This window comes from Rhineura floridana, chromosome 7 (genome assembly GCF_030035675.1).
Source record: "Rhineura floridana isolate rRhiFlo1 chromosome 7, rRhiFlo1.hap2, whole genome shotgun sequence".
Lineage (NCBI taxonomy): Eukaryota > Metazoa > Chordata > Lepidosauria > Squamata > Rhineuridae > Rhineura > Rhineura floridana.
In genome coordinates, this window is record NC_084486.1 from 146,343,177 (window position 1) to 146,631,534 (window position 288,358).

Consider the following 288,358-nt stretch of genomic DNA (forward strand, 5'->3'; position numbering starts at 1 on the left):
AAAATAAAGGGAAGATACAAGCCCTGGAGATTGGAACAAATGTGGAATTGGAAAAAGATCTGGAGTTTATGGATTTTAGAAATAAAATCTACTGTTTGGAATTTAACGTTATCTCTGAAGAAATTAATGAAGATATTAGAGATAAAGTTATCAATGGCTTGGATAATCTTCTGGACTGGAATGATGTGATGGAGCTTGATATAGAGAAAATCTATGGAATTAACTGCAGCCATGTGACAATGGAAAAACTCTTAAGAGATGAGCCAGTGCATTTTGTAAAAAAGAAGAACACAGATATGACTTTACAACAGTATTTCAGCAACTTATTCAGAATGGATGGCAAGAAAATATTTGGGATAGAGGAAATTCCCATCAGACTCTTATTATATGACTATGGCTACAACAGCAAGATTATTATGGAATACTGATAATGGAAGATTGGACACTGAAATTACTGGACTTAACAGGACTATTGAAGATGGAAGATGGAACTAATAGGGATAATGGAATAATGGCTATTGAAATTATTGGACCTAACAGATTCTGATGAGATGGATTAATCGAAATGTTTATTTGGACTATGGTTATGACAATAAGATTATTATAATTATTAACGAGATGGATTAATTGACATGTTTATTTGGAGAAAAATTGATAGATATATTTCTTAAAGAATTGAAACCTCTCTGACTTTTTGTGGAAAGAATAAAGTAATGTTTATGAGATTTGATGATTAATTAAGATAACTACTGGAGGAAAGTGATTTTATAATATGATTTAAGAGACAGGATTGTTATATATTGTAGACCTATAACTGATTTGATATGTGACAAATGGGAAGTCAACATTTTATTTTTTTTTGTTTAATCATTTTTGTTTTGTTTTGTTTTTTGTCTTTGAATGTTTTATGATTTTGTTTTCTATGTTTTATGAAAATTTGAATAAAAATTATTGTAAAAAAAAAGCAGTAGAGGGTAGGGCCAGAGGCAAAAGTAGGTAACAAATATGAATTTTACCTTTGTACAGTAATCTAGTTTGCACACACACCCTCTATATCGGGGTGGCTAAACCGTGGCTCACGAGCCACATGCGGCTCTTTGACATATATGTGCGATACCCCTTTTATTTGCATATTTTTCTTAGATGTTTCCGTAGTTCATTACCGTATTAAATATGCTCAATATAGTTAAAACAATAATCATTCAGGATTTTGAAAACATTTGGTATAGACATGTGTACTTTGTAATTATTGAAACTAATACAAATTAACAGTTTAAAAACTACATACATGAATAAATATTATTACGTACATATATTTCTTAATATTTATATAAAATTTTTGTAACAAAATGTGCATGTAACAATAAAAACGTGTTTGTAATATTTGCTCATGTCTTGCGGCTCTCAAACATCTGAAGTTTATCGTATGTGGCTCTTACGTTAAGCAAGTTTGGCCACCCCTGCTCTATATCCTCCATCTATGCAAGCAGAAAGTATTGAAGAGTTCAAGAACACATTTCAGCCAGGCAGGGTGCAAATCAGGACTGGCGAGGGATGTGGCCTGGGAAGAAAGGGTGTGGGTAGGGAGGGTGTGTGGCCCATGAAGAGGTTTCTAAAGGCCAGGCAGAATGGTCTGGAGGACTACATTTACCCCCCCCCCATCCCTGGGCTATATCATGGTATAGTATTAGTTCTGGACTGGGCCTTTGCTTGATGTAACCAAAAAGCCACCACCTCAGTAATAACTGACCTGTAACTTAATCATCCTGAACTTCTAGGAAAGCAGAGAAAACGACCTCTATGCTATTTATTGTTTGACAATCTAGCGCAGCTTGCAGAGTACACACAGATCCTTCCTTTCCTGTAGGCTTATTGGGTTTGTGTAAATAAAGGTGGGAGGTTGCTATAGATGCACAAGGTGCAAACAAAGATGTTAAATGGACAAATGGGCTCCAGTGTTCTGTTCTCATATCTCTCGAAAGACAGCTTTTGGAAGCATGGGACGTATGGCTACAATGGTTTGTATAACTGTAGCAAGTCCTTGCATGTATAGGCCCACCTACCAGATATCTGTTCCGTTCAGAGCGGGATCCACGAGGCTGAGATGCAGGTGCAATTAAATCTTGTTTTATTAAAGTAATGGATACATCAAAAGCAGTGCGCTTCATAAGGATCTCTACGCTAGCTCACTAGAATTCCCTAACTACACTCTAGACATGCTCTGCAAAATGTGAAGAAGTTGACTCAGCAGCTTAAACCGGAAAGCGGCAGTCTTAAGTAGAGAAAGTCTTTGATCGTAATCTCTGATTCCTGCACAAGTCCGACCTCTGTCCTGTCCGTTTCTTGCGGCGTCGCGAGCAGGGTGACGGGGGGCGTACCTCCAGCAGCTCATCCGAAAGAACCGGCTCCTTAGCAACAGGCTCTAGGTCGGGGGGCGGAGACACACTTGGAGGCTCCCTCAAGCCGCTCGGTGAAGGGGGAGTTAACGCACGCTCAGAGGCAACCTCCGACGGCTCCTCTGATCTGCCTGGGGGTGGCGCGCTCTCTTCTTCGGATATCGCACCATCCGCGGGAATTGGCCCGAATTCAGCCTCACACTCGCTCCCAAGGTCTTGTTGAGACTCCACCACTCCTGCGTCTTCTGCGCCTCCTGACAGCTGGGGAGTCTGAAGCTCATGGCTTCCTTCTCCCAAGCCCTCGTGGGTGAGCAGAGGCTCAACAATATCAAAAGGCAGGCTAATAACTACAGAATGTCGCAGTCGGTGACACAGCACTACTAAACTGTATTGTAATGTGCTACAATGATTGCGTTGTGCTGGTTAAGCTTCTGGCAGTGATTGGCTGAGCTGACCAAAAACCCAAAGGGCTGCCACATCCCACGGATGAGGAAAACATGCTTCCTGTTGCTCCAGAGGGTAGGGCTGAAAGCTGTTGTTTCAAACGACGGGGGGGGGGGGAAAGGATTTAGCCTAAACAGAAGGAAGGACTTCCTGATGGCACAATCTGCTTGACCATGGAACAGAGGGCCTGAGAAGGCAACAGACTCTACTTTGTTAGAGGTTTTTATGTTGTTGGACTGCCTTCAAGTCGATCCAACTTATGGCTACCCCATGAATAGCGTGTTCATGGTCAGCGGTATTCAGAGGGGGTATACCATTGCCTCCCTACGAGGCTAGTCCTCCCCAGCTGGCTAGGGCCTGTTCAGCTTGCCACAGCTGCACAAGCCAGCTCCTTCCTTGTCCGCAACTGCCAGCTGGGGGCAACTGGGCTCCTTGGGACTACGCAGCTTGCCCACGGCTGCACAGGTGGCAGGGCACGTAACCCCTGAGCCATTCACTGTGGGGGTGATCTTTAGCTGGCCCTTGACGCCCAGGAGACACGAGCGGGGATTTGAACTCACAGACTCTGGAGGACTCCCAGCCAGGCTCTCCTCCCCACTGGGCTACACCAGCTAGAGGTTTTTCAGCAGAGGCTAAATGGCCACCAGTGGGAGATGTTCTAGTAATACGGAATGAGGGGAAGTAGTTCTACCTGTTGGAGAAAGGGACATAGCTGAATGGCAGCGCATCTGCCTTGCCTTCTGAAGGTCCCAGGCTCCATCCTTGGGATCTCCAGCTATGGTCCCAGGTTCAACCCCCAGCTTCACCAGGTAGGGCTAGGAGAGAGCCCTGCCTGAAACCCTAGAGAGCCACTACCAGTCAGAGTAAACAATACAGAGCTAGATGCGCCATTTTTTTCGGACTCAGTAAAAGGTCTTTTAAAAGGTGCATTGACAGGGGTTTGGACGAGATGGCCTTTGAGGTCCCTTCCAAGTCTGTGGTTCTTAAGGCACAGAAGGGTGGGGCAAGCAGAAGTTTGACTGAGGTGTTTTCCAGCTGCCATTGGCTGAGCTGCTCTGATCCTAGAGAAGGGCAATGTGGAAACACAGGAAACCACCTCATCCTGAGTGAGACCATTGGTCCATCTAGCTCTGTATTGTCCACACTGATTGGCAGAGGCTCTGTAGGGTTTCAGACATGTTTCTCTCCCCCAGGTTTACTTGGAGCTGACGGGGATTGAGCCTTGGACCTTCTACATGCAAAGCAGATTCCTTGTTACTGAGCTATAACCCTTCCCTCAGTAAAGCTGATTCTTTGCCAAAGTTCTTAAAACTGGAAAGAATGACTCACGGTACTTCTTTGTACTAGCATAGGAAGTGGCCTTATACTGAGTCAGAGCATTTGTCTGCTCTAACTGGCAGCAGCTCTCCAGGGTTTCAGGCAGGTGATGCCGGGGATTGAACCTGGGACCTTCTGCATGCAAAGCAGATGCTCTACCAGTGAGCTACAGCCCTTCCCCAAATCTTAAATGGGTTTTTTTATGAAAATGGAAATGGACTGCCTTCAAGTCGATTCTGACTTATGGCTACCCTATGAACAGGGTTTTCATGAGGCTGAGAGGCAGTGACTGGCCCAAGGTCACCCAGTGAGCTTCATGGCTGTGTGGAGATTCGAACCCTAGTCTCCCAGGTCGTAGTCCAACACCTTAACCACTATACCACACTGGCTCTAGTATACTGCTATTTCATTTAAAAATGGCTCAAGGAATGGGCGCAGTTGGCGCACTAATCTTAACTGTGCAAAAGCACTCCTGGCCACCGCAGAAACCTGGAACTCCAAATATAAGCAGTCATGGCTTCCCCCATGGAATCCTGGGAAATTAGTTTGTTAAGGGTACTGAGTGTTATTAGGAGACCCTTGTTCCCCTCACAGATCTACAGTTCTCAATCCCTCTTCCTAGGGAACACTGAGAATTGTCGCTCTGTGAGGCATATGTGTACTGCCTTCAAGTCGATTCCGACTTATGGCTACCCTATGAATAGGGTTTTCATGAGGCTGAGAGGCAGTGAGTGGCCCAACGTCACCCAGTGAGCTTCATGGCTATGTGGGGATTCGAACCCTGGTCTCCCAGGTTGTAGTCAAACACCTTTAACCGCTACACCACACTGGCTCTCTGAGTTTTTTATAGTTATGGCAAAAAAAGTATACTCTCTCTCTCTCTCTCTCTCTCTCTCTCTCTCAATTTATCCCTCCCAGTTGCTTTTCTCTCCCTGGAGGAAAAGAAGTGGGGCCTCTTAGTCACCAGTGATGTGTAAAATCTAGTCTTCATATTTTCCTTAAAACCCAAACTCTTTGGAGATCGCCCATTGTTTGATGTGTAAAGATGACAAATGACAAATGGAACCCAAGGTCCAAATCCCGCACTTCATAAGTTATGAAAAGTGGAAGTTATGCAAAGATTTCTCTTTTTAAAATTGGTTATTTGGCATATATTCTGAAGCCCTAGAACTGAGAGCCAGCACAGTTCAGTGAGCGAGAGAAGTACCAGAGGAATCCTAGCGAGTCCTAAATCTTCCATGCAATTATGGTGTGGTTGTGGGTGAGCAAGTGGCTATCTTAGCTGCAGTTCATCATCTTTAAAGGAGGAATCGTAGCGACCAAGGTTGTTGAGGGCAAAACTGTACTGAGATTGCAAAATAAAGATGGCAAAGCTGCTTAAACGCGTGCAAAATAATCTTGTTACATAAATGAAGAAACAGAGAACAAAAAACATTCTGTCATCATAGCTGAGCCTGGGAGGTTATTGGGTAAGTTTGGGTGTGTTGGCAGGTAGACAGAGGTCAGCAAAACAAACTCACAGAATCAGATTAACATAATCTTGATGATTAGCAAAGTGCCGAGTCATTCTGATGGGTGATGGTTGCATATAAGGGGATGGTATATTGCAATGCACACACACAAACAGAGTTCAGTGTGTCCACACATGTTTGCACACAGAGATCCATTTCATCTGCTCCAGGATCAGTGCAGGTACAACCTCACTACAAAACTGTCTTCATACTTTACTTTTTCACATTGAAGTAAATAGTAGTCATATTATTGGCGGGGAATGTGAAAGTGTGGGTGTGTGTGCACTCAAGACACCAGTGGGGTACTGACTAAGTCTGCCCCTGGTGACTTCACTGTATGGGGTGGGAATGGTTTTGCCTCCTCTCATTCAGCCTGGTTGCTTATTGCCCTCTAGAACTTTTCAGCAGGATCCAAGGAGAACTGAGCCAGAGCTATTAGAATTCTTTGAGAGTGTCAACAAGCATATAGATAGAGGTGATCCAGTGGACATAGTGTACTTAGACTTTCAAAAAGCGTTTGACAAGGTACCTCACCAAAGGCTTCTGAGGAAGCTTAGCAGTCATGGAATAAGAGGAGAGGTCCTCTTGTGGATAAGAAATTGGTTAAGAAGCAGAAAGCAGAGAGTAGGAATAAACGGACAGTTCTCCCAATGGAGGGCTGTAGAAAGTGGAGTCCCTCAAGGATCGGTATTGGGACCTGTACTTTTCAACTTGTTCATTAATGACCTAGAATTAGGAGTGAGCAGTGAAGTGGCCAAGTTTGCTGATGACACTAAATTGTTCAGGGTTGTTAAAACAAAAAGGGATTGCGAAGAGCTCCAAAAAGACCTCTCCAAACTGAGTGAATGGGCAGAAAAATGGCAAATGCAATTCAATATAAACAAGTGTAAAATTATGCATATTGGAGCAAAAAATCTTAATTTCACATATACGCTCATGGGGTCTGAACTGGCGGTGACCGACCAGGAGAGAGACCTCGGGGTTGTAGTGGACAGCACGATGAAAATGTCGACCCAGTGTGCGGCAGCTGTGAAAAAGGCAAATTCCATGCTAGCGATAATTAGGAAAGGTATTGAAAATAAAACAGCCGATATCGTAATGCCGTTGTATAAATCTATGGTGCGGCCGCATTTGGAATACTGTGTACAGTTCTGGTCGCCTCATCTCAAAAAGGATATTATAGAGTTGGAAAAGGTTCAGAAGAGGGCAACCAGAATGATCAAGGGGATGGAGCGACTCCCTTATGAGGAAAGGTTGCAGCATTTGGGGCTTTTTAGTTTAGAGAAAAGGCGGGTCAGAGGAGACATGATAGAAGTTCTTCTCCCTCTCTCATAATACTAGAACTCGTGGACATTCAAAGAAGCTGAATGTTGGAAGATTCAGGACAGACAAAAGGAAGTACTTCTTTACTCAGCGCATAGTTAAACTATGGAATTTGCTCCCACAAGATGCAGTAATGGCCACCAGCTTGGATGGCTTTAAAAGAAGATTAGACAAATTCATGGAGGACAGGGCTATCAATGGCTACTAGCCGTGATGGCTGTGCTCTGCCACCCTAGTCAGAGGCAGCATGCTTCTGAAAACCAGTTGCCGGAAGCCTCAGGAGGGGAGAGTGTTCTTGCACTCGGGACCTGCTTGCGGGCTTCCCCCAGGCCCCTGGTTGGCCACTGTGAGAACAGGATGCTGGACTAGATGGGCCACTGGCCTGATCCAGCAGGCTCTTCTTATGTTCTTATGTTCTTATGTTCTTATCTACTCTATGCCTTGGGCTTCCAAGAATCCAAGGGACTGGCATGCATATCTACAATGCCCTCCAGCAGAAAACAGATGCATTTGCTTAGAAGGGATTCAGAATGTCAGGGAAAGCCAATGTGGTGCCCTCCAGATATAGATGAACTACAGCGCCCATCATCCCTGACCATTGGCCATGCTGGCTGGGGCTGACTGGAGTTGGTGTCCAATAGCATCTGGAGAGTGACAAGTTGGCTATTCCTGATCTAAGTGAGCCATGCACTTCTATAGGCCTGATCTCAGCCAATATAAAGAAGCGAAGAGTTGCTTGTACATTCTGCTTGTTTCTGGCCAGAAGGCCATTTTGCCTGTCCTGTGTGCTTATTGCAGAGAAGAAGAGAAAAAGCCAAATGCTTCATAAGGGAGGGAGAAGGGACTCGGGATTCCTGACCCTGAAAGACCTGAGAGACTTGGGAGGCAGCTGACCAAGAGAGGAGGAGAAGCTCTGGTGAGGTAAGCAGCTCATCTGCATACTTTCTTTCCCATCAGGCTTACGCGTGCCTTACGGTGCACAAATTTAAATAAAACAAAAAAAACAAAAAAACAAACCAAAATCCGTTCAACTAATTCCTGGTACTCACAAGAGAAACATCAAGACTGCCACTGACAACAGAAATAGGAAACAACAAACAGAAAATGGAGGGGGATCAAGCAGTTGTTGTCACCTGCAACGTGTGCGCTATGTTCATCTTCTTAACGGAAACCAGATGCGATTACACTTGCAGCAAGTGCAGATTGGTGGCACTCCTAGAAGAAAAGGTTAGGGGGCTGCAGCAACGCACAGACACCCTGCGACTTATCAGAGAAGATGAGGACTTCCTCGATAGAACACAAAAAGTGCAATCGCAAATAATTCCAAAGAGGAAGAAAAATGGAAGACATCGGAAAAAGCCAATGTGGCTACACGGAAGACTGGTGGAGGAGGTAAAAGTAAAAAAGAGCATGTATAAAGAATGGAAGGAAGGACGCATCACCAAGGAAGAGTACCGACGAGCGGCTCGGGCTTGCAGGAATAGCATAAGGAAAGCTAAAACCCAGAATGAGCTGAGGCTGGCGAGGGAAGCGAGGAACAACAAAAAGGGGTTTTTCAGATATGTTCGAAGCAAGAGAAAGACCAAGCAAACGGTGGGACTGCTGCTCAATGAGGATGGCAAAATGTTGACAGATAACGAGGAAAAAGCAGAACTGCTCAACCCCTATTTCGCCTCCTTTTTCTCCCAAAAAGGGAACAGTGTGCAACCTTGCATCAGTAGCAATCTCAGTAAGGGGTCGGGACTGCAGTTCGAGATTGATAAGGAGATAGTCAGGAAATACCTAGTTAACCTAACTGAGTTCAAATCTCCAGGGCCTGATGAACTGCATCCCAGAGTATTGAAGGAACTTGCGGATGTACTCTCGGAACCTCTTGCCATCATCTTTGAGAAATCCTGGAGAACGGGAGAGGTGCCGGAGGATTGGAGACGGGCAAATGTCGTCCCGCTCTTTAAAAAGGGTAAAAAAGAAGATCCGGGGAATTACAGGCCGGTCAGTCTGACTTCAATACTGGGAAAGATATTAGAACGGATAATAAAAGAGTCCATTGGCAACTATCTAGATGACAATGCTGTGATTAGAAGGAGCCAGCATGGGTTTGTCAAGAAAAAATCCTGTCAAACTAATCTCATATCTTTTTTTGATCGGGTCACTAGCTTAGTAGATGGTGGAAATGCTGTAGATGTCATCTATCTAGATTTCAGCAAGGCGTTTGACAAAGTCCCCCACGACCTTTTGATTAGCAAACTAGTCAAATGCGGACTACATGGAAATACTGTCAGGTGGATTCACAACTGGTTGGAAAACCGTACTCAAAGAGTGGTCATCGGTGGCTCTGCTTCGGACTGGTAGGAGGTCTCGAGTGGAGTGCCGCAGGGTTCTGTCCTGGGGCCGATACTCTTCAACATTTTTATCAATGACTTAGATGATGGGGTGGAGGGAAGCCTTATGAAGTTTGCGGATGATACGAAACTGGGAGGGATAGCTAACACAATGGAAGACAGGAATAAAATCCAAAGGGACCTGGATAGACTAGAAAATTGGGCTGAAATTAATAAAATGACATTCAATAAAGACAAATGCAGGATTCTGCATTTAGGCCACAAAAACAAAATGCACAGGTACAGGATGGGAAATACCCGGCTTAGCAGTAGTGCATGTGAGAAGGACCTTGGAATTGTAGTGGATCGCAAGTTGAACATGACCCAGCAGTGTGATGCTACGGCAAAAAAGGCAAACGCGGTTTGGGGCTGCATAAACAGAGCTATAGTTTCCAGGTCGAGGGAAGTAATAGTCCCACTATATTCTGCATTAGTCAGGCCTCATCTGGAATACTGCGTTTAGTTCTGGGCGCCTCATTTTAAGAAAGATATAGACAAGTTAGAGCGGGTTCAGAAGAGGGCGACAAGGATGATAGCCGGTATGAAGAACAAGTCTTATGAGGAAAGGTTGAAGAAACTTGGCATGTTCAGTCTGGTGAAGAGAAGGCTGAGGGGTGACATGATTACACTCTTTAAGTACCTGAAGGGCTGTCACATAGAGGAGGGAACAGATTTGTTCTCTGCTGCCCCAGAGGGTAGGACTAGGTCTAATGGTTTTAAGTTGCAGGAGCGTAGATTCAGATTGGACATTAGAAGGAACTTCTTGACAGTAAGGGCAGTTTGACAATGGAACCGACTGCCTAGGGAGGTGGTGGGATCCCCTTCGCTGGATGTCTTCAAGCAGAGGCTGGACAGCTATCTGCGGGAGATGTTCTAGCTGTGGATTTCCTGCTGTGAGCAGGGGGTTGGACTCGATGGCCTACAAGGCCCCTTCCAACTCTATGATTCTATGATTCTATCACTACATGCACCCGTGATGTTATCTCAGTGACCGGAAAATAGGTACTGTATGGAGTTACCATGAATGGTTATCTTCTGTCCAGTAGGGATGGGGGTGAATTATGATTCAGTCCCCATTTAAATCAATTTCACACTTTCAGAAACAACATGAGAATCGAAACACAGCCACCCTTTGAAATTTGCACTCTGAATTTTGCGGTGCAGTTCTGCAACCAGTGTTTACAAAAATGCATATATTAGGGGGGATGCATAAAAATGCATATATATTGACCACTATCCCGTTGATTGCAGCTGGGTCCGGGGCTGGGGCGTGACAACAACCTGAAATCTCCCAAGATTTGGACCCATGGTGGTGCCCCCCAGCTCAAAGCCAGCTGCATTTGAGTGGGGGGTGAGAAGGAACTTCTCCTTTTCCTGGGGAGATTTAAGTCCATTGACGTCCTCCTGGCTTTGGAGCCAGTTGCATTTAAAGGGGGATAAGGAGGAAGTTCCTCCTTGCCCCACCAATTGAATGCATCTTGCTCCAAAGCTGAGGGCATGTCAATGGACTAAATCTCCTTGGGGAAGGGGGATCTGGATCCTCCAGCTGACCAGAAACCCGGAGATTGGGCTGACTCGTCTAGAGACCTGGGGACAGCTTCAAGAAAAATGCCAGGAGCAAAACCAACCTTTATATATGGTGTTTATTGATCTGACTAAGGCCTTTGATACTGTGAATTGAACTGCTCTCTGGACCATCCTTCTGAAAACTGGATGCCCTGAAATATTTGTGAATATTCTGCAACTCCTTCATGATAACATGACAGCGATAATTTTGGATAACAATGGCTTTCAGAGCAATCCATTCAGAGTCGAATTAGGCATAAAATAGGGATGTGTCATTGCTCCTACCTTATTTGCTATTTTCATTGCTATGATTCTACACCTTATTGAGGGGAAACTTCCCACTGGCATGGAAATCACATATCGAACAGATGGAAAGCTTTTTAATCTCAGTAGGCTGAAAGCAAAAACTAAGATAATTTCAACCTCTGTTGTAGAACTTCAATATGCCGATGATAATGTAGTCTCCGCACATTCAGAGGAAGATCTTCAAACTATTCTAAATGTCTTTGCAGAAGTACATGGAAAGTTTGGGCTCTTGCTTAATATCAAAAAAACCAAAGTGCTTCATCAGCATGTGCAAACCAGTCCCTCTGTAGCACCATCAATCCAGCCTAATGGTGCGATGCCGGAGAATGCTGATCACTTTTCGTATCTTGGCAGCCATCTCTCTGTAAAAGCTGATATCGACGCTAAAATTCAACATCGTCTGAGCTGTGCGAGTGCCACATTCTCCCAAATTAAGTGTAGTGTGTTTGAGATTGGTATATTCACAGGAAGACCAAAATGCTTATGTACAAAGCCATTGTACTACCACCCTTACTGTACGCCTGTGAAACATGGACCCATTTATAAATGCCACTTCTAGCTTATTGAATGATTCCACCAACGCTACCTCCAGAATATTCTGCAAATTACTTGGGAAGACAGACAGATTAATGTTAGTGTTGTGGAAGAAGCAAAGACCACCAATGTTGAAACAATGATCCTCCAACATCAACTTCGCTGGACCAGCCATGTTGTTTGAATACCAGATCACCATCTTCCAAAGCAGCTGCTTTACTCCCAACTTAAGGATGGAAAACAGAATATTGGTGGACAGCAAAAGAGGTTTAAAGATAATCTTAAAGATAATCTTAAAAAATGTAACATGAGCATCAAGAACTGGGAAGTTTTGTCCCACAAGCGTCCCAGTTGGAGGTCGGCTATTATCAAAGGTGCTATGGACTTTGAAGAAGCACGGACACAGGGAGAACGGGACAAACAAGCTAAGCAGAAGGCACGTCAAGGAATCCTCATCACGACCATCTTCCATCTGGAAACCTATGTCCTCACTGTGAGAGGTTGTGTGGATCTAGGATTGACCTCCATAATCACTTACGGACCCACTGTTAAAGACCTTATTTTGGAAGACAATGTTACTCGGTCAGGAGTGATCACTAGTGAATGAATGAATGAAGTCAATAATATACTGGCTTCTGTAGTAGGGGTGTACTATGCTAACAGAGCTTCCTTTTTTTAGCTTTCTTTTCAGCTTACTAACAGTAGAAGGAAAACCTCATAAAACTGGAAGAGCTTGCTGGATCAAGCCAATGGCCCATCTAGTCCAGCATCCAGTTCTCACAGAGGCCCCTATGGGAAGCCTGCAAGCAGGACCTGAGCACAAGAGCACTCTTCCTTCCAGTAGTTTCCATCAGCTGGCCTTCAGAGGCATACTGTCTCCAACCAGGGAAGCAGAACATGGCCATCATGGCTAGTAGCTGCTGATAAGCCTTTTCCTCCATGAATTTGTCTAATCCTCTTTTAAAGCCTTCCAAGTTGGTGGCCATCACTGCCTCTTCTGGGGGTGAATTCCATCGTTTTAACTACACATTGTGTGAAGAAGTATTCCTTTTGTCTGTCCTGAATCTTCCAACATTCAGATTCACTGGATGTCCCTGAGTTCTTGTGTTATGAGCGAGGAAAACATTTCTCTACACCGTACATAATTTTATATACCACTACTGTGTCTCCTCTTACTCACCTTTTCTCTAAACTAAAAAGCCCCAAATGGTGAAAACTTTCCTCATAGGGGAGTTGCTCTGTCCGCTTCCCAAGCAAATTAAGGAAGGTGGTTTATGAAGGATACATACCAGGAAACAGGGTGATCAGGGGAATCTAATGCAGTAGCTGCGCAAGGAGAAACCCGTGCGACAGATTGAGCAATCTATTGTGAAACCAAGTTACCAGACACCTGCTTATGCATTCTCCTGCACAACAACCTTCTGCTGGCACAAAACAGTTTGCCAGCAGCACAAGTGTACTGCTAAGTGACTTTACCTTAGCGCTCCATTGGATACAACCCTATGCTTGGCAATTAGGGACAATTCTGAAGTAGAGGAGATCAGATGGAATTGGAGTGTAGCCTCAATGTAGCCTGCTAATTGATGGATGTCCAGATTCCCAGCTCTAAAGAGAATGCAAGCGTTATGTAATCTGAAGCTTGTCGGTTTTTGAACTTTCAGCATGAGGGAATCAATGGGGAAAGTGTGGGTGCATGAAGCACCTTGCAACTATCTAAGTATAGGATTGTACCTCCTGGGTCATGGGAAATAAGAACATGACAAGTCTGGTTTTGAACTTTTGAAAGCTGCCGAATGAATACTCTGTTTGTTTATTTTAATTAATTAGTTAAATTTACATTCCGCCCTTCCCTCAAAAGGGAGTCCAGGGTGGCAAACAGGTGATAAAACACTAATATATATTTAAAATCTTAAAAACAAAATGTCTTTGAAAACAAAACATAAAATCTTTAAAAAAAATCTTAAAAAACTATTCCAATGCAGATGCAGGCAAGGATAAGGTCTCTCTACTTAAAAGGCTTGTTGAAAGAGGATGGTCTTCAGTAGGCGCCGAAAAGATAACACAGATGGTGCCTGTCTAATCTTTAAGGGGAGGGGATTCCAAAGAGTAGATGTCATGACACTAAAGGTCCACTTCCTATGTTGTGCAGAACGGACTTCCTGATAATCTGCAGGAGGCCCTCAACTGCAGGGCGCAGTGATCGACTGGGTATATAAGGGGTAAGACAGCCTTTCAGGTATCCTGGTCCCAAGCTGTATAGGGCTTTGTACACCAAAACTAGAACCTTGAACTTGGCCTGGTAGCAAATGGGCAGCCAGTGCAATTCTTTCAGTAGTGGGGTGACATGCTGGCAATACCCTGCCCCAGTGAGCAGTCTCGCCGCTGCATTTTGCACCAGCTGCAGCTTCCGCATCAACCTCAAGGGCAGTCCCACATAGAGCGCATTACAGTAATCCAACCTGGAGGTTACCAGTGCGTGGACAACAGTGGTCAGGCTATCTGGGTCCAGAAACGGCCACAGCTGTCTTACCAGCCAAAGCTGGTAAAAGGCATTCCTAGCCATGGAAGTCACCTGGGCCTCTAGTGACAAAGATGGATCCAGGAGCACCCCCAGGCTACCAACCTGCTCTTTCAAGTGAGTACGACCCCATCCAAAGCAGGCAATTGACTAATTATCCGGACTTGGGAACCACCTACTTACAGCATCTCTGTCTTGCTAGGATTCAGAGTCAGTTTATTGGCCCTCATCCAGCCCACCACTGAGTCCAGGCACTGGCCTAGGGCTTTACTGGCCTCTCCTGATTCAGATGTTACAGAGAAATAGAATGTGCTGCTTTGCTGACTGTGTACATTTAGTTTACAGTGCCCAGTAACCATACATTTTGTTTCTATTATTATTTTGGATCCTTTCCAAATTTCCTCCCTTATTTACAAAAAAGAAAGTATGCCCACATCACTTACAATAAAATCATCCCAAGCCACAGTAAAATTCCTACCCAACCAGTTTATATTTGCATGCTCAAAGCTCTTGCTGGAATATTCCACAAGAAGGTATCCGATTATCTGTGGAATGTGCCAAACCCGCACATTTGGTCAAACTCCCAGTCATTATTCCAGTCCCAAAAATGAATGCTTGGCATAATACCTATTCTTAATTTGGTATCAACAGTCAAACAAAAAGCACTCTGTGTGCAGTGGAAAAGGAGCAGGCAAAGGGCACAATAGAAAGGATTTTGTATCAGGAAAATCTAGACTCTGCCGCCAGAATAAGTGATGTTATATTTGGGGAAGAGCCATAGTAGCTCACTGGTAGAGATGGGAGTCCTGAGGTGGCCTGGTGAACTCTGCCATTTCAGATTGCATGTGAGGTATCATTTCTAAATGCTCCCCCTTGTGGAAAGGTCCCTGCCAGAAGAAAAGTAGCACAGCAAGCTGAGAAGTTATAGCCAGCCCCTTGGTTGCTCTGTTTGCTTTCAAATTGCGGGGAGATTTTGTTTGTGTGTTTAGGAAAATATTCAAAGATGACAGAATGAACTATACCATCTACAGTGGTATAGTTAATTCTACCATCTCAAGAGTCTACTGCAGGGGTGGCAAAGCTCTACCCCTGGATCAGAGCTTGGAAAAGTTACTTTTTTGAACTACAACTCCCATGAGCTCAATCCAGTGGCCATGCTGGCTGGGGCTGATGGGAGCTGTAGTTCAAAAAAAGTAACTTTGCCAAGCTCTGCCCTGGATATTGCTGGACTTCAATTCCCATCATCCCTGACCATTGGTCATGCTGGCTGGGGCTGATGAGAGCTGGAATCCAACAACATCTGGAGGGCCACCGTTTTTCTGTCCCTGCCATCGTGCATATGTAGATCCAACCTCATTTTCTAGTTTGTATTTCAGCCCTCCTTTGCTGGCATGCAGCTCAATCCGATGCACGGAAGTTTATTTATTTATTATTTATTATTTGATTTATATCCTACCCTTCCTCCCAGCAAGAGCCCAGTTCCATTAAAATGAAGGGGCTTATTCCCTAGTAAGTATGCTTAAGACTGCAGCTTAAGAAATGAGCCGTGCAGTGAGACTGGCTTCTGAGTAAGCATGGTGCTATATTAAAAATTCTTCTTTACCATAATCTTAAAGAAAGAAAAATACTGTGGCAAATAATGTAAACTGAGAGGAGAACAATAATTGGTTTTGACACAGGCAACCCCATTATATGTGTAGCACTGAAGAAATGATTATTCTCATTCTGAAAGGAATGCAAGAAAATTGGCTGATTCACGTACTAAAACCACTAGTTGAGTCCGTGTTTCGAGGCTATTACAAATTTCTCAGTATATGATGCATCCTCTGTGGTTTTGCTCTTAGGTGCCGTGTTGCAACCCTTCCTCTTAGCCTGTTATTAAGCACTTGCAAAGGCTTTTGTACGATGGCATTGTGGTGTGGGAATTTGGACTTGAGGGCGTGGGAAAAGTACCCAATAATCAGGCTGTAATCTGGGCACATTTATTTGGAAGTAAATTTGAATGGGATTTTGTAATTAATATGGTCAGTATCAGGGTCCTGGTTTGGTCCCTAAGGAGAGCCTGCTGGATCAGGCCAAACGCTCATCTAGTCCAGCATCTTCATTTCCAGCATGGCCAGCAAGATACCTCTGGGAAGCACACAAGCAGGGCCTGAAAGCCCTGGGCTCCTACTGGGAGGAAGGGCGGGATATAATAATAATAATAACAATAACAATAACAATAATAACAACAACAACAACAACAATAATAATAATAATAATAATAATAATAATAATAATAATAATAAAGCAAGAGGTCTCCCTTGCTGTGGTTCCCCCTAGTCACTGGTTTTCACCCTCTGAATCTGGAGCTCAATATAGCCGTTAATATGGCCTCCTCCTCCTCCATGAATTCATCTAATCTCCTTTTAAAGCTATCTAAGCTAATAACCATCCTATCCTGTGGCTGTGAGTTCAGTAAATTAATTCTGAATTGTATGAAGAAGTACGTTGTTTGAGTATGAAGAGGGCCACAGCTCAGTGGTAGGGTATCTGTTTTGCATGCAGGAGGCCCCAGGTTCAATTCCTGGCATCTCTAGGTAGGGCGAGGGAAAGACTCCCTGTTTGGAGAGCTACTGCCAGTCAGTGCAGACAATACTGAGCTAGGTGGTCCAGTGGCCTGACTTAGCTGAAGGCAGCTTCCTGGGTCTTGAATATGAAATGGAAGTGGAGGGCCTTCAAGTCGATCCCGAATTATGGTGACCCTATGAACAGGGATTTCATGGTAAGCGGTATTCAGAGGGGGGTTAACATTGCCTCCCTCTGAGGCTAGTCCTCCCCAGCTGGCTAGGGCCTGCTCAGCTTGCCACAGCTGCACAAGCCAGCCCCTTCCTTGTCCGCAACTGCCAGCTAGGGGGCAACTGGGCTCCTTGGGACTCTGCAGCTTGCCCATGGCTGCACAGGTGGCAGGGCACATAGCCCCTGAGCTACTCCCTGTGGGGTGATTTTTAGCTGGCCCTTGACACCCAGGAGACACGAGCGGGGATTTGAACTCTGGACTCCCAGCCAGGCTCTCCTCCCCACTGTGCTATACCAGCAATTCCCTCTTTTCTGAAGGGAAGCATATATGCCCTTTTGAATGTGGAAGGCTGGAAGCCTTGCCCTTCCTCCATCTGGGACCTACTTTCTCCATGCCACCCACATGTCCTTTTGCAGCCCCACCCATCTCTCTCTAAGAGCACAGGAGATGAGCGGCCATGCTGGCAGTTCTCCATGGGACTCATGGGTGTGGCTGTTGCAAGTGATGAGGGCGGAGGATGGACAGACTGGTTTTCTCCACACCTCACGTAATATTATAAACTTATCAGTGGCGGCTGGTGGCTCCATGTCAGTCGGTCAGTGGAATCTACTCCAGGTTTCAGTCTGAACTTTCCAGGGGCTATCCAAAGTGCTGAAACTTCAGCCTGAAAGCACCTTGGACAGCTCCTTGAAAGTTCAGACTAAACCCGGAGTGGATTCCACTGCCCCAGTAACATGGCGCCTCCACTCCGTTGTCTTATCATTGCTCCATTCCTCAGCTGATCCCCACCCTCACCACAACTTAATGAGCTCTAAGAGTTTTAACACACATCACAAAATAATCCTGGGAGTGGTGATTCCTGGGGTTATCTCAGTGATATATAAAAGCAATAGGCCAAGGGTGGGGAAGGTTTTTCTGGCCAAGGGCTGCATTCCCTCATGAATAACCTTTGAAGGGCCGCATGCCCCTAGCGGATTAGGACCAGAAGCAAGATTGCTTCTCGAGTCAAGCATCCCTTGACTCAAGTAGCTTCACATTTTAGTATCTTGCATATAGTTAGCTGGAATGACAGGGTCTATCACACAATGCCCTGCCATTCAAGTACCAAACCAGGCCTCCATGTAACTCCACATCACCACCTGACAGGAAAAGGCTAGCGATCTCTTTCCTACGTCTTTGTAGAAGTAGCTCTCCCCCACTCTATATTACCCTCACAACAACCCTCTGAGGTAGGTTAAGCTGAGAGTTGGCGACGGGCCCAAGGTCATCTCCGAGTGGGGATTTGAACCCTGCTTTTCCAGGTCCTAGCCTGACATTCTAACCACTACTCCACATGGCATAGGCTTTTGTGACCTACAGTTGGCTTCATCTTCTTTCAACCATCGCCACAGGCTACCAACAGCATGAGTGATCCTAGGCATGTTTTCCTACGTTAGTTTGCTTAATAGAGGACCAAAGAGACCGATATTCTCGTTTAGGGTTATATTTTCCTGTTGATTGTATTTGTTCTCCTACTTTCCATTTTTTAAAAACTTATTTCTCTTAAAGAAACTTTTCAATACTCCGAGTACACTCACTGAAATTAAGTTAGTCACGTCCATTAGTTTCAGTGGGTCTACTCTTCATAGGACTAACACTGGATACAACCATGTTTTAGGTAATGCGCAAGGGCTCTTGGCCCCTCCATGTTTCTTAGATGGGCTGGGCTAAAGCGCGTGGGGAGATCAGGAGGGAATGGCATGGTGAAGGTGACAAGCAGGAAACTTGGAATTCATCTGGCAGTCCCCCTACTCTTGAGTAGACCACCCTATGTCGGTGGGAATTGTGCAACCACCCTAACTCAGTGGGTGGTGGCAAGTGGAGAGCAATGCAACAATGCACGTGTTAACCAGTGGGATACCCTACTGGGTTGGCACTGGCACCGGGTGGCGCTATTCATGACAGGTGGATGGAGCTATATGGATGTGTCTGTTACCTTTGAACAGCCACACAAAAGCCAGAGGTTTCTACACACACATACCTCCCGCATTTCTCTGTGGAGGCCCTAAGACATGGGGTGGGTCAGGGTATCTGCCTCTCACGAGAGGAAACTTTTATTTGAACTATACCGCTGCTTTTCCACTCTATGTTTTTGAACTGTGTTTTATTGTAATATGATCAGTTTTTTAATATCTATTTTGTATCTGCCTTTTATATCTGTTTAATTGTGGTAGCCTATAGCTTTGATCAATAAAGACTTCATTCATTCATTCATTCTGTGGAGGCCAGCAAGAGATATTATCATGGTTCACTGACACATTTTTTGGGCAGGCCAAAGAACTGAGAGGAAAATGTGGGACAGTGCCATGGAGGGTTGCCAGGCTCAGGGCCTGAGACTGATCCTGTATCTTTAGGAGAAGAGAAAGTCAGCCAAGTGCAGGTGTTCTTGCAACCCTGTAATGGGAAAAACCACAAGGTGGAATTCTCCCTCCTCCCTGCACAACATTTAAAGATACAGAAGAACTCTTGGTTGCCAGGCTTGGCAAGTTGTGGAGAGGGAAGGGAGAATTCCACCTTGTGGTTTTTCCCATTACAGTGCTGCAAGAGCACCTGCACTTGGCTGAATTTTCTCTTCTCTGAAAGATACAGAATAATTCTCAGGCCCTGAGCCTGGCAACCCTTGAGGGTGTGGCCTGGGGAGAGGAGGTGTGGCCTGGAGAGAATCCCGAGGCCCAGAGCAGGGATGGGGAACCTCAGACTTGGGGGCCAAATGTGGCCCTTCAGCCTACTCTATCTGCCCCTTGGGACTCTTTCCAGGCGGCACCTCCACCACCCCAGGGCATACCCCCCATTGCCTTGCTTTGCGCCCTCTTTGGGAGTTTGAGACTGGCTGCAATGTGTCTTTTGGACTCTGACAATGCCTCTGGCTTGCCCGGATGGAAGAGAGAGAGGGGTACTAGAAACTACCCTATCGTACCAAGATATCCTTTCTTTGCTCTGGCTGCTGTTCCCTCTGGCCCCGCCCTCCACTTGTATGTGGCCCTTGGATTGTGCCGAAGCGGATGCAGCCCTCAGGCTGAAAAGGGTTTCTTTTTCCAGGGTCTCAATTTGCCCATGGGCTGGGGATTCCCCACCAGTGCAATAAACTGAGGGTGAGGGATGGGTAGCTACATTTCAACCAGACCTCTGCATTGCGTTTTGTAAATCGTGTTGCTTTATTGTTTTATTGATGTATTCTTATATTGTATTTTGATATTTGTGTCTTTTGTAAGCTGCCTTGAGGGCCTTGGGCCGAAAGGCGGGCTATAAATAAATAAATAAATAAATAAATAAATAATAATAAAATTCCACCAGCTGTTTTGCTTCCCTGCATTGCCGTGTGACGTACAGACCCAATACAGGTGACCAGCTCGCCAAGCCTTCTGCTTGTTCCACCTGCATGAACAATTAAAGATGTGCCAGCCATGTCATTCTCATGTGCGGCTATAAAGAGCGGGAGCCTTGCCTAGGGTGGAAAGGATTTTTTCCTCATTTACTGCTTGGCACGTTGTTTGTTTGTATTCACCTTCATTTTTCCTGGAAGAGCAATCCTCAACTCTTGCTTACGACATCTGATTTCATCACCCGATTAAAAAAAAAAAGTTTTTTTCAGAAGGTGAAATGAGTTGCAAGAGTCAGCCGCCTGTGATAAAATCAAGAGCTGTTGATCATTTTCCTTGAAAAGTGAGCGAAACTCTATAAATGCTAAGGGTGTTTCCCAGAGAAAGAGAAGTGCCCCGTGAATTGCAAATGAGTCTGCATGGGGTACATAACTACTGGCACAAACTGCTACAGAGTTTCCAACACAAATATCAGGATATTTCTTGATTTCTTTCTCTCTTTTTTTAATAGAGATGGTGTTGGGTCAGAAAATTTTTCTGACCCAACAGCATCTCTCTGTCTTAATTCTGCAAGAATGCTGGATCTATTTATGACCCTTTTTTTTTTTGGCAGCGTGGAGGGAAAAAAAATCTTGTCGCAGCTACAGAGCAAGTCCTTAATTTATGCTTAGATAATTGGTGGAATTATCTTAATTCAGAGGCTGGTTGCTATCGTCCCTAGCCCATTCACTGTTGCAAAGCCTTCTACGTCACACTTCTACACCAGATTGCTCCTCTCTGTCTGGCCTCTGGCCTCTACCCAGGCCACCCCCTTCCTCGGCCACCCTCCTCTCTCATGGTCACCCCCCCCACACTACCGGCCCTACTTCTCATACGTGCTTTGCATGTTTTTGCATGGCTGGAATGTGTCCTTCAACTCTGATAATTCCTCTCCCTTTCCTGGATGGAGGATAATAGGGCTGTGTGTGTAGAAACTAGCTTACAGTGCAAAGGTAAAATTAACAGTCATTTCTTTGTCCACGTTTGCTTCATCTGGCCCCACTCATCACTAGCATGTGGACCCTGGAATGTTGCCCAGATGGGAGTGTGGCCGAGAAAGGTTTCCCATTCTTGGTTCAGAGTGTGGACAAGAGCAGGGGAGACCTGAGTTCTAATCCTAACTCAGCCATGAAGCTCACTGGGTGAGTCTGGGCTAGTGTCTATGACTGTAATCCTATACACACTTACCTAGGAATATGTCTTATTGAACTTATTAGGAATTACTTCTATGGAGATAGGTATAGGATTGTGCTGAACATCTCTCAGCCTAAACTACTTTGCAGGGTTGTTGTGAGAGTAAGGTGGCCGAGGAGGGGGAAAAACTATGTAAACCACCCTGAGCTCTTTGGAGCAAGGATGAGATCCCAATGGATACGTGAAGCCCTCTATAGCATGTACCAAATGAAAAAACAACACAAAGGTATGCTCTTCAGTGGTGGCTGGTGGCTCCATGTCAGTGGGGCAGTGGAATCCGTTCTGGGTTTTAGTCTGAACTTTCAAGGAGCTGTCCAAGGTGCTAAAGCCCCTTAGACAGCTAGTTGAAAGTTCAGACTAAAACCCAGAGCGGATTCTGCTGCCCCACTGGCAGGGCCACATTATGACTTTCGTGGGCCCTAGGCACTTTTGCCTTCGTGGGCCCCTCCCACCATAATAATATCAATATTAAAAATTAATTTTGATATAACTTTAAATACTTCAACATTTTAATTTTTTTCTGTTTTAGGCAAAATTTAATAGATTTTTGTGGGCCCTAAATGTTTCATTTTTTTCTGATATGAGAAAAAAAATAAAACATTTTCTTTGACCCTAAATGTTCATTTTTTTCCTTCTGATTTTAAAGAAATTAAAACATTTTTGTGGGCCCCTAAAAGTATCGTGGGCCCTGGCACTGTGCTTACTGTGCCTAATGCATAAGTCGGCACTGCCCACTGGCCACCACTGATGCTCTCGTAAAGCAGTGCGCAATTACATTGCACACAGACTTGGGGAGATATTCTTACTTGGACAAAGGCTTGCTGGGTGGTGCTGGGAAGGTGCATCTCCCAACCTCTGTTCTCTGTCCAGGGCATTGTTAACATATGGCCCAGGACATTTTGCAGCAGGATTTTCTGCCCTTTTACTCCCCTTTTAAACTCATTTCTTTTATTTTACTTTTAATTATTACATTTATATCCCATCTTTTCTCCAAGGAGTTCAAAATGGCTTATATGCTTCTCCAGCTATTTTATCCTCACAACAACCCTGTGAAGTAGGCTAGGTTGAGAGAGAGAGAGTGACCCATTCAAAGTCACATCCATGAGCTTCATGGCTGAGTGGGGATTTGAACCCTGGCCTCCTAGACCCTCGACCAACAGTCTTACCATTATACCATACTGGATCTTAAAACAATTATGTTTTACTCTGCTGATATGGCAGCTGGGCAGACTTCAAAGTGCACAGTGTTGGTGAGAGCCCATCACCCATCACCTTAATTTCCCATCCAAATTAGCTCATGCAAATTTTATACAAATCTGTGTCAGGGTCATGTGCAACACCCTTGATTCTATCCATTACACAGGGACAATTCCGACCTGTCTCATGTTAAGTTATTGTGAAGACAAACGTCAGGAGGATTTTAAAGCATATTGCACAGTTCAAGGTCCCTATCCGGTTCTCATTGCTGGCAACTACTTGCACGTAACAACCGGTGGCCCCAGATGGTTCTCTGGAGGCACTGTTCTCCCTTGCTCGATTAGGACAAAACTGGAACTCAATGCCAGAACAAACCTGCATTTCTTCTTCCAAAATTATTCCTTCAGAGCATTCTTTCCTGGTTTCTGTTTCTTACAGGGTGGTAAGGGAAGGCTTAGGGCCAACTCCTAAATCACAAACTAAAGACAACTCTCTCAGATGTTAAATTGCCCTCACTTTTTTTTAGCTTCCTACCACTGAGGCTTTTCTTTTTTCTTTTGTTTCATAACTTCATCCACAAATAGCAGACTTAGTAATATGGGGCCAATGAGAAATATTTATTTATTTATTTAGTTGCATTTCTAAACCGCCCTATAGCTAGCAGCTCCCAGGGCGGTGTACAACATGATAAAACCACAATATTTAAAATATAGCAAGTGTGTATTGCACAGACAATATAAAACATTATATAAACAAAGTAAAAGAAAACTAGAAATAAAATAAATAAGATTAAAAGCATAAAATAAGACTGAGATAGTGTGGTGTAGTGGTTTGAATGTTGGGCTATGTCCTGGGAGACCAGGGTTTGAATCCCCACACAGCCATGAAGCTCGCTGGGTGACCTTGGGCCAGTCACTGCCTCTCAGCCACAGAGGGAGGCAATGGTAAACTACCTCTGAATACTGCTTACCATGAAAACCCCATTCATAGGGTCGCCATAAGTCGGAATCGACTTGAAGGCAGTTCATTTCATTTTTAATCACTAGGAGGGACTGGTGTCCCTATGTTTGGGGAAACGTAAGGTTTGCAGGAGTAGAAAAATAAATTTGGGAGAAAAAACTTAAAAGGGCCAAAATGCCCTTTGAATATGTGATATCGTATATCTCAGCGGTTAGAATTCCGTTTAAAATATGACGTGTAAAAATAACATAGAGTAAAAGGTTAAAAGAAACCGGAGCAAAAGCAGACAGCAGTCCCTTACCGGAATGCCCTTTTTAAAAGCTTGATTTTTATCAGCATTTTTTAATGATTATGTAGAGATTTTTGTTGATTAAGCGGTTTATAAAAATTGTTAAATAAGATGTTAGGTCAATTCACTGCATCTGATGAAGTGTGCTTTCTCTAAAAACTGTTGCCACAATGACTGCGCAAACCTACGCATGTTTACAAAGAAATCCAACTGACTTGGGTGTGTGTGTGCTTCCTCCCAAAATCAGTGTCCACAGGGATTGTGAGTTAAGAAGGGCAGTCCTATAACAGAAGAGAGCACCACAGTAGTGTACAGTAATGCCTCAGTTAACAAAGTACATGCATTCCTGGACATTACTTCTTTCACTGAAACTTTGGTACCAGAGGTAGGAATAATGTGGAAAGAATCAGGATGGGTTCCTACACCACAAAAAAGAAGAGAAGTTCAATATATTTCAGCAAACTTTTTATTCAAAACTAACAACATGCATGTCTGAAATGAAACAACCAGGTCAGGTAAGCCTTGCACGCAGACCACTTGAAGGCTTCTTCCACAATGCATCCAGGGATGCCTGGCTTGCCTTTTTTATCATGTAGCATCTTGGCAGGCAAGGGACAGGCATCACCACTGCCCTGTGCTTGGTCTCTCTCTCTCTCTCTCTGCCATCCTCCCCTACACTCGAGCAGACACATCTGCAGTAAACAGTGCTTCCAGGGCACCTGAAGCACTGTTTACTGCGGAGGCACCTGCGCCACCTAGCAAGGAGCGTCATTCGAGCCATGCGTGAGAACAGCCGCAATCCAGTAGACAAGGAGCCACATTCTGACTATGTCAAAGTGTGCACCCCCTCTCTCCACCACCCCCCGGCACCCATGAAAGACTGTAAAAAGGAGCTTTGTTCCTGGAGGATTTGTTAACTGAGGTATCACAGTAGTGGCAAATTCAGAAGTGCAGGGTCCTTTCATGTTAGTCATACCCACACCCCTCCCTCTTTTTTTGCTGCTGGGATGAGAATGAGATCCTTGTTAATGCTTTTCCCATGACATCCCTAGGAGCCAATAAGCATGAAAAGGGAGTGTTTGCTACTGAGAAGAGTCTTCTCAGTGGCTGACTCAACTCCTTTCGCTCTGATTGGCTCCTATCAGCAGGAAAGGCCAAAGAAGCATGTTAGAAGACTCTTCTCAGTGGCTGACTGGCTGGTAGCCCCTTCAGGCTGACTGGCTGGTAGGATGCTGGAGACATAGGGACCCTGATCCCCAAAATTAAGGGGGGGGTCTAAGACCCCCCTCCCATGACCCCTGACGACTGCAGCCCTAGAGCCCCACTGAGTTCATTGGGACCCACTCCCAGGGAAGCGCGCATGCAAGGCGCGCATCTTAAAAATCTGTTCAAAGTGTTGCAGCTGCGGGAAACTCCCCGCTCGACTTGGCTCCCCGCAACGCACGTGCACGGCGCTTGGGCGTGCATGTGCCTCCGCTTCCTCCTCTGCCGGACCTCGTGCAACCGCCAGAAAGACAGAAATATCCAGAGCCGGGTGCGGGGAGAAAGGGGCGGGGAAAAGCGAGAAAGGGGAGGAGCCGGCAAGGAAATGAAACCGGCTTTCCTCGGGTTGCCTTGTGGGAGGCATAGTTCTCACCTCTAGCCCAGCCGAAGCACTGGAAGGGAACTCGGACTACTTTTCCCGTGGCGCCCCGCGACAGCGAGCGAGAGGGGCTGTAGTGGTGGGATTAGAGAGCCGAATAGAGTGCCCGCGCAGGCGCGTTACGTTGCGGTGTGCGACTGAAGAGCCGCTCTGAGGGGCTTTCGGCTTGGCGCGGCGGTTTCCCCTTTTTTTGGCTCTGAGGGCCGCCGAGGGCTGAAGCGCCGTTGTTTAGGCAGGTAGGAGAGCCGGAGGGGGGAGCGTCCGGCGGGCGGGAAATGCCCCTCGCGAGGCGGGGAGGCTCTGGGGGATATTGGGGTCCGTTCTCCTCTGAGGGGTTGTTGTTGTTAGGAAGGGGCCACCCCACCCCACCTTAGGGGAAAGGCGATTCAGCGGACCCCTTCTTGAGGGAGTTTATTTTTGTGGGGTGGGGTGGGGTGGGGTGGGGAGAAGGGAAGGTGACCTATTGAGGATTTCCCATCGTCTCTCCTCTTCCTCCTTCCCCCCCACCCGGTGTTGTGAATTGAGGTGGTTGGTTGTGGGGAGGGGGAGAGAAAAAGGAGGACATTTTGAAAGGGTTATTCTGGGAGGCCCTTGACTTTGGGGCCAATAATTTTTTTTGTTTGTGCGGGGACTATAAATACAAAGAAAGTCTGTAGGAAGGTGGGGTTAGGAAATAGGCAGGAGAGGAAAGGGCTTTAAAAAACCCCCAACCCAAGTCAAAATTAAACCAAAGCGTTAGCAATGCAAAAAGGGCGTCCTGCCCCTCTCCTCCTGTGCTGATAGCGTCGCAATGTTTAGGGTTTTTTTAAACTGTTTTAATTATGTGTTTTAAAATTGCTGTAACCTGTCCTGGGACCTCTGGGTGAAGGGAAGGTCATCATCATCATCTCCTCAGTTCCAGGATGAACTAGCATCTGATTTTCACTTCTCTTTTCTCCTCCAAAATAAAATCTCAGTTCCCCTAAGAGCCTAGATTTATTTCCTTTGATGCATCTTAAACCTGCCGGTTTATAAACCTTTCCTGTTCCTTCCTATCCTTGATCAGCTGCTTCCTGGTTAAGAGTTTTGGGCTTGGCTTTGAAGTGGACAGTGAAATTAGGCATCTCTGTAAAGAGGAAGGTGATTTGGGGAGAGGGTGATGGGGGCCTCTGTGTTGGCTGGCAAGAAAGTCCCACAGGGTTCAATCGTGACTAGCTGCAGTTCTAACCTGCCTACTCAGAGGTAAGTCCTATTGAATTCAGTGGGACTTACTCCCAGGTAAGTGGGGTTAGGACCGCAACCTTACTCTGTAGGATGTGTGATTAGGATTACAGTTCCTGTGTGTGTGTGTGGGAAAGTACTGACAGCATCAAAGGGGGGGGGAATTGAGCTGAAGGGGTAGAGTCAGATGTTATACGTAGGGTGGTGTTTTTCCTCTCCTGCCTTTCAAGCTATGAGATTCCAATGCTTTTCGATGCCCTCCCTTGCTGCACATCTTACCCTGGCAGAACAGCATATCTCAGCAGGTCTAGCAAGAAGGATTTTCCCTTTTCTTGAATAAGGAGCGAAAACATGTCAGGCAAAACATTTTTTCCCAGGCATTCAAACAAGTTCCCCTCTCCCATCTGCTGTGTGCACTGTGCCTGTTAAAATAACTACAATATGTAGTTATCTGCATGGAAGTGGATGAGGTTATGAAACAGCATGCAGAGCAGTTTACAGGTTGGGCACCCCTCGTTTATGTTGCTGCTGTTGCCATTGTCGCTTGCAAAGGGAAGGCTGACTACAGTTGGGTACCATTTCAGGAGATGTAACGGTTGGGAGATAGATGATAGATGTTGCTGTTGCTGCTGCCCAACAGCTCTGTAATAATAATGCATTAAAAGGGAGCTTTAAAATGTGAACTGCTTAGTGCCATTTATAAATTGGCCCTGCAGATGGTGCTGCAAACAAGCTAATGCATGACCAAACAGCTGATCTGTTAGCAGAGAGAGGATGCAGAATCATCCTCTGGCCAACAGAAAAATCATGTAAGGGAGTGGTATTGTGAATGACTGGTGAGGTGTATGTGTGGGTTCAGTATGGATCCTTTGGAATGAGTAGAATGAAACTTCCCTGATGAGCTGCAAATGAAAAGGGACATTGATCTGGTAGTTGGTATCTTAGGAAAAAAGCTTTTCTGAAGATCTTTAAATGCATGTAAATGACTGTGCAGTTTTTACCAATTATAAAAAGGATTATGTCTCGTAACAAAACAAGATTTGCTGACTCATGCGGTCTGAGGTTGTTTCATTAGATCTTCCTCTGGGATGATGTATTAAAAATACAGTATAAAGACTTGCTTTAAATGCCCTAGACTCTGAGGCATCAAAGGTAATGACACTAGAACATGGTGACATTTTTTATTCTGAGTGAAATCTTTATAGACCAGTTGATTTGTTACTATAATGGTAAAAAAGGGTGGAAAAGAACGTGAACACCCCAGAGAGGATGAAAGCATGGTAAGATGAAAGAGCTCCTATTGAATTCAGTGGGACTTATTCCCAGGTAAGTTTATATTAGATTGCAGCCTTAGTGTAGTCACAGCATTACATACCACACATTACAGTCATACCACATTTGAGACACAGATGAGATGTATTAATACAGTGCACTGGCTGTCACTATTGAACTGTGTAAGATAACATTCAAATAAACTTTCAGAGAAGAACAGGTTGTTTCTGGGTGTGCATTTCTTCCAAAGTGATTGCATCCTTTCTGATCATTTGGTCCTTGCCTTAAACAGAAACCTCTAATTCTTTGAAAGATGTGTCTGGGAAACAGATTCTTAGCTAAGTTCAGAGTATAGCAAAATGGCTTGAGGGGGTCCCTACAACAATAGAGTGAACCGACAAAAGGGAGGTTTAGAGCTGCTATTGCTATGTTTGTGCAACAACAGTTCTGCCTTCTTTGCTGATCTGGTTAGTCAGTCTGAAGCAGTAGCAGTCTGAATGAAGTTTGGCACCCTGAGCATGTAGATTTGGTTCAGAGTGCTGAATGGCCATAGATACTGCCTGGAAGTACCCTATCTCCTTACAGATCAGCATGACCAAACTACATTTTTACGATGAGGCATAATCCTTTTGGCCACTTTTTGTCTGTAGGAAATTAAAATATGTGCACTTTTGTAGCCAACTTTCTGCCTTCTGTGGTAAGAATAGCTATGCTTCCATTCTGCCTAATGAAAAGTTTGATGTAACACAGGTGCTTACGTTGTTCAGCTCAATCAAATTAGTCCAACAAAAGTTGTAGCTTTATTTATATTGGTACATCTTTTCTCAAATGTGTAGTGACGTTCTGGAGTGTGTAGATATGTAGTGAGGGATGATTTGCCTGAACAGACCTTTCTTCAACAGGCTGTGCTTGCCAAGAGCATGGCTGGGATCTGCATTTGCAGATATCATGCCGCACATTATGAATTTTAAAGCTGTTTGGAATGATACAGCTAGCTTCAGGCAACTGGTGTCAAATGCTGTTTTTGAAACCTGTATGACAAAACCGTTTAGGATGATGTGTGGGTTTCTCTTTACTTTGAGATCATATGGGGTCACTGCATCAAGAGTTCATGTGAAATAGCATCTGTTCTGCAGGTGGTAAAGGGAGAGCAGTAGCTTGGCCATATTTTGTTACTGGATTATAAAAATGGCATTCTACACCTGTTTAAACATCCTTTAAGAAGACATGGGATGTGACAGTTCTCATGCAAGATTGCTTTGTCTCCCCACCCTCAGGAATTTTCTGTGTGGCAGATAAATTTGTTAACCCTGGCGTTTACGGAAGGACAAAATGAAAGATATCGATCTAGGAAAAGAATATGTTATACCCAGTCCTGGATATAGAAATGTGAGGGGAAGAGGCAGTCCAGACCAACGTGAAGAACAAGATGGGCTGAATTACCGGCAAGATAAACACAAGGTCAGGAGCTGTGACTTTTGTCTTTATTATTATTATTATCATCATCATCATCATCCCGCCCTTCCTCCCAGCAGGAGCCTTTTGACTGGTAGCTTAGTTAACTTTGCCCTTAATTGGAGGAGAGTCTGGCTGAGAGTCCAGAGTCTGTGAGTTCAAATCCCCGCTCGTGTCTCCTGGGTGTCAAGGGCCAGCTAAAGATCACCCCCACAGTGAATGGCTCAGGGGTTAAGTGCCCTGCCCCCTGTGCAGCTGGGGGCAAGCTGCATAGTCCCAAGGAGCCCAGTTGCCTCCCAGCTGGCAGTTGCGGACAAGGAAGGGGCTGGCTTGTGCAGCTGTGGCAAGCTGAGCAGGCCCTAGCCAGCTGGGGAGGACTAGCCTCAGAGGGAGGCAATGGTAACCCTCCTCTGAATACCGCTTACCATGAAATCCCTATTCATGGGGTTGCCATAAGTCAGATCGACTTGAAGGCAGTCCATTTCCATTTCATCCTTCACTGTAATTATACTGTATAAGACTTCATGTTTAAAATGTTGATCACTGAAGGGGACCCTAGTTGGCTGGTATGGTTCTGTGCCTGGGGAGACTGAAAGTAAGACTTCACATGGCATTGGTTCCACTTTATGCAGATCAAAAAGGAGATACCATTATTGGCAAGGGTCTGTACACTTTGGCTTGGCTTACTAGCTAACTATTTCTAGTAGCTAGGGAGACTTGATCTTCTTGTTTCCTGCTATGCATAGGCACAATAAGACTGTGCCTTTTATAGCAAATGAGCAGGGTATTTTGACCAACCCCTTTCCTCTAATCTGTATCACAGCACAAGATGCAGCCTGGCACCATTTTGAAAGGGGCACCTGATTTCTCCCGGAACTGCTATGGCTTAAAAGCACCAGATGTATTACTCTTGTGATGGTGTATACTACAATTTATTTTATTATTATGTATAAATAAAAGGAAAACACTGCCTCTGAAGAAAAAGCAACACCATCATCAAAATACTGAAGGCAATTTACAGTTAATATTAAACATTGGACAATAAATAAACAATATCAATAAAACAGGCCAACAGTGTATAAATTAAACTCTTTTAAAAGGCACAGGAAAATAAAAAGAATTTAACTTTGGGTATGAAGACCAGCAGTGAGGTGGCCTGGTGGGCTTTCCTGGGAAGCTGATTTCGCAGTTGCAGCAGTGCTGTCACAGAAAATGCTGTGTCCCAGACTCCAGTAGACTTTGTCCTTCAGTAAAGGGACCTGAGATAAAGAAACACTCTCACATATAGTAGAAACATTCCCTGCTGGGTGGTAAAATTAAATTGTTGGTTATCCCTGGCATGTTTATAGATTGTTGATTACTGAGACTAGCGCATCCTTACTGATGTTATATTTATGTGTTTTTGACTTTTGTTGTTATACTGGTTTTAACTTTTTTATAGATTGTAAGTTGCTTTGGGTTCACTTTTATGAAGAAAAGTGAGTAACAAGTTTGGCAAATATAAATACTGTGTGTGTGTGTGCGTGCACACACAACTCTTGCCAAAAAGGATCAGTTTGCTTTGCAGCAGCTTTCTTTATTCTTTCCCAGCTCTTGTTCCCTGAGATCTTAAATGCCTGGGGCCCTTTTGGAGCTTATGCTCTGTTTCTTAGCTTATTATTATTATTATTATTATTATTATTATTATTATTATTACACTTGTATACCGCCCCATAGCCGAAGCTCTCTGGACGGTTTACAACATAAATTCCCTCTTGATTTTGTAGATTTTTTTTTTTAAAAAACCAAAGCACACTTTGGATCATGCATGCACTTACAGAATGTCAACTAGTTTGCTCTTGTTTTGTGGCATTGCTATAACCTACACTGTTTTGATTAATCCGTAGAGACCCTGCTTATGGCAGATGGTTAGGCCACTTTGGGGTGAACATCTTATTCAGTACCATGGGCATTTTAATGGGTGCTGATGTCCTTGTATATTCACTGCTGAAATTGCAGTAGCGAGGGTTTGGAATCCATTTATCCCCTTCTGAACAAGGATTTTTTGAGGTTCTAATGATTCTTGGGTTCTAGGAGGCTGTATGCAGCCAAGGGTATACTTTTGCCTACTTGGGGTGAGTAATTTTTGGAAATGTTCTGTGATTAGTGCTGATGAACTGAGGGGGAAACCTTCGACCACATATGAATCATTACGAAGAGAGTTCAGGTGGAAATCATAAGCAAACAAAATTAACCAGTGAAGACTCTTAACTAATCATGATTAATTCAAAGCTGGTACCTTATAAATCTTTAATCAGGTATTGTCTTTTAAAAGATTTCCTTTTAGCAGATATTAGTGATGGTTCATTCAATGTCAAGAATAAGATTTCATACAGAGTCATATATTTCATAGATCATATTAGTTCTGACTCTTCACTGCACACTGTTTAAGGTATCTTAGTAATTGCCTTTAAAAAACTTGTTTCTTCAATTAGCAAATACGTTTCACATAAAGAGTAAAATTGCCCCGGAAATATTCTGCTGTCATTCTGCTGCTCTGCTCTTGTAATGTTGTGTAGAGCAATGTATGCAGTCTAGGTTGAAAAAGACAACCCAGTTGTTTTTGGAGAGGCCCTAGTAGTTTTGACAGAGATGGACATCTGCTTTGCAAGCGGCTGGATAAAACAACAAACCAATAGTCTGGCAGACTTTGGAAAAGATAATTTTAAAAGAAGCAGCTTGTGATTGAATTACACTGCTCAGATATTGTAGGGGGTTGTTGTTATGTGCCTCCAAGTCGACTACGACTTACGGCGACCCTATGAATCAGTGACCTCCAAGAGCATCTGTCGTGAACCACCCTGTTCAGATCTTGTAAGTTCAGGTCTGTGGCTTCCTTTATGGAATCAATCCATCTCTTGTTAGGTCTTCTACTCCCTTCTGTTTTTCCCGGCATTATTGTGTTTTCTAGTAAATCATGTCTTCTCATTATGTGTCCAAACCTCAGTTTCATCGTTTTAGCTTCTAGTGATAGTTGTGGTTTAATTTGTTCTAACACCCAATTATTAGTCTTTTTTGCAGTCCATGCACAAAGCTCTCCTCTAACACCACATTTCAAATGAGTTTATTTTTCTCTTACCCGCTTTTTCCACTGTCCAACTTTCACATCCATACATAGAAATTGGGAATACCATGATCTGAATAATCCTGACTTTGGTGTTGAGTGACACACGTTTGCATTTGAGGACCTTTTCTAGTTCTCTCATACCTGCCCTCCCCAGTCCTAGCCTTCTTCTGATTTCTTGCCTATTGTCTCCATTTTGGTTAATGACTGTGCCAAGGTATTGATAATCCTTGACAAGTTCAATGTCCTCGTCAGCTTGGGAGTTACATTAATCTTTTGTCATTACTTTAGTCTTGATGTTCAGCTGTAGTCCTGCTTTTATGCTTTCCTCTTTAACTTTCATCAGCATTCATTTGAGATCATTATAGGTTTCTGCTAGTAGTATGTTATCGTCTGCATATCTTCAATTAGTGATATTTCTCCCTCCAATTTTCACACCTCCTTCATCTTGGTCCAATCCTTCTTTCTGTATGATATGTTCTGCATATGGATTAAACAAGTAGGGTAGTAATACACCCATGTCTCACACCCTTTCTCCATATTCTGGACTTGCAATGGCTTCTTGTCCAGAGCATAGGTTGCGCATCAGGACAATCAGATGTTCTGGCACCCCCATTTCTTTTAAAACATTCCATAGTTTTTCATGATCTACACAGTCAAAGGCTTTGCTGTAGTCTATAAAACACAGGGTGATTTTCTTCTGAAATTTCTTGGTCCATTCCATTATCCAACGTATGTTTGCAACATGATGTCTGGTGCCTCTTCCCTTTTTAAATCCAGCTTGGGCATCTGGCATTTCTCGCTCCATATGTGGTAAGAGCTTTCGTTGTAGAATCTTGAGCATTACTTTACTTGCATGGGATATTAAGGCAATAGTTCGATAATTACTGCATTCCCTGGGATTCCCTTTCTTGGAATTGGGATGTAGATGGAATGCTTCCAGTCTGTAGGCCGTTGTTTTATTTTCCATATTGGTTGACAATTTTTTGTCAAAATTTGGACAGGTTCCATCTCAGTAACTTGTAGCAACTCTATTGGTATGCCATCTATTCCCGGTGATTTGTTCCTTTCAAGTATTTTAAATGTGGTTTTCACCTTGCATTTTAAAATTTCTGTTTCTTTTTCATATGGTTCCTCTGTGAATGAATCTGTCATCCTTGCATCTCTTTTATAGAGTTCAGTGTATTGCTTCCATCTTCCTTTTATTTTACCTCAGTCAGTCAGTGTGTTCCCCTGTTGATTATTCAACATCCCTACTCTTGGTTTAAATTTTCCTTTAATTTCTCTAATCTTTTGTAATAGGGCTGTTGTTCTACCTTATCATCCTCTTCTATTTCTGTACAATAATTATTGTAGTAGTTCTCTTTGCCTCTACATACAAGTCGCTGTATTACTGCATTTAGGATTCTAACTGTGTTTCTAACTCCTTTTGCTTTCCTTTTACCTTTAACTATTTTAAGAGTTTCATCAGTCATCCATTGAGGTATTTCTTTTTAATTAGAGGTATTGTCTTTTTGCATTCTTCCCTGATAATGTCCCTGATAATGTCTCTGACATCACTCCATAGTTCTGGTTCTCTATCAGCTAGGTTTAGAGCCTCAAATGTTCCTTATTTGATCTTTACATTCTTCTGGGTTGTTATTTAAATTGTAACTTTGGCACTATGATTGCTTTGTTGTTCTTCTTTAGCTTCTCTGATTTTTGATATGACCATTTCATGATCTGTACCGCAGTCTGCTCCTGGTCTTGTTTCAGCAGAAAGTGTGGAGCTTCTCCATCTTCTGTTTCCAATTATATAATCAATTTGATTCCTATATTGACCATTTGGTGATGTCCACGTGTACAGCCATCTTTTTGGTTGCTCAAAAAATGTGTTTGCAAGAAACAAATTATTGGCTTCACTGAATTCAATAAGTCTCACTCCTGCTTCATTTCTATCTCCTAAGCCCCACTTCCCCACAATTCCTTCTCTGTTTCCTACTTTTGTATTCCAGTCCCCCATGATTATCAGCATATCTTATTTTGGTGTGTGATCAATTTCTTTCTGTACTTCTGCATACAATCTCTCCAATTCCTCTTCTTCTGTGTTTGCTGTTGGAGCATAGACTTGGATGATGGTTATGTTGATAGGTTTCCTGTTAAATCTCATTGATATCACTCAGATCTTGTGATATAGCTCTCAATTGCTTTTGCTACATCACTTCTCACTATTAAAGCGACCCCATTTCTTCTTAATTTCTCATTTCCTGCATAAAATATTTTGCAGTTGCCTGACTGAAAGTTTCTCATACCCGTCCATTTTAATTAATTCACACCAAGTATTGTAATATTGATACGTTCCATTTCTTGCTTGACAATTTCTAACTTTCCCTGGTTCATGCTTCTCACATTCCATGTTCCTATTGACTATGTTGTACAACTCGGGACTCTTCTTTCGCATCTGTGCGCTTCAGCTTCTGGGCTTCCTTTTGGCTTTGACCTAGTTGCGTTATTAGTCACAGCGCTACTCGTACTTGTCCGTTGTTCTTCGCTGGTAACTCAGTGAGTGCCCTCATCTTCCACCACTATCTTGTGTTGCATTTTGGATAGTCTATTCATAAGGTTTTCATGGGGCCTTGGGTGCCCCTGCTAGGAGTCTAGTCTCTTGGTCTAGACTCCTGATGGCATTGCTCTCAGCTTCTCCAATACTCTCTAACCCGCTCACCACGTTAAGGTGTGCATCCTAGAGAGGGTCCAGTAGCACTTGGGGGGGAGGGAGAAAGAATTTTACAAATTACTGTGTCCCCACCCCTCTGAAACCTGGAAAGGTGTACCTAGCTCCTGCTCTGACTTAGGAGATATCACTAGGCATGGCATTTCAGGCCTTAATTTTTCAGCTGTTATGGCTAGGAACTAGATCTTTTAAAATGAAAGGTGAGAGTTTCAGAATGCTGGACTCAAACACAGCATGCATGTATCATTGCTCACACTTAATTGGGTAGTTCAGTTATATCTCCCTGTTTCTTTGATGTGAAAGCTAGGACATATTCAGGCCCCAAAGCTGCACTTTGAGTTGATTCTGTGTGTAGACACAGAAGGGATAATCTCCACCCGCCCACTTCCTGAAGGGAGGCTGCATTCTACTTCACCTCAAAGCTGATATGTTGTCCTGCATGGAGCACTTTGCAGTGATCCAGCCTCTGCAGTGAAGGCATTATTAATGGACAGAATCTCACAAAAGGCTTTTATGTGGCACTATGGGCCTGGAGTGCATCTTCTTTGGCACTGCAGATGATGAAAATGCACCTCTGTCCCCTCTGGGCTCCTGCTGGGAGGAAGGGCAGGATATCAGTCAATCAAATAAATAAATACATAAAAATAAAACCCTATGTTGTAATATATTTGTTAGCCTTTGGCATGAAAGTACTTTTGTGCCCCTCCCCCTCCTACCCACACAAAGGAATGTATTAACAATGAGCTAATGGGAAGCTTTTTCCATTTGGTTGTTAGCAGGTGTACTATAAGAGCTTGGAATCTTAAAGAAAAGGCTGCACAGTGGGTTGTAGCTCCAAGTGCAGTGTCAGTTTGCAGTCCCTGCCATTGGTATGGGCTTCCTGCGGTGGTTTGTGACTCAGCAGAATATTGCTGTCATTGTTAGGGGAAGTTGGAATGATTGGCATCTGCATTCAAATGCAGATGGTGATACTGAGCTGTTTGGTAACCTTTTACTAAGCTGCTGACACTGGCAAACTCCAGGGTCCACTAGTGGCACTTCACTATCACATTACTGGTGACAACAGGGTTGCTATTGGCAGGCAGGCTTTTTTTTTTAAAGATGGAAGGATTTGAGTTTAGGAGTCACTGTAGTCTGATAGCTCTTCAGATTGGCTTATGTCCTAAATTGTGTTTATGCATTGTGTTATGTTCTCAGCAGAGCAGACTGAAGCAGCCGGAGTGATTGTCTTTCTGTGCAGCATACAACTACTGTTAGCATGTTTTAAATGTCCTCTGCTCTCCTTGGGGACTTGTTTTACCATGATCTGGCCATTAGAACTTGTGCTTATTGAATATCTGTGAACTCTGTGTGTGAGTGTGTGTGTGAGTGTGTGAGTGAGAAATTGTGAGCAGAAAGGAGTGCAAAAAGGTTTTGTAAGCATAGGTAGAATAAGACCTGTTGCTGGATGGACACATTAAAGGAACTGTGATTGGACTGCAATAATTAAAAGTTGATCATGTTAAGGGGCTGAACCAATCATTCTTTTTTCAAAAACAGAAGTAGGGGGCTGTATTCAACGTCCAAAATCTCCAGAGGATCTCCAACACTCTGGAATAGGTTTTAACGGTTTGGGGGAGGTTGTGGGCTGCAGGAGAGAGGAGGGGACAGTTCTGTTGTGCAAACAGAAGTCTGTTGTGTGAGCGGAAGGCAATGTTGATACAAGGGGGGAGTATTAGTCAAGCATTCTTAGGTATAAAAGTGTAATTAATGCTGACTAGCTGGAGAAGTGCACCAACTTTCACGTATTAAATTTGCAAACTTTGGAGTCATACCATTTTCTTCATTAGGCATTGCGATTGAGAGGCGTGTATGGTGCAATAATACCATTGGACGTTTTCCAGTAAATGCATTTGCCTCCAAGGCTTGTGAACAAGTGTTGTGCAAAGAAATGTTTCTTGCCACCTGTAAGCATATATTTCTCACAATATTGCAACATCCTCCTTGCATTCACAAGTCTAAGATTTCGTAAGTCTCTAAAACAAGCGTTAAAAAGATGTGCCTGGGGATTAAAGTGTAAAACGTATTGAATAAAAAAATTCAGTAAGCAGAACAAAACCAACAAAACTAGGGGGAACCTTAAAGATTGAACAAATGTTTGATAGCTTAAGCTTTAGAGAAATAAAGTTAATTTTAAGACTGTTTTTACTGCGAAAGACTGACATGGTTATGTCTTGGGGTTAAACTGAATAGGAGTTTTCAGAATTTTTAGAACGTTTTTAATCTCCTTCTTGACTGATATACCTGTTTGAAATATTTGTTCAGTAATACTGGGACCCTCTTCCTGAAGTCAGTTTGCAGAAATATTTGCATTGGTAACTGATTTTGGTGTGTGTGTGTGTGAGACAAATGAGAATTTGATCCCTTTCAAGGTAGCCTGAAGAGTTCTGTGTAATTTGAAAATGCATGTAATTTTTTCATTAACAGGAATTGTTAGTTCGTAAAAGATGGGATGATAACTAATGTTAGTCACACTTGGACTAACTTGGAGTAAACCCACTGAAATTGATGGATTTAAGATTGCCTTGTTTCTTTTGTGTTCTTTGTTCTATTTAACTGTTTAACGTTGACCATTACAATCTCTGAGACTTTGGAATAAATCCCAGCTCAGCCATAGATGGCTTAGCTAACCCTGCACAAAGCAGTATCTTACAATTTACAGTATTTGTTGGTAAAATGGGAACAGATGGATTGTGTGGTAGGTTCTTACTTTTAAGCTGGGTCCTGACTGGTGACTAATGTTTTTGAACAAGTCTTTATGTCCAATTTTAGTGCAATATTTATAGGGATGGGCAGAAGGTTCAGAATCCCCTAGTAGATCTCTGGGTGATTTCTAGTTGGATTTCTGCCTCCCAGTTGTTAAACAATAGTAATAATAAAATAACTTACGTTCACCTAGGTTAGGCTGCTGAAATTAAGAAAACTAAACCAGGAGTGGACTTTTGTGTGGAAGGCCTATGAGCTCAGCTCAGTTCTGGAAAAAAACAAATTCCTAGTCTCAGGATGTGCTCAGAGGCACCCTGTCCTTTAATTCTAGCAATATGTCTCTTGCACCTAGCTCTGGTTGGTAGATCTTGGGGGTTCTAGTAAAAAGTACAGTAGAACCAACAAGGCAGACATCTACCCACCCCTGATTTAGAATATGCTGAATAAGAACATTAAATACAATCTTGTGGCTTAGATTGCTTTTTAAATGAAACTTTTGAGAATTTGTTCTATGGCCAGCGCACAGTGCTCTGATCAAGCAATTTACCTCCTACTTGCCACTCTGTATCCACTTTCAGTTTTATCATATGGCTGGTGTCTTTTTCATTGAGTCGCTGAATGCTCCTTACCACTCCGGTCAGGCAGAACCTTCCATTGTGGCTATCAGTGTTTTCTATTTATAGTGGCTGATAGTGCCATACTTGACAACTCCCCATTGGATACTTGAAGGAGGAGTTATGTTCTTCCCTGAGCCCGAGAACAGCATACTTGCAGTACAGCTAAGCCCTAGTTATTTGGACAGAAGCACACACAATAGCCTGATTTAGTTGCAGCTATCTGTTTAATACACCAAGAAACACTGTGCTTGTGTGTTGCCTCTCCTTCACTGTTGCACCATTAGAATCTTTCCTGGTTTGGTAAGCCACATTTTCCCTTTACATCAAACCCAGGAAACTGTGGTTTAATCTTGGACTACAAACAAGGATATGAAATGGGGATCTTTCAGAATGAGATCATTGCATCTGAACAGGGTTGATAATGATTTTGAAGGACTGATTCTGATATCATTTTTCCTCCATGGACTGTATCATTTTACCGCTCTTTTTTTAAGAAAAGCTTTGTTTTAACTTTTGAAAAATGTCTAGAAACTTTTGAATCTCAGGCAGTATAGAAATGTATTAAATAATACCTCTAAAAGCTGTTGGAATTTAAAACTATCCATGTATGGTTTCTAGGAAGCATCTGTGAGCAAGGAGAGGCGGCAATCTGGTTTCCTGTAGAAGGATCTTTCCTGCAAAACCTCATGAATTTTCCATTTTTTGTACATTTGTTTATATATATGTCTCAGTAGAAAAGAAATATTTTATTGGAAGCCTTAAGTCACTTCCATATTTAAAATTCTAATTTGAGCAGCATAAAAGCTTGGCTGTGCTGAGCAGTGGATGCTTAGTATATCTAGCACTTGGTATATCTTTGTGTATCTCAAGCAGGTGTGTAAACCCAGCCTTTTACTTTTCAACAACAATTCTAGAATCTCAGTTTGGATCTTTTCTTCGGAACCAGCCATAAAATTAAGTTTCACTACTTCTTTGAACTTAATTTGTTCTTAGGGAGAATACTCTAGCCATCTTGAAATTTTCAGTACTTTTAATAACTCATACTCAATGTATGATCATTCCTGTTGTGTTTTAGGTGGATGAATGCCTCCAGCAATTAACTAGATAGCTGCTTTTGTTAACAGTTTATACAGTAATGAAACTTCAAATATTATTTAATTCCTAGATGATAAATGAGATATTCTCCATGTATTGACTGTCTATTAATTTCCAGATACGATATGATAAAACTAACTGAAGAGGAAGGACTTGAGCATTGGTAGTCTTTACAAATAGCAATGTTCTAAAACTAAGCTGAATTTTAGAGCTGTCTGTATCCTGAAAAAGTAGGATTTTCTAGTGTACAAGTTGGCATATCTTTCTGTGCTCAGATGAAAAGAATGCAGGCCTTTGCAGAAGATTAGATTTTGTCTCCTTAGATGCAGCATTAACAGGAGCTGCTTGCCGGAGGAGGAGCAGACCCCATTGTGTCCAGGAAATCAGTTGTGAAATAGAAAATAATATGTATGTCAGGAAAAGCTTTGTAAGACATTGCATCAAAAAGAAATTCATGTAGGCTTTTACATGAATATGAAGTGGCAGATTGATTTTCATGAAAATCAAAGGAAGCTGCAGGCTAAAGGGAGCTCTACTGTGAGCCATATATGCGACTGGAGATGGGGGTGCTGATGGAAGTAATCTATTCAGTGAGACTGAACATCTGATTCCATCTCTGCTATCCTGAATTTAACCTGTCTCATCTCTCTGTAACTTTTATTGCAAAATTTCAACAATAAACTTTCAGTTAAGTACAGTGGATTGTGTCATTAATTCCAAACAGCATACAACTGAAATCAAGCCGCTCTGCATCTGGTTAATTCAAAACATCCCTCCAGAATCACCTTTGAGAATCAGACGGCCAAATCTCCCTTTACCACCACAGTTCTAAACATTTATTTCCTAATCCTTGGCCCTTCACTCTCTGAATTCAGTCTATGAGACATTCAGACAATCTGCCAGATTTGTGTAAATGAGGCTCTCAAATTATAGCCTCCAGGCAGCTTCCAGCATTGTGCCAATTTGAAATGTTTTGCTGCCAACAAGTGCATAACTATATCTCTATAATACATCCCTGGGCACTTGTGTATTGATAAAGGGCAACAAAGGGCTTGGGATCAACACCTGCCATATTATATTAGAAATTGTTGCAAAGACCTCGACCCAGACACTATGTATAATGGACAATCCCACCACATATGCATATAAGTGTCACATATATTGCACCCTCTCCAACACATAGGCAACACCCCAGCACACATGTTGCAACCAAATCTGTGTTGGGTACCACCTGTTCACCAGCTTAAGCATGGTTTCTTGGATTTTGGCAGAACTATTTTGCCTATTCTGATCTTTTGTCAGAGGGGCTGATCTAGACTGACATGTCATGTGAAGGAATAAAACTGTTCCACCATTTTATACTCTGTTCTTTGTTACAAAATGCCTGCGGTGGGTGGTGACCCAGCTGCGACCCTATATGGACAGGTATAGCTTAGCTTCTGTTGTTTATGCCCTGGTAACCTCTTAAGTTAGCTTACTGCAATGTATTGTACATGGGGCTGCCTTTGAAGATGGTTTGGAAACTGCTGTTAAGGCAGACTTCAGTGGTCAGTGGCCAGATCATTAACTGGGACCAGGAGATCTGAGTATATAACACCAATTCTGGCCTGATGATGTTGGCTGCCGATTAGTTTCCAGGCTTCAGTTCAAAGTGCTGATTTTGACTTATAACACTATGTGGCTCAGGTCCTCCAATACCTAAGGAACTGCCTCCCCTGTGAACCTACTTGGAATCCGTGTTCCTCATCTGAGACCCTTCTTTGTGTGCCCTCTCTCAATGAGGTGAGGAGGGTGGCAATACATTAACAGGCCTTTTCAGTGATGACTCTCCAACTGTGGAATGTTGTCCCTAGCGTTGTCATTATCAATTTTAGGCACCAGGTGAAGATACTCCTCTTTACTTGGTTCTTAATTGGAATCACATGATGGACCTGCTTGTTTTGGTATTCATCTTTTAATAGCAATGTGGGGTAGGATTTTATTTTTTTTTACAATATTTCAGGATGAGTACTCTTAGTAAATATCGTTGTTTGTATTCCTTTTGATGTTTGCTTTAAATTCTTGTATGTGTATTTAAGGGGGAAAGAGAAGCTTAACAGGTTTTGAGGAACAGAAACTGAAACAGCACCCTACTAGCCTTTGGACTGTGTAAGATTCTAAGGAGTGTCTGGGAACTGGAAGGGGGAATGGAAATTTTGGGTGATACCCAGTTGTGCCAATCTGTTAGCTGAATGGGCTTATGCAGTTTTAGTTTCCCTTCTTTTGCCCCTGCATACCCACAAGATTTCCTCTGAAGGATAGGAGACCCTCTGGAGCAGATGGGGGGGTGCAAGGAAGAAGAGGAAAAAAGGGGAATCCACTCATGCAGTGTTTGATATTGTCCTTTGTGTATAATTAAAGTTGGTAGATAAAGTTGACTGAAGAGTAGAAGTCTGGAAGAGCTGAGAGAGTTTACTGAAATGCTATAAAAGGGGTAGAACTTGAATGTTAGCGCATGGTAGCAGAAAGAAGCCAAGAGAAGGCTACAAATGGATCCAGAAGCTGCTCTGAGGAATGCAGAATAAAAAGTACTGGCTTGGTTAGGGAAACAGCCTAGTCTAGGTTTAGCTAGATGCATTTCCCCCTGTTTTTATCTCTTATTTTTACTTTGCGCTTATGGATAACTGTTCAAATTGTTTCTAAAATGTATATATATCATGGCCCCCAAGGAGAACCTTTGGCAAGGTTGGGAGTATGAAGGATCCTGTCTTTCCTTCTCTAAGCAGTGCCAGGCAGCCTCTTGGAGGGGATTTCTGTTTTTTGTTGGGCCCTGCATGCCATGCCCCTCCTGTGTCCTCGCAGTCTTGCCTTCAGATCACCTTGATGACAAAAGCAGTTCCACAGCTTGATAAGTAGACATGAGAAATGTTGAATAGTGTAGCCTTTTGCATTCATGTTTTTTAAAGAACAAAAAGCAATCAAACCCCAAACTTGTCTGTGGCCCTTGCTGAAAAACATAACTATTAAATTGTCATTTGAAGAAATGAAAGGCCTTGACAGAAAGATTAAAGGTATGTTGCAACAAAGTTGTTGAAGCAAACACTTGCTACTCTTCCCTTTAGGCTAAATATTTTAGAAGATGCTTATTGCAGCTAAGCCTTTTAACATCTTGGCAAGGAAGCCCACAAATTGCACAGTGAGAAGAGAGATTCTACAAGGAACAAATTATGCAAATATGCTGAATTAAGTAACGATACCTGTATTCCTATTTTGTGTTGCTGATTGTAGGGAAGCATGTTGCTGAAGGTCTGGCAGCAATTTTTGGGGAGAAAGAGAAGAGATGTGACTGCTGCTTCCAGTTTTAGAAAGACAAATGCTGGTGGGGCCCAAGAAATCCAGGATGCCTGATCCTTGCAGAGCAGAAAGCTGAAAAAGTGAAATGTTTATGATGGCAGAATCCTATAAGCTTTGGTTATTACTAAGACAAATATTTAAACTATGTTAATGTTATAGGGCTTTGCATGAGAATGTGACACGCTTTTACAGCCTCCTTCAACGTGGTACCCTCCGGATGTTCTGGACTACAAATCCTACTGGGAGGAAAGGCAGGATATAAATCAAATAAATAAATAAATAAAACTCCCATCAGCCCAAGCCAGCATGGCCAATTTTTAGGGAATGATGTCAAAACACCTGGAGGGCACCAGATTTGGGGGTGGGGGCTGCTTGAACATGTTGCTTGCTGTCTCTTTACTTATAGAGTATCCAGGCACTACTGGTGTCATGATAAGCTGCCTTATGTGACTCCATCTCCTGATCTGCCAAGAAGAGCATCCCTACATAACACTAAACATTCTTGCATGTTGTTGTGCTTCAAGCAGGCGCTTTGCTGCTGTTTGCATTATTCTTAACTGCAGAGACAATTGGTGAGCCAGAAACCTAATTCTGAGACTGGAAAAATGCATATAAGTTGGTTTCTAATCCCATTTGGGGAAGCCCCTGGTAACTGTGTGTTAACGAGGAGGAGTACAATGGACTGGATTCCACGCTCTGGCTGATAAAACCTAAATATTCAGAAAAGATTGAAATTATGAAAGCAACGAAAACTTAAGAGAGAATCAAACCTACTTATTAGATGCAGAGCTTGCAACTATATAAAGAACAGATACATGTGTCAGGGCTGGGGATGCATACAGACGAGGACAAGGTTGTGAGAATCATAGAATCATAGAATAGTAGAGTTGGAAGGGGCCTATAAGGCCATCAAGTCCAACCCCCTGCTCAATGCAGGAATCCAGATCAAAGCATTCCCCACAGATGGCTGTCCAGCTGCCTCTTGAATGCCTCCAGTGTCAGAGAGCCCACTACCTCTCCAGGTAATGGGCTCCATAACCCCCGTGTTAAAGTAGGTATTGTTCATTTAGCAGGAGCTTGTAAAGTTCTTTTGAGCTGCATTTCATTCCAAAAACTGAGTAGAGCGCTTGGATTATAAAGCTAAGTAATTCAGGCAGGAAATGCAAGTCACTCTTGTGTGCAGCCAAAGCTATGCCCTTAGAGTATAGTAAGTTAATTGTAGATAGAATGTAATAATTAATGCGTAATTCAAACTTGTCAGCCACTATTCATATGGGTACTAAAGCTCTAGCTGTAGTATTTGCTACCCAGCTATAATGCAGAACCTCTGTAAGATACATTTTAAAAACGTCTTACAAATCCTACTTTGTGGGTTCCACCACCATCCAGGGATTATACATTGCCAGGTTCACACATAGTACTAAACCATGGATGGAGTATTGCAGGGGTCAGCTGCAGTGAGCCTTGGCCCTGTGTACTTCCTCAGACATGGCTGTGAGGAAGAGCTCAGATACTTCTGATTCCCTTTCCACTTAACTACAGTTTAGTGTTAAACCCTAATCTTAATTATGGTTTGTTGAAACAAGAGAATTGCTTAAACTGTGGTTTGAAGTTGATTTGTTTTAACAAACTAGAAGTTAATAACAGTTTATTGGGTTGTCCATATCAAGCTGTGGTTAATCTAAAAGGAAAGTGACAGCTCCCAAACGTTTCCTCTGTGTCTTTGGGGAAGTGGGGGGAAGCGTATGAGTTCAAGGTACTGTTTCTGAACTAGCCTGAGAAACAGATATTTTTACAATGTACATACATTGTGGAATAAAGCTATAGCAGTATCTTTATATTCTCAAGTGCCAATATGGCATTGGGGGTTACCTGCCTTCACTGCAACACCTGTTGCTGTTCCTCAGTACTACTGACTTATATAAGGAGTTATGACTGGCTTTTTTGTGAAATAACTGATTTCAGTTTGAGTTAAAATATAGCACAGTGGGGAGGAGAGCCTGGCTGGGAGTCGAGAGGCTGTGAGTTCAAATCCCCGCTTGTGTCTCCTGGGTGTCAAGGGCCAGCTAAAGATCATCCCCACAGTGAGTGGCTCAGGGGTTATGTGCCCTGCCACCTGTGCAGCCGTGGGCAAGCTGCAGAGTTCCAAGGAGCCCAGTTGCCCCCCCCGCTGGCAGTTGCAGACAAGGAAGGGGCTGGCTTGTGCAGCTGTGGAAAGCTGAGCAGTCCCTAGCCAGCTGGGGAGGACTTGCCTCAGGGAGGCAATGGTAAACCCCCTCTGAATACTGCTTACCATGAAATCCCTATTCATAGGGTCACCATAAGTCAGGATCGACTTGAAGGCAGTCCATTTCCATTTTCATTAGTCAGGGGGAAATGGAGTGTAACCACTGATATGACAACTATGGCTGCTATAGTGTGGTCATAGATGCCAGATTATTTTCTCTTCTTCCCCCCCCCCCCCCGCTGAGTGACTTATATTTACTTTCAGATAGGTTGGATAGCCCCCTCTAGGATGCACACCTCAATGTGGTGAGGGGGGTTTGAGAGTGTCAAAGAAGCTGAGAGCAATGCCGTCAGGAGCCTAGACCAAGAGGCTAGACTTCTAGCAGGGGAACCCAAGGCGGAATTGTCAAAGGTGAGAGACACCAGATACAGATGCATCCAGACTCCGAGGAAGACAATGGTAAACCACCTCTAAATACCTCTTACTATGGATACCCTATGAATAGACTATCCAAAATGCAACACAAGATAGTGCTGGAAGATGAGACCCCCAGGTCAGATGGCACTCAGCGGGCTACTGGGGAAAAACAATGGACAAGTACGAGTAGCTCTGTGACTAATGCCGCAGCTGGGTCAAAGCCGCAAGGAAGCACAGGGGCTGATGTGCACAGATGCAAAAGGAGATCAGAGTTGTATGACATACACAATAGGAACATGGAATGTGAGATTCCATAAAGGAAGCCACAGACCTGAACTTACAAGATCTGAACAGGGTGGTTTATAACATGCTATTGGAGGTCGTCGATTCATAGGATCGCCATAAGTCAAAATTGACTTGGAGGCACATAACCACCACATCATTTATCTACCACTACCTTGCCAGGCCTAGCTGTTTTGTTTGTTTGAGTGGTGGCTTCCTGTGGCGTGAAGAACAAAGGTGCAGTATTCATACCTGCATTAAGAGACTATGGTTTTCTGAAGTAATGAGAAGTGGGTTTGTGGTAGTGTGGCACCTGTACACAGTGCCATCATGGCCTTGAAATGTTTTAAGAACTGAAATCCAGCACTTCCAGGTACAAAAAATGCTTCTTGATATTCCCTCAGGCACTCTATCAGTTGCTTTGAGATATGATGGGGGTGGGGGGCATTATTATTTATTTTAGTTATTCAGATATTTGTATGTCGCCTATAGTGTGAGAATCTCAAAGTGATGCAGAACAATATAACAAAATATATAAATGCAATACAAACCTGGCCTAGGAGGGGGAGAACTGAAACCAGCTGTGATCAGTTTTGAAACACCCATCTCGTAGACTTATGTAAAGAGGGCTGCAGAGACCCCTGCTTCTGGGAGATGGTGACCTGTCTGCCTGCTGTCCATTGTTGAGGGCTTCAGGAATGGGGGAGAGGCTATTGAATCGATCTGCCTGTCCATCTCCTGCAGACTTGTGAACTTCTCTTGGCTGGTCTCTGAGGGGGAGAACTGAAACACCAATTAGAAACACTTGCCCCATAGATTTACTTAAAGAGGGCTGCTGTTGCAACTTGCCCTCTGAGTAGTAGTTTAATTTTTGAGTTTTGAAAACTCTTTCTTGCTGTGTGTCTATCCATTCTGTTCCCCTTCTCTGTCTTGGGTTGCTTTGCTTCACCTGCTTTTTCCTTCCTGTCTTTTCTCTCCCCCTCCCCCCGCTCTGTTTGCTATTTGTTTTAGAAAGTATGGAGGTTACAGTATTTGGCCTTATGGACAGCTGGGCATTGGACTTCATTGCTCTGGATGAGAGCCTGAATAGTTGGAAGGTTGAAGAGCTAAAGTTGCTCACAGCCGTTCAGAGTGAGACTTTTAGCACAGAGTTGCCTCCCACCTCGGGTGTGAGGTGGGGAGGGAGTGAATGCATCACTGATTTATTTTTACTTCAGTTCTAAGGCTGTTGTTATCTGGTTAGCTGTCTTTGTTGTACAAAATGTTTGGTTGGGATTTTGTGAGTGTAACTGATTTAATAGTAAGTTATTTTTAAAAATGTTATTTGTTAATACTTTGTACCATAGAATCGTAGAGTTGGAAGGGGCCTATAAGGCCATTGAGTCCAACCCCCTACTCAATGCAGGAATCCAAATCAAGCATACCCGACCAGTGGCTGTCCAGCTGTCCCTTGACGGCCTCCAGTGCTGGAGAGCGCATCACCTCCCTAGGAAATTGGTTCCATTATCATACTGCTCTAACAGTTAAGAGGTTTTTCCTGATGTTCAGTTGAAATCTAGCTTCCTGTAAGATGAGCCCATTATTCTGTGTCCTGTACTCTGGGATGATCGAGAAGAGATCCTGGCCCTCCTCTGTGTGTCAAACTTTCAAGGACTTGAGGAGTGCTATCCTATCTCCTCTCAGTCTTCTCTTCTCAAAGCTAAACATGCACAGTTTTTTCAGTCTCTCCTCGCAGGGCTTTGTTTCCAGTCCCCTGATCATCCTTGTTGCCCTCCTCTGAACCTGTTCCAGTTTGTCTGCATCCTTGTTAAAGTGTGGTGTCCAGAACTGGACATAGGACTCAAGATGAGGCCTAAGCAGTGCCAAATAGAGGGGAACTAGTACTTCATGTGATTTGGAAACCATACTTCTGTAAACTGTACAGTTCTGGTCGCCGCATCTCAAAAAGGATATCACAGAGTTGGAAAAGGTTCAGAAGAGGGCAACCAGAATGATCAAGGGGATGGAGCAATTTCCTTATGAGGAAAGGTTGCAGCATTTGGGGCTTTTTAGTTTAGAGAAAAGGCGGGTCAGAGGAGACATGACAGAAGTGTACAAAATTATGCATGGCATTGAGAAAGTGGATAGAGAAAAGTTTTGCTCCCTCTCTCATAATACTAGAACTCATGGACATTCAAAGAAGCTGAATGTTGGAAGATTCAGGACAGACAAAAGGAAGTACTTCTTTACTCAGCGCATAGTTAAACTGTGGAATTTGCTCCCACAAGATGCAGTAATGGCCACCAGCTTGGATGGCTTTAAAAGAAGATTAGACAAATTCATGGAGGACAGGGCTATCAGTGGCTACTAGCCACCCTAGTCAGGGGCAGCATGCTTCTGAAAACCAGTTGCTGGAAGCCTCAGGAGGGGAGAGTGTTCTTGTACTCAGGTCCTGCTTGCGGGCTTCCCCCAGGCACCTGGTTGGCCACTGTGAGAACAGGATGCTGGTCTAGATGGGCCACTGGCCTGATCCAGCAGGCTCTTCTTATGTTCTTATAAATGCAGCCTAAAATAGCATTTGCCTTTTTTCAGCCACATCTTACTGTTGGCTCATATTCAGCTTGTGATCAACAACAATCCCAAGATCCTTGTTGCATGTAGTATTGCTAAGCCAAGTATCCCACATCATATAACTGCATTTGGTTTTTTCCCCACTAGGTGTAGAAATTTGCACTTATCCCTGTTAAATTTTGTTTTGTTGTTTTCAGCCCAATACTCCAGCCTATCAAGATCCCTTTGAATTCTGTTTCTGTCTTCCACAGTATTAGCCATCCCTCCCAATTTTGTATCATCTGCAAATGTGATAAGCGTTCCCTGCACCTCCTCAACCAAGTCATTAATAAAATGTTGAAGAGCATTGGGCCCAGGACTGAGCCCTGCGGTACCCCACCCATTATCTCCCCCAGTTGGAGAAGGAAGCATTGATAAGCACTCTTTGAGTACAATTCTGTATACAGTGGTGGATCCATCTGATAGTTCCATCCAGCCCACGTTTACTGGCTTGCTAATCAGAATATCATGGAGCACTTTGTCAAAAGTTTTGCTGAAGTCAAGATATATTATGTCCACAGCATTCTCACAGCCTACCAGGGAGCCGATCAAAAAATGAAAAGTTTAGTCTGGTAGGATTTGTTCTTGACAAATCCATGTTGGCCTCTAGTAATCACTGCATTTTTTTCAAGGTGCTTACAGGTTGATGGCTTTATAATCTGCTCCAGAATTTTTCCAGGGATCAGTGTCAGGCTGACTGGTCTATAGTTCCCAGATTCCTCCTTTTTGCCCTTTTTGAAGATACAGAGAAAACATTAGCCCTCCTCCAGTCGTCTGGCACTTCACCCATCCCTCATGATTTTGCAAAGATAAGAGACAGTGATTCTGATATTTGATTTTTATTTTATATATATATCGTTTTGAGATTTATTTATTTTTTGTCTTGTCTTTTTTTTTAGTTATGTTTGGTGTATTGTTTTGGTTTCTTTTGTATTACAGTTGACCTCTACTTTGTATATTGTTTTGAGATTCCTTTATACTGTATCTCATTTTTATACTTTTATATTGTATATTGATTTGAGTTTTTTTGTTTTGATATTCCTTTGTATGGTGCTGGTCCTGTACTTTGTATAATGTTCTGAATTTGATTTGGGTAGTGTTGTTATATTTGGTTTCTATTTTTTGTACATTGCTTTTGTTGAAAGTGGGGCAAGAGCAACTCCTGTTTGGGTTCTTTTGTGTGTATTCCAGAAGGTAGATAGAGTTGGGGTCCTCCAGCTGGCTAGGCTTGCCTCCCTTTGCCTGTGCTCTTCTCTACTTAACTTCCTTCCTTTGTAAACTGATATGCTCAGGGAAGCTGACCTGCCCCTCCTTTCTTTGTCTTCATCTTCGACTGTCCAAGGGGAGAGGAGACATCTTTGTCTCTCTTCTCTCTCATGAGCCATGAGGGCAATACCCAAGTCTGGGCATTGCACCTCCAACTTAGCTAGAACTAAGTTTGCCTTTCCTATCTACTATACATCTCTATAAATCAAAGAGCTTTTCTTGTTTTACTAAGTCTTAAGTCTTAGTGATCTAAATACAGGGTAAAGGTAAATACACACACTGGCACACACGCAGCTCAGACCGCTGTGTACCTGTGCATATTTCTATAACAGCTTTGAGATTCTTTGAATGTAATGCGATTAAGAAATTTTCTAAATGAGTAAATACAAGTTAAAATAAACACTCTATGGACAATAAGAATATCTTTAAAATCCCATAATTGCTGGTGGCAGTGGCCAGCAAAAAACAAGATTGATTAAAAAAAAAAAGTTTCCAGCATATGCTGCAATTATTTAATTGTTGCATTTATACCCCACCTTTCCTCCAAGGAGCTCAAGGTGGCATATGTGTTTCTCCCTCTCCTGACTTGATCCTCACAACAGCCCTGTGAGGTAGATTAGGCTGAGAGATAGTGATTGGCCCAAGGTTACACTGACTGAGCATCATGCCCCGGTGAAGGTTTGAACTCTTGTCTCCCAGGTCTTAGTCCAACACTCTTAACAAATCTGCCATACTGGCTTATTTTATTTATTTATTTATTTATTTATTAGATTTCTATCCTGTCCTCCCAGTAGGAGCCCAGGGTGGCAAACAAAAGCACTAAAAACCCTCTAAAACATAAAAACAGACGTTAAAATATATTACAACAAAACATCCTTAAAAGTATATTAAAACAAAACATCTTTTCTTTAAAAAAACTTTAAAAAGCATATTAAAAAGCAGTTCCAGCACAGACTGGAATAAGGCCTCTACTTAAAAGGCTTGAACTAGAACATTTTATCAGTCTTATTTCTAGGGGCTGGCCATTGCATAGAGTGGGTGCCACACACAGAAGGCCTGATGAGCCTACAAGAAATGGCTAATTGCCATTTTGTTTGTCTGCAAAAACCCAGAGTGGAAAAGAGCTACAGCCAAGACTGTATGGTATGTGCATATGGCCAGACTGGATCCCACATGTACACTAGATCAGGCAATATCTGTGTGGACTTAGCTACTTTGTAACTTAAAACACACACACATAAGAATAGATTGCTGGATCAGGCCATTGGCCCATCTAGTCCAGCTCCTGTTCTTGTAGCTGCCAAACAGTTGTTCATGGGAAACCTGCAAGCAGGACCTGAGTGCAAAGAGCACTGGCCCCTCCTGCAGTTTCCAGCAACTGGTACTTGGAAGCATACTGCCTCCACCTACGGAAGCTGAGCATAGCCATTATGGCTAGCAGCCACTGATAGCCTTTTCCTCCATGAATTTGGCTAATCCTCTTTTAAAGCCATCCAAGTTGGTGGCCATCACTGCCTTTTGTGGTAGCAAATTCCATAGTTTAACTATGCGCGGTGTGACAAAGCATTTTCTTTTGTCTGCCCTGAATCTTCCAACATTTAGCCTCATTGGATGCCCACAAGTTCTAGTGTCATGAGAGAGGAAAGCTTTTCTCTATCAACTTGCTACATGCCATGCTTAATTTTATACATATTTTTTCTATCATGTCATCTCTAACTTGCCTTTTCCTCTAAAATAAAAAGCCCCAAATGCTATAGTCTTTCCTCCTAGAGCAGTTGCTCCATCCCTTTGATCATTTTGGTTGCCCTTTTCTGAATCTTTTCCAGCAGTACAATATTCTTTTTGAGGTGAAGCTTCCTAGAAATCCTTGTAAACCAGTTAGACATGTTTGCAGGCTTCTCTCATCTCCTTCCGGCATTTAAGTGAAATATTCAAAGTCATTTTCTTCTCTGGAAGTGATAACTGTTTAGGTGAGCTAAGGTTAACAGCCTGCATCTCTGTTTTTCTCTAAAGCTGACCTATATGTAAATAGTAGCTGGCTGGCTGGCTGCTTGTAATCTTGAGGGCACTGCCTCCTAGTATGGTTTCAGAAAATGAAGTTACCCATATAAAGGCTTGGTGATTTTCAAATCACATGTAATAGCTGCGTGTGTGGGATTACAGAGGATGATAGGATTTTCAATTACTGTGTCTTGTAGGAATTTTGAGGCAAACTGGAGAATGTTCTTGAAAAGTTAATTGCGGCTTGAGTAATTCACTTGAGACGATGCTATTGCAAGTCACATTTTTGTTTCAACCAAACTAGAAGAGGAAGATGCAAGTAGACAGGGGCCATGAAGATTTCAAGTACTTCCCAACACTTCAGATACTTTGAATGGGCAAAATTATTCTTCTGATCAAAGGAATTACATGTTCCGACACTTCCACTCTCCTCGACTCAAGTTGTATTCTATACCACATGGGCCGTAATAGGTACTAGGCAAATGCTGTGTCAAACATTACCAGTTGTATAATTATACATTACAGATCAGTTTATACTCTGCTGGATTCTCCTGTCTGTTAAAAAAAAAAAAGGCATTGTCATCTTGTAAGTGGGTAACAAAGAAAAATCTGAAGCACACCTTCAAAGTAATTTATAAAAAAGATCTGCACTGGATAGGCTTGCTCTAGGGAGCTTCAAGAGGCACTTTAGTCTTGTGGTGACCCTGTGAGGATAAGTAGTGACTTGCCCAATCCAAGCCGGTGAGCGTCAAGAAAGGGTGGGCCTCCTGCATGCTAACCCAACCTTCCTTCCTCTGTCATGGGTATGTTCTCTGCAGATTCACCTGCTGAAAAGGTGGGCTTTAATAGGAAACAGATAACAGGTGTTAGCTGGTTAGTATTAGGAATGGCTTTGTAACTAGGGTTCTATAACAGCTGCATCTCTTGCTTTATTTCCATTAAAGGCATCCTTGCTTGCTAGGCCTAACTTGACCACCATAGTATAGGGTCACACTGCTCATGGTTTATGATTGTGTACCCAGAAAGGATACAATCCTTCCTTGGGCCTTTAAAAGAGTTGGTAGTTTATGCAACAGTGTCTCCCTTCCCCCCCTTTCCTCTCCCTCCCATTACTTCACATTGTTTTTGAAGAATAAATACCTTTTCCCCCAGGTTACATACTAAGTAAGAAGGGATTGTCATTTCTTTAAGAGATATAACTGCTAGGACCTTTGTAGGATACAATTGATAAAATTGTGGGAACTTTTGGTTTTGCAGCAAATGTTTCTGCTCTAAGCAGCAATCAGAATTTCTATTGTTGGGGTTTTTCCCCTATATATTTGATGAAAAAAGCAAAATATTTTTGTTTCCTTGAACTCTGTGTCTGGTGGGGGTTGGGGGAAGAGATTGCATGGCAGCACAAATTAATGAAATAGGTTACCCGTCACAGAATATCCTCTTCAAATTATCTGTAGCAAGCAAGCAAGAAATTCATTTTTGAAAAGGGTGCTGGATGAAACCACATTAACTTGCACCTTTATTTAACTAATTGGTGCCCCATCTGTTTCATCTAGGGTTTGAATCTGAAATTATTAATTTGGCTTGTTAACAGGATTTGGCTGCCAAGTGCAATGTGACTGAGTCCATTTCAGTATGAGCAGCAGCTTAAAATGGGATAAGATCTGCCTTCTGTAGTGCTTTTCCCTGTTGTACTGGCCATCTAGAACTGCTATTGGCGGGGAATGGCTGCTCGCCTTTATCCAAATTCTCCTATCAAGGCTGGCCTTCAGTGGGCAAACAGACTTCCCCATGAACTGTTGACTCATGTCCTCTCTCCGGGTATTTGGGTCTTTCCTGACACAAATGTTGTTTTAGGAAGCCCTGAGAACACTTGACAAGACAGCCTGACCTCATGTGGGTTTTTTTTGAGGCTGTTGCTAATTGGTCAGCTGCTCATGAATATTTGTAGTAGTTATTTTTATCTTAAACATTTTTATACTGTCGCTTTGCTACTTGACCTTCTAGAGTGACTTGCAACCAATAATATCAATTAATTCTAACATTCCCCAAACCCTCAAATCTAATTTAAAATCTAATTTAATCTAATTTAAAATCTAATTTAAAAAGAAAGCAGCAGCCAAGAACAGTAGTCAAGAGAATCGAAAAATGCTCAGACAATTTACGACAGGTGTGACTTGTGCAAAATATGATGGAATCGGTGCCAAGTGCACATCTTTGGGGATGGCATTCCATATGAATGTCAAGATTGTTTTCCTTGACTTGTGAATATTATCCTGGGTAGATGTAGTGGGTGTTGCCAATAAGAAGCAACATTGCCTTTTAACACTTTCTGAATTATCAAAATAATAGTTTGTGTGTTTTGATCTCCTCTCACCCCACCTTGAAAGCTGAGATTCAATAAATTCTGCATATGCCTCTAGATTAGGTGATGGAGGGATATCTTGTAGATTTCTGTTTGCCCAGCAATATGGTGTGCTAATGTTCATGTGCCATGGCTCAGATCCATAGGAAAAATATCAGTAGAGCTAACTGAATTGTGTTGCTTCAGAGACTAGAACCCAAATGCTAACTACTGGTGGCCTTTAGAGCATTTCTCATGGAGGGTATAATGCAATCTGCCAGCCACCAGGTATCCAGGCAGAGGAACGGGATCAACAACGATCTGATGCCATTCCCTCCAGCAAAGGGCATGTTTGTGGTTTTCCTATTATAGAGGGGAACCCACCCACCCCTGTTAGGGAGCCCACTGCTTGCTAGTGCCTATTGTCCAAGTACTAGCGACACAAGAAGTTGACTCACACAGAATCAGACTACTGGCCCATCTAGCTCAGCATTGCTACTAACACTGATTGACAGTGCCTGTCCATGGCTTCTGGAAGGAATCTTTTCCACTCTACTTGGAGGTGCCAGGGGTTGAACTGGAACGTTTTGCATGCAAAGTGTGTGCTCTACCTTTGTGTTATGATCCTTAAGATATGAAATGGCCTGGGGCAGAAATAATGCTTTTAAGTCAAGTTAATTTACATACTTTTTTTTCCTGTCAAGCAGGTGGAATGCCAAGATGCACTGGAAACAGCTGCTCGGGCAGAAGGTCTTTCGTTAGATGTTTCAACAAGTTCTCACTTGGGAGTGTTGGATGAGGGCCATTACAGAGGGAAATATCACCACGGCTTGAACTTGATGAAACCCATCCGGACTACATCGAAGTAAGACTTTGTGTACTGAACAACAGACATAGCTGTCCTGAAAATGGGAGAAGTGATAGAGGCATGCTTGTTGGAAGAATTGAACTTTTTATTTCAAAAACTCTTCCCACTCATTCAGCAAAGGTTGCTAAGAGAAAGTGGCATCCAGCATCTTGACTAACTAAATATTTTATTTTACTTCTGGAAACTTAGTGTTTCTGTTTGCTCCTCATTTGGTTATAATTTCTTTCCTCCTCTGCTTACAGACATCCACATCCAATTGACAATGCTGGACTTTTCTCCTATTTGACATTCTCTTGGCTCACTCCTCTGGCACGAACAGCCTATAAGAAAGGAGAACTGTTGACAGAAGATGTGTGGTCCTTGTCAACTCATGAGTCTTCAGAGGTTAATTGCAGAAGGTATTATTTATTTATTTATTTATTTATTTAATTACATTTCTAGACCGCCCTATAGCAGAAAGCTCTCAGGGCGGTGTACAACAAATAAAATCACAATTAAAATATGAGCAAGTGTGGAAAAAAATATATAAAGGTATGGCTTTGATATGTGGTCTCTTGCCTCCTTTGGCATAGCCTACTGTAAAATGTTATGTCTGGTGATGATGGAGGGTCTTTCTGATTTTCTCTGTGTGGAAGTTGCTCCAACCTTTTTTCCCCTCTTGCTTTTTCTTCTCCTTCAGAAATGAGCTGAATACCTTTATTATTTGTAGCCTTGTTAAAGACTCTTCCACTGGCTCCCCTTCCCCTACCTACCTTTTAAAAATCTTAAAAATAGATATTGTCCTGTTTTGTTCATGCCATTTGATGTTGATGATAGTGGCAGAGGGATTCTTTATGTCTGTGTTTTGTGGTGTTCCAGGTTAGAAAGATTGTGGCAGCAAGAACTGCGTGAATGTGGGCCAGATGATGCCTCTCTCCGAAGGATCGTATGGGTCTTCTGTCGCACCAGGCTCATCATTTCCATAGTGTGCTTGATGGTGACACAACTTGCTGGCTTCAGTGGACCAGTAAGTACTATCCATCCTTTGTCTAATACCCAAGACTGAGCTCCATCCCATGGCCAGCGCTAATGTATTCCAAGTTCTTGCAGAGGATCTTCTAAACTTTTTGGTTAGTTAGAAATATACATTGTGCTTTGAAGAAGAAGAAATAGGCCTTTCCAGAATGCTGTGGAAATCTTAAAAGTTTTCAAACTGTTCGGTGTGTGTGTGTGGTGGTTTTTACTGTTTGTACCAGATGGATGGATATGGGTGGGTGATGGATTTCTCTGAGTAAAAAGCAGTTACCTATGAGCAAAGAAGTCTTGTAGGTCACGTGCTTTGGGTGCTCTCTGCAAGAAATGGAATGGAGTGCTGGCCCTAGGTCACTTTTTAAGACCTGTAGGAAACAGGGCTCAGAGGATTCTGTAGTGCTAGTGTTGTTCGATTCCTTTGAAGGTTACCCTTCTGTGGCATGATTGGAAGACTGTTGCTGCTCCTTTTACTTGGTAATGAAGATGCAGCATGTAGGGCTTGACATTCACAGCATTTTCTTGTCGCCTGTTTGTTGCACGTGCTGTGCAAGATTTACTCTTTGACGTCTTGACTAAATCTATTCTCTACAAATTTCCCTTGAGGAGTAGGAGCAGTGTTACTGCTTGTAGTTCACATTTCAGTGTGCTGTTAAGCGGGATGGTTCAGTGCTTGGGTAAGTACAGCTGAGGTTAATGTTCAAAACAGTCTTGTCTTTTGTTTCTCCCTTGTTAAAAATTCCCAAATCCCAACCATTTTCTTGAACCTTGAAAGTTTTTTTGCGTGCCTTGTCAAGAAGGGAGTAAGTAGTTTTTCTTGAAATTTTGTTTTGTTAATAGCTGGTGGTGGAACGTTAAACATTTGCAAGAGGCTTTATTGGATATGCTTTTAATTGCCAATAAGAATGAGGTTTTAACAGAACCAGCTTCCCCCAAGAAGAGCTTCTGTCATTGTTTCACTACAGGGCCCTGTGGATGCTTTTACCTCTAGCATAGAGTTGGCAGCAGAGTTGTCCCTAATGTCTTTGGACTACATGATTCCAATCTATCAGGTCCAAACTACAAAGCAGGAAGGAACTGACTAGAATGCACTGTATGCTGGATTTTGGTGGATGCAACAACCTGTGCACACCTCCATTGTTCAGTAATCTGTGTTCTCTGAACAAGGAACTCTCTTAATTGTCTCTATCATCTAGAACAACAGAGGAATCCTTCCCCCAATTCTCCTTAGTACTGTGAAACCTAATTGCTGTTTCTGCTGAAATATCAGTTTTAATATATATATATATATATATATATATATATATATATATATATATATATATATATCCAAGCACGTCCTTTCATGTGAGAATGGGGCCTGAAAACAGAGCACTCAGTTTGCCCTTTTGTCTTGATAAGTAAAGATGAACCATTTTTGCAAACTGTTGTCCTGAGCCATAAACATGGAATGCTAATGGGAAGCTGCACAATGGGGTTCTTAAAATTCCTTGTGGAAATAATTGTTAAATTTGTTGCTGTTCATAAGCTCCTTGTATATCCAAAAGTGCATAGTTGACACTCTTTTTTAAAAATAGCCCTTCATCCAGTTGAAACAACTTACATTTTTCTAATAGCCTGTAGGATTCAGAATAAGATGCACCATTGAAAAATGCTCTGTTACGGTTGCTGTTAAGCATTTTATGTTCAGGTTTGGAGCAAAGAATTCTTCCTCAATCCTGCCAAAGGTCTTAAATCTGGGTTTGGATGACGTTGTTCATCCAACATAATAGCTCAGAAGTAGCTTTTCCTGTTTGGAAGAACAGTAAAAGTTCCTATTGCAGTGAAGTGCAATTTGAATTCTCATTTAGTTTTTGAAAAGGGGTATTGTGGGGTGTGGGAAGGGTGGCTGGACGGGAGCCATTTGAGGTAAACTTCCCAGTCTTCCAGGTCCACTCCAGTCACAGCTTGCTTTGTGCTGTAAAAGCTGGATGTGGTTTGGGGGAATTCTTCTCTGTAGTGGAACCAATGACAGAAGCTGTTCTTTAGAATTTCCAGGATGGCTGTATTCTGCGATCAGAATGAGACAGTCAAGCTGGGCAGAATCCCAACGTCAAGATGAAAGGTAAGGTGACATTTATTCGTGGGAATGCTTAAGTCAGCTAGGCAGCTAAGGGCAGCTACTGCCATGATAGTTTTCAGAAGTAATTTCCCATACCTCTGCTAGTTTTGGTAGCTATAATTTTTATAAAAAATTATATAATAGTGTTCTCTTCATTGCTTTAACCAAAAACGATGTTATAAAGATTGAAAATGTTGTCGTTTTCCTCATCATTTTTCTAAAACAACTTTCTTCAAATCCTAAAAAGAAAATAAATGTAAGCAACATCTCTTACTCTTCACTGGAGTTGCTATTTCTGTGTGCAAAACAAAAAGTTACACCCTAAATTATTAGGGAAGAAGAGGATTCCTGCTGGTGTTGCACACATTCCTCTGGAGACTCTTCCTCCTGTACTACACTTGTTGATGTGTTGGGGCTTTGGCTCATGGGTTCTTGGCTCTTCTACTGACTCAGTTGCCTTGGTTGGATTGAATGCTAAAAAAGAAGTCAGAGATCTTCTTGCTAAGTAATAGCAAACAAGCTATGTAGCCTGTTATGTCATGAACAAAAGGGATGTAAAGCAAGGCCAATGGAGGAGAAGCTGGCATGCATAACCTTGAAATGTGAGCTGTTGCACATTGATCCGGGATTTGTGTAAGGTTTTCTTTTTGTGTTTTTAATGGTCGCTTTGGGAACGTGATGGACACCTGGCTCTTAACACGTGCATGTGGAAACTCATGGGAGAAATGCTATACAGCTCAGTTCTCAATGGTGGCATTCAGAATTGACCACCTCAGGACTTACATACTTGTTCTGCCTACATTTTTTAATCTGTCATTTGAAGCTGGGCTTTAGCAGTTACTACCTTTGCTTGAAGCACTGTGCTTTTTGTTTTCCATCCATTCTTGTGTTGCACAGAACTCTGATTTGCAAAGCCTATTTTAGTCAAGAGGACTTCCCATGGACTCGGAAAACCTTCCCAAACCACAATTCGTTGGTTTCAGATTTTTGTGGTGGGCAAAGATACTTCAACTCTGATTAAAGAACCCTAAGCACCAGCATCTGTAGGCATCATTGTTGGAGAAAGCCCAGCTGGAAAGCCTTCCGATAACAAAGCTCTGTTAAACCAAACACGAAAGCCTATCTAGCCTTGGAAGTCTTCCTGACTAGCCATACAAGTTTTGCTCTTCCTCGGACTCTGTGAACAAAATACTGATTCTGCTTTTTCCTGTATTGTTTAACTTCTCTGTGTATGTGAAGTTTAACTTGATTTTTGTGTTGGAAGCCAGACTGTATGTTGGATTTGGGCCTTGTATAACTTTTTCCTTGTGCGTGCAGATCTGTATGTTTTCCACAGTACCTTTCTTTTTTTGTACAGTGTTTGTGCGATGTCACCCATTTTAACATGGTGGTACTTGAAAAAAAAAATAAAGTTACTGCTTCCATTTATTAGTACTTAATATTGCTGATAATGTGAGTTGTGTACTGCACTGTACCTTTTAGTCAGCACACGTGAGGGTGGGGGGACTTGTGCTTTGGGCTGTTTTTCTCTCTCTGCAGGTGGTGTTTGAAATGTGATTGCTGAGGTAAAATTGTTTTTGTCTTTCAAGGGGGGAGGCCAGGGAGGTGAGGGTAAAGGGTTGCATTTTTTTAAAAAAAATTGGTAGTATCGCCTTTTTATTTTATTGCTTGTCCTTTTCTTTACTATTAAACTGCTGATGTTTATTTTCAGGAATGTTTTGCAAAATGTCCTTCTCACACTCTTCCCCAGTTCAACTGTAGGTACATTTGTTCCTTTTTATCAAATAAGCACGTTTGAAACAAAGAAATAAAAAGGTCTTAATGTCATGTAAAGGCATATATCTTTTTTTAATGTGCTCAATTTTTGCATAAGTACAGATTATTATTATAAAGCATATGATGATGGATTGCTTTCAGCTAATGGGCAGATTTATGTTAAGTTAGACGGCATCAAGGAGCAAGAGTTTTGCATAAGAGATTGGAGCGTTCCAAATTATTCCCACCTGCTTGCTGAATTTTGATTTACCGCTTGAGTTCGGCAGGGGATTATATAATAGCTGCGGTTCTTGCTTTTCCAAATAGTTCCTCTCAATGATGCACATTGCTTAATTGAAAATGAAGTAGCTCCTTACTTCTAACTTAACATAAAACAATGAAATGGTTCCTCTGGCATGTTGAGGTGTTCATGCAAGTTTGCATTTCTTCCTGTAGGCATTTGTGGTGAAACACCTCCTTGAATATACGCAGCAAACAGAGCCCAACCTGCAATACAGCCTCTTGTTAGTTTTTGGCCTCTTAATGACAGAGATAGTGCGTTCCTGGTCCTTGGCTTTAACCTGGGCTTTAAATTACCGCACTGGGGTCAGACTGCGTGGAGCTATCCTTACCATGGCTTTTAAGAAAATACTCAAGCTGAAAAATATCAAGGAAAAGTCTTTGGGAGAGGTAGGATGAAGTGCGTCCTTCTACCATTCATGCACAAGCACCTCAGGAAAAGGGGAGTGGGTGGGGTGAGGACCTACACATACTCTGAGTAATCTTCAGTTTGAGTCGAGCAGATAGTACTGCCTTCATTTAGCAACTTTATTCAGAGGATCCCCCGTGTATTCCCCTGCAGGCTCAGCCTATCCAAGAGCCTTCTAATAACAGGTGCTGTTTGGTTTTCTGGAATAAGTCCTGGTGAAGGTAAAGCTGGCAGGGTGGGCAGAGCAAAAAGCCTGCTGTGCTTATCTGGAAGTGTCTTTGCTCTTCAGCTCATCTGAATGGCCTGGGATCAGACCCCCTGACTGGCCACCTTCACCCACATGAATCGCCCCAAGCCCTGTATCCAGCTGCAGAGGCCCAGCTTCTGGCTGTACAACTGCGGGTGCAGGACCTTTTCTGTGGCGGAGCTCCGTTGTGGAATTCCCTTCCTGGGGAGCTTCAACAGCGTCCTTCTTTCCTCATCTTTTTATTTAAACAGTAATTTGCACCTTTTTTTCTGGCTGTCTCGTTCCACTGCTAACAAAAATGACGAAAAGTCCCACTCTCCTTAACAGAATACAGTTACTTAAAAACAAAACACCCCCAAAACCCAGAACTAAGGTAAAATACTCAATTATGAGTTTACAAACATGAAAATAATTGTTATTATTCCATAAGGTAAAATATACAGTACAAACAAATATTAAGAAATGTATTTGTTTGTTGCATATATTTTATCAGATTAAATATTAAAAAAATAGTTTTCATGTTTGTTCCACTGCTGCCTTCTAGTGTTCAGTTTTATTGACTGATTTTTTTTAATTATTGTACACTACTTTGAATGCACATGTGCAGAAAAACTAACTACATAATATGAAATATAACTATAAATGAAATAATGTATAGCTATAAATGATATGAAATAATCTTCTGATGATGATTCATATTTTAGCCCTGATCATCTTTCATTTGCATTTTATGTGTGTTTCAGCTCATCAATATATGTTCTAATGATGGACAGAGAATGTTTGAGGCTGCGGCGGTGGGTAGCTTGTTGGCTGGAGGTCCTATTGTTGCTATCCTTGGCATGGTTTATAATGTCATTATCCTAGGACCAACAGGCTTTTTGGGATCAGCAATCTTCATCCTCTTCTACCCAGCCATGGTGAGTAGGTGGCTGTCTGTATATAAACTGAAAGTGAAGACTTCCCGTTTCATGGAAGAGTGAGAGGTGTGATGATGAAGGCTTAAGCAGGATGCAGTTCAGAGTTGGGGAATCTTTGTGAGTCCAAGGGCCGCATTCCCTTTGCGGCAACCTTGCGGGGGCCCTATATGCCAGTGGGGGGTGGGTCCAGAGGTAAAAGTGGGTGGAGTAACCAGTGCTGATTTTACCTGTGTACAGTAGGCTAATCCTTGCACACCCCAACTGTCCTCCATCCAGACAAGAAACATCAGAATTCAAGAGCCCATTCCAGCCAGGCAAGAAATACCTGAGGAGGATGTGGCTGGGAATTGGGGATGGTCTGGTTAGAGTCCCAAGGGACAGATAGGGAGCCACATTTGGCTCCCGGGCCTGAGATCCCCCATCCCTCATTTAGTGCCTTAACAAACTGGACACGTTTGTCTCTGCAGTTCAGGGATACAGCACAATCTCAAAATTCAATCAGCATAGGGATATGACATTATTTTATTAATTGAATGATTGATTGGTTGATTAATTGATTAATTGATTGATTGTAATTAATTAATATCCCGCCCTTCCTCCCAGCAGGAGCCCAGGACATTGTGCCTCTTTTCTTTATGCTGCCCTGATGTTGGTTTCTTCAGCTTTTGTTTCTCTGCTCTCATATTGCTAGAATAATTTTGCTGAGTCAGCCTACAAAAATTGCTGGCAATTGTAAAAACTTAAAGGGATGACTGAAGGTGATTTTACTAGACTGTGAAGGTGTATGAGAGTATTAAGAGGCTTGGTTCACATGTCACACTAAGCCAAGCCATGGCTTAGCACGAACGTGCATGCTGCAAGAGAGGAGATTGCAGCTGCTTCGCTCCTCCCATTGTTTTGCTGCCGCCCTGTGCTAAACTATGGTTTGGCTTCACATGTTCTGAGGCCAGCCTCATTGTGTAGCTTTCTTGGACAAACTACAACCTGTAAACCTTAGGACAACCTCGCTAGCAGTTCATGGTTACTCTGGAGAACAGTAATCCACAAACTCTCATCTAGGGAAATGTCTGTAAAATCCATATAGTCTAAAAAGATAGAAAAGTATACTTTTAAAAAAACACCCTATGTAATAAATGTAGTAAAAAAACCTACAGCTCATAATCATAAAGTATCCATTACATAAAGCTTAAATGCTCAATATTTAAACAATTGTTAACACCTACTATAAGGCACGAAGTACAAAAATATAAAACAAAAACCCTTTACTCAAAAAGCCTAGTTGTCTGAAAATTATTATTTAGCAAGTTTCTGCTCTAAGCAAGAGCAGTGAAGTGAGATTTGTTTGTGGCAGCCTTCATAAGTTTCTGTAATGTTCTTTGTCACCTTTCCTGTGCTTTGATATTTTAGATAGCTTCCCTCCATTCCCCTCCCTTTTCTATTTGGGGAGGGAACCCGTATAGATGAGAAAATATCATTATACCAGGCAAAGCCACTTTTATCCCACTCATTCAGCCACGTTGCACAATCCTTGTAAACCTTTATTCATCTATGAAGTGTGGTGCCAAGAGTTGTCTGGTGTGCCCTGCTCTTTTGTTTCATGGTGCCTCTTTTTTGTTTCAGATGTTTGCATCTCGCTTCACTGCTTATTTCAGAAGGAAATGTGTAACTGCAACTGATGAGCGTGTCCAGAAAATGAATGAAGTTCTTAACTACATTAAGTTCATTAAAATGTATGCCTGGGTCAAAGCCTTCTCTCAAAATGTTCAAAGTGAGTGCCAGTTTGCTTCCTGTTTGCCTGCTGTAGGTTCCTTCCTGTCAGTCTCACCTCCAAAATATCTGGCAGTAAAGAGAGGATAGTAGATCAGTCAGTACTCTGCTTCTGCTGTTACCTGGACATGTGGAAATGTGTTTCCTGCTGTTGTACTTGTGTGACTGTAAGGTAAAAGGCAATGCAAATTCATTGCCTGCAAATGCTAGTCTTAAGTGACCCACTCCAGTGTTGGTCATTTTTGAATGCGAAACATGAGCATATTCTTTATCCGTGGTGATGATGGTGGTGGTGGTGGTGGTGGTAGTAGTAGTAGTAGTAATAGTAATATATTTATTAATTATTAGATTTGTTCTTTGCTTGTTGCCCAAAGGTATCCAAGTGACTTAAAAAAAATGTACTGCCTTCAAGTCGGTTCCGACTTATGGTGACCGTATGAATAGGGTTTTCATGAGGCTGAGAGGCAGTGACTAGCCTAAGGTCACCCAGTGAGCTTCATGGCTATGTGGGGATTCAAACCCTGGTCTCCCAGGTCGTAGTCCAACACCTTAACCACTACACCACACTGGCTCTCTCTCCAAGTGACTTACAGCTCTGTTAAAAGCACAAATAAACACATTATACCATAAAAACAAAACAAGAACAATCACTCCCCTAACAGTCACAGGAAGCTTTGGTAGCACACTAATAACAAATGGTATCAGTCTGTCAAAAGCCTGGAGGAAAATGATAAGCCTTTACCTGGTGCTGAAAAGAAGTCAGCACATTGATTGAATAGATGGGGAGCCTCTCTCAGAGGGGGAGACCTGGAGAAGGGCCTAAGATGAAGATCTAAGGTTCCGGGTAGATTCATGTTGGGAGGGGCATTCCGGAAGATAATGGGGTCCTGAACTGTAAAGAGCTTTAAACGTGAAAACCAGCCCTTGGAACTGGGCTCAGAAGTGTACATCATTTTATTCATCTATAAGTTCAGTTCCTGAGCACATAGTTATGACTTTATTATTCACAGCATCACAAACTTAGAGAGATTTATGCATATGCTGCATCTTCTGCTTCTTGTCTCATGTGTGTGGTGGTTATGCTCTCTATTCCCAGAAATCAGAGAGGAAGAACGTAAAATCTTGGAACGTGCTGGATACTTCCAGAGTATCACAGTAGGAGTGGCTCCTATAGTTGTAGTTATTGCCAGTGTGGTGACCTTCTCTGTCCATATGATCCTTGGCTATGACCTCACAGCTGCTCAGGTAATGTTAACTTCAGACATGGAAATGGGCAAACTGGGAGTGAATCATCCTCTACCCATTTCTGAAATAGTTTGTGATGCATCTTCCATAATTGTCCTTTTTCCATGGAAAAGAAGGGTGTGTATGTGTGTGAAGCTTTCCTCCAGCTTGATGGCTGAAAGCCTAAAAATCAGTGGGTCAGCAAATAAAATCAGTAATATCAACTTCAGGATCAAACCTCAGCTCCTCCCAAAAGTAAGGTCAAAGAGTTGTCTCTTCACCTGTCAACAGTGTTGGTGCATGATGCACTTCAAAGGGGAGGTCATTCCACAGGCACAGGGTCACCACAGAGAAGGCCCTCTTACACACTCCTATGTCACGCCACCACCACCCCTGGCCTCATTAGGTGCTGAAGCTTCTTCTGCTGACCTTAATGCATGGGCAGGTTGATATGGGATGAGGCGTTCATTCAAATATAGCACTAAAAAGGATTCCTTTCATTTGTGTTTCAGGCTTTTACAGTGGTTACAGTGTTTAACTCAATGACCTTTGCTCTGAAAGTCACACCTTTTTCTGTGAAGTCTCTATCTGAAGCATCTGTGGCAGCTGACAGATTTAAAGTGAGTAATCATCTGACTACGTTTTATTGGCATGGATTGGGACTTTTAACATGTGAATTCTTGAAGCATTCACATGTTAAATCTCTTGCTACTTTCTGAGCTACTTTCATCCCAAGGGGTGTGTGATCTAGGCAATATGGACTTAACTTGAAATTTAGAAGGTTGGCCATTTGACTATTATGTACTAACTCTTACCTTCAATCAAGTATGCTTCTGAATTCCAAGTAAAAGTGTGTATAGGACTGCAATCTTTTTAAGCAGAAACCTGCAAAGCACAGAAACTGGGCAACATGTGATACATGTGTATGCCATACGTATAAATTCCGGATTAAAGTGCATAAGTGACCAAAATAGTTTATGGTAGCAGATTGCTTAGAGTAGTGGCCTTCAAACTTCAGAAGAATCATATCAGTATCTGCTTTGAAACCCCTGTGAGTTGCAGAAGATTCTGGGGCATATTTTAAGATGTTTGGTCCATTGTGGTAGAGAGCTGGCCGGGCTGCTAGACCTCATCATTGTCCTGTGCATGCTGAGAGTGTATCTTGGAACAACCATTGCACACATTGCTGCTTAGATAGATCCTTTCCCTTTTTCTCTGGGCTTCTGGGAGTTTGTGGTTCATCTCTTGCAGTCCCTGCCCCAAAAGATGCCTAGCTGTTTTCCCCTGTCCATATTTATCCAAGACCATAAATGGCTCTTGCATCTTCAAGCCACTATCACTTGAATGTTCAGAAATTCCACAAGCAAGCTAGTGATTTAGGCCATTTGAATCACTTTAATTTTATTACTTGTAAGAGCAGCAAAATCATTACAAAAAGATTGTAAAAGAGAAAATTGGGGGGGAATTGGATGGGGAAGTAAGAACAATCACAAGAGGCTATGATGATCCCCAAGGAAGTAAAAGAGGCCTGTAACTTGCCACTTGGGATAGCATTCCAGTGCAATCCCCAAAATTATTTCTGTTTTGGGAATTGGTATCTGAAGGAGGGAGCATCTTTGTTGGAACTAGTGGGTTAACTAACTGGAAACTCTTCACTGTTTATTTATTTTTTCTGTGTAAACTGACAGATGTTGCAGAACCTTCTAAGAATGTTTGAGTAGATGGATGTGGTGGAAAACAAGATAAAGAGGCTCTGTGCCATCCTGAATCTCTCTGATAACTTGTTAAATTCTTAGGCGACTGAATTTTGTGCAGGGAATCTAGCTTTTTCTTAACCAGCATTCAGAAACGTTTCCATCCTTAAGTCTTGTGGTATTTTTCTAATGAGCAAATCTTTCCTCTGCTTCCTCCTCTTGCTCTGTTACATCCTCCAAACCTTGAAATGCCAGATGTATAAGGGGAAAACAGTATTGAACATAGCCATATCTGTGTCCAGAGTATGGTGACTCTGCAGAAGACTCTCTGTCTGAGAACCACCACATCCATGGATAGCCAGGCCCCTTTTGTGGACTTGGAGTTAGTTTTCACTAATGAGCTACCTTTTGCTCTTCAGCTTCCTTCCACTGTGTAGCCTGATGTGTGTTGCTGCGTGAGTGTGCCATAGGCTTGTCCCCCTCCCCAATCTTGACCAGGTGTCTCATCTTTGCACCTCTCTCACAACTCCTATCAGAGTTTGTTTCTAATGGAAGAGGTTCATATGGTAAAGAAAAAACCAGCCAATCCTCACACCGCCATAGAGGTGAAAAATGCCACCTTGGCGTGGGAATCCTCCCATGCCAGTGTCCAGGGCTCACCAAAGATGACCCCTAAAATGAAAAAAGACAAGAAAGAGAAGATGAAGCTACAGCAGCACGAGGGACAGCAGGCAATGCTAGCAGAGCAGAAGGGCCACCTCTTAGTGGACAGTGATGACCCCCCAAGCCCCGAGGAGGAGAACAAATACGTTCATCTGGCGAATGTCCGGCTGCAGAGGGTTCTTTACAATGTTGACCTGGAGATCGAGAAGGTGAGGAGTAAAAAAGTGTCTCTCCTTTACAACAGCCGAACATGCCATTGTTGCACAGCAAACATATTTTCGGCACGTTGATGCAATGAAATGTTTGTTTTTTTTATTGCATTTGTATACTGCCCCATAGCTGAAGCTCTCTGGGCGGTTTACAACAATTAAATACTTTTAAACTCTTGAACATGCACTGGGCAGATGCTACAAAGCTATGAGCCACTATAGCTGCTCAGGAAAGATGTATCCAAGGGCTCCTGTGTGACTTTGTTGGTTAGTGCAAGTGATGTTGAGCACTCCCAAATGTTGTGTATGAGAACAGAAAGGTTAAAGTAGCTCTTCTTCAATATGATGAATATATGTGGCTGCAATCCTGTGCATGCTTACTTGGGAGTAATCCCCAAATTAATGTGCACAAAATTGTGCTGTTACTCATCTGGAGTTGAGTGCCATTTTTCTTTTCTAGAAGCTGATACTTTGCAGGTTAAATCCAGAAGACGTTCATAACTTCCTGCCAAAGGGGCTGGGAGGGCGGTCATCATTGGTAGTTCAAATGTATTTCTTTTCCCGCACCCTCAATAGTATAATCTGATATCAGGGGTTCTCTTTCCTATTTCATGCACTTGTTCAGTTGTTAAAACACTTAAGCATTGCTTCCTAGTATGAAGGATTGATTTCTGTTACAATAACATTTTTTTTATGGTCTACTCTAGGGGAAACTTGTCGGGATTTGTGGCAGTGTGGGGAGCGGGAAGACCTCACTCATTTCAGCCATTCTCGGACAGGTAAGAGATAATCCCTTGTTTTCTTCTTTCACGCCGTCAGTTTTGCTGGATCTGTGTGCATTCTGTCTGTGAGAGGAGCAGGACATCCATGCTGCCAGAAGTTGCATGTTGCCCAATGTGCCTTTAGTCCACATGATAAATAATTTATCTGCCCTCAGACTCTGATTATAAAACACAAGATCTTAATTAGCTACTATGCATGTTGAACTCAAAACAAGCAATACTCTTTTATTCTTGAGAGGTAGAAGGGGAGTGTGAGAGTAAAGGAAGCAGGGAGAAATTTCCCTGTACAAGTACGGAATGGCATCATTTCGAGACTTGCTGCTGTTTGTTTCAGATGACTCTGCTGGAAGGCAGCATTTCTGTGGATGGAACATTTGCTTATGCAGCCCAGCAGGCTTGGATTCTCAATGCGACACTTAGAGACAACATCCTCTTTGGGAAGGAGTTTGAGGAAGAAAGGTCAGTTATGTACTGACAACTTGCTAATGCGTTCTCTTTGGTACAAATTGGAAAAGATAGTGAATACATGCCTATTTCTGTACTGCCATCGCACGCTTGTGTAGCATTTCCATAACAATCATGTGCTGCCAGGCTGAGTCTGATTAAAAGGCTACAATTTTCTGTCTAGGCTATTCTTAGTATATTCGCTCCTTTTCTAATAGCTTTTCTTTTGATCCTACTCTGACTGCCCTGACAGATAAATAATACTGGACAGTATTACTGGAAATGCAGCTGACCTTGATAGTCAAGTTTCAGCTGCTAATCTCTGTCCGCTACTGTGCTTTTTATGCACTTCACTTAGGTCTGTCTTACATAAACACTTCACACAAATGGTTGTGGTTGATCTAATACGTAGTTGGATCCCATCTGGGACAGAACCGAAAAAGCCACCATTCATTAATAGGGCATGTGTGTCTAACAGGTTCAGACAATTGTTCCAGCTCACTTTACACCTAAAGCTGTTCACTACTTTTTTAAAACACAGTATTTTTTTCAGGTACAACACTGTGCTGAATGACTGCTGTCTCAGACCTGATCTGGCTATCCTTCCTAGTGGAGACTTGACAGAGGTAGGAGTCTTGTTTGGCAGCACTATCCTACATCTTGAGACATACAGTTTAGTGATCAAAGGGCATGGCATGCCTGGGAATTGGTGAACTGATTCTCTTATACGTTGCTGATTTCACTAAATCCTACATGGCCGTGAGTCTAAAATGTTGTTTGTCTTGTGTTACTGATTGATTTCATTAGGGGTATCTTAACAGTGTGAGTTAATTACAAAAAATAGAGATTAGGCCCCATAATGATTTCAGGCACATGCATCATTCAAAATGTAGAATTTCCAGTACCCCCAAGATTGGTCTTTGGCCAAGTTACGGTCTCTTGCTCTTTCTGACTACAGCTACTTCCCAAGATGTATAAGGCCAGTAGGCTATAGTTGTTCCACAGTTTGGTTCAGATGTAGAGGAGCCTGTCTTCAACTATGAAGCTTACTGAGTAAAGTTAGGCCAGGCTTCCATATTTTTTTTAAGCTGAGAAATATTGATGCCTATCTCATTGGGTTATTGTGCAGCTTAAGTACTGCTGTGAGATATTTAGAGAAAAGGACAGGATACAAATGTAACAAAAAGGGAAGAACCTATGTTTTGCCAGACGTTACAGAAAAGGAAACATTTTAACAAGGAATATTTTAACTTAGATTGGTGAACGAGGTGCAAATTTGAGTGGGGGGCAGCGCCAGAGAATCAGCCTTGCACGAGCACTGTACAGTGACAAGAATATTTACATCCTTGATGACCCTCTCAGCGCCTTGGATGCCCATGTTGGAAACCACATCTTCAACAGTGCAATACGGAAGCACCTGAAGTCAAAAACAGTTCTCTTCATCACACACCAGCTACAGGTACGCTTAGGGTCTCTCCCCATCATCTTTGTTCCTTTTTTTTTTCTAGGAAAAATTTGGATGAGGATAGCTGCTGCTGTCAAAGGGAAACAGAGGGGAAAATAAGTGGTGCCTTTACTCATGGAGTTTTTAAGTTTAAGTATTAGGCAGCCGCCATCTCTGCTATCTTTTCGGCACCTTTTGAAGACTTTCCTCTTTCAACAAGCCTTTTAATTTGAGACCTATCCCAGTCTGCATCTGTGTTAGAATTGCTTTTAATATGTTTTCTTTAATATGTTTTTAACAATTTTTTTGTTTTTAAAGCTTTTAAAAAATGTTTTTAACGTTGTTTTGTTTTAATGTATTATAAGGTCTTTTTATGATGTTTTAAAGTGTTTTTAGTGTTTCTGTCTGCCGCCCTGGGCTCCTGCTGGGAGGAAGGGGGGGATATAAATCAAATAATAATAAATAAATAAAGTGTAGCTTAGAGCAGGGTTCCCAAAATGTGGTCTGCAGACCCCTGCAGTCCATGGCATGTCTGTAAAAATACAATTTAAAATCATAGGTCACCTAGCACAGCACAGTACAGTTGTTATAACAGACAGAAAAAATCATTAGTGGTCTGGCAAAACCCTCCACAATTTTTAAGTGTCCCATGGGGGGGATGTTGGGGGAGCCACTGGTTTAGAGGAAAAGGTAGTAAAGGGCCTGAGGAGGAAAACAAATGAATATTATTAAGAATTGAATAGCTGGAGCTGCATGTACAGTAGAACTGGTGAATGTATAGAAAAAGGAAACTAAAAATTATTGGGGTTGGGGTTGGGGTTATAGTAGGTTCTCTTGTGTGGAGAAGAGGCTACAGCAGTTGGGCCTTCAAGCCAAGGAAAATCTAGTGGATCATAAAATATGGATGGTGAGAATAGAAGTTACTGCTCTCAAAACACAAGGTGGTCCAGTAAAACTGATCAGACGCGGTTTCAGGATAAATAAAAGTACTACGGTGTGATCTGTAATTAACTTATCCTTAGTTGCCTCACATAATTGTGATAACTAGTAGTATAAGAGCAATGGAAAAAAGGAATTTAGGCATCATAACCCTTATGTATCCTGCCACTGTTTTTGGTCTTCAGTATCTTGTGGATTGTGATGAAGTGATCTTCATGAAAGAGGGCTGTGTCACTGAGAGAGGAAGCCACGAGGACCTGATGAATCTCAATGGCGAATATGCTGCCATTTTTAACAGCCTGCAGCTGGGAGATACTCCACACATTGAGGTATTTATTTTTGCCTTTTCTGTGCTGTGATTATCTCTTGTGAGCAATGCCCAAAGTGGAATACAAATCGCAGTTTAAAAACCAACAATAAATAAAATCACATTTAAAATGATCATAATTAAAAACAATCCACATAACGGTAAACGATATATATATGTATTATTTATTTCTTACATTTATGTCTCGCCTTTCTTTCATCATGGCATACGTGATGTGGCATACGTGTGGTTCCCAGGCAGTCGCCCATCCAGGCACTGACCAAACCCCGGACCTGCTTAGCTTCAGCAGTGTGGTGGAGTCATGTGCCTTCATACCATATCCATGTAAACAAGCAATCAGCAGCACCCTAGCACAGTAACCTTGTATCGCCTCAGCTTGCCAAAAGTGGCTTCTGGAGCAGTGACATTTCCAGATGCTTGTTGAAAAAAGTTTTCAAAGGGGAGGCTGGGCGAGCCTTTTTTGGAACTATATTCCAAAGAGCAGGTGCTACTGTGGAGATGGTTGTTGCCTGTGCATGCTATCCTACTTGCATGAAAGTTGCCCCCCAGAAAGTTTCTTCTGTAGTGAAAGGATTGGAATTAAAAGCACCAGTATAATTTCTCTCTCGTAATACTAGAACTTGGGGTCATCCAGTGCAGTTGAATGTTGGGAGATTCAGGATAGGAAAGGAAGTATTTCTTCACACAGCACATTGTTAAGCTTTCATTCATTGTGGTGATGGCCCCCGATGTGAGTGGCTTAAAAAGGGGATCAGATGAATTCATGGAGGACGATGACGCTGTTGCTACTATTTAATTATCCAGTGTATATCCCACCCTTTTAAAGGAGCTCAGGGCAGCAAACATATCAGTAGTAAAACAATAGGGAAAAATCTAAAAACATTGATCTTGGGGTTGCCAGGAACAGTGCCTTTTAGCCATCAAATGCCTGGGCAAAGAGGAATGTTTTTAAATTCCTCCTGAAAGTCAGTAATGAGGGAGATAGATGCACCTCACCAAGGAGGGCATTCCACCAATGGGGAACTGCCACTGAGAAGGCCCTATCATGGGTCAACGTCAATTGGGCAGCCTTTTGTGGTGGCCCCATTCATGATCGCTATACATTGCCTTCAGTATTGGAAGCAGTATACCCGAATACTGTTAGCTGGGGAGAATGAGTGGAGAATTTCCACTCATCTCCTGCTTGTAGGCTTCCCATAGGCATCTCGCTGGCTTCTATGGGAGTAGGATGTTGGACTAGTTGGGACTTTTGTCTGATCCAGCAGCAACGCTTTTCAGTTGATTTGAGGAAATGTACAACTTGGAGGCACATAACAACAACAACAAATGCAATTATATATCTCTATACAATAGCACCCTGAAATGCTCAATAAATTTATTTATTTATCAGTCCATTTCTATCCTGCATTTTTGGCCCTAAAAGGCTCCCAAAGCAGCTCAGATGAAAAAAGTAATAATTTCAAACATTTTAAATAAAATAGGGTAAAACTGAGAGCAGAGGTACAGTAAATAGCAAAGGAAGGCATTTTGATAAACAAACTAAAAGCTAGGTGAAACAAGTGCAATAGCAACAGCTTTTCATACTTGCAAGCTATGATGGGAGTCAAATATTCCTTGTTTTTTTCTTGTGGCTGGGAAAGTTACTACTGAGAACTATCTTTGTTAAAACTGCAATTGCAAGGTAACTTGAGAATATTGTGTAGGCCTAGTGGGCAGATTTTAACCAAACTATCAATTCTTTTTTCTGTGGCATGTGCTGCATTGAAGAGTTCCTGTTTCAGTGTTAACGCTAGGTTGTGTCTAAATCCTCCCTTTTTTTTTTACAGGTTAACTTAAAGAAAACCACAAACACTTCACTGAAAAGGCACCCAGATAAAGGCACTAAATCAGGATCTGTGAAGAAAGAGAAAGCAGTTAAGAAGGAAGAAGGTACAATTTGCCACCCAGAAATGCATGCAAACTTTCTGATTTTCAAAAGAAATTCTGACTTAAAAGGGATCTAGTCCATTTGTGTGTTCTGTTCTGATCTAGTACATTCCAGATGGTTTTCAGTACAGCTGACCACCTGGTTTAGGTGCTGATGACCCATCTTGCCCTTTGGCATTTTAAGCTTTAAGCTCTTGTCTGCCACAGAGATGTTGGCGAATCGTTATAGCTTAGCATTTGTCTTGAGAAGTTTGTGTTATGCTTGTAAACTTCCATTGGGTGCCTTAAAGATGAACTTGGCAGTGAGGGCATGAGAACTGACAAGGTGTGTGCTCGGAGCAGAGCCTAATTCTGACCCATTTAGATATATCAGTCTATTTCTTTACTAAAACTGCATGCCATTCATAAATCGGGAGATTGATGGAGTTCTGGAGCTAACACATTCACAACACAAATTGCAATTTCTGGGTGCTGCCCATCAGTCTGCTCACTCTTTGCTTTTTCCTCCCTCTCCGTGTATGTGTGTGCTTTAGGTCAGCTCATTCAGTTGGAAGAGAAAGGCAAAGGTTCTGTCCCTTGGTCAGTTTATGGCGTCTATATCCAAGCAGCTGGAGGCCCCATGGCTTTTATCGTGATCATGGCACTTTTTATATTGAATGTGGGCAGCACTGCATTCAGCAACTGGTGGCTGGGTTACTGGATCAAGCAAGGCAGCGGGGTAAGAGCAATGGTATATTTGCATCACTAGTGGATTAAGACAAGATCTTTCCATGGGATTGCTTGGGATTACTTTAGGAGAAGCCTCTAATAACACCATCTCCTGCTCCTTTAATTAGCAATGTGGCAAGCCTTGACAGGCATCTGTAGAAAGCAATCCTTAGTCCATGAATTCTAGCTGAGCCTTTAGGAGGAAAAATCCCGGAGTTACAATAGTGTGGAAAGCTTTAGGTGTATGTTAAAAAGAGGCTTGTGCAACTATGAATGTGCTTTGAGATCTCAAGATTCTGTGTGTGCCCATTGCACGTCAGTTGAATCAGACTGCTGCTGCACCCCTGCCTCTTGCTCCCCAGCCCTCCAACGGGGGACTGAAGCCGATTTGCTTAGAGGGAAGGAGGTTGCACTGCTTCCACTTCAAGCGCTCTGCTACAGCACTGGCAGTAGCGAGAGGGCACAGGAAGATCAAGTTCTGTAGCACAGTGTTTCCTTTCCCTGTGTGCTTCCCTGTTGCTGGGAAAGGAAGTGGCCCAAAGCCAAGCGCCTGAGATGGAAGCAGTCTCTTTGTCTCTCAGCCAACCAGCTTCAGGGTGCTTCGTTGCCCAGCAGGTGGAGTTGGCAGCCAGCCGTTTACTGTCGCTGTGTTTGGTTCACTGCTACGCTGTCAATTGCATGTATATTTTAAAAAGAGCTCAAAGCTCTTTCTGATGTACACGTCTCTTTGTCGTAACTTCAGACAATCACAAACATATCATCTGTAGATAACTGAAAGGGGGGGAAATTGTGTGATTTGAGGTGACTCTCCTTCCCCTTCCCTGAAAGTGTATACATGAGTTGACTTCAGATCTCATACTAAAATTACATACATGTTCCATGTTCCATCATAGTTAGGACAAAAAAATAGTACTAGCAAATGTAAGGAAGCTCATAAAACACTAGTGTACTGTGTGGGTAAAAAAAAAAAACTGAAAGGCAGAAGCATCCTTTAAATGAAGTATCCCTTCTTATAAGCATATCCTAGTAAGCTTGGTGGGTGTCTTGTTAATCTGAGGACTGTAATCAGGGGTTGCCATGGGAGCTTTTTAGTAGGTTGAAGATTGCAAAGCATTTGGGGAGGGGGATTCAATCTCTGTTTTGTGACTAGTATTGAACAGATGAAGCATCCTTATACAGAGTCAAACCATTAATTCATCTTGCTCGCTGCTATCTTCTCCAATTGGCAGTGGCTTTCTAGGGTCTCTGCAGTCCTTTTAACTGGAGATGCCAGGGATTGATGCTGGTACCCTCTAGATGCAAGGCATATGCTCTACTCCTGAACCATAGCCATTGGTTTTCCTCCTCCTGTAACAGGGTGAGAACCAGCCATCCTCTGCTTGCAGACATCAACTCTGAGTACAACACCCATCCTGCCAGTCAGTAGGCCACAGATATTTATCATTTATAAAGTGCTTCCAGACATTCTGAGCACTTCATGTACGTTGCCTTGCTGTAGTACTTAAAGAAACGTTTGTAAGATAGGTCAGTATTATTAATTTTATTAAATTTATATCCTGCCCTCCCTCCCAGAGGAGCCCAGGGCAGCAAGCACATCTGTCATAAAAATACAATTAAAAAGAAAATAAAAACATATTTAAAAACTGTTAAATATCTAAAATCACTTAAACACATTAAAAGTTTAACCCATCATATGTCTGAATAGGCCTACCAAAGCAAACGTTTTCAGCAGGCGTCTGAATAAATACAGTGGTGGTGCCTACCTAATGTCAATTGGCAGGGAGTTCTAAAGTGCAGATGCTGCCACACTAAAAGCATGATTCCTTACAAACAAAAAACAGACATTGCATAGCTCTTATAGAACTGAAAGTTCTGCACATCAGAGTGAGCAAGTTGGCACAAATGGGGCAAGGCGATCCCTTATATGAGATCCACTATGCCCACCTGACCTTGTAGGTTATTGAAACTTATGAAAAGATTACTAAGCAGCTCTTTGGGAGAAGGGGTAGTTAAAGCTAAATGTGCAAAATGAGTTTAGAGATCCAGTAATCAAACTGTTAATAACTATTTCTAGGGAGGCTTTGATACTGGAGCAGTACCAAGTGGCTGGGAGACAGCAGCATCTGTTGGTCCAGTATTTAGAAAGAGCTAGGAAAAAGAATGGAGAATGACAGATCTGTAAGTGTAATAATAATATTCAAGGGGATGTTTTTTTTCAAGATATTGTCAGCCAATATGGATAAATAAAAGTTGGCCATATATTGTTGCAAGAACAAACTTGTGAGTCTGATCTGATGATTTAATTGAATAATTGTTTTGAAGTTACATTGTGTATTTAACTGTATTTTCCTAGGTTTCTGACAATTCCACCAACAGAATTGCATTGTTGATAAAATATAATTTATTGTAGAGATACACGGTTAATATAAGCTGAGGCTTTGTTAGCTGACTTTGTGAAGAGGGCAGATCTATATCCTGTTTCTGTCTTAGTCATGTGACCCATCTTGATTTTTAATAGAACACTACTTTGATGCTGGGAAACAAAACGGTAGTGAGCAACAGCATGAAGGACAATCCCCATATGCGTTATTATGCCGGCATCTATGCACTGTCAATGGGTGTCATGCTGATTCTGAAGGCTGTGCGTGGTGTCGTCTTTGTCAAGGTATGTGTGTGTCTGAGGAGGAGGGCAGGAATAGAATGGCCTTGTTTCTTCTCCTTTGTTCTGTGCAGCAGAGCCCAGTAGCCTGGTTCACTGACTTGTGCTGTCCTCACTTCCCACCTGGCACACACCTGTCAGTCTGACATCAGCTGACTCACTTCAAAGGAAAGAATTAGGAGTGCCCTCAAGCTGTGCTGCAAATGAAGATCCCTGCTGAAAACGGAGCTTGTAGCCACAGCTGATGAGCAGTGGCTGCTAACTTGGCTTTCAGCAGGGAATGGTTCCTCTTGGGTTCCCAAGTGCAGGTGATCCTAGCAGGGTCTGCATTCACCAGACCAGCAGCAAACCCCACTTTTGTAGAGATTGCCTGCGTTCAAGAGCTCCTGAGCTGAACTAGTCCTAGGAGGCAAATTTAAAAGGCGCTGAATACAAGCCCCACTTTTCCAGGAACCATTGGGAGTGCACATTAAGGCTTCCAGTTGTTCCTTTGTAGCTGGGTCTGTATCTGCCCCACAACTGATTTCACATATGAGATCAGGTGTTGGGCAGGTAGGAGTGGCTGTTGGGCCTAACTAGGTCCATGGGCTGAAGGTTCCCCACATCGCTGTTTTGTTAGCACTCACCCTAGTTTGAGTCATCCCAGATATAAATTAGAAGGGTTTCCAGGGCTATTTTCTTGCACAATCTACTTTGTGCAAGAACTTCTTGCATTGTGAGGGAGGAGGGATATTTCCTTCTGGGTGCAATAGCCTAGCTTTTTCTTTTGAAGATTGGTGGTGTGAAAGTCTGAGAGATCTTCTGTGAATCTCTACTCTGATGCCTATGAACTAGAGATAAGAATCTTTGTCGCTCCAGATGCAGTTGAACCAACTCCCATAAGCCCCAGGGAGTATAGCCAGTGGTCAGGAATGCTCGGAGTATTTGTTCAGGGGCACCTGGGGGGCCACAGGCTCCACAGCCCTGCTGTAAGTGCAGTACCAGGCATCCCTGTCTGTTTCCATTAACCTTCTTTACTATCATTGCAGGGGACATTGAGAGCCTCCTCCAGGCTCCACGATGAGCTCTTCCGACGGATTCTTCGCAGCCCTATGAAATTTTTTGATACCACTCCGACAGGGCGGATTCTCAATAGGTTCTCCAAAGATATGGATGAAGGTAATTGGTCTCAGTAAGTGACCTTCTTGGGCTAACTAGTAACCTTGGAAAGGTAAATGGCCTAAGCAGCAGCAGCAGCAGCAGCAGCTGGTTCAGCATACAGAAACGTGTGTGTGATGTGTTCCTCCTTGGACTATGCCACTTCAGGTGTGGTACTGATTGTCTGGTGGCTCCTCTGTATCACATGCTGTGATTCGCAAGCTTTCTATGTGTAGATTTGTTTTATTTTGCTGACATTAAAGCACCATATGGACCATAAATAGATGAGAATAGTTGCTGATTTGAAGTGGTACAGTTCCAGGAGGAAAGAACCACATGCTTTTTCAGCATGTTGAAATACTTCCCCCCCCGGATGTTAGGGAAGCTCACAAAAGTACATGTATAATATGAGGCTTGGGCTCCCAAGTCATTTTCTGGCACTAAAATGTTGACATATAAATTGTTTTGATGCACAGATGGTTTTTCCAGGGTTGGTTTAGTGTGTCCACAAATGATCTGGAGTGAGGAAAGATGTCGAGAGACCCAATGCCTAGGTAGCACCAAACTGAATAATTTAGTATCATTACAAGTAAGACTTTGAAGAGCTGCAAAACTATTTCTCTGCAGTGGATGCCTGAGCAACAAAATGTCAGATAAATGTTAAGTGCTGTGACAAAGTCTTAAAAGTATCACAAAAGTGCATGCTGGGGTCAAAACCAGTATTAGGAATATTAGAGAAGGATATTGAGAATAAAATGTAAGCATTGTCATGTAAATCTGTGTTGCACCAACATTTAGAATGTTATGTGCATTGAGCTGTTAAAAATGGCAACTGAATCAAGGAGGATAGAGCGCCTTCTTGTCCAGAAAGACATAGATCAGAAAAAGAGGACTGATGGGGACAGAATAGATACTTGTGATGGGACAAACTGTGAGAATAGACACTCTCTAAAAATCATTGGCAGTCGCTTCAAAATAATGAGAAGGATGCAATTAATGAGAAGGATGCAACTCTTCATGCAACCTATAATAAACTTAAGGAATTTATTGTCTGAAGTAACCATTCACATAGGTAGATGTACCCTTTTTTCTTTTTTAAGGTAGATTAATTGAGGATAAGTCTGCCAGTTCTTGCTGGCTCTGAATGGAACTTCTGTGAACAGAGGCACTATATCTCTGGCTACTAGATGCTAGAGACCAACCAGAGAAATGGCTGCCCATCTGGCTCTCCCTTGTGCGTTTCTTCAAGACACCTACCTGGCCACTGTTGGAAGCAGAATGCTGGGCTAGATGGACCCTTGCTCTGATCTGGCCGTTCTTGGGGCTGCTGCCAGGAATCTAGGTTGACTATCATTTGCTAGAGTCAGCCCTTCCACTTGGGGTGATCTGGCTGTAACCGTGGCTGTGACTGGCGAGGCAGAGTAATTTTATTTATTAAATGTAAATCCTGCCCTTCCTCCTGAAGGAGTCTTTACTGGCATTTCGCTGGATGAAAGCTAATAATTTCCCCTAAACATTAATGGCAGTGGGAGAGCATGGCTCCAAATGATGATGTAAGGAAGGGCTTTCCCAAAGCGACTTTTCAGTCGCCATCAGCATGCAGGTGCCTTTCCCACAGTGACTTTTCATCAGAGGAAAGCTAAAACGTTTCTCCCAATGCCTATAGCTGTTAATGGAAAGGGAGAGCGTGATTCCAAATGAAGATGTGAGGAAGAGCTTTTCAAAGTGGATAGTAGCAAGTTGTTCTTTCTGCAGCATACCCAAGTAGGGCTTGTAATGGTGACAGCCTTGAGAGAGAAAGAGGGGCTAGGATAGATCTTGGCTGAGTTGGTAGAATGTGGTGGTGGGTTTTTATTCCCTGGGTAGAAGTGGGATCTCAATTTGCAGAGGAGAGTTTCAACAAGGTTAGACCTTTGTGTTCGTTCTCCTGTGTGAAGACCGCTATCTCTGTCTATCTCTTCTAGTTGATGTTCGCCTGCCATTTCAAGCTGAAATGTTCATACAGAATGTCATCCTGGTGTTCTTCTGCGTGGGAGTGATCTCTGGTGTCTTTCCGTGGTTCCTCATGGCAGTTGGGCCCCTTGTCGTCCTTTTTACAGTGCTGCATGTTGTATCTAGGTAAACCCAACAGTTGTTCAGGGCCTCTTCAGTCATGTTCTCCCAGATAGGTGATTTGAATAATTGGCAGGGCCAGATCTCTCACTTCCAACTGATTCTTTTTTTTCTTTTTCTTTTTGTCTGCAGAGTCTTCATTCGGGAGCTGAAGCGTTTGGACAACATTACACAGTCCCCATTCCTTTCACACATCACATCGAGCATTCAAGGCCTCTCTACGATCCATGCCTACAATAAAGGGCAGGAGTTCCTGCGCAGGTTAGTGCCGTATTTCGCAGAAACGCAGTATTACTGGACCCTGTGTATACTGACTGCTGTAATTTGGCTGTGGCCTATCTGTCATTTTCGTGCAGCTCCTCTTCCACCTAAGTTTAAACCTAAGGTTTGAACCTAGACCGCTGCCAGTATTTTCCATCTCTTCTTCTAGATACCAAGAACTGCTGGATGACAATCAAGCACCATCCTACTTGTTCAGCTGTGCAATGCGCTGGCTAGCTGTCAGACTGGATATCGTCAGCATTGCTCTCATTACAACCACTGGCTTAATGATTGTTTTAATGCATGGCCAGATCCCGCCTGCCTATGCTGGGCTGGCCATCTCCTATGGTGTTCAGGTAATGGCTTCCTTTCTCTTTCAAAATGTATGTGAATGTTTGAACTCCAGTTATTAGTAGAAATGCCATACCTGTGCAATCACAAAAATACATTGTTTGAGCAGACCTAGAATAAAGGCTAAAAACTGGCTGCCCTGCCTGCCTCTGTCTGCCTGACTTCTGAGACATTGGCTGAGTTGCTGTGCAGTAGTTATGAGCATTCTTGGTGCTCAGCTGTGGGGAGTATTTTCGTCATTTAACAGTATATCTTCTGCAAGAAAACAAACGTTAGTTTGGAGATGAGGGTGTGGATAACCTTGGAGAACATAAGAGTCTTGTAGGTGGATCAGACCACTGGCCCATCTAGTCCAGCATCCTGTTCTCACAGTGGCCAATCAATGGAAAGCCGGCAAGCAGGATCTGAGCACAAGAGCACTCTCCTCTCCTGCAGTTTCCAGCAACTGGTATTCAGAAGCAGACTGCCTCTAACCATGAAGGCAGAGCGCAGCCACTGACAGCCTTATCCTCCAGAAATCTGTCTAATCCCCTTTTAAAGCCATCCCAAGTTGGTGGCCAAGTTGGAGAGCCTTATGGGTAGGAGGAGCTGTGTGTAGTTTCCAGAAAGGGAACTTTGAAGACAGGGATACTGTATGGCCAGAGAGATGATAGTGCCAAGAGAGGTTTGAGTTTTGTGTGTGTTTTACTTTGGTGATTGAGCTTAAATGCATAGTGTTTTGCTTTGTAGTTGAATCTGGATTCGTTAATGGAATTAGTAACAACAGGAACTGAAATACTTGAATGTTAGTACACAGCTATTCCTTTATATGCCTCACTGATTTGTTGCCTAAAAAAGTACAGGGTTGGATTGTGGTTTAAGAAAATGCCTGTGTTACAATATTCACCAGGGAGGCTGTAGAGTGTGCTGTTTTATTGTTGCCAGCCATTTTGAGGCTTTGCTAATAAGGTTGGATATAAATAAATGAATAAGCTAATATTTAGAAAATAAATAAATGAATAAGCTCCACCCTCGATCACTGCCTGGTACTGGCTCATTTAGCGCAAAAATACTTCAAATCACAAGGCGGCAAACTTTTCATAGCCTTTATAGACTTGAAATCAGCCTTTGATTCCATCCTTCGTGATTGTCTTTGGAGCAAGCTAGACTCGCTGCTCATAGAGAAGAGACTTTTGTTCCTGATCCGTGCATTGTATTGTAATACTTCCATACAAGTATGTTGCAGCTATCGAGGCCATCTCTCGAGAGAGAGCCACTCTTCACAAGGTGTCAGACAGGGGTGTGTTCTTGCCCCCTCCTTATTCAACTTATACTTGGCTGACCTCCCTCCTGCCATGAGAATGTTACAATCCCATCCACCCAAGCTTGGGTCTACCAAAGTATCCATCTTGCTGTACGCAGATGACGCGGTTTTAATCTCCCAAACCCAGGTGGGCCTCAAAAGACTATTAAATGGTTTTGTGGAATACTGAGAAGCCAACCACCACATAATTAACCATTCTAAATCCAATGTAATAGTTTTCTCCAGGAGGAAGGCCAGATTCTCCTGGTCTATGGGATCAGTCTGAATTGAACAAGTCAACTCTTATACGTACTTGGGGATTTGGTTTCAAGAAAAAGCCACTTGGAGAACCCAAGCTAAATACGTTAAGGCTAAGGCTGAGAAGAATCTGGGTGCACTGACCCGATTCTTTTTCACTAAGGGTGGGAAATTCGTGCCAGCTGCAACACGGGTTTTAAAAATTAAAATAGTCCCGATGATACTCTATGGGGCCCCAATTTGGTACCCCTTTTTCAAAGGCTTATTGGGAGGAATCTATGCCACCTTTCTTAGATCTATTTTTGGTGCCCCTAGATGTGTTGCTGGAGCCACCCTTACTTTGGAGGCTGGCCTTAACTCCATAAACTGTCTAGCTTGGACAAATGTCATCCATTTCTGGCTATGGTGCTGTCTTATGCCCTCTCAAGATTCATTCACCTATCAGATGATGAGAGACCCTATTCAGTCATCCTGGACCAAGATTGTTCAAGATAAAGTTACATCGGTGGGTCTCTCATCCGCTGAGTTGCTTTCTATGGAGCTTGGTAGGGCCAAGGCGATTGTCAAACAGCGGCTAATTGATACAGACAATCAAGAGCTCCTGGCAGCTGCTTCAGGCCCTTGTTCACCCCGTTCATTGGGACTCCCAGGACTCCCCTGCAAAGATGGGATGAGTTATCTCAGCTGTCTGTCTGTACCCAAGTACAGAAGGGCATTTTCCTTGGCCCGATTCATTGCCCTACCTTCTAACCTTCTGCAGGGCAGATACGAAAAAATCCCGAGAAATCTCAGATACTGCCCATGCGACAAAACTGAAGTCAAGTCTGTCTCGCATGTAATATTTAACTGTAGGTACTACAATGGGGCTAGAAAAGATCTTTTAAACCCCATCGTGAAATCCTTCCTGGGTCGTTCCTTGGAGGCTCTTTTGTTTGCCCTCTTAGAGAGCGCTGAAAAAGCAATCACGGTCCAAGTCTCTAAATTCTTGAACCTAGTTATAATTAACAGACCATGTATGGTTGCTCCGCAAAATTAAATTAATTAATTAAAGTAACAAAAGAGCCAGAATATTCTGGTAAGCCCCAGTTCGGAGCCTATAAAGGTTTTGGTTATTGCACTAAAAGGCTACGCCCTTCCCTGGTCACTTGCTCTTTTGTATAGTCCTGATTAAGATACTTGTTTTAATTATATTTACATAACTTTGATTATGATTTTGTTTGTATGTACATTTTAACGTTTTAATGTTTTGTACCTGACCTTTGCTTGTAATGGTCTTTGGACTAACTAATAAAATATTATTATCATAAAAAAAAAAAGAATAAGCTAATAAACGTAAGCAGCTGAGGTCGTGGTGTTAATGGTTCAATTCTTGTCTGTTTTGTCATCAGCTCACAGGGCTGTTCCAGTTCACAGTCAGGCTAGCTTCAGAGACAGAGGCCCGCTTCACCTCTGTGGAGAGGATTGACCACTATATCAAGGTACTCAAAATATTTCCACATTGCTTTTACTGGTCTGGGATGACTTCTCTCTAGAAAAGTGCCTCCAGCTCCCAAATTGTGTTCTAATACTGGCTTCATTTGACCTTGTGCCATGTGCTTAAAATTAAACATTTGGGAGGATAGCTGTGTAAATGAAATATCTTTACTTTGCACTGCATTGACACAGTGCAGCTGTCTTGTTGGCAGCTGAACTCCAGGAAAGAACACTTACCAAAAAAAAAAAAGAGAGAGAGAGAGAATATATGTGTGTACCTGCTTAAGGAAGAAGTAATGTCCTTAGTTGTGAGGTTCTTCCTGCTCATGGAGAGGATGACATCTTGTAGTGATGGATGACTTTTCCCATCCATTCTAGGAAGCATCTGAAATCCGTACTGGGAAGAGGCGCCCTTTCAGTTTTGGAGGCTCTTATGGCTGGAAATCAGACTTGCTCTCTCTCAACAATTAAACTGCAATTAATGCTGCAGATTAACAAACTCAACAGAGAGCTGAGAAAAGGACATGACAGAAAGTTGTCCCTGTGTCCTGGGTGTGTTAACCAGTGATGGGGAAGCCCAGGCCACTCCCATGCAAAAAGTGCATTCCCAGATCCAGGGTGGGGCCAAGGTGTCATCCACTCCATGACTGGAAAGAGCCCTTTCTCAGGCAAGGGAAGATAAAAATCTGTGACGGGGGGATATTCAGCCGCAGTGCTTCTACACTTTGTGCTGCGTCCTGCTTGCTGCACAGAACCATGTGTCCTGGCAAGACTGTCACTGAGACAAATATAATGAATAGTAAACATTGAAGCGGGGGGGGGGGAGAGAGAAGAGTGCCAGATAGCAAATATCTCTGTCAATGTTTGCTATTGTGGGTTTAGTGTAAAGTGATGCAGATGTTGCTCCCACCCTCACTGACTGCAGTAGAATCCTTTTGCCATTCCTTTTCTTTATCGTGAGTTGGCCTGGGACGAAAGGAGGAGAGCATGCACTCCCAAGACCAGGGCTGTGGAGTCGGTATGCTAAACTTTCGACTCCGACTCCTCTATTTTTCTACTGTCTGACTCCGACTCCACCCAAAATTGCTTCCAGCTCAGCCCTGGAAAGGGCTGTAAATGTCTTTTTAAATTGGAAGCTCTTATAGGAGCATTTTTATCGCTGCCTGAATATGCTCTGATCTTGGCATCACAGCATTTGTCTTCATCTGGGTCCTGTGTCATACACTGACACACAAAATGTTTTCCATCTTGAGTTATCGTGAAATGTTCAACTACAGCTGACTTCATGGGAAGCTTCTTTGACATTTTGAATTTATATTTTAAAAAATTTGTCAATCAAAATTTATTTTGAAGTCGGAGTCGGTACCAACTCTGACTGCACCCAAAATTGCTTCCGACTCCAACTCCATGACTTCGACTCCACGGCCCTGCCCAAGACCTGTGTTAATTCCCCCCCCCATAATATTTATCTGATAAACTAACTAGTTAATCTAGTGAAGATGAGAGAGAAGTCTCTAAAAAGCCAATACCGCAGGGAGCAGCTGATAGCTGGACAAAGAACTGTGAGGGGCTCTTCCAGGGAAGGCTTCAAAAGCCTCTGTCAGTCTTGTTCCCAGACTGGATGAGAAGAGCTGGCCTGTCATCATGAGGTATTTTCCTGCCGTGACAGAGAATTTGAGGGAAAGAGTGCCTTGAACTCAGTAAAAGATACTTCAAGGTCAAGAGATGCACCCTCTCTCACATGCATGATATGTCTGTTCCTGTTGAAACTTTCTTGTGTTGAAAATACAGTTATCTGCTCTCAGCTGTGGTCTGTTACGAGGAAACATTCATAGGAACACTGTTATCAGCTGATGGTTGACCTCTTCCTCTCTCTGTCTCTCTCTCTCTCTCTCTCCCCCCCCCCCTCCGGTCCACCCCCAACTTTCTAAGACTCTTTCCCTAGAGGCTCCAGCTCGGATTAAGAACAAGGCTCCCCCTCCAGATTGGCCTCAGGAAGGAGAGGTCATTTTTGAAAATGCAGAAATGCGATACCGGGAAAACTTGCCACTTGTCCTCAAGAAAGTGTCCTTCACCATCAAACCCAAGGAAAAGATTGGCATTGTGGGGAGGACGGGGTCAGGTAAGGACACCCCTAGGCAACTCTTCGGGAGGCTAAAATCCCTTCCCATGAATGTCTGTGAAAACACTAGTGTAAGTACTGATGAAAGCTGACTGGAGCCACCTAGCAGTGAAGCAGGTAGCAGTTATGTTTGAAGAAGGAAAGTGCAGCTGTCCTGCACTAAAAGCACTTGTTTCCATTCCAGAACAGGTTCTACAGGATTAATTTACATTAGCTGTTATATGCGCCTGTGCACAGCTGAACACCACCTTATTACTCATAATGAGGGTTCCCTTAAAACTTGCTTGTGTTTGACTTTATTGGGAGTCCTCTGTGAGCCAGCAAGATCTACCTGAGATGTAGATAACTTGCTCTTCTGTTTTGAGTGTAGCTCTGCTCTCAGTAGTTTGTTTTAGCAAAAGGTTGTGACTGGAAGGAACAGCTACTTCTTTGAGAATGGAAAGCTCCTGTTCTCCGCGTAAAGTGCCTCACAGTTCAGTGGCTGTGAACACCTTTCTGGGTTGCTCCCAGGAAGAAAGCTCTTCTTTCTCTTGTCCTAGTCGCTTAGAGCTGTTTTCCCCATTGTCTTTTGGTTCATCCCCTCACACTTGCCTTCAGAGGCAGCCATGGAACCTAAATTTTGTTGTTCTCTTCTCCTTTCTTTGTCCTATGTCACTTTTGTAACATGTCTGTTGAATTGTAATTCGTATTAAATGCTGAACTGCTTAAATGCACTGGCAGAAAGGTGAATTGTAAAGGTAGTAAGAAAATTAAAAAATTACTTTGCTGCTAAAAGGCTGACATAGCACCCCTGCATGTAACCAGTGATGGAGTAAGATTTTAATGTATTTGTTTCTGTCCGATATGTGAACCTAGAATCATAGTTTTTTCACCAAAGCTGACCTTTGTTTTTATTGTGTTTTTAATGTTTTTATTCTATGGTGGTGGTTTTTAATGTGTTGTAAACTGCTTTGATGTGTCTAACAAAGTAGCGCTATACAAATATTTTTATAAATAAAAAATCGGCTGACCCTTATTTTTCCTTGCTTTTTTCAGGGAAGTCCTCTCTAGGAATGGCTCTCTTCCGCTTGGTTGAACTCTCAGGAGGCTGCATTAAAATTGATGGAGTCAAGATCAATGACATAGGCTTAGCAGATCTCCGAAGCAAGCTCTCCATAATACCCCAAGAGCCTGTGTTGTTCAGTGGTACTGTGAGGTTAGTAAAAAAAGAGATAGAAAAGGGCTTGTGCTTTCCTTTCCTCCCACCCCGCCAACCTTTAAGTTAGCTGCAATAGAGGTGGACGTTCCATTGCTCTAGGAAATGTCATGGTGGGTGACTGCTCCTGTTGCCTTCTGCTCACTCCGTTTTGTTCATTATGCAGGCAAAACGTGACTGAATTAAGGATATGAATGCTGCTTAAACATTGACTCAATCTTACCTAACCTGGTGCCTTCCAGACTTTGTTGGATTCCGAAATCCCAACAGCCCCAGGCAGCATGGCTAATGGTCAGAGATGGTGGGAGGTGTAATCCAACAGCATCTGGTGGGCACCAGGTTGAGGAACGTTGGTCCAAATGCTCTGTGATAAATGGTTGCCAGTGAGGTACCCAATACATTAGAGCTTGAGGTGGCTAACCCCAGTTCAGAGGCCTCATCCACCCATACCTAGCAATTATTTCTGCTCCTCTGACATGCCACTGATTTTGGCAGTGGGAGCTATTGATGATGATACCATACTATAGTAGGTCCAGTGGTGGCATGGGCAGAACCCTGATGGGGGATGCAAATTGCCTTCTCCCCAGTGACCTCATCACTCATTTGAATGGAGAGGGACTGATAATCCCTGCTCCACATTTAATTTGTATGGATCAGCTGAAGGGGGGAGGGTTGTGTGTCTCTGTGTGTGAGAGCGAGCGAGTGTATGTGTTGGCCACACCCACTGTTGGCATGTGGCTCTCAAAGGATTGGCCCTTAGGCCAACAAAGTTTAGCCATCCCTGTGATAGAGGTATGTTCTTTGGAGCTTGCCTTATTTTTACCTATCTTGCTTGAACAAAGACGATTTAATCTTACAGGTTTCTAAGCCTCTGTGGTGCAGACTGAAGAAAGTCACCAAAACATGTTTGCTTAGTATAACATTTGAGAGTTGGGCTCAGCTGCTGATTTGCAGCACCTTGGCAGTTCTGAGCATCTTACCTCTTGAAGACTGTCTGGCTTCCATGGTGTGTGTGTTGGCTGGTGTTTACATGTCTGTAAAGAGGAGAATCGGTCATCATGTCCTATTACACTTTTCTCTCCTCTAGATCTAACTTGGACCCTTTCACGCAGTACAGTGAAGAGCAAATCTGGGATGCTTTGGAAAGGACTCACATGAAGGACTGTGTAAGTACGGGAATTGGTAGCAGAGGTGGGGATTCTTGCCTAGCAGCCCCTGGACCATGTGAGATGCTTGCCTACATCACAGCAGTCAGTCCCTTTCTAATGAGTCAAAGAAAAATTCTTGCAAATAATAAGAAAACTTCCACCTGACAATCCTTGATAATTTCTTCAGGCATAGAGCCAGGTGGGTGGGATTGAAAGGAATTAGTCATCTATATATTCATTTAAAAAAAAAAAAAATTCAGGGAGAACTAATAACATGCAGATGACCTGGCTTGAAGTTAACAAATGTTCACATACTCCTATAGGCTTTATTTTTTTACACTGAGGCCTGACAGTCAGAAGAAAGATTAAAGAGACTCTCACAGCTGTGGAGTGATTCAAATAATGAGGGTTTCAGCTTAACAGATCTAGATAACAGCTTCTAAGATATATATGCAATTTGTAAGTGGTTTCCAAGATCACTGCTGAAACTGTGTACTACGGGGATATCATGCTGTCAGAAACATTAAATAACTTCAAAATACCTGTTGCGAAGAGGACTCCTTTTATGTCATTCTGAGCAAAAGTGACTCAAATTTTATAGATTAATAAAGGGCCACGCCAGATGAATCCTTGTGCACGCTATTGACTGAGGTATGACTCCTCCTTGGTGACACTGAGTCAATCTGGTGCAGTCCCCACTGGGAGTTTCTGAAAATCAGAGGTGATAGCTCTCTTGGATCCAAATCTTGGATCACTTGGATCACTTTAATCTTGGATCGTCATTATTGTATGCTGTTCTCATTAAATGAGAGGTGTTTGGATTATTGTGACAAATAGGGCATTTTTTCTCATAAGCACCATGCTTTCGGAAAAGATGACTCTGCTGCCACAGTTTAGGCCATAGCACTGATCCATCTCCATTCCCTTGTTATTGTCCAGATTTCTCTGATGCCCATGAAACTTGAATCTGAAGTGATGGAAAACGGTGAAAATTTCTCTGTTGGGGAGAGGCAGCTGCTTTGTATCGCCAGGGCCTTACTGCGCCGTTGTAAGGTGAGCTAGAAGAGAATGACTCTGTGTGTGGCTTGATACTGGCTTTTCTAAGAAAAGCCTGTTAATAAGCCAGGATTAAAGGAGCAGGGCTCTGTGGTAATGTCTATCTGGCACATTTTACTGTAGATACTTCTCCAGAATTTTGCCTTTGTCCGAAGTGTGCATGTTGGCTTCATTCTCTGATTCCAGAAGTGAAACCTGTTTAGCTTTCTGCATTGCATTGCCCCCTCCCACCTTATATTCTCAGCCCCGGCTCCCAATTTTAGTTTGATTGGTCACCTCTCAACTTTAGAATTGCCACTGTACTGTAGAGGCAGCTGAGTGCACACAGCTTCAGCTCTTTTCTTACTATACTACTAGGGCAATGTACTACTACGATGCATATTCTACGCGTCTCTCTTCTTGTGTTTTTTTAAGAAAAAAGCATAACATCCAGTATATGTTTGAAGTATTTGGCATCTTGAAAGTTCCAGGTGGTTGGCTTTTTTTTTACCCTCTGCCATTTACCACTTATTTTGACAGTATCAATTTGCTTTAAAATCCCAGCTAGACACAAAATTTATAGGGGTTCACTGGATTTCACACGGTTAACTTGTGTGTTACTCTCTGGACACATTGGCACCACATGGCCTGAACCTGGAGGACAGTACCACCACTACTTAGCTTCTGCAAATGAAGCCCCTCTGAGCATTCCATCCTCAAAGCTCTATAACTGCCACCTTGGTAACAGCATCTGTATGTTGGCAGCTGATGAAGGCGGAAGCTGAAACGTTTTGTTAATACAATAAAAACCTCTGTTTGGTTAATCACAATTACGTTCATATATATATATATATATATATAAAGCGCGTACAGAAAGAGAGTGGTCGGTATCTCTTTTGTTAGGGGCAAATGGACCTGTGACGTGTCTGGGGAAAAGATACAACCCATCAATTAGGCAGTCCCCTTTGGGCTATTAGGAAGACCTGGAGGAAAAGTAGTAGAAGAGAAAGCAAAACAGAGACCTTAAATGCATAGGTGAAATACTGGACATAGTAAATAATGGAAGGATTCCAGTTTAGCCTAATGTGTCCTCCACCTCAGCCCAAGAAAAACATTACAGCTGAATTATGGGAGAGTTAACGTCTGTGTTGAGAGAACCAGTGCAGAGGGCTAAGAAGCTGCTGAGCAGCCAACGACATGGTGTCTTCCAGATGTTGTTGGACTCCCAACTTGCATCAGGCTCAGCCAGCATGTCCAATGGGGACAGATGAGAGTTGAAGTTCAGCAACATCTGGAGGGCACCATATAGACTACTCCTGCTCCAGGGCAACATCTTCTGCTTGGGTTCAATGGGCCCCTTCTGCCCTTTTGTAATGGGCTCTTCCCTGGGGTAGTGCAGGCGGATTCCAGACACCTATGTGTTATGGGTTCCCGCCACCCATAGGGAGGCATCTCTCTATGGTTACTCCCTCAGTTTTCTCTCCCTGCCTCGCCTAGGAGAAATAGATTCTTCATTTTCTCAGCTTCTTTATTTGTACTTACTTTTCTACTTGTTCTTTGGTTTTCTTGACAAATCCTGTTGTTCACCCTTGGAGCACTGAGAGAGGCGTGTGTCCCTATTTTTAACTAAGCTCATGTTTATGCTCTCTATTCAGATCTTGATCCTGGATGAAGCGACAGCTGCCATGGATACCGAGACTGATTTGCTGATCCAGGAGACTATCAGAGAGGCGTTTGCAGACTGCACAATGCTGACGATCGCTCACCGCCTGCATACGGTTCTGGGCTCTGATCGGATTATGGTGCTGATGCAAGGGCAGGTAAGCAAGAAATGGAAAAATGTTTTCCTTTACAAATTCACACAGGTTGTTCTCAAACTGCTTCAAGGAGCCTCTCCTCCACTTGAGACAGAATTGAGCGCTTACATAATTAAGAAAGATCTCAGAAAGGAAAAAAAATCTGGCATAAATATTAAAACCCTTGAGCTATATCAAAGCAGTACATCAGTGAAATAAGCTACCTTAAGGAGGTGGCTAGACATCATTCCTTGGAGACTTTTGAGGAGAATCTAAAAAGCTTTTTAGCTTAGGTTTTAAAAATATTACAGCTGGGGCTGATGGGGGTTGTACTCTGAAACATCTGGAGGGCACTAGTTTGGAGAAGACTGGACTAGATTATCCGTTGGTTCCTTTTAAGCTACGATTCCATCTGCTACGTGCTTCAATGCCTGTAGAGGTTTGGCAGGAACCCTTTTTGCCACCTTTCAGGCATCTGCTAAAACTGTGTTATTCAGAAAGGCCTTTGCAATTGTGAATTTGTTTTTACCAACAAATAGTTACTGATGTTTATACTGTATTGTATTTTTGTATGATATATACCTCCTTGCTGTAGTTCTATGAAACCGCAGTCTATAAATGTTACAATATAATAGAGAAATAAATGCTATAGTATTACTCGTGTTTACAAATGGAAGATTTAATGGTACTTCTTGCATCGCTAACAGTCTCCTCCTTAATTTTATTTTAGGTGATGGAATTTGATACTCCATCTGCTCTCCTGTCCAATGAGAACTCTCGCTTCTATGCCATGTTTGCTGCTGCAGAAAATAAGATTGCTGTCAAGGGCTAAAATTCAGAGCAATGTCACTTTAATCAGGAGAGTAACAGTCTTTGTCTGTGGCAGGTACCACCTCCTCCATCTTCATGTACTCCCAGCAGATTGCCTTTTCTTTTTCTTTTTAGCATTGTGGGTTAAGATTGAGTTCTTTTTTTAAAAGTACTGTAAGGAAGGTTCTTTATGGTTTTTATTATGGTATTTATTCCATATTCTTGTTACTAATTTTGCTATTAAATGCACTCTACAAAATGGCTCAGGGAGCCATGATTATAAATGTATCAAGAGGCCTATATTGAAGCTTTATACATGTAGCTATATCTATACAGAATTCTGTACATAGCCTATATTTACAGTGGAAATGTAAGCTGTTTATTTTATATTAAAATGAGCACTGTGTTAATACCAGTGCATATTCTTTTCTATCATTTTTGTACAGTTTTATGGGACTGGGAATCTGGCCTTTGCCATGCCGCAATAGATCCTGTTTTGTCTTTTGCAGTCAGTTTTCTCTTAGTGCTGGATTTTTGCAGATCTCTCAAAGGAAGTGAACCTTTGCAGTAGTGTCCTTCTGTGTCCAGTTCTCTGTCCTTCGCAGGGGAGAGATGGACTCTGGTGATGTAACTCAGTCACATCAGATCCATTGTGTTCTTTGGCACTTTACTAGGACACATGGAAGTAGTGGCAGCTTTCCCATAACTTTTTCTTCTGGTGGGGTTTAGATTTTTTTTGGTTCTCTTGTGATTTCATTAAGTGAGCTTTGTCAGTAGCAGGAGAGGAAGAACCACCCATTTGCATTAGGTACCTTAAAAAACCCTGTTGTCACTTTCTCTGGTGCAATAAAGGGAATGTGATAATATTCTCTATCAATAGAGTTCTTTATATTTTATAGAAATACAAACTGCTTCTGCTTTGTTGAGTAAACACATACATACAACTTTATTAATAAACTACAACAATTAACCTTCTTTAGATTGAGAACCTGGTGCTGTCTGTAAAAGTTTTCAAAGTTGCCTCTGCTGAATTATTGATCTAGTGATCTAAATATGCTAATACTTGGAAAGCTTTTCAGATACTTGGGTGTTTGTAACAATTCTTTGCCCTACTCGGTCTACGTGAAAACTTTTTATTTTCTGCATATTTGTTACTAAAATTACCCCCCCTGCAATTTTTAGCAGGCTCCTGCTGATCAGGGTTTGACACTGGTGTAGGAAATTTTATTTTCTTACTGTAAAGAGACCTACCTCAGGTGCTGAGTCCTGTGTGGTACGTTGCCATGGTTACTGTATGCCATTGCTGTTGTATGGGACCAGTAGCCCAGGTGGGCATGGTCGATCTTGTAATAGCTGTGATTTTTAAATAATCAGTGTTGCATGTCTTTTTTCTTTTTCTTTCTTTCTTTTTTTGTCCAGTTGGACATTTTATAGCCTTAGCATGTTTGCAAATTGTCTTGTTGAGGCAAAGATCTGAAAAAGTGAATAAAAACTATTTTGGGCTTTGTAAACTCTTGTGTGCGCTCTATTCTTTGGGGGCATGGTGAAGCTCTTCCCAGTGATAAGTGCATGGAGCATACCCTCCTCCTGACAGAATATTTAGTCCCAGCTACATGAAGAAATCAACATCCCTAGTTCATCAAGCCAACCCTTTTCTAAAAAGCAGAGAATGCTGCCCAGCTGCAGTGTAAAGTAGCAAAGGGTTCCCAAAGCCACATTCCCTCTGCAGAGAAGTAGGAAAGAGCCAGTGTGTCATAGCAGTTAAGACTCTAGGACCCAGGAGACTCAGACTCAGCCATGAAGCTCACCAGGTGACTTTGGGCCAGTCACTAACTCTCAGCTTAATCTACCTCACAGGGTGGTTGGGAGGGTAAAAGGGAAGGGAGGAGAACACCTGAACTCCTTGGGGAAGGACGGCATACAACTTTTAAGACATGCCAAAACATTTGTCCAATTTTAAAGCAACCAATGGTGGATTAGAGCTGATATCACAATAGCAGTTGATTGGGTAACCTCCCTTGTAGACTCTAGGAATGCTGTGGACATAATATATCTTGACTTCAGCAAAGCTTTTGACAAAGTGCCCCATGATATTCTGATTAGCGAGCTAGATAAATGTGGGCTGGATGAACTACTATCAGGTGGATCCATTGTTGGCTACAGAATTGTACTGTACTCGAAAAGAGTATCAATGGTTCCTTCTCAAATTGGGGGGCGGTAGCTAGCGGGGTACCACACGGCTCGGTCCTGGGCCCAGTGCTCTTCAACATTTTTATTAGTGACTTAGATGAGGAGGTGCAGGGAATGCTTATCAGATTTGCAGATGATACAAAATTGGGAGGGATAGCTAGTACATTGGAAGACAGAAAGAATTCAAAGGGATCTTGATAGGTTGGAGCATTGGGCTGAAAACAATGAAATTTAACAGGGATAAGTGCAAAGCTCTAAACCTACAAAAAAGAAACCAAATGTACAGTTATAAGATGGGGAATACTTGGCTCAGCAATATTACATGCGAGAAGGATCTTTGGATTGTTGATCACAAGCTGAATATGAGCCAACAGTGGAATGTGGCTGCAAAAAAGGCAAATGCTATTTTAGGCTGCATTAACAGAAGTATAGTTTTCAAATAGCATGAAGTATTAGTCCCCCCCCCCCCAATTCGGCACTGGTTAGGCCTCATCTTGAGTACTGTGTCCAGTTCTGGACACCTCACTTTAAGAAGGATGCAGACAAACTGGAACAGGTTCAGAAGAGGGCAACAAGGATGATCAGAGGACTGGAAACAACGCCCTATGAAGAGAGACTGAAAGAACTGGGCATGTTGAGCCGTGAGAAGAGAAGACTGAGGGGAGAGATGATGGCACTCTCCAAGTATGTGAACGGTTGCCACTCACAGGAGGGCCAGGATCTCTTCTTGATTGTCCCAGAGTACAATAGTGAAAGTTAATATCAATGGTATATACCAAAGCGTTGTATGTAGACGAAGCCTCCATGATGAATTTGTTCTACAAACAGGAAATAGTGGGGATCCAAATGTAATTTACTTTATCTCTTGTTTTGGAAGAGTCATATGGAAGTGGAGAAGGATTTTCCTCTTAGGGGTGTGGAGGGAGGAGCAGAGAGCAAATTGCCCCAGGCCCCAACATATTGGTCCAGCCATTTGATACAGATGAAGCTCAGCTAGTTACTGGAAGGGCGGATGAGAGAAAAATCAACTCATGTGAAATGTACTGGAGGAGAGCTTTGCGCATACCATGGACTGCGGAAAAGACAAACAATTGGGTGTTAGAACAAATTAAACCAGAACTGTCACTAGAAGCTAAAATGATGAAACTGAGGTTATACTTAGGACACATAATGAGAAGATGCAATTCACTAGAAAAGACAGTAATGCTGGGGAAAACAGAAGGAAGTAGAAAAAGAGGAAGGCCAAACAAGAGATGGATTGATTCCGTCAAGGAAGCCACAGACCACTTACAAGATCTGAACAGGGTGGTCCATGACAGATGCTTTTGGAGTTCACTGATTCATAGGGTCGCCATAAGTCGTAATCAACTTGAAGGCACATAACAAGAAGTTAGTGGAACTTACCCAACACATCTGGATTGAGGAGTAAATGTGTGATTATTTTTTTTTAGTCTCAGAACTATGTTACAACCTTGGCCAAAACTACATTGATTCTCTTAAATTTAGCCCCAAAGGTCTTGAAAAGGCTCTCTCTAATATATGCATTACTGCCAGAATGCTCATTTGCATCCCCATATCGGTTTCATCATGTGGGCATACCTTTAGTAAACTGAAACTGCTAAAATTTGGGTGGAAAGCTTTCTCGTGGTTGTGTCTTAGATTTGCAGCATGAAGTCAGAGACAAAAAGGGAAGCTCCTGTCTTTCTGCCACCCCCCTCCTGCCCAGAGCGGATGACAGGTGGCAGAAGGTATGCTGGTTTTCTCTGTGTCTCCACCGGTTGGTTTGTTGGGAGCATATGCAACACAATCTGCGGCTGTGTTGGAATTGCTTTTTAATACGTTTTTAAACCTTTTTTTTAAAAAATCTGTTTAATCTTTTTTTAAAGATACCTAGCAAGCTTTTTAAAAAAATGTTTTTGAAGACGTTTTGTTTTAATGTATTTTAAAGTCTATCTTTATGGTGTTTTAAAGTGTTTTTAGTGGTTTTTGTCTGCTGCTCTGGGCTCCTGCTGGGAGGAAGGGTGGGATATAAATCAAATAATAGTCAAATAATAGTCCTTGAGGCCAAGGTGGCAGACCTGGAAAAGCTGAGAGAGGCAGAGAGGTGCGTGGAGGAGGCCTCAAGGGACGTTATAGCTGTGTCCCACTCCAGCGATGATAGCTCTCCTGCTATCATGGAGAACGATGGTCTCGGGGAAGGAGAGCATCCAGCTGAGGAAGAGGGAAATGATCCCTTAGAAGGGACCCATTCCTTGGGGGATGAGCAGCTATCCTCTCGTGCCGAGGATATATCTCCAGGGGGTGGAGGGATCCTTGTAGTGGGTGATTCGATCATTAGGAACATAGACAGTGGGGTGTGTGATGGGCGTGTAGACCGCAAGGTGTTTTGCCTGCCTGGTGCGAAGGTTGCGGATATCACCCGTTGTTTAGATAGTTTGGTAGACAGTGCTGGGGAGGAGTCAGTGGTCGTGGTGCACGTTGGCACCAACGACATGGGGAAATGCAGCCGTGAGGTCCTGGAAGCAAAATTTAGGTTGCTAGGTAGGATGCTGAAAGCCAGGACCTCCAAGGTGGCTTTCTCTGAAATGCTACCGGTTCCACGCGCAGGACCAGCCTGACAGGCCCAGCTTTGCAGTCTCAATGCGTGGATGAGATGATGGTGTCGGGTGGAAGGGTTTAGATTTGTTAGGCACTGGGGAACATTTTGGGACAAGCCAGGCCTGTACAAAAGGGACGGGCTCCACTTGAACCAGAATGGAACCAGACTGCTGGCACTTAAAATTAAAAAGGTAGCAGAGCAGCTTTTAAACTGACTGAGGGGGGAAACCCGACAGGAGCTGAGAAAGGTCCGGTTCGGAATAAACCTCCCCCCTGGGATAAAAACCAAAGAAATGATGAAATTTTAAAAGGGGTAGGCCTAGAAGTAGGCATTGTGAGAGCAGGGGCACAGGATATAAATTCAGAAGAGCAAAATTACCACAGGCCAAACCACAAGTGCCAAAGACACTTGAAGAGAGACACTGCTTACAAGTGCCTGTACGCTAATGCTAGGAGCCTGCGAACCAAGATGGGAGAACTGGAGTGCTTGGTCTTAGAGGAGAGCATTGATATAGTGAGCATAACGGAGACCTGGTGGAATGGAGAAAACCAGTGGGATACGGTTATCCCTGAATATAAACTATATCGGAAGGACAGGGAAGGACGTATTGGTGGCGGAGTCACTCTATACGTGAAAGAAGGCATTGAATCCAGCAAACTAATGTTACAATTTTAAATCTCTTTGTTTACTCTTTATTTATTGTGATATTTTGTATTTTTGTATTTTTAATCTTTTGTACACCGCCCAGAGAGCTACTCGCTATGGGTGGTTTAAAAATGAAACAAATAAATAAATAAAATAAATAAACTCGAAACCCCAAAAGAGGCAGACTCCTCCACAGAATCGTTGTGGGTGGTGATACCATGCCCCAGGAGGGACTTAATACTGGGAACGATCTATCGTCCCCCTGATCAAAATGCTCAGGGAGACCTTGAGATGAGATATGAAATTGAGGAAGCATCCAAACTAGGAAATGTGGTAGTAATGGGTGACTTCAACTACCCAGACATAGACTGGCCGCATATGTGTTCCAGTCATGACAAAGAAGCAAAGTTTCTAGATATTCTAAATGAGTATTCCCTAGACCAGTTGGTCATGGAACCGACCAGAGGGACGGCAACCCTGGACTTAATCCTCAGTGGGGACCGGGACCTGGTGCGAGATGTAAGTGTTGTTGAACCAATTGGGAGCAGTGACCACAGTGCTATTAAATTAAACATACATGTAAATGGCCAATTGCCAAGAAAATCCAACACGGTCACATTTGACTTCAAAAGAGGAAACTTCACAAAAATTAGGGGATTGGTAAAAAGAAAGCTGAAAAACAAAGTCCAGAGAGTCACATCACTCGAAAATGCTTGGAAGTTGTTTAAAAACACTCTATTAGAAGCTCAACTGGAGTGCATACTGCAGATCAGAAAAGGTACCGCCAGGGCCAAGAAGATACCAGCATGGTTAACGAGCAAAGTCAAGGAAGCTCTTAGAGGCAAAAAGTCTTCCTTCAGAAAATGGAAGTCTTGTCCGAATGAAGAAAATAAAAAAGAACACAAACTCTGGCAAAAGAAATGCAAGAAGACAATAAGGGATGCTAAAAAAGAATTTGAGGAGCACATTGCTAAGAACATAAAAACCAACAACAAAAAATTCTATAAATACATTCAAAGCAGGAGACCATCTAGGGAGGCGATTGGACCCTTGGATGATAAGGGAGTCAAAGGTGTACTAAAGAACGATAAGGAGATTGCAGAGAAGCTAAATGAATTCTTTGCATCTGTCTTCACAGTGGAAGATATAGGGCAGATCCCTGAACCTGAGCTAACATTTGCAGGAAGGGATTCTGAGGAACTGAGACAAATAGTGGTAACGAGATAGGAAGTTCTAGGCTTAATGGACAATATAAAAACTGACAAATCACCGGGCCCGGATGGCATCCACCCGAGAGTTCTCAAAGAACTCAAATGTGAAATTGCTGATCTGCTAACTAAAATATGTAACTTGTCCCTCGGGTCCTCCTCCGTGCCTGAGGACTGGAAAGTGGCAATTGTAACGCCAATCTTCAAAAAGGGATCCAGAGGGGATCCCGGAAATTACAGGCCAGTTAGCTTAACTTCTGTCCCTGGAAAACTGGTAGAAAGTATTATTAAAGCTAGATTAACTAAGCACATAGAAGAACAAGCCTTGCTGAAGCAGAGCCAGCATGGCTTCTGCAAGGGAAAGTCCTGTCTCAGTAACCTATTAGAATTCTTTGAGAGTGTCAACAAGCATATAGATAGAGGTGATCCAGTGGACATAGTGTACTTAGACTTTCAAAAAGCGTTTGACAAGGTACCTCACCAAAGACTTCTGAGGAAGCTTAGCAGTCATGGAATAAGAGGAGAGGTCCTCTTGTGGATAAGGAATTGGTTAAGAAGCAGAAAGCAGAGAGTAGGAATAAATGGACAGTTCTCCCAATGGAGGGCTGTAGAAAGTGGAGTCCCTCAAGGATCGGTATTGGGACCTGTACTTTTCAACTTGTTCATTAATGACCTAGAATTAGGAGTGAGCAGTGAAGTGGCCAAGTTTGCTGACGACACTAAATTGTTCAGGGTTGTTAAAACAAAAAGGGACTGTGAAGAGCTCCAAAAAGACCTCTCCAAACTGAGTGAATGGGCAGAAAAATGGCAAATGCAATTCAATATAAACAAGTGTAAAATGATGCATATTGGAGCAAAAAATCTTAATTTCACATATACGCTCATGGGGTCTGAACTGGCGGTGACCGACCAGGAGAGAGACCTCGGGGTTGTAGTGGACAGCACGATGAAAATGTCGACCCAGTGTGCGGCAGCTGTGAAAAAGGCAAATTCCATGCTAGGGATAATTAGGAAAGGTATTGAAAATAAAACAGCCGATATCGTAATGCCGTTGTATAAATCTATGGTGCGGCCGCATTTGGAATACTGTGTACAGTCCTGGTCGCCTCATCTCAAAAAGGATATTATAGAGTTGGAAAAGGTTCAGAAGAGGGCAACCAGAATGATCAAGGGGATGGAGCGACTCCCTTACGAGGAAAGGTTGCAGCATTTGGGGCTTTTTAGTTTAGAGAAAAGGCGGGTCAGAGGAGACATGATGGAAGTGTATAAAATTATGCATGGCATTGAGAAAGTGGATAGAGAAAAGTTCTTCTCCCTCTCTCATAATACTAGAACTCGTGGACATTCAAAGAAGCTGAATGTTGGAAGATTCAGGACAGACAAAAGGAAGTACTTCTTTACTCAGCGCATAGTTAAACTATGGAATTTGCTCCCACAAGATGCAGTAATGGCCACCAGCTTGGATGGCTTTAAAAGAAGATTAGACACATTCATGGAGGACAGGGCTATCAATGGCTACTAGCCATGATGGCTGTGCTCTGCCACCCTAGTCAGAGGCAGCATGCTTCTGAAAACCAGTTGCCGGAAGCCTCAGGAGGGGAGAGTGTTCTTGCACTCGGGTCCTGCTTGCGGGCTTCCCCCAGGCCCCTGGTTGGCCACTGTGAGAACAGGATGCTGGACTAGATGGGCCACTGGCCTGATCCAGCAGGCTCTTCTTATGTTCTTAAATAAAATATTCTGTTGGATGCCTTCAGGCAGCAGCCAATGCTTCTGCCCCACCCTCTTTCACAGGAGGGAGACTCAGGAAGGCCACTCAGGAGTGTGTGCTGGATGCTCTGAGCCAGATGAAATTTGCCCTCAGGGTGGATCCAGTGTGCAGGCTGGGAGTTCCCCATCCCACTAGTAAATGATTGCCACAGGGAAAGATCTGCCACAGCACCTTGTAATACTGCTGTCAGCAGCAAGTAAGCCCTTTTTACAATTTAAATGATAGCTTCCTGAAATGAAAACGAGGAAAAAATAATTCAAGCAGGCTTCCTGCTTTAGATTATTCATTGTTGTAATAAAGGGCATTTTGCTTGAGTTGTGTAACTGGTAGTCTGGGCTGTGTTCGATGTTAAGCTTACTCAGAGCAAACCCACTAAAATTAATGAACTTGACTAGTTTAGGCCCATTAATTCCAATAGGCCAGTGTGGTGTAGCAGCTAGTGTCAGACAGGGACCTGGGAGGAGACTACGGTTCAAATTCCCATGGGCCATGAAGCTCACTGGGTGGCCTTGGGCCAGTCACTGTTTTTCAGCCTGATCTACCTCACAGGGTTGTTGTGAGAATAAAATCAGGAGGGGGAGAACTTTGTTTGTATGCCACGTTGAGTTCCTTGGAGGAAAGCTGAGATATAAATGTAATAATTGAGTTAAACTTAGTTGGATCCAACCCACCTGTGAGTTGTAATGTCCCAAGATTGCTGGAAGTGTAAAAGGAGTATGTAAGATAGGTTTGATTGATGTGGATAAATGTATTAACAACTATGAATCCTGATTCACTAGACAGGCAAATGGTTTAGTGAATAGGTATTGATGGCTATTAATTAATAAAATAGTTATTAAATGTATATCCTGCTCTTCCTCCCAGGAGGAGTATGGATTATATATTTTAGTATGTAATTATTATATTTCTGTTCTATGTAAATATGCCAGCATTTGTGGGGTGTGTGTAAGAGGGCCCCAAGACTTTTGCCCCAGACCCTTTTATCTCCTTACAGGCCTGGTCCTCCTCGCGGTCTCTGCTACCACCGTAAGGTTTGCTTGCACTTGAGAGGTTTGGGGGTCTAGTCGAGTATTGGAGTTCAATCTCAAATTCTGATTCTACCATAGACACCCTTAGGAAATAGGCTTTCCCTCTATGATTTGAAGTAGCTCACCACCTTTTACATTGACTCATGTTTTATGAGCGATGGTAAAATATTCCAGGAAGCCATGATCTGCTAAGGCAAGAGTAGCTAATCTTTGACCCTCGAGATGATGATAATGATTAGATTACCCGCCCTGCAACAGAAGTTCCCAGGGTGGGTCACAACAATATAAAATACAACATTAAAAACAGTTTAAAACAAATTACAATTCCTAACCATTGGCCATGCTTTGTAGGCCTGATAGCAATTGCCCCATCTGCAGGATCACAGGTTAGCTGCCCCTTGTGGAGCTAGGATATTGCCTTCTTTTCCCACCTAGGTGGCATTGACTTGAGTAAAGTGTTGCTACTTTTGTTTTTCAAGGGGTACCACAGGCTGTACTTGTATGTTTCTGCTAAGAGAAAACGTGCTGTGCTCCAAGGGATGTGTGTTTTCAAATGCCAGAGGACTGTAGAGTTAAAATCTACCTTAACATGTACACTATGTTACTCCAGAGAGTTAAGGTATAGACGTAGAGAATAATGTATGTAGAAATAAAATGTTTTAATACAAACGTGTATACTGGCAAAAATACTCATAAAAGTGCATATACAATAGTTTTAAAAAAACTTTTAATGGGATTCGAGAATGACTGAGAAAATGAAATGAACAAATTGAATCTATAGGTTATCCAACTGTCAGTCCATATCCCTTAATATAAATATTAATCAACATCCATCTGCAAGGCCATTGAGAAAGGCTTTCCAGTCGAAACGTGTCTGGCCAACATACGCACTTTGAATTCTCTGGGTATTGAGTTTTGCTAATAGGCCATTGCTTAGTTGTGTTTTTAAATGCCAACACAACTCAAAAATAAAATGTATGGATTAATAATAACAAATATACTTACATTTTTTTAAAAAAATCATTTTTTAAAAAAATCTAGATGAAAATTTAAATTTCAAGGAGTCAGCTTCACTTATTATTAATGTGAGCATTGATGCTGCATGCAGGACCCACCCTATTCCTGTAACTGTAATTTGTTTTAACTGTTTTTAACACTGAATTTTAAACTGTTGTAACCTGCCCTAGGACCTGTTGGTGAAGGGTGGGTAATAAATGCACTGTAATAATAATGATGATGAATTCACTAGAAAAGACAATAATGCTGGGAAAAACAGAAGGGAGAAGAAAAAGAGGAAGACCCAACAAGAGATGGATTGATTCCGTAATGGAAGCCACAGACCTGAACTTACAAGATCTGAACAGGGTGGTTCATGACAGATGCTCTTGGAGGTCGCTGATTCATAGGGTCGCCTAAGTCATAATCGACTTGAAGACACATAACAATAATGATGAATATTATGCTTACCACAAGCTTTTGAATTCTTGGCACCGAGGAAGACACAGCACATATATTCTCAGCATCCAGTCTGTACCACTGCTTTTCTTTAACAGCCATTAAGAACAGAAAAAAAACAGTTTTGGAAATGGAAAAATGATGTGTAGAGCCTGCTCCTGTTTTGGAGCATGCAAAGAGAGATTTCAGTCACCACTTTTCCAATGTGAATTGTTTGAAATCATCTTTGGCAGTTGAATAAAACTTGAGTTCCAAAAACTCCTCTTGAAATGCTTTGGCAAGGACTTGAACAGTAAGTGATAAAAGGGTTCCTCACAGGCTTCCAAGGTAATGCATGTATAATGTCTAACTCCTGCAACCTGTGATGACATGCAGATCACAGGATAAGCTGGAACAATATGTTCATCTTTATAAAATGTCATACTTTTTATATTTTAATATTATTAATTTATTCCTTATATTGCTGTTTGTTTTACCTAATATAGTTTAACGTGGGGAGAGCCTCCATATCTCCAAGGATGTAAAACAACATTGTCTATCTTGTGGAATATGCCAAAAGGTGGGAAAGAGTGGAGTAAAGACCAAGGCACCCTTAAAGCCCCTTCCTATAATTGGACAACCCTTTTATAGAGTGGGAATAGATTTGGTGGGCCCTTTTTCCAAACCCACAAGGCATGGCAAGAAATATCTAGTGGTGGTGGTGGATTTTGCCACCAGGTACCCAGACGCAGAAGCACTGAGATCTGTAGAAGCCCCTGTAGTGGCAGAGGCTTTATTAAAATCTGGGGAATCTGGGGGGGAAGAAGAGAAAGAGTGGATTGCTTGGTGGGGTTTGAGAGAGTTGTTTGCCAGGAGGGAGGTGGAGTTCGGATTAGTATTGAGTAAAACCATATGCTTATGTGCCTTAAGAAGAAATCTTGTTAATCTTGTTAGCTTTGTTATCTGTAATAAATACTTAATTTGGTTTACCAAAGGCCTGATCCTTGGCTGGGGTTTCACAGACCAGAAGGGAGGGTAAGGTAATGACCAAGGCTGAAGGGGAACTGTAACAAATGGTGGCAGCGGTGAAGAGAATAACAATACCAGTATTCAGAGTCTCTGGGAATACTAGTATTGGGACGTTACTGGTGGTTGCCTAGCAGGGGGATCTGTTGAGATCTGTGCTAGAGCAGATAGGTAAACCATAAGAGAGTGCGGTCCGGACTGGTGAAGTCCCTGGTGGTGCCTAGTGACAGGCAGTAGCCACGCGCAGGTAGGAACCTGACAGGGAGAGCCAGGGAAGGAGGCATCACATGTGTGGTGTCCGTAGCGGTGGGATACGAACAACAGAGAATCCAGATACAGTGGTGTGGCAAACAGAAATAACAAAACAAGATTACTTGTGAGAGTGACTGGCAAAGAGTGTGTGGCAAAGAGTGAGTGAACTCAAACACCATGGCTGAATACATAAAAATGAAAAGAGGAGCTGGTGGAGAAGTGCATAACATTCAATTTACCTCACGAGGGTAAAGGGGTAGATGAATTGAGGGTAGCACTTATAGGATTTGCAACTGCCCAGCAAAAACAACCTGTCAGAGAAGAGACCCCAGAAGGATATTTAAGCAATCCCGCTTATATAGAGTACTTGAGAGAGAAGTTGAAGATGGAAGCTGAGAGATTGAGGATGGAAGCTGATGGGAAAGACAAGCAGAGGGAGTTGGAAGCTGAGAGATTGAGGATGGAAGGTGCAGAGAAGGAAAAACAGAGGGAGTTGGAAGCTGAGAGATTGAGGATGGAAGGTGCAGAGAAGGAAAAACAGAGGGAGTTGGAAATTGAGAGAATGAGATTGGGGTTTGAGGAGAGGGAGAAGCAACGAGCATTGGATGCTGAATTACAAGTAGAAAAGTTAAAATTTGATAGAGAGAAATTTCACTCTGAGGAGACAAGGAAAGACAGAGATGGAGCAAAAATAAAAATTACTCCAAAGGACTTTGCTGTCTATGAGCACCTCAGCACCTTTGAAAAAGCAGCTCAGTTGTGGGGGCTACCTGAAGATAAATACATGCAGTATTTATCAAACCTGATTAAAGGGGAATTGGCTGAGGTATACCAATATTTCCCCCCAGACAGGCCCGTCACCTATGCTGAATTCAAAGAAGCAGTGTTTAAAAGATTCAGACTGGGGCCTGATTATTTTAGAAAGCTTTTCAGAAACTGCCAGATACAGACAGGGAGGTCTTTTGTGGAACTGGGAGCAAAGTTGATGGATATATTTGGAAAGTGGATGAGTAGTGCCAAAGCTCAGTCAGTGGAAGAGGTGAAAAGCCTCATGATACTGGATCAATTATACCATCAGTTACCACCAGAAATAAGGCTCCTGGTCAAAGACCGTTCCCCTACATCTGTGCAGGAGGCCGCAGAGATGGCGGATCACTTCGCCTCCAATAGAACTGGCTGGGTGGGGAAAACATCAAGAGAGTTTAAACCCAGACCATATAGTGCTGGCAGAAGGGATGTGGTACCACAGCGAGTGAGTCCTCCATTAAAATCTGAAGGGCACAGGACACCCCAGAGTGGATCTGTGTACCCTAAAAGTGAGGAGAAATTATGCTACAAATGTGGTAGGCCGGGGCACCTACGTTTTCAATGTGAGGTTGCCAACCCCATTAGTAATCCTGCTCAGACAAGGGCAGTGAAAACAGAGCCCAAGGCTTTAGAAGCAGCGAAAAAGGTTCAGTTTTGCCAGATAAACTGGACAGAAGTAACAGACCTTGATTCAAGTCTGAGAGAGGAAGTGAGCGTACAAGGGGCAACTTATTGGGCATTGCTTGACACTGGTGCCGCTCAGACGTTACTGAGGCCAGATTTAATAAAATCTGAAGAAATATTACCTCAGGAAACAGTGACTATCCAAGGAGTGAGGGGTCAACCAGAGAGTTTGCCTGTGGCCCTAGTGAAAATGGAATGGAGAGGCCGAAAGGGCCAATATAAAGTTGGTATTAATGCCCAGCAACAAGAACCAGTAATACTGGGAAGAGATGTTATGGGGGCACAGGGGAAAATATATGTAGTGACCAGACAGCAAATTGGCAGAGAAAAAGAAGCCATATTAAGGGGGGCTGAAACAAACAGGGTGGAATCTGTTAACCAGCCTCAGGTCACCATAGCAACCACTAGCAGGCCTGCTGAAGAAGACAAACTGTATCAAGTGGTCTCTGGGGAAGAGACAGAGCATTTCAGAGAAGAATTGAATAAGGATACCAGTTTGAGTCAAATGAACAGGCTCTGACCCAGCAGATTCCTTTCGCTGACAAGCTGAGGAGTCAAGTTGTGTGTGAGAATGGGATTTTATATAGACTGTGGATGCCTGCTGAGAGAAAGGGTGAATGTGAACCAGTGAAACAAATGATGGAAGTGGTGAAAGAGAATTTGAGTCATGCACAGGAGAAGCAAAGTTACTGGTATGACAGAACAGCCAGAGAACGTGTGTATGATGTGGGAGATGTGGTTATGGCGTTCATACCCAGGAAACATGACAAATTACAGGCTAACTGGGAAGGACCATATACCATCAGAGAAAGGCTTGACACAGTGACATATGTAATCACCACAGACCAATTAAACAAAAGCAAAGTGGTTCATGTAAATATGTTAAAGCCTTACCATACCAGGGATGCAAAGGTATTGCAAGTTACCTTATTCCCTGAGGGAAGTGGGCCTGAACTTCCAGATTTGGTACAGGAAAGCAAAGACAAAGGAGGGGTAGATCAAGTGGAATGGTCAGAGGAGGTGAAGGAGGAAGTAAAAGAGGAGATTCTGAGAGTTTTGAAAACCTATAGGAATCTCTTTAGCAACAAACCTGGCCGAACCAGTATAGTTATACATTCCATTGATACTGGAGATCATGCCCCAATCAGATCTGTTCCGTACCGTGCGAATGGGAAAGTTTTGAATGAGATCAAAAAGGAGGTGGAAGAGATGCTGGAATTAGGAGTGATCAGGGAATCCATCAGTCCCTGGGCCTCAAGTATTGTCCTGGTTCCGAAAAAAGATGGAACGACAAGGTTTTGCATTGATTATCGGCTAACCAATAAAATTACTGTCCCAGATGCGTATCCTATGCCTAGGGTAGTCGCAATGTTAGAGTTATTGGGGGCAGCAACCATTATCTCTACACTAGATCTCTGTAAAGGATTTTGGCAAATGGAACTAGACGAGCACTCCAGAGCCAAAACTGCCTTCAGTACACCAGATGGGTTATATGAGTTTGTGACCTTACCCATGGGACTAAGGAACTCACCAAGTTCATTTCAGAGGCTAATCAATACTGTGTTGCGAGGCATGTCAGATTTTGCAGTGGCCTATATCGATGACGTGGCCATTTTTAGCAAGTCGGTGCCTGAGCATGTCCAACACCTGACAACAGTATTGGAGGCCTTAAGAAAAGCAGGCCTCACAATAAAAGCTAAGAAATGCCAGTTTGGACTAAAGGAAGTAATCTATTTAGGACATAAGGTGGGGAGTGGGAAAATCACCCCCTTATGGAGCAAGGTGGAGGCAATACAAGCGTGGCCGATCCCCTTAACCAAAAAACAAGTAAGGGCATTTCTAGGTGTGGCTGGTTTTTATAGGAAGTTTGTGAGAAATTTTGGGGAAATAGCAATCCCCTTGCATGAATTAACCAAGAAGAAGTGTTCTGAGCGTGTGGTATAGACGGATGAATGTCAGAAGGCTTTTGATCTACTGAAGCAAGCCTTGTGCCAAGGACCCATATTAATAGCACCAGACTATGAGAAACCATTCATCGTGGCTACAGATGCGTCGGACCTGGCGCTGGGAGTCGTCTTGCTACAGGAGAGAGAAGGCACCAGACATCCAGTGACGTACCTGAGTCGCAAGCTGACGCCGAGGGAGAAAAACTATTCGTCGGTCCAGAAGGAGTGCCTAGCGGTCGTGTGGAGACTGAACAAGTTGCGCCCATACGTGTGGGGACGAAGATTCACAGTGACTACGGATCATCGGGCCTTGTTATGGTTGCAGACTATGAAAAACCATAACACTATGCTGCAGAGGTGGTCCTGGGCCCTACAGGACTATCAAGTGGACTTCCAGTTCATCAAAGGCAAGGACAATGTACTGGCCGATGGACTTTCCAGGCAAGTGGCTGGGACTGCAGTGACGTGACCAGACAGAGGAACAAAGAAAGACATTTTCCCCATAGAGACTTTTATTTGTTAACGCGACGTATAAATCCTGGAACAGGAATAATACTCTGCTGTTGTTTAAGGGGGGGGGAAATGTGATGTTCCTATATTAATGTATATATGGTAAGTGTTGTTGTTTTAGAAGATACATGGTAAGTGGAGTGAAAGAGGAGGGGGAGTGAATGGGCAGTAGAATGCGAGATGATTGGCTGAGTGTTTAAAATGGCTGAATGTATAAAAGGAAGAGTGAGAGTGGAATCTGGGGGGGAGAAGAGAAAGAGTGGATTGCTTGGTGGGGTTTAGAGAGTTGTTTACCAGGGGGGAGGTGGAGTTCGGATTAGTGTTGAGTAAAGCCGTATGCTTATGTGCCTTAAAAAGAAAACTTGTTAATCTTGTTAGCTTTGTTATCTGTAATAAATACTTAATTTGGTTTACCAAAGGCCTGATCCTTGGCTGGGGTTTCACAGACCAGAAGGGAGGGTAAGGTAATGACCAAGGCTGAAGGGGAACTGTAACAAATGGTGGCAGCGGTGAAGAGAATAACAATACCAGTATTCAGAGTCTCTGGGAATACTAGTATTGGGACGTTACTGGTGGTTGCCTAGCAGGGGGATCTGTTGAGATCTGTGCTAGAGCGGGGAGAGAAATCATAAGAGAGAGCGGTCCGGACTGGTGGAGTCCCTGGTGGTGCCTAGAGACAGGCAGTAGCCACGCGCAGGTAGGAACCTGACAGGGAGAGCCAGGGAAGGACGCATCACAGAGCCCTCTAAAGGTGGCGGCCCCCCCGGAATCCACTATTGTAAAAAAAAACCCATTTAAACCTAAGAGGCATCACTTCCAAGAGGCAGGGTAGAGCATACAGGGGAACTGGGCAGGTGCCTTCTGGTTTGGGATGGAATGATCTGTCATTCTTCTAGTTTTTAATTTGGTTCTCCATATTTCTGCAGCAATTTACTATTTTTTTTAAAAAAAATCCTCACGAAAATTCTCCAGCATTTTTGTGTGAATTTCTCCTAATAAACACCATTTTGTAGGCGGTTTTGACTAATGTATACATTTTTGCAAACAACTTCTCAGTATATAATGCAATGTTTTGTATGCTATTTTCACCCATGTGTCCAATTTTAGGCACACTTTCCCCTAACACACACATTTTTGTTAACGTTGCTCGGTTGGGCGAGCGGCATTGGAAAATGCAAATTTCGAAGGACGGCCGTGTATCGGTTCTCATATTGTTCCGCAAAGTGCGCATCTGATGAATTCAGCTTTAAAGGCGAACTGAATCGAATTTCTCGCCCACGCCTACTTCAGGTGCAAGTCCGATTCTGCCCCCTCCGAATCCTCCCCCGCTCCTCTGGACCCCTTCTCAAAGCGAGGCTTCATTCCCAGCCGCTCCGCGGAGGGGAAGCCCCTGAGCTCCCCTGGCGGCCGGTATTGGCCGCCTTCTCGCTCTGGGCCGCCGTCTGCTTGTCTCTGGCGCCGCCCGGCGGCTGCCGACTCCGCAGGTAGGCAGGGAGGGGGGCAGGCCCCGGCGCTGGGTTGGGCTGGGCCGAGCCTCTTTCTGGCGCTGCTGAGCGGCCTCCTCGAGCCGCCTCCGTGAATCATTCGCTGCCGCGCAGGGGCCTCCTTCGCCCGCCCATGGATTTCACATAGCCTCTCTGCCCCCCCCCGGCCTAGTCCGCCCGCCCGCCGGCGCTCCTCTCCCCCTCCCTCCTTCCCTTCCTCAGTCCATGGCGGCCCCCGAGACCCCGCCGGACGTGGCTTCGGCCTCCAGCTCGTCGCTCTTCCGCCTCCGCCACCTCCGCCTGGGGCTGGACCTGCGGCCTGAGGCCCGGGCCTTGGCTGGCTGCTTGGTGCTGGAGCTCTGCGCCCGGCAGGTCAGCGACGGCGGCAGTGGTAGCAGTAGCAGCCCTCGCCGCCACCACGACCCCGACCCCCGCCGGCGCCGCACCCTGGTGCTCGACACCCACCCGGCCTTGCGGGTCGCCTCGGTCGACTTCCGAGCTTCCCCGGCCGGCGAGGGACGCTGCGGCTTCGTCTTCCCCTCAGCCGCCGCCGCTTCCTCCTCATCTTCGTCCTCCTCTGGGGGCAGCGACGGGGCGAACTCCGAGTGTCACGGCCGAGGCGGCGGCGGGGATGGCGCCCCGAGGTGCTCTGCTTGGGGGTCCGTCTCTTTCTCCGCCGCCGCCGAGCTGTCAAGGCCGGAGAGGAGCGAGCCGCCTCCGCCGCGCTGCCCCTCCCCCCACCGCCCCCCAGGCCTGACAGGCTGCCCCTCCCCCACACCCCTCTCGGACCCCCACCCCCACTGCCCCCTCAGCCCCCCTAGCGCACTTTCGGCCTTAGGGCCCCTGGGCTCCGCCCCGCCCGCGGACTCCGAGCTGGCAGCGGCCCCCTACCCCCTGGCAGACCCCCCTGTCCATTGCCCCTCAGCGGCTGCCCACCCCTGCCATCACAGCTGCCCCCCTTCCGCCCTCCCCGGCTGCCCTTTCACCCCCTTGCCTGGCTCTGGCTCTCAGGATGGGGCCCCCTTGTTGGAGCCCAGGGGTGCCCCCATGTGTGTGGCCACTCCCCGCTCTCCCTGCATGGGCCCAGCCAGCCCCTTCAACCACTTGGTCTGTTCCTTTCCTGAGTTTCCACTTGCTCCTCCGCCCATCCCCACCTTCCCTGACCCCGCTCCACCGTCTCTGGCCCCTTGCCCGCTTTTCTTCAGAGTGGACCCCTTCACGGATTACGGCTCGGCCCTCACCATCTCCTTACCTTCGTCCCTGGAGCCTCACCAACCTTTTCAGGTCATCATCCGTTACACCACTGTTGATGCGCCGGCGGTAAGTATCCATTTGGTGGACATTCTCCTGGGCAATCTGAAGATTGTAATTGGGGTGAAGGGTGTTCATGGTGGTATTTGGGAGAGGGGGATAAGTCGCTAGGAAGCAACAATCATGAAGGCCATGCAAAGCCTAGAGCTGATTGTACAAAGTAGAAGTTTAGCCGGAACATGTACCACAGATTAGGAAAAGTGCCACCAGGTTCAAGAGGATGCCAGCATGGTTAATGTGCTGAGTCAAGGAAGGTACAAAAGGCAAGAAGGCCTTCTTTAAGAGAAGGGAATACAAAAGAACAACAAATTCTGGTAAAAGAAGTACAAACTGATAATAAGGACTGAAAGAAAGTAATTTGAGGAATACTTTGTTAAAGAAGATTAGATGGGCAATTAAAAATGCTTTATATACATCACATGCAGGAAATTTGCCAGAAAGGTGGCTAGACTGTTAGATGCGGAGTTAAGATGTGCTAAGGAGGGATAGGCTGATTGTATTGGTCCAGTTTTTTTTAATTCTGACATTCTTTACTGTAAAAAATGTAGGGCAGATACCTGAAGTGCTTTTTTCAGGGAGGGAGTCTGAAGAACTAGCGGTGACACAAGTAGAAGTTCTGGCATCTGGTTGGCCACTGTGTGAACAGGGTGCTGGACTAGATGGGCCACTGGCTGTTCTTATGTTTTTGCATTCTTAATGTACTAACAGATTAAAAATGAATAAATCCCTGGTTCTGGATGGCATGTTTGATGGTTCTTGAAGAAATACGAAATTGCTGATCTTCTAACGAAAAATACATAACTTGATCTCCATACCCTAGAGCAGCCTTTCCCAACCAGTGTGCCTCCAGATGTTGTTGGACCACAACTCCCATCAGCCTCAGCGGCATTGCCAGTGGTCAGGAAAGATGGGAATTGTGGTCCAACAACATCTGGAGGCACACTGGTTGGGAAAGGCTGGTCTAGAGGTCTGGGAAAAGGTCAATGCGATCTCGTTTTTTAAAAGGGAACCCAGACATCTGGAGGATAGATAGGGTGACCATTAATTTCAGACCAGTTAGCTTACTATCTGTTTTGGGAGAATTGATAAAAGAAACATTTATCAAGCTTATGAAATAGCAAGTCTTGCTGGAGAAGAACCAGTGCGGCATCAGAAAAAAGTGGGTCCTGCCTCACTAACTTTTGGAGTTTTTTGGGAAAGCCAATAAGCAAGCAGATAGGGGTGATCTATGCAGGGACTTTTCAAAATCTTTTGATAAAGTAAGTCCCTTGGCAAAGGCACCTGGGGGAAGGGAAGGGTGAGAGTATTGAGGTGGTCAAGGTTGTGGATGGCAGCAAATTATTCAGTGTGATGAAAACCAAAATAGATTGTGAAGAGCTCTAAAACAACCATTTTCCAAACTGGGTAACTGGGCAGTAAGATAGCAGATGCAGTTCTGTGTAAGTAGACATTGAGGCAAAAAAAATTAAATGAATCCTAACTTATATAGACAGAGTAACTAATTAGCTAGTAGTAACTAATGAGGAAAGTGACCTAGGGGCCGTGATGGAGAGCTCCATGAAAATGTCAGCCCAGTGTATGACAGCTGTGAAATCACCTTCCCTGAACAGTTTGCTTTGCTTTATGGTCTTTTGGAGGCAGGTGAAGACCTTTTTGTTCACCTAGGTCTTATAAATAACTTACATTTTACAGTCTGGTCCTCTCAGTTTGAAAGTGTATTTAAGCTTTTTAAATAGTTTGTTATATTTTTGGCCCGCTTGCATTGGCTGCCTGTATGTTTCCGAGCTCGATTCAAAGTGCTGGTTTTGACCTATAAAGCCTTACATGGCTTGGGACCACAATACCTGATGGAACGCCTCTCCCGATACGAACCCACCCGTACACCACGTTCAAGATCAAAGGCCCTCCTCCGGGTGCCTACTCGGAGGGAAGCTGGGAGTCTGGGAACAAGGGAGAGGGCCTTCTCAGTGGTGACCCCCAAATTATGGAATGATCTTTATGACGAGGTGCGCCTGGCACCAACACTGTTATCTTTTCAGTGTCAGGTCAAGACTTTCCTCTTCTCCCAGGCATTTTAGCATGTGTTTTAAGTTCTTTTAAATTTTTAAATTGTGTTTTAAATTGTTTTTAAAAGATGTGTTTTTAAATTTGTACATTTGTTTTAATGTTTTTAGTTACTGTAAACCACCCAGAGAGCTTCGGCTATGGGGCGGTATATAATTACAATCAATCAATCAATCAATAATATTTCTGTTCTTCTTGGGTTATTAAAGCTTGCTGAGTGGGTTTGACTGAGTGGATCCAGGGTGTGGTCAACTCATTGTTGTGGGAGGAAGTGGTTCCAGCCACCCTGAAAGAGGCGGTGATTCGACTGCTCCTGAAGAAGCCCACCCTGGACCCATTGGTTTGCGACAACTACCATCCATTTGCAAATTCCCCCTTCTTAGGGAAGGTGATTGAGAGGGTTGTGGTGCAGCAATTGCAAGTACTCTTGGATGAAAGAGATTGTCTTGACCCATTCCAATCTGGGTTCAGGCCTGGTTATGGGACTGAATTCGCCTTGGTTGCCCTGATGGATGACCTTTATTGGGAGAAGGACAGGGGGAGTGCAACCCTGTTATTCTTACTTGATCTCTCGATGGGGTGCCTCAGGGTACCATCGTGTCCCCCATGCTGTTTAATATCTATATGAAGCCTTTGGGAGCAGTCATCAGTAGATTTGGGGCAAGGTGTCAGCAGTACACTGATGATACCCAGCTCTGTTTCTCTGTAACATCTGAATCACGAGCAGCCTGCAAGCCTAGACCGCTGCCTGGACTCAGTGGTGGGCTGGTTGAGGGCCAATAAACTGAGTCTGAATCCTAGCAAGATGGAGATGCTGTGGGTTGATGGTTCCCGAGTTCAGATAATTGGTCAGTTGCCTGCTTTGGATGGAGTCATACTTCCTCTGAAAGAGCAAGTCCCTAGTCTGGGGATGCTCCTGAATTCATCTTTGTCGTTGGAGGCCCAGGTGACCTCTGTGGCTAGGAGTGCCTTTTACCAGTTTCGGCTGGTAAGAGAACTGTGTCCATTTATGGACAGGAATAACCTGCCCACTGTTGTCCATGCACTGGTAACCTCCAGATTGGATTACTGTAATATGCTGTATGTGGGGCTGTTCTTGAGGTTGTTCCGGAAGTTGCAGCTGGTGCAAAATGCGGCAGCGAGACTGCTTACTGGAGCAGGCTATCACCAACATGTCACTCCGCTACTGAAAGAATTGCACTCGCTGCCTATTAGCTACCGGGCTAAGTTCAAGGTTCTAGTTTTGGTGTATAAAGCCCTGTACAGCTTGGGCCCAGGATACCTGAAAGACCATCTTATCCCTTATGTACCCAGTTGATCACTGCACTCTGCAGTTGAAGGCCTCCTGCAGATACCATCTTATCAAGAGGTCCGTTCTGCATACCACAGGAAACAGACCTTTAGTAGTGGCACCTACCCTTTGGAATTCCCTCCTCTTAAATATTAGACAGGCATTATTATCTCTGTTATCTTTCCAGCACCTACTGAACACCTTCCTCTTTCAACAAGCCTTTTAAGTAGAGACATTATCCCATTCTGCATCTGTGTTGGAATTGCTTTTTAATATATTTTAAAACCCTTTTTTAATGTTTTTAAAGCTTTTTAAAAATGTTTTTAAAGATGTTTTGTTTTAATATGTTTTTAATGGTGGTTGTGTTTTAATATATTTTAAAGTCTGTTTTCATGATTGTCCTGACCAGAGCGAGACTCACAAGACGGAGACAAGGATGGAATCAATATCTGTTTTATTAACGTAACATCAAAGGCAATATGTTTCATAGGCACACTATGCTAGCTCACTGCAATCCCTAACTAGGCTACCTAAGTAAACTCTGCAACGTGTGAAGGAAGTTGAGTCAGCATCTTGGTCAGGGGGGAGCAGGTTTAAGTAGGAAAGGTCTTCGTCGGTAATCTCTGACTCCTTCGAAGAACCTCCCTCTGACTGAAGCACTTCTCCCGGCATCGGGTTCGGGGCAAAAGGGGGCGTGCCTCCGCTGGCTCATCTGGCAATACAGCCTCGATAGGTGCCAACTCGGCTTCAGGAGGTGGGGAATCACTTGACGTGCCAAGGGGGGAGCTCGGAGGGGGTAGAGTTGGCGCCAGGGCTGTGGAGTCGGTATGTCAAACCTTCGATTCCGACTCCTCTATTTTTCTACTGTCCTACTCCGACTACTTCATAAATGGCAAATGTATATTAATTTTCTACTGTCTGACTCTGACTCTGACTGCTTCATAAATGGCAAATGTATATTAATGTATTAATATTAAAATATTAATTTTATTTTGAAGGAGTCAGTACATTTCTACTGACTCCGACTCCACCCAAAATTGCTTCCGACTCCACGACTCCGACTCCACAGCCCTGGTTGGTGCGTGCGCCAAGACATCCCCCAACAGCTCTATGGGGGCGTCTGGAAGCTGAGCGCAGTCTTCTTCGGTGGGAGAACTGTCCGTGGGAACTGGCACAGTGTCAAACACTCCCCCTCCCGCCTTGTCCTCGAAGTCTCAACACCCTCTGATTCTTCCCCTTGCCCTAGCAGCCGGCACTGACGCTCATCCAGCCCACCTTCTTGATCCTCCTGAGGGAGCTGGGGCTCAACAATGATGTTTTAAAGTGTTTTTAGTGCTTTTGTTTACCGTCCTGGGCTCCTGCTGGGAGAAAAGGCGGGATATACATGAAATAAATAAATAAATAATAACAGAGATGCAAGGATGACAGATTCATTCATGGAGGAACCGTCTGATGAACCAGAAATTTTAGACTGTTGAGGTGAAAGCTGCTCTTAAAACACTTTGAAGAAACAAATCACCAGGAACAGATGGCATATCAATAGAGCTGCTACAAGTTACTGAGACTGAATCTGTCCAAATGTTGACAAAAAATTGTCAAGAAATAAGGAAAACTAAACAATGACCCACAGACTGGAAGCGTTCAATATACATCCCAATTCCAAAGAAAGGGGACCCCAGGGAATGCAGTAATTATCGAACTGTTGCCTTAATATCCCATGCAAGTAAAGTAATGCTCAAGATTCTACAACAAAAGCTCTTACCATATATGGAGTGAGACATGCCAGATGTCCAAGCTGGATTCAGAAAGGGAAGAGGCACCAGAGATTATATCGCAAGCATACGTTGGATAATGGAACGGACCAAGGAATTTCAGAAGGAAATCACCCTTTTGCTTTTTAGATTATAGCAAAGCCTTTGATTGTGTAGATCATGAAAAACTATGGAATGCTTTAAAAGAAATGGGGGTGCCACAGCATCCAATTGTCCTGATGAGCAACCTATACTCTGGACAAGAAGCTACTGTTAAGAACAGAATATGGAGAAACCGATTGGTTCCCCATTGGAAAGGGTGTGAGATGGGCTGTATTTTTTCACCCTATTTGTTTAATCTATACACAGAACGTATCATACGGAAAGCAGGATTGGACCAAGATGAAGGAGATGTGAAAATTGGAGGGAGAAATATCACTAATTGAAGATATGCAGACGATACCATACTACTAGCAGAAACCAGTAATAATTTGAAATAAATGCTGATGAAAGTTAAAGAGGAAAGCACAAAAGCAGGACTACAGCTGAATGTCAAGAAGACTAAAGTACTGTAATGACAACAGAAGATTTATGTAACTTTCAAGTCGACAACAAGGACATTGAACTTCTTGTCAAGGATTATCAATACCTTAGCACAGTCATTAACCAAAATGGAGGCAATAGTCAAGAAATCAGAAGAAGGCTAGGACTGGGGAGGGCAGCTATGAGAGAACTAGAAAAGGTCCTCAAATGCAAAGATGTATCACTGAACACCAAAGTCAGGATCATTCTGACCATGGTATTCCCAATCTCTATGTATGGATGTGAAAGTTGGACAGTAAAAGAAGTGGTAAGAGAAAAATCAACTCATTTGAAATGTGGTGCTGGAGGAGAGCTTTGTGCATACCATGGACTGCGAAAAAGACAAATAATTGCGTGTTAGAACAAATTAAACCAGAACTATCACTAGAAGCTAAAATGATGAAACTGAGGTTATCATACTTTGGACACATCATGAGAAGACCTGATTCACTAGAAAAGACAGTAATGCTGGGAAAAACAGAAGGGAGTTGAAAAAGAGGAAGGCCAAAGAAGAGATGGATTGATTCCATAAAGGAAGCCACAGACCTGAACGTATAAGATCTGAACAGGGTGGTTCATGACAGATGCTCTTGGAGGTCGCTGATTCATAGGGTCGCCATAAGTCATAATCGACTTGAAGGCACATAACAAAAACATGTTTCATTTTTGTGTGTGTTTTTTTTGCTTTGTGAGCCACCCAGAGAGCTCCTGTTATGGAGAAGCTATGTAAACATCAGTAAATGGATAAAAGTTCATTCTTTGTTACAAATCTTTAGGACAGGGATCGAAAATAAGCTCCCAGTTTTGTAACACCTCTATACAAATCTATGGAGTGGCAACACTTGGAATACTATGTAGAGTTCTGGACATCACGTCTTAGAAAGGACATTGGAGAGCTGAAAGGGAGCAGAAAAAGGCAACCAAAATGACCAGGGAGTGGAATCAGGGAGTATTTTCTCTTTTAGGAAAGGTTACACAGTTTGGTGTGTTATAATTTAAAAAAAGGCAGTGACAGGCAGAAATATTGTTAAAACTGGAAGTCAGCGCCACAAGATGTGGTGATGGCTTCTACTTTAGATAGACTTATCATCCATAAATTTGTTTTAATTCCCTTTTAAAGCTATCAGTGACTGTTAGTCATGATGGCTATATGCAGTGTCCAGGTTCAGAGGCTGCTGTTGAACTCATGTCCCGTTTGTGGAGACACCATATGCATCTGGCTGGCCACTGGGAAACGATACTGGACTAGATGGGCTGCTGGACGTTGGTCAGATCCTGCAAGATTCTCTTTATGTTCTAACTGGCCTGCTTTATTCTACAGACTTCATGCTACAGCATACTGGTTTCAGAGCAGGGATTGTTTATTAATTACATTTATGTCACACTGTTTTTCCTTGGTAAAGCTCAGAGCCATGTACATAGTGTGCCCAGGGACTCTCCCATCCATGCATCAACCACACCCAGATCTGCTTAGTCTCAACAAAATTATTGCATTGTGCCATTGTGTCCCTTCATAATAGGCCCCAGACATGAAATTTGTTGTTATATGCCTTCATGTTGATTACGACTTATGGTGACCCTACGAATCGGGTTTTCATGGTAAGAGGTGTTCAGAGGTGGTTTACCATTGCCTTCTTCTGAGTCTACGGCACCCGGTATTCCCAGGTGGTCTCCCATCCAAGTGCTAACCAGGCCTGACCCTGCTTAGCTTCTGAGATCAGACGAGATCGGGCGTGTTCAGGGTAGTATGGCTGTAGGCCAGGCATGAAATAGGCTCTGTTTATTTCCTTTTCTACAGCCTGCAGGCCTGGGGCAGATTATAATCGGACAGTGACACATCCTGATAATAAGCAGACTGATAGTTGCTGAGTGGAGACTTGAACCTGGGCCAACCTGATCCTGATTGTGTGCCTTTCCTAGAGACTGTGGGGGTTCCTTGGAAGTTTGTTCGGAATTTCTCGAAGGGGAGTTGTTGATGTGCGTCCTGGAAAGACACCTTGCCTACCATTAAGCAATCGTCTTCTGCTAATGGACAGCCTCAAGCATGTTCCAGATCAGGGATGGGTACACTGTGACCAGGTATATAATTGGATTATGACTCCCATCATCACTGACGCTTGGCTATGCTGGCTGGGACTGATGGGAGATGGAGTCCAATAGCATTTGGAGAGCCACACAGATTCCCCAACTTACTTCTGGAAAATACCCTCCATTCACATGAGAGTATGCAAAGATCCATTAGTACTGGCTGGCCCCTTGTGCAAGCTTGGAATGTGCTCTGGAATGTATCCCAGAATCCTTTGCTACATGCAGAGATTTCATGGCAGGCAACTTTATATGGAAAGAGTTATCTGAGGCCTAGGCTCCAAAACTATCACATTAGCTGCTGTGTCACATTGGTCCACAACAGATGTAATGGGGCTGCTCCCAACAACCAATAAATGATAACTTCAAGTGCTTCCTCCCCCTTGCCGCTTCCCACATCCTCTTGTGTACGCTGCTAGCTGTATGGGAGGTTTCTGGTTTCTAAACCACAGTTTCCTGTGATGACTGAACTGAGAAACTGGTTTATGGGCTCCCTCCAAATCAGGATATGAAATCAGGACCAGAGAGCCCTTAATCCACAGTTTCCCAGTTAGGATATAATGGGAAACTGCTTTAAGAAACTTGGAGCTATCTGTCTTGTCTGTAGATAGGCATGTGAGCCAGGTGGTGGTGGGGGGGGAACCACCTGAACTTGTTTCTCCTTCACTCTTCAGCAAGCAATGATTTGTTGGAGTGATCCTGCTAAGTGTGAACTGGACTGCTGCTCTTGTTCTGCTATGGAACAGTTCACTCTATGACACCTGCCAACACTGCCTTATCTTCTCCAGTGAACACGGCACTTGTAATGAACTTGCCATTTTATTTTATTTTTATGAGATGTCACAGTTCCACACTGTTGACCACTCTGCCTTGAGTAAAGGCAACTGGGAACAGGTTACTATAATTCTATAATGCTAATTAAATCGATGTTACATAGCTTGTTTTGGAGATTGTAAAGGAATACTTGTAATCAAATAGGCCTTCCTCTGATGAAGTGTTTTTACATCTTGAAACAAATTGGGACCTAGTGGATAGTTTTGTAATAAAAAAAAAACCTTCTCACATCACTTTTTAATTTTGTTTGGGGTAAATGAGTTCGGGGAATGTAACAGATTGTCTCTCCAAATACTGTTTCTGGAAACCTAAAAAAAATAAAAGTTGATGGCTTTAGGTAGATGTCAGCCAAAACGGAGGCAGCAAAGAAAGCCTACTTCTCTGCCTCCGTTGCATCCTCAAATAGCTGTTCAGCTAAGCTTTTTCATATTGTTAGGGGTCTGTTTGCCTAGAGCCATACCACCCTGAACATGCCCGATCTTGTCTGATCTTGGAAGCTAAGCAGGGTCAGGCCTGGTTAGTACTTGGATGGGAGACCGCCTGGGAATATTGGGTGCCTTAAGCTTAGAGAAAGGCGATGGTAAACCACCTCTGAATGTCTCCTACCTTGAAAACCTTTGAATATATGTAAAAGGGTCACCATAAGTCATAATCGACTTGAAGGCATATAACAACCACAAGGGGTCTGTTGTCATCAACTCTAGGAAATGGAGTTTTAGACCCTTCAGAGGCCCACTGTGAATTGTTTGCAAGGCACTTTGCATGTAAAGCTGCTTGCCTCCATAGCAATCTTGATGCCCCATCCACATCTACTGTAGTCCCCCATGAGGTGTCCAGTGCAACATCTGCTGCAAATTCTTGGGATTGGTTTCAGTTGATGTGGCCTGATAAACATGGACAAGGTGCTTGTGATGATGTGGCCAGCAATGTGTCCTCTTGACCCTTGCCCTTCTTGGCTTATTAAAGCTTGCGAGGAGGGTTGACCGAGCAGATCCAGGATTCGGTCAATGCTTCTTTGTGGGAGGGAGTGGCCCCAGCCACACTGAAAGAGGCCTTGAAAAAGCCCACCCTGGACCCATTGGTGTGTGAGAGCTACTGCCTGGTTGCAAATATTTTTAGGGAAGGTGATTGAGAGGGTTGTGGCTCAGCAGTTGCAGGTACTCTTGGATGAAACAAATTATCTTGACCCATTCCAGTCTGGGTTCAGGCCTGGTTATGGGACTGAATCAGCCTTGGTCGCCTTGATGGATGACCTTTATCGGGAGAAGGACAAGGGGAGTGCGATCCTGCTACTCTTACTTGATTTCAGCGGCTTTTGATACCATTGACCATGGTATCCTTCCGGACCAACTGGGTGAGATGGTTCCAATCCTACCTCCAGGGTCATTTTCAGAGAATAGCATTGGGTTATGTCTTTTGGCCCCCTGGCCTTTGTGCTGTGGGGTGCCGCAGCATACCATCTTGTCCCCCATGCTGTTTAACATCTATATGAAGCCCTTGAGAGTGGTCATCAGGAGATTTGGGGCGAGTTGTCAGCAGTACACTGATGATACCCAGCTCTATTTCTCTGTAACACCTGAATTGTGAGGCTATGCAAGCTCTTGACCTGGTGGTGGTCTGGCTGAGGGCCAGTAAACTGAGTCTGAATCCTAGCAAGACGGAAGCACTGTGGGTTGGTAGTTCCCAAGTTTGGATAATTGGTCAGTTGCCTGCTTTGGATGGGGTTGTACTCCCTTTGAAAGAGCAGGTCCATAGTCCTGGATTCATCTTTGTTGCTAGAGGCCCAGGTGACCTCTGTGTATGGGAATGTCTTTTTACCAGCTTCGGCTGGTAAGACAGCTGCGGTTGTTTCTAGACTGGGATAGCCTGCCCACTGTTGTCCATGCACTTGTAACCTCCAGATTGGATTTCTGTAATGTACTCTATGTGGGGCTGTTCTTGAGGTTGTTCTGGAAGCTGCAGCTGGTGCAAAATGCAGCGGTGCAACTGCTCACTGGAGCAGGATATTGCCAAGATGTCTCCCCTGACTGAAAGAATTGCACTGGCTGTCCTTGATTGATTGATTGATTGCATTTGTATACTGCCCCATAGCCAAAGCTCTCTAGGCGGTTTACAACAATTAAATACATTAAAAAGAAATATACAAATTTAAAAACATGTTTTTAAAAAGCAATTTAAAAACATATGCTAAAATTATTATTATTATTATTATTATTATTATTATTATTATTATTATTATTATTATTATTATCTTTATTTTTATCCCGCTCTTTTTCCAAGGACTGGAACTCAAGGCGGCTTCCAAATATAAAAATACATATAACAAACATACAAAAAATCTACATTAGAATACAATTAAACTATGCACAATAATAAAACCATTTAAATATACAGTTGGAGTAATTCAAACTCAATTTAAGATGGTATAGATAAAACAGTAAAACAATACAACACCCTCTTCAAACCCCATCCTTAGGAACCAACAGTTCCAAAAGCCTTTCGGAATAAAAAAGTTTTCACCTGCTGACGGAAGGACTGCAGGGAGGGAGCCATTCTTGCCTCCCTAGGAAGGGAATTCCAAAGCCTAGGGGCAGCCACCGAAAATGCCCTATCTCACGTCCCCACCAATCATGCTTGTGAGGGTGTTGGGATTGAAAGAAGAGCCTCCTGTGGATCTCAAAGCCAGGGCAGGTTCATATAGGGAGATACGGTCTGACAGATACCCTGAACCCAAGCTGTATAGGGCTTTATAGGTCATAACCAGCACTGCTTGGGAGAAGAGGAAAGTCTTGACCTGGCACCGAAAAGATAACAGTGTTGGTGCCAGGCACACCTCATCAACAAGATCATTTCATAATTTGGGGGCTACCACTGAGAAGGTCCTCTCCCTTTTTGCCAGACTCCCAGCTTCCCTCCGAGTAGGCACCCAGAGGAGGGCCTTGGATGTTGAGCGTAGTGTACGGGTGGGTTCGTGTCGAGAGAGGCATTCCATCAGGTATTGTGGTCCCAAGCCATGTAAGGCTATGGTTAAAACCAGCACCTTGGATCGAGCTCAGAAACATACAGGCAGCCAATGCAAGCGGGCTAGAATCCGTTTTATATGTTCGAACCATCTGGTTCCTGTTACCAATCTGGCCGCTGCATTTGCACAAGCTGCAGTTTCCAAACCGTCTACAAAGGCAGCCCCATGTAGAGTGCATTGCAGTAATCTAACTTGGAGGTTACCAGAGCATGGACAACTGAAGCCAGGTTATCCCTGTCCAGATAGGGGCATAGCTGGGCCACCAACTGAAGATGGTAGAAGGCACTCTGTGCCACCGAGGCTACCTGATCCTCAAGTGACAGAGATGGTTCTAGGACAGCCTTTCCCAACTAGTGGGCCAGCAGATGTTGTTGGACCACAATTCCCATCTTTTCTGACCATTGGCAATGTTGGCTGAGGTTGATGGGAGTTGTGGTCCAACAACATCTGGTGGCCCACTAGTTGGGAAAGGCTGTTCTAGGAGAAACCCCCAAGCTACGAACCTGCTCCTTCAGGGGGAATGCAACCCCATCCAGGACAAGTTGGACATCCACCATCTGGTCAGAAGAACCACCCACTAGCAGCATCTCAGTCTTGTCTGGATTGAGCCTCAGTTTATTAGCCCTCATCCAGTCTATTGTTGCAGCCAGGCACTGGTTCAGCAAATTGACAACCTCACCTGAAGTAGATGAAAAGGAGAAATAGAGCTGTGTGTCATCTGCATACTGATGGCAACGCACTCCAAAGCTCTGGATGACCGCAGCCAACGGTTTCATGTAGATGTTGAACACCATGGGGGACAGAGAGGCATTAATAATTTCCCTGGCCCAGCCGGCTCTTCCATCCCTGCTAGCTTTTATTAGCCAAGAAGGGCAAGGATCCAGCACAGAAGTGGTTGCACTAACATTTGCTACTGGGCCAAGTTCAAGATTCTGGTTTTGGTGTATAAAGCCCTATACAACTTGGGACCAGGATACCTGTAAGACCGTCTTATCCCTTATATACCCAGTTGATCACTGTGCTCTGCGGGTGAGGGCCTCCTGCGGATACCATCTTGTCAGGATGTCCATTCTTCACAACACAGGAAGCAGACTTTTAGTGTAGTGGCACCTGCCCTTTGGAATTCCCTCCCCTTAATTATTAGACAGGCGCTATCTCTGTTATCTTTTTGGCACCTACTGAAAACCTTCCTCTTTCAACAAGCCTTTGAAGTAGAGACTTTATCCCAGTATTGGAATTGCTTTTTAATATATTTTAAAACCTTTTTTTAAAAGAAGCTTTTCTTAAAAGATATTTTTAAAGGTGTTTTATTTTAGTATCTTTTGAAGTGTGTTTTTAAGATGTTTTAGAGCTGGGCTCCTTCTGGGAGGAAAGGCGGGATATAATTTAATAAATAAATAAAGGAAGAACAATGGACAATTAATTCTGGAACTTATCACCACGATGAGATGGTAGCCATTTGTGTAGTCTGACCAGACAATATGATGCAAAACATTGTCAAATGCTGGTTAGCAATAGGTGATAAGAATAGAGCTTCCATGTTCAGGGGCAGGGACAAAAAAAAAGTTGACAATGACAGTCTTGTTCTTGTGAGCTTCCTAGGAACATGTGACAAAATTTTATTGTGGTTTGCTTGACAATTTGTACGTATAACAGAAGTTGTTCTAATAAAAGCCCTATTCAGCCACTCACCCTCATGCGCTTCCAGTTGTGTGTGTGTGTGTGGGGAAAGTGGAGCTGCCCTTGCTCTGTCACATCTCCATCGCCCAGCCTGATGCCTTCTGCATTTTGAAGGGGGAAGTTCTGAAGTGCGGAGCCTGCTGTACACATGATTAAAAACCTTGCAGAATCATGGTTCTTAGTCACGGCAGGCGGAGCTGACACGCCTAGAACAGGCTCCTTGCTTCATACCTACTCCAGTGCTTGGACAAAGGAGAGCGGGACCCGCTATGTCCTGAGTTTGGCACAAGGTGGCTCAATAGTGTTTTGCAAACAAACAAAAGCCCATACCTGTCTCTCCCCCCAACCCAATTACCCCTGATTTCCAGATGGTTTATGGATGAACAGAACCTACAGAACCTTTGTTTTGGGATATGCTGTAATATGTATCTCCATGACTTTACCTTTTAGATCCTCAAGAATTCTTTCTAATCAAACCATTGTTTTTGTGCAATGCCCTTTTAACCCACGATGATCTCACTTGCCAATGAGGAGTTGGTGTGGTAGTTTTGGGCTACCACAAGTCATACAACCACACCTCTGGGAGTGTAAAGTCTGTGAGATGCCCCTAGCTTTTCTGCCACCCAGTGCTTTGTTTTGGCAGAGGTGTCACCCCCCCATCCCATTAATTAGCAATACATGAAAACATGAATTAAGAACTGGGGGCATGCCCTTGACATTAAGCTGTGGACCAACCCATTCATACACTGATACAACCAGGAGACAGTTATCTTTGAATCCCAGTAGCATCTGTGTCCAGGCCAGTGCTTCATTTGGGTGCAAGACACTGTCAAGCACACAGAGGTGTGCCCACACCAATAATCGCTAATGTATATGAAAATGAATAAGGAGCTGCGATTGTTCACCTAATAATAAGGTTAGAAATCCAACCCTGATGCAGCCAGGAAACTATCACTTTTGAGTCACCCTTGCTCAGTTATTGACGGCAATCCAGACACAATCAAGTATGCAGCCCTATGTCCCTATGTCAATATTAACTAGTATTTGAAGGAATGAATAAGGAACTAAGAGAAGCACATTTGACAGTGTCTTCCACCAAAATGAACTGGTGTTCTGGAGACGGTGGTGGCTAGATGCCTTGTAAGCGACAGTTCTCCTGGCTGTGTCAGTATATGATTTGGGGCGGCCCAAAGTTAATTGTCAGGTGCACAACCCCAGTTTCTTACTAATTTCTGTGTGCATTGGCAATTACTAGTGAGGCCTATTGCTCTTGACGGTGTTGGGCCGGCTGCAGTATTAGCACATCTTGAAGGCGACAGTCTCCTGGATGTGTCACTGCACAATGTGGGGTGGCCTAAAGCCTGTTGTGGCATATGCCGCTTCAGCTTCTTATTTGCATATTTATGTGCAAAGGTTTGCATAGAGGAAGCATGGTCGACAGTGGCTTTTGCAAAAAGAAAGACTTGAGCTGGAAATGCTGCTAGGGCAACTTGAAGGCCACAGTCTCCAGGCTGTGTTAGTGTATGATTTGGGGAGGCCCAAAGCATATTGTGGGGTGCACACTTCCCTTTTCGTGTTCATTTCTGCATGGGCTGGCAATTATTTGTGTGGGTCCAGCAGCCTTGACAGTGTCTTGTGCAAAAATGGCACAAGCTGGGCACGATGCTCTGATGTTTCATAGAGGACTCTCTCTTGGAAATGTGGGTGTGTGCTTTGTGATGCCCCAAAGCTTATTGTGGGGTGCACACTCCTGGTTCCTTGTTAATTTCTACGTATCTTGGCCATTGACATGAGGGCAATTCCCTTCGCAGTGCCTTGTGCCAAAGGAAAGCACTGGGCAGGGCACAATTCGAATGTGTCTTAAAAGGAACAACCTCCTGATTGGGTGCATGTGTCGCTTTGGATGGCCCACAGTTTTTTTGAGGGATGTAAAGCTGTAATTCCTTATTCATTTTTGCATACTCTGGTGATTGGTGGCATGGGGGCAGTACTTTTCATAACGTTTTGCACCACAATAAAGCACTGGGTCATATAGAGTGCTGGGGATACTCTCTAGGCTTGTTCCCCCTCCCTCTCTCTGGGCTGACAAGAGTCTTTTGCCTTTAGCCACCATGCTTTTTGTGCTGCTATTGATTAGCTCCTTCCCATGTGTGTGAAACCATCTGTTGGACAACATAGTATCTACTTAGATTTTCTCCAACCTTATTTTGAGTCCTTGGGGCCTTTTCCTTCTCTCCTCACAACAACCCTGTGGTGTAGGAGGGGCTGAGAAAATAGGGCTTGTATAGCTTTAGAAGGTGGTATCTATACATGGTAGATATTTCTTTTTTCTTTTTGTGATAATCATCGGAGAGGAAAGTTTGTTGTTGCTGTTTTTCCTTTAAAAAAATAAAATTTGAGTGCCCAGCTGTGTAACTTGGAGCTGAACGTCTTATCTTTATTGTCGTCTGCTTTTCTTGACAATAGAACAAGACATGCTTGTCCACCAGGTTATAAAAAGAGGCAGTGAAAAGACCTTTTCTCTGTTGCATCTTGGACGGCTGCCCGTGGTCAAGACAGCTGGAGACCTCTGTGCCATTTCGTTAGAAATGTTGGCACAGCTCTGGATTATTTTTTTTCTATGTCTCTGCTCTCCTTCTTGCTCTTCTTCCAGAGGCGTGAGGCACCCATTTAAATGAGTGCTGCTTCTTGTGCTGCTTGAGGTCTACGCCCACCCCCACCCCACGGACCAATTGAAAACTGCCGATGGCCTTGGCGGACCACCAAATTATTTTTCTGCCTGTTGTAGCAATTGTAATGTGCTGTGCTAGGTGCAGTATGATTTTTAATTGTATTCCTTCTTTTATTTCTTAGATTGTATTTTATTGTATTACATTTGGCATTGCATAGAGTTCAGACTATAGTAAAAGTACTGTGCAATTAAAAAAAATGAAAGAAGCAATAAAAATACAGTTAAAAATCACTATGACTGTTTCATGCAGACATGCCGTGGACCACCTGAATGAGGCACGTGGACTGCTGGTGGTCCACAGACCACATTTTGGGAACCCCTGGCGTAAAGGATGGATCCTTATGAAGGCTTAGATAGTCTTTGCTGTTAAATTCCAAGCACATGCCACTCTGGTTTGGAGTCTCATGTTCAGGGTTGAAAATCAATACATAAATTGGGCCGTATCCATCTGAGCTACTCAGAGTAGACCATTGAAATTAAAAAAACTAAATTGGTTATGTCTGTCAACTTCAGTGAATCAGCTCTGAGTAGGACTAGCATTGAATGCAATATGAGCCAAATGACGGGCATGCTTGAATTCCGCAATATAGCCCCACATTCCGAGCTCATGTTTTGAGTTTAGAGTGTTCAAACTAGAAATAGAGAGAGGGTGAAGAGAGGGGATTAGCCAACTGGCTGCTGATGTCACAACTCTCCAGACTTGTAGCTGAGATACAGGGCCAAGGTGGAGAGGATTGGTCTGGTGCAGGGATGTCTGTGTATAGAGCCTGGGATGATTCCTGGGTTATTCCCCCCCCCAACAGAAGGATTAATAATTGAATCAGGAAAAGAATGTATGTTTGGCCATGCAAGAATTCATTTTATGCCTAGTAAATGTTGTGGCTGCCAAAAGGATTGTATTGGTGCTGGAAGCCAAGTCATAGCAGGCCTTCCAATACTGCACTGCTGCTGATCTGTGGTGCCCTGATGAGTGAGGAAACTCTTAACTATTCCCCTGGATTTCTGATTAGGTGCAGGAGCGTAGTAAAGTTCTCCTCGCCATTTGGTAGGATGGTACAGATAAGCTACATGCACTCCGTGAAAAGTTGCCACAGCTTGCCGACCTGGTATTCTCCCGATGTTTTGAGCTATAATCCCCGTCAACCCCAGCCAGCACAGCCATCTGCTTTACATACAGAAGGTCCCAAGTTCAGATCTCTGGCAACATCTGAGCTAGGTGGACCCGTGGTCTGGCTCAGCTATGTTCCTGATGGGAGTTGCAGTCTAAAATATCTGGAAGGCACCAGGTTGGCAGAAGCTGAGTTATCACACGGTAAATAGTTGTCTGGATCCACCTGCTGTGAGCTAGGCTTGCTATGTATGTTCCAACGTGCCTTTTAAGTTGAGACCTTATCCCAGTCTGCTTCTGTGTTGGAATTGCTTTTTAATATGTTTTTAAACCTTTCTTTTTAAAGAAAAACAATATGTTTTTTAACCTTTTTTAAAGATGTCTTCAAAGCTTTTAAAAAAATGTTTTTAAAGTTGTTTTGTTATAATGTATTTTAAAGCCAGTGTGGTGTAGTGGTTAAGGTGCTGGACTACGACCTGGGAGACCAGGGTTCGAATCCCCACACAGTTATGAAGCTCACTGGGTGACCTTGGGCCAGTCACTGCCTCTCAGCTTCAGAGGAGGGCAATGGTAAACCACCTCTGAATACCGCTTACCATGACAACCCTGTTCATAGGGTCGTCCATAAATCGGGATCGACCTGAAGGCAGTCCATTTTTAAAGTCTGTTTTTATGATGTTTTAACGTGTTTGTAGTGCTTTTGTTTGCCACCCTGGGCTCCTGCTGCGAGGAAGGTCGGGATATAAATCAAATAATAAATAAATAAATGTAGAAAGCAGGCATATAAACATGTCCTGTTTGTGCCGCACCTGTTTTTGCCGTTTTTTACCTCTGTTTCGCAAGGCGTTTGAATGTGTTGCAATGCTAGCTGCAGATCTGTTCAGTGCAGTTGATTCCAGTTTATTTGTTAAGGTCAGAGGGACAACAACTCTCCACCCCAAGGTTTATCTGCAGTTAAGCAGAGAAGGGTTTCTTTCCTACCGTTCAAGCATAGAGAGAGAGGAGGGACTGCTCCAATCTATGAAGTCAGAGCAAGATGCATGGCACCGGGAAGAAAGTAAAATGAAAAGCCTTCATTCCAAGAGCAGAAATCATGAATGAAGTGAGAAACCCCCTGGGCCAGAGAGGGGCAAAATGGAAGGGGACTGGAAGCGGCTGGCCAGCCAGCCTTTGACTTGTTGGTGCCCACTGAATATAAAGTTTCCTCGCTTCCTGATAAAATTCCTGAAGTGGCAAAGAAAATAATTAAAACAACAATATCTGTTAAAAAACATAATCCTGATACCAACTTAGGCTGCCCTCCAGTACACACTTACCTGGGAGCAAGTCCCATTAAACCCAATGGAGCTTACTTCTGAGTAGACATGTATTGGAATGCAGCCTTAGCCATCTATTAGCACTATTTTAAATACCTTTACTGAATAAAGAATCATGCTCTAGCTTGCTGGCAAAAAGTGTAGAAGGATGGTGGTTGGTCTATTTCCTCAGGGCAGTGAGTTCCATAGAGCAAAGCCTCAGTTGGTGATCTGATGTGGTGATGAGGGAGGACCCTCCTTGTTAAGTCATAGTGGTACAGACTAGCTAAGTGCTCTCCGCTCTCTCAACTTCATAGTAAATAACAATTAGACTCTATTCCCCAAAGCAGCTTGCAGCATTCATAAATGACAGTAGGCAGAGGTGTGTGATGTGTCTTTGCCTGCCTGTCTCTTCTGGGTCTCTCTTATACAGGGCAGTTACTCCTCCACTGATGCTGGGTGTGTCGGTGGTGATAATGGAGGAAGAGGGGACAGTTCAGCTTACCCAGGAACTAATGATATTATTATTATTATTATTATTATTATTATTATTATTAATCATCCTGTTCTTCCTCTCAAAGGGAGTCCTGGGCAGTAAATAACAAGTAATAAAACACTGAAAACATCTTATGAACATCTTAAAAACAAAACGTCTTAAAAAAAAAATCCAAGACAGATGCAGACATGTGATGATGTCTTTGCCTGCTTGTCTGCCTCCCTCTCCTCTTGTTCATGAGCGATGTGTTTAATTTAATAAATTGAATCTCAGCTTACTCTTTTAAAGAATATGTTTGTCACCCTCTGCCCCCTTGCTGCCTTTGCTTTTTATTTCTATCTTTTCCCCTCCCCTCCATCATTCTTTCCTTCTTGTTGTTTCATCAGATCTGGTGGCTGGATCCAGAGCTGACCTACGGCCACTCCAAGCCATTTGTCTTCACCCAAGGCCATTCGGTGTGCAACCGCTCCTTCTTCCCCTGCTTCGACACGCCCGCTGTGAAATGTACTTACTCTGCCATTGTCAAGGTAGGGAACCAGTAATATACTGCTGTTGTCTTGTGGCATAGTCGAGAAGAAACGGTCATTCAGATCGTCTTGTGTGAAATGGTGGGGTCTACCTGAACAGAGCTGCTTGGAAAGAAGTTGGTGCCTTCTCTAACACCATATTCATAATTCCAGGATGAATGGTGCAAGAGGAGGAATTTGGCTAACTTCCTCATTGGCTACTGGGTCTATTGCCAGAAGACCACGTGCAGGAAAGCAGGCAGGCTCCAACCACCCAATGAAACTCTGGTTCTTGTTCTTAAGGGGGTGGACTCTGAAATAAGCATCAGTTCAGGCATTCAGATGTCACTGCCCTTTATACCTCTTGACCCAGGACAAGAGGCTTTTCGCTGTTTCTTCTGCCAGGGTAAGGCTGGGCTGACTTCAGTCTTGTGTGGATTTGATTTTTAGAAAAACACACACTAGAATCCCTGTGGTCCACCAATGCATTTTACATTTTAAAAAAGCAAGAGAGCATACCGAGGATCTTTTAACAACCAAGGCATAACTAATCTGTGTCACATGCTTGCGAGTATGAACTCTTGCTTAAGAATGCAAGTGCCTGACAATCCAGTTTGCCTAATTCAGCATCCTTTTTAAAATAGCAGTGCTGGTGGTCCATGAGCAACTGGCTACTGGCCTGTTACTGGATCACCATCCCCCTTCTGCTCACCCCATGCTAGGGCAGGGGCCTGTTGCTCTTGCTGGGAATGCTCGCACTCTAGAATCTCCTTCCTGGAGAGATCTGCCTTGCTGCCTGGCAGTGGTAGGGGCTGCTTTTGGCAGATTCCTGCTGAAATTTCAGGTGCCAAAGTGCTGGCAGTGGTAGGGGCTGGGGCTTTAGTGCCTTCTACTGCTCTTCCGGCCCACCAGTGACTAGCAAAGCCAGAATAAATTATTATTATTATTATAGATTTATTTGTACCCTGCCTTTTGGCCGGAAGACCCTCCAGGCGGCTTACAAGTACATCAGTATAAGCAATACAATTCAAAATCAAGTCACATCATTAAAAAAGCAACAACAATAACTATCAGAAAATGTACAATGTACAATGTATACAATACAGTAAGTAGATATAAAATAAGGTCATTCCCACATCATATCATAACAGTTATCAGAAAATAAAAACAAGACAAAACAAAGCAGTAAGAACAAAGAATCTTCCATGGTCGTCTTCTCCAAGGCAACCCCAAGACGATTCCAAGTGCAAAGCTAAGTGCTCACTTAGCGTTACACTTTGCGCAATGCCAAGCCGTGCGCTGAGGCGCTGCCTCAGGCAGCCCTTCTCCTTCATATACCTGGAGCAGAGAAAAAACAGGATGGCAGAGTTGTAGAGGAAGCAGCCACAGCTGCAGCAGCACACACAGTCCTTCCAAGCACAGAGTCCTTCCACACACACCATGCAACTCAGGAGATGCTGTGGACACTTGCTCAGTTTTATATAGAACGCAGGACTGAGGTTTTCCTTTGGAAAGAATTTGGACTGCCAGGGGACAGAGTTTTATTATTTTTTTAGTGCCCACAGTACACCTTGGGTTCCTAGAGAAGAGCTCTTAGCCGCTTTGCTCCTTAGTGGCCTTTTTTTCTAAGTCATGGTTTGGCTTAGTGTGTTGTCCAAAACCAGACTTGTGGTTAAGCTCTCTCTTCACTAACCATGAACTTTACCCAAGGTTTCTTCTTGGCTTCAGCTTGTGGTTAGTGAGGGGAGAGCATCACCTTGAGGCATAGGAGCATAGGAAGCGGTCTTACACTGCATTAGACCTTTGACCCATCTCGCTCAGTATTGTCAACACTGACTGGCAGCAGCTCTCCAGAGTCTGAGATGGGGAATCTTTCCCAGTCCTGCCTGGTAGAATGTAAATGTACTGCCTTCAAGTCGATTCCGACTTATGGCAACCCTATGAATAGGGTTTTCACGAGGCTGAGAGGCAGTGACTGGCCCAAGGTCACCCAGTGAGCTTCATGGCTATGTGGGGATTCGAACACTAGTTTCCCAGGCTGTAGTCCAACACCTTAACCACTATACCACACTGGCTCTCTGCCCTGCCTGGAGATGCCAACGATTGAACCTGGGATCTGTTGCATGCAAAGTGGATGCCCTGCCACTGAGTTATGGCCCACCTGCAACTGAACTGCAGCCCTCCCCGGGTTTGGGCCACATCCTAAGCCAAGCCTTGGCTTAGTTTGGCATGGCGGAGGAACAAAAAGGACCAGGGAGGAGCAAAGCGGCCATTTAATGTAACATTGTTATCTTTCCGGCACCAGGTTAAAACTTTCCTCTTTTCTAAGGCATTTTAATCTAACTTTAATTTTAATTTAGTTTTTAAAACTTGCTGTAACTGATTTTAGATCTTTCATTCTTTTATATGTGTCCTTGTCGTATTATATTATGGGTTCTTATTGTGTATATTTGTATTTTTTGCTGTACACCGCCCAGAGAGCTATGCTAGTGGGGCGGTATAAAAATCTAACAAATAAATAAATAAAAAATCTAACAAATAAATAAATAAAAAATCTAACAAATAAATAAATAAAAAATCTAACAAATAAATAAATGTGCAGGCCAGGCCATTGCGTGTTGTGTGCACGAGCTGTTAGTCTCTCCGGCCTGTAGAGCAGTGCTGACAGCACTTTGGCTGTTTGTTTCCCAGGCTCCTGCAGGTATGCAAGTGTTGATGAGTGCTACCCAAAGTACCTACGAGGAGGAAGAAGGCACCTACCAGTTCTACATGGAATATCCAATTCCTGCTTATCTGGTGGCACTGGTAGCAGGGGATCTTGTACCAGCAGACATTGGTCCCAGGTAAGCTACTTTTGTCTGATTGAGCTGTGTTCATGAGAGGAGCTGGTTCAGCAGCCTTGTAAATAAGCTCAGAAGTTACTAGCCTGCAATTTGGTGGAGGAGGAACAGCGACACATCCTTTGTCTGCTGCATTTCCATGCTAGTTGTGGAGGAATATATTGTCCTTTGTCTGGTTTCTAGCACAGAATCAAAGTGGGCTGATAGAGGAGCGCTGGAGCAACCCATGACTCCTCTACCAGCCCGCTTGCTTGCCCTGTATGGAATTTTTGGTTGCCTGTGTCAGCTAGGCTAATGCACAAATACAAGGCTGTGCTTGTATTTAAGCAAAGCAGAGATTAAGCAAAATGGGTAAGAAAAACTTATTCCTGCTGGCATTTGGTGCTGTGCACTTGTAGATAGGACCTGCACAGCTTGAGCACTGCTGACTGGTTGCACTGCAAGACATCTCTCACGCAGCGTTGCATCTATATATTCTGGAAAGTATGTGTGACTCTTGCTTAATCATCATTTATCAGGAACTTTACTTAGAGCTTGAATTTCTCTTGAATGTACAAAGTTTCACAACAGGGATCCATAATTACTGGTGAATAATGTTAATGGTGGAAGCAGCATGAAGTTAATTGGTTGACTGTTGCTTTCTTTGTAACAGGAGCAAAGTGTGGGCAGAACCATGCCTGCTGTCAACAGCTATCAGCAAACTCTCGGGTAGGGTTGAACGCTGGCTCAGTGCTGCAGAGAACCTCTATGGCCCCTATATATGGGGAAGGTAAGTTACGTGCATTCACAGAGCATGCATTTGGAAGAAGTGTGGAAAATCTAAGGGCAGCAATTAGGGAGTTTCAAGGGGCTGTTTGGTACCCTGTTGCCCATACATCTTGGGTACCAAGAATGATGTTACCTAGCTTAGGCATCTCTTTTGGTGTCTTCATCCATAGGGGTTTTATTCTGAATTTAAGGATACTTCTGCCAAATTGTGTGTGGAGATACACTGTTTTCCTCCACAGAAAACTTGGAGTAGTGTACAGTCTTACTTATTCTGACATTGAGTCCAAAGGGATTAAGAGCTCAGAGCTAATAGATGAAATGCTCGACTTTCATAGAATCATAGAATCATATTATAGTAGTGTTGGAAGAAGCCTATAAGGCCATCATGTCCAAACCCCTGCTCAATGCAGGAATTCAACTTAAAGCATACCTGACGGGTGGCTGTCCAGCTGCCTCTTGAATGCCTCCAGTGTTGGAGAGTATTGGTTCCTTTGTTGTATCGCTCTAACAGTTAGGAAGTTTTTACTGATGTTCAGCTGAAATCTGGCTTCCTGTAACTTGAGCCCATTATTCCGTGTCCTGCACTCTGGGACGACCAAGAAGAGGTCCTGGCCCTCGTCCGTGTAGCAACCTTTCAAGTACTGGAAGAGTGCTATCATATCTCCCCTCAGTCTTCTCTTCTCCAGGCTAAACATGCCCAGTTCTTTCGGTCTCTCCTCACGGGTTTGTTTCCAGTCCCCTGATCATCCTTGTTGCCCTTCTCTGAACATGTTCTTCCCCCCAGTTTGAGAAGGAACCATTGATAAGGACTGTTTGAGTACGATTCTGTAGCCAACTGTGGAACCTCCCAATAGTTGTTCTATCCAGCCCACATTTAGCTAGCTTGCTAATCAGAATAGCATGGGGCACTTTGTCAAAAGCTTTGCTGAAGTCAAGATATATTATGTCCACAGCGTTCCCACAGTGTACCAGGGAGGTTACCGGATCAAAAAACGAGATAAGATCAGTCTGGCAGGATTTGTTCCTGACAAATCCAGGTTGGCTTCTAGTAATAACGGCTTTGCTTTCAAGGTGCTTTTAAATAGTGGTTTTCATAACAAGCCTCTCTCAATGTAAAGGCAAGTGATTGATTGATTGAGTGTATTTATATGTAACCTTTCTACAGCGTGTTGTGCCCAGAGTGGCTCACAACGAACATTCAAAATATCAAAATACAAAGCGCTGGGGGTGCGGAGAGAAGCAAGTTTACAAAAGCCAACAATAAATTCAAATAAGACAAAGATCAACAGTTTTTGTTGATGTAGAATAAATCATATTAAAAACTGGAAGCTAAATTGGATCACCATGGCAGTCAAGCAGCTCAGCCAACACACATGCATCCGCTCCAGCTACAAATGCAGATTGCAGAGTCCATCACATTTCAAAGGCCCTGGTGCAGTCTGGAGTCATGGGAATCCTGCCAATTCAGAAGATCCCAAGGAAGGACTGCAAGTGGCCAGTTGACGCAGGCCAGCATTCAGTAAATTCTAATCTGCACTTTCTTAAACAATACGTGAGCCAAAACACAGCCATCCTTCACAATTTGCACGTGTCCGAAATTTACAGTGAAGCTCTCTGGTCAAGTAATGTGTACAAAAATGCTTGTTTGGGAACTAGGTCCCAGCAGGGTCCCTTGTCTCCAGCATCCTACGAGCTAAACAGCATGAAAGAGGAGCCTGTTAACCACTGAGAGGAGTCCCACCCTATGAGTGTTAATTCCAAGCAAGCCTTTATTAGTTCCTGCTTCAAAAAGTCAAGACAAGTTATGGAGAGGGAGAATCCTTCACAACCTCATATTTAAAATATGTCCCACCTGTCCTTTAAAACTGATGGCGAACCTCCAGCCTCTGGGCCAGTTGTGGTCCCCCATCAAGTCCAATTTGGTCCAAGTGAATGTAGGGGGGGAAATACTCTGACTGTGGAGGGCTTCATTGCTCTTTAGTTCTCCTGAGGTCAGTAGTAAGGCTGTGATAAATAAGGGGACAGTGACTCTGCCAGTGTAAAGGAACTCCGGAGTTAGTTTAGTGAGCACAGGGTTCAAATCCCTACCCAGCTACAAAGCCAGTCCTTGTCTCACAGGGTTATTATAGGAGCATAACATGGAATAATCCCACATTTCCACCCTGAACTCCTTGGAGGAAAGTTAGCATACAAATAAATTACGATAGATGCCTGACTTGCAGGTAACCCTGTTGCTTGTGTTACACTGCTCCCCCCCCCCAGCACACAACAAGCAGACAGCACAGGCAGAGACAGGGCAGAAGCCCTCCTTTTCCCTAAGAACTTTACATGCATTGTTGCCTGCTTTGAGAATTATGGCTCCAAGTTCCTGCGTGTGATCTGGGTTCTCTCTCCTCCTTGTCCCTTCCAGGTATGACATCGTTTTCCTTCCCCCCTCTTTCCCCATTGTTGCCATGGAGAATCCATGCCTGACCTTCATAATCTCTTCCATCCTGGAGAGTGATGAGTTCCTCATCATCGACGTCATCCACGAGGTGGCCCACAGCTGGTTTGGCAACGCGGTCACCAATGCCACGTGGGAAGAGATGTGGCTGAGTGAAGGACTAGCCACTTACGCTCAGCGCCGGATCACCACTGAGACCTATGGTGAGCTGCAGGCTGTCTCTTAGGGCGAGTGGTGCTTCCAGGACCTCAGGTGCTTAGCCCGTGGGGAGAGCCTGTTTCAGTCATGCGAACCCAGTTTGTGCCTGGCGCCGTTAGCAGGAGCCCTAGATAGCCGCACTTCTGTAGCATATACAGTTCCTAATAAATTACCAGGTAGCTATAATCCTGACACTCTTAACTTCCCAGGGCTTTTAATAGCTTCCAACTAACCATTCTGAACAAATTGGGAGCCAAGCTCAGGATCTCTTCCCACTGCCCCTCCCCTTCCCCCCCCTTGGGAGCAAATTTATTATTGTTTATTATTTATTAAATTTATATCCTGCCCTTCCTTCCAATAGGAGCCCAGGGTGACAAACAAAAATACTAAAAACACTTAAAAACCTTTTAAAAACAGACCTTAAAATATATTAAACAAAACAGCTTTAAAAACATCTTAAAAAGCAATTCCAACACAGACACAGACTGGGATAAGGTCTCTACTTAAAAGGCTTGTTGAAAGAGGAAGGTCTTCAGTAAGTTGAAAAGTTAACAGAGATGGCACCTGTCTAATATTTAATATTTAAATCTTTAATATTTAAGGGGAGAGAATTCCAAAGGGTAGGTGCCACTACATTAAAGATCCACTTCCTATGTTGTGCGGAATGGACCTCCTGATAAGATGGTATCTGCAGGAGGCCCTCACCTGCAGAGCGCAGTGATCGGCTGGGTATATAAGGGGTAAGCTTTCCCCTTTGTACCCACTGCATCAGTAAAGCAGTTTGTCAGCCTGTCGGTGCTAACCACCATTAAGGTTAACAAGGACTCTCATATAACCAGGATCTGAAACTGTCATTTGAAGTGTGTTTTAGATCCTGGCTCAAGAGCAACCCTCTAGCCCTCTTCATACCTTACTCAAGGAAAGGGAGGCAGCGAGCAGAGACAGTCTGTGGGGTTGTGCTTGTTGGCCCAGGCCCGTGGCAAGCGGCTCTGCGCCAACCCTATCTGAGTTAAGCGTGGCCACTTGAGGTGGGGAAGCCTTTGTGCATTTACTTCTTTGTGCGGAGGCTTGTGTGGATTTTGGAAGCCTGCCCCAGGACAGCCACGCTACGTGTGGATGGGGGGAGCAGTGCTGGGCGGGGAGCTGCACATCATGGGGGCAGAGCAAAAAGCCCCCCTCCCTTTGCTTCTTTGCATAAGCGACATGTGTGCCTGGTGGTATATAAAGGTAATGTCATGGAGGGGCGTGGGAGGCTGCTAGCGGGTGAGCTGTTCAGATTGTAGGAAGGACTGAGCCAGGGTCCTATGAAGAGAACAGGCCTGGTGGGTGGGTGCCTGGGGAGGTTAGGAAACGTGGCTTGTGACAGGGAGTGGTCCAGAGGAATGAAGGCAGAAGTAGGTCAGGGGAGGACAAACGGGGGGGGGGAGAGAGTGAGAGAGCAGAGAAAAAAGGTGGCCAGGAGCTGTAAAGGCAAGGGAAGCTGAAGTCTACGTATAGATTTGAAATCTATGCAGACAGATATTTGGCTTCAGCTCTGAATATTTCCTTTCCTTTTTGGTGCAGGTGCTGCCTTTACGTGCCTGGAGACTGCCTTCCGTCTTGATGCCCTCCACAGACAAATGAAGCTCCTTGGAGAGGACAATCCTGTTAGCAAGCTTCAGGTTAAGCTGGAGCCAGGTATGTCTGGAGCTCAGATTATCTGGCTGGGCCATGCCTTCTTAAAAAAAACAAACCAGCTTGACTTTGGGGACCTGCCCATCTTTGGCTGCCTGTTGTGAGCTTTTGCTGTCATTGCTGTAATCTCATTCCCCCTCTTCCGCCCCCGAAGCCTAAAATAGTTGGGTTGAATCTTGGGTCATTTCCACAGAATACATGTAGTGTCAGAGAGACCAAGCATGGAATATTACAGCACAGTAGAAGCTGTTTGTCATCAAAATGCCACTCTAAATTAGGGGTAGGCAATGAGTTTTATTATGAAGTATGTAGCTGATTATTTTGAATTTCAGTTCAATAAATGTCTCTGTTTTGCTGGGTTCCCTTCTCCCTCATCTCTCTACATCTTCTGCACAGGAAGCCTGCTCCTCTACAATCTTTGACTCTGTCCCATTTCCAGAAGCAGGATGTGTGAAGGGTTTCCCCCCCCCCTCTGTTGGCCAACCTGAACTTTGACTTTTTTTCAGAACAGCTGTACCATTGAACAACTAAGAAAAATGAGCCCTTTTATTATTCAGTTACTTATTAATTTTATAGCCCACCTTTCCTCCCAAAAGGAGCCCAGGGCAGCAATGAAAGGATGCTGAGAAATAAGTTTTGTGTTTGGTGTCTGTGCACCCCAACTGTCAACATTTTATGATTGATCCTTCCCTCTCGGTAGTTAGAATATTTGTGAGCATTCCGTGACATTGCAACATCTGAGCCAATGGCTAGTGAGAGCTCTCAAGTGACAGGCATCCATATATATATACAGTATTAGTTAAAGAATGATCTTGAAGGCTGTAATCCTTTACACACTTACCTGGCAGTAAGCCCCATTGAATGGCGGACTTCTGAGTGAAGATGTAAGAATTTATGTATGGCCTGACCTCTAGATTACTTCATGAAAGAAGCAGAAGGAGATCCAGCCCCTGTGCGGGTCGTAACTCAGTAACCCAGAAAACACATCCCAAGAATCTGCCCACTGCACTCCAATCTTGTGGGCTGACTTAATTCCTCCAAAGAACCCCACTGCCAAGGTCCAGGTTGCATCCAGTTGACGTAGGGTTGCCAGGTTCAGGGCCTGAGACTGATCCTGTATCTTTAGGAGAAGAAAAAGTCAGCCAAGTGCAGGTGTTCTTGCAACAATGTAATGGGAAAAACTACAAGGTGGAATTCTCCCTTACCCCTGCACAACTTTTAAAGATACAGAAGACCTCCTGGAGGCCAGGCCCAGCCTCCAAGAGGTCTTCTGTATCTTTAAAAGTTGTGCAGGGGAAGGGAGAATTCTATCTTGTGGTTTTTCCCATTACAGGGTTGCAAGAACACCTGCACGTGGCTGACTTTCTCTTCTCCTAAAGATACAGGATCACTCTCAGGCCCTGAGCCTGGCAACCCTAAGTTGACGGGAGGTGAAGCATGCATGTTTTTTCTCCCATAGCCACAAACATAGAGGCACAAGTGGCCTTCCCTCCTCACCAGTGGGGTCTGTTTAGAGCAGGGGCTAACAACCCATTGCCCATGGGTGCCATGGTGCCCACAAAGGCCTAGAATGGTGCCTCCACAGGTAGCCCAGAATCTGAGCTCTCCTTTCCCCCCCCCTTTTTTTAAAAAGGTAAGTCTATAGTCCTCCTAGAAGGAAAGTTATGGAGCAAAATGTGCAGATACCCTTCTAAGCAATTTCTGTGAAATGACCCAGCCTAGCTGCTCCTACCTGTCAGTGTTATTAGCCAATGAGTGAAGTCATAGCTGTGACTGGTGTTTGGATACCAGGCAATAGCAATCCCTGGGGTCCTAAAGAGCTGCTGCTTTGCCCTCCCTTTTAGTGCACTTTTCCTGCTTCTCTTTTTTTCTAGTCCTTGGAATCTTCATAGTTTGCCCTTTTCCCCTAGCAACGAGGATGCAACTTGTGCTGAGTTTGCCTGAGACCTGGTAGTGCCTAGAAGTTATTTTCTGCAAGTACTACTTCACAATAAGCGTGGGTGAATGTTAAAGAATCCCCCTCCCCCTAAAAGGCAAAAGTGAAAACTTTGCAAAGAGGCTTAGGCATGTCTCCTGCTTTGCAGAACCTAAAGACCAGGGACTTACTAAGAATACACTGTATACTTAACTTACACTACAATGGTATACATGTGTATTCAGAAGTAAGTCTCTGTGTGTTTAATGGGGCCTACTTCCTGGTAAGTGGGTACATGATGGCAGCCTAGGCTTTTGTATAGGGTTGGCATTGGAGAAAAACAGGGTTCTTGTACCTTTAACGGTGTGTGGCAGGCAGAAATTCAACAGGTCAAACCTTTCCTAGTTTGGAAATACAATTATGAGAAAAGCTTCACCATTCCAGCACTCTAATTTTGTGTTATGCCACACACCTATGGCAGCCATTTTGTGACTTGTGCCCCCTGCAATTTGAAATGTGCCCTCTGGTCCAAAAAGTTGATGACCCCTGGTTTAGGGTATCTCCAGAGAGGAAGGTGCTACTTGGACTCCGGGAGAGGGCTGGAGGGGAAGAGAGGATGGGTCTCCTGTCTCTGAAGCTCCTTTCAGCATTGCTTGGACAGCCTGTTGCTTGTGCTAGAGTTTATGCGCCAGTTTATGCGGCCACTCCAAGATGGTGCTGGAGCCAGTTAGTAGGTGCCATCTGAGGAACTGCAAGGAACTATATGGAATGAAGGGAACCCTGTTTTGTCCCTCAAACCTGAGATTTCCCAGCTGTTACAAAATTTTCTGTTGATGATTAGAGCAGTGCCTTCTCTCTCATTTCAAATCCTCCTCAGACCCTGCCTGGCCTGGCCTATTAATCCCCATTCCCAACTGTAACCACGTTTAAGTATGTGTAACTGCATTTACTCTGAGGTTGCATTCACCCCATACATTCAAAACATTCTTATGCCAATTTTAATAGTCATGCTTCCACCAAAGAATCCTGGGAGTTGTTGTCTGTAGCTGGTAGGAGAACCTTAAGAACACGAGAAGAGCCTGCTGGATCAGGCCAGTGGCCCATCTAGTCCAGCATCCTGTTCTCACAGTGGCCAACCAGGTGCCTGGGAGAAGCCCGCAAGCAGGACCCGAGTGCAAGAACACTCTCCCCTCCTGAGGCTTCCGGCAGCTGGTTTTCAGAAGCATGCTGCCTCTGATTAGGGTGGCAGAGCACGGCCATCACGGCTAGTAGCCATTGATAGCCCTTAATAACCTTAACAAACTACAGTTGCCAGGATTCTTTGGGGGAAGCCATGACTGTCGAAAGTGGTATAAGGGTGCTTTAAATGTATGGCTCGGATGTGGGCACAGTTTCATCCCTCCCTCTGTTGTCTTCACCATTGCCTATCCCAGATTGTCAGCTCTTGGGGAGGGGGCGGCAAGTGCCTGCTTTATGTTCTGTGTATGGAACTTCATGGAGCCCCATGGGAAATGCTGCTGCTGTATAAATAAATCATAAAAAATAATAATTTGAAGAGGGAGAGAGGAAGCTATGGACCAAGGAAGTTGATTTTCATGGAGGGAGGGAGGAAGCTGTGGACCAAGGAAGTTCTTGCTGGCACTTGTTTGCCTTACCAAGGGATGTTGTGTTGTCTCCCCCCACCCCACCCCTTTACAGGTGTGAATCCTAGCAATCTGATGAACCTCTTCACGTATGAGAAAGGTTACTGCTTTGTTTACTACCTGTCTCAGCTCTGTGGAGACCCGGCACGCTTTGATGCCTTCCTTCGAGTTAGTAACTGGGGTTTCAGAGGTGGGATGTATCTATGTGTGTGTATATGAAACTCTTGCCTGTGTGCATTTCTCTTGAGATACCTAGGAGGAAGAGAGGGGCAGCACTTTAAAAAAAAAGAGGGGTGGGAGAGGGGCAGGCCTTAAGCAAGTCCTGGAAAATAGCAATTTGTTAAATGAATGTTGTTCTGCAAGAAGATCCCTGGTCAAATTACATCAGCAAAGGATCTTTGTGATTCTTCCTCTGGTGCATCATCTTAAAGAACTCCGTAAATGTTTGGAGGTAGTGGAGTGGAAGAAGAGAGGGAGTGACCCTTTAGAGGTCATCCTTCGGGAGGATCTGAGTTAGAGCCCCAGAAGCTCTGGGTTGTGTTCAGCACCCTGTGATGCTTTGCCAGAGGGCAGTATATAAATATGTCTATCAATAAAAAATACAACAAAGTGTTACTCAGAGTAGACCCACTGAAATTAATGAACCTAAGGTAGTCATTTCTAGTAACTTCGTGGGGTTTACTCTGAGTAAGACTAGCATGGAATACCACTGGAGACAGCAGGAGGAGCAGCAGCCGGAATATATTCTTGTTTTTAATGTTACTATATTGAATATGTGGTTTAGAATTTTTAAATTGTACTTCTGTTGTTTTTCATTGAAAGTTGTTTTGAATATTATTTTAATAGAAAATGAGGTATACGTATATAATCTAAGCAGCTGACATGGCAATGCATGCTGGATAACCCCCCCCCCTCCAGTTTTCTCAGAAGTGGCTTGTAGCTCTTTCTACTTTTAGCCTGAGTCACGTGGTCATGTTTGCCCAGATTACCATCTGCAATGCATGTGAGTTGTGTCCCTACTGGAGCACTTGGTATTTTATTTCTGTGTGTTTAGCCTGGCCCTCCTAAAAGCTTGGAGTGCTGAATGATTTAAAGAAAGTCCTTGTGACAGATGAATGGCTTTTTAGTCAGTCTCCAGGAGAAGGGAGTTTAGTCAGTCTCCAGGAGAAGGGAGTTTAGTCAGTCTCCAGGAGAAGGGAGTTTCATGATTGAGGACGTTAGTAGTCATCAACATCCTTGGTTTACACCAGATATTTCTATCTGTGCGTTGTATTCAACAAAACACTAAGGCTAAGGTTCCATCAGCACAAGGATTTCTCCTTGTGTGACAGAACAATCTCTGCCTCTCCTTCCCCCCTATGTGCCCCCAGAATCTGTTCTGGGGGTTCCCCAACCCTCTGAAGCAGATTTGGGGATGTCACAGGGAATGCATGGGGAGGAGAGGGGGGAACTCCCCTTGTGCTAGTGCTAATCCATGCTCTAATGCAAACAGGTAGTTGAATACCGCCCTGTCTATCTGCATTCTCCTCTGGGAGGCTGACCTTCCTTAATTTTGTACTTTACTTTGTCTTCTAGCACGTATGCCCCGTTCCCCATTGCCTTTCCCAGTACTGCTCTGCCTTTCCCTATATCCTTGACTTCATTCCTTAGCTGTCTCGCTCTTTCCCCTGAAACCTGCCAACTCCTTAAGCCATTCTCCTGGTTCTCTTTCAGGCCTACATCGAGAAGTACAAGTTTACTAGCGTTGTGGCCCAAGATCTCTTGGATTCCTTCCTGGCTTTCTTTCCAGAACTGAATGAACAATGCATTGATAGCAAAACAGGTAGGCAAGTTCTCTGCATTGGTTCCTTGTGGGATGATAAAGCATGATATCAAAATAAACGATCCTATGAGGTGTTGCTCCAGCACTGTCTACTTTCTACTGAGCCATTCTGGCAGGGGCTGGGAGAGGAAAGGGCTCCTTCTCACCCAATTGTGGTGCATCTTGTGGGCCTCTCTGGCAACCAAGTGCTGCAAAGCAGGGATGGGGAACCCTTTTTGGCTTCACGGGCCAGATGGTCAGGATTGGCTTTGCCGGCCAAATTTGATAGGTGGGCAGGGCTTCATAATGATGTCATTATGAAGCCACATGATTGACAGGTGGGTTGCCTGCCTACCTGTCAAAATCCCTTGCATGGGGTTCTTGCATGAGTGCTCAGGCTGCAGCATGAGGGACGTTCTTAGCTCAGTGCTCGGGAAACCATGAGCACAGGGCTGGCAAAGCGCTTCTTTCTCCCCCCTCCATTGGGGAGGGGAGAAAGAAGCCTGCATTTTACAGGCACCGATGCGCATGAGAGAAGCCCTTATTGCCTGCAAAAAGCAAGTTTCTCCCCCCCCCAAATGCCTGAAAGAAGATGAAGCTGCTTTCTTGCTTGCTGTCACTGCTCATACCTGATTGGGGGAAATGATTTGGGGGAAATGGCCTCATGAGCAAAACTGGATCCCCGGTGGGTGAAGATTGGCCCATGAGCCAGAGTTTCCCCACCTCTGCTGTAGAGGTTGTCCATAACTCTCAAAGAATGGGATGGAGGGAAGCAGCAAAGGGACAGGCTCCCCCCCTCCGGCTTGCTTGTGATTCACCTGCTTTTTTCCCTGTTGCGGCTCAAGCCAATCTACAGGCTTGAGTAACGCACAGTTTCTTGCAAAGGAAACCTAGAAGGAGAAGAAGGCATGGGTGGGTTGGGGTGGGTTGGGGTGGGTTAGAGGATTGTGTAAGGAAGCTACACCTGTGAATGGTATTTGCTGGCTGACTCGCTGGCGCTGGAAGGAATCTGAATATAGCTCATGTTGTTGCTGTTCTAAGGTCCTGCCACTTCAACCTGGGAGGAGAGAGGGAAAGTATTTTGCACTGGGCATGTCCTGCAGCAAAGACATCAACCCTGTTGGGCTGCTTGGATTTGTCCCACCTTTTGTGTTCAGTTGAATTGCTGCCAAGTTCTAAGTGGCATAACCCTGGGCTGTTCTCTGCATTGTTTCAAGGCTCTGTGTCTGCTGGGCATTCTGCTTGTCAGCAGAAAGAAAGTTCCATATATGAGATTGAGATAAGAATCCTCCTTAGAAGGGGGAGGAGAAAAAAATTAATAATACTGTAGGTCCAGCAGGAGTATGTTATGCATGAATGCATGTTCATGAATTGCTTCCTATGAAACATCTTGAAGCAATTTAACAGTAAAAACATTAACAATGAAAACATATAAAACAATTTTATATATAAAAATAAGTTCAGATGAGGTTGGCATAAAAATCTCCACTTAAAAGGCTTGTTAAAAAGGAAGGTTTTTGCTCTTATGGTCATTAGTAATAAGTGGAAAATAGCTAAATCTCTTTCACTTGATGAATGGATGATTAAGATGTGGCTGTCAATCCACGTGATAAAATTAACAAATTTTGACAGAACAAGAGAAGGCAGACAACCTAACAACCGGTTTATTGAAGAATTGAGAGTTTTTTTAAATAACGTATTGGAGTAATAAAATTCAAGATAACGTTAATCCATACACTTTAGTAGGTACATTGTAAGACAAGTTAGTTTTATAAATCAGTTCAAGCAGTGGTTATAATTCATTGATTATTGGTGTTGCATATTTTTTCCATGTCTGTTTATTGCCTTAACTGTCACTTTGGATGCTTATAGAATTAAATACTGATTTGTATTTGTTCTAACACCCAGTTATTGGTCTTTTTCGCAGTCCGTGGTATGCGCAAAGCTCTCCTCCAACACCACATTTCAAATGAGTTGATTTTTCTCTTATCCACTTTTCTCACTGTCCAACTTTCACATCCATATTTAGAGATCAGGAATACCATGGTCTAAATGATCCTGACTTTAGTGTTAATGATACATCTTTGCTTTTGAGGACCTTTTCTAGTTCTCTCATAGCTGCCCTCCCCAGTCCTAGCCTTTTTCTGATTTCTTGACTATTGTCGCCATTTTGGTTAATGACTACGCTAAGGTATTGATAATCCTTGACAAGTTCAATGTCCTCATTATCAACTTTGAAGTTACATAAATCTGTTGTCATTACTTTAGTCTTCTTGACTTTCAGCTGTAGTCCTGCTTTTGTGCTTTCCTCTTTAACTTTCATCAACATTCATTGATCATTACTGGTTTCTGCTAGTAGTGTGGTATTGTCTGCATACTAGTATTGTATCGTCTGCATATCTTAAATATTGATATTTCTCCCTCCAGTTTTCACACCTCCTTCATCTTGGTCCAATCCCTCTTTCTGTATATGTTCTGTGTATAGATTAAACAAGTAGGGTGATAAAATACACCCCGTCTCACACCCTTTCTGATTGGAACCTGTCGGTTTCTCCATATTCTGTCCTTACAGTAGCCTCTTGTCCAGAGTATAGGTTGCGCATGAGGACAATCAGATGCTGTAGCACCCCCATTCTTTTAAAGCATTCCATAGCTTTCCATGATCTGCACAGTCAAAGGCTTTGCTGTAATCTATAAAACACAGGGTGATTTTCTTAGGAAATTCCTTGGTCTCTTCTATTATCCAGCGTATGTTTGCGATATGATCTCTGGTGCCTCTTCCCTTTCTAAATCCAGCTTGGACATCTGGCATTTCTTGCTCTATATATGGTAAGAGCCTTTGTTGTAGAATCTTGAGCATTACTTTACTTGCAAAGGATAAGCAATAGTTTGATAATTACTGCATTCCCTGGGGTCCCCTTTCTTTGAAGTTGGGATGTATAGTGAATGCTTCCAATCTGTGGGCCATTGTTTTGTTTTCCATATTTGTTGACAAATTTGGACAGATTCCATCTCAGTAACTTGTAGCAGCTCAATTGGTATGCCATCGGTTCCTGGTGATTTGTTTCTTCCAAGTATTTGAAGTGCAGCTTTTACCTCACATTCTAAAATTTCTGATTCCTCTTCATACAGTTCCTCCATGAATGAATCTGTCATCCTTGCATCTCTTTTATATAATTATTGCTTCCATCTTCCTTTAATTTCATCTCTGTCAGTCAGTATGTTCCCCTGTTGATTATTCACCATCCCTACTCTTGGTTTGAATTTCCCTTTCTCTAATCTTTTGGAATAGGGCTCTTGTTCTACCCTTTCTGTTGTCCTCTTCTATTTCTATACAATAACTATTGTAATACTTCTCTTTGTCCCTATGTATTAGTCACTGTATTATTGCATCTAGGGTTCTAACTGTGTTTCTGTCTCCTTTTGCTTTTGCTTTCCTTCTCTCTTTAACCATTTTAAGAGTTTTGTTAATCATCCATTGAGGCCTTTCTCTCTTTTTAATTAGAGGTATTGTTGCATTCTTCCCTGATAAGGTCTCACTCCATAATGACTTCACTCCATAGTTCTTTTGGTTCTCCATCAGCTAGGTTTAAAGCCTTTAATCTGTTCCTTTTTAAATTCTTCTGGGATGTTATTTAAATTGTATTTTGGCATTATAATTGCTTTGTTCTTCTTCTTTAGCTTTACTCTGATTTTCAATATTACCAGTTCATGATCTGTACCACAGTCTTCTCCTGGTCTTGTTTTCGCAGGAAGTATGAAACTTCTCCATCTTCTGCTTCCAATTATATAATCGATTTTATTCCCATATTGAGCATTGGATGATGTCCATGTGTACAGTTGTCTTTTCGGTTGCTCGAAACATGTGTTAGCAAGAAACAAGTTATTGGCTTCACCGAATTCAATAAGCCTTTCTCCTAAGCCCCATTTCCCCACAATTTCTAGTTCTTCTCTGTTCCCTACTTTTGTGTCCCAGTCCCCCATGATAATCAGAACATCTTGTTTGGGTGTGTGATCAATTTCTTCCTGTACTTTTGCATAAAATCTCGCCAATTCCTCTTCTTCTGTGTTTGCTGTTGGAGTGTAGACTTGGATGATGGTTATGCTACTAGGTTTCCCATTTAATCTTATTGATAACACTCGCTCAGATCTCACATTATAGCTCCTAATTGCTTTTGCTACATCACGTCTCACTAATTGCTTTTGCTACATCACTTCTCACTATTAAAGCAACCCCGTTTCTTCTTGATTTCTCATTTCCTGCATAAAATATTTTGTAGTTGCCTGATTGAAAGTGTCTCATACCCGTCCATTTTAATTCACTCACGCCAAGCATTGTAATATTTATATGTTCCATTTCTTTCTTGACAATTTCTGACTTTCCCTGGTTCATGCTTCTCACACTCCATGTTCCTGTTGCGTATGTTTTACAACTCTGGACTCTCCTTTCACATCTGTGCGCTTCAGCCTCTGGGCTTCCTTTCGGCTTTGACTCAGCTGCATCATGTCACCGAGCTACTCGTACTTGTCCGTTGTTCTTCCCCAGTAACTTGATCAGTGTCTTCTGACCTGGGGATCTCATCTTCCAACACTATCTTGTGTTAGGTGAGGTATAAAAGTAATGAATAAATAAATTATAAACAACTCTCAGACTTGTGCAAAGTCATTGGATTGTCTTGCAGAGAACTTGAAGCTGCTTAGAATAGCAAAACAATCCCCACACGCAGCTCAGATGGAAAATCAGCTTTGCTGATGTTCAGTTACTTGTTGAGCAACTACAATGGAGAAAAGCAGCTGGGGGAGTGTTTGGGGGGGAATTTCTTCATTTGTTTCTTTATTTATTAGATTTATATCTCCCCCCCTTTGTCCCAGTAGGAGCCCAGGGCAACACGACAATTCAGGTCACGTCTGGCAGTCACAAAGGCCAGCTATGTGGTTAACTGGAATGCCTGCCTCCATTGTTAATTTTTTGGGAGGAATGCCTGCAATTCTTCAAAGTGGTGCAGCATTCACCTTGCAAATCCAGTACTTTTCCTGTAGGTTCACCTGCTCATTTGAATCAGCTTAACACTGATTAGAAACTCTGCATGCAGCCCAAGCCTTCCCAGTTACATTCCATCTACAATTCTTAAAAGCTAAATTAAGAACAAGGTAAAAACAAAATTACGGGTTGTATCCTTTGCTAGGCCTACTCAGAGTAGTCCCATTGAAAATAATGGCGATGATGGTCCATGAATTTCAGTGGATCTTCTCTGAGTGTAATTTAGTTGGAGGCAACTCATAATGTCATAAATAAACTGAGCTGTGTGCAAAACAGAATTAAAAGTCAGAGTCCAGGGAACTTTGGCTAAACATAGAAGTTTTAAAGAGGTTTTTAAAGATAATTACTGTCTCCGCCTGAAACATTATTCAAGGGTATGTGCTATCACTGATAAGGCCCATTTCTGTATTGTCACCGGGTGACAATCTGTTGGTCATGGACTGATCTCTGAGGAGATCTTAAAATTTTGTCTTGGTCTGTACTGTGTAAGGTATCCTGGTCACCAAGTTGTGTCATGTCCAAGGACTGGAATGTAACAACAACAGTTAGTGTTATTTCATGGCATTATTGGAGTAGGGCTGGAGTAAAAGGAAAGGCATGCTTGTCTTGTGACATTGAAGATTAATATAATCTTGGCACATGGTCTTTAGTGTTGGGACTGGTGCTTTGCTTTACTGTGTGACAGAGCACATACTTTGCCTGTAGAATGTTGCAGTGTCATTCATTGGCATCTCAAGTGCAAAAACATCTCAAGGAACAGGACTGAGGAAGATTTGTGCCTGAGACTTTGAAAATCCATTGTCAATTAGTATAGAGTAGACAGTGCTGGGCCAATAGCTCAATATAATGCAGCTGCAAATACTCATAGGCGCATGCCTGTTTTTAATTTGAGAAGAATTGCACACTGTCTGATTCTTGTTGACGTGTCTGTTGCAGGACTAGAGTTTGAACGCTGGCTCTATGCAACAGGCCCTCCTTTAATTGAGCCAGACTTATCTCAGGGATCCAGTCTGACCAGCCCAGTGGAGACACTCTTTAGTCTCTGGACCACAGAGCCTCTGGATGCTGTGGCTGCTGCTAGCAGTGTCAATATCACAGAGTGGCGAACTTTCCAAACTGTGCTTTTCCTGGACCGGCTATTGGATGGGTCGCCGCTGCCTCATGGTGAGTTTTGTTGAGTTGGCAGGCGAGCGTATATGAGGCAGTTCCTACTTAGCTTAGCTAGAAAATGCAAAGACTATGGGCAGTATTCAACTAACTTTTTGATGGATTGATTTGATTGTTTGGGTTTATTTATATGCCCCCTTTCCACAGTGACCTGTGCCGAAAGTGGCTTATAACAAGCACTCAAAATAAAAGCTCTGGGAAAGGAGTCAGTTTACAAAACATAACGATAAATTCAAATAAGGCAAAAATAAACAATTTAGCAAACATGAAATAAATTCAATATTACAAAAGAAATAATCTGGTCTTAAATACATAAGTGCAAAGAAGAAAGCTAATAGAACTCCAGATGTGCATCTTGTTGCACTCCAAGGAGCCTCAGCAGCTGGCTTAAATCTGCTTCAGATTTTTGTGCTAGTGCTAGGGTTAGTGGTAGCGGGACAAGGGTTTAACCCTTGTTTTTCCCCTGTGTACACCCCACACCGTCCCCACATCTTTGGAGGGTATGGGGAACTCCCAGAACAGATTTAGGGTTGGGCAGAGAGGGGGAGATTGTTCTGTCATGCAAAGAGAAATCCTCTTGTTGGTGGAACAAGTGCCTTAGGGCTACATTGACTACAACCCTATGAGTACAAGGTGGAGTGGGGGATGCTAAGTATTAAAATTGGGGGATTGGTAGCAGGAGTATTGAATTCTTTAGGTATTATCAATAATAGGCTATGATAACCAGGTGACTTATTAACCAACAGTGAACCACTGCAGACTTCTACACACTTGAATTCTGCAAGAGAGATGGTCACAAGAGAGTGTCTCTCATCCCATCCCACACCACACATCCATTCAGAGAAACAAGATCATCAGTGTCTGATACCTGAGGGTTCCCTAGAGAGATGGCAGAAGCACATCTTTTTATAGGTACAGAGAACTCTTGCACTCACTCCTGGGATCAGCATGCCTGTAGTGAGCCCATGTTTTGTATATGAAAATTCAGTCTCAGCATCTCCAGCTATTTCTGGGAAAGATCGCTGCCTGAACCCTGGAGAGCCTCTGCCAGTTAGTGTAGACCAGCCTTGGGCCACCAGATGTTGGAGAATTTCCTCTCTTCGGGGCACGTTTCCTCTGTCGCTAGTGCCGGGCTGCCTGGTTCCAGTTCTGAACTGTGTAATATCTGCTCTTCAGAGGTGATATCGAAGCTGTCTGAATGCTACTCGGTTCAGTTGGATGGCATGAATGCAGAGATTCGTATCCGCTGGCTGCAGATCATCGTCCGCAACGACTACTATCCTGACCTTCACAAAGTCCGGCGTTTCTTGGAAAACCAGGTACTAACTGCCAGATTAAAATGACCTGCGCCTCTCGGGGCGTGAGGTTTGGGCATGAAACAACCAGCGTGCCACAGACCCAGGAGCTCCTGCTGCTTGGCCAAGTGTGTGGCGCAGTTTGCCTGCTGGGGCTTGGGGAGGTGAAAGTGAGAGAGGACAATATCATCCTGAAGGCCTTTGTCCTGCCAGCTGCCCTACTTCAACCACCCTAAATGGCTTCATGCACAGGGCTGATTGCCTCTTTCTGCCCAGGGTGGACCCCTGCTTTTCCTTGCCAGGGATAAGTCAAGCAGACGCCAGCCTCGTGCCTATAGATGTCTTTCTCAGACACCATTCTCAGTCACTTATGTGTCTGTCCACCTTGCTTGTCTCCTCCTTTTTGTCGAGCTGTTGATCTGCACCTAATCTCTGCATTGAAGAATGTTGTGCTGCTTATGGATAGTTTTCCCTGTTGGAATTTCCCAATGTTGGATATGCTAGGAGCGTACAGGACAACTTAAAAAAAAAATCAAAGAATACAAGATGCGGATGTTAAATGGCTGATTTGTCAGCATCATAAGAACATAAGAAGATCCTGCTGGATCAGGCCAGTGGCCCATCTAGTCCAGAGTCCTGTTCTCACAGTGGCCAACCAGGTGCCTGGGGGAAGCCTGCAAGCAGGACCCGAGTGCAAGAACACTCTCCCCTCCTGAGGCTTCCGGCAACTGGTTTTCAGAAGCATGCTGCCTCTGACTAGGGTGGCAGAGCACAGCCATCATGGCTAGTAGCCATTGATAGCCCTGTCCTCCATGAATTTGCCTAATCTTCTTTTAAAGCCATCCAAGCTGGTAGCCATTACTGCATCTTGTGGGAGCAAATTCCATAGTTTGACTATGCGCTGAGTAAAGAAGTACTTCCTTTTGTCTGTCCTGAATCTTCCAACGTTCAGCTTCTTTGAATGTCCACGAGTTCTAGTATTATGAGAGAGGGAGAAAAACTTTTCTCTATTCACTTTCTCAATGCCATGCATAATTTTATACACTTCTATCATGTCTCCTCTGACCCGCCTTTTCTCTAAACTAAAAAGCCCCAAATGCTGCAACCTTTCCTCGTAAGGGAGTCGCTCCATCCCCTTGATCATTCTGGTTGCCCTCCTCTGAACCTTCTCCAACTCTATAATATCCTTTTTGAGATGAGGCGACCAGAACTGTACACAGTATTCCAAATGCGGCCGCACCATAGATTTATACAACGGCATTATGATATCGGCTGTTTTATTTACTCATCTGGGTTTACTCATTTATTCATCTGGGCATATCAGCTGGTGCACAAAGTCCCTAAACCTTAGAGTGATAGAAGCTCAGATGGAATGACTGAGGGCCAATTCTTTCCCCATGTTTTCTACTGAAGCTTTCAGTCCTGTTCAGGACACTGAGTTAGGCAGAGTATAGGGCTGGGTCTTTTATTAGTCTGGGAGTACTGATGACTTCATCTTAGCACTCTTCAAGTACTTGAAAGGTTGCCACACAGAGGAGGGCCAGGATCTCTTCTCAATCTTCCCAGAGTGCAAGACATGAAATAATGGGCTCAAGTTGCAGGAAGCCAGATTTCAGCTGAACATCAGGAAAAACTTCCTGTTAGGTCGGTACAAGAATGGAGCCAATGACCTAGGGAGGTGGTGGGCTCTCCAACACTGGAGACACTCAAGAAGCAGCTGGACAGCCACCTGTCGAGTATGCTTTAATTTGGATTCCTGCATTGAGCAGGGGGTTGGACTAGATGGCCTTATAGGACCCTTCCAACTCTACTATTCTATGATTTAATGCTTCTTAGTGAGTTCACACCGGCAGAGATCTAATGCAGGAGTGATCTGACTGCAGTCTTGTGCAGTCTACATTATTATTATTATTTTATTGTTAAGCCCCATGATGTACTGACGGGTGTTCAGATTTTTCAAATCAAGTGTATCAGTTGATGCGTCCTGATGACATGGAAAAGGTGCTTGCAGTAATGCCCGGCCACAGGCTGTCTGGACCCTTGCCCTTCTTCGCTGATTAAAGCTAGGGCCTTACTGGTAGGGCCTACTACATGAAGGCATAACTCCTTGTTGACGTGAGTTATGCTTCTGATCCAGGGTGGGGTGGGAACCACTAGTAGTGCTCCACAGGTGGTCTCAGTGATTGATCTAGGACATACAGGGTAAAATGATCCTTAAGGTATCCTGTGCCTAAGTTGTTCAGGGCTTTGTACACTAGTACCAGAGCCTTGAACCTTGGCCCAGTAGCAGATGTGAAGCCGGTGCAAGTTTTTGACCGCTGGTGTCATATGTTTGGCAGTAGTTCTTTCAATACCCCTGTAAGGGAGATCAGTATTATGTTCTTATATGGAAGGTTGAGGCTGAGAGACAGTGGCTTGTCAGAGGCTGCTACAGAGCTTAAAGGAGAGATCTAGACCTAGACTTCCTGATCCATGGGTCAGCCTCTTTGTTTCTGCGCTATGCCAGCTATCTACAGGCATACAACTACTGTTGTTAGCTGTAAATCAAAATAAACATTTATTTATGTATGACGTTAATCTACTCTCGTTTGCATCATAGATGTCGCGGATGTACACAATTCCGTTGTATGAGGACCTCTGCACTGGCACCCTGAAGTCGTTTGCCTTAGAAGTTTTCTACCAGACCCAGAACCAGTTGCACCCCAACTTGCGGAAGACCATTCAGCAGATCTTGACCCAGGGCCTGAACCCGCTGCTTGCCATGGACACGACAGCTGTTGCTGCAGACGCTCCGGCTGCCGGCCTTGAGGACAAAACCCCAGAAGCTGCACACAGTGCCATTTCTCTCAGGGACGTAAATGTGTCTGCTTAGCTCGCCAGCTCGTGCTGGGCATTTGGAAGTGGAAGGGTAGGCAGGCAAGGGGCATTGTTAACCAAGTGTAGCCCCCTTACCCCTTGTGCCACAGCTGGGGGACTGGGTTTCTTATCCTCCCCCCACCCCCATCCTATACACACGAATGTGCCTTCAGGTGCCTGATGCATTGGCACAGCCAGATATCAGGGATGTATCTCCTTCTAGCTGCAAGCAGGAACTGCTACGGGATGGATCGTTTGACTTGATGCATCATGAATGTGATTTCCAGGGTGAGTTTTGTTCTCCCACTGCAAACGGGAAGAATTCTGCTTCAGGCACATGAGAGGTGTTGTGTGCTCCAGGCCTTAAGAGAGACAAAGTCACCACTGGCTGTGCTGACAAGGAAGTATGGGGGGGGGAGAGAGAGAGACTATTGGGATCATGGAGATTTTGAAGGTGTGGCAGCGCTCTGCCCAGAACAGAGACTTCGGAAACCCTGAAAGGAGCGGTGCTGGTGGAAATTTATTTGTGCTCTTTTACAGTGTAATTCAGGAGGTGGAGGGTTTAGAACAACGAAGAATCTCTTTTTCAAGCAGTGTTTTGGTTTCATCAGAATGGTTGGACCCTAAAGATTAGGAGGCAGGGGGAGGATTCAGCATCCTCCATCATGTCACTTCTGCCTTTCTCCTTTGCAGGAAGTTTGACACCCAAACTGCAACGGGGCCAGTTTTCTTAAACGCGGTTGTAAATCCTTCATTAGTGCCTGGAATACAGCTCTGAAAAAACACACATGTAAGAGTGACTTGCATCCCTGTCTTGCAAATTAATAAATGGGGTGCACTGGCAAATTTGGGCACAATCCACCAATAACTTTCCACATGTGTTTGTATGCAATTTCTGCTCGTGCTTAAAGAGGTCAGTGCAAGCGAAGATCCTGGTGGGTTGTCTCTCTGGTCTGTTGGTGCTGCCCCAAAAACCCACAGAAGTGGACAACCAGGCTAAGCTTTGAGTTCAGAAATGTCTGCTTTGTGTCCTGCTAGGCCGGTGGCTTGGTCGAGGACATTTTTTAAATCTCTTTCTCTCTGGATGAGAAAATGACAGTTGGAGAGGGAAGCCTGCTTCTTCCAAACCTGTCCCTTGAGTTCAGTGTCACGTTGCCCATCAGCAAAGCCTTTCCTTCCGGACCATTAGACAGAGTGAAAGAGAGACAGACTTGTGCATTGCCCTTCTGGGGCAGACCAGCCAGCCAAGCTAGTATCTATCAAAACTGAATGGAAAGTTAGCTGGATATTGAGGCGTTGGTGCATCTTTCCAAAGATGGTCGAAAGTGGGTAAAATGGTGCAGGCGTAGGTTTTCCTGCTGAGGGAGTGGCTGAGTTTTTCTCTCAGGGCATTTTGCAGGGACAAGAGAGCTGATGATTGAACAAATAGGTTTATAAAGAGGCTTCAACAAAAAGCTGTCGCTCATGGGCTGCATGTGGTCTGTGGAGGTTTTCCACAAGGTCCCTATGGTGTCTCCTATTTGGCCCTGACCCCTCCTACTCTAGTTCTATGCTGGCTGCAGGAGGGAGCAGGGAGGCAGCAAATAAGAGGCGCTGTGGGCCCATCCAGATAGGGAGTATAGCAAGGGGCAAAGGTTTAACGCCCATCTACCCCCAGCACCACGGTCCCGATGCACATCGGGCTCCTAGCGCCTGCAGTTTGCGTTCCCGAAAAAGGATCCACTGAAATGAATTTGTTTTTTCCCTACACAAACTGAAGGTGTGGGGTCCCAATCCATGTTAAGTGCGCAAGTGTGTTTACATTTGTATGTTAAGGGTGTGTGACTGTGCATATCTCCCCTCCCCCCACTGCTGAAAAGTGGCTCCTGGCGGCCTCTGCAAAGATAATGCAGTTCTTGACTTGAAAAGGGTTCCTTATCCCTGCCCTAAGGGGTGAAGAGGGGGCATTGGTCCTCGTGCATTGTTCGGGGGGTAGGCTGTTGTGTGGGACCTGCAGCACCGGCTCCTCGCAATGTGTTCTTGGCCGGTTTGGGCACACGCAGCTCCCCTTCTCACTTGCATGTGTTTTACCCGGCTGTTGCACAACCTCTGTGGGATTTGCTCGTGCTAGTGGCCTCCACATTCAACAGTCACATTGGCCAATGTTACCTATTCGGGGGGGGGGGAAGAGAGAGGCTGTGTACCTCCTGGCAGCTGCATCTTGTCCAGCACACCCTACAGGGAGAAATGAGGAATCTCAGGTGACCATCTTGGCACATGAAAACTGTTCAGACCTGCATGCAGGTGGAGGTGCTTGCCATTAACACCCCTGTTCTCCCCACCCACCCCCATTCTTTGACTTTAAATTAATTTTCAAGTTCTGTTAGTCTTAGCCTCAGACAAAGTTTGATAAAGCAATAATGAGTGCTGGGCATAAGAAAGAAGTTTCATCTTATGTTGTGGTACTCTGAAGTTACAAGCAGCTCTTCCCTCCTTCACAACAGAGATTAACTATACTTAAATTATTGGGGAATATGGTGGGCTTCCCATCCCCCCCGACACACACAGCCATTTGTATGTAACATTGCAAACAATTGGCCACTCTTGGTATGCAGCACCTTTGACTGCGTTTCTCGTGTGGCAGAGACTGGCCAACTTAGTCCTCTGTTTTATTGCATTTTCCCCCCCTCTGAGAATGTATGCAACCCTGGTGGAAATTCCTTTTAAACATACATTGATGCCTTATGGTAACATCACTTATAAATGTTGAATTAAAATAAACTTTGTGACTTTCTGAATCTTGGGGGTCGTCTGTGTCTTTCGCACTACGCCATCTATGCTTGTCTGAGCCCCCCCCCCGGTCAATATTGTATCAGGGCAAGAGAGGATGGATGCAGGAGCCATGGACTTTGCCAAAGGCAACATTATTCATTTATTTTATGGCATTCTTAGGTCCACAGATCTTAGGCCAGGTTACAGAATTTTAAAACGATAATGCATCCACATTAAATAAGAACAGTGTTAAAATTATCAGTATGAAACCTAACAGCAGTTCTCCTCAAAATGCCTGTGCAAATTAGCCCTGTGATTCCAGGTTTGAAATTCCTGCCTCAGGAAAGCATGTATAGCCCCTTCAATGATTTATTTTAAGGAGACCTTTAAAACTGTGCTCAGCATTGATTGTTTCTGTGTGATGAGATTTCTATAGTCAAGTAATGCCCGAACATAAGAAGAGCCTGCTGGATCATGCCAGTGGCCCTTCTAGTCCAGCATCCTGTTCTCACAGTGGCCAACCAGATGCCCTCATGGGAAGACCACGAGAAGGGTATGAGCACAAGAGCACTCTCCCTTCCTGTGGTTTCCAGCAACTGGTATTCAAAAGCCTACTGCCTCTAACCACGGAGGTAGAACAATAGCCATAATTGCTGGTAGCCAGTGATAGCCTTATCCTCCATGAATTTGCCTAATCCTCTTTTAAAGCCATTGAAGTTCATGGGCGTCACTTCCCACTAAGAAGCTATTAGGCTACTTACCTTATTGAAGCTGGAGCCAGCGACGGACATTTCGGATCCAGATGATGGAAGGAGACAACGCAGAGCATGATCAAGTTGATGGAAAGTATGGATGGACCAGGAAGACAAAAAAGCATCAGCAGTGCTTTGGGGGAAGTGATTCATTCTGAGCTCCACCAGTATGCATTTGATGAAGTCGGAAGTGCACACCATAATTAATTAAGACATTTGTTAGTCTTTAAGGTAGGCTTCGTGGTGACCTCCAGGACCTTTTAGACTACAACTCCCATCAGTCCCAGCCAGCACAGCCATTGTGCAAGCTGAATTTATTGGCGTGAGATTGAATCCTACTTGCAAAATGGCAAAAGTTTGGAAGTGGCCTCAGAATAGTTGCACATGGGGGTCAGAGTAAGGGAAGCTGGAGTCCGTTTTATTGATTAGCAGTTGGATAGAATACTGCCTGCCCTATATAAGGACTAGAAACATAGATTGCATTTAGACATAAGGAGAGCTCTGTTGGACCAGATCAAAGAGCCTAGCTAGTCCAGATGGGAATTGTAGTCCACAACATGTGAAGGGCACTGGATTAGCAGAGGCTGGCATATGCCCATTTAACTGTTTGTAACAACAGCTACCCATAAGAACATAAGAAGAGCCTGCTGGATCAGGCCAGTGGCCCATCTAGTCCAGCATCCTGTTCTCACAGTGGCCAACCAGGTGCCTGGGGGAAGCCTGCAAGCAGGACCCGAGTGCAAGAGTACCCAACATGGATGGGCAGAGGTGGCCTTAAGAGAGGAATCAACCCCAAGGATGGTGAGGGGATGCAATACACCTCACTGTTTTTCTAGGCCCAGGCTATAGTCTGAAGGCACATGAAGGCCCCATCTTGCTAAAGCTAGGCAGGTCTGGGTCTGGTCAGTGCTTGGATGGGAGATCACCTGGGAACTACATGTATGCCACCTTGAGTTCCCTGATGAAAAACAGGTGGAGTATAAATGCAGTAAATAAATAACTAGCCCTTCTAGCATGCCAGTCACTAGTCATGGAATTAAGTGGGAGCTGGTGGAGAGAGGCAACAAGATTTATGTAACTTTAAAGTTGACAATGAGGACATTGAAGTTGTCAAAGATTATCAATACCTCGGCACAGTCATTAACCAAAATGGAGACAATAGTCAAGAAATCAGAAGAAAGCTAGGACTGGGGAGGGCAGCTATGAGAGAACTAGAAAAGGTCCTCAAATGCAAAGATGTATCACTGAACACTAAAGTCAGGATCATTCAGACCATGGTATTCCTGATCTCTATGTATGGATGTGAAAGTTGGACAGTGAAAAAAGCGGATAAGAGAAAAATCAACTCATTTGAAATATGGTGTTGGAGGAGAGCTATGCGCATACCATTAACTGTGAAAAAGAGAAATAATTGGGTGTTAGAACAAATTAAACCAGAACTGTCAGTAGAAGCTAAAATGATGAAACTGAGGTTATCATACTTTGGACACATCATGAGAAGACCTGATTCACTGGAAAAGACAATAATGCTGGGAAAAACAGAAGGGAGTAGAAAAAGAGGAAGGCAAAACAAGAGATGGATGGATTCCATAAAAGAAGCCACAGACCTGAACTTACAAGATCTGAATGGGGTGGTTCATGACAGATGGTATTGGAGGTTGCTGATTCATACGGTCACCGTAAGTCGTAATCGACTTGAAGGCACATAACAACGGGAGAGAGGTGCAAAGGAAAACAACTGCAATGATCTTTAAACTATTGATAACCTTCATGAAGCCTTGTGCAGTACTTTTCAACCCCAGGTGTACTTTTCATTGTGTAACTTACACATAAGTAGGCCTACAGGGATGTCCTTCTAGGACATTGTCAAAAATTTTAATCTGTACAATGTCCCCTAATTGCAGCCAGTTACCACGGACCATTTTCCTTCTTGATCCAAAACAACAACAACCTGGGGTCAACATATACCCCAGCAAAAAGCCCTGGGGGCAAATCCTGCCTTGTATTCTACCTGATCCTACCTGAACTTACAAGATCTGAACAGGGTGGTTTATGACAGATGCTATTGGAGGTTGCTGATTCATAGGGTTGCCATAAATCAAAATCAACTTGAAGGCACATAACAACATGACCTACAAGCTTGACCTTCTACAACATGGTCACAAATTGTCACCCGTATGTCGCCAAATTTCAGCCAGTTACTTCTTACCTTCCTTCTGGAAACAAAAAATCACTGGGAGCAAAAAAAAAAAAATCCAGCAAAAAGCCCTGGGGCAAATTCTGCCTTTTGTTGTGTAATTTACACTAGCAGATTTACAGGGTTGTCCTTCTAGGATATTGTCACAAACAAACCACTGTGCCCCCCAAATATCCCAGTTTACTCAAGAAGGAGCCAATGTATACTGCTCAGAAACATTCCACCTCCTCTGTGTCTCTCCTCTCCTCTTTGGCGCAAAGTGCTTTGGTAGCAGCAAACACACTTATGACCAAAGGGGGGGGGAAAGGGTGTCTGAGGTACAAAGTGACTCCCATTGGAAATCTCATTGGGGTGCAGATCTCACTGGAGTGCAAATATACCCCAAGATCAGCCAGTGTGGTTTTTTTGCTGGGTCTTCGTGAGGGTTAATCGGTATTATAACAAACTTTGGTCTGTTTTGCTTCTGAGAATATGTAAAGAGGGTAAATATTACAGAAGAGAGAGCCAAATATCTGGATTCAGGGCAGCTCAAGCCGCAAATTTTGCTACACATTGGAACAGCTAGGTTTATCACCGGTCGGTTCCATTTTGCAGAGCTACTAATCATTCTTTTTGTTTGGTACTCTGTGCCAGAACTTCAATAATAATAATAATTTTAAAATATATATGCGTGTGCTAGTGCAGCAGTTCACCCACATTTAAGCTTCCCCATCGAAGAAAACAAAACCAAAACCCAACCAACCCTGGAAGAGAATTTTGCTAAGAGGGAGGGGGAAAGTCTCCAAAGGCATCCTGGGACATGTAGTTCCCTTTGCCTAGCAAGGGATGGTGGGAGCCGACAATTCGTTGACACAGACGCATGATGGGAAAGGTAGTTTTCTTTGCTAAAGAAGGTGGTGGCCGGGAGATGCATTTTTGGTATTGGGCCTAAAGAGGCTTTGCTATTGGTTGTGACTGCATCGTGAGCTTCGGACCTTCGTTTGGGTTGCCTGGAGAGATGAGATCTTTGCTGGGATCTTGCCGAAAGGTGGGGCCGGGATGATGTTGTGCAAGGGGTGGAGGAGAAGGGGGTTGAATTGTTTTTGCATGCATCATTTTGCATGCATTTTGCATGCATGTGTGCTGGCGGGAGTCGAGAATGGACTGGGTTGGTTTGCTATGGGAAGCTAATGGGAAGAGAACAAGAGGGGCTTTGTTGGCTAGGACAAGGCGTGGAAGCGAAAGCTGTGTGGCCAAAGTAGGGCCTTTCTAGGCATTGTTGGGGGTTGGGGGAGCGGTGAGTGGGTTGCGGTCTGTCCGGCAGGAAGACTGCCAAATTCGCTGTCTCGAGAAACAGTGATGGCTTGAATGACTTTAAAAGAGGCTGCGGGAGGTGGGGGTAATCAGCAGCTGTTAGGCATGCTTTCTAAAGAGCCTCCATGTTTAAAGGCAGTATACCTCTGGCCACCAGATGCTGGGCATAAAGCACAGGGGGAGGGGTATTGGCTTGGTGTCCTGTTTGTGAGCTCCTGAAACACATCTCACTGACCGCTGTCGGAGACAGGATGCTGGGTCGGCCTTCGGTCTGATCCAGCCGGGTTTATGTTTGGAACGGTTTCAGTCTGAGAAGGTTTTCCGTTAGGGGCATTGAGATGCAATGAACAACCAGGCTTCGGTTCTTTAACAGTTGCAGGGGAAACTATCCTTTCCAGAAGTGAGTTGTTGCCTTTTTGTTTGTTATATAAAAAAATAAAAATTAAAAAAATTCTGCTACCTAGAGTGGAGCGCCATTGAGCATGCACAGAGCATCTTTCACTTCCTTGCCAGGCCAGAGATTGTGTGGGTATGTTGTGGGGCTAGAGATTGTGTGAGTATGTTGTGGGACTAGAGATTGTGTAGAGCTTTGTCCTGGGTTTCAGCAGTTCCCATAATTCCTGGCCATTGACCACACTGGCTGGGGCTGATGGGAGTTGAAGTCCAGCAGCATCTGGGAACCCCAAAAGTTGGGAAAGGCTGGCCTACGAGATGGATTGCGGTGAGATGTGAAGTAGCTGCTCCAGTGAGGGGTGGGCTTTCAGACTCTGCTTTCTGCCTACATCCCAGACAAGGAAACCTGTGGCTCTTCCAATGCTGTTGGACTCCATCCGAATGAAGAAAATAAAAAAGAACACAAACTCTGGCAAAAGAAATGCAAGAAGACAATAAGAGATGCTAAAAAAGAATTTGAGGAGCACATTGCTAAGAACATAAAAACCAACAACAAAAAATTCTATAAATACATTCAAAGCAGGAGACCATCTAGGGAGGCGATTGGACCCTTGGATGATAAGGGAGTCAAAGGCGTACTAAAGAACGATAAGGAGATTGCAGAGAAGCTAAATGAATTCTTTGCATCTGTCTTCGCAGTGGAAGATATAGGGCAGATCCCTGAACCTGAACTAACATTTGCAGGAAGGGATTCTGAGGAACTGAGACAAATAGTGGTAACGAGAGAGGAAGTTCTAGGCTTAATGGACAATATAAAAACTGACAAATCACCGGGCCCGGATGGCATCCACCCGAGAGTTCTCAAAGAACTCAAAGGTGAAATTGCTGATCTGCTAACTAAAATATGTAACTTGTGCCTTGGGTCCTCCTCCGTGCCTGAGGACTGGAAAGTGGCAAATGTAACGCCAATCTTCAAAAAGGGATCCAGAGGGGATCCTGGAAATTACAGGCCAGTTAGCTTAACTTCTGTCCCTGGAAAACTGGTAGAAAGTATTATTAAAGCTAGATTAACTAAGCACATAGAAGAAGAAGCCTTGCTGAAGCAGAGCCAGCATGGCTTCTGCAAGGGAAAGTCCTGTCTCAGTAACCTATTAGAATTCTTTGAGAGTGTCAACAAGCATATAGATAGAGGTGATCCAGTGGACATAGTGTACTTAGACTTTGAAAAAGCGTTTGACAAGGTACCTCACCAAAGGCTTCTGAGGAAGCTTAGCAGTCATGGAATAAGAGGAGAGGTCCTCTTGTGGATAAGGAATTGGTTAAGAAGCAGAAAGCAGAGAGTAGGAATAAACGGACAGTTCTCCCAATGGAGGGCTGTAGAAAGTGGAGTCCCTCAAGGATCGGTATTGGGACCTGTACTTTTCAACTTGTTCATTAATGACCTAGAATTAGGAGTGAGCAGTGAAGTGGCCAAGTTTGCTGATGACACTAAATTGTTCAGGGTTGTTAAAACAAAAAGGGATTGCGAAGAGCTCCAAAAAGACCTCTCCAAACTGAGTGAATGGGCAGAAAAATGGCAAATGCAATTCAATATAAACAAGTGTAAAATTATGCATATTGGAGCAAAAAATCTTAATTTCACATATACGCTCATGGGGTCTGAACTGGCGGTGACCGACCAGGAGAGAGACCTCGGGGTTGTAGTGGACAGCACGATGAAAATGTCGACCCAGTGTGCGGCAGCTGTGAAAAAGGCAAATTCCATGCTAGCAATAATTAGGAAAGGTATTGAAAATAAAACAGCCGATATCATAATGCCGTTGTACAAATCTATGGTGCGGCCGCATTTGGAATACTGTGTACAGTTCTGGTCACCTCATCTCAAAAAGGATATTATAGAGTTGGAAAAGGTTCAGAAGAGGGCAACCAGAATGATCAGGGGGATGGAGCGACTCCCTTACGAGGAAAGGTTGCAGCATTTGGGGCTTTTTAGTTTAGAGAAAAGGCGGGTCAGAGGAGACATGATAAAAGTGTATAAAATTATGCATGGCATTGAGAAAGTGGATAGAGAAAAGTTCTTCTCCCTCTCTCATAATACTAGAACTCGTGGACATTCAAAGAAGCTGAATGTTGGAAGATTCAGGACAGACAAAAGGAAGTACTTCTTTACTCAGCGCATAGTTAAACTATGGAATTTGCTCCCACAAGATGCAGTAATGGCCACCAGCTTGGACGGCTTTAAAAGAAGATTAGACAAATTCATGGAGGACAGGGCTATCAATGGCTACTAGCCGTGATGGCTGTGCTGTGCCACCCTAGTCAGAGGCAGCATGCTTCTGAAAACCAGTTGCCGGAAGCCTCAGGAGGGGAGAGTGTTCTTGCATTCGGGTCCTGCTTGCGGGCTTCCCCCAGGCACCTGGTTGGCCACTGTGAGAACAGGATGCTGGACTAGATGGGCCACTGGCCTGATCCAGCAGGCTCTTCTTATGTTCTTATGTTCTTATCTCCCATCAGCTCCAGCTGGTATAGCCCATGGTCAGGCATGCTGGGAGTTGTAGTCTAATAGCATGAGGAGGCCCACAGATTCACTCTCCTTGACTCACCTGCGCAATAGTCCATAGAGCAATACCTGCCACTGAACTTTCATCCAGTTCATCGCCTTAGTCACCTCATCATATTCTTAGTAAGGGGTTCAACTCCATGAGGTGTCGCAGTGTGTCCTTGTTGAAACTCAGATTGTGAGGCAGGCTTCATGCTGCCTCTACAAATGCAGCCCTAGTCCGTGTAATTCATTGGTTAAATATGCATATATAGGATGAATACAGGAGTTGCCAACCATTATGGGCTCATGTGAGCGCATTTGCAAATTGGAGAAACCCTGGTGGGCGCACCGCCCAAACACATGCACGTACATGTGACGGCCGGCTGCAGACACGCCACGTCTTTCTATGTAATAGGAAGGGTTGGTGTGCCAGTGAGGTGTGAGAGGGAAAGGTTGGGGTAGGGTTGCCACTTATTTCTTCTGGCAGGGCTCATTTGCCCATAACAGCAAGTCGACACAGAAAATCTAGCAGGCAAAGCTTTTCTCTTATTTTATTTATTTATTTATTTATTATTTGATTTATATCCCGCCCTTCCTCCCAGCAGGAGCCCAGGGCAGCAAACAAAAGCACTAAAAACACTCTAAAATATAAAAACAGACCTTGAAGTACATTTGTCTACACTCCAACTAAATGTATGTGTGTGAAGTACAAGGAGGGCTGGAAAAAGAACAACTTGGCAACCCAAAAAGGTTGTTACTTTTTGCAGGTTGGGGGCAGGCCGTCTAAGCCCTTAATTGCTGCTTGACAGTCAAAAATCCAACAGGTTAATTTTTCTTATTTATTTATTTCCATACCGTTATATCTTCCCTTCCTTCCACCATGGAATGCAAGGGTGTTGCATGTGGTTTCCAGGCAGCCTCCCATACAGGCCCTGACCAGACCTAGATCTGCTTAGCTTCAGCAGTGGGGTGGCCGCTTGTGTCTTCACACCATACCCTGAGACCCACATAACTATCTCCATACTGGGGAACAGGCAACACCAGTTGAATTTCAGCCTGTTGCACAGCTGCTAAAAGCACAAGAGTATCGATTAGAGGAGGGAAAGATGGCATTCATAAAGCTGGATTATGCTGGTTTGGGGTGTTGGGCTAGGGCCTGGGAGACCAGGGGTCAGATCCTTACTCAGTGCCAAAGCTGACTGGGGGACCCTGTCTCTTTTAGGTCCAGCCTACTTCACAGGGTTGTTGTGAGGATAAAATGGGGAGGAGGAGAACCAAGAACGCCACCATGAGCTCCTTGAAGGAAAGGTGGGATGTAGGCATAGTAGTGGCAATAAGATAGAAAGGAGTAGCTTGGATTCGTGGTGAGAAGAGGGGGTAGGCTGGCACGCTTACCAGTGTGTTGCTGAATGTGTGGGGTGGGAATCTGAGACTTCTTTGGCTTTAGATGACATGGGTTGGGTCATGAAAGAAACTCGGGTTGGTCATGGGAGAAGCAGGGGAAATAGTCGAGGCTGGTAGTCCTGGGGGGCAGGTATTGCAAGGGCAGGGTGTTCTACTGTGCCTCTGAGGTAGCTTTGTGGGGTGGGTTCAAGGTTCTTTCTAGGTTTGTTAGACACCGTTTGTGCAATGTCCCAAAAATTGTGTAATGTGAAATAAGTTTTTGTGCAGTTGAGCATCTGGGAGTTAATAAGGAGCTAGGTAGTTTCTAGAAAAGAAATAGATGAGAAAAGATTAAAAAGAAATAGAAAATGAAGATAAACACTGGTTCCTTTCAAATCTTCATAACCTTACACTATTACTCAGTGTTTTTTCGGTAAAAAAACGAGGTGCCTGTTCTCATATCTTGATAAAAGTGCTGTGGGTGCCAGCATGAAATGGCAGCAAAAGAAGGTGCAGGTACTCCGTACTGGTAAGTACTGTAATTAAAAAAGCCCCGCTAATAGTATATTATGAGGCAAATGACTTGACAATAGTAGGTTGGGGGCCAGTGTGCTTGCTGCTTGTGCAGCAGGAATAAAAGCTTAGAATAAACCCTGGGTGGGCTGTATCGGAGGATGACTCTGGTCACACCCACACCATAAATTTAAAACACATGGCTTCTCCCAAAGAATCCTGGGAACTGTAGTTTACCCATCGCAGAGCTCCACGGCTCCCAGGATTCTTTGGGGGAAGTCATGTGCTTTGCGTGTATGGTATGGGTGTCACCACAGAGGAGAGGCCTGAATGGATTTATTTGTGAGGGTTATTGTGAGCAGCAATAGTTTCTTGGCATGGTGGAGGGGGGGACACGGGAGTGAGCAGGGTTGCCATGGCAACGAGACAGGGGAGGCCTGCAGGTATAACAGTACCTGGGTCTCTTCAAACAGCTTCTCCGTCAGAATGGTAACATATTTGTTTGTTTTTGTTTATTTGTTTTGCGACATTTATATACTGCGAATTTGGCAGAAAACCTCTTGAGCGGTTTACAAAGAACAATCTCATTTTTTTTTAAAAAAAAAATCCTTGATAAACAACCAACATTAGAAACAAGTTGGCATGAAATTTCATCAACATGTAAACACAGTCTACAATTTTAGAGCAATATGTAATAAAAATGAGATATTAAAAATTCCATGTTAAAATTCTGTGTCCAGGTAGGCTTGCCGAAACAAGCACCAAAACCAACACAGGGGTTATGTCCCCCCTCCCCATAAGCAGAGGTGGCCAACATTGCGGCCTTCAGCTGTTTGGACTGCAAATCCCATCGTAAGAACATGAAAAGCTGCCTGATACTGAGTCAGACCATTGGCCTATCCATCTGTTGCTGATTGGCAACGGCTCTCCAGCACAGGCATGTCAGGCAGGCGTCTTTCCCAGCCCTATTTGGAGACACCAGAGATTTATTTATTATTTATTTATTATTTGATTTATATCCCGCCCTTCCTCCCAGCAGGAGCCCAGGGTGGCAAACAGAAAAAATAAAAACATGTTAAAACATCATTAAAAGACCTTAAAATACATTAAAACGAAACAAAGTTAAAAACATTTTTTAAAAAAGCTTTAAAAACATCTTTTTTTTAAAAAAAGGGTTAAAAACATATTATTAAAGAAAACATGGAGAGCCAGTGTGGCGTAGAGTGTTGGACTATGACCTGGGAGACCAGGGTTCGAATCCCCACACAGCCATGAAGCTCACTGGGTGACCTTGGGCCAGTCACTGCCTCTCAGTCTCAGAGGGAGGCAAAGGTAAACCCCTCTGAATACCGCTTACCATGACAACCCTATTCGTAGGGTCGCCATAAGTCGGAATCGACTTGAAGCAGTCCATTTCCATTTTCCAAAGAAACATATTAAAAGCAATTCTAACACAGACGCAGATTGAACTTGGGTCCTGCTTGCATGCAAGACTGATGCCCTACTACTGTGCTATGATCCATCCCTAACCATTGGGACTGATTAGCATTGTAGGCCAAAACATCTGGAGGGCACCACTTTGGCATCTCCTGCCATAGAAGAATCTGCTGTAGCACACTTGCATGGCACGCTTTTATACGGATCTATCTACCCCAGGGGTGGGCAGACATTATTCTTGTAGGATCTCTTTTGTTTTTCACTAGGAACCTGAGGTCCACCAGTGGGAGCCAGGTACAAAATAGTGGCTTGGGAAGGTGCTCCGAGCACAGGAATTTGTTTACCAGAACTGGATCTTGCACACAAATCCTTTTGAAGGCACCTCTATACCTATTTTCCCAAGATTTTTTAAAATCGATTTCCACAGCCTAGATTAGGAGGCAAAGAAGGCTTTTTTTTGGTTGCCATTGCTGTTTAACAAGTGGGAGTTGGAAACTGTTGCAGATCCTACCAGGGCTGTGGAGTCGGTACGTCAAACCTTCGACTCCAACTCCGACTTCTCTATTTTTCTACTGTCCCGACTCTGACTCCGACTCCTTCATAAATGGCAAATGTATATTGATTTATGTTAAAATATTAGTATTAAAATATTAATTTTATTTTGAAGCCGGAGTCGGTAGAAATGTACCGACTCCGGCTTCAAAATTGCTTCCGACTCCACCCAAAATTGCTTCCGACTCCATGACTCCGACTCCACAGCCCTGGATCCTACTGCAAATCACCCAGTAATCTACCAGTAGATCCCAGTCTACCTTCTGCCTGCCCCTGATCTACACTGCAATGCCAATTGCTTTTATGCCACTTGGATTGGGGTAGTGGTTACACAGAAACCCCATCACAAATTGAAAACACAGGTGAGGGGGTTATGAGTTGTGCTGGTGGCTAGCCTGTTCCCTTGCTGACGTGAGGCCTGGCCAAGCATTCACCGTTGAGCCCTGCTGTTGAGTGGAGCGAGGTGACTGCCTCGAGTAGCAGGTAGTGATAGTGTCATGGCCCCGTCAGAGGACTCATCAGACGAGGATGACTCGGGAGTAACAGCAGCAGACCCAGAAGGAGAAATGGAGGAAACTCCTGAGAACCCAGCTCCTTCACCCCCTCAGCTGCAGAGCACCCCAGACACAGCTGAAGCCCTTCAGCCAGACGCAGACAGTGAACAGGATACTCCCCCCTCACCTGCAGAACGTAGACAGCAGAAGGTCAGTCAGAAGAGAGGCAGGCCTGTCCACTTAAGGCCAAAATGCTGATGGCTCACACCTGCTGACAAACCTGCTCCTTAAAAGTCAAACCTTGGCTTCAGCTTGTTGCTGACTACAACGTCAGGCGTGGCTTCGTGTGTTTCCAGATTCCCTGAACCTTATCTCAGACTGACCCCTTAGCAATTGAACCCGGACCTCTACTGACCTCTCTTCTGGACTCCTGGCTTGGCACATAAGCTTGGAAAGGGCCTTGCCCTTATCATGCTTCATCCTCGTTAGCCTGGCAGATTTACGACAGACTGCCAGCTAAGGACTTTCCCGCCCTGATTACCCAGGAATTTCCAGCCCCCACCGGCACTGCTGTCTCAGTGCAGAGCTGACAGATAGCTGGGCAGTGGCAGCCAGGTGTTCATGGTCAGAGCTGTTCTGCATCTCCTAAGCCAGCCTGCTGCCCTCTGCAGTGGGGCACGTTGTCCTGTCCAATAAGATTAAAGTGCCAACCTGGTCTGTATGTGGAATGCGGGGAGGGACGCCATCTTGTCTTTTGCCTCAGGCAGCAAAATGTCTTAGGCCAGCCTACAATCAGGGTTCCACCCAGGGCTGTGGAGTTGGAGTCGGGAGCAATTTTGGGTGGAGTCGGAGTCGGTAGAAATGTACCAACTCTGACTCCGGCTTCAAATTAAATTTTGATTGACAGATTTTTAAAAATATAAATTCAAAATGTCAAAGAAGCTTCCCATGAAGTCAGCTGTATTTGAGCATTTCACCATAACTCAAGATGGAAAACATTTTGTGTATCAGTGTATGACACAGGACCCAGATGTAGACAAATGCTGTGATGCCAAGATCAGCGCATATTCAGGCAGCGATAAAAATGCTCCTACGAGAGCCTCCAATTTAAAAAGACATTTACAGCACTTTCCAGGGCTGTGGAGTCGGAGTCGGACAGTAGAAAAATAGAGGAGTCGGAGTCAGAGTCGAAGGTTTGGCTTACCGACTCCACAGCCCTGGATCCACCTCTCATAAAGGAACCTTACATGCATAGGAAACTGCGGCTGAACCTGCTGGGTGTGTGGAGCAGTGAACATAAGAAGAGCCTGTCGGATCAGGCCAATGGCCCCTCTAATCCAGCAACCTGTTCTCACAATGGCCAACCAGTTGCCCATGGGAAGCCCACAAGCAGCCCCTGAGCACAAGAGCACTCTCTCCTCCTGCAGTTCCCAGCAATTGATACTTGGAAGCATACTGCCTCTGGTTGTGGAGGAACAGCATAGCCATCATGGCTAGTAGCCTTTGATACCTTGATAGTAGCTGTTTTGGAGATAGAGCTCACTGGTACGGAGTACTGGCACCCCTTTTCTTTGCTGCCCATGGAATCATTTTGTGCCGGTGTTCATAGCACTTTAAGAGTACCGGCACCACATTTTTTTACCAAAAAAGAAAAAGAAAAAAACCACACAGCTGTAGTACGCAGCATCCACTTAGTCCTTGGAATTTGGACCATTGGGCAACCTTGACCCACCACCTCTCTTTCTTGTTTTCAGAAATCCGTTTACCCCCATTACATCTGGTGTGAATATGTAGGTTCTAGGTGGCTTCTACAAATTGTTTATAATTTTATTTATTTTTAAAGGGGTAGTGGAAAGATAAAAGTCTAACCTCCCCCCCACCCCAAAATAGCTGTTGCTTTTGGATAGCTATCCTCAGTTGTTGTGAAGTAGATCTTTTTGGGGAGGGGCAACGATGACGACATATACTTACTAGCTCACAGCAACTGGCGCCTGTGCTCCAGTATTTTCCATATGAAAGCAGATATATTCTTGTGTGCTTTACTTTGTGTAATTAAGTAGTAGAACCAGTTTTCTGTGGTCAAGGCTTTAGTGTCCTGTGTGGTTTTTTGCCCCTTTCCGTGATTGGCAGATTACATAACATAAGAGAAATGGCACATCATTTATATGAGGGGTGGAAATTTGGGATATCCAGCCGCATAATTTTGATTTTGCTTGTTCATTTGAAAGGCCCAGAGTTCACACAATTATTTCTTACTCTGCCTCTGATTATATGGACTCTGATTTTCTCCAAGCAAATTTATTTTTCTCTGTATCCTCCCCCCCCCCCAATTTGTGCAGACTCTACTTGTGGTATCTGAATGAAGAAGACTGCAGTTAAAGGTGGCAGAAAGAGAGAACAGGCATGGTAAGCGCTTAACATTTCTTATACACCAGGGGGAGCCGGAGTCTTGATTTTTCTTGAACATAGAAGCGTGAGAGCTCTATTGGACTATTATATAGGCCGTGCAAAGTCATCCCTTCCCTAATGACCACACAACTCCCTTCCTTAATATCCCTTCTCTAATGAACTCACAGAAGTGCTGAGGACCTTGCCCTGACTTCCTCCTTAAGGACATCATAAGAGTCCAGCTGAATCAGACCAGAGGCCCATCTAATCCAACATCTTGTTCTGACAACCAGCCCAAATGCCACTGGAAAGCCCACAACAAGGCAACTGCTTTCCTTTGCTGCCTGTCCCTTGAGCCTGGTATTCAAAGGTACTCTGCCTTTGAATTTGGAGGGTCCACTTAGCAATCACACCACCATTGATAGACCTGTTCTCCAGGGATTTGTCCATTCCCGTTTCAAAGCTCTCTGATCTCATGGCCGTCTCCACATCTTATGGCAGTGAATTCTTTAAGTTAACTATGCATTGTGTGAAGAAGTATTTCCTTTTATCTGACTCGAAATCTCCTGGGTTCTCGTATTATTAGGGTGACTTTTCTTCTTTTATCTTCTGTCTTGTTCAAACACTTCTCCATCACCGCGGTATTGTTACTTTTCCTCTTTTCTCATATGATTTGCAGGTTTAAATCTGAGTCCTGCAGTCCCTGATGTAGCTGCAAGCGCTGGCTGTTTTGTAGAAGATGCTGGAAGACAGGGAGATGTCGGATCTCAAGGGAGATCTTTACAGGGACCTTGCATTTCCGGCTAATGACGACTCCCTGTTTTTTAACTACTCTACTCCGCTGGCTCATTTCAGAGGGGAGATTTGTTGGCTGCGACCTCAGGTTTGTTTTGGGGCCCCTCCAAATAACCTTTTTATTGTGCATTCATGATGATTTGTGCTCACGACAGTATCAGGGTGGTGAAACACAGACATACTACTTTGTTTCCAATTGGTGCATGTCCCATAACGTCCTGCTGAAATCCTGTAACTTTTTATACCACAAATGTTCCAGTTTATTTTTTGTCCTGCTTTCCTTGCACTGTAGTGCAAGAGTGCCCCTCCAGACAGCAATAATCGGTGGCAGCTGGTGGCTTCATGTCAGTCAGCATGGCAGTGGAATCCGCTCCAGATTTTAGCCTCAACTTTCAACTTTAGTCTCAACTTTCCTGAAGCACCTTGGATAGCTCCTTGAAAGTTCAGACTAAAACCCGGAGCAAATCTCACTGACATGGAGCCACCAGCTGCCACTGGCAATAACGCAGTAGCTTTGGGGAAGCATCACAGAACAACCAATGGAGCGGAATGATGTATGGACAATCCTGTATAAATCCGCCACTAATTCACTATTATTGCGTCAATGACATGTTTATTTATTATTTATTTATTTAAAATATTTCTATCCCGCCCTTCTACCCTATAATAGGGCACTCAGGGCGGCTTACAAAAATAAAATCAAACACATACATATCATAGAATAGTAGAGTTGGAAGGGGCATAAAATACAATTAAAATACATAGAATACTATATATATATATATATATATATATATACATGGTTACAGCATTTGTATGTTGGCAGCTGATGAAGGCGGAAGCTGAAACATTTTGTTAATATAATAAAAACCTCTGTGTGGTTAATCACAATTACATTCATATATATATATATACATATATATATATAGGGAGTGGTACCAAAGGGGACTACAAGGTTAAAATTTAACTTAGAGGGCATAAAATCATAAAATCAGTGTCAGGCTCTACCTTCAGTCCCTCCCAAAGGCTCTCCGGAACAAGATCGTTTTCAGAAGAATGCTGCAGAATACACCGGCAACCCCCCCCCCTACCAGTTTGGAGAGACCCTTTGTCTAATGTGCAGTTTTAGCAAAATCCTAGTACTTCAGTAACTAGCGAGTAGAAAAAGGAACTTTTCATATGTCACAAATGTAAGTTTTTCAAAATAAACCCAGGATAAGCTGGACAGCCATCTATCGGGAATGCTTTGATTTGGATTCCTGCATTGAGCAGGGGGTTGGACTTGATGGCCTTATGGGTCCCTTCCAACTCTACTATTCTATGATTCTATGACAAGCTTGATATTCTTGTGAGCAGTCACAGCAGTCACTGCACAGCGTGCCCTCAGCTTGCCTTGTGCACAATAGCCCAATTTAGGCATTCTAATCTGTCAGGTGGTAAGGGAGAATGGTGACAAGAACCCCATTGACCTACACAAGTTGGAAGGGATAACTTGTAGCTGAGTGGGAGAGCATCTGGTTTGCATGTAGGAGGTCCCAGGTTCCATCCCCGACATCTCCAGGTCGGGCTGAGAGAGATCCCTTCCCGAAGCCCTGAAGAGCTGCTGCCAATCAGTGTAGACAATACTGAGCTAAATAGACCAATGGTCTAACTCAGTTTAAGGCAGATTCCTGTGTTCCTTTTGATTTGTGTAGGTTTCCCAGGTGATTTAGAACCCTGAATCATGTGACTAGCCTGCATGAGTAGGGCAAGTTCCCCTATGCAGGGGTTTGCCTCCAACAATCTTGTCTGCACTCTCCCTTATGCAGTTCTGATTGTGTAGGATATCTGCAAATGGAATAGTGGATCAATCTCATTCCTGTTATCACGCTCCAAGCAGCCGTTTGCCACTACCTTTTATATTGCAACATGGCATACTTGTAATATATATAAACGTAATTGTGATTAACCAAACAGAGGTTTTTATTATATTAACAAAACATTTCAGCTTCCGCCTTCATCAGCTGCCGACATACAGATGCTGTTACCAAGGTGGCAGTTATAGAGCTTTGAGGATGGAATGCTCAGAGGGGCTTCATTTGCAGAAGCTAAGTAGTGGTGGTACTGTCCTCCAGGTTCAGGCCATGTGGTGCCAATGTGTCCAGAGAGTAAATCCAAAAGTTCTCCCTTTTGGTCAGTGCTGCTGGATCTGCTGGCATCTCTATCGCTGTCATGGAAAAGTCCAACAGGCTGTGACCCTCAATGTTAAAATGCTTTGCAACTGGTTGCTCCACTTTTTTTGTCAAAATTGCCGACTTGTGGTTCCTGAAGCGCGTGCGTAGGTCAGTTGTGGTCTTTCCTACATATTGGATACGACATCCTGGTCTTTTGCACTCGATGATGTAAACTATATTGCAGGACCTGCAGGTGATGTTCTGTTTGATGTAATATGTCCTGCCTGTCCTAGTCCTTGTAAAAGTGGCTGTCTCCCTGAGGTACACACAGGCGATACAGCGTTTGGAGTGACAAGGGTGAGATAGGTAGCCGGGATGAGACCTAGATTTCCTTCCATCATCTTCTAACTATCACCGAGCAATCAGAGAGAGCTACCCATTGCTGGCAAACTCTAAACATCTTGCTAGAGTCATCAGTAGGCCTCCTGTTGTAGCATTTCGCCAGCTTCTTCATTTGTGCAGGCTGTTAGTGAGAGCTGTGCTTAAGCTATTGGTATGCCATCTGTTCCTGGTGATTTGTTTCTTCCAAGTATTTTAACCGCAGCTTTCACCTCACATTTTAAAATGTCTGGTTCTTCATCATACGGTTCCTCCGTGAATGAATCTGTCATTCTGGCATGTCTTTTATAGAGTTCTTCAGTGTATTCCCTCTTCCTTTTATTTCATCTCGGTCAGTCAGTGTGTTCCACTGTTGATTATTCAATATCCCTACCTTTGGTTTAAATTTCCCTTTGATTTCTCTAATCTTTTGGAATAGGGCTCTTTTTTATTATCCTATTTCTATAAAATAACCATTGTAATAGTTCTCTTTGTCCCTATGTACTAGTCGCTGTACTGTTGCATTTAGGGTTCTAACCATGTTTCTCTCTCCTTTTGCTTTCCTTCTCTCTTTAACCATTTAAAGAATTTCTTCAGTCATCCATTGTCATCCCACCTGAAAATAGAGGTATGCCTCATGAGTGGAAAAGAAAACATCACTTTCACAAATGCTTTCTTGCAGTTAACAGATGGATGTGGCCCTTCTGAGTTGGTAAAAATGGTTCTCAGAGTGATTCATTCTGTGCAACTCTGACTGAGAACCAGAGGCCACAGCAACAGATTTTGGGGAGAAAAGATGGTGCTTTCACTGAAAACAGCACCCTCTGTTGAATTTTCCTACTTCCTGTTGCATTGTTGCAGGTAGTGTTCTTACATCATCAAGTATGCCCTCTTCCCGGCTTCATGTTACAAGCCCCCACTGGCAAGAGCAGGAAAATGTTCACCGCCCAGAGAGCTATTGCTAGTCGGGCGGTATATAAATTTAATAAATAAAATAAATAAAATAAATAAAATGCACCACAGGATGACAAAAGATGTCAGGACACGGGTAAATCTTACCACCCATCAGAGAGGGGGGAAGTTTGTCAGCAGCACCTTTGGCATAATGTGTCATTCTGCCCTATAACTTCCTTCACACTGAAATTCCTTCCCCAACATAGGCACCTCTGCTTAGGATACAGTCATCAGGCACTGTATCTTTGCTTATATGTAACGAAAAACTATTGCTGTGTATATGTGGTCACATTCACATCTGTCCTGCCCAAAGCTGAGAGATGCAGATGTACACAGTTCTGTGAGGTTTTCTCTTTTTTATTAAGGTTACAGTTATGCCAAAAGCTTTCCGATTCATTCACCTAACTATGCTTTCTAGAAACGAATTCCCTCTCTAATACTGACTAAGCATGTCTTTGCAGCCACAGACATTGACGCAGCAACTTCCCCCTCCTCAGCGCCCACTTAAACAACAGCTCCTCCTTAACCCCGACTGTTGCTTTTTGCACCTCAGAAGCCGCTGGGAATGGGGCGAAGGGGGCTGGACCTCAGCTTCTCCCTCTGAATGATGGGGGCTATTTATTTATTTATTTATTATCTATTTATTACTGGCATTTGTTAGTCACTTTTTTTCAATGGTAGAACTCAAAGCGACTTACAACAAGAAAGCAAAAACACAACAATTGAAATAACTTATAACAAGAGCAAAAAATTGCAAAACAATTTCAGACAAAATAATACAACCATAATAAAAAATAACAAATAGCACATATTACAATACAAGAGTTAATACCACACTATAAATATAATATAACATATCGCAGAAGGCCACATTACACAACCAGTCAGTACTGCAAAAGTAGAGAAAGAGTCTGTTCAGGCGTGGGAAGCAGCTGGGCGCCTGGCTGGGGATCAGCAAGTTGGTGCTTCAGGCACGGGCAAGGGGGGAGTGTCCAAAGGAGCAGCCTCTGACAGGCCAGGCTGGGCTTCCGTGGGGGGGCAAGTGACTGGGCATGCTGCGAGCCCTCCTCCCTCAAGTCATCTCCCCAGTCCTCAAATTCAGAATCCCCCTCCTTGAAGCCCCCCCCCAGTCCTGGGTCATAACAACACCAAACACTCAAAACAAATGGCTTCCCCGAAAGAATCCTGGGAACTGTAGTTTGTTAAGGGTGCTGGGGATTGTAGTTCTGTGAGGGTAAGCTACAGTTCCCAGGATTCTTTGGGGGGAGCCATGTACATTAAATGTGAGTTTTGTTGTTGTTGTTATGTGCCTTCAAGTCGATTACGACTTATGGCGACCCTATGAATCAGTGACCTCCAAGAGCATCTGTCATGAACCACCAGATCTTGTAAGTTCAGGTTTGTGGCTTCCTTTACGGAATTAATCCATCTCTTGTTTGGCCTTCCTCTTTTTCTACTCCCTTCTGTTTTTCCCAGCATTATTGTCTTTTCTAGTGAATCATGTCTTCCCATTATGTGTCCAAAGTATGATAACCTCAGTTTCATCATTTTAGCTTCTAGTGAACAGCTTAAATGCAGATGTTATATTAAACATATAAATGCATATTATTATGTTAAAATGCAGATGAAGTTTCATAAGGGTTTTTTTTAAAAAAAACAAACCACATATTGCTGCAGAAATGTGGAGAACTGAATTGGAAAAATGAGCAACTAAGAGAACCAAAATTGACACTAGGAAATATGCCTCACCAAACACTCGGGAACCTTCTTCTGAGTAGGTTTGTGCTGGAAAATTAAGGGTACAGAGGGGGGTGGGGAACATTTTTCAGCTCAAGGTAGGGTTGCCAACTCTGGACCAGTGGTTGATGGACCAATGATTTCACTTAGTAGAAGGCACCTTCCTAGGTACCTCAGGTTATCAGGTGCTAATGTTTGTAGGAGTCCAGACATTCCACCCAGAGGTTGGTCATGCTTGCAACTTGGATCTCAACATCTCACTTGATGGTCGTGGCAGAGGGGTGGTAAAGTATCTATACTCACACTACTCTGAAAATGCTCAAACACATCTGGCCTTAGAAACTAAGCAGAGTCAGGTCTACTTGAATGGGCAACTACTAGAAATACCAACTGCCATGGGCTCTTCCTTTTCACTGTCCCATTTCTTTATCTCTTGTTGACCAGCCTTGCTCAGGTGTACTTGCTTCAACTGGTTTTCAGAGGCAAATATATGGCCGTGTCATAACTTTGCTGGTGCTTGAGCTTGCTTTCCCCCTCATCCCTCCCCATCCCCCTTTCCTTGTGTGTCTTCATGTCCTTTAGCTTGTAAACCTGAGGGCAGGGACTGTCTCACTACTGAGTTTTTTTTTTGTAAGCCACTCTGGCAGCCTTTTTGACTAAAGAATGATCCCTAATTCTGAGGCTGATGGGAGTTGCAGTCCAAAACTTCCAGGTTGGCAAAGGTTGGCTGCTGTGACTTAAAAATACAAGAGACAAACACTAGTTTGTTTATTTTTTTTCCAGGGTGGTGGAAGCAGTTTGAAAGACAGCCTGTCGCCTCTGAGAACATCTGCAGATTTCTCTGTGTCTGTAAAGCCCAGATAATTAACAGTTTCTTTTCTTTATTACACTGCTTCATATTTTCAACTCTTGTTTTCTCTCTCCATCATCAGAGCCATTTCCCGAAGTTACAAAAAGCAATATGTGCTTTGGGTGCATTGCTTGCAGCTCCAGCTCTTAATGCTAGTGATATTTGTAATTATTGTTTGTATAAGACTGAGGTTGCAATTCTACTCCCACTAATCTGGGATTAAGCCTGAAAAGACATGGATTGTGCTATAATTAATTAACCTAATTAATTAAGCTAGCCTATTTAATTAGGTTATCTTATTTGTGCTCTTTTACGCAATATTGCTTAGCTTAAGCTGTTAAATTAGGTTAGTTTGTTTTGTTTTATGCAACTTTGTATAGACTTTTTTTTGTACATATTCATTGACATTATGATTATTCCTAATTCTGTAGGGAGTCCCGAGGGCGAGGGCACTACCCCCTTCTATTTTTTAAAAAAACAGTCTTGAGGAGATTGGTAGTGGGGAGGGCATATGGTGCATGTGTAGTTCCTGTGCAGGGTGAGAGCCTGTGCAGTGAACTGAATGATAGGAGAAAGTTCCCAGATGCCTTCAGAGTGAGAGTCTGCAACTGGCAGAAGGCTGGCCCTCCCTGAGTGTGAGACAGGGGGGGAGTAGATGTGCCCTGTGTGAAAAGTATTGAGTGGGTCTTACTGTTCCTAATTCTCTCAGAGGTGTACTGGTATAACTGGTTCTGGTAGGTTTTGTTGGTGGGCTCTTGTGTCCATATTATTTATTTATTTATTAAACTTGTAGCCTACCCTTCCACTCTAAAACATCTTAAAAACTGACTTTAAAATATATTAAATATATTAAAATATATTAAAACATATTAAAACAAAAACAAATCTTTAAAAACATCTTCTGCACTGTGAAACTTCTTCATAATTCGTTACACAAAAGGGGTAACTTCTATGAACTCATGTGTACTATTGAAACTTCAAAGCCCCCTCCAAATATTCCTACAAAATAATGTAGAGTTATTTAAAATCCATTAAGAAAGATTACAGACAAAAGACACAACACTGTTTCTAGCCCAATATTGAAAATGGAAATGGAGTGCCTTCAAGTCAATTCCAACTAATGGCGACCCTATGAATAGGGTTTTCATGGTAAGTGGTATTCAGAGGGGTTTACCATTGCCTTCCTCTGAGGCTGAGAGGCAGTGACTGGCCCAAGGTCACCCAGTGAGCTTCATGGCTGTGTGGGGATTCGAACCCTGGTCTCCCAGGTCATAGTCCAACACCTTAACCACTGCATCACACTGGCTCTCAGCCCAATATTAGGTCAGTTTTATCTTTGTTCTGGTTACTTTTAATTCATTTTAAAGGTGTTTTTCTGGTGCATCGATAGGGAAATTTTGTTTTGTTTTTAAATTGTACTGCACAAGCAATAGTGAACGTGTGTAGACTCCAAATCCTTGTTCGGTAATCCTAACAATGTGATCCTATTCATGAATACTCAGAAGTAAGTCCTACTATGTTCAAAGGGCTTCCTTCCAGGAAAGCGTGGTTAGTATTCCAGGCGGCGTGTTTACGTAGAAAAAAATTACCTTCAGTCTTAAATAAATTGATTTAAAGGTGGCCTACTGCTAAAGACAGAATTGTATCCTAAGTTTTAAAAATAACTTTTTTATATGCAAAGAACCTTCAACTCTAGGCATTGTGAAATAGGTTAAGAAGAATACATGTGGCTCAGTCCTACAGAAAGATTCTTGGAACTGAACAGAACTTCCAGTGCTACAATCCTATATTCTCTTACCTGACAGCAAGTCCTATTGAACTTATTGGGACTTACTCCTGAGCAGACATGCATGCCGACAGATGACCTCCACATATACCCCCTTCCTTGCACGCCCTTCCTGGCTGCCGCCACTGTTCTTACCACACGCTCGCCAGGCTGGAGGGAGGAGTTGTGGTGGGTGACAGGCCTTGCAGGAGGCAAAGAAGGGGTAGGAAGGAGAGAGGCTTTTGCTTGCACTTTGCCCACCTCGGAAGAAGAAAGAGGCGGTGGCATTGCCAGCGCTGCTGCTTGGCAGGGTGTATCTTGTTTGAGTGAGTGATGCTCTGAAGCGAAGGGGGCAAGCACTCACTTGTGCCCTGCTAGGCAGCAGCAATAACAGCTGTGTCTCTTCCTTCTCCTTAGGTGTGCAAGCACCTTCCTACTCCTCCTTTCCCACCTTAAAGGCTTGCAGCCCGCCGGCAACTCCTGCAGACCAGTGAGTGTGGCGAACAGCAGCGGCAATCTCCATCAGACACTTCCTGCATAGGCTGAAGGGAAGGGACCCCCCACGACCCGTCTCTCTAAAAACTAGTGGGACGGAGACCCCCCCGGGACAAATACACTAACATTCTAACCACTATACCACACTGGCTCTAGCATTTGTAGAAACTGAGATATGAGACAAAACAGGCAGTCACTATTTTTCCAATTTTTTGGTGAGAAACTAGCCTGCTCCCCCTTTCAGTGTTTACGTCCCCCAGCTTGGAAAAGTTCATGCAGGCACCCAGGTTGCCAGAAGGGCAAAGTTCATTATCAGGGATCCTTTCCCCTTGAGACTGCCAAAAGATCACTAAGGCCAAGGGTAGAAACACACTCCCTGTTCTGCCAGTTCCAGTGCGTCTCCACCTCTGTCTTCTGGAAATGGGGGCACAAGACGCTAGTCAAACTCTGCCTGTTTTTACTGTAAAACCCGTTGGGATCAGCTTGAGTGCATTTTTTTTTAAATCCTCTTCAAAGAGATTTTGCAACTGATCAACCGATCAACCCATTCCCCCTCCAGATGTGGCCAATGGAAACACTTTCTCTGGCAACTAGTGTGTTTACAGCCTAAGTCACTTGAACTAAAATAAGTTTATTTTGTCTGTTTTTTGTAAGTCACTTTGTGAACTTAGGTAGCTGAAAAAAAATCGAATGAATTCTGAGAATCATTTTAAAATGTTGTCAAGGAGTGCTGGTCCCCAAATTCTGGGTCCAGAGCCTTGTTAGTGTAGTAGGTGCCAAATGACCAAGGTATAACCAACTCTGCAAGGTAGAATGCTACCACCACTCCTTAAGTCCGCCCCAGTCTGAGTCAGGAGTACCCCAACATATACACCAGACGTCCCGTAAGATTCAGTGGAACAAGAGATAAAAAGTAGACTCTCTGCTCCTTGACCCACAATGTTACTCAGTAGCAGTTCGACCAATTGATTAGGACTCGATTTAGGATGAAACGCTCATCCAAAAAACCACACTAAATTATAATTATTTAAATCAGCAGCATAAAATAAGAACCCATATACCAGTAATTATTATTTGAATAAAAAGATGTTAAAGAGTACAAAAGTACATATAGAGAACGGTAGAACAAGAAATAAAACAACGAATCTAACTTCTCTAACTAATACAAACCACATGGACCAAATGACACCACAAAACCAACAAGTAGCATAGAGATGTCCACAGGTGCCTGCAATTATTTATTTATTCGGTATATTTGTATGTCGCTTTTCATCGCCAGGTGACCTCAAAGCAGCTTCCATAGCAAGAATAATACATACTATCATAAAAACAATTGAGAACATAATAAGAGTTAAAAAAAACTTCAACAGTATCAATAAATAACATCACAAAATATCACAAAACGGACTCAAATCTCAAATCAGTCTAGTCTGCAAAAGCTAGAGTAAACAAATACAGATAGGACAAGAAAACAAATGTACAGCAGAGCCATGTCTCTGAGAGGAGAAAGTTACATTGAAGATGTGAGACAAGATTTAAGGCATAGAACAAAGGAACCGAATCACTCTTCTAGAAACGGCCTAGCAACAGTGAGCCAGGCCTCTTGGTCCAATCAGAGGGCTAGTTGGCTGGAGCTTTCTAGAACTTGGGTGTATGTGAGCTCTCACTGCAGAGGCATTTCAAATAGATGAACTGGCATCTTATTAGTGGGAAAGAACTTTTTTCACATAGGCCAATTTTGCTACCCAGAAGTCTGAGCAAAGGAACCATTTTGCTGAACCAAAGAAAACTTTTATGGACAAATTTTTATTTATTTCAGAATTTATAAACGGCTCTACCTTCAGATAAAACCTGAGCAGTGGACAGAAAAATGTAAATGGATCCTGACTTATGGCGACCCTATAAATAGGGTTTTCATGGTAAAAGGTATTCAGAGGTGGTTTATCATTGCCTTCCTCTGAGATGAGATATGAAATTGAGGAAGCATCCAAACTAGGAAATGTGGTAGTAATGGATGACTTCAACTACCCGGACATAGACTGGCTGCATATGTGTTCCAGTCACAACAAAGAAGCAAAATTTCTAGATATTCTAAATGACTATGCCCTAGACCAGTTGGTCATGGAACCGACCAGACGGATGGCAACCCTGGACTTAATCCTCAGTGGGGACCGGGACCTGGTGTGAGATGTAAGTGTTGTCGAACCGATTGGGAGCAGCGACCATAGTGCTATTAAATTAAACATACATGTAAATGGCCAATTGCCAAGAAAATCCAACACAGTCACATTTGACTTCAGAAGAGGAAACTTCACAAAAATGAGGGGATTGGCAAAAAGAAAGCTGAAAAACAAAGTCCAGAGGGTCACATCACTCGAAAATGCTTGGAAGTTGTTTAAAAACACTATATTAGAAGCTCAACTGGAGTGCATACCGCAGATCAGAAAAGGTACCACCAGGGCCAAGAAGGTGCCAGCATGGTTAACGAGCAAAGTCAAGGAAGCTCTCAGAGGCAAAAAGTCTTCCTTCAGAAAATGGAAGTCTTGTCCGAATGAAGAAAATAAAAAGGAACACAAACTCTGGCAAAAGAAATGCAAGAAGACAATAAGGGATGCTACAAAAGAATTTGAGGAGCACATTGCTAAGAACATAAAAACCAACAACAAAAAATTCTATAAATACATTCAAAGCAGGAGACCATCTAGGGAGGCGATTGGACCCTTGGATGATAAGGGAGTCAAAGGTGTACTAAAGAACGATAAGGAGATTGCAGAGAAGCTAAATGAATTTTTTGCATCTGTCTTCACAGTGGAAGATATAGGGCAGATCCCTGAACCTGAACTAACATTTGCAGGAACAAATAGTGGTAACGAGAAAGGAAGTTCTAGGCTTAATAGACAATATAAAAACTGACAAATCACCGGGCCCGGATGGCATCAACCTGAGAGTTCTCAAAGAACTCAAATGTGAAATTGCTGATCTGCTAACTAAAATATGTAACTTGCCCCTCAGGTCCTCCTCCATGCCTGAGGAATGGAAAGTGGCAAATGTAACGCCAATCTTCAAAAAGGGATCCAGGGGGGATCCCGGAAATTACAGGCCAGATAGCTTAACTTCTGTCCCTGGAAAACTGGTAGAAAGTATTATTAAAGCTAGCTTAACTAAGCACATAGAAGAACAAGCCTTGCTGAAGCAGAGCCAGCATGGCTTCTGCAAGGGAAAGTCCTGTCTCAGTAACCTATTAGAATTCTTTGAGAGTGTCAACAAGCATACAGATAGAGGTGATAGAATCATAGAATCATAGAGTTGGAAGGGGCCTTGTAGGCCATCGAGTCCAACCCCCTGCTCACAGCAGGAAATCCACAGCTAGAGCATCTCCCGCAGATAGCTGTCCAGCCTCTGCTTGAAGACATCCGGCGAAGGGGATCCCACCACCTCCCTAGGCAGTGGGTTCCATTGCCGAACTGCCCTTACTGTCAAGAAGTTCCTTCTAATGTCCAATCTGAATCTATGCTCCTGCAACTTAAAACCATTAGACCTAGTCCTACCCTCTGGAGCAGCAGAGAACAAATCTGTTCCCTCCTCTATGTGACAGCCCTTCAGGTACTTAAAGAGTGCAATCATGTCACCCCTCAGCCTTCTCTTCACCAGACTGAACATGCCAAGTTCCTTCAACCTTTCCTCATAAGACTTGTTCTCCATACCGGCTATCATCCTTGTCGCCCTCTTCTGAACCCACTCTAACTTGTCTATATCTTTCTTAAAATGAGGTGCCCAAAACTGAATGCAGTATTCTAGATGGGGCCTGACCAATGCAGAATATAGTGGGATTATTACTTCCCTCGACCTGGAAACTATAGCTCTGTTTATGCAGCCCAAAACCGCGTTTGCCTTTTTTGCCGCAGCATCATACTGCTGGGTCATGTTCATAAGAACATAAGAAGAGCCTGCTGGATCAGGCCAGTGGCCCATCTAGTCCAGCATCCTGTTCTCACAGTGGCCAACCAGGTGCCTGGGGGAAGCCCGCAAGCAGGACCCGAGTGCAAGAACACTCTCCTCTGCTGAGGCTTCCGGCAACTGGTTTTCAGAAGCATGCTGCCTCTGACTAGGGTGGCAGAGCACAGCCATCACGGCTAGTAGCCATTGATAGCCCTGTCCTCTATGAATTTGTCTAATCTTCTTTTAAAGCCGTCCAAGCTGGTGGCCATTACTGCATCTTGTGGGAGCAAATTCCATAGTTTAACTATGCGCTGAGTAAAGAAGTACTTCCTTTTGTCTGTCCTGAATCTTCCAACATTCAGCTTCTTTGAATGTCCACGAGTTCTAGTATTATGAGAGAGGGAGAAGAACTTTTCTCTATCCACTTTCTCAATGCCATGCATAATTTTATACACTTCTATCATGTCTCCTCTGACCTGCCTTTTCTCTAAACTAAAAAGCCCCAAATGCTGCAACCTTTCCTCGTAAGGGAGTCGCTCCATCCCCTTGATCATTCTGGTTGCCCTCTTCTGAACCTTTTCCAACTCTATAATATCCTTTTTGAGATGAGGCGACCAGAACTGTACACAGTATTCCAAATGCGGCCGCACCATAGATTTATACAACGGCATTATGATTATGATTATGACATTAAAAGATAAGGCCAGGGCATTCCATGCAAGGGGTTGTCAACCCTGCTTGGATATGGATGTCTGCAGAGGATCCCTAGTCAAGCATTACTAACAGCACAATCTAAACTATATCTACTCAGAAGTAAGTCCTGTTGAGTTCTATGGGGCTTAGTTCCTTAATAAGCATGTTTATAATTGCTGCCTTCAGGAGCATCCATCTGTGCTCCAATCTAACATCTCTGCAACACTAAGCTCCTTTCTTTCTATAATGGCCTGGCCTGAGGGCACGTAAACCCTTCTTGCCAGAAGCAAGGAAGCTAGATTAAATGTTCCCTAAAGGTGTTGAACTGTGACCTGGGAGACCAGGGTTCGAATCCCCACACAGCCATGAAGCTCACTGGGTGACCTTGGGCCAGTCACTGCCTCTCAGACTCAGAGGAAGGCAATAGTAAACCACCTCTGTCTGAATACTGCTTACCATGAAGACCCTATCTGGGACCAACTTGAAGGCAGTCCATTTCCATTTTGCATCACCCTAAGCTTGTGAGAAAGAATGACCTTGTCACTTCAGATGGACCTAGGAACACCCTATTTTAGGTAAGATTTCTATTTTAATCTCCAGAGAATTTGTTTTGAATGGCATGCTCCAAGCAACTGCGGTTGATACAATGTATCATGCTTAATGATGTCACTAGGGCCCACCCTGTGACATCACTAGGGCCCGCCCCATGATGTCACTAGGGCCCGCCCCATGACATCACTAGGGCCCTCCCCGTGACATCACTAGGGCCCACCCCCATTTTCTCAGGTTTTTGGATGGCTCTGACCTGGCAACCCTATGCAGCAGCCTAGCCCAGTCCAGGGCAGGACCTGAGAAGAAGCAAAGAGGTGACTGAGCTGGCTCTCCAAGGCCCAGGAAGCCTAATGAGGCCTTACTAACTTAGCCCAGGCAATGGGGAACTGGAATACTGTGTATGCGTGCATGTCTGGGAGGCATTTCTCCCCTAGTTTGTTTAAAAAAGTGGGAAAATATATCCTTTCAAAATGGTTCCATTTCAGAATGGTTTTGAAGAGTATAATGTGGCTAGAGCTTTAGTTGCAACAGTTTTAGACCTCTACCCGTGCAAAGGATCATTATAAATAATTCACCTTATTAAATTTTTCTCATGCAAATTTATATACTTGCAAAATAGGGTGTGTAAGATTTCCTGGTAGAGCCATGAGAAGCTTCTTGGAGGAAAGGTAAGATATATGGTATATATATAATGACCGTCCTTTGTAAAACAGCGTTTGGAGTGACAAGGATGAGACCCTGGATTGGTGGTAGGTGGCTGCGCAGTCTGCGCAAATTAGGAAGTTGGCGAAATGCTATAACAGGAGGCCTGCTGATGGCTCTGGTAAGATGTTCAGAGTTTGCCAGCAATGGGTAGCTCTCCTTGATTGCTCGGTGATAGTTAGGAGATGCTGGATGGAAATCTACCACAAATGGAATCCGTTGCTCTCTGCTCTTTGACACCTCAGTATGATGGAGGAGGTTTTCTCTGGACAGAATGGAGGCTTGGTGGATGTTGCAATTCATAATATGTGGAGAATATCCTCTTCGAAGAAGGTGTTCTTCAAGTTCACTGATCCTTCTCTGGTATTTATCTTCAGTGTTGCAAATAAGTTTGATTCTCAGAGCTAAGCTATACACAATGTTCTTCTTTATATGCCTAGGATGGCAGGATTTCCAGTTTAAATAGGTGTGGGCATCAGTGGGTTTGCTGTAGAGATCAGTGGCTATTTTGTTGTTTTCAATGTTAAGAAGGACATCCAGAAAAGGAATGTGCGGATTGTCATTTGTGCTATTAAATGTAAACTTAATAGAGGGATGGATAGAGTTGATGTAATTTTTAAATTGTTCCAAACTCTCTTTACCATTCGTCCAGACCATAAAGATGTCGTCAATGTATCGCCACCATATAAGTGGTTTGTTGATGGCCTTTTTGAGGATCTCCTGTTCCAGTTTACCCATAAAGAGATTTGCATATGATGGAACATATATATATGTTCATCTCCCACATTACTAAAATAATAATACATGAACATTTGAAAAACACTGGGAATGCTATTCTGGACAATGGAGGTTCGTGGTGGATAGGGCAAGCTGGGGATATGTCGGTGACGTTACGAATGCCAGCCAATAGGTGCCCGTCATAACTAGCTTTTTCCCCAACTGGTAGAAGCTTAAAGAATCACCTTGTCTTCCCAGAGCTTGCTTTTACGTGCTTAAACAAAACATCTTCCCCCTCTGTGCACAGTATTTGAGGGTTGATTTCTGACCCATGACAGCAGCTGCCTTTGATGATAGACTCATGCGTTGCACAGTTGTCTCTTGCTTACTTGGAGGAAAATATGCTCCTTGATCGCCCAAACATCCCAAATTACTCACATGTTTTGACTGATTCCATAAATTATCAAAATCGGTAGTAGTGAATTGTGTGGAGAGTGCTAGTTTAGTTGTATGTAACCTCACCCATTCTGCAGCCTGGATGAACAAGTTATGAAGCACAGAAGGTGCAATAAAGCCAACCTTGTTCTCTAAAACCATTTGAAACAGAGTATCAGGGTTGCTGTTTGATCCTGTAATACTTTTGCCTTTTAAAAATGTAATGGTAAACTTGTAGTGTTTGTTTGTTTTTTCTCATGCACTAGGCAAAAACATTTCTCCCAGGCATTTGGTTCTTATGTTTGGAAGGCTTTTGGAGGGCTTCTCTTGTGCAGCCTTCCTAAGGAGGGTTGTTCCCCTGCCTTATATTCTGTTTCGTTTTTAATTTTTTTAATCTTTTATTTATATTTTGTAGTTTAATTTTGTTTTAACTGTAAGTCACTTTGAGTGCCCATATGTGTGTAGAAAAATGACCAACAAATTAAATAAATAAATAAATAAATATTATGCTGTTTTTTGTTCCCCACCAGGAGATTTGTTCTACACCTCGATTATTTTCAGACAATCAATATGAGTGGCAAGTCAAGCAAGGGATGCTGGGAGACTGCTGGTTCTTGTGTGCGTGTGCTGCTTTGCAGAAGAGTAAATACTTGTTGGCCAAGGTACAGGAAAACGCTATGCTCTTCATTATGTCAGGATTGGGTCAATGTTGTATAGTCTGGTGCCCTCCAGAACAGTGGTGGCTGCATGATAATGGGGCAGTGGAATCCACACTGTGCTTTAGGCCAAACTTCCAAGGAGTTGTCCAGGTCTATTAACTTCAGTGGGTCTACTCTGAGTAGGACTGGCATTGAATGCCCCCCAAAGTCGTTTTTTTTTCCAATTAATTTTTATTCTAATTTTCAAAACCAAAATAATACAAAAAGAAAACAACACAAATCAATAACTAATACAATACAAAAAAAATACATATATATAAAAATATTGACTTCCGATTTGTCATAGTTCAGCTATAAATCTATAATATATAACAAACCTATCTCTTAATAGATTATAAAATCACCTTCCTCCAGCGGTTATCTTAGTTGGTTTCAAATCTCATTAACATCATATCATTTTAATATTCCACAAAAAGTCAAAGAGAAGTTTCCAATCCTTGAGATATATATCAATCAATTTTTTTTCTAAATAAACATGCCAATTAATCTTAAAGTCGGTTTTGAAGGGTAGGGGAGAGGTGCGGTGCTCAGTAAGTTACCAAAACACCATCCTGTTCAGTGTGAGATTTCATCAGGTGTGCATATGCTTTTAAGGTTTCTCTGTAGCCATAAGGGCTCAAATCTTGTTATATATTTTAAAAGGCAGGAAAGCAAGAACCGTCTCCGGGTTCTACACGCTCAGGTCTACAGATGTGAAATATAAAAGCCTTTGCCTGCACCTGCTTCCCTCTGTGTGTGCTCACTTGCTATCGTTCCGTTCTTACAGGTGATACCTCCAGATCAACCCAGCTGGAGAGATGAGAAATACAGAGGCTGTTTCACTTGTCGTGTGTGGCTGTTTGGACACTGGGTGGAGGTCACCATAGATGATCGCCTGCCTTGCCTTGGGGGCAAACTCTGTTTCTCACAGTGCCAGACTGAAGATGTGTTTTGGCTCCCGCTGCTGGAAAAGGCCTATGCCAAGTGGGTGAAGGGCATGCCTGCAAACAACTACAAATTGTGTGTTAGGCTGCACAGATGTACATAGCAGTTTTAAAACAAGGATTGGTGTGCTGCCCAGTTAACTGTTTTTGAGTCCTTATGTAGCCTTGGGGGCTCACAAAGATTGAGCATTCCTTTTGTGTGTGTGGGGGCGGTATCCAGTGTCCTTGTTCTGTTGACACAAGGATTTACTTTCCCCCTGCACAAGCTGTGCTCCCTCTCCAAATCTGCTTCGGAATAAATTTAGGGGGCATGTGGGGGTAGAGTTCTATTGCGCAAGTGTAAATCCTTTCCCTAACAGAACAAGAGACGTAGCGCTGCTTTGGATGCAAGCCCTCATAACCAACCTGAAGGGGCACAAACACTTGAAAGTGGGGAATTTTGACACTGGACATCAAGTGGGGGATTTCCTGAGACTTCCCTAAGGGTGAGAAGCCTATCTGTTAGGACTGATGATCTGGCCATTATGTTACCTTGCTCCTCTTTGGTCAGAGTTGAATAAGAGGCCAAAAGTCGGCCCCATAGGAGCTCAAACTGCTTGTTAACGTCTGGGCCAGAAACAGGCATAGGAGCCCCAGGAACAGGCAACAACCCTTGCTCTGAATTAGCTGCTACTCTGTCCTCCCAGTTAAAGAGATCAAGATAAATGATGTACAGTTTTAAAGCAAGAGAACACAAACATTGGGTTATGAAACTGGCTTGTAACACTAACCAGAGTTTGTGAGGAATCACAACCCCTGGTTCACACACAACAATGAGCCAAGATTAGGAGAACCTGAAAGTAAATGCTAGCCTAGTCCCTCTTCCAGATGCATGGGAGAAAGAGAAAAGGTGGAGAGCATGTGATCCCAAGGCTTCACTCGCTCATTCCTGTTTGTGCATGTAGTGTTAAACCAGGGAAGAGGAACTTGGGGCCCTCTAGATGCTGTTGGACTCCAACTTCTGTCAGCCCCAGCCAGCATAGCCAATGGTCAGGAGTGATGGGAGATGTAGTCCAGCAACATCTGGAGGATTGCAGGTTCCCCATGCCTGTGCTAAACCATGATAATAGTGTTACATGCAAATGTGACCTTTCCAATCCTGCTTTTCTTTCCAGAATTGTCCTTAATTCTGCCTAGTCTGGACTGTGAACTTGTGGAAATAATTACCTATTTAGATTTTTCTAAACAACAAAAAAAAATTTGAGTAGGATTCTAGATTCCTTCCAAATACTGTGCACAGTTTTTTCTTTAAAACAAACTTATGAATGGCATACAGTTTTCTGTTCATTTGCTACTGGGCTAAGTTCCAGGTGCTGTTTTTGATGTATAAAGTCCTGTACAGCTTGGGACCAGGATACCTAAATGATAATCTCACCCCTTATATACCCAGTCAATTACGGTGCTGTGTAGGAGAAGGGCTCATGCAGATACCATCTCATCTGGAGGTCTATTCTGCACAACATAGGAGTCCTGTTCCACACAACCTTAAGTTATACGACACCTAGCCTTTGCAATTCACTCCCCTTAATTATTAGACAGGCGCCGTTTCTGTTGTCTTTTTGGCACCTACTTTCCTCTTTCAACAAGCCTTTTAAGTAGAGACCTTTATTCCAGTCTGCATCTGTATTGGGATTGTTTTTCAGATGTTTTAAAGATGTTTTTATTGTTTGCCACCCTGTGCTCCTTTTGGGAGAAGGGCGGTATATAAATTTAATAATAATAACAATATCATTATTATTATTTCATATGCTGGTGGCTAATGTCTCAGTTGCTGATGATCAGGCCAGCCTTGCAAAATAAGTCCAAAAATCTCTCGCCATCAAAAATATTTATTAGGCTAGGCTACCCTGATAATCAGTAACTCAGATACATTAGCCATCAGCTATTGTACTGGCAGGTTTTCCAAAGAGCGACAGGGACATTCTTATAATTTACACCAATATAAGCTTTCCTTTGAAGTACTGGTATGATATCCCGATATATATGTATCTATTTTTGTCTATATGTTTCTAGGGTGCATGGCTCTTATGAACAGCTCTGGGCAGGCCAGGTTGCTGATGCTCTTGTGGATCTGACTGGAGGCCTAGCGGAGAGGTGGTCTCTGAAAGATCTGGGTCGGAGCACAGAGAGGGAGAGGGCAGGCAAGGTTTTGGAGAAGGCAGTATTTAGGAGACTGATGAACTTGAAAGAGAAGTGCGTTATGAGCTGCTCAGTCTTCAGCTCACGGCAAGGTAAGTGAAGAAATCTGCAAAGCCATTTCGCTCTCGCAATTTAGCTGGGTGAGAAGCCTCTGGATGGTCTTGTACATGGACAGAGCTGCTCATATCCAAACCTTCTCCTGCCCTTCTGTTGGAGAACTGTCTCCCCAGTCCGTCCCTGACTTGAAGCATTCAGCTCAGCTTTCACTGAAATGGTCACATATTTAGGCCATTTGATTTGATTTGATTGATTCTCTGTAGCCCACCTATTCCCCCGCCTATTATTATTTTAATTCCCGTATCCCATCTTTCCTTACACAGAGCTCAACGCAGCTAACCATATCTACAAAAATAACATCAAAAACCATACTCTAAAATACAGTAGAATAATCAAAGACATAAAACCATCAGTGATACAGTTATGCTGGTATAGTCTCTCTGGCTGTGCTCTGAAGGCTTGCACAAATGAATAGGTCTATAACTGATGGCTGAACAAAAATAGTATGACGGAACAGCCAAATCTGTAGGGGGGGGGTCCATAAACTGAGCTGCCACTGAGAAGGCGTAGGTGTGCATGTGTGTGTGTGAGAGAGATTTCTTTCCTTTCCCTGGGGCCGAATTGAATGTTGGATAATTTTGTAAATGGCTGCTTGCCTTTTCTGCATGCCCAGGTACCAGCGAACTGGGGGAGTTTCATGCCTTCATTGTTGTCGACATGCAGGACCTCTCTAAGGTGTCCCGGAAGGAGATCATCCTGCTGAGGATACGCAACCCCTGGGGAAGACGTTGCTGGAGAGGGCCCTGGAGGGAGGGGTGAGTGGCCTGTGTTTCAGTGGGCAGCTTCTGAGCGATGATGCGCATGTGCCGTGCATTTGGGAGAATCCCTGTGTGGCTGCTGGTGGTGCCATTTGTGGAGTACCAACTGCAGCTCCTTCAGGTCTGTCATAAAAGTAGGAAGCAAATTGCTTATTTTAGTGAAAGAGACTTCAATATAGTGGCAGTGAAGGCAGAATTTTTACAGTCCAGTTCCCTTCTTTAAAGAACTATATAAAGAGATTATAAGCAGTGATGCTGAATGCTGGAAGGTTCAGGACAGACATAAGAAAGTCCTTCTTCACTCCAACAAGAGGCTACCAATATGGATGGCTTTAACAGAGGATTAGACAGATTCATGGAAGATGATAAGGCTATCGGTGACAACTCGATGGCTCGGCTCTGTCTCCACTGGCTGAGTCAGTCTGCTTCGGAATACCAGTTGCTGGAAGCCACAGGAGGGGAGAGTGCTGCTGTTGCGCCCAGGTCTTTCTTGCAGGCTTCCTGTTTGGGCATCTGGACTATGATGGGCCCCCTGTGGCCTAACCCAGCTGGCTCTTCTTAGATATTTATACCCACCAAATAGTGGTCGGTGCATATGGAACAGCTGTGCTGTGCTGATTATGACTGGCCTCTGTGCCCACATGCATTCTTGCCCTTTTGCTTCGACACCTGTTAAGTATGGCAACTTTTGCCCCCTTTCAGATAGTCCAAACTAGATGTTTATAAGGGGTCTCTTGCGGTAGGATGGCCAGGTGGAAAAAAGGAGAGGGCTCCTGCACCTTTAATAGTTGTGGAGAAGATGGAATTTTGGCTGGTGTAGATTGCCTTCTACGCATCTATTAAAATGCTGGAGCCCTGTCCTCTTTTTTTTCCACTTGGCCAACCTACTTGAAGCCCAGCGTTGTCGTCATGCAACATCCTCATGCATGATTAACACTCTGGCAGGGCCCTCTGCTGTGCTAATGCCTGCCCTGGCTACTCTGTGCTGCGTGGCTTGGAGGTGCCATTTGAAAATTTCCTTCCACAGTACCCCTGACATCAGGGCCGGCCCTAGGCATGCCGGGGCCCTTGGGCACCAGCCTGCCCCAGGCCTTGGCACTACCCTTCTGCGATCCCAAGCTGCCCGCCATTCCCCTGCTCTACTTACTTTTCTCTGTGCTGTTTTTTCGGCAGTGCACACTGCACGCGCAGATTTGCCATCAATCAAGATGGCAGCCGAGGCTTCCCTAAAGGGCTGAAGCCTCTGCCACCATCTTGGTTGATGGCATGCATGCATGCTACACGCGCAAAAACCAGCAGAGAGAAAGGTAGGTGAAGCGGGGGAATGGCTGGCAGCTCTGAAGCTCCTGCCGTGGATTGTGGAAGGGGAGTGCAGGGGCCCCTGTAGCCCCAGGGGCCCTCGGCCAGTGCCCCACCTGGCCGCCCTTTAGTACCGGCCCTGCCTGACATCACTCTGGGGCATTGTGGGAAATTAAAATGGCAGCCTCTGTATTAATTCCCCACAATGTCCCAGAGCTGTTGTTACAGGGCTGCAGCGCTGGAGAGGGGGAATATTTATTTATTTTATTTTATTTATTTTATTACATTTTTAGACCGCCCTATAGCAATAAGCTCCCAGGGCGGTGTACAGCATAATAAAACAGGTTAAAATACAAGTGGATGTAAATACAATACACAATAAAACATAATTAAAAATTTTCAATTTTAAATTCAAATTTTAAAATTTTTAAAATGCCTGGGCGAAGAGGTAGGTCTTTACCTGGCGCCGAAAAGATAACAAAGAAGGCGCCAGGCGTATCTCATCAGGGAGGGCGTTCCATAGTTCGGGGGCCACCACTGAGAAGGCCCTAGCTCTAGTTATCGTTCTCCGTGCCTCCCTATGCGTTGGGACATGGAGAAGGGCCTTCGACGTCGAGCGCAGCGACCGGGTAGGTACATAGCGGGAGAGGTGTTCCGCCAGGTATTGCGGTCCAATGCCGTTAAGGGCTTTATAGGTAAGAACCAACACTTTGAATCTGGCCCGGAAACATATTGGTAGCCAGTGCAGCTGGGCCAGGACAGGTGTTATATGATCAATTTTTTTTGTCCCAGTAAGAACTCTGGCCGCAGCATTCTGCACCAGCTGAAGAATATCTATCTATTGTTTTTGTTTTTTGATAAATTGCAATGTAGATGGATGGCATTGTGTGTATAATATTAATAATAAACAACCAGCCAACATCCAGCTTGATTTTTGTTGCTATTTGTTCTTCAGCGGTCCAGGGTGGAGCCAACTGGATCCGGTGGTGGCGGCAGAACTATTGTCCCAGATACAGGAAGGAGAATTTTGGGTTGAAGAGGAGGAATTTTTTGCAGAATTTGATGAGATCATAACCGGGTACCCGATTACTGAAGAAGGACAGCTTCAGAGCCTTTACACTGGTATGGCGCAGCCCAAGCAATGGTCCCCTGTCCCCTGCCCCCACAAGGCTATCACGGACCTGCTTTAGCTGTAATAGTTTTTCTTTGACTTTCCATCTCCCCCATACTTCTGCCTCGCTACCCTACTTGCAGGAATCCAGAAAAGCTTCAATACTCCTGAGCAGCCAGTAACTCTTGATCTTTTCTTTTCCAAAACCCTCATATAATCCATTATTATTATTACTACTATTATTATTATTTAATTAAATGTATATCCCACCCTTCCCCCCAATAGGAACCCAGGGTAGCAAACAAAAACACTCTGAAACATCTTAAAACAGACTTTAAAATATATTAAAACCAAAACATCTTTAAAAACATCTTTTTTAAAAAAAGCTTTAAAAACATCTTAAAAAGCAATTCCAACACAGACGGCAGACTGGGATAAGATCTCTACCTAAAAGGCTTGTTGAAAGAGGAAGGCCTTCAGTAAGCACCAAAAAGATAACAGAGATGGTGTCTGTCTAATATTTAAGGGGAAGGAATTCCAAAGAGTAGGTGCCACCACACTAAGGGCCCAATTCCTATGTTGTGCGGAACGGAGCTCCTGATACAGATGGCATCTTCCAGAGGCCTTCACTTGCACAGCACAGTGATCAACTGGGTATATAAGGGGGGGTAAGATGATATTTGAGGTATCCTGGTCCCAAGCTGTATAGGGCTTTGTACACCAAAATTAGGACCTTGAACTTGGTCCGGTAGCTAATGGGCAGCCAGTGCAATTCTTTCAGCAACAAGGTGACATGTTGGCGATAGCCTGCCCCACCGAGCAGTCTCGCTGCCACATTTTGCGCTATGTGATCATCCTGTGCCCGGCACCTCTGGGATGTGAGCATTCACCTTAAAGCATGGGGCTGGGGCTGAAGAATGGTCTCAGGCTTCTCTAGCCAGAGCTTCCCAACCTCACATTTGGGTTTTGTTTTTTAAATACTAAATAGTGGTTGCAGAGGAAGCAGTGGGGAAAGTGGTAAGGGCCCTCCACAGAATTCCCTGTGCCTTTCTCCAGCCCTTACCCTAATTCCCATGCCATCCTTTCCTCTGCCCATTCTGCTCACACCTAATACGACAAATTCTTTGAAAGCAAATCTTGGCATGGGACCAAAGTAGCAGCTCACAAAATTGCTTATGCCATGTAACAGTTGGTGTGGAAATTGGGGTTTCTTTTGCAGAACCTGGGCTTCATTGTTGGCAGGTACATGCAGCGCCACCCAAACAATGCCTCTGAATTCCAGTTTGTGGGTAAAATGGGAGAGTGCCCCTTGGCTTATGCCCTGCTTGTGGGCTTCCTAGAGGCATCTGGTTCCCCAGCGTGGGAACGGAATGCTGGACAAGTTACCTCCAGCTGCAGGGCTCTTCTTTTGAGGAATGGCATCTGCTTTCTGCTGCCATTTTCAGCAAAGCCCTCATCTCTCCCCCCCCCACCTCCTTTGCTTGCATTGTGCTGCTTCTTACCAATCAGGCTTCCCTGGAAGCAGGTGACTGGGAGGGAGGGGACAATCTCTTATTTCCTGTTTAGATCGAGGTGGGAAGCAGCATGTCGCTTTTGATACCACAGAACCACTCCAGCCGATTTCATCCGGAGTAGCTGTGTTGGCCAGTCCAAAAGAAGCACTTGAGGGTCGCACTCTGCTTCCTTCTCTGCCACCAGGTGCCCCTCCTTAGAAGAAATTGGAGATTTCCCCACAGCCACTCAGCCCTTTGATTCAGTATCAGTCCAAACTCATTCCGCATGTGTGTCATGCCTGTGACATTTTAATTCTATGAACTACAGCAGGTGTGGGGAACCTTTGGCCCTCCAGATGTTGCTGAACTACAACTCCCATCAGCCCCTGCCAGCATGGCCAACAGCCAGGGATGGTGGAAATTATAGTGCCTGAACTATAGCTACTGGGATTGGTTTTGCTAAATATCCTATAGGATAGGATCCAGCCCCCTGATAAGGCCAGGGATGCTTGTTCTCCGTGCAGCCTGCATTTGTTTGTTCATTCATTCTGTGATTTCTGTCTTGTCTCTCTATACTGAAGGAAACTCAGGGCGGCTTACAATGGGGAAAGGCTGGAGCTCAGTAGTAGAGCACACATGCTTTGCATGCAGAAGGTCCCAGGGTCAATCCCCAGCATCCCCAAATAGGGCTCAAGCCCTGGAGAGATGCCAGTCAGTGTGGAAACAGTTTTGAGGTTGATGGACCAATGGTCTGACTCTGTACACGTGGGCTTCTTACAATCCTATGATAAAAATAATAGAATAATAAGACTGCAAAAATCTATACTGCAGTAACACAGTAACAATAACCTGCTGCCGTCCTTGATTGATTTGAACTTTAAATTATTAATTATTGATTGTGGTCCTCATTGGTTTTTATATTGTATTTTACTGTGTTATGTATGTCGCCTAGAGTGGCCATCCATTCGGCCAGATAGGCGACTCATAAATAAAATTTTATTATTATTATTATTATTATTATTATTATTATTATTATTAAAAATGATCAGAAATGCTCGGGAACACAACAGCAGAGTAAAACACAATTGTGGAGATGCTGTCTGTAATATAATCTGCTGAAACAAAACAGGGCGTCTAGGCTTGCCTAAAAGCAGACAATGGTGAAGTGAGTGGGTGCCAAGCATGCATCTCTTTGTTTGCCATGCAAGTGCAGAACGTGGCTTCTTGAAAATCTCTGCTTTCATTTGAAATGGCAGGATGAGATGAAAGGATTTTAAACAGCGACATTTAAAAAGTAATTAATCTGCAAAGTCTCCTCACAGTTCTCAGTTTACCCAGATTAAGAGCTTCTCTGATGTTACTGGAACTAGTTGTGAAGTGCAAGTGACTGCCAAAGTGCTCATCTTTAAAGAGGCTTATTTCACACCCTCGGAAGAGAACTCTAGAGCCAGAGGTTTGCGCTCCCAAATAAGTGCAGCAAAGTGATGTGCCCATATTTTCATCTCTCCCAACAGACACAGTGCTGAGCCACACTCAGAAACTGTATGGGTCGTGGGTGAGGGGACACTCGGCTGGCGGTTGCCGAAACAACAGCACCTTCCCGATGAACCCCAAGTTCTGGCTGAGGGTCTTTGAGCCGAGCGAGGTGTGCATTGCCCTCCTGCAGAAACACCGCAAGTACAGCACAGATTGGGCAGGCAGGATTCGGAACTGGCCCTGCTTGGTGGAAGCAGATCCGCCTTTGACGGATGGCATCCGAGGCAAGAACTACCATGCTGTGGGACTTCATATATGGAAGGTAACTTGAAGGTTGGCTGGGGGGTGCGGGTGGGAAGTTGGGCTGTTTTGTTTCACAGAATGTTTCTAGCTCTCAAGATTGTAGAGGTGTGAAAATGTGAAATGGAAATAAGTCCATTTGAGTGCTGTAGTTTTCAGATCTTCATTGTCCTTTCACATTTGAGGATGATGATAATGGAATAAGAATATTTTGAAATGTTTCTCGGGTATAGCTTTCACATCTGCCAAAGGTGGTTATGAAAATTTATTTATTTATTTATTTATTGTACTTATATACAGCCCCATAGCCGAAGCTCTCTGGGCGGTTTACAGTAGGAAAATGTACAGCATTTCTTTTTCTTTCTTTCTTTCTTTCTTTCTTTCTTTCTTTCTTTCTTTCTTTCTTTCTTTCTTTCTTTCTTTCTTTCTTTCTTTCTTTCTTTCTTTCTTTCTTTCTTTCTTTCTTTCTTTCTTTCTTTCTTTGGGGAAGGTGTCCCATTTTATCCTCACAACAGTCCTGTGAAGTAGCTTTGACCAACTGGACCGATGTCACCAGATGAACTCTGTGCCAAGTGTGGATTCAAATCCAGGTCTTTGTGTGGACCAAGAGCTACTCTCTAGCCACTATGCCACACTGACTCCCTAAAATGTGTACCTTATTTGCAGCCTTCCAGGATGTCATATACCTACTTGGTGTTGTAAAGGGGCTGTCAGCCTTTGCTGTAGGTGCTGTTTGTTGTAAGCTGTCCAGGGACTTCCTGGTGAAGGGCAGGTGGCGGCGGCAGTAGTGGTGGTAGTAGTAGTAATAATCTGAATAACATTTCCCAGACCTGAAGGGAAAAAAGCTTATTTTTCTTTGACTCTTGCCAGACATTTTCCTTCCCTCTCTCTTCTCCCCCCCCCATTTTAAACTTGCATTACAAATGACTTGGGCTCCTTCAACACTAGACATTTGCTGTAGAAGAGGCCCCCAATACCTCAAGGATCGGCTCTCCCCATAGGAACCAAGCCAGATGCTACGTTGATGGGGCCCTTCTCGGTGGGAGATGTGGAGGGTGGCTACCCAAGAAGGGGCCTTTTCAGCAGTGGCTCCTCACTTGTGGAATGCTCTCCCCAGGGAAGCACACCTGGTGTCGTCATTATCTGTTTTCAGGTGGCAGGCAATGTTTTTATTTACTCAGGCCTTCATTGGGAGGGCTACTAATTATGTTTGTGGCCTCTTTGTGCTTCTCCTTTTAAGTTATATGTATGTATATGTTTGAATTTTTTTGTAATTTCTATTTTTATTATGCAAAATATTGATTATGTCTATTTTCATTAAATAATAAGAACCACACTTTGTTTGCTCACTTTTTATGGGCACCTGCACAATGTCGTGATCAAAACATGCCCATCCCATGTTTTCCCTGTTCATCTTCCTTTTTATGTTTTCCCCCGGAGCTCAGAAAACCCGACTTCTGTTTAACACAAAAGAAGAGCTACACAATTTCCCCAGGTGTAGATAGCCGATTGTGCAGCTGTTCCAGCCAGTCGTGGCCTGTGCATGCTATTGTAGCCATTTATTTCTCTGTGGTCCATCTCACCTCTCTGGGAATTGGTTCTATCAGTTTAACTCTTCCCTTGCGAAATAACATAGCCTTTATATCCTTTGACACCAAATTGCAGTGTGGGTGTAGAATAACAATTACCTGGTGCAAAAATGACATCAAGGTTGGTGCCAAGCAAACTCTTTGTGGGAGGGCATTCCATTGCTGGGGTGCAACCACTGAAAAGGCCCTTTTTCCAGGAGCCACCTGATGTGCTTCACCTGGCAGGAAGAACCTGGAGAAGGACCTCAGAAGAAGATCTTAAGGTGTAGGCCAGTGCAGGTGGAGATAGTCCATCCTTCAGATGCTGTGATCCCTATTTGTGAAGGACCTTAAAGGCCAAAGCCAGCACTTTAAATTGGATCTAGGAATAGACTGGAAGCCTCTGGCAAAACACTGGCATGGCATGTTCATACTCCCCAGTCTTGGCTGTCTTGCACTTGTGTTCTGATTTAACTGAAGTTTCTGAATCTTCTTCAAAGGCAGCCCTATGTACAGTGCCTTGCACTGCTGTTCTATTTTACTGTTGTATTACTGATGTTCAAAAAGGGTTTCCAGGGTCACAATATGGGGGGAGGGAAGGGTTTCCTTGGTGTACGGTGGGATGGGATGCAGGAGCAAAAGTGAAAACCACCTTACCTGGTGGGCCTGGATGCTTGTATTCATGGCTTGCTTTGATGACTTGATTCCTCTTCCTGTCTTTGTGTAATCTGTACCATTTCCATACTTAGATGCACAGCACTGTGATCACTTTCTCACCCTGTAGGTTGAAAAGAAGCAGTTTAACCTCACGAAGACACTCTCTGCTCCCCCAGTTTCAGGCACTGTTTGCCACTCCTATAATCGAGAGGTGCACCTGCATTGTGACCTGTCTCCTGGGTATTACCTTGTCATCCCCAGCACCTTTCTGAATGATGCCGAAGGAAACTTCCTGCTTCGGGTCTTTTCCAGTGGAAGAATCTCCCTCAGGTGCATCCGAAAGAAAAGGAATGGGATGCGGGGAGTGTTGCGCTACTGGAATAATAAGACAAGCGATCTTATACTGAGTTAGACCACTGATCCATCTAGCTCTGTATTGTCAGTGCTGATGCAGCATCTCTCCAAAATTTGAGATGAGAGTTCTGGTCCTACCTGGAGATGCTGGGGATTGAGCTTGGGTACTTCTGTGTAAAGAGCAGATTCTGTATCACTGAGTTATGGTCCTTTAGTTAGATAGATAGTTAGATAGATAGATCAATCAATCCCGCCCTTCACTGAGTTATGGTCCTTGGTGATTGATTGATTGATAGATATCCCCTCCCTTCCTCCCAGCAGGAGCCCAGGGCGGCATTTGTGTGCAACTTTGCTGCATTTTGGTATTCCTCCCCCCCCCCCAAAAAAAAGTTTTGGATCGTGGTGGGTACTGTTACAGCAAATGCTATATCACTGCATTACCAACCAAGTATGGATTCTTATAAAATAGGGATTTTTATAGCAGACTTTTTCACCCCCAGAGTCCTTTGAAGTAGCCGTTTCCTTCCTGGCCTACTAGCTGGAGGAAACCATGTTGTCCTACAAATGTGCTGGTTTTCTTTTACTTTAATGGAGAGGTGCCAGGACTGAAGCCTACAGCAGGTCACGAAGCTGTGAAGCAAGGAAGGTCAGGTGGGGATTCAGCCTGACCACCAAGTCAGAAGGGAGCTGCATGGAGATCTGTTAAAACAGAGTTCTTCAACCCTGGGTCCCCAGATGTCATTGGACTACAATGCCCAGCGGTCAGGCACGATGGGAGTCGTAGCCCAGGAACATCTGGAGACCCAACATTGAAGAAGGCTGTACTAGAGCAAGGATAGGGTGGGAGACCATATGTTGTTGGACTTCAGCAATATCTGGAGGGCCACAGGTCCCCCACACCTGCACTAGACCAACACAGGAAGCCTCTTAACAGCTGTAGACCAGAGCTGATGGAAGCTTCCATACAGACACTGCTTCCTCTCTGTCTCTGAGCACCTGGGAGATTCTGCTGTTTCTGCTGCTTTTGATAGCTACTCATAGCTCATTGCTTTGTGGATCAAGAGGTGGAAAGGTGTGAATGGATTTTTTAAATAAAATGCATACAGGTCCAAGGTAGGCAGTGAATGGTCCATAAGCATTTGATAACTGCAGAATTGCTGAAGGTGTGGACCTGTCTGGTCCTTTGGATGGGACAACATAATATAAAACCAATCAAAATAAACACATAAAAGCACCAGTTTGTTTTTTAAAAAATCTGTAAAACGTTGAGTGAAACAGAAATGTTTCAAGGTCTGGTTAGTACTGAAGAAGCCACACGCCCTTCTCAAGAGAGAGATTTCAGCAGATGTGAGGCCACCAATGAAAAGACCCTGTTTCTAGTACCCACCATTCTGATGGACCTTGATAGTGAACCAGAAGACAAGGCCTCAGGAGCCAATCTGAAGTCCTGGCAGCTTCATATTGGTGCAGGAGCTCCTTCAAATAACCTGGTCCCTAACCGTTCAAGATTTTAAAGGACTTAAGCACTTTAAATCGAGCCCAGAAACAAAGACGCAACTGGCACAGTATTGGCTTAATGATTGGAACACTTGGCTTCCATTAGTATTCCTACAGCTGCGTTCTCTGCAATTCACTTCGGAACTGTCTTTAAAGGCAGCCCTACATAGAGTGCACTACAGTAGTCTAGTCTGGATGTAATTAACCAGAGCTTGTGTAACTTCAGCAAGGTCTGCTTTCTCCAAATAGATTGGTTCATCAACTGTAACCCTAAGATGAAAAAAGATAACACTTACTTAGCCACAGCCACCACATTGTGGGAACAGTGATAGTTCCAGCCCAAGAGGCTATGTGTAAGGCTTTTCAGGGGAGTGCAACCTGTCTAAAACCAGTTACAAACCTTGATCCAGATCAACAGCCTTCCCAACTAGAAGTACTTCCATCTTGTCTGGATGAATTGTCAGCTTAACTGAACTTAATCCTGACAAGATGGATTACTGTTAACCCTCATCCATCCCAAAACTGCCTCCAGGCATTCATTCCGGGTTTCCACTGCCTTGTTTGGAGTGGTACAGAAAAAGGGAGGTAGAACTGTGTGTCATAGCTGCAACTTGTTGGGATCGGTTTCAGTTGGGGTATTGCCAACATGTCACCCCACTGCTGAATGAATTGCACTGGCTGCCTATTAGCTACTGGGTTAAGTTCAAGGTTCTATGTTTGGTTTACAAAGCCCTATACAGCTTGGGACCAGGATACCTGAAAGACTGTCTTATCCCTTATATACCCAGTCGATCACTGTACTCTGCAGGTGAGGGCCTCCTGCAGATACCATCTTATCAGGAGGTCCGTTCTGCACAACATAGGAAGCGGACCTTTAGTGCAGGGGCACCTACACGTTGGCATTCCATCCCCTTAAATATTAGACAGGCCATCTCTGTTAACTTTTTGGTGACTACTGAAGACTTTCCTCTTTCAACAAGCCTTTTAAGCGGAGACCTTATCCCAGTCTGTGTCTGTGTTGGAATTGCTTTTTAAGATGTTTTTAAAGCTTTTTGTTTTTAAAGCTTTTTAAAAGATATTTTGTTGTAATATGTTTTTAAGGATATTTTTGTTTAAATAAATTTAAAAGTCTTTTTTATGATGGTTTAAAGTGTTTTTAGTGCTTTTGTTTGTTGCCCTGGGCTTCTGCTGAGAGGAAGGGTGGGATATAAATTTAATAAATAAATAAATAACCCCATTCTGATGATGCCTCAGCGGGGAGACCTCCAGATCTCCCCTCTCCCAGCAGATTCATGGCAGTGTTGAAAAGCATAGGAAACAAAATGGAAGCCTTGGGCACCCCAAAGGCCAACAGCCATGAGATGAAACGGAAATCCCCCAGCACCACCTTCTGGGCCCATCCATCTAGAAAAGACTTTGTTGTTATGTGCCTTCAAGTCGGTTACGACTTATGGCAACCCTGCAGCTCTACTCATACTTGTCCTTTGTTCTTCCCCAGTAGCTCAGTGAGTGCCTTCTGACTGAGGGTCTCATCTTCCAGCACTATCTCGTGTTACATTTTGGATACTCTCTTCATAGGGTTGTCATGGTAAGAGGTATTCAGAGGTGGTTTACCATGGCCTTCCTCTGAGTTTGGATGCATCTTAGTCTGGTGTCTCGGCTTTGACCCTTCCGCCATGGGTGCCCCTGCTAGGAGTCTAGCCTCTTGGTCTAGACTTCTGACGGCGTTGCTCTCAGCTTCTTCGACACTCTCAAACCCCCTCACCACATTAAGGTGTGCATCCTAAAGTGGGTAGAAAAGACTAGAGCCCCTATATCACCGTGCCTCCAAGTCCCACCCTGGAGAGACAGCCTAGAAGAACACCATGGCCAATGGTATCAAAAGCTACCAAGAGGTCCAGGGAAACCAGGAGGGGCATCCTCCCTCTGTCCATGCCCCGATGCAGGTCATCCAACAGGGCAATCTTCCAAAAGCGGGCCTGAAGCCAGACTGGAGTGGATAGGAGCAGCACATAACATTCCTTTCAGAAAAGCATGACACACCTGGACGAGTCAAATGTAAGGGATTGTATATGGTGTTATGGGTCATCTGACCTATCAGTATTATCCTTTAAAGCAGAATGATTGGGTGCTGCTGATATTGTCTGTGCCTGGAAGCCCCCGTTGTGACCTCGCTTGTCTCTTTTCTCTCCCTGCTCCTCGGCGTCTTCCCTTTGCCTCTTTGCCTGGTCTTTCCCTCTGCGATAGTGAGATAAAACTGCCCTTGCCTGACAACACCCTCCGTGAAGAGCTCCCGGGAGGCGAGTGGGAGACGGCTCGGCTGGAGGGCCGGTGGAGAAAGGGGCAAAATGCAGGCGGCAGCAGGAACTTTCCTTCCTTCCACAGCAACCCCTGCTTTCCCTTCTCCGTTCCTGCAGGCGCGGGACAGAGCAGCATCAAGGTCGCTCTCCGCCAGCACTGCCCAGATAACAAGTGCCGCCCAATAGGGTTTCACGTCTTCCAGGTAGGATTTGGGGTTAGCGAGTGATGTGCGGAACTGCCTTAGACTGAGACAGACCAGGTGTCCGTCTTTGCCAGTACCACTGACTCTGATTGGCACTGCCTCTCCAGGGTCCTGGGCAGGGGTTCAGCTGATGGGCGGTTGGCAGCGTGCCTCCCTTCAACAAAGGGACAATTGGGAAACCTCTTTAAGCTCCCGATTGTTTCTTTGAAGCCCCACCCTTACAGGCCCCACACCTGGTGTCATGTTAAGATGCCAGGTGTAGGGCAGGCGGGTATGGCTTCTCCAAAATGGCCCTGCGGGCCAAATGGAAATGTACAAAGGTTCCACTGGCTTAAGCAGGGGGACTGCTGCAGCAACGAAACTTGGAAGTTACTGTTTGGCCAGGTTCAGACGTGGCATGAAACCATGGTTTGCACTGACCATAGTTAACAACCCACACCGTAGCTGGGGCTTCCAGATATACAAACCATGGTTTGGAGCTGCTTACCTATTTTTGTCCTGTCTTCTCGGGACTCTGCCTCATACATTTGCTCCGAAATGAGACAGACCGATAAGCCCCAACTGTGGCTTACGTCGCCTGTGAATTCAGGCACAAAAACAAACTGCAGTTAGCACGAGCTGTGATTTGCAAACCAGCTTCAACCTCTGGTTCCAGATCCTGGCCTAAAAACAAGCTACACTTGCGGGCAGGCTCAGGTCTTGCATTACAACTGAACCCAGCCATTGACGTAAGGAAGTGATACTTGAAAGGCATCCTAAAGTCACAAGGAAGACTTCTTATTGTGTCCACAATTCCTCTTAGGTCCCCAGTGACAACAACAACATGAAAATGCCTTCGTCTTCATTCCTGCACTTGGAGCCAGTGGTTAGTTGTGTGCCCCATTGCTACTCCCAGGAAGTAAGCCAGGTCTGCCGACTCTCTTCAGGCAGCTATGCCATTGTTCCGTCTACATACTTGCCTGACACAGAAGGCAGCTTCACGGTGATCGTAGCAACCAAAATAGACAGGTAAAGCTGCACCTGCTTCTGTTAGGACAGACCAGAGTTCCTGGTGCCCTGCGGAAATTTTGGACTACAACTCCCATCAGCCCCAGCCAGTCCAGACTGGCATGGGCTGATCATAGAATCATAGAATAGTAGAGTTGGAAGGGGCGTATAAGGCCATCAAGTCCAACCCCCTGCTCAATTTAGGAATCCAAATCAAAGCATTCCCGACAGATGGCTGTCCAGCTGCCTCTTGAATGCCTCCAGTGTCGGAGAGCCCACTACCTCTCTAGGTAATGGGCTCCATTGTCGTATGGCTGTAACAGTGATGTGATGTGTACTCCAAAACATCCAAAGGGCACCAGGTTTGGAAAAACTGGGAGACATGAATGTATCTGCAAAATGTAGCTGAGTGCTTATCTTGCTTATAGTCGGCCTCATAACCCCCATTTTGGCTGGAGAGTCCTAGGAATGAATCCACACTACAAAAGTAAACTAGCTTTTCAGTGTCTTAACTGTTTGGTTTTTTAAAAAGAAAAATATATAACAAAATGCACAAAGTATCATGTACACCAATGAATAATCCATAGTAAGAAACAAGAAAAACATCATAGTTCATTTCCGAATCTATCACTTTATTCTGCCAACATCAACCAAGAATGAAAATCAGCAAAAAATGCCATAGCAATTTATTTGCATCATAACATTATCCTGCTTAAATTTATTTCTCTGCTAATCCACATTGTGTGTTACAATTCTCGACAAATGGCAGAGCAAGTATGTAAAATTGAAGCAATTGCCTTCATAGTTGTAACAAACCACATTTCCCAGAGTCATTCTTTCACAGATGGAGTCATAAAGACTCCATTATTTTGCTATCAAAATTCTAACTGCTAATAATGTGTTGATCATCAGGGTTTCATTTTATCAACTAAGAATTTCCCTCATATTATTAAAAACTCCAAGTATCTTTGTGGGGAAAACCAGTCCTCTCTTTTGATTCTTGTAACCTTTTCTCCACAGCATTCCAAAGTGTTAAATCTTGTCGGGAAACCACTTTATATACATAACAGCAGCAGACCTAGTAGTCAGCGCCCACAAAACAGGTTAGATAATGCTAAACGTTTAAGAGCATAGGAACAGGCTGCTGGATCTAGAGTTTTCTGGGGAGAGGGGCTGACTGTTAAACCACTCTGACCTCTGGAGCTCTGTCGGGGAATAGGAGTCTCTTAACAACTCTCAGCACCCTTCACAAACTACACTTCCCAGGATTCTTTAGGGGAAGCCATGACGGTTTAAAGTGGAATAAAGTGGAATAAATTTATGGTGTGAATGTGGCCTTCATGTGGTTTTAATTTATCCTCTTCTTTCCAGGAATTAAAAATCTTTTCAACCCATAAACAATATTTAAATAGGGTTTCCAATCTATGAGCCCTCTGATGTTTAAACTTCCTAGAAGCTTCTGTTGTAAAACTATCTGGTCCAGGAGTCAACTTGTCTATTACATTATAATTTCTTCCTTAGCAATAGATTGCTTTAAACAAAGTTTTTGGTCATCATCTAAAACTGATGTTTGAACTTTGTCTTCTTTTTCAAAAACGACATAACGTATTTCCATACATAGTTCAGAATACTGTTATTACATTGCTGAGATGAGTAACCCGTTAGACAAAAGGAAGGTTTAGGGAAATATTATTACTGTTACAGATTAGTCCAGTGTAGGCTTTTTCCTGGCTAGTTGCTTGATCCATTATATCATCTTGATCTGTACATCAGTGGTTCCTAAAATGTGGTCCATGGACCACCAGTGACCTGCGAACTTCATTCCAGTGGTCCATAGTGTGTCTGTGAAGAACACTTACAATTTGAATTCTCAGGAATTCAGACTGTAATACAATAAAATATAATATATAAAAGAAGGAATACAAATCCGATTAAAAGCTATCTAGCACTGCCCCTGGCAAGTCCTGCAGCAGACAGGGAAATCATGAAGCAACCCACCAAGACCCTCAGCAATTTTCAAGTGGTCCGTTGGAAAAATATTTTGGGAACCACTGCTCTATATTTTAAAGTGTATGGCATTTGTAATGATGATTTTGTATGTGCTTGGAGATTTTCTTTTTCTCAAGAGACATGAAGGTGGTATTACGGCCCATTGTTGCTTGTGATATATGTGCATGTGTCTTTTGTCTCCCCGCATTGTCCTTGGTTTTGCAGAACATGTCTGAGCTTCAAAAACCTACAAACTCAGTTTGAACAGAAACAGTTACAGAGTAAAGGGAATGGAGTGTGCACTCAGTAATAACTCCAGCCTGTGTGTGATCACCCACGGGCTTTCCAGACCATTGAGCCACATCCAGTTGGCATAGTTAGAATACTCTAATCTACTCTTTTGAGAAACTGTTGATTAATAAAGTATGACTGGCCCATGTAATTTGCAATAATAACGTCTGCTTTTATGCAGGAAAAGCATTCGGAGCAAGGAGACCTTGGGGCAAAGGCTGCAAGAGGTGAGTGGCATGCTTTTCATTAATTAATTTTAAATTAATCATTGATATTAATTAGGTTTTGTTTTGTTTTAAGAACATATATCCTTAGCTTGGCATGGGAGGCATTCACGTAGAGCAGCCTTTTTCCAACCAGGTGCCTTCCTGGTGTTTTGGCCTAGAACATCTGCCAGTCCCAACCAGGATGGCTGTATTGGCTGGGGCTGATGGGAGCTGTAGTCCAAAACATCTGGAGGGCACCAGGTTGGAGAAAGGCTGGCTTTGAGTGTGTCCTGATTCTAGGCCAGGAGATGTGACTTGTAGATTTGTATCTTTGAGGTTCCTCCTTCAGTTTCAGTCCCTACCTTGTCCAAAGCAGACACATGTTCTTCCTCTCTTTTACTGCCTTGTGCTCTCAAAATGGACCATAGCTTCATGGCAGAGCACCTGCTTTGCATGGAGAATGCCCCAGGTTCAATCCCTGGCGGCATCTCCTAGAAGTGCTGGGAAAGATTCCATGCCCCAAACCCTGGAGGGCTGCTGCCACTCAGTGTAGACTATATCAGGCTAGATGGACCAATGTTTGACTCAATATAAAGCAGCTTTCTATGTTCCTATGCTCTGTGCATTTTTCCTTCTGAATCCCTTTCTCTTTTAATTAATACTTAAGCTTCCTTTGCTTTCATTGACTTAAAAATAAAGGATGGAGAGGGAGCCTCTCTCTCTCTTCTCCCTCCCTCCCTTCCTCTCTCTCTCTGAGATTCCTCCTCTCTGTCGGCAAGATGACCCCTGGAGACAAACCAGCAAACAAAAGCTTACGACAAATTAGGACTTCAGTTAAAAGGCTTCCAAGCAGCCTCTCCTCATGAGTTCCTGCTAAAAGACCACCCAACAATGCTGTTTAGCAGAACCATCTGGCCTCTGTTGGAGGGGGGAATTGCCCTGAACATCATCTTCTTGTGTGCTGAGAGAGGGAAATTGCCTTCAAGGACCTAAACAGGATGTCAGCTGGCTCTGGACATCCTACTGCTGCAGATATGGCTCCCATCAGAGCCCTGTTTGCAGCCCTCTCTCATTCTGGGTGTTTCCAGACTGTCACTATTTTCGGATGATACTCAATCACATACCACCAAATTCAGGTTGCACAACTATGGTTGATTGCAAGGTCTTGTGCAACAAGCCCACTTCCCCAAATGATCAGACTTTTTATAATAAATAAAGTGACAGGAAAATGCCCTGGAATGTGGGGGATAACACTTGCTTTGATGCAATGGCATCTTACCTCCTCGCCCTCCCCCCAGAAAAAAATCAGAATGAATGCTAATTAAATAGCCAGGGTCATCTGATCTCCCTGCAAAGCAATCAAGATGAATGCTGAATAAACAGGTTGTCTGGAAGCTCCCTCAGATGAGTGGAGATTTTCTTTCCTGGACCTTCCAAGCGATTTGCAAAATGACCACCAGAGCACCTTGGAGGACAATGTGAGGAACGGGAAAGTGTGGCATCTGCTGATGCTTCTGTTTTGCTCTTTCTCAGCCCTCCAGAACAAACCTGCCCTGGGTATTAGTTCAGTCTGAGCTGCCTCTCCCTTCCTTTCCGTTTACTAATGAAGCTATACAGACCCTGGAAGAGCCCTCTACAGCTGGCATAGCTAAATCCCAGAGAATTTCTTGTTGAAAAAGACTCTAGTCTAGGCAGTAGCAGCCAGTGGGGTGGCATGGGTGGGGATGTGTTGCTTTCCCGGCTTCCTAACACCGTGGGTTGCTGCTGCTGACTGAGAGGGGGAGGGATGAGGTATGCTGAGCTCGGTGCAGTGCAGCAGGAGCATCAGATAGACTCCGCCTCACCAAGCTCCTCAGGCCTTGCCCCTCTCCCTTTCGGTCAGCGTCAGCGACCCACAGGTGTAAGGAAGCAGGAGAACAACACATCCCCACCCCGTGCCACCCCACTGGCTGGCTCCAGGTCTCCCCCTTCCCCCCCACCTCAATGCATAAGAAAAAAAGGAACAAAGCATCCAAATGGAACTCTGCTGCCCATTTTCTTAATACAGTAGGGCCCCGCTTTCGGCATCCTGCTTTTTGGCATTCTGCTAATATAGCACCAGCAGGGCAATCAGCTGTAGCATGGGGAGCTTCAGGGACCAAGGGCTGTCAGCTGTAGCGCACGATCAGCTGGAGTGTGGGGAGCTTCAGGGGCCAAGCACTGCCAAGCAGCTGGAGCTCCCTGCACTACAGCTGATCACGCGCTTCAGCTGTAGAGGGGGGAGCTCCAGCCGCCGTGCTACAGCTGACAGCGATCAGCTGTAGCGCACAATCAGCTGTACTGTACAGCTCATTGTGCCGGAGCGGCAGCAGGCTTCGGGCTGTGTCCCACTTTCTGGTGATTTTTGCTTTTTGGCCGGGGTCTGGAACATAACCCGCCGTATGAGTGGGGCCCTGCTGTAGTCCCAAATGCAAGAGCCACCATGATATTAATTTGCTGGTCTGTGAGCTGATTTGGCATTGGTAAGCTGACTTTTGAAATGGAGATGAGAAACGTGTGGGGCCTTCCAGATGTTGCTGGACTCCAGCACTCACCAGCCCCAGTCTGCATGGCCACTGGCCACGGAAAGTGGGAGCAGGAGTCCCAGCGACGTCTGGAAGGCCACAGGGTCCCCATCCCTGTTTGACAGACATTAGCATTTGCCATCAATTCTCTTCCAATTTCTCAAATGTATGCTGACATGGCTCCTGTTTCCTTTCCCCCTCCACACACAGACATACATATATAGTTTTCAGAACAATAAAAAGGCTTTAAAAAACACTCCTGAAAATAGCTATTTAAATTCTTTAACTTGCCAACAACCATGATTTATGAGTTGGTTGAGATCAGAGTTGGATTTTGGAGTTGGATGAGCAAGACAGAGAGCAGCCAGGTAAAACATCTGGGAGGGGGGGGAGGACTAGACAAAGAGGTCTTTTTACAGCATTAGCGGCTTGCCCTATTTCCTCAAGGTTGTGCTAACCTGCAGTCTTTCTGCTTTTTGTCCTACGCAAGCAGAATACGTTGGACTGTGCATAAGTCTGAAAGCAACAACGGTCCAATCCCTGCAACAGTTTGCACAGATTTCTGCACCCCCCATGCCCTAAGCCATATATTGTAGCCTGCTGGGGGCGTGAATATTCCGTCTCCTGCCGCCCTGGCTGCCCATCTTCCAGTTTCACGCTGGCAGCAAAAGTGGGAGGTTAACTGAGTCCCTGATGGGTTGTCATACGTGGCTGGTGGGTCTGTCTGCAGTGTGATTATTCTCAGGCTTGATCTGTTCTCATTCCATTACACTGTAGTGTGACCAACAGAGACTGAATCCAGGGCAGGCCTGTGCAGGGTAGGAGCAAGTAAGCTAGATTCTCACTGGCTTAGGCCAGCAGGGGCCAGGAGCAGATGCTTACAGGAGCAGGCTCCAGGGAGCATCTTACTCTGCTGCTGAGAGAGCTGCACTGGTTACCAATTTGCTACTGGGCCAGGTTCCAGGTTTTTGTGTCACAAAGTTCTAAACTACGTGGGCCCAAAATACCTTAAGGGCAACCTGACTCCTGATGTTCCACCTCCATTGCTGAGGTCTTCCGATGGAGCATTTTTGGTGGTCCCACATGCCCCTGTGGTTCAGCTGGCCTTTCCCAGGGGCTGAGCCTTTACTGTGGTAGGCCCGGCCCTGTGGAACTCCTTGCCAACAGAGGTTTGGCAGGAGTCATCCTTGCTTGCTTTTAGATGTCTTCTCCAAACTGTTTTTAAAGTGCTTTTTAAAAAATGTGTTTTTGAGTTTGTATATTTGTTTTTAATGTTTTTAATTGTTGTAAACCGCCCAGAGAGCTTTGGCTATGGGGTGTTATACAAATGCAATCAATCAATAAAATTCATACAGGCTTTTCATACCTGTGATTCTTTGCCAACCAGTTATTACTGATGTGTTTGACATTTTTAGACTGTTTTTATTGCAGTACGGTTTTTAGGTTGCATACCACTTGTGGTGTTTTATGTGAAACTGCAGGTTGTAAATATTTAACAAAATAAATAAAATAGAAATGTAGCTCTCTGGTGTCTCTGTGCTAAAATGGGAGAAAGTGGATGACTGCCTGCCATTTAGAAATCCTTATAACAACTCTGTAAGGTAGGTCAGTATTATTGTTATGTTGTAGATGTGCAATCTAATGTACAAGAGACAAACTGAGCCAAATTCCCTCACTCATTTGGGCAGTTTCAGCTCAATTTGGGTTCTTTTTAAACCCTCATGGAGACACACACACACACCCAGCAGACTGAAGAAACTAAGGATGGAATCTGTAGCTGCCGGAGTTTCGCCACCCCCAGCAGGGCCAGACCAGAGAGGAGGAAGAGGAACAGGAAGAGGAGGCACCATGGGTAAAAAATCTGCTTCATTCTGACCCCCCCCCAGTCAGAATTAAGTGGAGTTTTTGCCCATCCCAGCCTGTAGCCTGTTGCTTGCTCCGAGCTGTGGCACCTCCTCTTCCTCTTCCTCCTTCATGGTCTGGCCCTGCTGGGGGAGGCTGTTGCAGCGGCCTCTCTGTATCATTTGGCCGGAGGGGAGGAGGCTCCTCTCCTACATCCTCCTCCTCCATGGTGGTGGAGGGGGGCGAATACACTGTGGATGGATTCCATCCCTGCAAGAAACAAAGACAGAATATCTTTTTTAAAAGTTTATTTATACAGACTTCTAATATCACACAATATCCTTAATCATTTTCCAAATACATATGATTAGAGTGCTTATATGGCTCATATGAGTGCAAGTTAGACTCACATAAATTCAAAGCAGTTCCTTTAAAGCACACTTCAATGCCTACACTATAAATCAAGCATTAACAGATAAACAATGTCTTTCCCAAGCTATGTAACACTACTTGGATCATCAAGCCACCAGGGGCTCAAATCTTACCCATCCCAGAGAGATTTGGGATGTTATTCAGAGTGATGTAGCCCTGGAGATGGCGAACAAGTTGCTCAGTAGACTAACATTAGGCCATGTAAATACTGGTCTGGCCCTAGCTGGGATAGACTCTCCTCCCAGCCTTTGCTGTTGCACACAATTTTCTCTCTAAACTGAGCTGTCAGTTGTACCTAGCCCGAACCACAACCTCTCACTCAAATAACCACAAATGTTCCTCCAGTAACCCTTGTCCACCATTGTTTTCTACTGAGGCAGACATTTTACTCCAAGATGGAACATGCATGGTGCAAATTCTATCCCAATTTTTCCTGTGAGGTAGAGTAGGCTGAGAAAGCCCATCCAGTGAGGTTCATGGTTGAGTTGAGATTTGAACCTGGTCTTCCAGTCCCTAGTCCAATACTCTAACCACTGACTCATACACAGGGAATGCATGGTCCAAGGCTAATCCTTCACACCATGCTATTCTCCCCACACCACCCCTTTGTCATGTTCTGTTATCTCTACCCTTTACATGGTGGTTTGGGCCTACCTACTGCTACTACTGGTGTTTGCCTATGTCTCAAGGCAATTTACAGATATACCACTGAAATCATTTTCAAAACAGTACAGAAAACAACTGAAAATAGGTATAAAGGCAATACAAAGTCTCCCTAATAGTTAAGTAGGATGTCTTTATTATACCTGGTCTACTAGGCCTAAGACCTTATGTGAACATATTAGGGTGAGGTATTCATGGGGTCCTTCCTTCCAGAGCATATTGCCAGAGGTGTCATGACAGAATGTGGCAGATGCCAAAGGGAGGAGGGGGAGTAAGACAGAGAGAAAGCAGCTTGCCCTAGGTCACTTAATAAGCTCATGGCAGAAGGTGAGATTTGAACGGAGGGCTTACGGATTCTCAGCTTCCATTCTTATAAGTTATACCACAGCAGCTCTTGAAATGGCAATGGCCCATGTGACAATTTAATGACATTACGGGAGTATTATAGCTATTGAATATAAGCTCCTTAGAGGCAAAGTCCTGTCTGATTTTTGCCTGTGGAACTCTCTAAAGCAACACTTACTGCATTGTACGTATATAAATTATGCAGTAAACCTTCACTTACAACCAGACCCAGCACCAGTTGGTGATCAGGTCGAGCCCTGGCCAAGAGCCCCTGCAACCCAGCAGGGTCCTTGAAGCACCCCTCCTTAGGCTGAGAGGGTGGCGCTGCTGCCCTGTGATCTGCATCAGCGTTGAGTTGCAGGACCCAGCGACCTGACGCTGCTGTGGATGGCAGAGCAGGAGGTCCCAGGCAACACCCCCTCCAAATTAGGCAGTGTGGGCTTAAATAGGCCCGCCTGCCCCACCTACTTCCCATGTTGCTGTGTCAGTGCACTAGCATGCTGTGTGCACATGCCTATCATCACCCAAGGGGTTGACGCCCCTGACACCATCTTGGGTGATGCAGGTGTGTTCGCATAGCATGCTAGTGCAATGATGGGATGACGCGGGAGGTAAGTGTGGGGCAGGTGGGCCTATTTAAGCCTGCACTGCCTGCATCGGGAGGGGGTGTTGAGGAGTATGACACTGCAGCCCCAGTGCATGACGCTGCCCAAGGGCCCAGTCATGCCTGGTGTTGGCCCTGCATGCAACATTTGTACACATAGGTGTAATTCATATCACATTGCAGTGGAGGAGAGGGCCTTAGGTTCTTGGCTGTTTTGATGTTGATCCAAAGCGTCTGTATGTAACATTGTGTATAGGAAGCCAGCTAGGTAATCTCACTGTTCACTTGTTTACTGGTTGCTATTAGGCAATGAGATGGACCCCAATTTTGCAAAATCTTAATGCTCCCAAGGCATTTATCTAGAGGCTGTTTTGCATCTCTGTAAGCCCAAAGAATTGCTCTTGGTTTTTGTATAACCTTTTATTGTAGCTGCATGTAGAATTAGCCTTTTGTCGTTAACAGCAGCAGAAAGTTTGTTTTGATAAGAATTATTCCAAGTGAAAGAAACGTGCGAGGGGGCATGGGTTAAGAGAGACTAAATTTTGTGCTGAATAACCGCTTAGCACCTGATTCAGATCCCCATCCTAAAAGCTTCATCGAGACCCCTCTCACACCTAAGCATTGGAAACTTTCCCCATACATATCACAAGGACTAGACAACGCTTATTCTTGAGAGCTTAGGTTCTCTGGATTCTTTGGCAGCCAGTGGAGTTTGTATCAGAAGTTCAGACTGTTGATTTCTTCTTCTCTGACTCTTTCCTAAAAGTCCATAAAATTATAGTTTCTGTTTTTGACAGCTTGGCATGTGTTTGTTTTTCTTTTTTTCTGCAGGTCTCCTTTAAAGCAGTGATGAAAATATAATTTGAAATTGGCACATCCATCATGGGAGGAAGCAGGAGAGAGCCTCGGGAAAATGAAAACTGTTTTTGGTTTAAACTGAAATGACCCAAATGGCTCTTGGGCCCAACTGGGCTTTTTCTGGGCACAGCAGCATCCAGTCCTTTTAATCAACCTCTCTGTGAAAACAAAACTGAACCAAAATCCATTTCAAAACATTCCTTTGTGGGTTGTTGTTTTTTTAAATTGCACCCATGTGAACTGCGTCAAGATCTTTTTTTGCAGTGTGCCATGGACTTCGCTCTGTGCGCTTCAGTTCCTCCCCTTTCCCTATTCCACCCACCTCTAAATATCAGTGAAAAGATAATGTTGTGCATGCGCTGTGTTCAAATCCATTTTAATTCTGCGGTGGTAAGACGTTTGGCTCTGTGTTTCTGTGTGTGTGTTCATAGTGAAGGGCAGTTTTTGGAGACGGATACATTTACCAAGTAAGCTTCGGAAACTGGTGGTAGGAAAAGGAGGAAGGTGGGAAATGTTACCATTCTTTCAGGAAGGAACTTTTCAAAATGACAGTGACTGGAAAAATGTCGCTTTCCACATATGCAAGATCCCACTAGACCTGCTGTGCAGCAAACTGGACACCACTTGTTAGGTGCTTGACAATCCCCGTTTTTGCAACCCAAGAAGGGCAGTAAATGTAGTATTTGATTTTTATTTTTATTTTTTATTTAAGAAATCTCTAGCTGGCTCTTCATTAAAATACTCCCCAGAGCAGGGTACAATATAATATCATAATTCATAATAGAGCCAAGTGTATATATATAAAAAACAGTGTCCCTTAAAACCATAGCAGTGAACACATCCAGCGAGGGCAGTGGGCCCAGCTCCACTTGTCAACAGTTAGCCAAGAGGCTGGGTGAATAAATTTGTTTTTAACATATTTATAAATGCATGGTTTGTGGGCTGCATTCAGCCCACAATGGCAGGTTACCAGTTATGCTAACCTGCTTTAAGCCACACGCCAAAAAAACTGCTCTGGAAAACCACCCCATAATAAATCTTCATCCTAGTTCTCCCTCTACTGTATCCCTCAGTCTTTCATGGTCAAGTGTTCCCCCAGAAAAGAAGACCTCATGGAAGGAAATCATGGGATGGAACTCGGAGGGACTGTTGCACCTAAACTAGGCCGCTTTCCCAGCTCCCTGCAGGCTTCCCTTGCTGGATTTCCAGGGTACCTTCTCAATTTCCCACTATAATCCTCCACCACACTCTATTATCATTACAACATTCATTTCTCAGACCCTCCACCTCCTAATGCCTTTGATTCTCTTCGTTCAACTAGCATCAGCTTTGCCAGGCTCGGGTGAGGCGTGAAAGAAAATTCCCCAGTGCTGCCAGCTAGAATTCGCTGCCGTACTTATCCACGTAGGAAAGACTGAACTTGCAGTAGCTGAGGGGCAGTTGTTCTGAATATTGTTATTTATTTATTTAAATTATTTCAATAGTTGAATTTATTAACTTGGGAAGATCTTAGGGAGCTTATTTCAGGAGAATATAAGATGGAGAAGGTGAGAGTAATCCTCTTGTAAAAGGCATTGGGTTGAAACTATTTGAGGGGAAATCACGTGATGGATTTCAGAGCCATGATTTTAAAATTATTTGGGGGGTTATGCCTCCCTTGGATGCAGGAAACTGTAGTTCAAACTGATCTTTTTCCAAATTTCTTTGGAAAGCATTTATTAAGTGAAATTTTAAAATATTGTATTCTTTTTTTAAAAAAATAATGAAGTGGTTATTCAAATGTCTCTTTAAAATATATTAAAATGTTAAATGGTATTCTGTTTGCACAAGCTTTTTATTTATTGGATGGTTTTATACTCTGATGCTTTAAAATTGTGATACTTTGCTGGGAGGGGGACCAAGGAGGTAACTTTTGGAATGGAACACTGTTCTAATTTCTCTGCTATAGTCAACTCTTCTGGGCACATATGTTACCCACTAAGTTTTACAGCCTTCTACATTTTTAGTTTGTGTGTGTATCTGGTGGGGACAGTCCAGTCTCCTTAGGAAAGGGGGGGGTGGGAGTGTGGGGGGTGGGAGAGAGAGAGAGACGGGATTCTGGATTTAAGGAGTGGCATCTCTCCTGTATGGATGACTATTGTTGTCAAAACTAAGAGTACCAACCAGTGCATGGTTTATTTAGCTGTACCCACTGCAGTCTCACTGCAGTCCAGTGGCAGTTGGTGGTTCCATGTCAGTGGGACTGTGGAATCCCCTCCAGGTTTTAGTCTGAACTTTCAAGGAGCTGTCCAAGGTGCTAAAGCAGATTCCACTGACATAGAGCTACCAGCTGCTGCTGAACTGTAGTCTAGTTAGAGCCCTATATCAGAAAACAAATTAAGGGTACCTACAGGAATATGTGAACATTTACATTTCCAGTGTGCTGTCTATGATAGTCTACAAAATCACGTAGAAAACATGGAACTAAACACGAGAGGCATTCAAAACCTGGGCTTCACTATATTTCTTACAAAACAACAAGAAGTCTTGTGCTACCTTAGAGGCTATCAAATTTATTAGGACAGAAACATTTGGAGGCTATAGTCCATTTTGTCACAGTCACGAAGTGTGATTTCCACAAATTGTGCCCAAAGGTGGCTCACAATATATAAAATGGACTACAGTAAGAATAATAATGGTAAAAAATGTTAGGAAAAATTAGAAACAGTAATACTGATAAGTACAAACAAGGGAAGTAAGTCCATAAAACATTGTATAAAAACGATGCAACTAAACTAACCTATTTTAAAACTAAACAGGCAAGAGTATAGTGCCTAACTCAGTGAAATGATGTATAAGAAATGGGGAAGGGGAGAATCACCATTCCAAAGCATTCCACAGAAGTTCGCTACACTTAACTTCCAGGCATTGGCTGGTAGCCACACCTGTCGCTTGTGGCCAACTTCCTGCCTAGGTCTCCCCTCTCAGTCATTTCCCCATCTCTCACTTGGGGAGGTAAAAATTGCCAGTAATTGTTCTTCCTGGGAGGCTCCTCTGTGTGTGTGTGTGTGTATTGAAGCTCTCCTGAGCAACAAGTAACTAAGGTGGATGGTGGCAACTCAAAGAAGCTTTGGTGCCACTGTGTGCCTTGATGAGAATGGCAGAAAGAGACGCTGTCAAAGGCTCTCTGCCTGACCCAACCAACTGTTCCTCCCGGAAGCGGACTGCGGTCAGGTTGGTTAGCGTGGGAGAGCGAGGACCTTGTATGGGTGTGGCTGGCACACACCCACATTAATAGCTTCTAAACTGACTTCCTTTTCTCCCTCCGGTAGCTGGTACTTGAAGGCACGCAACAGGTTAGTGAAGAAGATGAAGAGTTCAATCCGTGCTAATGGTTCTCCGACGCATGCACGGCGCCCTGCAGAAGAAGCGAGGGGAAAATAGAATTGCTTCCACAAAAGAAATGCATAGTTCCAAACCAGTTCCCACTGTAGCTGTGCGATTGTGCTTTTTTGTAGACCAGGTTGTGGGGGGGAGGGAACCATTGGCCATCCAGATGTTGCTGAATTCTAATCAGCCCCAGCAAGCATGGCCAATGTTGGGAGCTGTAGTTCAGCAATCTCTGGAGAGCCAAGGGCTCCTCACACCTATGGAGACCAACAAAAGCATGATCACATATGGCACAGTAGCAGTCCACATCTTCCAACAAGCAGTTGGTTTGGAATTATGGTATACCTTTGTGGGTACCACCTCCACACAGCCTTGTTCTTACTCGACTCCTGGGCCGGCCTTTTCTTGCTTCCATGTGAGTAGTTGCTGCCCTTATGGGCCATTGGCTCAGTGGGTGGGAGGTCCCTAGTTCAAACTCCAGCATTTCCTGGGAAAACCCCTCAAACTTCCCTGAGGCCCTGCTAAGCTGCTGCCACTCAAAGTAGACTGCGGTGCCCTCCAAACGTTGTAGACTACGACAGCTATTATCCCTGGACATAGGCTGTATTAGTTGGGGCTGATGGGAGTTGTAGTCCAAAACAACTGGAGGGTGCCATGTTGGCTACCTCTGAAATAAACAGTACAGGGCAGAACAGATCACTGGTCGGACTCAGTACACAACAGGTGCTTATCTCTCTGCCCTCAGACATAGGGCACATGTACATTCACATGTAATGCCAAGTCATAGTTTGGCATTACCAGAATGAGCCCTCCTTCCCTTGTGCAATTAGTTAGCTACTTCCTCTTCAATGGAAACTGCGGGAAACGATGGTTTGCCCTAAAGTGGAAGTAATGACTTGAAATGGGGGATGTGAGGGGAGAGAGCTCATTCCTGTAGTGACCAGCTGCAGGCTGGTGTCACATTTGAACCTGAGTAGACAAACTCAAAGAGGAGATCCCTCAACAAAATGAGCTAAAAAAACCCCAAGTCATGAATTAAGAAAACCTCAGTTGATCTCCCTTCGGAATGAATAAATTCCTTCTCAGAGGCATATGGAGGGGACTAATATTCCCTGGAAGAATTGTGGTTTTCCCCGTGAGTTTTGGAAAAGCTGCAGCAAATCTAGGGGGAACAGTCATGCTTGGCAGCCGCTCGGTACAGGACATTTCTCTGATGAAGCATAGCAATGGAAGCATAATCTGGTGTCTCCGTCAGTGTTTTACTTTACTGTTACGGATATTTATTCTACTGTTACAAAGGAAAGATCTATTGTATTGTGCACAGCTCTCCCGATCCGCCCCATGGCCTTAATCTGTGGGCCCCAAGGAGGGCCAATCCATCTTGCCCCAAAGATGGGACCACCTGCCCCGCCACGGATCCGTCCCCGAAGTTATTGGGGGGAGGGGTTGTTTAAGAGGTTTTTTAAATTAAATGCATGGGGGGGAGAAGATTTATCTTCTCTCCCCCCCCAACTGAGCAAGCAGATGAGGGAGGGCTGAGGAGTTGAAGCCGCCACTGCTGCCATGATGGTGGCCCAGCGCAGCGCCTGACAGGAACTGCTGCTGCTGAGGGTTAGGGCAGCATGGGGCAGGAAGGCAAGGAAGAGGAAGAAGGGGCACAGCAGCTGTCTCTGCCTCACAGGAGCGCTCCCTGCTGTTTCTTGCTCTGCCAACTGGCATCTCCCCATCCACGCTGCGGCCTAGCTCCGTCCTTGGCCCCTCACCTCTCTCTCGCACTCTCTTTGCCACCACCAACACCCCCACCATGTCCTGCATGCACTACAGGTTCTCTTCTTCCTGCCGTAAGCCCCCGTAGCCCCGGATCACTCCGGGCCACTGTACCCAACCCGTAGCAATCTAGGGCTATCTGAACCCAATTTGGCCAAGGCCCAAAAGCCTCAGAAGCGGCCTGATTCAGCTCGGGCCTGGGCTGAATATGGAGCACCGTCTTAGTTATAAATATCTACGGTAATACAGGAATTTATTTTTCCATTGTGTATACAGATTGTGGACTGTGTATTCATTCATTGTTTTGTATCCCTGCCGATTATTGTGATATTTACATCTGAACTTGAATCAAAGTCTTTCTCCAGGTGCAGACATCAGAGTCTGACATAGGATTGATAGCTTGGTTTGCAAGCATAACTTAAGCCACAGTTTCCTGGTTTAGACGTCACTCGGGCTTCACATGCCAGGATATTTGTGTAGAAACTGGGTACATGGGATGAAGAGGCCTGAAGAGAGAGTATGGGCACAATGCTCATTCCATAGTCCAATAAGTCATGCTTTATCAGACCCGGATCTTGACATCTGACTGTTATTTTTTTTAGAGCTGAAGGTGGTAGGATAAAGATGCTTCCCAAAGCATTCTGTGTGCCAAGTTTTTGCAGTGCTCCTGAAATCTACAAAATGCATTGGACAAGAGACAGAGCAGGGACATGTAAAATGAGAATGTTATGGCTCAGTAACTGGTTAAGAAAGAGGAATAAATGGACAGTTCTCCCAATGGAGGGATGTAGAAAGTGGAGACCCTCAAGACTGGAACCTGTGCTTTCAAACTTGTTCATAAATGATCTAGAGTAAGGGGTGAGGTGACCAAGTGTGCAGATGATACCAAATTGTTCAGGGTGGCTAAAACAAAACAGGATTGCAAAGAGCTCCAAAAGGATCTCTCCAACCTGGGTGACCGACCAGGCAGTAAAATGGCAAATACAACGTGTAAAGTGATGCACATTTGGGTAAAACGTCCTGATTTCACATATATGCTCATGAGGTCTGAAACAGCGACTGGCCAGGAACGAGACAGGGGGTTGGGAGGATAGCTCAGTGGAGTCGTTGACCCATTGTGCAGCAGCTGTGAAAAAGGTGAATTCCATGTCAAAGATCAAGGAATTGGAGCAACTCCCCTGGGAGGACAGGTTTTAACATTTGGGGCTTTTTATTTTAGAAACAAAGGCAAGTTAAGGGGGTCATTATAGAGGTGTACAGAATTGTACATTGTGTGGAGACAGTGTACAGAGAGACATTTTCCCTCTCTTATAATAACAGAACGAAGGGACATCCTGATTCAGCAGCCCCCTTCTTAGGATCTTATGTTGCAGAGAGCCATTCTTTCCTATTACACCACCTCTCTTTCAAAACAGTTGCTTCTCTCCAACTGCATGCAGGGACAGAATTCCTGTGACTACCAAGTCCTAGAGACGAATGCCAGACAATGGTTCTTTAGTTCACACCGCTTGCAAGCTCTCCAGTAGCGGTCATAAATGGAAATATACTGCCATCAAGTCAATCCTGACTTATGGCGACCCTACGAACAGGGTTCTCATGGTAAGCGGTATTCAGAGGTGGTTTACCATTGCCTTCCTCTGAGGCTAAGAGGCAGTGACTGGCCCAAGGTTGCCCAGTGAGCTTCATGGCTGTGTGGGGATTCGAACCCTAGTCTCCCAGGTCGCAGTCCAGCACCTTAACCACTACACCACACTGCGGTCAGAGATGCCATAATGGAGTAGCTGGCTATTTGGGTACTCCAAAAATGGTTTTAATGTTGACATCTCTGTATTCCATTGTCGCTGAGCAGCAGAAGTCATGTTGGGAAAAATCCTTCTCATCTGTTGCAACAGCCAAAGGGCTGCCCACAGTAAAACTCCACACATCCCCAATCAGACTGTTACCCTATGGTAAGGCTGGTTCTATCTGGGCAGATCCACACCACGCATTTAAAGCACATCACTTCTCCCAAAGAATCCTGGGAACTGTGGTTTTTCCCCTACAGAGCTACAACTTCCCAGCACCCTTGACAAACTACAGCTCCCATGATTCTTTGGGGGAAGCTACGTGTTTTAAATGTGCATTGGATGGGCTTTAAATGTATGGCATTGACCTGCCCAAAGTCTACTCCAAATCCAGAGGTCACACCATGGATTTAACTATTAAATCTGCATTCTGGGAAGAGATGGAATCAATACTTTACCTGTTGAAAAAGGTAAGAAGGCTTTGTTGTTCACAAAATTGTCTTCTGGATCGAGGAAATGCCTTGGGTTGAATCTCCAAGGGCTCTCCCAGTACTCTGGATCATGCAGCACGGAATGGAGGTTGGGCAGTACGAGAGTTCCCTGTAAAAATAGGAGCCGGGGGAAGGAATTGCATTGGCTTTGTAATTAATTGCTATTGACAATTAATTAGCTCAGTGGCAGAGCATCTGCTCTGCATGCAGAAGGTCCCAAGTTCAATACCTGGCATGTCCAAGTGAAGGTGGGAGAAAACCCTGCCTAACTCCCTGGGGCGCTGCTGCCCGTCAGTGTCTTATTCTTATTAATTAGATTTATTAGTTGCTTGCTACCCGAGGGGCTCCAAGCGGCTTACAACACCGTTAAAAACAAAAGTAAATATACCATATAATAAAGACAAATAATAAAACAATAACAGTCGCCCCCACACAGCCACTGAAAGCTTGGGCAGCATACTAATGACAAAGCAACATCATCTCGGTCCATCAAATGTCTGGGAGAGAAGGTAAGTCTTTGCCTGGTGCTGAAAAGGTGTTAATGAAGGTGCCAGGCAGGCCTCCCTGGGGAGCGTATTCCGCAGATGGGGAGCCACAGCTGAAAAGGCCCTCTCCCTTGTAGACAGTACTGAGTTAGATGGGCCGATGCTCTGACCCAGTAGAAGGCAGCATCCAGAATGTTGGCTATGACGGAACGCTCAATAGCCAGGTGGTCCGCAGGAGCCCAAGGCACCCCAACTCCTGACTGGCACTAGCTTTTTATTTACTTATTAAATGTATATCCTGCCCTTCCTCCCAGAAGGAGCCCAGGGCAGCAATGATGGTCACAATTGTGCTGTCTTGGGTGGCGGAGTGTCTTGTACCTTTTGAAGGGGGAACCCCAGCAGAGTGATGTCCTCCAAGCACTTCCGAAAGGGACCGGTGATTGAAACGCTGCTGTGGCGCATGACCTCATGGAGCACGGCATTGGTGTACGGCAGTTTAATCCGGTCTTCATATGTGATGATATGAGAAGGTCTCAGGATGGCATCTATTTCCTCATGGATTTTTTCTACACATAAATAACTTAATTTATATCGGCGGAATTGTTCTTACTCTTTTGTCCTATTTTCTCCTGCAATCTAATTGATTTGAAAAGAAACAAAACCCTGTTTGCATCTTCCCTCTGCCCAGATCAGAGGTGGAGAACCTGTGGCCCTCCAGACAGTGCTGGATTACAACTCCCACAATTCCTGACCACTGGTCATACTGGCTGGGGCTGATGGGAGCTGCAGTTCTCCATTCTTGTCGTAGACCCTTTGGCCTTCAGGCATGTGGAAAACGGGTAATGAATGTTTATTTTGACCTTTTATATGCCACTTAACACTGTAGCTTCTATGTGGTGAACAAGGAGGTTACAAAAGGGACAGAAGAGATAAACCAGTTAAAATTAACCATAAATGTAGAAAGGGTTACTTAAAATGCCTGCTGATTTTTTTAAAAAAGAGTCTTCACTAAGCACCTGAAATTCAATAGCGAAGGGCCCCTCTCTGATCTCAGCTGGGAGGGAGCATCACAGAATTGGGCCCACAATACTGAACACATGGCACTTGGTGAATTATTTATTTATTATTTATTTAGTTAGTTACATTTCTAAACCGCCCTATAGCTAACAGCTCCCAGGGCGGTGTACAACAAGATAAAATCACAATATTTAAAATACAAGCAGGTGAGTATTGCGCCATACAATTATAAACATATTAAAACAGAAATAAAATAAAAAATAAAATAAAATAAAATTAAAATAGGCTTAAAATGCCTGGGCGAAGAGGTGGGTTTTTACCTGGCGCCGAAAAGATGACAGAGAAGGCGCCAGGCGTATCTCATCTGGGAGGGCATTCCATAATTTGGGGGCCGCCACCGAAAAGGCCCTAGATCTAGTTACTGTTCTCTCTATGAGTTGGGACCCGGAGAAGGGCCTTGGACGTCGAGCGGAGTGAACGGGTAGATACATAGCGAGAGAGGCGTTCCATCAGATATTGCGATCCAGTGCCGTTAAGGGCTTTATAGGTAAGAACCAACACTTTGAATCTGGCCCGGAAACATATTGGAAGCCAGTGCAGTTGGGCCAGAATAGGTGTTATATGGTCGAATTTCTTCGTCCCAGTAAGAACTCTGGCTGCGGCATTCTGCACTAGCTGAAGTTTCCGAATCGTTTTCAAAGGTAACCCTACGTAGAGAGCATTACAGTAATCCAATCTAGAGGTTACTAGAGCGTGAATGGGAGCCATGTGTCTCTGAGTCGTGGAGGACTGTGATGTTCCTATATTAATGTATATATGGTAAGTGTTGGTTGTTTAGAAGATACATGGTAAGTGGAGTGAAAGAGGAGGGGGAGTGAATGGGCAGTAGAATGCTAGATGATTGGCTGAGTGTTTAAAATGGCTGAACGTATAAAAGGAAGAGTGAGAGTGGAATCTGGGGGGAGAAGAGAAAGAGTGGGTTGTTTGGTGGGTTTGAGAGAGTGGTTTGCCAGGAGAGAGTGGAGAAGGAGGGGGGTGGAGTTCGGATTAGTATTGAGTAAAACCATATGCTTATGTGCCTTAAGAAGAAATCTTGTTAATCTTGTTAGCTTTGTTATCTTTAATAAATACTTAATTTGGTTTACCAAAGGCCTGATCCTTGGCTGGGGTTTCACAGACCAGAAGGGAGGGTAAGGTAATGACCAAGGCTGAAGGGAAACTGTAACAAATGGTGGCAGCGGTGAAGAGAATAACAATACCAGTATTCAGAGTCTCTGGGAATACTAGTATTAGGACGTGACTGGTGGTTGCCTAGCAGGGGGATCTGTTGAGATCTGTGCTAGAGCGGGGAGAGAAACAATAAAAAAGGACAGTCCGGACTGGTGGAGTCCCTGGTGGTGCCTAGTGACAGGCAGTAGCCACACGCAGGTAGGAACCTGACAGGGAGAGCCAGGGAAGGACGCCTCACAAGGACCACTAACAGCGACTCTCCCAAACACTTCAATGATCAGGGCAGAGATATAAGGCATCCAGCAGTCCTCAGGGTATACAGGACCCAAGTTGTTAAGGGCTATGCCATTTAAGACACAACACTAGTCCATCTTGCCCTGTCCATCTTGACAAGCTGTGGTTGCCCACTTCTTTACCTTGCCTCTTTCACTGCTGCATGACAGGCAGCATTTCAACCTGTGCAGCTTATCTCAGTATGGAGACACGGAGATGTGGAAATTGCATTTATTGACAACAAACAGTGAGACCCAGTTCTTCAGAGTCTTGCCTACACCAGGATCACATAATCGGAAGCCATGGAGGTCACACACCCCTCCAACTCTCAATATTTTGCAAAATGCTTTGCAATTCTTACTCATTCTTCCAACACTGCTGAGAAAGGTCAGTGATATTTAATTGGGACTCCACAATTGTTGGCTTGCTTTATAATTTTAGGAGCGTCCATGAGGTCAGTTTACTGAATGTGCAATTGATTTGTTTAGTTTATTTAAGAAATTTATTAGCTGGCATTCAAAAAAATCAAAAATAAATGTAATGTGCCTGGTTTTGTTTTGTTTTACATAGCAGCTGTGGAGGCCCAGTGAGGATCAAAACTCTGCTCATGCTGGCTGAGGATGATGGGAGTTTCAAAAGGACCTCACAAGCTAAGTGAATGGGTGGTAAAATGGCAAATGAAATTCAGTGTGAACTAGTGTAAAATTATGCATATTGGAGCCCAAAATCTTAATGTCACTTATATGTTCATGGGGTCTGAACTGGTGGTGACTGAACAGGAATGAGACTTTGGAGTTGTAATGGATAGCTCGATGAAGATGTCAACCCAGAGTGCGGCAGCTGTGAAAAAGGCAAATTCCATGCTAAGGATCATTAGAAAGATATTGAAAATAAAACTGCCGATAGCATAATGCCTTTGTACAAATCTATGATGTGGCTGCATTTGGAGTACTGTATAGAGTTCTGGTTACCTCACTTCAAAAAGGATATTGTAGAGTTAGAAAAGGTTCAGAAGAGGGCAACCAGAATGTTCAAGGGGATGGAGCAACTCCCTTATGAGGAACGTTTGCAGCATTTGGGGCTTTTTAGTTTAGAGAAAAGGTGAGTAATGAGGGGAAACATGACAGAGGTGCATAAAACTATGCTGGCATGAAGAAAGCAGACAGAGAAAAGCGTTCCTCCCTCCCTCATAACACTAGACCTTGAGGACATCCAATGAAGCTGAATGCTGGGAGATTCAGGACAGACAAAGGAAAGTCCTTCACACAGTGCAAGGTTAAACTATGGAACTCCCACCTGCAAGAGGCAGTGATGGCCACCAACTTAGATGGCTTTAAAAGAGGACTAGACAAATTCATGGAGGATAAGGCTTTCAAAGGCCACTAGCCACAATGGCTATGCTCTGCCTTGATAGTCGGAGGTGGTGTGCTTCTGAATACCAGTTGCCGAAAACTGCAGGAAGGGAGAGTGATCTTGTACTCAGGGCCTGTAGGCAGGCTTCCCATATCATCTTCATCATCGTCATCATCATTGAATTAGAATTTATTACCCGCTTTTTAACCAAAGGTCCCAGGGCGAGTTACAACAAATTTTAACACATAATTAAAAACAGTTAAACACAACCTAAGTAACGTCACAAAAGATCCTCCATGGCGCAGAGTGGTAAGCGGCGGTAACGCAGCCGAAGCTCTGCTCACGGCCGGAGTTCGATTCCAACGGAAGGAGGAAGTCGAATCTCCGGTAAAAGGGGTCGAGGTCCACTCAGCCTCCCATCCATCCGTGGTCAGTAAAATGAGTGCCTGGCATATGCTGGGGGGTAAAGAAAGGCCAGGGACGGAACTGGCAATCCCACCCCATATATACGGTCTGCCTAGTAAACGTCGCAAGACGTCACCCTAAGAGTCGGAAATGACTCGCACTATAAGTGCGGGGACACCTTTACCTTTTAACATCACAAAAAATAGGGTGGGTCCTAAAAATATACATCGGCATCTGGTCGGCCACTGTGAGAACAGGATGCTGGACTAGATGAGTCAGTGGCCTGATCCAGCAGGCTCATGTTCTAAAACTTCAGGAGGGCACCAGGTTGGAAAAACTGGCTCAGACCCATTCACAGAATTCAGGGTACAGATACACCTGTGGTTTTGCTGTCTTCAGTGCATCTTCACCTTCATTTTCTGAACATGGGGACACATGATACTAGCAAAACTCCACCCCTGTTTACTACATAACCTTGGACGTTGCAGCTCCACTGTGGTTTATCTTGGAGTCAACTTCACACAGATTTCAAAACTGTTTACTGCATAACCTTGGACGTTGCAGCTCCACTGTGGTTTATCTTGGAGTCAACTTCACACAGATTTCAAAACTGGTTGGCCATCAATCCCACTTTCCCTCCACGGGTGTCCAATGAAAATGCTTTTCTGTAGGCTTAGGCAGATGTAGAGAACCATTGTGGTGTTGTGGTTAAGGTGTTGGACTACCACTTGGGAGACCAGGGTTCAAATCCCCACACAGCCATGAAGCTCACTGGGTGACCTTGGGGCAGTCACTGCTGGTATAGCCCAGTGGGGAGGAGAGCCTGGCTGGGAGTCCAGATTCTGGGAGTTCAATTCCCTGCTCATGTCTCCTGGGTGTCAAGGGCCAGCTAAAGATCACCCCACAGTGAGTGGCTCAGGGGTTATGTGCCCTGCCCCCTGTGCAGCTGTGGGCAAGCTGCATAGTCCCAAGGAGCCCAGTTGCCCCCCAGCTGGCAGTTGCAGACAAGGAAGGGGCTGGCTTGTGCAGCTGTGGCAAGCTGAGCAGGTCCTAGCCAGCTGGGGAGGACTAGCCGCAGAGGGAGGCAATGGTAAACCCCCTCTGAATACCGCTTACCATGAAAACCCTATTCGTAGGGTAGCCATAAGTTGGGATCGACTTGAAGGCAGTCCATTTCATTTTCAGACAGATGTAATGATTGCCCAAATTTTTCTGTGGGCGGTCCTAATCCGCAGTGGGGAAGGGAGATGTGTCCAAGCTGGGGATGGAATCCTCTCCTTTTTAAAGTTTTGTTTTTAAGTGTGTGCCCTAGTGGTTGTTAACAATCCGATTCCTTTTTCCTCCAATAACTCTTCCTCTGATTATATATATATAATCTTGCTTTGCAGAGAATTATCAGTGTTATGATTTATTCATGAGTCTCCACTGGTATTGATCTTTATTCTGAACTCACTAATTATTGCCTATTTACATTCCTTTTCAAGTTCATTGCAGAGCAGATTAAGGCAGATAATCAAGTCAGTGTCTTCCCCCCTGCTGCTGACAATCAACACCTCATTCCTCCTGCTGCTTTCTGTCTGTCAGTTACAATCAACACTTCATTGACATTGGTGAAAGGGAATACACATTTGAAGGGCTCACATAGAAAGTAGATCGCTAAACATATCACTCCAGCTATCTATCATTTTAAAGCAATTTTTTGAAAAAAAGAATGGGGGGGGAAGAAGAATGAATTGGAAACCAGGCACGTAGAGTTGCTACTTCAAAATTCTCTCCGCAAAGGCAAACACATTTTAAACTGCATTGTGTTCTTGCTGCTTTTGAGGTAGCTAGTGTGACTGCAGCCTGAGACAAATCAAAATCACAATAAAGCTGGGCATAAGAAAGTTATTTCTTTCACAGAATGCTTGTAGCTTAAGTTGCTTTTACTGGTCCAACAAATATACATCTGTGTGTGGAAGCGGGGCTTAGGTGCTGCCCTGCCCAAACCCACTGACGTCAGACACGGATGCAGAGGTGTGCTTTCCTTTAGTAGATTTAATGGAAAGCTTCAGTTCAGAGCACTTCATGAATCAGCTTGAAGGTTACAAAGGATTCAGCATCATTGCTAGGAATAGCTAGGCATGACTACACTGTACTAAGAGGTTGTCACAGCAACTAGACATGTCTCCTTACCAACCTTAAGTAAGGATGGATGGGCATCCTACTTGCATGAACCGGGTGTCATGGCTGAGAGCGCACACACACATGACTGCTCCTCCTTAGAGGGGCAGCTGGAGCTTGTTGAGCTTGCTGGTGCCACAGCCTAAGTGTCTGAGGCAAAGATGGCTGATCCACCTCAGCAAGGTCCTCCCCAGCAGGGGGAGGGGGCTGTTCGGTGGTGACAGTGGAGCAGGTGAAGGAAGGGGATGACAGGTGGATAGAGAGGCTACTCCCAGACCGGGTTGGGCCTCCTCACTGGTAATTGGATCTATAGGGGCAGAGTTGTCACTGTCCATAGTGCGAGAACTTTCAGAGTCCAGTGCTCCTGAAGGCTCATTGTTAGTGCCATCTTCCCATTCAAAGCCCTCCTCCTCCTCTCATTGAGCTGCTCCACACGGCAGAGCTCGTGACAGGTGCATAGATTCATACTTGGTTGTAAGTAGGGATGGAAGGCTCTATCCATTTCAGTTCTCTCAGTTTCTCATTTCCAGCCTTAAATTTAGTTCACATCTCTGCAGCAATTTGTTTTTTTAATCCTCATGAAAAAATGTCAGCCTTTTAGTGTGAATTTCTCCTAATAAAACACATTTTTGTATGCAGATTTGACTAGAGTACACATTTTTGCAAGCAATTTCCCCTAATATAATTCATTTAATTATGTTATTTTCAGTAATATATTCATTTTTGTGCACATTTCCACTTAATATATGCATTTCTGTAAATACTGTTTGGTTGGAGAACTGCATTGCAGAATTCAGATGTGTGAATTTTGAAGGATGGCTGTTTTGGTTCTCATATTGTTTTGGAAAGTACAGATTTGATAAATTTGGTTTTAAATGCTAACCAAATTGAATTGCTCCCCCATCCTTAGAAGTAAGAGATCTGATGCAGCCCCTTGTCACACCACTTATCCATCACGTGATGGGCATTTCCATTCACACTTCAACACAGATGCACATGGAGATTGCGGATCCGCATCCCCAGGTGTTGTTCCTTGGCTGCGTCTATATTCTTGCAGATGTGTACATCTGGATTGAGGAGCATTGCTCTTGCGCCGGGAACATGCAAACCTTAGCAAAGCACTTTGCAATGACATTTACCCACCTTGAACGTCTGGATGTTTTAGCAAGTAAAGCAGTCCCCAGCACAGGATGGTAGTTGTACTCACTGTCCCTCCAATCAGAAGGTCAACAACAGTTTGAACCAAGTTATCTTCATTGAAAGTGGATGTCGGGTCATCTTTGCTCTGTGGGGAAGAATGTATTAGAACTCAGCATAGCTCAAACATGAGGAATCTCTGGGAATTCTGGATTTGGCTTCATGGTACAGAAATGTCTGGATGTTGGCGACAGCAGGGAAGCTCACGCATGAAGTTAGATTTTAAGAGGGGCAGAAAAACCAAATGACTTCTATGCTGTGTGGCACACAAACACACACACACACAACTGCTGCTCCTGCTTGCTTCACTCATCAACCCCGCATACCATCACCAGAGCCCTCTCCTGTACCCCCACAGGGCTCCCTAGAGTCCTTCCTCATGCCCCCCACAGGGGTTCCCAGAGTTCCCCCATGCCCCCCACACCACCTCATAGGGGTCACAAGAGCTCCTCATGTGCTCCCCACATGGGCCACCAGAGCTCCCTGTGCCTCCCATGCCCCCTGTGCCCCTCAGCCCATGTTGGAAGCAGAGCCAGGTCAGTCAGGATTGCTGGAGATTCAGTTGCTCAGCAGTTGGGGCCTCCGAGACCCCCCCCTTTCCTCTGCGGCTCCTCATATCACTAGCAAAGCTGCTCTGGGAAGCTGGTGGATCTTCCCGTTAATGAACAGCAACATTAACAAGGGCAAATACAATAGGTGTATTTGTCTGGTGCTTTTAAATTCTTGCACCAACCTGTGCTGGTTTTATGGTGGCTTAAAATGGAATTTATGCTGCCGCCTTTAGGCCAGTTTTTAGATGGTTTCTTGTCTGTTGTTTTATGTTGTTCAGAACTGGTTTTATTGTTTTGAACTTGGGACTGCATTTGGTACTAAGCTGTAAAACATCCAGAGGATTTAGTTATATGGGCAGCATATAAATGTAACCCCATCAATCTGCAGAGCCCTGGAGTGGAACTTTCAGAGCCCTTTGGATCTCAGACAGACTAGCGCATGCCTTACTGGTGGGATCCAGCCAGGCTAGTCAAATGTGCTTACGTGGCCTTATGCAATCCCTTCACAGAGAACTCTGGTGGCAACTTCAAGACTGACAGATTTATTATGGCACAAACTAGGGCCAAGTGAGAACTGCCATGACCCTCGGATTGGACTCCCCTCCTTCAGGGGATAACACAGAGGACCCTGAATCAGACGGGGAATGGCACACAGGGCTAGCCCCAGAAGAAATTCTCCAAGGCGAGCCCACGGCGCGAGTGCAGTTCTAGCCTGAGGATGACACATTTCCATCCTCTCACCCAGAAAGGCCAACGCAGAATTCCCAGTACAACTAGAGTCTTCCTCCACTGAAGTAAAAGGGCAAGTACACGCTGCGTGATCATGTGCATTCAGTGCTTGATGCAAGCACCTTTTTAGGGTGCTCTACACATGACCTCATCCCCATGTCCTTCCATACTCTTTGTTGATCTAAAGTGCATCCTGCTGGAACGGTTATCATCCGCTGTGTGCCAAGAATGCCCTTCTCAAGTGCTTACCTGCACGTGTCCCCAGAGAGAGCTTCTTCAGGTCACCTCCTAGCGGGGCAGACCTGCTGACCTTGCAAGGCTGTGCTACCCCCCCAATAGTTTTAAATTTGTTTATGAATGAAATAGGCAAAATAGGAAGCAGTGCTGTCCCTTAGCAGCCTGTGTATACCAATGTATATCCATGTATATCAGTATATCAACACACCAGTTGCCAGCCACTCTCTTTTGAGACTGCAAAAATAACTTTAAAATGGTCCATGGAAACACTAATTGAGGGGAGGGGGATTTCAAAACACACCCACCTATGTGTGCAGACAACATGGATAGCGCTTGCTGCTTTAGATGATGTTACTGCACAAATATGTGTACAACTGCAAACCAATATGTAGAAAAGAACACTGAGAAAATGACCTCTGTGTATTTCAAAGTTAGCATGTGTACATAGCCAAACAGGGCCGGCACCAGACTGCCTGGGTCATCATGCTCCCCACCCCCCTTCTGATGTAGGCGGCAAGGGCTTAAATAGGCCTGCTTGTCCCACTTCCCACGTTGCTGCATCAGCACCCTGAACTTGCATGCCTACCATAATCCAATAGGGTGGCGGGGGCATCAACCCCTTAGGGATGCTCCCACCACCATATTGGGTGATGGCAGGCATGTGTGCTCAGTGTGCTGACATGTCAATTCAGGAGGTAGGTGGGGTGGGCAGACCTATTTAAGCCCCTGCTGCCTACATTGGGGGGAGTGTTGCTTGGGAGGGTGGTGCTCCCGTTCCACGATCCACAGCAGCGTCAGGTCACTGGGCGTGACGCAATGCTAGTGCAGATCATGGAGCAGGCACTCCATCCTTCCAGCCTAAGGAGGGGCCCTTCTGAGCTGTAGGGGCCCTTGGCTGTGCCCAACCTGGCCTCCCTCTAGCACCTGGCCTGCTGCCAAAGATTGCTGGAGCAGACTGAGCCCCTTTAAGTGAAGAGGCACCTTTCAGTGAAGGCAGAGCTTGCAACAGAGATGGAGCTGCTGTTCAACCTAAGGTTGACAGTTGCTGGAGCAACGTCAGAGCTCTGCTCTTTTGTTAGTATTCAGCCAGAGCCCTGCACATGACTGCCTCTCCTCGCCACAGGACAGTATCAATGAGGATGCTGAACAAGAGCTAAGTTCTTACCTTTGCCATTTGGTCCAGGTAGAGGTCAATGAGATCATCTGGTTCCCTGCTTTCTTTCCATCTTTCCTTGTGTCTTTGGACTTGTTCCTCCACTAGAGCGTGGATGAAGTCATTGTACTCGAAGGCCTGCTGATGCGTCCCTCGCAGGCGGCGCATGATTCTCGGGAAGACATTGTATACCTGTGGGGAATAAAGCAAAATGGAGGCAAGGACAAGTGTCCCGAATTTAATTCTGAGGGGGCCTTAAAAGCCCCCTGAGAAAACTTTTCAAGTGGTTGGCAGACCGGTTTTCAGAACAGGGTGATGCTCGTGCAGAGGTTGCACATTCACCTTGCAAAAAGAGAGGCAGGTAAAATAAATAAATAATCAGGTTTTGGCCTTGTGGCAGGTTAGAATATTTGCCCGTCTGTCCCAAGATGACCTACTCCAGGTGTGGGGAACCTTCTTCTCCATGAAGGGCTGTTTGAGTGCTGCAAGCGGATGGTGGGCCACTCAAGCCAAAGCAAAAAGTAGGTGGAGTTTTGCAGCATTGCAGGATTGCATGGCATGCCCTCTCCCTCTCTCCCCGCCCTTCTGCCCTTCCATATCTCTGTCCATTTTTGGCTCCCCACATTCCTTGGCTGCCATAAGTGCCAAAGGGGTGGTGACCCACCAAGAGCAGCCAGTCCTCTCTTAATCCTAGAGCTTGAGCTTCTGTTCCCCTTCTCCCATGTTATAATCACTCCCTCTCTGCCTGCCTTCTTGCTGAAGCCTAGCTCTGCCCCCATAACTCTCCAGAAGGAGAGGGGGACCCCAGTTCCCCCCCCCCAAGTAATTTCCCACAGAAAAACAGATAGGGCAACAGGACCCTCTGATCCTCCAAACAGCTTTCTTTCCTTGAGAATCATCCAGCCAGTCAGGATAGATTTGCTGCAATTTGCATAAAAAGTGGTTCATTACAGAATTACACCCACAACCAATCTGCTGCCAGCACTTCAAAATATCCCTCCTCCCATTTTACCCTGATTGGTGGTCCTGGACCAATCATAATTCGTTTTAGGGTGTTTTCAACCAGTCACTTGCTGCAGTTCTGTTGTGAGAGGGGAACTTAGCCAACACACCACTTGGGAGACTGGGCAAGCACCAGCAGAAGGAGCAGATAGGTGATGTTGCTTTGGTTTATTGCAAGGGTGGGAAACCACGAAATTCTTGCCACTCTGCCTGATTGCTAAGCAACACCTCCACTCATCCCCCCTCTTGGCTAGTTGACTTTAACCCTAACAGATTTAACCCTTAAGTTACACACTGAATGATCTCTGCTGTTGCACTTCCAACAGGTTTGACTTAGTTTGCGGCAGCATAATGGAAAAAAAACTTTCAAGTGATAGCAGTAGGAGTGTGAGGAAACTCACCCCGCCCATGAAAGAAGCTGGAATGAAGACAATCCTATATGTAGCTTTTATCAGACTGTTGAAAGAGTCGTCCTCATTAGGGAAGCGATGGCCAAACAGAAAAGAGCAGATGACGTTGGCTACAGCATGGCTTATAGGAGTTTGTGGGTCAAAGGCTGAACCTGTGAATGCAGGAAGTATTAGTTACATGAGCACCGGGGTTGGTGATGTTTAGTGACAGCAGGAGAGAGAGTCTGCAAGAGATAAGGGAGCAAAATCATAAGAGTTGGAGTGGGGCTGGTAAAATGGGCAGTGGGGCAAACCGTGAAATCACCCTGAGCTCCTTAGACCAGAGGCAGGGAACCTTTCTCAGACTCAGAGAGCCACATTCCCTTCTGGATGACCTTCCAGGGGCCACATTCCCTGGAATGGGTGTGATGGGCGAGATCTCAATGGCTATCTCGCTGTGCCACCTTCCCCAGGTAAGACACGAGCTGCAATTGGACCCTGAATCGAGTGAGGAAGGAAAACATGACCCAAACACAATAGAACTTTGATCAAAGGTTCTAACTGCCCCAAAGAAGCTCTCAGTCCAACCGAGAGTGCAACCTTGGTCAGAAAGACAACTTTATTCAGGAAGCAGCAACAATTTATAGATCAACATGGCATGGTAAGCAGTAAACATTGCAAAAGACAGTCATCAAACGAGGGTGTAAACAGACGTAATATAGGGAACATACGTATTCAAAGAAACAGAAGGTGAAGTCTCATCCTTTCTGTCTTCCTGTTCTTGTTAGATCTTACCCTAACGTTAATCACCCCTTCAAACAGACACTTTGTGACCAGTGGTTAAATGCATCATTGAAATAGTCTCTAAAAGGAACATGACTCTGTCTTTGTTCTAGATAAAGTAAAGCAGTTACAACAGATTATAGATGTCATTGCTTTGCCAAGAATTAACACATACTTAGCACAAGCCTAAAAGGTTAGGGAGAGATACATTTTTTTATAACAAACATAAACCTCAGAAGAGGGAGAATTTTCTATGACAACAGGTGGGGCCAGAGGCAAAAGTGGGTGGAGCAATAACTGTACATTTTTACCTTTATGCCCTAGGCTTGTTTCTATACACACACACACATACACACACACACACACACACACAGAGAGAGAGAGAGAGAGAGAGAGAGAGAGAGAGAGAGACTCACACACACAATAGGCATGATCAGAGTTCAAGAGCACATTCCAGCCAGGCAGAAGCACCCAAGGAGGGTGTGAAGCAGGGTCAGCAGTAGCGGGTGTGGCTAGGGGGTGTGGGGCTGAGGAGGAGGTGTAGCCTGGGGAGAGGCCTGGGGGCCAGGGGGAGAGGCCTGGATGGCCTCATTTGACTCTTGAGGATCCCCACCCCTGCCTTAGAGGAAGGTCCAAAAATATATTTTGGGACCAATAACAACAACAACAACAACAATAATAATAATAAATACTACTACAAATAAATAAATAATACTAAAGTTGATTGGCGGTGAGTTTACCCTGCTTGCTTGCAAGCGCTTCCAGGAGATGGTGGGCTTCATGGTGTATCCTGTCCTCCAGGTTCTTCTTTCCCACCCCCAGGCTTCTCAGGGCCATCATGGCAAAGTATTTCTGCTGCTTCCAGGTATGGTTGCTTGTAGGATAAATCCCTGCGATACAAAGGAAAGCCCTCCTTTCAGGCCAAAGGGTACATTCATGCCCCGACTGGCAGCAAGATCTGTTGCTCTCCACACTCAAGTTGCCAACAACAGATCCTTTCAGTAGGGATAGACATGTGAATTGGTTTCAGCAAAAGCAACAAAGATGTCACTTTAAAGGCTAACAAATTAATTATGGGCAAAGCCAGCTTTTGCCAACCTGAGGCCCTTCAACTTTTTAATTGTTGTAAACAGCCCAGAGAGCTTCAGCTATGGGGCAGTAAACAAATGCAATAAATAAATAAATAATAATCAAGTAAACAGCCCCAGTCCCCACAAAGCTACAGGTCCTAGAGTGGTTTAACAATTAATCCCTCTTCCCAGGGAACTCTGGGAACTGTAGCTCTGTGAGGGGAACTGGGGTCTCCTAACAATGCTCAGCACCCATTGCAAGCTACACTTCCCAGGATTCTTTGGGGGAAGTCACAATTGGTTAAAGTGGAAAAACAGTTCTTTAAACGTAAGGTGCAGGTGTGACCTAACTTAGGTCCATTGACTTCAATAGGTCTGCTGTAGATAGAGCTTGTTTGGCTACAATGCATTACCTTCAGTTGGCGTCAAAAACATAACTAATATAATACAGTAGGGTCCCACTCATACAGCAGGTTACGTTCCAGACCCCCGCCGAAAAGCGAAACCCGCCAAAAAGCAGACCTCCGTCAATAAAATGGTGCCTGACACCCAAAAAACGCCATAAAAGCAGAACAAGTGTCGTGTGAGTGGGGCCTTACTCTAATTGAAAGCTGCCATATTAGTGGGATGCCGAAAAGCGGGCTGCCGAAAAGCGGGGCCCTACTGTACAGAAAAGGAGAAGCAGTACATTGAGATGCCACGTGAAAGGAATACATAGATGTAGGAACGCAGAATGCTGCTCTGTACTGGGTCAGATCACTGGTCTATCTATCTAGCTCTGCACTGCCCACACTGGCTGGCAGCAGCGCTCCAAGGTTTTAGGCAGTGAATCTTCCTGGAAATGCCGGGAATTGAACCTGGGAGCTTCTGCATGCAAAGCTGATGGTCTGCCACTGAGGTACACCAGCTGCCTCTTCACTCTTGGTGGTTCTCTAGGGACACCTACTCTGCTAAGAGAGAGAGAGAGACGGGAAGATGGCAACCACCAAAACTGGACCCTATTTACAGAGGTGAAGCGCACCCACCCACCCACTTGTTGCATCTCTGTAGCAGGAAGTTATTGAATTTCTGATAGTTGCGTGGTGGTTAAAAAGGCTTCCAGGACACTTGGATTTTACGGTATTACAGAAACATCTTCCCGTGAATAGAAAGTCATGAGCTATTGCTAGTATACAAATAACCCTTGAAATTATTAAGAGCACTGATAAAACAACATTTACTATTGAAATAGGGTATTGGCAAGTGTGCTGAAAATACAGAAACCGGAGAGATTTAAAGTGAAGATTTTTATAGGTTCATTTTAGCTCAGAAGGAACCATGTCAGACATGAATATGATGCTGTTGTTCAAGAACGGGCCCCAGGAACGGCTCCAGGAATCACCAGATAGTTGAGCTGACAACAGTTGTTGCGTGCAATATCTTAGAAACTATTTTAAAGACAGCAAAGACAAATCTAAGAGTGGTTTTAGTCCAATTTCCTAAGAAAAGAATAATGTTGGTGTTTACCTTTTTCACCCATCAGATCCTTATAGAAAGGTGAAAGGACTCTTCCTGCAGTCTCTTCGGAGTGAGTGACAAGGCACTCTTTCACAGCCTTGTATCCATTCAGCACGACAAAAGGCACGGGTCCTACCCAGACTGTGTAGATGTTTCCATAGGTGTTTGCTAACTAGATGTTTCATAAACATTTTTTTAAAAAATTGTTAGAACCACAACTGGAGAAGTGAGCTGAAAGGAACTTCTATGGCATTTTTCTTTTGACAAGGGACCATCAAAGACCCACAAATTGGGGTCTGGGAATTATGCATTTCTGTGAACCACAAAGCCCTGTGTTCAACTTTTGCCTTGGCAATGAACACATTCCCACAAGAGGCAGTGATGGCCACCACCTTGGATGGCTTTAAAAGAGACTTAGACAAATTCATGGAGGATAAGCCTATCCATGGCTACTAGCCCTGATAGCTATGTCCTCCCTGTGTAGTTGGAGGGACTACGAACACCAGTTGCTGGAAACTGCAGGAAGGGAGAGTGCTCTTTGCACTCAAGTCCTGCTTGCGGGCTTTCTTAGGGCAACTGGTTGGCCACTGTGAGAACAGGACGCTGGACTAGATGGGCCATTCACCTGATCCAGAAGCCAGGCTCTTCTTACATTCTTACTAGGTGGCTGCCCTTGCATATGGACAGAATCAGGCTGGCCTACCTTCAAGGGCTGGTACGACGATTACTGAGGTCATGTACGTGAAGTCACAAATCACTATAGGGGTGTTCACATGGTCCATTCAACGAGTGTACCACGTGTACCAGTGTACACAAATACTTGAGCTATACACTCGTACAGTTATTCACATGCAACGTTCAATAAGAGCATTGTCTGTAGACCTGAGTACACAATAGTTGAGGTGTACAAATCAACTAGTGTGTGCCCTTTCACACAAACACTTGTATTTTATTTATTTAAAATATTTCTATCCCACCCTTCTACCCTATAATAGGACATTCAGGGCGGCTTACAAAAATAAAACCAGACATGTACATAATAAAACTGTAAGCAGTAAAATCACAAAAACATTAAAATAAATTAAAATACATAAAATACAATTAAAATACATTAAATACAATACACGCATACACACACACCTATACATATATATGGGGATTGGTACTAAAGAGACTACAAAGGTAAAATCTAACGTAGAAGGCACGTGTAGCAACAAGTTGGACCTGTGTTCAGTGTAATGTGTAAACAAGTCTAAGTGAGGCGGGAACAGCTTGTGTAATGTGGCGTGGGCATGCTGTGGGCAGAGAAAGGAAAGATTAGTAGGGCCAGCCCTGCTATGAGCCATATTGAACCACTTGTCTCCGGCAAAACAAGCCCACACACCCTCCAAGTCTACCTGCCTAAGCTCTGCCCCCCCACAACCAGAGCCCTAGAGCAGGCACACTCTTCCTGTCAGCTTGTGTTGCTCTAGTCCCTGCCACTGGTAGCCACCTAGCTGGGCACTCCAAAACCAGGCCAGCACCTTGCCACACCACTGGCTGGGCACTCCACATCTGGCTCATGGAGCACCGATGGTGGGCCTGTTTTCTGAGCAGTTTCAGCACTTTAGACCAAAGAGAAAGTCAGTGGGGGCAGGTGCCCCACTGGCAGTGGAAGCTGGGGGCTCCATGTCAGTGAGGCACTGGAATCCGCTCCAGGTTTTAATCTGAACTTTCAAGGAGCTGAAAGTTCAGACTGAAACCGGGGGTGGATTCCACTGATCCACTGACATGGAGCTGCCACCGCCCACCAAGCCCTTCAGGTCTGCTCGCATCCAGATAGACCGGCCAGCAGCTGAATGATCACACCACGCAGTGGCTGTCCACAGACTGCTGCCAGGCCACATGGGAAGAGGCCTTATTAGGCCTCCTACAAATCTTGCCCTGTAAAGTCTCATGAGACTTGCTTCTTGCCAGGTAAAATGTTGTGAGGCTTTGGGTTTTACATTGGCTGTGGCTAATGGGACTTATACTCCAAAATGTCTGGTGGTCACGACGCTGGCAAAGGCTGTTACAGAATTCGAAAGTACAAAAGGAACCAGTGCTCTGAAATATGTTGGGCTGCAATCCACATTTTGAGTTGGTGCTTCTAAGAAGGTGTTTGTCCTGTTCTGCATTCTTTGTGTGCAGACCTATACTATGAACTGGCCTGGGATGGAAATACATTGATGAATCCACCCCTAGGTGGAGCGCATGAGCCTGAGGCTCCCTGCTACTCATGCGCATGCATGAAAACAATGGTTTAGCATTAGGGTAGGCCCCAGGCATGCCAGGGCCCTTGGGTACAAGCCTGCCCCAGGCCCTAGCGCTCCCCTTCCTTGATTCGCGGCGGGATGGCTGCCGTGGGTCGCAGGTTGGGAGCTTCAGAGCCCCTGCCATTCCCTTGCTCAAACTACCTTTCTTGGCTGTGTTGTGCAGCTGCACGCACAGCGTGAGCAGGGCTACCCTTAACCAAGATGGCGGCCAAGGTTTCCCTAAGGGGCTGAAGCCTCTGCCGCCATCTTGGCAGGGATGTGCTCACGTAGCACACACACGTGCCATCAGCCAAGATTGCAGCAGAGATTTCAGCTCCTTAGGGAAACCTCAGGAGCCATCTTGGTTAAGGGCAGTGCACGCTACCGCACAGCACAGCCAAGAAAGGTAGGTTGAGCGAGGGAATGGCAGGGGCTCTGAAGCTTCCGCCCTGCGATCCATGGCAGTGATCCTGCCGTGAATCACGGAAAGGGAGCGGAGGGGCCCCTCAGCGGGCCCCTGTAGTCCCAGGGGCCCTAAGCCAGGGTTTAGCATCACATGTCAACTGTGCCATTTCATGCATGAAGTAGCAGCCAGAAGGAAAGAAGGGAAAGAAAGAGTCCCATCTTCAGAACACCAAACAGAGAGGAACCCCAGGAAGCCATTTTGAGTACAATGTCCTCTTCGTCAGAGACAACCCCTTGTTGAGAGGTTCTCATCTCCTGAATGGAAAGCTGCTTTGCCTTTAGAGAGAATACTTGCCAAACTAGGAGCGCTTCAGTAAACAAATGCTTTTTTCCCTACCGCCTTCTGATGTTCACCTCTGTTTGTTGAGGCTGAAGTAGCAGTTCCGCCTTCTGGCCACTGCCTCATCATGCCCTCCAGGAAGGGCATCAGGGCTCCCTCTTGCACCCCCCCCAAGCAGCAGTGCGCAGTGGTAGGAGCTGGTAGCTTACTAGCATAGGAATCGAGGAAGCCACCTTCCACCGAGTCAGACCATTAGTCCATCTTAACTCAGCACTGACTATAGTGACTGGCAGCTGCTGTGGAAGGTTTCAGCCTTTAAAAAAAAGAGAAATCCTGTTTCTCTTGGGAGTTGAATGGTTTCTAATTTAACTCTGCTGGATTAAAAGAAGGGGGGGGGGAAACAGTGAATTTTGATATCTATCCAAGGAGGCAATAAAACAGACAGGAGAACTCATTTGCAGAAATTTCCCTTGCCCTGTCCAGCTGACTAGCTGGAAACAAAATGATCGTAATTTAGAACAGGAAACGGATAGAAACTTATTTCTAAGGAATGTGTCTAGAATTGGGATACAATTAAAGTGAGGCATGTGGAGGTCTTATTTTAACAAGAAAAAGGGTCCATGGGTGAGGGAAACGAAACACTTCCCCTCCCTCACCATACCTCCCAGCATACTGCTGCTTCCGTCACTTTCTTCCTCAGGCAGGCTTTGAGGCCTGAAATAGGCCGAGCCAGGAGAGAAGTGGGGGTGATGATGGAACACAGCGAGGTAAGGCAGCGGAGAGGTGAGGATGCTTCTCCCCTCACCCATGGCCAGTAGTGTCATGGCAAATTCAGAAGTGCAGGATCCCTCCATGATAGTCACGCCACGCCCCCTCACAGCCACACCCCAACTCCACTTTTCCTCATCTCCCTTGTTCTCCCTGTCATCTCACAAGTCCACACTCCACTACAACAGACGTCCCTAGGAGCCAATCAGCATAAAAGTGGAGGCTGTGTGTTATCTACTGAGAAGAGGCTTCTCAGCAGCTGACTCATCTCCTTTCACTCTGAGCGGCTCCAATCGGCACAAAAGGACAAGAACATGTCTCAGCAGCTAACACACTCCCCTTTCATGCTAACTGGGTCATACATAGGGACCTGGCTGGGACCCTGTTCCAAAAAAGTAATGGGTCGATGACCCCCCCATGACTCTGGATGGCTATATCCCTGCCTACAGCACTTCTGTGTTAAAAGCTAGCTGCTGCTACCTGTTTTAGGCATGAACAGGGCAATTACATGACTAAGGGCAGATCCTCACTATACACTTAAAGCACATCCAACACACATGTAAAGCACTTGACTTCACCCAAAGAATCCTGGGAATTGTGGCTTTCCCTCTCACAGAGCTACACATACCCAGCACCCTTAACAAACCACAGTTCCCATTATTCTTTGGGGGATGTCATGTGCTTTAAATGTGCACTGATGTGCTTTAAATGTGCACTGATGTGCTTTAAATGTATGGTGTGTCTCCTAAGCCAATATGGCTGCTTTCTTCATGTCAGCTGCAGAGAAACGTCTGGTATCTTCTTGGGCATATGCTCACATCACTCAGGAGGACAGTGGAGCTCAACATGCAAGGTGGCCAGCACTCTACATCATAGAACATGCCCCCCGAATCCTTTGCACCACCCAGGGGCTCCTTAGCAGTCAAGTCAATGTGAACAAACATCCCCTGACTGTATCCGGGGTGGCTAACATTTTGCAGGCCATGGGCCATGTTGACCTGCAGCCAGCCCTTGGGGTGACAATAGGTCATGTTCTCAAGGCCACCTTCCAAAAAGGGTTTCCTATCAGCCGTTCTGCTCCATTTTAATTTTTTTTTTTTATCATTCATGATTGAATTCCATAAAATTGTTCTGCTTTTGCCTGGAACAGTTTCACTGTTTTACTTGTTTTTATTTGTCAGGATTTTACTTGGTTTTACTTCTGTATATTGTATTGCTGTGGCCCACTCTGGGACCTTATGGTAAAGGGCACGTAAGATAACTTATAACTAAATAAATAAAATTTAAAAATCATGTTATTTTCCCCCAAAGACTTGTTTTTCGAGCATCTTGGAAGTCATGGAAACCTTATGGCATCATAGCATGGAACACAGGAGAGCTATCAGTAAAAAAACAAATTAAAAAAATGTAAATGTACTGCCTTCAAGTCGATTCCGACTTATGGCGACCCTGTGAATAGGGTTTTCATGAGGCTGAGAGGCAGTGTCTGGCCCAAGGTCACCCAGTGAGCTTCATGGCTATGTGGGGATTCGAACCCTGGTCTCCCAGGTTGTAGTCCAACACCTTAACCACTACACCACAATGCCTCTCTCAAAACAACTTAACATGTTTTTAAAAAATTAATTAATTAATTAATTTTAAAATGACATATTGGAGGGTCTTGGGGATCTACAGAAACCTTGAAGGGGGGAATACAGCCCATGGTCTGCAGTTAGTTAACCCTGATGTATAAAGCATTTACTTAGAAGTTAGTCCCAGGAAGCTCAACAGGGCACTTACTCCCATGTAAGTGTTTGCAGCTTCCCTATGCCAAAGCCTGAACACTTAAAAAACAACAACTGTAAAATGGTTTACTCTCTTTAATAAATGAATTATGGGGGGAAAAAACTGTAAAATGGTTTACTCTCTTTAATAAATGAATTATGGGGGAGAGGGGTTGTATATTTGATTTCCCCAAATAAACAATTTGAAGGTCACAAACTTTGTTCTGAACAGACATTGCTGTCCATATAAAGTCCCTCCCTCCCAGGGATGGGAGAGAGATTTGTTTCTGTCCACATTTTAATATGAAAGTCTCTAATTTGCACATTGCGAAAAAATATGTGGATCAAAACTTGTCTATCCTTCAAAATTTGTATTTCTCCAAATTTTGCAGTGCAGTTCCCCAGCCAAATAACGTGTAGAAAAATGTGTATATTTTGTGCAAGTGTGCATATAATGCATATATTAGTGAAAATAACATATAAAACGCTTCAGGGAGAATTGCTTGCAAAAATGTGTATATTAGGAGAAATTCACACTAAAATGTTGATATTTTTTTAAAAAAATCACAAACTGATGTGGAGAATTGAATTTAAGACTTGAAAAATGAGAAGCTAAAAAAACCTGAAATTGATAGATTCATTCCTCCCCAGAAGTTATTTGGGGGCTAAGCCAATGCCACAATAACAATCAAAACAGTGCTTAAATAAGCTCTATACATGTTTAGGAGTAAATAGGGAGGATTGGATTTTATTGTAAATAGAACTATATACTCAAAAGTGTTTATGCTACCCTAAGGATCCGCAGCATTCCTCCCCTAACAATCCAGTTGCTGTCCCCCGCCCTTTCACCAGCCACTAGCAGTAATTACCTTGGCAAGAATATCTTTCTTAAGGGAAAAGTCCAGGAGCCACAGATTGCCAATAAGTGGAAGAGGAGTCGGTCCTGGAGGAAACTGGTTCCATGCCCATTGCAGCCTCAGAAACTGTACAATGAAGAGAGAAATTATTGCAAGTATAAGAAGTTCAGGTAGCCCAAATGTCCCCCCCAACATCTCTTTCTACTCTGCTCTCTTTCTGAAAGAGCTCCTGGTTCTAATTATTGCTCAGAGCCGTTGTCGCTTCAGTCATCTCTCCTGCACACACATTATCTCTGTCTCTTTCTCTCCCTTCCTTTTCCCCTTGCGTTTTAAAAATAAATTCGTATAAAGAAGTGGTTTACGCCCCATTTAAGACATACCACACCTACCGGGCACTCTGACCTCCCAATGGCTCAGCAGCCAGTGATGAGAAGTGTTGGGGCAGGTCTGGAGAAGGAGGGATGAACTCTTCTTCCAGGCCAAGGTCATGGGCTTTGAAACCCTAAACAAATCGGGCCCAGGGCTTTTCAGCAAAAGGTACCACTTTACTCTCGGGTTGGGATGGGTGAATCTGTCTTTTTCGGCTTCTTTTAGTTTCTCATATTTCCAGTCCTCAATTTATCTCTCAACAATTTCCACAGCAATATGTGTGTTTGTGTGTTTTAAAAAAATTCTCATGAAAATTTCATCACCATTTTAGTACAAATTTCTCCTAATAAACACATCGTCGTATTACGTATTTATTGTATTGATCATTCGCTTTTAATAAAAGAAAACATTTCAAACCAACTTGGCAAGATAAAATGTTGTTGTTATGTGCCTTCAAGTCGATCACAACTTAGGGCGACCCTATGAATCAGCGACCTCCAATAGCATCTGTCATGAACAGATCTTGTAAGTTCAGGTCTGTAGCTTCCTTTATGGAATCAATCCATCTCTTGTTTGGCCTTCCCCTTTTTCTACTCCTGTTTTTCCCAGCATTATTATCTTTTCTAGTGAATCCTGTCTGCCAATGATGTGTCCAAAGTACGATAGCCTCAGTTTCACCATTTTAGCTTCTAGTGATAATCATTTGTCTTGTCCGTGGTCCATGGTATGCGCAAAGCTCTCCTCCAACACCACATTTCAAATGAGTTTATTTTTCTCTTATCCGCTTTTTTCACTGTCCAACTTTCACATCCATACATGGAGATCAGAAAAACCATGGTCTGAATGATCCTGACTTTAATGTTCAGTGATACATCTTTGCATTTGAGGACCTTTTCTAGTTCTCTCATAGCTGCCCTCCCCAGTCCTAACCTTCTTCTGATTTCTTGACTATTGTCTCCATTTTGGTTAATGACTGTGCCAAGGTATTGATAATCCTCGTCATGTTTAATGTCCTCATTGTCAACTTGAAAGTTACATAAATCTTCTGCTGTCATTACTTTAGTCCTTTTGACATTCAGCTGTAGTCCTGCTTTTGTGCTTTCCTCTTTAACTTTCATCAGCGTTTGTTTCAAATCATTACTAGTTTCTCCTATAGTATGGTATCGTCTGCATATCTGAGATTGTTGATATTTCTCCCTCCAGTTTTCACACCTCCTTCATCTTGGTCCAATCCGGCTCTCCATATATGTTCTGCGTACAGATTAAACAAAGAGGGTGATAAAATGCACCCCTGTCTCATACCCTTTCCAATAGGGGACCAATCGGTTTCTCCATATTCTGTCCTTACTGTAGCCTCTTGTCTAGAGTATAGGTTGTGCATCAGGACAATCAGATGCTGTGGCACCCCCATTTCTTTTAAAGCATTCCATTATCCAATGTATGTTTGCAGTATGATCTCTAGTGCCCCTTCCTTTTCTAAATCCAGTTTGGACATCTGACATTTCTTGCTCCATATATGGTAAGAGCCCTTGTTGTAGAATCTTGAGCATTACTTTGCTTGCATGGAATATTAAGACAATAGTTTGATAGTTACTGCATTCCGTGGGATCCCCTTTCTTTGGATTTGGGATGTATATTGAATGCTTCCAGTCTATAGGCCATTGTTTTCTTTTCCTTATTTGTTGACAATTTTTTTGTTTTAAAACCAGAAAAATATAAAACAATGTAAAACACATTACATGCTCATCCAACAACATGTTAATGAGAAAAAGTCCTGCCCGCCCCACTAAAAGATGAACTGTGTAGGTCTGCAGTTTTGACTCATCTACACATTTCCCCAAATAATAATGCATTTTTAATGCTATTTCTACTAATATATGTAATTTTGTACACATTGTTTGGTCAGAAAATTGCATTGCAAAATTCAGAGAAGTGTACATTTCAAAGGATGGCTGTGTTTTGGTTTGCAGATTGGTTTGAGAAGTGCAAATTAGGACATTTCTCATTAAAATGCAAAGAAAATTGAATTTTGCCCCCACACAGAACTTTAGTATGTGGTTTGCCCCAAGTTTTCCATATTCCATCAAAAATAGTGTTTCGTTCAATGTAACAGCACTTCCAGACAGCCTGTGTACTGAGCATTCATCCTGATTTTTTTGCCAGGAGATCAGATGATGTTGCCTATTTTGATGAGCATTCATCCTGATTTGCAGGGAGATTAGGGGAAGCGGAAGATGTGCCTTGGTGACCTGTGGGAGGCAGACAGCATCAGGCCAGTGAGGTGGCTGTGGCTGTGCAGCAACACCTGGAGCCACTGGGCGGTTTGTTGTGGTGGGTGCCTGTGCAAGGCATGCAGGGGTGAAGCCCTTAGCCAACTATAATTATGGAACCAGGATTTGTTGGGATATGATTTAATCCAACCCGAAAATAGTGACAGACTGGGACTGTCTTATGTGTGCTCTACTGAAAACATCTTTTTAAAAATTCTGTTTGCGTATTCCTCAAACCACCCAATTATCCAGTTAAAACAGGTGGTACGTAGAGGCAGAAGTAAATATGGCATTGCAGGTCCCATTCCTTTTCTTATTCTTTATAAGATATCAACATTTACTGGTGCTTTCTTCCTTGCCCAAATAAAATAACTTACAGATGTTGCCATTGTAGAAGAAAGGCATACCAATAAATTTATTTCAGTTGAATGATGCTGCAAGTTTAGGCACATAAGAACATAAGAAGAGCCTGCTGGATCAGGCCAGTGGCCCGTCTAGTCCAGCATCCTGTTCTCACAGTGGCTAACCAGGTGCCTGGGGGAAGCCCGCAAGCAGGACCCGAGTGCAAGAACACTCTCCCCTCCTGAGGCTTCCGGCAACTGGTTTTCAGAAGCATGCTAGCTCTGACTAGGGTGGCAGAGCACAGCCATCACGGCTAGTAGCCATTGATAGCCCTGTCCTCCATGAATTTGTCTAATCTTCTTTTAAAGCCATCCAAGCTGGTGGCCATTACTGCGTCTTGTGGGAGCAAATTCCATAGTTTACATAGGAACTATAGTTTATTCCATAGTTTACATAGAAGTACATAGGAACATGGAAAGCTGCCTTAAGCTGAGTTAGACCATTAGTCCATCTAGCTCAGTACTGTCTACACTGACTGGCAGCAGCTCTCCAGGTTTCAGGGCAGGGGAAAGAAGGGTAAGAAAAATGTAGTATCTTAACAGGAAATATAGCTTGTGGTTAGGCTTGTGCTTGGGCTGAAGTGAGGATGGAAAAAAGGAACAAGCAGAACAAAGGGGAATGTCAGAGAAATGAGGAGGCACTCTGCACATGAACATATTCTAGGCCTCATCTGCACTCTACATTTAAAGCACTTTTATACCACTTTGAACAGTCATGGCTTTCCCAATGAATCTTGGGCACTGTAGTCTGTTAAGGATGCTGAGAGTTGTGTGAAGATGCTTATTTCCCTCACAGAGATGCAATTCCCAGAATTCCCTGGGAAGAGGGATTGACTGTTAAACTACTTTGGGAACTGCAGGTCTGTGAAGGGAGTAGGGGTCTCCTAACAACACTCAGCATCCTTGACAAACTACAGTTCCCAGGATTCTTTAGGGGAAGCCATGACTGTTTAAAGTGGTATAGTACTGCTTTAAATGTATGGTGCAGAGGAGGCCCTATGTTGCACACAGCCACACAAAAATGAGAAGTAAACGTTTAGGGACTTGCTGGAACATTTGACTCATAGACAAAACATGTGGAAGACATTAGAGGTGTATGTGTGGGGGGCTACATGTGTAAGGCATCTGGGGTTGCCCATAATGGATCATCACTAATGGAAAATGGGAAGTGCAGAGAGCCATTCAGGGAAGGGAAGGGAAGATGAGCTCAGTGTGAATCTCATGACCTGGACTCTGGTGGACCTATGGGAAATTATTCTTGTGCCTTACTGAATAATTGGCTGGGTTGCTGGGCTGGATAGTCCACTAGGATCTAGGCTGACAGGTTACCACTGCTTCCTCTAACCTCTACTGCCATGGAAGGTAAAAATGTCTATTCTACGTGCATTCTCTTTGCATGCTTGTGTGATTAGCTTTCTTTTTTTAATGCTAGTGTGAAACTATGTGTGTGTGTTTCCAGTAAACCTTTTGTTCAAACTTTTAACTTAGTGTTTTGATTTCACCAAGTCAGAGTCCGGTGGCTGAACAACAGCTGCAAAGACCAGAGAGGCAAAATTGATGACTTTGTATGAGCTTCCAGATCAAAATTCTGGTACCTAAATTAAAAGAGTCTCCTAAAATTAATTTCCTACACTACTTAATTTTATTTTCTACAATTACTATTGGTAAATTTCTGGGGTACCCAGTGTGGTGCCTGTGGGCACCGGAGCACCCCCTGACACATCCCTGTGTGCCCTCACTGCCCACTGAGCCCCCCTGCCAATCCTGCCCCCTTTTAAAAAAATACACTGTAGGTTGCCTTTTTTCTTATTTTACCTTTGGCGGTGGCTGGCAAAGTTGATTCAAACCAGCAAGCTAAAGGCTGATAGAAATAAATGAACTCTTTTGTGGTGGTACTCATGAAAGATCTCCAGATGTGCCCCAGGTCCAAAAAGGTTGGAGGCCCCTGATAGATTCTGAAGAAGCAAAATCATGTTATTGAAGGTCTTCATTTTTATAGCTGTATTGGAAGAAACAAATCACCTGGAACAGATGGCATACTAATAGAGTTGCTACAAGTTATGGAGATGGAATCTGTCCAAATTTTGACAAAGATTTGTCAACAAATATGGAAAACTAAACAATGGCCCACAGACTGGAAGTGTTCACTATATATCTCAGTTCCAAAGAAAGGGGTTCCCAGGGAATGCAGTAATTATAAAACTATTGCCTTAATATCCCATGCAAGTAAAGTAATGCTCAAAAGTCTACAACAAAGGCTTTTACCATATATGGAGCGAGAAATGCCAGATGTCCAAGCTGGATTTAGAAAGGGAAGAGGCACCAGAGATCATATCGCAAACATACGTTGGATAATGGAACGGAGCAAGGAATTTCAGAAGAAAATCACCTTGTGCTTTACACACTACAGCAAAGCCTTTGACTGTGTAGATCATGAGAAACTATGGAATACTTTAAAAGCAATGGGGGTGCCACAGCATCTGATTGTCCTGATGTGTAACCTATACGCTGGACAAGAGGCTTCTATAATAATAATAATAATAAAAATAATAATAAAGTTTTATTTCTAAGCCACCTATCTGGCCGAATGAACGGCCACCCTAGGCTGCGTACATAATAGAATAAAATACAACATATAAAATACAACATATAAGCAAAACATCAACTATAATCAATCTAAAACCACCCACAACTGCAACAAGATAAAAACTAGTCCACCCCAAGAATCCTATAAGCCCTCCTGAATAACCAGGTTTTCAAGGCTCGGCGGAAACTTGGTAGGGAGGGGGCATGGCGGAGGTCATAGGGCAAAGAGTTCCAGAGGGTGGGGTCCACAATCAAGAATGCCCTCTCTCTGGTCCGCACCAGCCTAGCTGTTTCAACTGGTGGGACCGAGAGAAGGTCTTGTGAGGCTGATCTCGTTGGGCGGCATAATTGGTGATGCTGGAGGCGCTCCTTCAGATAAACTGGGCTGAAACCGTAAAGGGCTTTAAAGGTTAATACCAACACCTTGAATTGGGCCCGGTAAACAACTGGTAACCAGTGTAGGTCTTCTAACACCGGAGCGATGTGATCACGGCGACGGCTGTTCTTAATCAAACGTGCCGCCGCATTCTGTACCAGCTGTAATTTCTGGACCGTTTTCAAGGGTAGCCCAACGTAGAGTGCATTACAGTAGTCTAAGCGAGAGGAGGCCAGGGCATCTACCACCCGGGGGAGCAGATGGACAGGAAGGTAGGGTGGCAGCCTCTGTATTAGATGTAATTGATACCAAGCTGCCCGGCTCACTGCCAAAATCTGAGCCTCCATGGACAGCTCGGAGTCAAGAATGACCCCGAGGCTGCAGACCTGGTCCTTCAGGGGCAATCTTACCCCATTAAACACCAGGTCTATATCTCCTAACCTTCTCTTGTCTCCCACGAGCAGCACCTCGGTCTTGTCGGGGTTCAGTTTCAGCCTATTACCTCCCATCCATTCACTTACGGACTCCAGGCACTTGGAAATGGTATCCACAGCCAACTGTGGTGAGGATTTAAATGAGAGATAGAGCTGGGTGTCATCCGCATATTGGTGACACCGCAGCGCAAATCTCCTGATGATGGCACCCAACGGCTTTACATAGATGTTAAATAGCATGGGGGAGAGGATAGAACCCTGTGGCACACCACAATTGAGAGGCCAAGGGTCTGAAACCTCATCTCCCAATGCTACTCGTTGATGCCTATCTGAGAGATAGGAACGGAACCACCGTAAAACAGTGCCCCCTATTCCCATTCCCTCTAGGACAGAATATGGAGAAACCAATTGGTTCCCTATTGGAAAGGGTGTAAGACAGTGGTGTATTTTATCACCCTATTTGTTTAATCTATATGCAGCATATTTAATACGGAAAGTGGGATTGGACCAAGGTGAAGGAGGTGTGAAAACTGGAGGGAGAAATATCAACAATCTCAATACTACTAGCAGAAACCAGTAATGGTTTGCAACAAATACTGTTGAAAGTTAAAGAGGAAAGCATAAAAGTAGGACTACAGCTGAACATCAAAAAGACTAAAATAATGACAAAAGATTTATGTAATTTTAAAGTTGACAACACGAGATAGTGCTGGAAGACGAGACCACCAGGTCAGAAGGCACTCAACAAGCTACTGGGGAAGAACAAAGGACTAGTACGAGTAGCACTGTGACTAATGACGCAGCTGGGTCAAAGCCGAAAGGAAGCCCAGAGGCTGATGCGCACAGATGCGAAAGGAGAGTCCGGAGTTGTACAACGCACACAATAGGAACATGGAATGTGAGAAACATGAACCAGGGAAAGTTAGAAATTGTCAAGCAAGAAATGAAACGTATCAACATTACAATACTTGGTGCGAGTGAATTAAAATGGACGTGAATGAGACATTTTCAATCAGGCAACTACAAAATATATTATGCAGGAAATCAGAAATCAAGAAGAAACAGGGTTGCTTTAATAGTGAGAAGTGATGTAGCAAAAGCAATTAGGAGCTACAATGCAAGGTCTGAGTGAGTGATATCAATGAGATTAAACGGGAAACCTATTAACATAACCATCATCCAAGTCTACGCTCCAACGTCAAACGCAGAAGAAGAAGAATTGGAGAGATTTTATGCAGAAGTACAGGAGGAAATTGATCATACACCAAACCAAGATATGATGATAATCATGGGAGACTGGAATGCAAAAGTAAGGAACAGAGAAGAACTAGGAATTGTGGGGAAATGGGGCTTAGGAGACAGAAATGAAGCAGGAGAAAGACTTATTGAATTCTGTGAAGCCAAATATTTGTTTCTTGCAAACACATTTTTTGAGCAACCGAAAAGACGACTGTACACGTGGACATCACCAGATGGTCAATATAGGAATCAAATTGATTATATAATTGGAAACAGAAGATGGAGAAGTTCCAAAACAAGACTTGGAGCAGTACAGATCATGAAATGGTTGTATCGAAAATCAGAGTAAAGCTAAAGAACAACAACAAAGCAATCATAATGCCAAAATACAATTTAAATAACATCCCAGAAGAATATAAAGATCAAATAAGGAACAGATTTGAGTCTTTAAACTTAGTTGCCAGAGAACCAGAAGAACTATGGACTGAAGTCAGAGATGTTATCAGAGAAGAATGCAAACAGACAATACCTCTAGTTAAAAAGAGAGAAAGACCTCAATGGATGATGGAAGAAACTCTTAAAATGGTTAAAGAGAGAAGGAAAGCAAAAGCAAAAGGAGATAGAAACACTGTCGGAACCCTAAATGCAACAATACAGCAACTAGAACGTAGGGACAAAGAGAACTATTACAATAGTTATTGTATAGAAATAGAAGAGGACAACAAAAAGGGAAGAACAAGAGCCCTATTCCAAAAGATTAGAGAAATGAAAGGGAAATTTAAACCACGAGTAGGGATGTTGAATAATCAACAGGGGAACACACTGACTGACCGAGATGAAATAAAAGGAAGATGGAAGCAATACACTGAAGAACTCTGTAAAAGAGATGCCAGGATGACAGATTCATTCACGGAGGAAGCATATGATGAAGAACCAGAAATTTTAGAATATATTTATATATTTTATATAAACCAGAACTGTCACTAGAAGCTAAAATGATAAAACTGAGATTGTCATACTTTGGACACATAATGAGAAGACCTGATTCACTAGAAAAGACAATACTGCTGGGAAAAACAGAAGGGAGTAGAAAAAGAGGAAGGCCAAACAAAAGATGGAGTGATTCCGTAAAGGAAGCCACAGACCTGAACTTACAAGATCTGAACAGGGTGGTTCATGACAGATGCTCTTGGAGGTCACTGGTTCATAGGGTCGCCATAAGTCGTAGTTGACTTGAAGGCACACAACAACAACAAAGTTGACAATGAAGACATTCAACATGGCAAGGTTTATCAATACCTCGGCACAGTCATTAACCAAAATGGAGACAATACTTAAGAAATCAGGCTAGCACTGGGGAGGGCAGCTATGAGAGAACTAGAAAAGGTCCTCAAATGTGAAGATGTATCACTGAACATTAAAGTCAGGATCATTCAGACCATGGTATTTCTGATCTCCATGTATGGATGTGAAAGTTGGACAGTGAAAAAAGCGGATAAGAGAAAAATCAACTCATTTGAAATGTGGTGTTGGAGGAGAGCTTTGCGCATACCATGGACTGCAAAAAAGGCAAATAATTGGGTGTTAGAACAAATTAAACCAGAACTATCACTAGAAGCTAAAATGATGAAACTGTGGCTATCATACTTTGAACACATCATGAGAAGACATGATTCACTAGAGAAGACAATAATTCAGGAAAAAACAGCAGGGAGTAGAAAAAGAGGAAGACCAAACGAGATGGATTGATTCCGTAATGGAAGCCACAGACCTGAACTTACAAGATCTGAACAGGGTGGTACATGACAGATGCTGTTGGAGGTCGCTGATTCATAGGGCACCATAAGTCATAATTGACTTGAAGGCACATAAGAACGAAATCTTGTTTCCTCTTCACTTTCTCTTTGCTCTGTCAAAAGTGGCAAAGGCATGAAGCGAGATAAAATATTTGGATAATCCAAGGTCCAAACTAGGTGAGACAGGGTCTCATACGTTCTTACATTTTGATGAAAAGCAACTGTGGAAGTGGGCCTCTCAAATTTGGATCCGGACTGTGGTGTGTGTGTATTACTAGTGATGGAGGAGCAATTAGATTTTGTTTGCATTTTAATGAGAAACTACCTAACACACACTTCTCAAGCCAATATGCAAATCAAATCACGGCTATCCTTTGAAATTCACACTTCCTTGAATTTTGTGATGTAGTCCTCCAACCAAACAATATGTAACAAAATGCATGTATTAGGGGAAAATTTGCATAACATGCATATATTAGTGAAAATAGCATGGAAAATGCATTACATTAGGAAATTTTCTTGCAAAAATGTGTATATTATTCAAAACTATATTATGAGAAAGTCAGAGCAAAATGCTGAATTTTCATGAGGATTAAAAAAAATTGTAGATTGCTGTGGAGATATGGAGAACTGAATTTAAGATCAGAAAAATGAGAAACTGAAATTGAGACTCGTCCATCCCTAGGTCCAGCCCCATCTGCCATTCTTCTTTCCCAATTGAAGCAGGTTGCTCTTCGCTCCTTTGAGGCAACTAGCAGTTTGGAAGTGGCTCAGAGGAAAAAGTTGCCTCCCACCCCCATTCCATAGTCCCGAGCTGAAGTGCTCCCCCCACCAGCTGTTTTCTACTAAAATATAAAGGGACAAGAGAGCTGGTCATAGATCTCCATCATTCTGTCTAGATTGGTCCTTAATCCGTGGTTAATCAAGGTTTGCCTTATGGGTGTTCTCTGATACTGAAGCAATTGCAAGGAGAAACTCTTGTGTTGGGAAACCAACATCTTAATCAGTTTAGTTTTCTGCTCTAGCAAGATAACCATCTAGTTCTTTAAAACAAATGCAAGCAATGCAGCAATGTCAATGAGGTATAGGGCCAGATTTGTATTTTAGCAAGCGCTGCATCTTGCTGGGGAAAAAAATTTTTTAGTAACTGAAGGCAGAGGATTAATCTCTCACTTCAAAAAACAAATCCATATTCATACATTTGATTAATAAATCTTGTAGTGTGGGAAACAGCCTTTTAAAATGTGACTTTATGAACCTGTGCATGAACTGCAACTGCAGCTTGATCTGCAGATTATAGAAAATGATGACACTAAGTTTTTCCAGATCAAGGTGCTGTTAAAAGCACAAGATTAGGATGAGCTGTCCCTCTCCTCCCTCGGCAGTACTATTGGAAACCAAGTAAGAGAACATCCCTGGACCCAGAAGTGATTAACTACTCCCTTTTGGACAAGGTGCTCAAGCTCATAGTGGCAGTGCAGCTTCAGACATCCTTGGAGTCAACTGATTATTTGGACCCATTCTGGACTGGTCATGGCACTGAAATTGCCTTGGTTGCCCTGTTCAGTGACATTTGATGGAAGAGTAATGGGACTAGGGAGTGCAACCCTACTCCTTCCCTGTAGCTTTTGATACCGTTGTCCATAGTATCCTTCTGGGAGGTGGGGATTGCAGGTACTGCGTTACAGTGATTCTTCTCCTACCTTTGGGGCTGTTTCCAGAAAATAGTTATGGGAGCAGAGCTTGGAAAAGTTACTTTTTTGAACTACAACTCCCATCAGCCCCAGCCAGCATGGCCACTGGATTGGGCTGGTGGGAGTTGTAGTTCAAAAAAGTAACTTTTCCAAGCTCTGTATGGGAGGCTATTGTTCGGCGCCATGGAAGCTGTCTTGTGGTGTTCTGCAGGCTTTCCAGCTTGTTCCCCATGTTGTTTAACATTCATCTGAAAGTGCCAAGAGCTGTCACCAGGAGATTTGGAGTGATGTGTCATCAATATGTGGATTACGCCCAGCTCTATCTCTCCATTTCATCTGAAACTCTCAGTTCCATCTGAATCAAGAGAGATGGTTCAGATGTGAGACTGATGATGAGTTGGATGTGGCCCACTAAATTGAGGCTACATCCTGATAAGACAGAAGTGGTTTTTATTCAGAGTAGGGATGGGCAAGAATTCCGCTGAAGGCAGATTTAGCACCGGGTTTTCCAAGAGTTTGCATATTCTCTATATTTGCAGAGTGACCATGTCAGAGGCTTTCCCCTGACACCAGAAGTTATACTGAATATAACAATATTGTTCTTGTATTGATTTTACTCAAAGTGTGCATGCGTGGAAAGGCTTCCTTGTACAATGTTTTAGTAAGCTTGTGAACTGTTCATTCTCCTGAGGCAGCTGCTTCCCAGATGTAGCTATTTTGGATTCCTTTGCTGGGCCAGGAAAGCAATTAAGAGAAGCTTCACTTTTAAAAATTACATTAATACCTATAAACATCATTTTTCACAAGGAAATGCTTGACAGCACATCACACAGGAACTATATTTCTCTCCGAACTAAAGGTGCTAGAATCAACACAATCTCTGTTATACAGAAAAGCCCTGGGCCAGCCAGCTAACATGGCTTCTGATGGCCCTGCCAGCAAAGCTTACACACCCAATCTTGGTAGCACAAAAGTTCGCATGAGAAAAGTTTAATAAGGTGAATTATTTATGACGATCATTTGCACAGTCGGGTGGAGGTCTGAAACTGTTGCAAGTAAGGCTGTAGCCACATTATACTCTTCAAAACCATTCTGAAATGGAACTAGCCGGAAAGGATATATTTTTCAACTTTTTTAGCAAACTAGGGAAGAATGCCCAATATTCCTGCTCACCATTGCCTGGGCTAAGTTATTAAGGCCTCATTAGGCTTCCTGGGCCTTGGAGAGCCAGCTCAGTCACCTCTTTGCTTCTTCTCAGGTCCTGCCCTGGACTAGGCTAGGCTGCTACACAGTCTAGGCCCCAAAGCCTAGCCACACCCACCAGATGCACTAAGAACACCCACTACCTACAGAGGCTGGCTGAGCACTACAGGGGAGGGGAAGATGCTCTGCAGTGCATAACAATACCCTCCTTCCCGCCTTTCCTTCCTCCTATTTCAAACTGTTAACTTTGCCAACTCCCTCCCCCATCCATCAAGGTTTGTGTTCACTTCATGCACGCTTTTAACTCTTATATATTAGCTGTGTTCACATTCCCTTGGTGACTTTGCCCTGCCCCTCTCTTTGGATGCCAAAACTGTATTTCTAAAAGCTCAGCTGAATTCCCAGAGTTCCCTGGGAAAGGGGATTGATCGTTAACACACTCAAGGAATTGTGAGAAAAGTCAGGGAAGCCATGACTGTCTCAAGTGGAATAACAGTGGAATAAATCTATGGTGTGAATGTGGCCTAGCATGGCAACCTCTCTGGAAGATTTTACCACTCAAAGCCCAAAACATTTCCCATTTTGCCACGCTGGCTTTTTATGCACTGTGTTTTTAAGTTGTATCAGCCTTCCCTCTTCTCCCCAAGACGATTTCTTTTACAAGAACTGGCTTTTTTTCCCCTTCAAAAATTGGTCTCATCACAAATCTATTTCCCCAGAGCACTGTGCCAGACTTGTGAAATAGATTCCAGTTTTGATGTGGGAAAAATTTCTTCTTTTAGGCCTAATTTTAGTGTGTACCAGGGAACGCCTCTGCAGGTGCCTGTGTGCCTGGGAACACCATATAAGCAGCCTGTGAGGTAGAAAATTTGTGGCTAGGCATATATTCAGAGTTTACCAGTGATGTAACTATTCTTTACCATTGCTACATTGCTATACAGTGTAATTAAAATCTGGCAGCCAGAGAAGGATACACTTAATATTTTGGAAGTGATCCCAGAAGCCCTAGCACACAGAGTATGGGAAGCTTAGCTTTACAATGGCTCCTGGGTCTGTGATCATGTCTAGCAAGCCTAGTCCCAGCCTCAGCTGACAGCTGTAGGCAATCCCTATAGTTTTACAGTTTAAAAGGTGGTTTTTAACGTCTGGTCTGGGGAACTGGGGGCTTCCTTGTTAAGAGTTCATCAAGGAGAAGCTCAGTAATGGGATCTTCCCTCTTTCCCAGCATCGTGAGTTTGTCTGTCTTTGATTACCGTGAATGGGTCTGTCACTGTCGTTTTGCCTGATGGGAGTCTGAGATATGATAAAAGTATGTTAATGGGTTTTTTATGGCTGTACATGGTCCTCACAGTGGGCAGTCCACCGGCATGTGTGTGCGCGCGGTCTGAGATGAGTGCTTGGCAGATTTATTTATTCATCTGGGGGATGATCTGCCTCTTTACTTCTCCAAGAAATGAGGTTCCCCTAGCAGCTAACCACAGTAAAATGTTAAAAACAGCAAAAAGCCCAAAATCGAAATGAAAAGCTACCTCTTGAAATATACAAAAAGCACTGTGGCTTGCATTTCCCTCATCTGCAGCATCCCTACAACACAGCTGCAACACAGACCCATCTCAGGGATAGTGGTGCTAGAATGAGGTTCTCTACTCTTTTTGGACCCATGGGCACTTGCATGCCAGAGACACTGTTGTGGGTACCACACATAACACAAGGCCCTTCAGCACATTGGACAGCTCCTTGAAATTTCAGACTAAAACCCAGCATGGATTCCACTGCCCCATGGACATGAAGCCACCAGCTGCTGCTGAAAAAGCATGGGGAAAACATTGAAATCCCTAAAAGGCCAGGGCTAAACCAAACAAATCTAGGCAGTGAACAATTCAAACGATAGCTGGGATGGAAGCAGTGCGCACCTGCCCCCCCGACAGCTGCATCGTTGCTGCTTATCAGGAAGGAGAGAGAGTGGGGGCAAGGGGCCAGAGAGGTCAGCACAGTGCAAAAGCTGTGGCAGGATTGCTGGAGTGGCTCCCCCAGTGCATTTGTATGACCCCAACCTCCCCACTGCCACACACCTCCCTCTCGCCTCTTCTCAGTAAGCAGCCATGACTCAGCTGTTGGGAGGTCAGATGACTGCTGCTGGCCCACCATGCACCACGGTGCTAGCTGGGGAGTTGTAGTCCAAAACCTTTGGAGGGCAGCTGGTTGGCAAAGGCTGTTGTAAGGAAGCCAAGATTGAAAGCCCAGAATTATCTGCAATGTAGAGAAATTTCAAGGCAGACTAGATGGGCATTACTGAGCTGACAGGATAATAAAGAAAAGGATTGTTGTATATATGCATGCCATGGCTCTTATCACCCCAGAGCCCTTACAATTTATCTTAGTGTTCCCTCTAGTATCCTGAGGCTGCATGAACAGGACAACAAGGAAGTAAGACGGTCAGCCCACAATGAGGGGATCAACACCCTATCCTGTGTTGTAGCAAATTCTTCAAATGTTGCCTGTCTTCTTTTTTTTCCCCTTGGGGGGTGTCAGATGATCAAAGATCCACATGGGTTTAATTCTCTCTGGGTTTGTTCTTGAAGAAGAGAAAAATAGCAGAGCTTATTTGACCAACAACAACAACAGAAACATTATTCTTCCTCTTCCATCAACTTGTATAGTGTAGTCAAAGCTGTCACAAACACTTCAGACCTTTTCAAAATGCTGTTTAGTACCAGTTCCCCTGCTCTCTTCTGAGGAATTATTTGTGAGTGAAACAGGTTGGGAATAATCACTTTGGTTTAATAAAATGTGGGACGCCTTGTGAAATTGGATTTTATCTTTAGGGTGTTGCCCCCTTACTGACATATTTTTCTGTAGTGCCTTTGAAGTCCTACAGGCAGCTACTGTTGTGGTTTGCAGGTGCACTTGCTCTATTAAGATTTATTGGATGTTTTATTGTTCAATGATGTTTTTATGATGCTTCACGTGGTTTTTTGATACAGTCCCTGAGGGGCCCAAATGGGTGGTGGAAAGCAAACTGAACAGCTGGCCACCCAGCTAATCATCCAGAAAACCCCAATCCAGAGAAGGTTAGCCACACTTAAGTCATATTGAAATTAATGAGAGAAGCTTATAATGGCTGCCTTAAGCACAACTATTTTTCTGGAACAGGTTCAGAGGAGGGCAACAAGGATGATCAGGGGACTGGAAACAAAACTCTGTGATGAGAGACTGAAAGAACTGGGCATGTTTAGCCTGGAGAAGAGAAGACTGAGGGGAGATAGGATAGCACTCCTCAAGTACTTCAAGGGTTGTCACACAGAGGAGAGTCAGGATCCCTTCTCGATCATCCCGGAGTGCAGGACACAGAATCATGGGCTTAAGTTGCAGGAAGCCAGATTTTGACTGGACATCAGGAAAAACTTCCTAACTGTTAGAGCCATACAACAGTGAAACCAATTACCTAGAGAGGTAGTGAGCTGTCCGACACTGGAGGCCTTCAAGAGGCAGCTGGACAGCTATATGTCTGGAATGCTTTGATTTGGATTCCTGCATTGAGCAGGGGATTGGACTTGATGGCCTTATAGGCCCCTTCCAACTCTACTATTCTGATTCTTTGTATTGGGACCAGTATGCATAACTGTTGTGGGTTCCAGTCAGATGGAATTAGAACAGGACAATTTGCGGAGGGCCACCAGCCAAATGTGATAATTAGGCCAGCCTGCTCTGCATTAGGATGAGGATCCTGTCATCCTTTAGGTGTAATTGGACTCCAATTCCCAGCAGCCCCAGTAGTTGGGCCAATGGTCAGGAATGATGATTGGAACTGTCATCCAGCAACATCTGGAGGGCCATAGGTTCTCCACCCCTGTTTTAAACCTTTTGATACATTGAGTCACAACAACACCAAAAGTTGCCTTATATTGAACCAGATCTAGCAGGTGTTGTGGCAAGAATTATCTATTATGATTGGCAGTGGTTCTGCAGGGTCCCAGACAGAGGTCTATCCAAGCCCTACCTGAAGATATCTGCTGAAGTTTGAAGCTTGGACCTCACCTCCTGTGGTCGTGTGAAAAAGCGAGTGCCCAGTTCCGGTGTTACCCGGCAGTGAGTTAACCAGAGAACAGAGATAAGTGCAGACTTCTGAAAGTTTTAAGAGTCCTTTACTTGGTATAGACACAAGCCTCAGACACAAACAATCCAGCTTCACTTTCCTCTCCATAGACTTTTCCCCCAACACTGGCTGGTTTCGCTTTCCAGCCTTTATCGAGATGGTTGCCCTTGCCAACGCCAGGTGTTGGCCTTGGCAGCCTGGCAAGCCTCTGTAAGCAGATTAACCCCTGCTCTGCTTTGCTCTGCCATAGTCTTGATGGAAAAACCTACAGACAGTACTGCTCAATGGTCAACACCTCCTGCATGCAAAGCAGATGCTCGAGCACTGAGATATCACCCTTCCCCAATAAGACTTATTGCCATTTCAGTACCCACCCACAGGGTCGGCGCCAGGCATGGCTGGTCCCTTGGGCACCAGCCTGCCCCGGGCCCACGACACCCACTCACACCTACCTCCTGCCGTGGTAAATGCTGGATGCGCAGTGTGCACATGCCTGCCATCAGACAAGATGACGGCAGGGGCATCAGCCCCTTAGGGAAGCCTCAGCTACCATCTTGGTTGATGGCAGGCATGCGCACAGTGTGGCCGGCATTCACCTCAATGGGAGAGGAAGGTGGGGCGTGTAGGCTGGTGTCACGGGCCTGGACAGTTGTATGGGGCGTGCCTGGGAACTCCTTGTCTGTGATCCGTGGCAGGGTCAAGAGCTGATGCTGTCGTGGATCATGGAATGGGAGCGCTACCCATCCAACCTAAGGAGGGGCCCTTCAGGGGCCTCCAGCGAGGGCCCGACCTGGCCACCCTCTGGTGCTGGCCCTGCCCACCCACCCCAATCAGATTCTGTAAGTTAAATCTTGGCGTTTGGTGGGGATGGATGTGTCTTATTCCTAGTGTACCTGAATGTATCATTTTATTTTATATATAAAATAATTTTCTATCCTGCCTTTTAGTTCCTCCAGGGTGTCCCAAAGCAGCTTACATTGTCAATTAAAAACAAAACATATTAAAAACAAAACTAAACAAAATGATCAAGAACTGGAAAATGGAGCCTTCAGTCCTGACTTGCTCACTTCTCTTTCTGGCGTGGTTCTTAACCCTGTATCCCGGTTTGCTCTGTGGCTCTTTGGTGCTGACGGCAAGCTGATCTCACGGCTTTCGGTCCCCAGCTCCTGGCTCGTCTCAGACTACAGACTCAGCGCAACCCAGACACTGAGCTAGCTTCATTCTGAAGCCTGAGCAATGGTTTATGTCTTAAGGCTTGGAATTCTAATTACACCACTCTCCCCATGAATCTGTTTAGAGAAACTGGTCTGACAACAGCTGTGAATCGTCACTGTCTTTTTTAGCTTTCGTTTCAAGGTACAATTAGTGTTCAGGTGTTGTGATGGAATCCTGCACCACTCGATTTTACTTCATAAGGTTTGAATCCTGGGAACTGATTCAAACCACTGATTGTGGATTAAGGGCACATTAAAACCTCCCACAAATGTGCTGTCACAACCTGTTCTTTCCTATCTGCAGAATAATAGCATGATTCTTGTCATGTTATTGATCATGCGGATGCCCTGTCAAAAGTATGAAAAAAGCATGACTAGTCTACAGTAAAGATGGGGAAAATATTTGATTTGGTTCATAGTTAAAGCCGAAATTATCACATTTGCACTTTTTGAAACAATATGAGCACCAAAACACAGCCATCCTCTGAAATATGCACTTATCTGAATTTTGCAATGCAGTTCACCAACCAAACAACATTTACAAAAATGCATATACTGGGAGGAAATGTGCATGAAAATGAATATACAGTGTATTAGTGAAAATAATACACAAAAATACATTATATCAGGAGACGTCGCTTGCATAAATGTGTACATTAGTCACAACTGCATACAAAAAGTTGTTTATTAGGAGGAATTCGCACTAAAATACTGGAGAGTTCTCATGAGGTTTTTTTTTTAAAAAAATATCACATATTGCTGCAGAAATGTGAATTTAACACTGGAAAAATTAGAGACCCTAAATGGACAGATCCATCCCTAGTCTAGAGTAGGGATGGGTGAATTTGTCACTTTCAGTTTCTCCCTATTTCTCTTTTTTCCAGTCAAGTTCAGTTTTCTACATTTCAGCATCAGTTAGTGATTTTTTAAAAAAAAGTCCTCATAAAAATTCATCAGTGAATTTCTCCTAATAAACTCATGTTTCTATGCAATTTCCCCATATATAATGAATTTTTCTATATAATTTTCATTTTCATGTATATGCATTTTATGCACATTTTACTTTAATATATGCATGTAGCCTCCCACACTGTGCCCGGGGGTAGCTGACTAGTTTAGGGAGTGGAGGGCAGGCTAGCTCAGGGGGAATGGTGGGGGCTGCCACACTATCACCCAAACGCCACTGCCTGAGACCGCTGCCTCACTCAGCTTAATGAAAGGGCTGGCCCTGTTATATATCCCTATTTTTAGAGTTTTTGAATTTCAGTATGTATTACCAAAGCTGTGAAGATCTTGTTCTTAGAGTGGATAATGTAATATTAGTTGGCATTTAGTGCATGGATTCCTATATATCTGAATGCTCCACAGGAAAAAAAAAGGTTGAAAAAGATTATATGGCAGGTGAGAGATTGACACAGCAAGATCCATTTTTTTGGCATTAGCACAAGCGGTATCTATTTTGTTTCTGTCATAAGAATGTTAGAACATAAGAAGGGTCTTGCTGGATCAGGCCAGCGGCCCATCTAGTCCAGCATCCTGTTCTCACAGTGGCCAGCCAGATGCCTCTGGGAAACCCGCAAGCAGGAACTGAGCGCAAGAGCGCTCTCCCCTCCTGCAGTTTCCAGCAACTCGTATTTGGAAGCATACCATCTCCGACTGTGGAGGTAGAACAAAGCTAACATGGATAGTAGCCATTGATAATCTTGTCTTCCACCATGAATTTGCCTAATCCCCGTTTAAAGCTGAAGTTGAGATATATTATGTCCACAGCATTCCCACAGTCTACAAGGGAGGTTATGCGATCAAAAAGTGAGATAAGATTAGTTTGGCAGAATTTGTTCTTCATAAATCATGTTGGCTCCTAGTAATCACTGCATTGTTTTCAAGGTGCTTACAGATTGACTGCTTTATAATCTGCTCCAGAGTTTTTCCAGGGATTGATGTTAGGCTGACTGGTCTGTAGTTCCCTGGTTCCTCCTTTTTCCCTTTTTGAAGATAGGGAAAACATTAGCTCTCCTCCAGTCATCCGGCACTTCACCAGTCCTCCATAACTCCGCAAAGATAATAGACAGCGTTTCTGAGTGTTCTTCAGCCAGTACCTTCAATACTCTAGGATGCAGTTTATTGGGCCCTGCTGATTTGAACTTGTTCGAAGAGATTAGGTATTCCTTGACCGTTTCTCTATCAATCTCAAGTTCCAATCCTGCACTTTCCACTTCATGTTTCCCAGGAGGGTCATAGACCCTCTTTTGAGAGAAGACTGAGCAAAAGTAGGAATTGAGCACTTCTGCCTTTTCTTTGTTATCATTTTGCCATCCTCATTAAGTAGCTGTACCACCGTTTCTTTTCTCTGTATTTTACTATAGATGTCCCTGAAGAAAGCTTTTTTGTTGCTTTTGGCATCTCTCACTAATCTCAGCTCATTCTCTGCTTTAGCCTTCCTGATGCCATCCCGGCAATTCCATGATGCCTTTCTGTACTCTTCCTTTGTGGCCTGGCCTTCTTTCCACTTCCTGTATATGACCTTTTTTGTTTTCAGGTCCTCTCTAAGCTTTTTGTGAAGCCACATTCGCTTCTTCTGCTGATTTCCCCTTTTGTTCCTTGTTGGAATTGCTTGCCATTGCTCTTTTAGAATTTACTTTTTTAGAAACTCCCTCCCATCTTGGACTCCTTTTCTCATTAGGGTCGTTTGCCATGGAACCGTACTTACAATTGTTCTGAGTTTATTAAAATCAGCTTTCCTGAAGTCCAAGGTACGCGTATAGCTACTCTCCATACTCGCTATTCTTTCAGTTCACTTCTTCAGTTGTAGTTCTAACAAGTAAAAAAGGTAATTCAGAAGCATACTGTCTCCCACAGTGGGTGTTGAGCCCCAGCTCTCCCAGGGGGATCAGGGTGGGGAGCCGGCCGAGACCCAGCCTCCTCAGATGGAGCAGGGGGAGGAATCAGAGGTAGATGAGACTTTCAAGGACAGTGAGGGAGGGAGAGTAGTTGACAGCCTGCCAGTTCCCACAGACAGTTCTCCTGCCGAAGCAGACTTTGCCCCACCTACAGACGCCCAAACAGAGCCATTGGGGGATGACTGGGCTGGCGTGCCAGCTCCACACACACACACCCCAGATTCCCTGCCTGGGACTTCAAACGCTTTCCTGCCTCCTGAGGCATCTCTCGAGCCAGTACTGTCAGATGAGCCGGTGGATGCTCGCCCCCTTCTCCACGCACGAGACGTCATGAGAAGGTGGGACTTCGAAGGAGTCAGAGATTGCGAGCAAAAGACGTTTCCTACTTAAGGCGGCACCCCCTGACCTGGTTGCTGAGTCAACTTTCTTCACACGCTGCAGAGTATACTTAGGTAGCTTAGTTAGGGACTGTAGTGAGTTAGTATAGCTTGCCTATGAAACGCATTGCCTTTGATGTTACTTTAATAAAACAGGAATTAATTCCAGCCTCATCTCCATCTCTCGAGTCTCACTCTGGGCAGGACAGTGGGGGTGGTAGGTAACCATCAGAATTTGTAGCTGTTGATAGCTTTCATCTCCATGGATTCATTTAATCCTCTTAAAGTTGTCTAAGTCAGCCATTACCAAGGAGGAGAACATGCCTTCAGCTGGCTAAGAACCTGAAAAATCTGGAGCATAAGCAGTTACTTTATGTTAGGTCAGACTCTTTCTTCCTCTAGGCATGTATTATTTACCCTGACTGGTAATAGCTGGGGGGGGGGGCTCTCTCACCACCTCCAATAGATCTTTCTTAAACAGAAGATGCTCAGATTGAACCTAGGACTTCCTATGTGAAAAGCTGGTGCATTTATCATTGATCTATTGTCCCTGCCCAGATAAGAAGAGGGGACCAGGCAATTATCCACTAGGTAGTGCAGCCCCGTATGTATAGGCATGACATCTTGGCTATCATGGGAACATATCCTGAGTCAAACCATTGCTCCATCTAGGTCAGTACTGTCTACACTGACTGGCAGCAGCTCTTCAGGGTTTCAAGCTGGGAATCCTTCTCAGCCTGACCTGGAGATGCCGGGGGTTGAACCAAGGACTTCTGCACTCAGGGCAGATTCTCGAGCCCTCGGCTACAGCCCTTCTCCGATCATCCAGGATTAGTCTTGGTTTGGGATATATAATTAAGTAAGTTTAACCAGTGTGTCTTTGATGACTTGCTAAGGCAATGTTTTGGAAAGAAATGGGATAGGTGGGTTGGAGGAGGGACCCCCAGATCGTGCCTTAGTTAGTTTCCTATGTGACAAACAAAAGTGAGTTGACACAGTGCTTTGGGGGAGCAGGAATATTCCCCAATTGCCTACGCCAGGAAGGTGCCCAGTGCAATGCCCTCCAGGTGTTGTTTGATGGACTACAACTCCCATCATGCCTCACCATTGGCCATGCTGATGAGCTCTGGAGTCCAACAGCATCTGGAGGGCCCCACATGGCTCTAGGTGATCAGGCAGTGCTCCCTACCCTTCAGTGCTGTGCTCCTGTAAGGAGACAAGTGGCCCAGCATCAGAAAAGAATTGCCAAAGCAATTGGGTAGTTTCCCCCCTTCTCTTCCCACATTTTGTCACAGTGCCTCTTCTTTTTTCCCTTGCTCCTAGCAAAGGAGTGGCTAACCGTTGGTTAGGAGTGGTCCGTTGCTGGACTACATTTCCCATCATCTGTGGCCACTGGCCATGATGGTGGGGGCTGATGGGAGCTGGAGTACCACGGCATCTGGAGGGCCACAAGTTAGCCACTTCTGTCCTAGCACAATGTGTGAATTTCCACTCCATTTGTGGGTGGGCCCCCAACATTGGCTGGGTCTGACCTTTTTGATTCAGCCCTACTGGAGACCTTTAAAAGTAGTAACTAGTTGATGTGACAACTTTCTCCTTGAACCTGAGATTAGTGATCAGGAGCAGGTCTGCTCAAGGCTGCTTTTCCAATTTTTGAACTGTATGGAATATTTAGAATTGCTGATATTCAAGAAAGAGGATTGATCAATTGCGCTAAGATAAGTAGTTGGTTTCTGTTAGGAATTAGTCAAGCAATTAACTTCTGCCTGCTGTTCATTTCAAATTAGGCTGGGATGCCATGTCTCAACAAAAGCTTGCTAGTGAAATATTGAATATTGCATGTCTGCTGAGTTCTGAATTAAGTTTGGAGGGAACAACAGAGCAAGCCTCAGGGAAATATTAACTCAATGTGACAACTATATATATATATTAAAAACCAGCTTAATTCCTCATAGAAATATCTGGTTTACCCAGGTGAGGATGAGTTTTCATTTATAACTTTCCATAATACAATTTACTGTACATGCTACAACTTAGGGAAATGCCTCGAGCAGTTAGACAGTGGATCCAAAGAGAGTGTGCCAAAGTGGGAGGGCAGATGGAAATATATGCGCTGCAGATAGGATAGGATCACACCCATGGGGAACAGCATCCAGCTTACATCGCTGCAACTCACCAAATCTCTTCAGAAGCTGCATGGAAATCCCCGCATTAGGTTCCATTTTTCTTCTTCTCCTCCTCTGCCTTCTCATTGTACAGTTTGTACAACTGAGATGGAGAAAAAAACAATTTCCTCCTGGGCCAACTCCTCTCCCTGTCATCGGATGCTTATGGCAACTGAAGTTTTTCAATGTCACCCGTGACAGCCTGACTGAGGTATTGTTTTTCCAACACTTTAATCAGCTGGCCAAATAGTAGACAGCAAAGAGAACTTAATTGGTAGTTTTATTGATAAGAGAAGATTGATAAGAGAAGGGTCGAAGCTCAGGGGCTGCCTGCAGTGAAATCCCACCCCCACTCCAGTCAGTTTGTTAAAAGTCACCCCATGGCAAGGCTGGTCCTGTCTGTCTGACTCCAAAGCCATCTTGGGATTTAACCATTCAATCTGCATTCTGGAAAGAAGATGGAATCAGTTCTTTACCTGTTGAAAAAGTCAAGGAGGCATTGTTGTTCACCGAATTGCCCTCTGAATCATGGAAATGTCTTGGGTTGAATTTCCAAGAGGTCTCCCAGTGTTCTGGATCATGCAGCATGGAACGAAGGTTGGCAGAGTTCCCCGTAAAATAGGAGCAGGGGAGAATTAATTTGATGGGCTTTGTAAATTAAAAGTTGCTATCATCAGTTAGTTAGCTCAGTGGAAGAGCATCTGCCTTGCATGCAGAAGGTTCCAAATTCAATTCCTGGCATCTCCAGGTGAGGCTGGTAGTCTCTCCCTTTCTTGCTAGTCAGCGTAGACGGTATTGAGCAGGGTGGGGTAATGGTTCGACAAAGTATAAAGCATCTTCCTATGTTTCTAAGTTTTGGGACTTTGTATATGCTAAAGGTCTCAAATTGTTCTTTAGTAGCTGCTACTGTGTGGCCCAGCATCCTGAAGGTGTGTAGTGTCTTTAGGAATAATTCTTTGGGTGGGTGGAGGGTGGGGTTGGCCAGTGCTATCTGTTAGAAGACTAAAAAAATCTACATTTTTCAATTTGAAAATTTAGAAAGGAATGTTTCATTGCAGCCCACCATAAATATACCTTCTGGAGTCTTGCTCAAGCTGGTATTCTCTATTCCTTGTTGTTATTATGTGCCTTCAAGTCAATTACGACTTATGGTGACCCTATGAATCAGCGACCTCCAAGAGCATCTGTCATGAACCACCCTGTTCAGATCTTGCAAGTTCACGTCTGTGGCTTCCTTGATGGAATCAATCCATCTCTTGTTTGGTTTTCCTCTTTTTCTACTCCCTTCTGTTTTTCCCAGCATTATTGTCTTTTCTAGTGAATTCTTTATTCCTTATCTGCCACTCATCAATTTTGATTCCTTATCGAATGAGTCTGGCTACTGGCATTGACTTTGGAAAATATATTTTTACATGGAATTGCACGCGTTATTTCATTTTAATTGATTCATATATCCATAGTTTCTCAGTGTTATTGCATATGGAGATGAATCTACTGGCCACTAGGCTAGATTTTTTAAAATTGATTTTAAAGATTTTTGGTGTATGCCATAGATTTATATTTCACTTATTGGCTAACTTGACCTTTTTTGTATCCTTAAAGTATTGGTCAGGGAATATGTTCTTGTTTGCAATGAAAGGCGGCCATTGCGATGGAGGTGGTTAGCCTCTATAAGCCCTTCTGTACTCTGGGGAGAAGGATGTCCTCCAATGGCTTTTCTAGTTGCACTATTTACAAGCGAAAGGACTGCATGCACCACATTGGGGTGTATGCAGTAACAAGAAAAATGCTGCAACTAGAAAAAATAATGAGAGGGAAGGGATTCTTGCTTTTTTCTAGGAACGGAGGAGAAATGAGATTTTGATTACACTTTTATGAGAAACTATCTAATTGGACCTTCTCTAACCAAAATACAGCTATCCTTCAAAATATGCACTTCTCTGAATTGTGTGATGCAGTCCTTCAGCCACACAAAACTGCACATATTAGAGACAAATGCACAGAAATATGTATTAGTGAAAACCACGTACAAAATTGCATTGTACTAGGGTAAATTGCTTATAAAAATTGTATGTTAGTCAAAGCTGCATGTGAAAATGTTTTTATTGGTCACACTAAAATGCTGACTAATTTTCTTGAAGATTTTAAAAAAATACAAATTGCTGCATTGCAAAAATGTGGAGAACTGAATTTAAGATTGGAAAAATTAGAAAATGAGATAAATTGAAATTGATGGATTCAACCATCTATATCTAGGGATGGGGAGAAATTCAATTCAGTTCTCATTTAGGTCTCATTTGCACAGTACATTTAAAGCAATATTATACCACTTTAAACAGTCATGGCTTCCCCCAAAGAATTCTGGGAGCCATCATTTGTGAAGGATTCTGAGAGTCGTTAGCAGACCCTTATTCCCTTTGCAGAGCTACAAACCCCAGAGTCTTCTGGGAAGAGAGATTGATTGTTAAACTATTGATTATTAAGCCATGACTGCTTAAAGCAGCTTTAAATGTATAATGCAGATGGGGCCTTAAAGGTGAACCTACCAAATTCATTCTTTCCCAAACAATGAATTTCACATATACGCTCATGGGGTCTGAACTGGCAGTGACCGACCAGGAGAGAGACCTCGAGGTTGTAGTGGACAGCACGATGAAGATGTCGACCCAGTGTGCGGCAGCTGTGAAAAAGGCAAATTCCATGCTAGTGATAATTAGGAAAGGTATTGAAAATAAAACAGCCGATATCATAATGCCGTTGTATAAATCTATGGTGCGGCCGCATTTGGAATACTGTGTACAGTTCTGGTCGCCTCATCTCAAAAAGGATATTATAGAGTTGGAAAAGGTTCAGAAGAGGGCAACCAGAACGATCAAGGGGATGGAGCGACTCCCTTACGAGGAAAGTTTGCAGCATTTGGGGCTTTTTAGTTTAGAGAAAAGGCGGGTCAGAGGAGACATGATAGAAGTGTATAAAATTAAGCATGGCATTGAGAAAGTGGATAGAGAAAAGTTCTTCTCCCTCTCTCATAATACTAGAACTCGTGGACATTCAAAGAAGCTGAATGTTGGAAGATTCAGGACAGACAAAAGGAAGTACTTCTTTACTCAGCGCATAGTTAAACTATGGAATTTGCTCCCACAAGATGCAGTAATGGCCACCAGCTTGGACGGCTTTAAAAGAAGATTAGACAAATTCATGGAGGACAGGGCTATCAATGGCTACTAGCCATGATGGCTGTGCTCTGCCACCCTAGTCAGAGGCAGCACGCTTCTGAAAACCAGTTGCCGGAAGCCTCAGGAAGGGAGAGTGTTCTTGCACTCGGGTCCTGCTTGCGGGCTTCCCCCAGGCACCTGGTTAGCCACTGTGAGAACAGGATGCTGGACTAGATGGGCCACTGGCCTGATCCAGCAGGCTCTTATGTTCTTATGTTCTTAATGAAATGGAAATGGACTGCCTTCAAGTTGATCCTGACTTATGGCGACCTTATGAATAGGGTTTTCATGGTAAGCAGTATTCAGAGGTGGTTTACCATTGCCTTCCTGTGAGGCTGAGAGGCAGTGTCTGGCCCAAGGTCACCCAGTGAGCTTCATGGCTGTGTGGGGATTCAAACCCTGGTCTCCCAGGTCATAGTCCAACACCTTAACCACTACACCACACTGGGTCTCTACCCAAACCAAAACACAGCTGTCATTTGAAATTCACACTTTTCTGAATTTTACTAGTGTAAAGCATATATATATATATATATGTGGAGAAACCGCTTAGCAAAATGTGTATATTAGGCAAAATTGCATACAAAAATGTGTATATTAGGAAAAAATCACCTTAAAATATTGATGAATTTTTCTGAGGATGGTTTTTAAAATTCACAAAATGTGGAGAACTGAAGCTAAGTTTGGAAAAATATGGCATGAAACTGAAACTGACAGATTCGCTGTCCACCAGGGAGGTTCAGTCTCTTCTTTGGAATGGCCTCCACAGAGATGTTACGCTGGGACACTTCATTGCTTGTTTTTAAAACAGCCTTCTGCTAGTGGCTTTTGAAAAAGGTCTGTTTGATCTTAATGTATTTTTTTCCTCTCCTGCCATAATTTATTCTGTTGTAGTTTTTAAGTTTTGCACAGTTGTTTTAGAGTTCATACTGGTTTCATTGTTGCTGCTTATAAATCCCTGAATACTGAAAGGTGGACTATACATCAGAAATAAATAACTAGATAAAATAAACACTTTAAAATCATGTCAATTCATTATTTACATTGATCTATTCACGTCCTTGTTATACCACCCATCAATCAAAGCCCCCTGGATAGTCTACAGTCCTCTGAGCAGCAGAGATGCTGAAATGACATAAAGAATCCAGGTACCCAAAGTAAGCTTTCTGAATGCCCCAGCCTACAACTGATCTACACAATTTGTGATGGTTAACCAAACTGAAGGTAGCCCACGAGGCCTGCCTTGTGTACTGTCAGGTGCTTGAAAAGAACAGAGTTCAGATAAAACATACAATTGTAAATTATATCAACGTAGATTTTTATTTTTTCATAGAATAAAATGAACAGTATAAATAATTATGAAGAAAGAGCTTCTTTATCCCAATTATAGGCTACTGCCAATTAAAAGAGTTTCTAAAAACATATGATGGCCCTATGGCTTTCCATTGATTTTTTTAAATTGTTTGGACATCTGTATTGGAGTTCCAATTTGAACTATTTTTCTAAAGAAGCATAAGGACGAAACACCTGGCCACGGAAGAAGACAAAAATGTTGAAATGCGTCTGGCTGTTATATGGTTTTAGGAGCACTTAGCCTCTAAGTGGGATAAAGAAGCGCTTCATGATTTTCAAGTTATATTTGGTTAAGGGTAGTGGAACTTGTTTCCCTTGTCTGTCAGGTGCTTGACAACTCTTGGTGTGTTTGCAGTTTGAAGACATCAAAGCAGGTTTATTGAGCTCCCTGTGGGCCATTGTGCATGGCTCTGATTGGCTTGGGAGGTCATAGGATGGGCAGGCCTGTCTAGCCCTCCCCAGGGAGGCCTGCCAGGCACCAACTTTGTCATCATTTCAGCCCCAGGCAAAGATTTTTTTCCTGGCCGTTTGAACAGCCCCAGTGGCTTGTGTACAATGTCGTGCTAAGTATCTCATTGCACTAGAGCAAGGATTCACATGTGTGCAGTGGAACTTCTCTCTCCCCCCGAAATCTGTTCCAGGGTTTTATCCAACCCTCCAGAGCAGAGTTGGGGAGGGCACAGGGTACATTCAAGGGGAGGAAAGGGGGAAAAGTTCAATTGCACAAGCACAAATCCTTGTGCTAACAGAATGAGTGCATTGAATACTGCCGAACGATACAATGTTGTATTGTTAACACTGTTTTTATTGCATTTATATGATATTCTATTTTTTTTAACTTGGTTGTAAATTATTTGGGGACTTTTTTTAGTGGAAAGTTAGCCCCAAAAGAGAAACAGAATAGGTAAAAGCTTGGATGTGTTTTTTATTCACCTTGGCTTTCTGGGTATTTTCCTACAGCTGGCAAAATCCTATGGGGACATCTTTACTATATGGTTTGGTTCGACCCCTGTGATCATACTGGATGGGTTTCAAGCCGTGAAGGATGGTCTCACCACCCACCCGGAAGACGTTGCCGGCCGCCCTGTGTTTCCTTTTTTCAGAGCTCTGGCAAATAATAAAGGTAAGGTTATCTCACTTCCGGGGGGGGGGTGGAGAAGGGCCTCAAAAGAAGATCTAATGGGTGGTATAAGTTCATATCAGGTCAGGAGTTCCAGAAGATATTGGGGTCCTGAGCCGTAACAGCATCGTAGGTCATAACCAGCATTTTGAATTGGGCTCAGAAGTGTACAATAGGATAATAAACAAGAAAACAAAACAAAACAAAAATCATAAAACCAAACACTACCTTAAAGTGCCTGCTGGAACAAGAAAGTCTGAAACTCATGTCTGAAGTTCAGCACAGAGGGTGCCTGTCTAACCTCAGTTGGGAAGGAGTTCCACAGGCCTGGCCCACGTCGCTGAACTCATGGCTCCTAGTTCTTACGAGCCGTGCATCTGAGCCATGGGGGACCACCAACAGAGACACCCCCAACATCTTAATGATATAAGGCCAGGATATAAAGGATGTATTTTCTTTATGCAAGACAATATTCTCCTTCTATTGCTGAGGTAGTGCCTCTATATCCATTTTTAGTGCACTTGAGTTATAAAGCACACAAATCTATTTCTTATAAAATCAGTATGATAGAGCCTCCCAATGAACGGCTTCCCCAGACACAATAAGCCAAATCTTAGCTGAACAAGGGTGCATAAGTGTGCAGGGCACCTTCTGGGGAAGAGATTGCAGCCACTTTGCTCCTCCCCAGATTGTGCTCAGGCCCCCTATGTATTATGCATTTAAAGCAGTATCATACCACTTTCAACAGTCATGGCTTCCCCAGGAATCCTGGGATTTGTTGTGGGTGCCAAGAGTTGTTCATTAAACCACTCTAGGGATTGTAGCTCAGTTTTGTTGTTATATGCTTTCAAGTCGGTTACGACTTATGGCGACCCTATGAATCAGCGACCTCCAAGAGCATCTGTCGTGAACCACCCTGTTCAGATCTTGTAAGTTCAGGTCTGTGGCTTCCTTGATGGAATCAATCCATCTCTTGTTTGGCCTGCCTCTTTTTCTACTCCCTTCTGTTTTTCCCAGCATGATTGTCTTTTCTAGTGAGTCATGTCTTCTCATTAAGCTCGGTAAGATACAATTTGTGTGTGTGTGGGGGGGCTTGGATTCTGCGCTCCAGACACAAATAATTAATTCGTAACTGCAGTCGTCCGTAGCTGACTTTCAATGGCTTCAGGTCTCTTGCTGTCTACGGGTAGCACGTGGAAGCACCAGAGGAAATTCTCGCTGATCACTCTAAAGAGCCTGGGTTTGGGGAAGAGCAGCCTGGAGTACCAGATTGAAGAGGAAGCCCGTCGCCTGGTGGAGATTTTTAGGAACACTCAAGGTATGACACAGCGGGGGTGGGGTGGGAATGGGACAATGCGTGCTTTCCTTTATTTTTCACTCCAGAAGCCGGTTGTTTCTTCTTCTTGTTAATCTGAGCAAGCTAAATCTAAGTCTAACCCCAGGAAGTGTAAAGGTGTTTTTTAAAATTTTGGTTGCATTTTAAATGGAGTGTGTAGTTATTCATGTTTTATGTTTGTGCTAACAGGTATTTCACTGTATTTTCAACAGCCTACAGCTACAACAACCAATAAATATTTATTGGATTAGATTCCACTTTCAGAATCCTCTTTTTTTGTCTCCTGTTCTCAAATAGTAAACAAAACAAAGCCATTAAACAAAATATATTTGACTGAAGATTGAGGCCAAACTGCTCGTTTTGGAATCATTGCACTGAACAGCCAAGATATTTTTTAAAAACCCTGCATGAAGAAATGTATTATATACACATTTAAAGTCATTTGTTCCAATTGTATCCCAGCTTCCTTTTGAGGAACTCTCGGCAGGATACAAGGTTCTTCCCCACCCCGTCCATTTTTACCTTCACAACAACCCTGTGAGGTAGGCGAGGCCAAGAGATAGTGAGTATGGTCCAAGGTCACACCCAGTGAGCTTCGTGGCTCAGTGAATCCTGGTCTCCTCAATCGTAGTCTGACATTGTATATGCTTCCTGGACTGGCTGAATGAAGATATCATGGATGGTGCCTCAGATTAATCTAGGAAAGCGCCTCCAAGGTGCTGTTATCACATTACTCTATGAGAGAATTTCAGTGTCAAAATGAGACAAGGCAATTGAGACACCCCAGGAATCAAATGGCACCAAAACATGTTGAATTTGCCTGAGCCACACCAATGTGGGTGACAGCAATACTTGTTGATTCAGGAGATGCATTGGACTGGTAACATGGGCCCACTCCCATGCACATACGACAATCCCTTCCCATACATACAGCCTCATGAGTCATGAAACAAAAGCTTCTATTTTACTTCTGAAATGGTATGATCTACGTTTCTGACTTTACATGATAGGTAATGTAGTTCACACTGGGTCGTTTTTAGTCAAACACACAGGACAGCTGATCCCAATGTGGTGTCTGAAAGGCAACTCCCATTGTCTCTCACCATTGGCCCTGCCGGCTGGGGCTGCTGGAAGTAGGGAACCCATCAACATCTGGAGGGCACTTGGGACTCTTCCGGAGGTCCGGTTTGTTGAGCATTCATTCAGATTTGTTTTCACAAAGGTTACAGGGAGATCCTACGATATCTGCTATTTACTGAATATTCATTCAGATTTCTTTCCACAGAGGTTATGTGGTACCATGTCAAGCAATTGTTTCCAAAACTTTCCAGCGGATTTTCCTCTCACTTTGCTGACCACAAAAAAGTCAATTTTTGGTGTGGAAGCAGATTTATTGTGGAAGGGCGCCAAATCCACTGTTAAGTGTGCAACCTAAATGTGCTGGTATAGGATTGAATCCCCCTCATTCAAAACAGAGACTGTCCCCAGATCGGGGAAGACTGACACAGGGACATCACACTTGAAGGCAGGCATGGGGGGTTCAGAGGCCTGAGACCTGTGACTACTGGTGTGTGTGGGAAAGCGTTGCTAGGCCTATTCCCTGAGGGGAATTCTGCCGGTTGTGGCTTCTGTTGATCAGTAGTACAGTGGCAAATTTGGAAGTGCAGGGTCCCTTCATGTTAGTCATAGCCACGCCCCCTTTTTTGCTGCTGGGTAGACAATGAGATCCTTGTTTATACCTTCTCCCACAATAACAGATATCCCTAGGAGCCAATAAGCATGAAATGGGAGAGTGTTAGCTGCTGAGAAGAGTCTTCTCAATGGCTGATTCACCTCCTTTCACTCTGATTGGCTCCAATCAGCAGGAAAGGACAAGGAAGCATGTTAGAAGGCTCTTCTCAGTGGCTAACATGCTCCCCTGTCATGCGGATTGACTCACAGGATGCTGAAGACATAGGGACCCTGCTGGAACCCTGCTCCTAAAAAAGTAAAGGGCCTGAGACCCCCCAAGACCTTGGACGACTAGACCCCTGCTGTTGATACATTTACAAGATTGGATTACAATGGACATTTATTGCTCCATTTGCAGGAAACCCCATGAATCCATCTTTCGCTCTGACTCTTGCTGTTTCAAATGTGATTTGTGCCGTGGTGTTTGGACATCGCTTCTCCACTGAGGACAAAACCTTTCATGAACTGCTGGAAGCCATGGAGTCTATATTCAAATTTGCTGGCAGTTTGGGTCATAATGTGAGCAAATCACCTTAAAAAACAAACTCCCCCCCGCCGAAAGGGACAGCAATTATGATATTACTGTTAGTTTGTGGTGAGGGAAGAATATCTTTAGAAAAAATGCAGCAGGAGGAGGTTTATTGGGCTCCCCCCCCCCCGGATGCTCCAGGCAAAAGCATTCCCCTATGAGGAAAGGTGGCAGCTTTGGGGGCTTTCTAGTTTAGAGATAAGGCAGGTCAGAGGTGACACGATAGAAGTGTATAAAATGATGCCTGGCATGGAGAAAGTGGATAGAGAAAAGTGTTCCTCTCTCATAACACTAGACCTTGAGGACATCCAATGAAGCTGAATGATGGAAGATTTAGGACAGGCAAAAGAAAGGACTTCATGCAGTGCTTGGCTAAACTATGGAATTTGCTCCGACTGGAGGCAGTGAGGGCCACCAATTTGGACGGCTTTAAGAGAGGATTAGACAGATTTGTGGGGGATAAGGCTATCAATGACTACTAGCCATTCCAGTGACATCACATTCGGGTATGACGGGGACCATGGGCACCAGCTTGCTCCAGGCCTGTGGCGCATACCCACGTGTCCCACCTGCCTCATCTCAAAGTGCATCAGGTGAATGACGTGTGTGCATAGCACACATGCTGGCTATCAACCAGGATGGCAAAAGAGGCAGTAGCCTCTTAGGGAACCCCCCACTGCCATCTTAGTTGATGGTGGGCATGCACACACAGCATTCTCTGGGACGCGAAAGATAGGTGGGGTGTGCTTGCTGGCTTATTGAAACTCACACTGTCTGTATTGGGTGTGTGTGTGTAGGAGCTCCCTCTCAGCAATCTGCAGCACGGTTGGGGACTTTCAGGGGGCCCTTTGGACCACAGGGGCCCTTGGCCAGGGCTCAACCTGGCCGCCCTCTGGCGCTGGCCCTGATCACGTTTCTTGAATTATGGAGCAAAGCAAGAAACTGTTGTACACTAACAACAAGCCTTTTATGCAAGAGACCTGCATCTTGGTTAACCTTCCCATTTTTTGTATCCCACACCTTCTGTGCAACTGGTCAAGGAGCCTGCCTTCATAATCACCCCATCCAGGGATGGACACATCTGTCAATGTCACTTTCTCTTTTGTGTATTTTCCAATCTGAAATGCAGTTTTCCATAATTTTGCAACACTTTGTGATTTTTTTCCTCCAAAAATTCCTCACAACATTCACCAGCCCTTTTATAGCACATTTTATTAGCAAGGAATTTCCCTAATGCAATGCACTGTATATGCCTACTATCTGTAGACATCAGGACACTAGGACGTTCCCTTCGACTGAGCCAGACCCCTGGTCCAGCTAGCTCCATATTCTTAGAGTAGACTTTGACTGGTAGCAGCTCCTCAGAGGTTCAAGCAGGGGACTCCCCCAGCCCTGCATGGAGATTCCAGGGATTAGGAGTGGGCAAGAAATTCAATTTAACTCAATTTAAAGCTGAATTTATCAAATTTGTCCTTTCTGAAACAATACGAGAACCGATGCACAGCCATCCTTCAAAATTCACACATCTGAATTTTGTGGTGCAGTTCACTAACCAAGCACTGTTTACAAAAATGCGAGCAGGGGAAGTATGGATAATGAATAAAATAGTGAAAATACCATACAAAATTGCATTATGTTTGGAGAAATTGCTTGTGAAAAGATGTAGTCAAAACTACACACACGAAATTGTGTTTTATTAGGAGCAATTCACACTAAATTGCTGAAGGATTTTCATGATTGCTGTAGAATATTTGCTGTATAAATTGCTGTAGAAATGTGGAGAACCCAATTGGAAACTGAGAGAACCAAAATTGACAGATCTTTCCATCCCTACCAGGAACTGAACCTGGGACCTTCTGGATGCAAAAACCACTGAGCAGGTCAATTTCAGCACCTCCATCTGTCAATGTCTCTTTTCTAGATATATAATGTTCTGCCCTGGCTTATACGACATATCCCAGGACCTCACAAGAAGGCACTGTCCGCCCGTGACTTTGTGTGTTCATTCATAAAGAAGGAGATTACCAAGCACCGAGATGCAGGAGTTCTAGATGACCCACAAGACTTCATTTATAGTTACCTTGTTCAGATACAGAAAGTAAGTGGCTGCTTTGTTTATGACCAGAGCTGTTTCAAGGATACATGATACCGGCTTGTATAGTAGACAGCTATTGTAGCATTGTGATTAAGAGTAAGGATGGGGGGAGAAATTTGCCTTCCTTTGCATTTTGATGTGAACCTCCCAGAATCCCCCTTTCTGCTTCCAGAAACAATACACAAACAGAGCTATGTGCATGTCTCTGAATTTTGTGATGTACTTCTTCAACCAAAACAGAGGAGGGCAACAAGGATGATCAGGGGACTGGAAACAAAGCCCTATGAGGAGAGACTGAAAGAACTGGGCCTGTTTAGCCTGGAGAAGAGAAGACTGAGGGGAGATATGATAGCACTCTTCAAGTACATGAAATGTTGTCACACAGAGGAGGGCCGGGATCTCTTCTCAATCATCCCAGAGTGCAGGACACGGAGTCATGGGCTCAAATTGCAGGAAGCCAGATTTTGAATGAACATCAGGAAAAAATTCCTAACTGTTAGAGCGGTACAACAATGGAACCAATGCAATGACCTAGGGAGGTGATGGGTTCTCCAGCACTGGAGGCCTTCAAGAGGCAGCTGGGCAGCCACCTGTCGGGTATGCTTTAAGTTAAATTCCAGCACTGAACAGGGGTTGGACTTGATAGCCTTATAGGTCCCTTCCAGCTCTATGATTCTATGATTCTGTATTATGCGAAATTGCTTGCAAAATATGATTCTTATGAAAAATATGCACTAAAATACTGACCAATTTTGATTAGGGCTTTTTTTTAAAAAAAATTTCAGACTGATGCAGAAATTGGGCAACTTAAGGTTGGAAAAATGAACCAAAACTGACAGGTCTTTCCATCCCTACCCAGCACCAACTAGGATGAAGTCTTTGGCTCAAATACTGTTTCTTGCATGCGCTCAGTCAGTGTCCTAAGGAAAGCTGCTGTCTCTTTCTGCCTCTTGTGTGCAATATGGAGAGAAATATCAATGCATTTATATTCGACATACACCAATAGGTGAACTTATTTTCTGCCAGACTTTATGTAGCAAAAATGGCACCATCCATACACAAGAACTGGGTATCGGCATGCTTAGGATGTTCTGTTGGAGGGGAAATGGATGGTGCTGGTGGGAATGGAGTAGAACAGCCTTCACCAACCTGACATTCTCCAGATGTCTGAGAGCCAGTGTGGTGTAGTGGTTCAAGTGTTGGACTAGGACCTGGGAGACCAGGATTCGAATCCCACTCAGCCATGAAGCTCACTGGGTGCAACCTTGGACCAGTCACTGCCTGTCAGCCTAACCTCTCTCAACAGGGTTAGTGTGGGGATTAAATGAGGAGGGGGAGAACCATGTTTGTATGGCACCTTGAGCTCCTTGGGGAAAAGGTGGGATATAAATGCAATAAATAAAAACATCATTACAACGTTTGGGACTACAACTCCTATCGGCCCCAGCCAGCACCCATTCACACAAACATCTGCACGTGTGTACAGACCTCTCGTACATATGTACAGCGTAGCACATGAACAGCTGTGATGGAACAGGCAGCAAAAGGCAGAGATGGTGGGGAGCAGCGCTGCTCAAGGTGTGCTGTGCTCATCCGCTTCTCCACAGTTTGAACAATTGCCACATCTCCAATTAGAAAGTTTTCCTGCTGGAAAATCCTCCTTTGTGAGGTTTTACAGCTGCAAAGGTAACCTTAGAAGCACCTGTTTTTTCTGTTTGTTGCCCTGCAGACAAAAGACCAGCCCAAACCAGCTTATGATGAAAGCAATATGATCCAGTGTATATTTGACCTCTTCTTGGGTGGGACAGAGACGTCCAGCACCACCCTCTGCTGGGCTCTCCTGTATATGGTGCTTTATCCAGACATCCAAGGTGAGCTCATGGGATACTACACCATTGGGGAATGGCTGTAGCTCCGTGGTAGAGCAGGAGGTCCCAAGTTCAATCTCTGGCAGCATCTCCAGGTAGGGTTGGGAGACACCCCTGTCTGAAAACCCAGACAGTCACTGCCAGTCAGTGTGGACCGTACTGGGCTAGATGGACCCATGGCCTGACTCTGTAGACTCCTGCCTATGCTCCTCTTTGGAATCGTACAAACGATAACTCTATGTGTACAGCTGCTGAATCTTCTGAATGACACAGAAGAAATAAAATGTTCTGTTTTTTATTTACCAACTCGAAAGGCCTCTACATAGAGAATCCTTTAATTTCTGGAGGAATGTGCTAAAATGTTTTGCCTGCTATTTCAGCTTTAGATTTTCAGCCAGGTAAGGTACCTTGTAGTCCAAAGAAACACTGAATTTACTTGTGATCCTGATATATTAGGCTCCATCTGCATTGTACATTTAAAGCCGATTATTCCACTGTAAACAGTCATGGGAAATGTAGCTTGTTATGGGTACTGAGAGTTGTTAGACCCCTGTTTCCCCCACAGAGCTACACTTTCCAGAGTTCCCTAGGAAAAGGGACTGATGGTTAAGCCACTCTGAGAACTGTAGCTCTGTAGAGTAGTCTAGTGGTAAGATATCAAGTGTCTTCCTGGGAGCTGGAGTTGGGGGGGACAAGGGTTTGAAGCATGGAGCTTGACTTTGGCTCAGATTTACAGAAATGACTCGGGGAGGGTCCCCTGCGAACAGGCTCTCCCATCTTGACTCTGCCCCCTCCCACCCTGTTGTATGCAGTGGGTGGCTACTAGGGTTGCCAGGTTCAGGGCCTGAGACTGATCCTGTATCTTTAGGAGAAGAGAAAGTCAGCCAAGTGCAGGTTTTCTTGCAAAACTGTAATGGGAAAAACCACAAGGTGGAATTCTCCCTTCCCCCTGCAGAACTTTTAAAGACACAGAAGACCTCTTGGTTGCCAGGCCCAGCCTCTAAGAGGTCTTCTGTATCTTTAAAAGTTGTGCAGGGGGAAGGAAGAATTCCACCTTGTGGTTTTTCCCATTACAGTGTTGCAAGAACACCTGCACTTGGCTGACTTTCTCTTCTCCTAAAGATACAGGATCAGTCTCAGGCCCTGAACCTGGCAACCCTAGTGGCTACATATGCAGATTTGAGAGGACACAGGTTTGCCTGTCATTTGCATATGTTGATGTATATGCATATTTTTTACGATTAGTATTTTAGTAGTCATTCTTAACCTTTTATTATATTGCATAGAGGATAACAGAGAGATAAAAACTACAACTCATTACTATAATTTCAGTAATAATAAATATGTATAGAGGCAAAATTAGAATCTTTGTTATAATTTCAGTAGAAATATAATAAAGCTCACTGCAATGGGGAAGACTGTGACCAGGACAATATTTGCCTGCCCAGTATGCTGTCCAGGTGCTCACCATTGACGGGCAACTTCAAACACCCCCCCCAGTGTTTTCTCTTCTTAAGAGTTCTTTATCTTTAAAATGGGCTTGGACCAGGCAGCCCTTCAAATAAAGGACACCTCCAAATAGAGGACTGACTCTGTAATGCAGGACACATGGATACCTTACCTCTGCTGCCTTTCCACCCCACACCCCCAAGAAAAGAAAAGCCTCAACTTGGGGAACGGAGAAGGTGATGGCAGAGGGTTCCAGCAACCAATTCCAGGCTGGGATGCTCTGAACATCTTCTCCTGTCAGGGATGATGGGACTTGTAGTTCTGACCCATCATCTGGGGCAGGAAAAGACGCTCAGAATGCTGCAATTTCCTAGCAAGCTTCTCCCGCCTTCATGAGAGCTCTTTGCCCCTTGATACTCGCTCCATCAAGGTCAGGCCTTCTGTTTTTCCTTAGGAGAGAGGAAGGAAGATAGGCAGAAGGATCTGACCAGCACTTGCACCCAGTAGTGTAGTGGCAAATTCAGAAGTGCAGGGTCCCTTCATGTTAGTCACAGCCATAACTCCCTTCTCTTTCTGCTGGGTTAAGAATGAGATCCTTTTTAAATCTTCTCCCACAACAACAGATATCCCCAGGAGCCAATCAGCATGAAAGGGAAATGTGTTAGCTGCTGAGAAAGAGTCTTCTCAGTGGCTGACTCATCTCCTTTCACTTTGATTGGTTCCAAACAGCAGGAAAGGACAAGGAAGCATGATAGAAGACTCTTCTCCATGACAAATGCACTCCCTTTTCATGCTGATTTTCTCATAGGATGCTAGAGACATAGGGACCCTGTTGAGACCCTGCTCCAAAACAAGTAAGGGATCTGAGACCCCCCTGAGACCCTGGACGACTACACCCCTGCTTGCACCCACATAGCATTACAGTCAAACCTTTCAGGGGTTTGAGAGTATCCAACAGTAACAGTGTAACTAGGGATAAGGGAGACATTTGATTCAGTTCACATTTAAAGATGAACCTACCTAACTTGTACTCAGAGCTTGGAAAAGTTACTTTTTTGAACTACATCTCCCTTCAGCCCCAGCCAGCATGGCCACTGGATTGGGCTGATGGGAGTTGTAGTTCAAAAAAAGTAACTTTTGCAAGCCCTGCTTGCACTTTCCTGAACAAACTGAGAATCAAAACACAGCCATCCTTTGAAATTTGCACTTCTTTGAATTTTGCAATGCAGTTCTCCAGCCAAATAATATGCACAAAGATGTATATGTTAAAGTGTGCATAAAATGCATATATTAGTGAAAATAGAATACAAAAATGTGTTTTATAAGGGAAAACTGTTTTGTACATTAGACAAAAATTGCATACAAAATGTGTATATTAAAAGTTGGCACCAAAATGCTGCTGAATTTTCATGAGGACTTTTTTTTTTAAATCACCGATGCGGAGATGCAGAGAACTGAATAGAGGAATGAGAAACGGAAACCGATAGATTCACCCATCTCTAGTTATAACTTGTTCCGTTTTTTTTAGGTGAGCATTTTGGGTACTCACCTATAGCTATGCACAACTTTGCAGAAATAATAATAATGTGTTTGATTCTCCCCAGCAAAAGTCCAGAAGGAGATTGATGCAGTTGTGGCTCCAGGCCAAATGATCCGCTGTGAGGATCGCAAGAATCTGCCCTACACTAATGCTGTGGTTCATGAGGTCCAACGCTTCAGCAACATTATCGCAATTGGGTTGCCCAGGTTATGCGTGAAGGATACAGTGATCCGAGAGTTTCTCATTAGAAGGGTAGGTAGATCTCTGCTCTCTACATCTTTACTTCCTCTACATCTTTCCTCTGAGAAAGTGGGACCAACGTTTATTTACCTCCTTTCAGAGCTTGCCATGTTTCTCCATGGGTAGGAAAGGACATTGTTAGTGTCCTTTTTCCCACCACAGATGATGGGACAAAACTGCAAGTTGTGTCATCCCTGACAGGTGAAGATGCTCAGAGCATCACATCCAGCCAATAAGAGGCCAGTCGGGCTCTCCTCTCTTTCCTAGAGTCCTCTGCCTCTCCAGGTGGGTCTCAAATCATACATCTAATCAGCTGCAGGTGGTGGTTCCATGTCAGTGGGGCAGTGGGATTCGCTCTGGGTTTTAGCCTGAACTTTCAAGGAGCCGCCCAAGGTGCTGAAGCAGCCACCACTGCATCTAACTGAGAGAGGGATTTTACTGAAGTGAGAATTCAGTGGACAGAGTGATATGATGGGTGCAAGAAGTGTGTGACTGTTAAGTGCTTGTGTATGTGGGAGACTGTGTGTTTAGTTTTGTGGATGATTTTGGTGATTGCATTATTACATGTGCTTCTTTTTCTTAACATTTATGACATTTTTGTGTATGACATATACTGTTATTATGTTGTATTTTCATGTTTTGTATCTTGTTTGCTTTTCTGGTGCTTAGTAGCTTTACTTCTGTACATTATTATTTATTGTTTAATTCTGTTACTTAAAATGTGGATTTATTGTTTTTGTTATTGTATTGATATTCTTATTATTTGAATGTGGAATTTGTATTGTATTCTTATATTGATTATTTTTTGATAGGATATGTAACACACTTAGAGATTTCTTTTAAAGCATGAAGCAGTACATAAATCAACGAAAGAAAGCAAGGGGGAAGGAAGACTGGCAAGGCAATGTTCACTAGAGCAGGGGAGGGGAACTTTTTCCCCCATCAAGGGATGCATTCTCATGGGTGAGGGGAGGTGTAGCCTGTTGGGTTTGTAATTAAATATGTAGGATTGTATCCAAAGTGGAGTTCCTCTGGCACAGTGGCGCCTCCATTTCCTCTTCCCCCTGTGTACTCCCCAATCTTCTCCAGAGCGTGCCCCAACCCCCTGGAGCTGATTTTGAGGATGTGTGTGTGGGAAGGGCTTGAGGTGAGAGGAAAGGAACAGGCACGTGGGATGCCATCCATAATGTTGTGCCCTGAGATCGTTTGCTTGCAGATACACATGGGAGTTGAAAACTGGATCTTTTCCTCTAATCTGTTTGCTTCCCTTGAGTGTGGTTGAAAGGCAGAACTGAATTGGTGGCTCTCTCTCTTTACAGGGCACGGTCCTTTTGCCAAGCATGGCTTCTGCCTTGTATGATCCCAATGAATGGACGACACCTCAGAAGTTCAACCCGGGCCACTTCCTTGACAAGGACGGAAATTTCATCTGCCAGGAAGCCTTCATACCATTTTCTTTAGGTGCCTGCAAAGTTTGTTTAAATCTGTGTTGGAGCATTGTCCTTGGATTGAAAAAAGTGTTTTGTGGATGTATCTGTCAGTTTTGGTTTCTCCTGAGGTTCTCATTTTTCAGATTGGAAGTTCGGTTCACTACAGTTCTCACATCAGGTTGCAATTTTTAAAAAAAGTCAAGGAGGCTATTATAAAACCCATCTTAAAGAAGTCCTCCTTGGATCCCCAGATCTTAAACAACTTCCGCCCAATTTCAAACTTACCATTCTTGGGCAAGGTCATTGAGAGAGTGGTGGCAAATCAGTTGCAGGCACACTTGGATGAAACGGATTATCTTGATCCATACCAATCGGGTTTCAGGACTGGACATGGAACTGAAACAGCCTTGGTCGCTCTGGCTGATGATATGAGGAGGGCATTGGATAGGGGAGAATTCACCTTCCTTGTCCTCCTGGATCTCTCAGCGGCTTTTGATACCGTAGACCACGGTATCCTTTTAGATTGCCTGGAGAGTTTGGGATTGGGAGGCACTGTCTTACAGTGGTTCCACTCCTTTCTGTCTGATAGGCGCCAACATGTAGCATTGGGTGAGGAGGTTTCAGACCCTTGGACTCTCAATTGTGGTGTGCCACAGGGCTCTATCCTCTCTCCCATACTATTTAACATCTATGTAAAGCCGCTAGGAGAGATCATCAGGAGATTTGGGCTGCAGTGTCACCAATATGCGGATGACACTCAGCTCTATCTCTCATTTAAATCTTCACCGGAGAGGGCTGTGGAGACCATGTCCAAGTGCCTGGAATCCGTGAGTGGATGGATGGGCAGGAACAGGTTGAAGTTGAACCCTGATAAGACCGAGGTACTACTTGTGGGAGACAAGGGAGGGTTAGGAGATGTTGACCTGGTGTTTGATGGGGTGAAGTTGCCCCTACGGGACCAGGTCCGCAGCCTTGGAGTTGTTCTTGATTCCAGGCTGTCCATGGAGGCTCAGATTTTGGCTGTGAGCCGGGCAGCTTGGTATCAATTACATCTTATACGTAGGCTGCAACCCTACCTCCCTGTTCAACAGCTCTCGCTTGTGGTACACGCCCTGGTCACCTCTCGATTAGACTACTGTAATGTGCTTTACGTGGGGTTACCCTTGAAAATGACCCAGAAATTACAACTTATACAGAATGCAGCGGCGCGCTTACTTACCAACAGCCGCCGCCGGGACCACATCACGCCAGTATTATTTGATCTACACTGGCTGCTGGTTGTCTTCCGGGCCCGATTCAAGGTGTTGGTATTAACCATTAAAACCTTAAACGGTTTCGGCCCTGCTTACCTGAAAGAGCACCTCCACCGCCACCAATTATGCCGCCCAACTAGATCAGCCACACAAGGCCTTCTCTCAATCCCACCAACCAAAACAGTTAGGTTGGTGGGTATTAGGGAGAGAGCCTTTTCTGTGGTGGCCCCCACTTTCTGGAACTCCCTCCCATGTGATCTCCGACATGCCCCTTCCCTAGACGTATTCCGCAAGGCCCTGAAGACATGGCTATTCCAGCAGGCCTATGAGGTCCTTGGGATGGGTAAATCCCCATGATTTGTCATCTGTCGTATGCTACTAATATAACTGTTTTTATATGTATCGATGACTGTCCAATATTTTATCTATTGTTATTATGTGATTGCATTTGAAATTTTTGTATTTTATCTCAGTTTAATGTACGTCGCCTAGAGTGGCTAATTGCCAGATAGGCGACAAACAAATTTATTATTATTATTATTATTATTATTATGAAAGTTCATCAGCATTTTAGTGCACATTTTTATTTTTAATTTACACTTTTTTATGCAATTCTGCTTAATATTTTGCAGGCAATTTCCCCTAATACCACATATTTTGTGTGTTTGCACACAGTGTTTGGATGGAGAAGTATGAATTTTGAAGGTCTGCATCTTGTTTTAGGCAGTGCAATTAATGCAAACTTAAATGAATGTCTCCACCCTTAGCCTTGAGTGCTGTTTCTCTGAACTTCCAGTAATAATGTAAAAATTGCATATTATAATTTCCCTTATGTACCGCAAGCACCATGCATAGTCCACACCTAACAGTGTGGTGTTCCTTTCAGGATTAGCACTCTACATCCAGAAGTACTTTTAACAGGAAAAACAGATGTTGTAGTAGATGGTGTAACTTGGATACTAGCCTTGCTGGTCTCCTCTACTGTACTTTTTCAACAAACTTACACCACTGGGATGCCTCTGAAAGCAAGGTGGTATCAAATAAATAAAGTCTATATGGCGCAAGGGTGGGGAGCCTGCATCCTGCAGGCCAATTTTGCAGTCCTGTTTGGCCCTCGTCACTGTGTAAAGTCAGCTGATGGGAGGGGGGCATGGTTCAGTTCTGATAACAGTTGCACCCTCCCCACTGCACTTGGCATTTAATTTTAATTTTAAAAAAACAAACCCATGGGATTGCCAATTAGGTCTGTGTGCTGGATTAGGCCAGGTCCTGAGCCAAATTGGGTAAATTTGCTGGGATTTGGACATTGGCTGAGTCAGGCAGAGATAGCCAGGGATTGCTACAGGTCGGGTCGAATGGCCCAGAGCAATCCGGGGCTGTCAGGGGTAGGGGTAGGGTTAGAGGCAGGCATCAGGTGGGAAAACCCACAAAAAGACAGAAACATACCTGCCACAACTTCTTAGAAGAAGGTAGACCCAACACCACGGTTCTCCTTCCCGCCTGACTCCCTGCCCTGCGAGATCGATGCCGTGTCTCAATGGCTGTCGAGCAGAGATGTCAACCCTGCAGGGTACAGGTGAAGTTTCACAAAGCAGCAGTCCGCAGAATTGACCCCCCCTTGCTCACAGTTGGGATAAGGGGGAAGGAGGCATTGCTATATGTTTAATTAGGTTTTTTTTTTTACCCTAAATAACATTACCCCTCCCTGAACTAATTCAGGACTGGCTCCGAGGTGGAGCAGGTGGTCCCTGGTATCACCCAGGGCAGGACTGCCGGTTGCTCCCCCTGGATGGGAGCCATGGGGGAGATTGGTGGGGGGCTGTCCACAGCCCTATTGCTAATCCTGTTGTTAACATCACACGCATTTAGGCTTTTATCTGAGACAAGCCTGGGGTTGTATTCTAAAGTAATTTCTAAACATCCCCTGAGTTTCCCTCAGCATATAAAGTTTATTTTACACTACTCCTCTCCTCCAGTTTGGCCCTGCGAGCTACTAATACATCATCAGCATGCAGGTGAAGCCACCAAGTTCATCAGAGGTTCCCCTCGGGCAGTCTTAATCAGCAACAGGCATTTTTTTGCTGGGATTGGGCAAAGGGTTTGTGAAAGATCCAGACACAATGCATTTTCAGAAAAATGTATAGTCTGTTTTTCCATTGAAAAGTCCCCAAAGTAGCAATAAATGGATGCTTCTTATAGGTTTCCTAGTGGCGTCTGGTTGGCCTCTCTGAGTGTTGGACTTGATGGGCCTTCGCAGGGCCGGCGCCAGGCATGACTGGGCCCTTGGGCACCAGCTTGCCTTGGGCATGTGACTCCTGCCTATTTCTTGTTGCTGTGCACGCTGCGCGCACAGAGCTGCCATCAACCAAGATGGCAGCAGAGGCTTCTCTAAGG

At 44.1% G+C, this 288,358-nt stretch overlaps 5 protein-coding genes, 1 non-coding gene and 1 pseudogene across 15 annotated transcripts in view; 5 read left to right on the forward strand and 2 right to left on the reverse strand.

Annotated features, from left to right (window-relative positions):
- Positions 1-25,673: 25,673 nt before the first annotated feature.
- ABCC5 (ATP binding cassette subfamily C member 5) lies at positions 25,674-93,294 on the forward strand. 5 transcript variants are annotated; one of them, XM_061637493.1, is made up of 30 exons: positions 25,674-25,991; positions 29,505-29,688; positions 55,116-55,276; positions 55,522-55,677; positions 56,138-56,285; positions 60,600-60,833; positions 61,843-62,016; positions 63,637-63,784; positions 64,880-65,028; positions 65,520-65,627; positions 67,238-67,573; positions 68,281-68,352; positions 68,690-68,814; positions 69,353-69,425; positions 70,055-70,258; positions 71,368-71,511; positions 73,337-73,439; positions 73,970-74,154; positions 76,663-76,809; positions 77,832-77,961; positions 79,905-80,058; positions 80,185-80,313; positions 80,483-80,669; positions 83,593-83,682; positions 85,610-85,799; positions 86,835-86,994; positions 88,082-88,160; positions 89,082-89,195; positions 90,833-90,997; positions 91,704-93,294. In XM_061637493.1, the coding sequence occupies exons 2-30, from the start codon at positions 29,560-29,562 to the stop codon at positions 91,803-91,805; spliced, it is 4,296 nt and encodes a 1,431-aa protein (XP_061493477.1). In that variant the 5' UTR covers positions 25,674-25,991; positions 29,505-29,559; the 3' UTR covers positions 91,806-93,294. The 5 variants fall into 5 exon arrangements, with proteins under 5 accessions (XP_061493477.1, XP_061493478.1, XP_061493481.1 ...); XM_061637494.1 differs by having other exon boundaries at positions 55,119-55,276; XM_061637495.1 differs by lacking the exons at positions 25,674-25,991; positions 29,505-29,688; positions 55,116-55,276; ... (13 more) ...; positions 73,337-73,439; positions 73,970-74,154 and adding an exon at positions 76,224-76,322.
- Positions 93,295-109,219: 15,925 nt separating this feature from the next.
- Positions 109,220-156,538, forward strand: RNPEPL1 (arginyl aminopeptidase like 1). Of its 2 annotated transcripts, XM_061637500.1 has the most exons (12): positions 109,220-109,364; positions 110,570-110,684; positions 130,001-130,141; positions 132,812-132,963; positions 133,613-133,729; positions 136,139-136,374; positions 137,933-138,046; positions 141,657-141,769; positions 143,315-143,423; positions 149,380-149,607; positions 150,787-150,929; positions 153,505-156,538. In XM_061637500.1, the coding sequence occupies exons 4-12, from the start codon at positions 132,824-132,826 to the stop codon at positions 153,775-153,777; spliced, it is 1,473 nt and encodes a 490-aa protein (XP_061493484.1). In that variant the 5' UTR covers positions 109,220-109,364; positions 110,570-110,684; positions 130,001-130,141; positions 132,812-132,823; the 3' UTR covers positions 153,778-156,538. The 2 variants fall into 2 exon arrangements, with proteins under 2 accessions (XP_061493484.1, XP_061493483.1); XM_061637499.1 differs by lacking the exon at positions 109,220-109,364 and having other exon boundaries at positions 109,371-110,684.
- Positions 118,004-118,122, reverse strand: LOC133389917 (5S ribosomal RNA). The gene has a single exon (XR_009764224.1). It is a non-coding gene; the product is annotated as a 5S ribosomal RNA (ribosomal RNA).
- LOC133389785 (5S ribosomal RNA) lies at positions 119,729-119,847 on the forward strand (annotated as a pseudogene).
- A 3,747-nt stretch (positions 156,539-160,285) lies between the features above and the next one.
- On the forward strand, positions 160,286-216,149 carry CAPN10 (calpain 10). Of its 3 annotated transcripts, none has more exons than XM_061637506.1 (14): positions 160,286-160,332; positions 170,408-170,474; positions 171,136-171,339; positions 187,152-187,283; positions 188,107-188,303; positions 190,316-190,533; positions 191,172-191,313; positions 193,571-193,737; positions 196,734-197,017; positions 199,348-199,550; positions 203,319-203,574; positions 204,377-204,582; positions 207,023-207,068; positions 214,308-216,149. In XM_061637506.1, exons 3-14 carry the CDS (start codon positions 171,196-171,198, stop codon positions 214,335-214,337), a joined length of 2,025 nt encoding a protein of 674 aa, XP_061493490.1. In that variant the 5' UTR covers positions 160,286-160,332; positions 170,408-170,474; positions 171,136-171,195; the 3' UTR covers positions 214,338-216,149. The 3 variants fall into 3 exon arrangements, with proteins under 3 accessions (XP_061493490.1, XP_061493489.1, XP_061493492.1); XM_061637505.1 differs by lacking the exon at positions 160,286-160,332 and adding an exon at positions 160,342-160,488; XM_061637508.1 differs by lacking the exon at positions 160,286-160,332 and adding an exon at positions 160,967-161,154.
- Positions 216,150-216,866: 717 nt separating this feature from the next.
- On the reverse strand, positions 216,867-233,021 carry LOC133389580 (cytochrome P450 2D26-like). Its single transcript, XM_061637519.1, has 6 exons — positions 232,976-233,021; positions 232,551-232,730; positions 229,815-229,956; positions 222,609-222,796; positions 221,713-221,854; positions 216,867-217,731 (listed from the first exon to the last, which is right to left on the reverse strand). Exons 2-6 carry the CDS (start codon positions 232,704-232,706, stop codon positions 217,553-217,555), a joined length of 807 nt encoding a protein of 268 aa, XP_061493503.1. The 5' UTR covers positions 232,707-232,730; positions 232,976-233,021; the 3' UTR covers positions 216,867-217,552.
- Positions 233,022-266,785: 33,764 nt separating this feature from the next.
- LOC133389575 (cytochrome P450 2J6-like) overlaps positions 266,786-288,358 on the forward strand; it is a 23,689-nt gene continuing 2,116 nt past the window's right edge. The window contains exons 1-9 of one of the 3 annotated variants that reach the window (XR_009764135.1): positions 266,786-267,016; positions 272,334-272,496; positions 273,662-273,811; positions 275,919-276,079; positions 278,011-278,187; positions 279,914-280,055; positions 283,106-283,293; positions 284,601-284,742; positions 286,597-286,669. Coding sequence is in view for 2 of the 3 variants with exons in the window: in XM_061637510.1 (XP_061493494.1) it covers positions 266,837-267,016; positions 272,334-272,496; positions 273,662-273,811; positions 275,919-276,079; positions 278,011-278,187; positions 279,914-280,055; positions 283,106-283,293; positions 284,601-284,742 (1,303 nt within the window). In the remaining variant the exon portion in view is untranslated. Of the gene's footprint in view, positions 267,017-267,063; positions 267,403-272,333; positions 272,497-273,661; positions 273,812-275,918; positions 276,080-278,010; positions 278,188-279,913; positions 280,056-283,105; positions 283,294-284,600; positions 284,743-286,596; positions 286,670-288,358 lie in introns of those variants that run through there. The other 2 variants (XM_061637510.1, XM_061637511.1) reach the window with 2 other exon arrangements.

Bases quoted from the DNA above. Each gene is read 5' to 3' on its own strand.
- ABCC5 (XM_061637493.1), top strand. From the start codon at position 29,560: ATGAAAGATATCGATCTAGGAAAAGAATATGTTATACCCAGTCCTGGA. The intron at 83,683-85,609 runs GTACTCAAAATA...CAACTTTCTAAG, and splicing joins GGATTGACCACTATATCAAG to ACTCTTTCCCTAGAGGCTCC. The intron at 86,995-88,081 runs GTTAGTAAAAAA...TCTCTCCTCTAG, and splicing joins TTGTTCAGTGGTACTGTGAG to ATCTAACTTGGACCCTTTCA.
- RNPEPL1 (XM_061637499.1), top strand. From the start codon at position 109,590: ATGGCGGCCCCCGAGACCCCGCCGGACGTGGCTTCGGCCTCCAGCTCG. The intron at 138,047-141,656 runs GTATGTCTGGAG...ACCCCTTTACAG, and splicing joins TCAGGTTAAGCTGGAGCCAG to GTGTGAATCCTAGCAATCTG. The intron at 150,930-153,504 runs GTACTAACTGCC...TTTGCATCATAG, and splicing joins GGCGTTTCTTGGAAAACCAG to ATGTCGCGGATGTACACAAT.
- CAPN10 (XM_061637506.1), top strand. From the start codon at position 171,196: ATGCTGGAAGACAGGGAGATGTCGGATCTCAAGGGAGATCTTTACAGG. The intron at 199,551-203,318 runs GTGCATCCGAAA...CCTCTGCGATAG, and splicing joins AGTGGAAGAATCTCCCTCAG to TGAGATAAAACTGCCCTTGC. The intron at 203,575-204,376 runs GTAGGATTTGGG...AATTCCTCTTAG, and splicing joins TAGGGTTTCACGTCTTCCAG to GTCCCCAGTGACAACAACAA.
- LOC133389580 (XM_061637519.1), bottom strand. From the start codon at position 232,706: ATGCGCCGCCTGCGAGGGACGCATCAGCAGGCCTTCGAGTACAATGAC. The intron at 229,957-232,550 runs GTAAGAACTTAG...TCTTCCCCACAG, and splicing joins ACCTGGACCAAATGGCAAAG to AGCAAAGATGACCCGACATC. The intron at 222,797-229,814 runs GTGGGTAAATGT...ATTTATGTGTAG, and splicing joins AAAACATCCAGACGTTCAAG to AAAAAATCCATGAGGAAATA.